This window comes from Archocentrus centrarchus, chromosome 9 (assembly GCF_007364275.1).
Source record: "Archocentrus centrarchus isolate MPI-CPG fArcCen1 chromosome 9, fArcCen1, whole genome shotgun sequence".
Lineage (NCBI taxonomy): Eukaryota > Metazoa > Chordata > Actinopteri > Cichliformes > Cichlidae > Archocentrus > Archocentrus centrarchus.
This window is the reverse complement of record NC_044354.1, coordinates 26,308,967-26,597,324: the sequence shown is the minus strand read 5'-3', so window position 1 is coordinate 26,597,324 and position 288,358 is coordinate 26,308,967. Positions and strand designations below refer to the sequence as shown.

Genomic DNA, 288,358 nt, shown 5'->3' with positions numbered 1-288,358 from the left:
TCTGAGACGCTAAGCGGATGCATATGATCACCAAGGTGATAGAGCACGTGGCAGCTGAACTTCTCCCAAATGAGTTGCACTCTGAGCTTCATCCCCTTTTCTCTCTGGGGGAGATGCCCTGATTACAGAGTGACTGTGTGCTGGAGTTGAGGGGCCTCTCCAGTTGTTGGGATTGTTTGTGCAGTGATGATAAGGGTGCAGGTAATCAGAGTTGGGTTGTGCAGACATTTCTTTAATCTCTCTATTATGAAGGTTGTTCAGCTATGTCTGTACATTTTATCCATTTGTGATAAATGTTACTCCTCGTGCTTCCTTTTCATTTAGCACTAAGTAATAGGAGGACTACCAGAACACAACATGAAGCCGAGTCATATCGGTGGGATTGGAGATTCATTGCTGTCTGTTATTTTTAAAGAGACACCCTCAAGTCAATTGCGGATCATGGCCAAAGTCAACAACGCTGCTCTTTCATAAATAAGCCTCAAGACTTAATATTGCAGGGCCGGCTCTCCTTCAAAGATAAAAATTATTATTGCATCCCAACCCCATCCCCTGCTGCCTTTTGGGCAGGGTGTGAGTCCAGCGTCCGTCTAGACGTGTGGCATCATTAACCTGCCATGACCTCTGCCTCTGATGAATTCACTCTCACATCCCCTGAAGCCTAGCGTTAGCAGCCCTTGTCTCGTCCACTGGGAACTGGGGCTTCTCTGGGCTGGCCATTAGAGCCACTAGCCTCTACTGGCAGGCATTAATAGGCCAAGTGGCCGGAGCCTTTCTCAGACTGCTGAATAATTCAGACCGTCTGGTCCCTGTCTGGTCCCGGGGTGCTGGGGGAGGTATAGTGGGGAGCAGGGTGCAAGGGGCTGCATGGAGGTGCAGGGGTTAATAACAGGTCTGCTTTTCTGTGTCAGCAGCTGCTCAACCCCCCTCAACAAAAGCACCTAACCCCACCCCACGTATGAAGGAAACCTATTCAGTTGATTAGATTTTTCAAAATGGATCAATTTTTAATCAGTGGAGCATCTGACTATGGTCAATAGCATTGTCGCTGGGAAGACAGTTGCTGGACAGCCATCTTTATTTACAGGAATGTTTTTTTTTTTTTTTTTTAACTGTATGCAGATGGGAAGGCAGGAAATGGCTTAGGCAGATCATTGCACCACTGCAGTCTGGGTCTGTCCAGGCAGAGGCCTGTAACAACAACAACAACATCATCAAGGCCACAGCAAATCCAGTGCTCTCTAGTCAGGCTCTTTGGAAGATCATATTGAATATTTATTCACATCAGAGCAGAAAGGTGGATTAGTCTAGTACCTTTTCCTGTGTGAAACATGGGTCTGTCCAAAGAGACCTCTCTTACACATTTACATCTGCCTAAGTAGTGAGTAGGAGTGAGGAGCCAACAAACTAGCTGTAATACTGCCATCAAAATTTCATTGGGCTGTGGGGAGACCCTAACATGTTAAATAATGAGGAGCCCATAAACTTAATGTTCAGAACCTCTCTGCAACTGCTGACGATGTCTAGTTATGACTCGATATGTAGGCAGAATTATAGAGTCCTTCTTCAGAGTGCACCTCATTTTTGGACATCTGGTCTTTAAACACACAACTCCCAATATTCTTTGTATGATCACTTCAAAGATCTGCATGTTGAGAATGAAAATTATGTTTGGTGTGGGCAGCATTACCAGTCTTTTACATTTGACAGTTTTATGAAATACAAATGCTGTCTTCTTGAAACTTTAACGTTTAACATTTCACATGTAAAGGCATTTATGAGAGGCTGATGATGCAAAGCCTTGCTCGGTATCTCATTGTAAACAACTGAGTGTATACTGGAAATAAGTTAACATGTTAAAATCAAAAGCCAGCATATGAAAAAAAGGTCTAAAATGTATGGAAAAAACATAAAATTGCTCACGCTGTGTCGTCTTCAAAGAGTAAAATGTTTCTGTAAGCAAAGTCAGGTTGTGCAGTATATTGTAAAATCAATAGTGTTCTCTGCCAATTGGGTGAAATCATTTAATCCAAGTTAAAGATGTATCTACTGTAATTTACCACATATTGCTTGGAAATTTTTTAATTTTACCCACAGCCCTAGAACCGTTCTAAAGAAAAAATTGAGGGGAAAGGAAAGGGAAACTACAGCTGTTTGAAATTATGAAAAATGCCAAACAAAGACATGCTGTGTCTGTGATCATTTCATTTTGTACAGGAAACCAAATCAAGATATTGTTTTTGATTAGTTAATCTTCAAAACTTCAGCTAGTTAAATTGCCATATTGTAAAAAGGCCATAAAGCAGGTCTAAATGCTGTGACAGTGTGAAAGGCACATGCCACAGACAAATGCACACATCCTGTATTCAGACACTGCTTGTAAATGCACCAATCGGACTTGAGGAAAATTTTGAAGTCAGTCATGCGTTCAGTATGGACTGAGTGTGGTTGACTGTTTTCATAGCCTTTTGGCCTTCAGTGCGAGTTAAACATCTAGCTTTGTATCAGCTCTTCACATCTGTTTGCTTTGCCTCCATAACGTGAGCATACAGAAGTATTTCAAAACAGGTGAACTCCTAAAATCCTATTGATTATATTGTTAACCATCTTCTTTACACTGCTTAAAATCCAGATTTTCTTTTAATAGCCACAACATTGTTTAACCTGTTATATGGAAATTAAAGATAATGCCTGTGCTGTGGTTTCAGCAGCGGGATCTCCTCTGTGTTTGTCAGCTGCCATAAAGGTAGAAAAATGAGCTGCCCAGTATGTTGAGCTGAAACCTCAAATGAACATTTTAGCCGGGGGGGACTGATCCTGCAGAAGCTGTGTATGAGATACTAGGTACATCCTTACTGCTTCCATAAGAATTAAGAGTGCAAGTAGCAGCCAGGTGCTACAGACGCCACACCAACAAGTGTGAGCACCTCTATAAAAGCAGACGTTTTGGCACATCTGCACGTGTAGAGCATTCAGGTGTGTTTTAACACATTACCAAAGAGGAAAGGCATCAGCAGCGATCTTAAAGAAGCAATTGTTGCTGCCCATCAGTCTGGGAAAAGTTATGAGGCCATCTCCAAAACAAGCTTTCTCACTGTAGAATGATGGACTTATTCACAAGTTGAAAATGTTCAAGACAGTTGCCAATCTTCCCAGGAGTGGATGTCCCATCAAATTCAGCCCAAGATCTGACTGTGCAATGCTCAGAGAAACTGCAAAAAACCAACAACTACTTTTCAGACTCTACAGGCCTCAGTTCACATGTTAAGGTCATGATATTATAATTAGAAAAAATATGGCTGGTTTGAAAGGGTTTCCAGGAGAAAGCTTCTGGTCTCTGAAAAGAACATGGCACAACTTATACAAAATTGCAAAGTTGCATTGGAACAAACCGGAAGGCTTCTGGAACAATAAGACAAAAGTGGAGATATCTGGTGAGAGGAAAAAAAAAATACTCCTCATAGCAACTGCCAAGCATGGCAGTGAAGGGGTGATGATTTGGGCTTGTTTCAAAGCCACGTGACCTGGGCACCTTGCAGTCATTGAGTCGACTATGAACTCCTCTGAGTACTAAAGTATTCTAGAGTCATATGTGAGGCCAGCTGTCCAATAGCTAAAGCTTGGCTGAAGCTGGATCATGCAAGAGGACAATGATTCCAAGCACAGCACCAAATCTACAACAGAGAGGCTGAAAAAGAAAAGAATGAAGGTGCTGCAATGAGCCAGTCAAACTTCAGACCTCAACCCAATTGAAGTGCTGTGGCAGGAGCTTAAGAGAGCTGGGCATAAATGAATACCCACAAACCTCAATGAACTGAAGCAACTTTGCAAAGAAGAGCGGGCCAAAATTCTTCCACAACAATGTGAGAGACAGATAAAGTCATACAGAAAGCAATTACTTCAAGTTATTGCTGCTAAAGGTGGTTCTAACAGCTGCTGAATCATGGAGTATACTTGGTTTTTACACACTGCTTCTGCATTTTAGTATTTAGTCAAATAAATAACAACATGGTGTAATATCTCGTGCTGTTGTTCATCTGAGGTTGTATTAATTTTGAGACCTGTTAAGCACATGATAATTTTGTTTTATGTTCTGATATGTTAAACCTTAGGCTTAACAGAGGGTACATTCTTTTTACCGTGACAATATATAGCTTATATGAACATTTTTTTTTTTTTTTTAAAAGAGGACATGTCCCTCGAAAAGCCCATGTTGTATGCTAAAATATAATTTAAATTATTAATACAAGCTGCTTTCATGAATTTTAACTGCGCATGCATGGTAAAAATGAAGATAGCAAAAATTTGTGAGATCCATGCAGCACAGGATAGGATGTAATGCTTATATAAGGGTTAAGGGTTGCCTTGTGACATCATGTGATTGCTTAAGCTGTTAATTTAAAGCAACTGTGATGGAGTTAGTTATTCACAAGCAGGGTGCTTACTTTTTACGTTTCACATAATATAGTATGAGATTTGTTTTGGGTAGAGCGGTCAAGTTTATGTTCTGTTATAGACGAGAGGAGGAGCACATCAGACAGTCAGTGAATTGATTGTCTGCACTTAAATCATAAAAAGAATTCAAACTATTTTCCTCACTAAAGAAGCAAATTTGTTACACCTAAATTTGGTGATATCACACAGACACATAGCAACATGTATGACTTTTGCTTCTGAAAATTTGGATATTTGTGACATGCAAAATGCAAATTCATAAATGTGTTGGTCATCTGGTATTGTTTTCACTGAAGTGTGGATAGACTGGATGCTGTTTGTAGTATTGTAAATGGGATCCAGAGGATCCAAAGAAGATGGAGCAGAAAGACCAGAGTCCCATACAATAATTATAAGCACAGTATAGTTTTTAATTTTAATTTATGTATGTACAGCAATACAAAAGTTCAAAATTTGAGAACTTAATAGTCATAGAAGCTAAAAGGCTGAGCAGGTGATGGAGGCTAGGACAGGAGAGGGTAGAAGGTAGTGATGGGAGAAAATTTAAAAAATAAATAAATAATCAAAGCAAAACAAAGCAGAACGTTCCGGCTACAAGGATAAGAAAACAATAGACTAACACCAGAAAGAACATATTCCCTTTACAATTCTAAACAGTGACTGTAGGTAGAATAAGCAGTGGAGTGGGTGGCAGGACAAAAGCACCAAGATTCCTAAGACATAGCTTGCTACGCTGTGACTAAATTCCATTTATAAAGGCTGGCATTGAGGTTTGTCAGGTTTGTTTGTCCCCCACCCCCCTATAGAAGAACTGCACTATGTATACATACATATAGGTACACTCACAGAAATGCTATTTTCAGTATTATTAACAGGACCCTATAAAATGAAAGCAAAATTTCAGAAAAGGTGAAATATTTCTGCTTTATATATTAATATAACATGGGCGTAATGCCACGTGTGTATTAGTTTCACAACATATTGGCATAATTGCATATCGAATTGGTAGTATTATGAGATACTGACATAACATGACATACACTGGCATGATATTATACCCTAATTTGTATCACAGTGTAATGACATGGGCATCATTGCAGTGACCCTTTGGCATAATGATATCACACTCACATAATGACTTACCACTGTACTGACATAATGACATTTTGGCTTATTTACATATTTGTATATTGAGCATATCATGACATAATGACATTTTGGCATATTGACCATATCCTGATGTAATGATGTTGCTGTCATTACAGTGACCTCCACAGGGATCTGAGTCACATAAGATCCCACTGCTTACTGGCATATTGGCTGTAATATATGATACAATGATAAATTGGTATATTGACTTATTAAAATATTGGCAAATGGCACTGGCATGACATTACTTTTACCCTGTGATATAATGACATGTCTTCCTTATTACTGTGATGACATTAGTGTAACATATTGACTTGTTGGCATCATGGCATACAGGTCAAATGGAATACTGACATACGGTTGCTTAAAACCAGTGTAATGATGCTTCCTTGTGTCTTATTTTTATGTTCACCACCATGCAGCCTTGATTTGCCTGGCTATTCCTGAATGTCAGTGGAGAAATGTTGCTGATGATTGTATGGAGAGCAGAGCAAAAAGTAATTTGCGATTCTTGCATTACTCTGCCACAGATATAATCAACTTAGGTTACAGTTACTTGTTATAGGTTTATTTTGGCTTCATATTTTTGATGCTCCAGTTCCCGACTGATGGATGAAACAACAGCATTAATCAGATGGTGTAACTGGTGAGAAAGGCTCTTGCAGAGCTTAGACTTGACATAAAACCCCCTGTCCTCCATCTAATCTTCCCTCTTAAACATCAAACTTATGCAAAAAGAAGCAATGCTCTCTGTAAGAAGTACTTATTTTTTTGCTCACTAATGAAAATGTTTTGAATCTCTTTGCTGCGGTGCCAATGGCGTTGTTTTCCTTCTTTGCTCTCTGATTATAGAACTGTATAAACTGGGCGAGATTTTGAATTCTTAGTTGATTGCATGCCTGTAGCCATGCACTTCCTCTGCTTTCCTCTCTAGACCTATTTCTACTGATAGCCTGTTTTTTTTTCTTCTTCTTCTTCTTCTCTGGTACAGAGAGATGTAGTGCACTTTATATGCAGTTATGCTGAATAGGTGCTGATGTATGTTGAAAACAGTTTTGCAGGTGCCTTGTCAAAAATGTGCAGTGGATAGGCAGTAACACAATTCTGTTTAATATGCTATCAATCATCCGGTACATTCCCATTTGTACATACGGTATTATGAGTCTGCCTCTCCCCAGACTGCCATGACACTGCTGGCGTTTAGCTGCTCTCATGTCCTCTAACAGTGTGTCCCTATTGTCTGTTTGTCTGTTTAATATGCAAAGGTGGTCATTCAGGGAGTCATTTTGGAACAGTGTAAACGAAATCGGCAACAATGATTAGCTGGCGCTGCAGAGGAAGTGTCCATCTCTGTGTTAGTGCATTTTGAGACCATCAGGCCTCCCTCAGGTCATCTCAATGCTGCGCTCTCAGCCTTGTGGAAGACACTCAGTTTAAAAAAAAAAAAAAAAACACCCACCCAAACAGCACTAGAGTAAATACACTGTAAATGGAGTTACTTAATGGGAGATTTTGCATGCTTAATTGCAAGTATGGATTGAAGGTCCATTAAAAGACATCAGCGTCTCACAGTCCAGCATACAGTTTGAATATACTTGAGATGGATTGATCCATTGACTTCCTTTTCTATCTGAGGGAAGTAATTACAATTAAAGCATACTTAATACTTTTCAATAATTTTCTGAATTTGAAAAGCAAGAAATAAACCTTTGTTAGTGTCCAGACTGTTCAGTTTCTGATGCCGGAACTTTTTTTTTTGTTTGTTTGTTCAGTGTATGCAAGCATGCTTCAGGGTGGTACCACAGAAATCTTGAGGGAAATATCAGACTTATTTATTGGAGCCTTTTTAGCCCCAGCTCAATAGCAGCAGTCTGATGGCTGGGGTACAGAGGGACTATCTGGCAGAGGAAGAGGTGGGGGAGGAGCTGGGCTTGGCGTCAGCCCCACTGACAAGCTCTTATTTACCGTTCAGATCTATGACTCATTTTATGTACCTAATCGTAAAGCACTGAGATTTATCTGTGGTAACGGGACAGTGGGGGAATACCCCAGGAGACTGGCAGATTCAGCTCTGCCCCCCCCCCCCACTACCTGCTACCTGGCTGGACTTCAGGTTCATTCTACCTGGCTCAACATCTTCTGGGAAAAGGCGAGTGTTGCAGCCCAGATGAGGAAGTCCATAATTCTGCCAGATATGGACAGCTGATCGCACATCTAATAAAGAAGAGGGTCATAAAAATTGGATGGCTAATGGATGACTCTGTGAGGATTAATAACGGCTTATTGGTCAGGTGCAGTGACCTCTTGCAGAGCTAACAATGCATTGGCGAACTGGGCTATCCCTGCATGCATCACAGCAGTAGATGACCCAACTAATAACTAGTAAGGAAGATTAGGGAGAATTATATTACTCATACTATTTCTGATACCTGCTGTACTCTCTTATGTTTTTTGGCGGGGGGGGGTGAAGTGCATTTGAATTTTGTTGGTTTATAAATAATGCATTAACTTCAGCAAGAATAAAACCTAAAGGTTGACATCCTCACTTACCATCATTTTTTTCTCATGTCTGCCACTCCAGAAATGGCAAAGGGGGGGAGCAAAAACAAGAAGGTATTGTACTGCCTTTGTTCTGACAGGAGCGCTCTTAGAGCCTGTTTTATATTCCTGCTGAAAATTAAAATTAAACTTTCATTGTTGTGCATGCTGTTTAATCCAATAACGATCTGATGTAACAAACTGCCGTAATATCTCTCAGCATACTTAATCGGAGCGGACTTAGCCCTGTCGCTTTATATTAACCTCTGCTGCAACAAGAGAAGGGCTTCACTAATCTGCCATTGTTGGGTTTGGCAGTGTGTAGCTGGTGCAAAACAGATTTGGCAGTCACTGCAAAAAGTAAAGGCTTTATAATGACAGCAGGGCCTCTCTGCTATTTGGGCTAATAATGTCAAAATCTAATAATGCTGTGGCCCTTGGAATTAGATGGGAGGTGAAATGGGTGGGAATAGAGGTAATGTGGAAAAGGATTTTGGTGGGGATCGGGTTCAGCCTCCCCACCGCCTCTCATTATGTCATTCACTTTTAAAATGGCAAATTAGGAAGCAGTTTAATCCCTAATGACCTTTACATTCCCCCAGTGTGGGCATGTGCATGTGTTTGTCTTGTTTTCTATTAAAAATGTATGTTTGTGAGGAAGTTGGTTGACGTGGTGTACTGTCCTGACACATGACGGTGTAGTTGGATGCAATTGTGTTAACAGGATATTAGATTCGCCTGGAAGCATCCAAGCAAGGGACCTCGAGTCTCGGCTAACACGGTGATCTCACAGTGCTCAGCAAAGCAGCATCTGCAGCGTCATCGAAGCACTTGACTCCTGTGTTCCCCCTGAACGCAGCCTTGTAACCCAAAACAAAAAGCTGATTGGTTGCTCTCCCAGCCTCCCCTCATCCCCTCTGCTGTGGATGAGGTCTCAGCCCGGGAGATAAAATAGCAGTTATTTCTCATGTGCTATGCCATTTTGTCAGTTTGACTGTTCCACTTATTCAGTGTTTTTTGACTTGCTGAGCTTGAGGGGATGTGAGTGCCATTTCGCAGCTAGATCTGAGTTGTGTTGATTGAATTAGACAAAGTCGGAAGATAATTAAGAACCGCAAGGCACTGCAAAACTGTCTGCTTCCAAACTGGTGAAAATGAGACGCTGCCACATCAATGAGCTAGCTGGCTCTGCTTGATGTCAGTGGCGGGTTATATCAGTTGACACCCTTACCTCCTAGTGCTGGAGCCAGTTTCCCTCCTTTTCCCTTTAATGTTTCTCCAAATATGATTAATCACAAGCCGTTAAAACCGTTGCTTCTGACAGCGCACCACGTTTGCACAGCTTTGTTTGTTTCTTTCACGCTAGTAATATGATCCTCAGCTGCCAAGTGTGGTTTTATGGCATAAACACAACCCCAAAGAGGTGTGTCTGGGAGTCAAATGGTTCACAACATCTCTTATACTTAACTCACTTAGTCACTTTAAGTGTGTTTGCATTCATGTTTGAGTATTTTATAGAACTTTTAGACACTGACCTCCTGATAATTTTGAATATCTTGTAATAATTAGATTTTCCTGCCTATTCTTCACACTGTTAACATTTTCCTTGCAAAACTGCAGTTATGTACTGGCAGCTAGACTGCCAGCCTGCAGTTTACTTGGTACCCACTGTAATCTAAAAAAAAAAATAAAATGCTTTTACTGTTAAATGATGATACTGCCCTGTGTAGAATATAAAGTTTACAGTATGTTACTGTCAGATGCTTGGATGCCATATTAGTCATTTTAATGTTCCTACTGTAATCTATATTTACAGCTTGTTACTGTAAAATAGAACCCCACTGTTTTTGTCTTCCTTGAACTATAACTATAGCTTTTGTTTTGTTTCCACATAACACTCCTTCTGCTGCACAGTCACGGGAATGCTGCCGTATTCCACATTTTAACACTCATAAGATGAACGCTGCCCAGCTGTTACTAATCGCTACTCTACTCTACTCTGCTAGCTTAACCTTAACAGTATTTTTGGTCACGAAAAAAACAAAACAAAACACATCTGCAACAACGAGTCTAAGCAGAAAATGAATGCAGTGACCGTTACAGCACTTATAAATGCAAAAGGTACTACTTTGCAAAATGTTTTCTTTTTACAGTAGTTTGTTACAGTTCAGTGGTTTGTTTAAAGTCCATATGCACAGTGGACTACCACTTGACTGAAAAGCAAATAGTTTTTTTTTTTTTTTGATCGATATAACTTTTTCACCAAGACATTTAAGAAATGAGAGAGAGGGGTCAAACAGCTGGATCTGTCTGATAATATGCTGGCAGCTCATGTGCAGTCAGGCACCTCTCAGCCTTTCTCTTTCAGTTCCACCCGTTGTATCTTTCAGCCTGTGTTTTTATGGATGCTGGCCGAGTTGTGCTTCTCTTTCATTTCCATTGCCGGATAGGTAATGTGGCTGTGAGGTTAATGTTGAGAATCATATAGCTCAGGCACAATAAAACTGACACTGCAAGACCCTAAAGAACTATGTGTATAGTAGTGCATAGCTATGAGTCTGCTTTTGTTTGTGTGAGGCTGAATGTGGAAAAGGGTTGGGATTGTTTCGAGAGACACCCCCCCACCCCCAAAAGGGTCTGGACTGTAGGCTAGGAGGGTGGGAGCGCAGTGGAACACGGGGTGTCAAAGGCTAATTTTCAAAGCCCCTCACGGGCGCTCATCTCTCACTGTGAAGTGGCAAGCGTGGCAAGTGGCTTGCATGTTGTCATGGATACTAAAGCATGGGACCCCAGAGATGGGGAGTGGGGGACGAATGGCTGCCCTGTCTATAGGATTCCTGTCAACTCTGGCCTGATAGATGGCATTGACGGATCATTTTTCATACTGTAATTGTTCTTAGCAAACACAGAATACCCTCTAGTATAAACAGTAGTGTGCCAGCGGGCTAATAAAGTGGGAAAATGGAAAGGGATTCACTGATCCACGGCTTCTTTCACTTTAAGAGACAATGCCTCTGTTGTCCAGGCGAGGCTTTCTGATTAGAGCTGTGAAGGCTGAGGAAAAAGCCCGGCCAAGAGAATAAAACAAGGCAATCATAAAGCAAACGGCAGTCACTTCTCTGTATCGATGTGGCTAGGCGGGGGTGAAGTCTGTGAGAAGTGTTGACAGCTGAAGGAACAACAGGAGTAGGTCTAGGAGTGATTCGTTTTCTCCCCCCTCTCTATTTGGCCAGTGAAACGGTGAGGGAGAATGCTTGTCCAAGATAACAAATACAGCACAAGTGCAGATGCATAGCTGGGACTGGGAGCTCTATCTGCCAGGCTCTGAGATAGCCAAGTGCCTGAGCTGGGTGCAAATGACTCTGGGTACAAAGGTACTATTTGTTCACCCTTGTTTTTGTATGGGCCCCGTGTCTTTGCTATTACTATTGGGACTGACCCAGTGCCATCTTGGAATGCTCTGCCTGTTCATAGGGCTGCCGAGGTATGTAGGGGACATGACCTGGGACTTATGATGTCAACTGGAATCAGCTGAGCTCCAGTCCAGCTTTCATTAGTTGTGATTCTTTAAAAAAAAAAAAAAAAAAACCTAAAGAAAACATTTCAGAGTTACAGATTAATAGTAATGGCAGAGTGCCAGGGCACCAGCTGGACACAATAGTTTAGAATTCTCACCAGAACACAGGGAATAATGCTAACCATCATATCCTGGATGATTAGAATTTTAGCAAATTACATCAAAGTTGTCAGATGCCCACACTTTTCCTCACTTATTTGCTCTCTTCATACCTATTGAGGGAATGTTCTTCTCTCTTGCCGTTGCTCTGTAGCGCAGCTGTAAGCATTTTTTTTGAATGCAGGAGGAGGTCGGTAGGTGGATGATTCGTTGACTAATGTGTGTGTTGGAGGGAGACCTGCAGATGTTGTGTGGCGAAGTGAGCAGTCCTGGCACTCCTCGTGGAGCACCTCGCCCTTCTGACTGCACCGTGACACACTGTGACGCCCGAAACACTTTAGGCTGACCCGGCCGCTCACCTCCTGCCTGATGGACAGATTAAAGGACCATTAAACATAATTACTGTTTCAGTTGGAGAGGCCAACTCATCCTGTCAGAAATGGTTACAAATTGCTTTACCTCTGCCCCCCTGCATGGCTCTTAAATTCTGAATTTCATTACATTTGTCTACTTTCTTGCTATCAACAAGTTTGGGCTTTGAAAGCAGAAATGGGTTTAGCGAGGACAATTGAAAAGGCAAATTGTGATTAATGGAAGGGGTTGAGAAATGTATTTTTGGAGCTTGCTTTGTAAAGGTTTTTCAGCTTCTGTGGCTCTAAGCCAATCAAAGTGAGCGTGATGGCTGAGGAGAGGAGTGTGACAGGTAGTTGATGTGATCTGGAGTGGAGCGGTGTGAGTGTGTGGTCTGCTGCGCTGTCTGTCTGATTATGTAAAATGTGGTGAGATGGTGTAACATTGGCTGGCTATTGCAGTGGTTTTTGCCAGCTTCGCAGGGCCTGTTGCCAGTTTTACATGAGAATGTGTAGCAGTGCCTCGTAATGCTCTCTCTGCTCTCGATATCCATAAGAAAACCCACACTACCGCCCTAGGGAAATTGGTCGATACCATCATCCCAGCTGGAGGCCCAGGCGGCAGACAGAGTTTCCCCATTTTTACATCAACACTGATGTTTACTATGAGATCTTCCTTTACTGTAACCTGCCCCTCTTGCGCCCCTTCTCTTCCTCATTTAGCCGATTATTACACCCATGGTGAGAACAAACAGTTTCCTTACTTAATAATTCACATCACTTTCATCTGATACTCAGTTACCATGGGCAATTTAGTAGTTGAATAATTTTGTGAAAAATTCATTTATTATCGCTGTGTGTTATGAATCTGGAGAGACGGAGAGTGGAGTAGTGGAGGATTTTAAATTGCGTCTGTGGAGCGAGAGATCCGAGGGTAGGTAATGTGTTCTAATGTTCTCAGCCATATGCATTGTTTTCAGGGCTCATCGGTTTTACATCGATTCCCACTGAAGTGTTTAATTGCATCATGAATATGATCTAATTCTGTCCTTTTCACTGAAACTGGAGCACTCTCTGTAAATGATGTACGGCCTTGACAGCACCACATCAGGATGTATTTTATATGGAATGTAAATTATAGTGTTAAATTAGCCTGGAAAGATAACTAGCTGGCACGGGGGAATGGACTCAACAGTTTAATTTAGTGTCAAAAGGCCGTGAAGGGATAAATCACCTCTCTCCCCCCCTCTCTACTGTGCCATATTAGGCTTTAATCATTCTCTTTTCTTGTAATATCACTTGTTTCTCACTGCTGCCTAAGGAGTTCTCAAGAACTAGACTGCATTTCTTGGAGCATCAGTCGACTGCTTACAAATGCTTCAGTTTGACCATATGTAACGCAATGCTTACCTCTCATACTTGGGTTTCCCCCAAGATCCCAAATAGCTCTTAAAAACCTAAACAGTCTCCTTTTATATGTAGTGGCATCTTTTTGTCATGTGGGAAAGTACCAAGTTGTAACCTATATGGTCTGAAAAATTAGGATAACTCAGAACTGCTGGAAACTGCAGCACCTGGAGTGGCCACTTGAAGCTCGTTCCAAAATCAAGCCAGTCCCTGTAGACTCCCATGTTAAAATGCTGATGTTAACAGTATTTTTTTATAAAAAAAAAACAAAAAAAAAAAACATGTTTATAGCCTAGCACAAAAAATGGCTTTGGTCTCTATTGATAGTGCCCTGCTTCAGTTCTACTATGGGTGAATTTTTTTTCTAACTCATCCATATGGATCGGGGTAGTGAAAGGTTGCTGGTCTCCAGCCGGAGACACAAATCCCCCAAAACTTAGCACTCTACCCTCTTGTCCAAATATGGTCACTTCTAAATTTATTTAAAAAAAAAAAAAAAAAAAAGCAACACTGTGGCAGCCAAAACTCTAACTTTGCATAGTCCAGAAACCAGTGGGTGAAGTCAAGGTGGTTGAGTCTATCTTTTATATTCAGTCTATGGAAAGGACAAAAAAAAAGGTTAAGAGCGCAAGGCAAGTTTGGTAGGTGGGGTATTCATAAAACAGTTGACAGCCATTAGGAGATAGACTTGGGCTTTATAATAAGCATCTCTCCCTGTTTCCTGTCCTCAAGGCTGGAGTGTTTGTCTGAGTGGCCCTCGCTATTATCCAAAGTTACCCTCCATAGGCTGCTGTGCCTGGGCGCAGCCCTCTTGCAGCCTGGTCTATCTAGTTTGATTGCATCTTTGACAACAACTGCAAGAATCCACCTGGCCAAGATCTAGTTTTAATGTGAGAACTCATTTGGCTTTGTGTTCCCAGAGCCCTCGTTGTGAATTGACATTCACTTTAAATCACTTCTCACCCACTTGATGGGGATAGGTACACGGATGCAGGACGAAGGGCTCATGGAAGAGCTGAAGTGGTGCCTCAGGTGACTCAGATTCCTGTACGTTTTAAAAAATGTGTAAGTCACAGACATCTATAAACCAACTACTCACCATTGCTCAGCCAGGGTACCTCCTCACACTTTGAATTCCTCCCAATATACTGCTGAATTTGACAGCTCTCTAGAGAAAAGAGCCCTTAAATTATCAAGTGGGGCTCTAGTTGTTTTCCTTGTTTTCAACTCCTAGAAGGAGGGGGTAGGGGGGGCTTTGGGGATGAATTGGTATGTTAAATGAGCTATGGGAGGTCTGCTGAGGTTTTTTTTTTTTTTTTTTTTTTGAGTAGGGGGGAGTTCAGTCAGACGAGAATTGCTGCGTTGGGTGTTTGAGGCAGCTGTGTGAAGTCATTTTCCGGGAGTGCAAGCGGGAGAGAGGTGCGGATTAGGCAGCGCCTCTGAGCCGGAACAAGTCTGTCTGGGAAGGGATGAAGGCTACAAACCATAGATCTAATTCCCGCTCACGCTGCTAGACAGCAGAGACACTCACACATAGCCAGTGTGAATTAGGCCCATTTGCTCCCCTCAGTCTGAAGCGAGCGAACACGGGGAGCAGACAGGGAGAAGTTGACAGACTCCTCACATCCTGCCCTCACTCCCGACTCCCCACTCTGCTTCCAGCCCACCTCCAAAAGCTGTCTCCAGCTTACACTCGTTGTTTTATTGTTTCTTGTGCTGCAAGTCTTTATTATTGCTGACATTAACATGAACACAGTGCAAAAACAGGCTCCAGTGTAATCCTATGGGTGGGGTGGGGGGCAGCATTGCACTGGCAGTGCAGAAAATGTTTGCACCTGTGGCCTCCATTGATTGCGTGCTTGAAACTCCAATGCTCTGAAGTTCATGTCTTTTTAATGTGTGTAATGCCTCGCCTCAGGTCATGCGTTTGCCCTGAGGTTAAGGAAGGTCCACGAGGCCGTGTGCGGTGGTGGGTTAGCTGTCCTCCTGCCTCCCTGCCTACCTTGATAAAACATTGCACCCTCGCTTTGCCTCTGCATGCACAAAGCCAAACCTCATGCCCTCATGTCCGCACACGAAAACCTGACCCCAGAGCTGAGATCAATGCGACTGACCCAGATACACTGTCCCCCTGCCTCTATGTGATTGGACATACAGTAGTTTGCTTGTGGGTCAGAGGCAGCAGGGGAAGTTGCAGTTCAGACCTGAATTAACCTTTGAATGCTATCCATCGTATAAAAGAGGTACACAGTACACTGCAGGCTGTTTGAATTTCACTCAAAGTATGAGCAGTATTTCTGGTTTTCCTCTCAATTCCACCACCGCGGAAAAACCGTCAGATCGCTTTAGTTATTAAGGTTTGTTTTAGAGCTCTGTTAGTTGTGAAGAAAGATGGAGACATTGGTGTAAGAGCCCCCACCCCCCAGTTTTCTCCCTGTTGTGCTTGTCTCTCCCATCACAGCCCTCTCCACCCTGTGTGCCCGGTAATGAGTTGTATTACATGCTCTGTGGTGGGCATGTCTTGTGTTAGGGGCCTGTATTCAATCTTTGTACTGTGAATGCAGGGGAAGGCTCTTTGTGTGTCTTTGAGATGCGCTGAATTGAAACGGTGTGCACCGAGTGAAGCTGATGAGGAGAGAGCGAGTCCTGAGAGGAACATGTGGATGCCTGGCAGGCAGCGAAACACTGTTGTATGTTTGTGTGCATTTGTGCGTAGACGGCGTGTCTACGGCGTGTGCGTTCACTTGTGGAGAGGCGGATTTCAAGGAAGTGTGCTGCTGAGCTGGATGTGAGTTGAATTAGTCTTAGTAATTCGGTTTACTTATCCCACATTTTCAAATGGCATGCCAAGAGGTAGTGTATATTATATGAATGAAAATCTACTCCAGTCGCCTCATTCATCACTTGAGCCTCTCATTGTAACCCGCTCTGCGGACTGACGAAGGGCCTAGCTATGGGCTAAGTGATTTTATGAGGGAGCATCATGGGGCTCAGGTCTTATTCCTTTTTGTAGGAATGCATTTTCTACTTAGATGGCAACAAACTGCATTTGCACTTAAAACATATTCTGTAATCTTCTGTTATTTTACATACAAATTGCATCCTGGGCGATGCATTCATCATTGCTCATATCCAGCCCACTCTTAAATGAAAAATGTATCTGAGATGAATAATGGATCCTTCCATAGTATAATTTTATGTTTCTTGAATATACTCGAGAGTTCCTCCTGTGCTATATCCTCTAAAATTTTCTGCCTTGCCTGGATGAAGTTTTCGATATGAAGAAAAATTACTTATTTACCATGGTTATTGTTTACCTGGGAAATTTTAACAATATGAAGCCTCTTCAGTACAGATAATATGTGGAGTATGGTATCAAAAAAAAAAAAAAAGCACAGCGCCGTTGTGCAACTTCAGGATACTTCATATTTGGGTGTGTGTCAGTCATGATCGTGTAACTTATAATATTCTAAATGTTTAGTGTGTGGAGCTCTTGGTCAGGGGTTTGTAGACAGCTAGTGTACACAGGTGCGTGTGTGTAGTGGTGGTGTGGCAGGGTTTCCTCTTGGGGGGCTATGGGTGGGCAGCCATGTGTGAAGCTGGGAGGATTGAGGTTGAGTAGCCGAGCCCTCTGTCTTTATCTCTAATTACATGGTGAGACTTGGGGAGATTGGGCAGGACTGTAAAGCCCAACAGATAGCTTTGCCCAAACCCCCCCCCCCCAGCTGTTACATAGTAGGATCTAGGGGTGTGAAGCAGAACCAGGTCTGGTGGGACCCTAATGCCACCACAGATTTTCTCTCTGGGGAGCCCCTGGCGTTCTTTCCTCTCCATGGCAGCACCGCAGTCTGCCGCATTCCAACCTGCCGCTGGGGGAGAAGCACACCGAGGCTCCGGGAGCCCACTCTGTCGTGCTCTACTTGCTCCTGTCGGTTTTTTGTCGTCCCTGAAGTTTCGCAGCCCGTCCTGGGAGACATCTTGACACAGAGTTGCAGATGGGAGGCAGTGGACCGAGGCAGCTGGTGTCACAATGTGGATTGGAATTCACAGTTGGGATAAAATATGAAACAAATATGTCATTACACATATGTTTTCCACTGTTTGTTCACCCAGCTGTTTCCTAGCTCTGCTCCCCCACTCCCCCTTGCCTTGCTATATAAACCTGGGTAGGGCTGACTACTAATAATCCATGATTTGTCCCATTGTGCCATTTTTTTTTTTTTTTTTTTCCCCCCCAGTTACTTATGAGCATTATCCTGTGTAGCTGTCACTTCAGTCTGCTCAAAAGAGCTGTGCATGCTGGAATTTAATGTTTACACTTGTTTTTTGATGATACGAGGCAACGCTATCAAAAGACAGCACAGAACATACTTCACTACAAACGAAGGCAGAATAATTCCCAGTCAGTTAAGTGTCCTTTGATTCTTTTGCAAGTTTAATCTGCAGAAATCAATAAAAGGATGCATGTTGGGCTTGGGAGTCAACAGCAGCCGTGTTTGATGGGTAAACGGACAGCCAAATGGATGATGCAGGGGAGCATTCATCTTTCTTTAGGCAAATTGGGCCGCTAGGTCCCGACTAATTGATTGATCGCATGGACTTGCTGATACAATCAAAGCCTGGCCTGATTTATGGCGATAAATCGATTGATTAATAAGGTTTTCTGGGATGGGTTTGGGCCATGATGGCAGCAAGAAGCAGGGGGGGAAAGACACCTCCGAGTCACACATCCGTCTTGGAGCCGTCAGCCGTGTTGGTTTAGTGTGGTAATAAGAGAGGCCTGGATCTCCCATCTGACATTTACAAAGAGCCGCTTGGCTATGACCCGCTCCCTAGATTAACCTCCACTTGTTCTCATAAGTATCCCTGATATTAAAAGATGGGAAGCAGCATCGGGCGGGGAAGGGGGGGTGTAAAAAAATGAAGTGTGACTTTTTTCAGTTCACCGTTTGCATACATCATTAGGGAGAACAACAAAAATCAATTGCACATTCCAGAATAAATAAAAACAAATATCTTGAGCGGGGCCTCTTGTTGACTCATTCCAGATTACATTTAGTCGGCTGTTTAAACGCTGATTTACAGCAAGATGGAGTCCATTCCCCGCACTCGCCTGCCTGTCTGCCTGCCTGTTCAGAATATGAAATGGAAGTTAAACACTGTGAATCTCCAGCGTGAGGAGGAGGGCTCTGGACGTGTGGGCAGTGTAGCATCAAATAGATTGTGTTTCCTCCCGTGTAAACGCCTAATGTGTGCCGAGTGCTCTGACACAGATGAATGTAAAGAATTTGCTGTAAAGACTTTACGGCCCTTTTGAGAGACATGGCTGGAAACCGGCAGCGTGGAACCTCCTCCATGCCCCCCTGAGCACACGTCCGCACACGTACGCACACACGCACACGTTCACAAGTGCTTACACATGCACACATGTCAAGGCACACGGCCCTCCAAGGAGAGCAGCTACATCAAACTGGTGAGGTTGGTGCAGACATCGGGGATGCTTTTTATTTGCTTTGGGTCAGAAATGGTGGCCCTGATGATGTGATGAGAATCATCCTGCAGACCTACTCCACACTGTGCGCTGTATTACGGCAGAAAATAATCTCGGTGATTCTCTTGACCAGGCTTATCATTTAATACATGAGTGCTACCTTCTGTTGCACAACAGGGCAAATTATAAAATGACTGAAGTATAAACTGGCCTTTCAAGTGGCTGCTCCCATTCTGTGACAACAGAACTCATCTGCCAGTACCCTGAGCCTTTGTGACGGAGCTCAAAGCTCTCGGCTGCTTGTTGTCAGCACCAGTTTTATTCCCACTCTCACCGCTCTATTTAGATTCATTTATTTTTGGTTCAAATGCTGTAAAATGAAAGTGTGATGCTGAGAAGGAGGGTAAAGGAGTGTTCCCTTTCTCTCAGACAGGTGGCCCCGGTTTATGTCGCCGGGCCCTAGGGGCCCCACTAACTGAGTCTGAGCAAGAGGAGGGACCCATCTCTCAGCGCTACACAGGTGGTGTGAAACGCAGCCCTCTCTTCACACCTGAAATATTCAGATTCTTCCAGCGGCGTCGCTTTGATCTTGCTGCAATCGACAAGGGAAAACTGAGAGAGTGGGGGGGGGGGGGGGGGGGGGGAGAAAACAACAAAAACAAGAGGAAGAGCAGCACACCTGAGAGCGAACAGATTGACATTTCTTAAGAGAGAATAAACAATCGCAGGTTAGCTGTGTTGCATTGCTGCAGCTCAATGTTTCAGGTGAAAGTGGGCCATCGCAGTGATGGCTGCATCTATGGAGCCTTCCTCCTTTCACGCTAACTGACCTCAATGGTGAAGCTTCACAGAAACGAGTCCCCTGTAGTGCACTCCTCTGTTTCCACTTTGAAAGTTATTAGAAACTGGAAAGCAAACCTTGTCCCCAATTTTATTCGAGTTTGACACCGTTGCCGCTCGCCAAATTTTTTTTCATGCATCCCCCTGAAAAAAACGAGTTTGGAAGGTTATTGTGTTTGAAGCATTGGGCTCCTTTTTATGCTCGGCAACTATTGTAACACCTCCCTGTTGCTCTTTCATATTCACATCTCCATTTGAGCCGATCATTTGGCCGACCGAGGTTATCGTGTCTTCTCTCAGGTTTCAACCCACTAGTCTGCTAATGAATCATAGGACTGTGCAATTAGTCACCCTGCATGTACCACACAATGACAATAGACACCCTGATTGTAACCACAGAGTTTGAAAGGAGCAGAACAATGCTTGGCCTTAATGATGATATATAAGGTGTTGTAATTGGCCTTCGTTTGGAGCGCTCAGTCATGGATTGTAATTTGAAGTTTCTAATTGGAGGGCATTTAAAGTTATTCATTGGTTTCAGAGTGGATAGAGGATTGTTTGAAAGAGCTGTAATAAGATGTTTTCATGATACCTCTTGATACTATTTTTGAATAAGACTTGACAATAAATGGAATTAGAGCCTCCCTGATCATGCTAAGATGAATTACCGGTAAATTAGCATGAAAAAAAAAAAAAAACGTGTGTTTGTGTGTACATGTGTGTCCAAGCGTGCATGTTGGATTTAAAGAGAGAGAAGTGTTGACAAGTAGGCTGTGCTCTGGTGCATCAGGCGCCAAAAACTCTCTAAATGAAGCAGGGTATGACGAATAATGGCTGACAACACCAGTCACACCTTTTGCTGATGGTTGTAACGCTCACACGCTTCTCCTTCCTTTTGTAAGATTTAGCATGCTGTTTGAAGACAGCCTGACTGACTGGGGATTAATTATTTTGGATGATTTATCAGACTTTCCAGTCCAGAGTTGAGTGAGGTGTCAAAATGAAACGTGATTTTTTTTTTTTTTTTCTTTTCCTTTGCTGGTAAGTCCTCACACAAAATCTATACACTACCTACCTATTTATGCAAAACGGAGTCAGCATTGCTGCTATAGAGTGGACAGGAGTTGGTATTCCCAAGCTTGGTGTTAGCATCTCACAATGGGTCACAAAATGTGACCCAATGTGAGATGGGGGTGAAAGGACTGCCATTTTTAGTGTTTTTATAATTGTACTGGCTACTCAAAGGACATCTATCACATGCTTATACAGAACTGCAGTTCTTGTGTGATTGCTGCAGCATTTTTCAGCTGCTGCGGCTTGTACACTTTTATATGATGTGCAGAATGAGCATGGGCTCAAGTCTCCAATCCTGTGATTACTGTGCTCCCACAAATGTAATAAGGCAATGGCAAGAACAGGAAAGAAAGAAGTATTATTTTTTTCTTTTGCTGGTGTGCCAGCCAAGAACAACAGGCCTCACTCTCATGTCAGAGAGGTGAGACCTCCTCACACATCGGAGGTGTCTTTAAGCTGCGGAATTTCCCATCTCCTCCTCAGACATGTCAAGCCTGCTGCTGACCTACATCACTGCCTATTGTTTCAATCCCTCCACCACCCCAACATCCACCTGTAGGCTCTGGGGGATAATTACTTATGACTCCCCACTTTCTACATGTGTTATATTTGATGGTAGTAATGAGCTCAGAGCTAAACTCTCCCTACATTCTGCTGCTGTAATAAATCAGTAATTTCATGAGTTCTGACTGAACTAGGCGTGTACTGATTGTGATATTCTGGGCCGAAATCAAGATTAAAAAAATAATCATTTGGCTGATGGTTGATGTTGATGCTTTGTTCTCTTTCTTCTTTGTTTTTTGTTGTTATTCATTCTGCCGTTATTCCAGGAAAACAAAGAACTCGTCATTATTGAAGACAATTTAACAGTTTTATTGCCCACAGACATTAGCATATAAGATATAGGTGAGGTGAGTCTGTGTTACCTTACTTAACAGAAGTGTATGCATTTTATTGCTGTTTCTGGCCATTTGATGAACAAAAATCCAGGAAAAAACCCTGATTTGAACTTCACTGTGTTTGTGGCGTGAAATGGGGCAGCGTTAGCCAATCTGATGTAGAGCAAAACTAACGGAGCATCAGTTTGGGGGGTAAACAGATGGACAGGGATGCCAGGTGATAGCAGCCCCCCCAGTGCGTCGCTGTCAGAAGCTGCATGCTCAGCTCACATTCCAAGTGTGGGGTCACGGAGGTCAGAAGCTCCTCCCTCCCGGGTCTGTCTAGGCGGCCCATCGCCCACATAGACACAAACTGCCTGTTTGCTCTACCCTTAACTGATGCTCAGCTCAAGGAGGCCAGATAAGAGTTCATTTTGGATCTTTCATATGGACAGACGCCAATGTGCGCCTTTCCCTGAGCTCCTCTAACCCCCTCGCCCAAACCACTCCCTCCTCCTTTAGTGGCTGGGAGCATTTGCCAATCATAATGTTGAGGCCAGACTAGACTGCAGTGATTGGGGCCATTGATTGTAGTGATTTGATTTATTGATCAGTCTGCCCTCTCGAATGTGGCGTCTCAGATGCGGGGCTAATCTGAGGCTGCTGTGGACAATCTTGTGCCTCACAGAGAATGAGAGGCGATAAGGAAAGTATGAAAGGAAACTACACTTATCTTAATCACATACTGGTCCCCGCTCTGCCTTGCTTGCTGCAGCCCCCCGTGTGCAGATGTCAGCGCACATGTGTCTCTGCGCACACATGTGTGCCAAAGCACTCTTTTGTGCAAGACCTTGCGTGCAAGAGTGTGTGTTGTTTGTGTCCGTGTGCGTATGCGGTGGGGGTTGTGAGGCAGTACAGTCACCAGGCAGAACAGAGTGGATCTATAAATTGATGGAATTCAAAGCCTCCAGCATCGATTACCATTATAACAAACAGCAGCACACAGAATGTCTGATTATTTTTAGACAAAGATTCTGTGCTCTCAGCAGCAATTCTGCTGATGCTGTCACACTTTCAGACATCTGCCTATGATTGCAATTAGATGGGATACAAAAAGAAAAATAATACTCCCATCTGCATTTTCCCCTCTCTCCTCCTCCTTCCTATTTTTTTCCTCTTTAATTTGTGCTGTCCAAGCCCACTGCACACAATAGTGATTTTGACTCAGTCTACCTCAATGCAGTACCTTGCTATTTTTTTCTTTTTTTTTTCCACAGTTGTCAACATTTTCCACCATGGGTTGTCTTTGTGAAAGGCCAGAAAATAGCTTACCACTACAGATGTAATCAAGATGAGCTAGGTTTAATGAATCAGTGTCAAATCTTCTTGAACATAACACATTAGCGAGTCCCGGATTTTACCTAAAACATTCCTGCTTGCACAGATTGCTACAGCACATCATTTTGCCCCATTTTTTTTTTTTTGTCAAGAACACTTAATTAGAGTTTTTATCCCACTTTCCTTTACTTAGAATAGATATGTTGTTTCCCATCATTTAAAGAAACATAACATACTCTACAACCAGCTTGTGTCATAATCCACAGTGCTTTGTCTTTTTTTTTCTTACAAGATTTCTTGCTACTCTAACCTCCAATTTCTTGCCTACTTTCTCTCGCCCTGTGAAGTCTGAAAGGATCGGTGCCTGCAGTCTTTGTTGCAACACACTTGCAAAAACCTTTCCACAAGGTTTAGGAGTGTTTATGGGAAATTTGACCATTCTGCCAGAAGCACATTTTTGAGGTCAGACACTGATGTTGGCCCTGCTTACAGTCTCCGCTCTAATTCATCCCAAAGGTGTTCTGCTGGGTTGAGGTCAGGACTCTGGGCAGGCCAGTCAAGTTCTTCCACATCAAATTCACTCATCCATGTCTTTATGGACCTTGCTTTGTGCACTTGTGTGCAGTCATGTCGGAACAGGAAGGGGCCATCCCCAAACTGTTCCCAGAAAGTTGGGAGCATGAAATTGTCCAAAATGTCTTGGTATCCTGAAGCATTAAGAGTTCCTTTCACTGGAACTAAGGAGCCGAGCCCAACTCCTGAAAAACAACCCAACACCATAATCCCCCCCCTCCACCTAACTTTACACTTGGCACAATGCAGACAGACAAGTACTGTTCTCCTGGCAACCACCAAACCCAGACTTGTCCATCAGATTGCCAGATGGAGAAGCGTGATTCATCACTCCAGAGAACACGTCTCCACTGCTCTAGAGTCCAGTGCTTTACACCACTGCATCTGATGCTTTGTATTGCATTCTTGATCTAATCTGAAGCAAACATGATGTTTGGAGGTCTGTAGATTGAGTGTGCAGAAAGTTGGCAACCTCTGCACACTATGCACCTCAGTATTTGCTGACCCCGCTCTTCGATTTTACATGGTCTACCACTTCATGGCTGAGTTGCTGATGTTCCCATTTGCTTCCATTTTGTTATAATTCCACTAACGATTGACTGTAAATATGTAGTAGTGAGGAAATTTCACGACTGGACTGCACAGATGGCATCCTATCACAGTATCGTGCTGGAATTCACTGAGCTCCTGAGAGCGACCCGTTCTTTCACGAATGTTTGCAGAAGCAGTCTGCATGCCTGGGTGTTTTGGTTTTATCCACCTGTGGCCATTGAAGTGATTGGAACACTTGAATTCAATTATTTGGATGGGTGAGTGAATACTTTTGGCAACACTTTAGGTGTATGTGGGTCATGGTTTCACAGCTTTTTTTTTCCTCCTTGTGTTTAGGTGGTCATTGAGCTTCAAGTACGTTTACGGACTTCCAATAGGCTGCAGGTCTAGCCTGTTAAAACCAATAAGCTCCTTCTTTCTTGGTCGTTGTTTTTGAGTCAGAAGTCACCAAGATTGCTTTCCCCTCGCATATCGATGGAAACACACCAGGATTGGTTCCATTCTCAAAATCCCTCTTTCCTGCCCTATCCAGTGCCAATGACAGCTCCACCCCCCCAGGGGAAACTCATCAATTATGGCTGGATGTTTGACTGGCAGAGGCTTAATGACAGGAGCTCTGTATTGACCTGACTGCCACACACTGAAAATTTGGTCCCAATCGCCCTTTTTAAAACCTGTCAAATGATTACTGAGAAACTCCTCTTTGCACAGCTTATTGCAACTTGCTTTTCCTATGTTTTTCAAGATGAAGAAATCTACATGTTCATGCAATTGATTGCGTGAAGGATGAAGCCCAACATAATGAAGGGCGATAAGTGAATTTTATCTGGGATCTTGAAGGTCCACTGGTTGTAGGTTGAAACAGATCACATCTGATTAGAAAGCAGAGGAAAAGTCTTCTTTAGTATCTTTTGTCTCCTGAGATAGTATTGCTATTTCAGCAACACTATATTGTGAGTTTCTCCCATCATCAGTCTGAACAAGACAACCAAAGTAGCAAACCGTCTGTTCTGCCTCACTTCTCTCCAGAAAGACAGGCAGTAGGTTTCATTTGATGGGCTGTTGCCCAGGCTCCCCTCCCTCGTAATGGTCTAGAAACTGTGGGGATGCTTTCAAAATAACCATGCCATAATGACTGCACTGTTTGACTTGCATACTGCATGAGTATCCACCATTCTCATCAGCTGAGCTGCAATAAAAGTGAACCCAGCTTTACGGCGACACACGGGCAGACTCAGAATCACCACACTGTTATATCTTAAGTACTTATAAAATCCACTCAAAGTCACTTCTTGAGGAATTTTCTCTTGGCAAGATTAGCCAGTCTAGGGCCATTTGAATCTAGTGGAGGTTGGCCTGCTTCTGAAAGCCGACTCTCTAATCTCCAAGAAGGCTCATCCCAGATGGACTGTGAGGACTAACAGGAATTTATAAAGTCCTGTCGCCTTATCCTGTACAGCCATGGCCTTTTTAAAAACATTTTTTTTACAGTGACAGCATGATTTACAAGAAAAGACACAGACACATTTCCCGCTCACCAAACATATCATATATATTGGAATGGTTTCAGAATTGTAGACATTTTAAACAAGTTTCATTGGTCTTTGGTATAAATGGAAAATGTGACAAGACACAGTCTCTTAGGCATGATGATTGACTCCAGCTTGACCTGTCATCACTTAGAAATTACATGGTGCATGCTACATTTTATGGTACACACACACACACACACACACACGCACACGCGCACACACACACACACACACACACACACACACACACACACACACACACACACACACGCTCTCATCAAAAACAACTGCAGTGACATATTGTGAGAGCAACTGACCCAGAATAAAACAGGTGATAATGTTTAATTTTTTTCCTTATTGTCAGTAAACTCTATTAAAAGGCAAAACCTACACATGATTAATCTGACAGCTGCGTTGCCTGTGATTTCTATCATGTCTTATTTCTTTCACTGCGTGCCTTTTAATCTGTTGATTTGGCTACTGCTATATGTAGCATATATAGCACATGAGAATGGTCTCTTCTCATCTAAGATTTTGTAATAAGTGTTTATATAAAAAAAAAAAGAAGCATAATCCAAGATTTTGTATGATGCTGGGTGACATTGTCTCTCATCGCTGTGAACAAAAACACTGTACTGGTAGCAGTTATTTTGTTTTTGATTTGAGTAGGATTAGAAGTAGGGTTAGCATTGGGGTCATCACTGTAAAACACTTAGACCTCCAAGGGTTAACTCAGTGTCCCTGATGCTTGGACATGGCAAAGATCATTAATTTATTTTCATTTCTATCAGCAATATTTTCAATGGACATCCATGCCAACCTTTGACCCATTGCTTGTTCCTAAGATATCATTCAGTTAGTATTTTTTTCTCTATATTGTTTTACTCAGGGCATCACTGATTGCGAAATTCTGGGCTGATACCAGTGCCAGAGTTTAAAATAACTTGCCTATACCAATTGTTTATCAGCACACACCCATTCATATGAATGGGTAAGTGTATCCAGACTTCTGACTGGTACTGTGTGTCCACAGCACCAAAGAAATCTTCTTAGCCCATGCAGAAGCGATTGTGCAATAAATGGCACCATTTGCTGCAAATCCTCATCCAGCAGACTTCTCAGCTCTACGGGGAAAAACTGCTGCTTAACACAGCCATACATGCCTGGGGGTGCGACCTGGCCAGTCGGCCAGCAAAATTTGCACCCTTAGTGATGTTGGTGACGTTTCCGTTTTTAGCCTGTGGGGATAATGATGTGTGGATGTGATTGCTCAATGGTTTCTTGTGTTTTATTTTTTGTTTTTTGTTTTTTTTTTTTATGAATTTATGAACAAGCTACAACTGACTATTATCTATTTGCATTGTTACTGAATTTCAATAATTTTAATTCATTAGACCAGACACAGTTTGACATTCTCAAGTTTAAAAATGTATAGAAAGTAAACCAAAGATAAATGAATCAGTTTTTTTGCATGTTAATCTAGAAGTTTAGAAATTTTAGGACACACAGAAAAGTAAATTGAACACTTTGTGCTTTAGCCTGACTTTCGCATGTTTCCCCTGCATATATCAGCAGGACTGATACTGATATTAGGCTGATATATCTGTGCATCCCTAGTTGTACAGGTTTTACCTTTTTAATATAAAGTGTCTGGAAATGTTTTGATTGAATTGAATAAATTCAAAGATTCAGTAGGTTCCAGTGGGCTTGGTGCTGAAAGAGTTGAAAGAGTCAGAATAAATGCTGTTATAATTTTGTTACATACAATAATGCCAAACCGAATATTTAAATGGACTTAGAACATTTTTCTTAGAAGTGACTTAAAGGTGATGTTGAGACTGTTGGAGAAGCGAGGGTTAGTAGCAGAAGTTTGATATAACCTCTTGTAGTGGATCCTGGGGTGGATTGATGGGCATAAAAGCTGTAGCTTTGACATTGAATGCTGCTCGTTACATCTCAGGAACATGGACCTTTGCCAATACAGTGCGAAGGTTGTAAATGTCCTCAGGCTTGCATGCTGTCACAACAAATTTTATTGCCAGTGTGATAGCATGGTGTTTTTTTTTTTTTTTTGTTTTGTTTTTTTTGTCAGGTGCCTTTCTTGTACACTAATTGGTAAAGTTGTGGTGTTCACGGCTCAGTATGTAGCAGACAGTGCACTCATTCCTACTTTAGCCCCTTTTTGACTCGCCAGTCCAGGGACTTGAACCAGCAGCCCTTCAATTAACAGCCCACTTCTCCGACCGACAGGCTTGTCACCATCCCACGAGGCCACGGCTGTTGGAAGCTTCATCCTTCCATTATCTGCCTTTTTTTTCCTCCTCCTCGTGTTATGATTTATTAAATTGCCTTTAAGTAAGACTGCAGATTAATTAAACACAGTCATTTAATTTCCCGGCGTCATATATAAATTCGCAGTGGTAATTGAATCCCCTACCTTCCACTTTTTATATTGTAACCCAGCAGTTACAAGAGAAGAAGATCCTCGTCAATTACTGATAATCACAATCCCCAACTAAGAGGAATATACAGCTGTCTGTTTCACTGCCTCAGTATAGGAGAGCAGAAGTAGAATCTGTTTCCCTTTTTTTTTTTTTCTTTCTGTTTGCTGAAAGAGCCGGGAATTGGATGACTGATCGATAATATCGGATTTGCCGGATGGCATGTGGTGCAGCTGAGTCCACCGTGAGTGCAAGGTTCTGATGAAGGGCCTGCTGCACAGACAGCTTTGCATAGTGGATAAGACATGTTGGCAGGGCGGAGCTCTCATTTGCTATAACTACAGATATGTAAGCAACCAATGTGACATTAATGGAATAGCGATCTGGGCCGTTGTTGTAGCAAAAGGGTAATGTGGTTTAAAGCTATGGAGGCTGCGGCTGTATTGAAATCTGAGTGGGATCAATATAAAGATTGGTGAAGGCTATGGGAGAGAGATGGAAAAGAGGACTGAAATAGGATCTGACTGTGGTAATTACCACAGCATGTGAGGCGATGTGTGTGTTTTTTGAGAGGGTCTTGGCTGGGCTTAAAAAAAACAGCCACTCATTTCAGAAGAAGCGCATGGGTTTAGAAGGAGGTTTGATGGGGTTTATTGGGGATGGGACATGCGGCCCCCCCCCCCCCCAAAGCCAAACCAAACAAATAACAAAAAAAAAAAAGAAAAAAAAACCCCCCCCCCCCCCCCACCCCCCCCCCCCCCCCCCCCCACCCCCCCCCCCCCCCCCCCCCCCCCCCCCCCCCCCCCCCCCCCCCCAAAATTAAAAAGAAAATAAAAATGCTCTCTTTCTCTCTGTCTCTCACTTCTCTCTCTCTCTCTCTCCACATTCAACCCTCCTCCCTCTCACCCATTCGCTCATGGCGGATCTATAGCCGTTTGCAAGCGTATTGATTATTTCCAAATACTGATTATCTAAAAAAGGCCTTCTGCTACTGTAGGCATTGGATTTATTTTGGCTAATTATTTATGGGCTAGGGCTAGCTGTAAGTATTACTGCTGTGAGATCATGAAGATTACATTGTTAATATTCAGCAGTGTATTTTTATTTATGTACACTCTTAAGCTTTACTGGATGAGCGTTGGCAGACCTCCCCCAAAGTGCCGTCCCCCCCCCCTCCCTCACTGTCTCTCTTTTGTGTGTTTGTAGAGGGAGCTAAACTCTGTAGCGTCTGAACTGGCGGGTCGACAAGAGGAGAGTGAACATTCCCACAAGCACCTGGTAGAGCTGAGCTGAGAGTTCAAGAGAAATGTCCCTGAGGTGAGTCTGGCACCTCCCCCCCCCCAACACACACACACACACACACACACACACACCACACACACACACACACACACACACACACACCACTATCTCAACTGTATGTGTCATTTTGCTCATCTTCACCTCAGCAGGTACTGACTGCTCTGCATCACTGCAGCTGTTCAAGCCCCCGCATATACCTTTTGAACAGGGAATTATTTATTTCTCTTGTAAAGCCTGCATTTGCATACTGTATGTTAACAGTGCACAACACTTGCGAGAAGTCAGGGTTAGCCTCCTCCCTCCCCTTTTCCAGTAGATAAGTTAATATTTAAATGCTGAGGCCTTGCAGTATAGCCTCTGGCTCGGTGCGATGAGAGGCGAGGGGGGTTCATTTGCACAAAAAAAAAAAAAAAAAAAAGGTAAGCACGACTCTACTGCTTACTTTCAACTCCAAAGCTAAAGCACCACTTTATGAAAAAATTATCTTGGTGTCAGAATTGGCAGCTGATGTTGATATTTCTCCAGGTTTCTGTGATGGAACAGGAACAGGTGTCTCTCCAAACCCATTTAGGAAGAGGATTCTGACTAAACAATGTGATGAATGCTGATGAGGAAGAGTCCCCCTCTGCACCAGCCCTCCAACAAGCCTGTTAGGGTTGTGCCACTCCACTTTACTTTGTTGTATCTGGTTGTATGTTACCATAAAGTGTGATATACACTGAACTATCAAAGCAGCTCCTTTCCCCTCATTTAACAAGTCAACTCCATTATTCTGATGTACCATCACTTCATTCTTTACCTGAACAGCTTTCACTAGACTAGCAGTCTCTTAAAACAAAGCTCCACATGGCTAATTAGCATATTATTACGTATACACATTACCAAAGCCATTTCTCAACATATGTTTACACACATGCTGTGCACCAACATGAATTGTGCTCATACTTTAAAAAAAAAAAAAAGCCTAAACAGATGCTCAGATAAACTGTGTATTTCACTCCAAAGCTTGGCTAACACATCAGTAGCATCCCCACAGTAAGCCACAGTAATGAAGCAGTGATGACATTACGGCCAAGGGAAAAAACCCTTGGCCGTAATGTCATATAATCTCATATCTTTGTGTTTCTCTTCATCCACTATTTCTCTTCAGCTGCAGCGGTGTGGACCACTGACTCTGCATTGATATTTTCATATAGCCTCTTGCTACTTCCTTCCGCTGCTGCCTTGCCACCAGCACTACTTTTTGTCTTTATTTTATTTCTTCATTAAAAATTAATCTGTATATTCTTGGATTTTTAAGGGGTAGGCAAATTTTTTTTCTACAAACACCTTAAACCAATGTTTTACAAAGTCATATTTACATTGTAAAGTTCTGGGTTGCCATCGAAGAGATCTCTTACTTAAGTGTTTAAAGCAAATGACATTTAAAAATAAAATTTGTCTTCAGCTAAATGTTAGAAGACATTTTTGTGTAGAATGAGGACCGGTGATAAATATTGATAAGATCTTATGTTACCAATATCATCATTGGTTCTGTTTATTATCTTGTGGGAAACCAAAGCAGGAAAAAAAAAAGATTCATGTGACTCAGGTGTGCCCCACTGCCATGAGACTGATGCCAGTGTTTAGAAATATGCAGCTGTCAGAAGAAACATGCTGGCACTGATTAAAAAAAAAAAAAAAGAATTGATAAGCTTGGCATATGCTTCTGATGGACGTGGCAATCTGGACCCAGTTCTGAGTTTCTGTCCTTAATGAAAACTCACTTGTTTACAGTGGAATCACTTTAGATATGAGATCTCTTTGTGGTTAGCATGAACAGGAGAAACTATTAAAAATAAACAATACATCTTTCAGTGCAAGTACTGGAATGTGAACTTAAGCTATAATATTTCTCAGGATCTATTTACACTCACTCCTGTCAGCAATGCGCATTAAATGTAGCAAAAATGTTTTATTTAACGGGGACCTGTTATGATCATTTCTAGCTCCAAATTTGTGTTCTTGGACTTTGCATAATTCACAGTTAAAATTTCTTTATTGATCTTGTCTTTTCTGTCTGAAACCAGCTGTTTCCACTTACTTTCCTGTCCGTTTAAGCAAACTTTCTTCTGACTGGCTGCCCCTCATAAACATCCGCTAAGTGGGGCTTCAGTTCTTACAGTCAGAGCTGAGGTGACTACATTAGGGGTACCCCAGAGCTGAGGTGACTACATTAGGGTACCCCCCCCCCCCCCCCCCAAAAAAAACCAAAAAAAAACAAAAATTGACATCATGCAGAGCCAAGAGTAGAAAAAGCTGAGACCGAACATTTAGTTCAGACTGAAATGTGTAATTGCTGCAACTCTTTCAGGGTTAGTATTTGTCTTTTAGTCTTTGAAGTGTCATACATGTATATCAGCTGTTTTAAAAAAAAAAAAGAAGAAGAAAAGATAAAAAGTATACTAAAAGGGGCAGATGTTAACCTATCCTAACATAACAGTTAATACATCACAGGTGATCTAGTGGATGATAATTGCTTATTGTAGTAGTAATAATACCCTAACATTCATAGAATTCTATGCGTCATTATTTATTTTCTAGGCTATTTTACTACCTACTTAGAAGCTGTATAGACATCACTTATTTTCATGTTCTTCTGCTTTACATTTAAAATGTACCAAGACCTCAGTGCGCCTTGCTTTTGTAAAGCAAAATGGCAATTAAGGTAGATTGAACTGAGTACATGAAAAGCTAAACCCATGAGAGATAGATATGATTTAGTCCTTTTTCATCATCCTCCTTTGAAATGATCATCTATTGACATGTAGGCTGAATTCAAAGAGAATATTTTTCTATTTTATAAATTAACCTCCAGGCTATTTGCTATGCTGCCTGCCTATCTCAGCCTGTAGTGCACTGCTGTAATCTTGTCAGTATAATACAGGCGTTTAAGACAGGATCAGGCTGTCACCACTGGCAGCACAATCCCCTTACCTGAGGCTGTGAGAGCTCGCACACGTCTGGATCTCTAGCTAGTGGAAAGCCCCACTTTTTAAACATGCCCACTCAAACTCTTTAGGTTTAACCACTAATACTCGCACCCCATTACAACATAACTCACCGGCAGCACATATGCAATGTAAGAGAAGCTGTGGTGAGAAGCCATTAAACGGGCTCTTTCTTATGTTTGTGCCTCACTGGGGCCAGTCTGATTCCTGAACAGGTGGAGTGTCTGAAAAAAAAATGGAAAAGCGCTGAGACAGAGTTTACTTTTTTTTTTTTCTCTTTTCTCTTTCTCTCTGTACACAGGAAGTCCGGGAGATGGTGGCACCTGTTCTCAAGAGTTTCCAAGCCCAGGTGAGTCACACATCTTTTGCATTTTACAGATTCTGCAAAATGAAACCGAGAGGGTGGAAAGCTCCAAGTGGCTGTAGCATTTTATTGATGATTTCTGAGGCTTTGTCTGCTCGACATTATAATCTACTGAAAGGAGACACTCTTGCTTAGTGCTGCATGTACATTGACCAAAAGCAGATCGCTGTGCTCCTGGAATGAAACACTTGATTGATAGGGGATGGAATCCATGGCATACTTTTCATGTTACTGCTCATCTGGTGCTTATTGACTGATGCCTTTTCTGTCAAAGTGAAGTAGCATCTATCAGCCATTAGATGATCAGATATCTGGCTTCTCATATTTTCTTGGCTGAGACAAGCCCTCATTTCCTGTTGTGATGGTGCATTCAGCGTGCCCCCTCTGACGTCGCCATATTGAAAAAGTCATCTGATACCTACCAAGACTCTGCTCCAGCCATTAAACCAAGGTCATAAATCACATTTGTGAGCTGCATTATGGTCCGCGAAGCAGAGGCTTATGGAAATGATACCACAAATATGTTTCCAGTCTCATTCTCCCCTCTAAACTCCCGCTCAGCGCTAACCTGAAAGCCCTATCATCGGTAAACATTAGAACACTCGGCATGGATTGTTCAGATCTCTTGGAAGCGATTATTGGCAGCTTCTTTTTAATGCTTTATAATTGACTAGGCCCAAGTAAGCGTGTTCTCTGGCAGGAGCTATCACATTCAGCACCCTGTGGTTGATTTCTGTGCTAATTCAATTACTCCAACTGTAAAGTTCCACAAATATCAGAAGCACCCTTCCATATCTTTATTGTGCAAACAGGAACCCAGAGGATTAATTTAAGCACCATTGATGTCTGACAACTGGGAGTCTAGAGATGTTTCATAGTAGATAAAATAGATGGCTGATAATGAGCAATGATTTTTTTTTTTTTTTTTTCTTGTTAGCTGCAGGCCTCTCTGGGTACCTCTTGGTCTCTCTTGTGTAACTACCACAGGCTTGTGTTCTGCACATTTATAAAGTGAGCCAGCTTGCGGTGCAAAAAGCTATTTTTTGATCGCGGGGTGCAGCAGGCAACTCGGCACACCATAATAATATAATCCTCTGGTGTTTTTCTGATACACTTTGACCTTATTGGTAATGTCAAACAGCTTGCAGAGGCTTGTGAACTTTACCCAGCGGTAGTCTGCTCGACCTCAGTGTAAGCCGTGGGACCTCGACCTGCTGCTGCTGCAGGGGGAGAAAGTGGATGGGAAGGTTGGAGTTGGATGTGCTTGTTTGGCTGTGTGGTTTGGGATAGACTGAATCTCCCCTGCAGGTGCACTGTACAGGTGGTGAACCGGAGAAAAGTCCCAGCATGTTCTATGTGTGTGAGGATGCATGCATGTGAGAAAAAACTGGGTCCTCGCCCCCCTTTTCCTCCCCTCCCTCATTGCAGTTCGGAGGCCCAGAGGAGTGCCTCTTGGTATTTGGACCCTCATCATGCCACTTCTAAAGGAGAAGCTGGCTCCTTTGAAGTGTTTGCGACATGACAGGTTCCCTTTCTTTTCTTTTTTCATTTCAATGTTCCCCACCCACTTTCTCTCTCTTCTCTCGTCCAATCTCGCCTTCTAATTATCACTAACCAGGCGACTGATTAGAAACACGTTGCCGACCTAGTTTTTCCGCAGAGCTGGAGGAGGAGAAAGGGTTAATCCCAGAGCTGGTGGCTGTCATTGGTCGCTTCCCTCCTTCTTCTCCTCTTTTTTTTTTTTCGTTCTGCACTCCTCTTTTCTTTCCCTGGAAGTTTGCTAATGAGGTCCCGTCAGAGCTGAGGAGAGGTGTTAATTTGGCCTTGTGAAGTAGGAAGGAGATTAAGGACAGTGAGGAGCTGAGTTTACGGCTTAAAATACACCGCTGTCCTTATTAATCCACAGGGCCCTGGGAGACCGGCGTTTTTGGTTTTATAATGAACACTGTCTTATTAAGAAGGTAATTTAATAAAAATTTACGGGGAAGAAGAGGAGATGGTACATGTCTCCATGGTCTCAGGCACACCTTTGGGGCTGAGGGATATGACAGTTATTTCTCAAATAACCGATCGCTGGAGAGACGGGGCCCGTTGGACCGCACTGTTCACACAACTCTCTCTCAGAGCTCTCGCTGCCATCTGAACATGCAGAAAACAGACTTCACCAAGTCTCACCAAGAGTATGCAGGCTTCTCAATGCAATTTACACCTCCCTCACACTTTAGAGTATAAACTCCCCTCAGGATGAACCTTGGCAGAAGAAAAAAAACCACAGTGTCTGATTCGGCGTATGTTTGCAGGAGAGAGGCAGATTCCTCCTCACATCCGGACAATCTGAATATCAGGCCCAAATTAAGCACTCATTCTATTTTTCTCTCCTCTCCTCTTGATGTCGTTCGGCGCTCTCAGAAAAAGAAAACAGCAGTATGAGTCCCTAATTACTGAAACTTGCTTTACAATGATAATCCGTAGAGTAATTTAGCGTGCACAATGAGAGTTGTGGTGCTTGCGCAGATGGAGATTCTGATAAATAGTTTGTAACGTGTAATTAGCAGCTCTGCCGGTTACATACCATTAACCCCTCAAGCTCAGGAATCATTATTGGTCCTCATTATCAAGCGGTAAGGTACGATCGAGCTGACTAGACATCAAAAACATCAAACAGCTATTAAAGCACTGCGAGCTGGGGGCTGGTGGACACCTGTTTATGAGTCTAACTGTGCCATTTCTTCCCCTGAGGTGGGAAAGTGATGATGTGAGGGAAGACAATGTTTTCATGTATATTATTGCTGTTGTTGTTGTTGCTTGTTTTCTGCGTGAGCTTTGGAGGTATTTTGACTACACAGCAGCTCTGAATGAATTAAGACCTTTCAAAATGGCTGCTGCATCTTGTCTGTGTGACTGATTTCTCAGGGAAGGTAGAAAGTGACTTTGTTGTGCTACTGTGCTGATAATATGACCTTTCATGTTTTCAGATGTCAGCTAGCATGCTGGAGAATGACACCAGAAATGTGCAAAAGAAAGCCACAACAGTTTGGATTGTCATATCTGTTCAGTTCTTTTCTGTTAGAAGCATCTGCAACTGTATTTTTATCCTTGTTTAAGGCTTCTTGCAGATAATTTGTTGGGAGTATGAGAGCGGAATGTTGTTGGAGACCTTTGCCCATAATGCCTTGCCCTGAGCTGCCCTCCCATCTCCACGCAGCGAGGTAGACAACCACAGTCTTTGATCATCCATCGAGAGCCGACCAGTTTTTGCTCCTTTTTGATTAATTCCTGAAGGAAATGATAATTTCTCTTGAATGTATGAATATGTTATGAATAGTGGAATGAATCAAAGAGTAAAGGATGATAATTAATTACAGCGCTATGATAAAAGGCTGTGGGTGTTATGACGCAAGCTTCCTCTGTGTCATTATGAGAGGCTCCGTAATTACCTTTCTGCACGAGCCAGCGCTCCTGGCGGTGCTGGCAGTGAGAGTGCCGCTCGCTGAGTGAGTCTAACGGTCATAAAGCTTTTCCCTGCCTAATTGTCTGAGGGGCTCTATGGCACTTTCATAGATGAGGGACTGCGCCGTTAGGAAAAATGCTCGGCGACGCTACAGCTTTTCCAGCTCAATGAAGACAGATCTTCATCATGGGCTAAACCTTGCGGTTATTAGGTACAGATTGCTTGAGTGGATGGCTAACTTGGGAAGGTGGTGTCGGAATGAGTGAGCAGCAGAGTCATACAGTCTGATAAAAAGCTGCTAGTAGACTACATACAGTTTTAAAAGCAAGCTAGTGTGGATTTCTTTGTACGTTATAGGCTCATATTTCTGTGCCAGTAAACCAGATCTGTGCCTCCTAGGTACCTCTGAATATTCCCTTTGTGTTATTATTCATGCCCTACCTTATGTAAGGGGCATTTACGACACCCTCCTACTCACTCCCACTCTCCCATCCTCCCATGCTTCCCCCCCGGCTATGACCAGACTGCTCCATACTGGGCTGACGAGGTATCTCTAATGCCTGTCTCCTGCTCGGCTGTCTTAGGCTCATTGAGCAGCAGGCCAGGCCCAGGATCTCCAGGCCATTACCTATTCATAGCACGCACAGGCCTCCAGCCTATTGTGGGGAACATAATGGGCTCCAGGGCCATGTAAACCACCGGCTTTCTGCTCCTGGTTTATCGCTTGTGTCCTCTTCATGCTAAGGAGAGGGAACGAAGGTGAGAAGAAGGAAGTTAGGAGAGAGAAGAGAGAGCACAGAGGGGGAAGGACGTTTGGGGGGGGGGGTTGGAGTGTAATTGGACATTAGATAATACCTTCCTTGAGTCTTTTACGTCCTTTGCATCTCCTGAGGGTGAATGGCCTTGCATGTTCTCCAAATCAGTGCAGAAAAGCTGCTTTGAGCCAAACTTAATGCACCTCAGTTCACGTACTGTTTCAGTCTCTATTACTTTAAAGTTTGCTTTTATTGATCATGATTAATCAGAGATGAACCAGCTTATATGTGGATGTTGGATCAAATGTTGTCTAGCCTGCTGTACCACTGCAGCTTCATCTCATCTAATGTTAAATCCTGTAGTGAACAAATAGCTTCATCAAGGGCTTTTGTTAAAGATGGTTATATTTCTCAGAATTACTCTCTAGCTGCACATCTGCACATCATGCTACGTTAGAAATTCATTCGGCAGACTGTTTCCAGTTAGTTTCTTTTTTGCATTTAGTCATGTACTGAAAAGAAATGGCCTCAGGGTGGATTTGAACCTGGGCCTCTGCAATAGCCTCATGGTTCACCTGCTCGGCCTGGTGAAGTATACTGGCACCCTTGTTTCAAATAACTTTAAAGTGACCCCAAAAGTGCCGAGTACTGTGGGCAACTGACAAATACAGAACAATAAATGTGAAAAAAAATTCTAAGCATCAAGTGAATTTTAATATGGTATGATTGCAGATACATTTTATATGAAGAGTAAAGCACAGACTGCATATAAAAGATGGGTGTAGAACAGCGTGATGCCTCCCACTGGTTTGTGAATCCTTGTTTTAAAGCCTCAAAAAAAAAAAAAAACCTAGAATTTCCCTCACCTAAACTGAAATATGGAGTTCCTGGATAGGCTGGTGGTATTTAAAAAAAAAAAAAACATACAGAAGGTCTTATTATGCTCCAGTCCTCCAAAAGAAAAATCTACAAACACAATTGAGTTAGTGACTTGAATCAGCTGAAGAGAAGCCTAGCAGACAGCCAGTGGCTGTAGATGCTTGTTTGCATCCATCTTTCACTCAAAATGGGCATGCTGTTAAATTTGCACAATTTTAAGCCTTAAAACAATTAAAATAATTAAAAATGTACCCCCCGGTATGAAGTAAAATAACTATAAAGACCAAAACTATTTATTGTACCAGCCTCTGAACATGCTTTTTAATAGTGTAAAGTTGCACATTTTAGCATGGAAGTTTATGGGAGTGTGCTTCCTTTTAAGACAGCCTCAAGTGGCCACTAGAGGACCTGCAGTTTTGGCACTTCCACATCAGCTTCATTTTCCAGAACTGGAGGTTCACACTTGATATGGAAAAATTATTATTTATTTATTTTTTTTCTAGGTGCATCATATAGGTAGGGATTTGGGAAACAGTTAAACATGTATGTTGCTAGCTACCGGTAAATACTGAATTGCTGAACACTGCCAGTTTTGTACAAATAAATGTGTTATTACAACAAAACTGAGGGCTGTAACTGAAAAAAGTCTACACTGAGCTGAGTTAAGCATTTTATCTTTATGAGCCATTCATACTTGCGTGGATGACTATAATGGCCAAAAAAGAAACTTAGTAGCTTGCATATTTAAACAGAAAACACAGGTTGTGTTTTCTGTTTAAATATGCTTGCTATGTATGTTTTCTGTCTGCAGAAGTGAGCACATTTTTTTCCAGCCAAATTTATAGCTAAAGAATTTGCCATCCGTCTGTTTGGCAGGAGCTCAGACAGTACCTTTTTAAAATGAAATATCATTAATTCAGTAAATGACAACATAAACAAACCCAGTAGTTGGGTGGCAGTGTTTCACCACTGGTGCACCATATTTCAGCTCCATATTGGGCCTTTTGTAGAAGTTTAATATATCTGACTGCCCTTGTTTGTTTCCTGTGTGGTGACTGATTGTTGTGATTCTGCCGGGTGTTTTTATGCTGAGGCGTCTCAACCTTTCCATCAGCCTTCCCAGTGTCAGTCTTATCCCTCCTCTGCTGTGATCTGATGGTGTGTGTGTGTGTGTGTGTGTGTGTGTGTGTGTGTGTGTGTGTGTGTGTGTGTGTGTGTGTGTGTGTGTGTGTGTGTGTTGGCGTGTTTGTTTTCCTGTCCTGACTGATGCCCTGTCGGAGCGTCCCAGTTGGGTGTATTCATCATTATGGATGCGTGTTTAGAGTCAGGGATGCACACCAGGTAAAGAAGAGAAAGGGGGGGGGATGTTATAAATAGGCATTTGGCTCTCTAGCCATGTGGAATTGATGAGTTTCAGCACATTCTGCTCTGCAGTGCCAGGTTTAATTTCTACCGTCCTGACAGCACAAACCTCAGAGCCCAGAGACATCACGCCTGACTGCCGCTGCTGTGCAAATGTTAGCCATGTTTGAGGATGGACGCACGCATAGCGCCGGCTGCAATGCTCCTATTGGATGTCTGACTGCGTGTACATCCCCTCCTCTAAACCCCTGTCACCTTAACAGACAGGCAATCACATCCCTGACTGGACACTCACCAGCAGCACACAGTAACTAATCCAAGAGGCAGTTTCTAAGACAGAGCTCACCTCAGTCTAACATGGTCAGCTACCGGTTATGAGGCAGGTGAAAGCCTCACTCTCCTCAGCTGCTCCCTCCAGGCACCCTAAGTCAGAGAGCAGCAGCATGAACCGCGGCAGCAGCACTGTCTCTGAGATTCTCCGAGTCCTGGCTCACTCTCAGCTGCTGGCAAGAGCACAGTCAAATTAGCCAATAAAAATGTGTGAAATCGGTGGCTCAGTGCCGGCGAGGACGTGCCAGGAGAAATAAACATCAGTGCTCGCGCAACCAGGAAAAGCTCGTGTGAAGAGGAAAAAGGCGGAACGGGAGAGCTGCTCCGTCGATTCTACGGCACGACTCTGATTTCAGGCGCAGAATCGGAGCTGCTCAGACATAGAGTAAAGTTGTTTCTCCCCTCTACTGAACACAGAGACCCAGCACCAGATCAAGCCGGTGGCAGCACAAGTCAGAAGAACATGAGCTTCTGTCAGAGGATACACAGGCCTCATGTGCTGAAGTGATTTAATTCCCACTGTTCATCTGCAGTGTCCCCCCCACCACCCCCCCCCACCCACTGAAGCCTGGGAATATCAGTCTTCATTTCACATGATGCTCGGCTGTGAAGTTTAATTTCAGCAAAATCTAAACACGCTAATTAAATATCATAACTTTCTGAAGAAGGCTCTTGTAAAGGTACCTGAAATTTTAATTTAGACTTCAAAAGAGCGAAGACTTTAAAGCAAATCTATTGTTTTTCATTTAGACTTGCAATTTTCTTTTCTCTGCAGTGCTGCAGTACGTAGTTATGATTGATCTGGTAATTAAAATATGCAGAGAGGGAAAAATATTAACTGCTCCTTTTTTCACTTTCTTTTTGTTTTAGAAAACAGCCGACACATTTTCCCTGCTCTTTCCAGCACAGATAATTAAATTTTGCACATTGATGTTCTTTACACAGCATTCATCGGCCTCATTATTTTTCCATTTTCATCTTTCTGGTGAGAGATCGATAGATTGATAAAATGATGGAGCCTATCTTAAATAATGCAAGCGGTGAAAAGTTACACTTACTTTGCTGCTGGCTAAGTGTTTGAACTTTTTATTCTTCTTTCAAATTGTATTTAATATCCCATGAAGGTAGATCTCGCAGCATTACATGCTAGTATAAAACATTTATTTCCATTTTTGCTGTACCTCTGCAAAAAAGGGGGAAAAAAAAAAAAAAAGATGCAGCTCATCTTCAGTTTTAGTGGGCCTATGGTATACGAGATGATGCTTGTCAAGGCTAATATTCTAAATGATAAAGAAAGTGGCAATTCAAAGAAAGACAGCGTAAAGTAGGCCAATTAGTACCTAGGGAACATTTTGCTAGAAGAGATAGCAGCTCCAAATGTCACATGCACGAACATTAGGACCGATTGTTTATAATATGACCTGACAGTTTGGGTCTCTTTAATATGGGATTAGCTACAATGCTAATTAACATGTGGCTCTATTAAAACTAGCAGCTGCGAGTGAAGTAACTCTCTTCTGATGTACGCCCCACATTAAAGTGTTGCGTCCTGATCACAAATCAACTCAAACACTTTCAAGAGACCTCCTTGTTTTATTTCCTATTTTCTACAGGAAATGCGACATCCTAAATCAACCCCCTCCACCCCCAAATATCTAAGCCCACAGATCAGAGTGTGCTTTGCCTTTTGTCACAAACAGATATATATTTTAAAGTCCCACTGCAGGGCTCTCTGTTTCATCAGAGACGTAAGCCACGGTGGCCTGAGGAGAATGTTAAACACATTCTCAATTAAAGCAAAGTAACTTTGCATCTCTTCGTCATTTCTCCTGCAGTCCCTGTAATTGGGTCTCGGTGGATTTAGCAGGAGAGTTCCAGCTCTTCTTCTGGAGTGGGGCTGAGGGGACAGCCAAAGAGAAAAAGCTGCTGGTCGTCTGGCTCTGGACGCTAGCAGCTGGCAGGAAGGAACAAGAGTCAGATGCAGCCAAATGGGAGGACAGGTGGAATGAAGGAGCTCAACCATGCTTCAGTCCCAAACAGAGAGGCACTGTTAGTCAGTCAGGAGAAGATAAGGAGTTGGAAGAACTGCCTGCGTAGACTGGTTTTCCTGCAGTGGGTTAGTATAACCCACTGTAAACATTTACAGAAACATAATAGTTACAGCATTTTCTATCAGAAAAGTGAATATGTAATCAGTAGATTACATTATATCATAATACTGTAATGAGGCTAATCCAAAGAAATTAGTATGCATCCTCTGCCATAATTGTAAAACCACTGACTGGCAAAAGTGGGACCTATGAATGATGGGAGACTCTAGGATGTACTTTCACAATCGGAGCTGGGGCCTCTGTGGTTTACACTTGTTTTCCAGTCTATCCCAGATCTTGGGAATATGGAGGCCCACTCAAACACTTTGAACTCTTTATCATGTTCCTCAAAATATTCCTAAATAATGTTACAATATCCTGATGAAAGCAGCCACTGCCTTCAAGTATACCACTGCCACGATGAAAGGGTGTGCATGGTCTGTAACAATATTTTGGTAGGTGGTACACATCAGAATAACATCCATGTGACTGCCAGAGCCAAAGACTTCTTAGCAGAATAATTCCCGAAGCTTAACATAGCCTCCACTGGCTTTCCATAGTGTGTCCTAGTGTCATCTGTTCCCTCTAGAAACAGCACAAAGACACATGGAACAATGGAAGAAGACCCATGGCCCCAGTGTAGGTCCTTCCAGCTGTGGACAGGTTCAGCATGGGAACTCTGACTGGTCTATCGATATGAAGAGCCACAGACAGCAAGCTGCGAGGCACTGTGTGTTGTGGCAGCTCTCTGTCATAGCTAGCATTAAGGTTTTCAGCAGTTTGTGCTACGGTATTGGACTACTGGTCTTCCCTCCTCGCTCCCCCTCCCTGTCCTCCCTTAGTGAAACCTGGGTGACCATGTATGTGTCACTGGTTCAGTGTTTCTTTCACTGAACCACTTCTCTAGGTGTTAACCACTGCATAAGGGGAACACCCCACATGGCCTGCCAGGCTGTAAATGTTCTAACAAGGGTCAAACTGATGTCTGGATGACTAAGTCAAAGTCAGTCAGATCCTTAAGATTGCTCATTTTCAGTTCTTCCAACACATCAACTTAAAGAACTGCTTTTCACGTGCCACCTGATACATCTCAGACCTTAGCAGGAGCTAATCCCATAATTCACCAGCTTGCTTTAATGTCAGATAAAATTGCGCCAATATTTCTAAGATGTTGAAACTGTAAACACTGAATATATATACTTAATGTTATATTAACATTACTTATCCCTCTAAATATAGTTATAATGGTAATGAATAAAAAATAAAGGCAAACCAAAGTAACTGTAACCAATAATTGTTCTGCTGTTTTCATCAAACTCTCAAATCTTATAGGCATTCTTACAGATATATAGGGACACACAAACTCAAATGTGTATGTGTCAGCATGTGTATGTGTATATATTTGTGGATGTGTGTCTTCTTCTGGAGAGACATGTGAAGGACAGCCGAAGGTGCGGTGAGATCCAGTGATGGGCTTGTTTTATTACATCTCATATTGAGACCAATCTCTGTCCGCTCACCCGAAGGACAGCCAGATATTCCCTAACTAAATTAGCCAGCCGCTGTGGTGTGAGAGGGCCTCCACAGACACACACGTGCACACACACACATAAACACAATCACAGAGGCAGGTACAGGCAGTCATGCAATATTGTGTAGTTTTTTTTTTTTTTTTTCCATCCCCCTTATATACATAAGTGCACGTCCTGTTGCTTTGTTTCCCTCTCCCACACTTACACACACACACACACACACACACACGTTCACACACTCCCCTGGCGAAGGCAGTGAATGTGGGGTAATTGCAGTCATCATGGTAGATTGTGTGCGTGTGTGCACCCCTGTCATTGAGGTCCGCAGACCTTCTACTTGTGGGACCATGCAACACAGATGCAGTTAAACACACAGAGTTTAGCTTAGGCCACACGTTTGCTGGGAGAGTGAATGTTCTCTTTATGCTCTCTTGTTCCTAATGAAATGTCTTTTGTACAGTCATGTGTGTGTGTGTGTGTGTCTCTCTCTCTCTCTCTCTCTCTCTCTCTCTCTCTCTATCTATATATCTATATCTATATATATATCTATATATATCTATATCTATATATCTATATCTATATCTATATCTATATATATCTATATCTATATCTATATATATCTATATCTATATATATATATCTATATATCTATATATATATATAAAAATAAAATAAATACTACATTGTTTTTTCACTCAGTGGATGTTTTAATGAGGCAGAGCCTGCAATAGCAGTGGGGCTAGTACTGCAGAACTATGACATCCCATGTGAGAACTTGCCCAAATCACAGTGGCTGCAGCCGTGCGTCAGGTTTCTTTATTTATAGCCCGTACGGAATTGTCCTACACTCTGAGCATATGGAGGGTTATGTAACACTCAGCATCCAATAGATAACCACTAAAGTGAGGTCCTATATATAAAGCTCGCTGAAGACTTGTTTCTGAGGCTGCTTAAGATTGATTTGGCACTCCTGAACGTCTGCCTCACAATGATGTAACAAAAAGCATATTTTTCCTGGCACTTTCTTTAATGGGTCGGTTCACTCAGGTTAAAAAAAATGTATTTCGTCTCTTAACTGTAGTGATTTTATTTGCAGTTTTTGAAATATATATACAGTGCTTTTTAAAAGCTTTAGACACTTCAGATTTTTATATTCCGTTTGGCACGCCATCAGGGAGGCATCTAATCAAAACTCATTGTGCGACATGACCCCAGAAATATGGCCGGGATCATATGTCATTTTCACACATGCTCTGCAGCCCTGAAGTTTTAGAAACATTACCCTGCAGAGGTGCCAGCACAAATTTCCGACTCAGTCACATAGGACAATAGCCCGTGTTTAACCTGCCAGCTCAGTAGTTCAGTCTGTGTGTGTGTGGAGCTAATAGTCTGGTGCATTCACTGCTTTTGCGTGGGTGTCATGTGTGCTCCCTCCTGCACACTCTGTCCAGGCAGGAGCATTTTCTGTAGTGTGAATCCATCTGAAGTGGACTACTTACTCTTGTATGCTGTGTGTCATAAAGGAAAATTGTGGAATTTATCCCAACTTGATTCTTCTGAAATCGTCTGAAGTTCATGTGTGAAAACGTGTCCAAAGAACTGTTTTTGTGGACAAGAGGAATGTGGGGAGTCCTGTGACATGGTATGGCTCTTACAGAGCCCCAATCTCAACGCATAGAGGCAGTTTAGGAATACAAGAGGAGTCCATAGTTCCACAACAAGAACTGTGGAATATTATTCAAGATGCTTAAAAGAAACTACATGCCCTCTACCTGGGGAAAACATGGCAAGAGTACTGAGGAAGACCAGTACTGTTTTAAAGGCCGGTTCATATTTACTACACTTTATTATTTGATCAATAAAAACTATTCATGGAATCGTTTTTGAAAGTGTCTTCACTTTCCTCACAGTATCTAAATGCTTTGCACTGTTTTTGTGTTTGCGATTTGTCTCTAGCCTTCCATACAATAGATGAGGAAAAAATTGCGTTGGTGATCCTCAAAGCAGAGAAATATTAAAAAGAAGCCATGTCCTTATTATTCAGGATAATCCAAGGACCTCGCTCATTTTTTTTTTTTTCACATTCTTTATGTTGAGGGGGAAAAAAAAGTTAGTCTATGAAGTGTCTCTAATTTCCACTGGAAAAAAAACACCACTAAGAAAACTGTTGAAACTGTGGCTCAGTGGTTCCCGACCTCATGGTCAGGACTCCTGCAACGGGATCATGGATGATTCTGAGAGGTCAGGGTCAGCAGATGCTTACTGGAGTAAGACAAACTCCCTAAATCTTGAATTTTGGCTTCTTTTTTTTTTGAAGCGCTGTGTAGTTTTACCTTTAAAACTTAACATAAGTCTCGCTCTGATCGAACTGCCGAGCACTACTACGTATGGTCCATGTGATAAGAGATAATACTGCAAACTAATACTTTTAGAACGGAAACGTAATAGTTACCAATGCATATTAGCCATTATCAGCCCTGTTTGCTGATATCAGAATATCAACAAATAAGATGTCATTTACAAATACAGCATACTTATCTGTTGTGTCATATCAATTTTAGCAGTGGTTAAATATACAAAATAGTGTGACGAAGAGCTGAAAGACTTTGAAACTTTAAAAAAAAAAGATGCTTTATTCCATGGTACAAAGGAGGGAACAAACAAAATCAAAATAGTCAAGCCAAAATGATCAATGTCAGATTGTTACATGAGTGTTACAAAATTGGTGCATCCCTGAAAAATGACTTTTATTTTTTCTTCTTTTTTTTTTTTTTTTTTTTTTTTTTTTTTTTTTTTTTGGTAAACTGACCTTTAAGAAATATTTACAGATAAAATGTGACTGCTGTCACGTTATCGATTGTCGCCAAGATATGCATTTGAAAACATCAGCTGTGCTGCTATAGCCATCTCATCTCATTAGTCCTCATTCACTCGAATAGAAATGCCACCTCACGCCTGTCACATTGTATATGAGTGATCAGGCAGAAAGCTGGTCATTACAATCATGACATCAAGTGCCTGGCAGCAGAGGTCAATCAGTGTACATTAACCAAACAGAGCTCATTTGTTTTACAGCTTTTAGTGGCATGTTGGCACCAGCGTACATGAGCTTTAGGCTGGCATCCAGCGGGCATGAAGGGCCTCCCAGCAGAGCGGGAGTAAGATGGGTCTTGGCCAGCCCTCTAACGGAGAAGTATGAAGGAGACAGAGTGTGGGGTGTTAATGTGTCCCCTTCCCCCCCTAGCGTTCAGCCACTGTGCTGATTTATGTAGCTGAAATTAACTACTTTCACACTTGGCTTTCATAAATATCTAAAAGGTATACAATGATGGACAGGTAACTGCCAGGAAGAAGCTTTATTTTTTTATTTTTGGTAGAAAATATTTTTGGGATCCACCCCCCCCACCCCGTCTGCTTCCCTTTTTCCCCTCTCTCTCGCTTTCTTTTTGCCCTCCACGCTTTTTAGTCTTTCACATGTCATACCGATGCATTTGTGTGAGTTGGTCTGTAGACAAACACACGCGCACACACACACACACAGAACCCAACCCCCACCTGGTCCTAATTATAGCAGATGAAGCCACATTTCAGTGGCACTCCGGTGATCTGTCATCGACAGGCCCTCACCAGTCTGACTGGGAGTGATATCTCTCTGTAAAATATGTATGACATCAAAAAGCCTTAAAGGTTATTACAAATTAATAATGAGTAGTGGGCTGGGAGCAGTAAAAAATAGCCTTCCCTTGGTGTCGTGTTTAAATGTTTAATTTAACATGCTCCAGTATAAATGTGGACTGCCTCCCAGCAAGATGTGCAAAGGGCCCTGAGGCCTCGCCAGACTGCCGGAGGTCTGCGGCATACAAACCCAGACCACCAGACTCCCATGTATTAAGAGCGACATTCAGATTAGACTGATTCATGCAGATGTGAATGATCACCCGTCTGCAGCCGTCAAGTGTTTGAAAAGGCGCCTCTTCATCTGCGCGTCTCTAACAGCATACAGAATGATAAAAAAACACTAAAGGAAGTAGTTTTACTCGCATCAAGCGCAAATTCTCTGAAGACTCTGAGACACAGAAAAGCTCTTTCTGAGCATTTCTCTGAAGCAAGTCGAATCATTGGCCCTGAACCCCCCGCACAGTAATGTCTGAAGACACTGTACAAAATTGCCTTATTTATGCCTGTAATGTAAGCTGTCTGTTCTAGTGTCGCTCATTCTCTGTGGAACCAACGATGGTGGCAGCCGAGTCTGGAGTGAATTTGCCGGGCGACTACCTAGGAAACATCAACAGTCATTAATTATGTAAAAACTCTTCTCACAGTGGGAGCAGAAAAAAGCTGCATACAACTGCAGCGCCTGCTTCTATTAGACTCAATGTACTCTACAATGAGCCCTCACTGCCTGGGGGCGTGGAGGGATTATCAGCCTACCGCCACGACCCCCACAGACAGACACACACGCTGTACAGTACGCTCACACTGGCACACTAAATGTGACGTTCCATTAAGTTCTGCACAAATGTATGCTTGTGTTTAGCTGTGGCGGAGAGGAACACAAATCTCTGTGCTGTCTCTCCTCCCTAGTCACCCCATCATTCACGTCTCTCCTTCGCAGGTCCCGTTTCTTTTCCCCGGCAATTGTCTACTTTCCGGCTTTTTCACTACAATGAATGAAATCGGCAAATCTGACAGGACAAATGATATGCCGTGTTTGTCAGGGAGGCTGGGTAAAGGGGGCTGCTTGATTGTTGATAGTGCTGCCACCAACGTCGCGCTCGTCTTCCTCTACTTGGAGCCAAATTAACCGCAGAGCCGTCCTACGCGGGGCCTACCTGAGATCTTCCTCCGAGCACTGCGGTTGACAACAGCAGATTTATCAAGCAAATAATGGACCTAATTTCTGCACAATGTGTTTCCGATCCATCTTCTGTTTGCAACAGACGCAGAATTGTTTGGCAGACTTGAAGCCATCTCCACGCCGGTCACTCCTCTGTCAGCTGCGCTCCTCTAACCGCGGTTCAAGGCTCGTTCATCAGTGCTGTTCTTTTTAGCGGATGTGGATTTGGCATGATGTTTCTCCATGCTGAAACAAAGGCAGCGCTGACACCTGTAATTAATTAGGCTATTATGCATTCCGCAATGATAATTGCCTCACTGGAAAGTCACCAGCCTTCTAAGAGGGAGAGAGAGGAGAGGTGGATAGAGAGCGCTATCCATCATGGAGGAGCACTCTCTCTCTCCCTCTTTTGCTGCCTCTCTCTCCTCTCGTGTCATGCTGTCTCACCTTGACTAGTGTAGGCAGGGCTAGAGAAACACTGTCAACATGTGTCTGGGGGGGTGAGATATGCAGCTGTGCCTCCCCCTTGCCAGAGCTGCTCCACCAGCGGCCTGCCAGGGTCCATCCACTCCAGGGCTTTGGCTCACATTGGCACAGTTACCTGTGACACCCCATCTGTTGTAGCTCTGTTCACTAGGGCAGTACAGCAGCGGGATAATGGGGGCACTTTATTTTTATAATTAGCCCTTACCTACACTTCTCCTCTCCTCTCTTCTCTCCTCTTAACAGTTCTCCCAGCACTGAAATCTAGTCCAGGTGCACTCATTACTACTTTTCGCAGCCCTCCCTCTCAGCACATCAACCGGTGCCTTCATCTTACCCTCAGCACGCCCGCGCTCCCTCCCATCATGCCGTGATGGATACATTTTCAGGAGACATACTTTCCTCAAGGTTTAGGTCACTCACTGCTTGAAACATTTGAAAGAGCAACTCAAAGAAAATGACAACTCCAGCTTTTGAACTACAAAGACGTTCAAAAAAGATTTGTTTTCTTTCCTCCGTTTGTCTCTCGCCAGCTCTTGACTTTGACTTTGCTGCGACTTTGAGGTGTTAGTATGGAGGCTGTGCTTTTGAATTTTGTTGGGAGGGTGGGGAAACACAGTGGTTCTACCGCCTGTTGATGATGAGGGGGGACCCAGAAGGCACCTGCTGCCTAGTGGAGACAGCAGGCCCTTTGATCTCGGTTTAATGTCGTGCCATGTTTTGTGTCTCTCATGCAGCGACACGTGCCACGTCCGTCAGGATTACGTCAGCCCCACCTTGATCTGTGGAGGTTTGCTTCCTCTCTCTGTCTGGGTCATTATCAGCATAGTACACTGGGGCGTCGACCTGAGGTCTCTCTCTCATCTCACACCATATATCCAGATATGCAGTTTTAGCCATGTTAGCGACGGTAGGGGAAGTGATGTCAGTGTGTCCACCACGTGGCTCCAACTGAAGTATGCAAACATTCAGTCTTCAAAAGATAAAATGTGTCTTTATATATAGTGTCCATCATCCAGTTAAAATGGTAATTTGTCAAATACTAGTTAAGATTGTATATGCAAAAAAATAATGTAGCCACAGCAAAGACATCCATTGGTTTCATTTTGAGGCCTTGAGTGTAGCATTTTGGCTGCCGACATCTTCTTTTTTTTCTTTTTTAACCAGAGGTAAGCATATTTGGGTGGGAGGCTAGCAAGCCTTGTTAGCAAGATGCATTCAGAGACTGTATGAGAGAACATTATGCTGCTTGTAACATCGTTCAGCATGACCCGTTTGGTGGTGGGTCAGAGATGATCTGGGGAGGCATATTCATGGAGGGACGCACAGACCTCTACAGGCTAGGCAACAGCACCCTGGCTGCCATCAGGGATCAGGATGAAATCCTGGGACCCACTGTCAGACTCTACGCTGGCGCAATGGATCCTGGGTTCCTCCTTGTGGACAACAATGCCTGGCCTCATATAGCGAGAGTATACAGGCAGTTCCTGGAGGATGAAGGAATTGATACCATTGACTGGCCCCCATGCCTGACCTAAAACCAACAGAAAACCTCTGGGACATTATGTTTTGGTAAAAATGGCACAATGGACTAGCTTGCTGCATCATTTTTTATTTTTATTTTCAGGGTGTGTTTGAATTCAGTCCTCTGTAGGTTGATAATTTTAGAATAGAATAGAGTGCCTTTATTTGTCATTATACAGAATGTACAATGAGATTGGAGGGCCACTCCTGTTTAGTGCCATGTAGTAGGAAGTCATACTTTCTAAAAATATACAGAAAATAAAATAGAATGTATAAAAAATATGCATTATAAAAATAAAATAAGTAAGTGTATACATATGAAAATGAAGATGGGTGAGTATTGCACTTGGTGAATGAATATTGGATATTGCACATTATAGGGGTGATAGATATTGTTCAGTATGAATAATATAATATTTCAGAGATGTGGGTATTGCACAGTTAGAGTGGGTTTGTGTGTGTGTGTGTGTGTGTGTGTGTGTGTGTGTGTGTGTGTGTGTGTGTGTGTGTGAGTTCAGGGTGGTTATTGCTTTGACAAAGAAACTGTTCTTGAGTCTGTTTCTTCTGGCTTTGATGCACCTGTAGCGCCTGCCAGAGGCCAGCAGGTCACACAGTTCAAAGCCAGGGTGTAAGCTGTCCTTGATGATGTATTTGGCTCTGCTGAGGCAGCGGGAGGTGTAGATGTCCATTTCTATATTTCCATGTTTTTCATTTCCATCAAACGTTGTAGATCACAGATTGCCTGGACAGGCTGTTCAGTACAATTAACCGCACAGCAGACTATATTATTTGTCAGGTAATTCCATTAAAAAAATGCTCCAAAGGGCACCAAGAGAACAAACACTGTTGAGAGGTCCAGTGCAGTGACTTGAACTAGTGGATGTGAAGACAAGCTTTTAACTTTCAGCTATACCTGTGTCTGTACACCTGTCAAAGTGGCCACACTTCTAATAATGCATACTATTAAGCCTTAAAACAATTTAAACCGATTAGTAACAAAGCAACTGACTCCCTTTCGGTTGTCAAGAGGTATAAAGTAGCTCTAGATACCCAAACATTTTTCACTAGGATATAAACATGTTTTGGCTTCTGGTATAAAGTAGTTTCTTGTAACATTGGCTTATTTGAGGACTGACTCACTTTTAGAGCCAGCCTCAAGTGGCTATTCAAGGAACTGCAGTAGTTGGCACTTAGTGTTGGCTTCAGTTTCAGTCACTGAGGTTACTGCTTGTTAACAGCTAAAACCTCACAGTGTGTTAGGTGCTGTATGAAATATCTATGGCAGTGAATGTGGTCAGTAATAACATGTATGTTACCATTAACAGCACCGTGAGCAAGCTGACATTAGGATGTAGCTCAAAGCATGAGTACAGGCTGCCTGCAAAACTCTACATTTTGCTTCACTGACATGGACAGCAGTAGACCTGATGGCTAAGTAGTCATTCCTGCTATGCTTCTTTGACGTCTGCTTGAAGTCCGCCGAGTGGACATTTGCATAGACCCTCGCACGTGGACCCTCGCAGACTCACAGCCAATAGAAAGTATAATTGAAGCTTAATGCAGCAGCAGCTGTAAAATGCTAAATGAAAACCTTTCTATGTTCTTCTCTGTAGGTTAATAGGGTCTTGAAACCTATATTGGATTTTTTCTAGTGTATACTTCGCTTCCATTCATTGTACCATTCAGATATCATTCAGCCATTCCAGTACATTTGAGCCTCTCCCCTTGGGCTTACAGGCTACCATGGATGGTGTCAAATTTTCACTTTGAATTTGTCATTGCTTTGTTGCAGCATGTATTCACATGAGCAGCGGATAAGTGGTTCAGAAGAATATTGGTTTGGTCAGCTTTGGCCATTTATTTGGCTGAGACGGCAGCTCTGCAGTGGCTGAGTGGCGGTAGCGTCAGTCTTTTGTGAGCACGGCGCATTGACTGACAGACACTGCTGATTGGAATTGACGTGGCGACGAGATGTGTGTCAGTGCTCTGACTGCTCATCTCACCGGGCACCCAAAGATGGCCACGGCCACCGCCATGCTGCCACCACTGCTCTGAGATGGGTGTCACCATGATTAAATCTGCCCTCAAACACAGGCTGAGTGAGAGCAACTTGGTGTGTGCGTGCGTGCTTGCATGCTTCCAAGTTTGTGTGCGTATGTGGGAGTGCATGTGTGGGTGTACACGGGTCTCTCAATGTCCAGGCTGTATTGCAATAGTGTTTACCTCTGACTCTCTCCTCCACCCACTCATCAGTCACTCCTCACCAACTCATCTCTGTGCTCCCGCCTCTCCTGTGAACCTACTCTCAAAGCAAAACAACCGCCTGCAGTGACAGCTGCACAAGTGCTAGGCTGGCATGGCTAAGATCAGATCTGTTCCCTGCTTCTGAGGAGAAAATTATAGCTTTTGCATTTGTTTTGTTTTAACATACAGATCACATAAAAGAAACTGAAAGCAGGTAACTGAGGGATTGCAGGTTTCTCCCTGAAATTTGTTTATACAAATTTATTTTGTGCTTTGCAGCAGCATTCCTGTGGCCAGTCAGTCGCTGGAATGTATCTCTTCTCTCTCTGACTCTTCTTCAGTCATCCTGAAATTAGATTATTTTAACTCTTTTGACCTTTATTTAAGGGCTGCTTAATATTCAGATGGAAAGTACTGAGTGAGATACTGAATCGTTTTGCAGATGTTAAAGGCTTTACATTTAGAAATATTCTGAGTTTTTAAAAAAAGATTTTTAGATGAAGTAAAGGGATGTTCTAAAACTAAGGACCTACTGGCTATGAAATCCAGGCTGGCACCGATTATTTGAAATAGCAATTTGGCTGATAGATGATACCAATATTTTTTTTGTTTACCTCTTTTTGGTTATTTATTTATGCCAGGGAAACAAAGAAATGTTGATTTTGAAGCATCTATTAGATTATCAAAGTAATTTTACTCCGGACAAGACAGAATTAATGTTGTTTATCGGGATGCACCGCTGTGCATCTCTATAACCAGTATACATAGAACAGATAATCATCAGCCACAGCCATGGGTAAATGTCATCTTATTTCCAGATTGGTAGTCAGCAAGTGCACGCCTAAAATAGTATTACCTGCAAACTGGGAAAAGTCAGTTTCCTAAGACCAATGTTTAGCAACAAAAGTCCAACAAACAGTGGGGTTTGTATACTGAATATGCATGAACAAGTGAGAGCTGATGTTGGAAGTATTTTACTAATAGAAATGGATCTCAAGAAAGAACAATATTGATCATATTTTGCCTTATTTTCTCATGTATCAACTGCAAGGACCAAATATTTGTCAAATATCCAGCAGATTCTTCTGGAAAGTCTGGTGACAAGTGGTGCTGAGGTGGTAGTGGGCTTCCCACTGTTTTGTTCTAATAAGCATGGAGCGGGACCGGGGTTGTTGTGACATCCTGTCAGCCTGTGGGCTGGACTGGCGCTCAGTGAGCAGCACAGTAGGATGGACTCCCTATGATTGTGCGCTGACCTTTGCATCATGGGGAAGATGACAGGTAATTTAGAGGCCTCAGGGACTGTGGAACCATACATTTTCTGTCCCCAAACCACCCCCAGCACCGACTACATTCACCTTGAGATGGAGGCAGTGCATCCATGAATACACACGCACGCTAACACGGAGAGAATGAAATCACACAGTGCCTACACAGAGGCACAGATGCATATGCAGACATGCTCCAAGCGTTCACACATTTATTTGCACACTCTCAGCATTGACACCCGCCCAACACCCCCGTCATTGTCGCACACTCTAATCACCTGCATCATCACAACCCATCCTCAAACAACCAAATCACAGGGGGTGGCAAACTGGTAAGGCAGAGGGGGGAAACGATGATTTAGTGTGATAATTGCATAATCACCAGTTGTGATAATTGTAATTGATGACTGCATAATTGCTAATTGCGCTCTTTATGGGAACCTCTCTTTTCTGTTGTCTCTCTGTCTCTCTCTCTACATCGCTCAGTAGCCCTTCACTCTGCCTCCTCCACTTCATTCTTGACTTGTTCTCCTTTATTTATTTCTCTCTCTCCAGCACATGCTAGCTATTTCTCACATACACACATAGACACTCACTAGTGGGCACTGTAAGTATTCTCCGAGGCTTATCAGTAAGTATTTCCCAGCAGCCTTGTCCCAGTGGCTGTGCTCTGCCCACTCCGCTGCTGCGTGAAGAGTTATGGAGGAGCGTTAACAGGTTTCCTTTGTCTCTCTTTTGCTGCTCTGCCCCAGGCTTTATTCCTGTTTGGAAAATCAACCTGCGGCCAAGCCCATTCCCTTGGTAGCCATATCCTTAATCATGAAATGGGTGAAAACAAAGAAAGAAATGTGAGCCAAACCGAGGGCAAGAGCCACATCACACAGCCAAAAGAGGAGAAGTGATTTGGTAGTTGTAGTCCTACCTTGAGTTGCACCTCTTCGTACAATGCACTTCCTGATTTTGGCAAGTGGTTGTTGTCCTGAGACCAACGATATGCCTGGAACAACTGCCTTAGATAAAAAAAAAAAAAAAAAAAAAAAGGAAGATGAAGAAGAAAAAAACAGGCCATGCAGTATTTAAGACCAATGTGAAGGTTTTCAGATGTACTTTTTTTTTTTTTTTTTACATCTTCACTCTGCTGCTACAGCTTTGCTAATATTACGATATTATAAAAGCAGCATTCAGGTGTGTGTGTCAACACAATGCCAAGGAGGAAAGACGTCAGCTTAAATAAGCAGCTGTGAGTGTCTATCAGTCTGGGAAGGGCTATAAGGCTATTTCCAAACAATTTGAAGTCCTGAGCACAGTGAGAAAGATTATTCACAAGTGGAAAACAGTCAAGACCGAAGGCAATCTTCCACAGAGTAGACATCCCAGCAGATTCACTCCAAGATTAGACCGTACAATGCTCAGAGAAACTGCAAGAGCTACATAAGAGCTACATCTCACACCCTACAGGCCTCAGTTAGCATGTTAAAGTTGATGACAGGAAAATTTGAATAAGGCCGAACAATTGGAGCTTGGTAGCCATAGCAGCTATTTTCAGCAACTCTCTTAAGCCACCACAGAGGGAAGCTCCATACATATTTGCTAAATTTCTATGCCGTATACCCTTCCTGACCCAGCCCCCAAAGGATTTGTCTTGTCCCAGCATCGAACCAGGGATTTTTTACTTTTCACTTGCAAATATATAAATCACTACACTATGGAGTCACTTGCCAAGAAAAAGCCTCTTCTTTCTAAGAAGAACATGGCAGCAGGTTTGCAAAGCTGGATCTGAATAAACCATAAGACTTCTGGGAAAATACCCTTAGGACAGACCAGGCCAAAGTGGAGATGTTTGGCCATGATGCACAGTGAAAACCAAACACAGCATATCAGCACAAACACCAGATTTGGACTTGTTTTGCAGCCAGGACCTGGACACCTTGCAGTCACTGAGTTGACCATGAACTCCTCTGTGTATGTATTCTAGAGCCAGATGTGAGGCCCTCAGTCTGACCGCTCAAGCTTGGTTGAAATTGGGTCATTTAACAGGACAATGATCCCAAACACAACAGCAAAAGGAAAAAGAAAAGAATCAAGGCGTTGCAATGGCCCAGTCAACATCCAGACTTAAACCTGGCTTAAATTCACCACAGCATTTCAGTACTGACAAAATCAACCAGAAAAATTTTTTTTTCAAATTATTGCTGCTAAAGGTGCTTCTACAAGCTATTGAATAATAGGGTGTACTTAGTTTTTCACCTGCTTCTGCATTTTGATTTATGTTTTGTTCAATAAATAGTGACATGTTATGTTGTGTTGTTGTTCATGTGAGATTGTATTTAAATAGTTGTAAGATCTGATAAGGACTAAATCATTTTTTATTATGTCATGATATTTACAATCTTAGAACTGACAGAGGGTTTATTTCTTTTTATGACAGTATATTTAAGTTGAAAATCATTTGGGTATTTAAAGGGTACTAGCAGAATTTAGCTCTAATATTGATGTTGGTGATACAGCTAATATTTTAGAGTCTAAAATCTCCTATTGTACTCTTAAACATAGCAAATTGTCCATAATACTGCTTTGTCTGTCACTGTTCTGGAGTTAGGGATGCTCTTCAGCAGGTTTTTTTTTTTTTTTTTTTGGTAATAGTTCACTGGCTCACCTGTGCAAGCTAATGTTTCCATGGTGGAACAATGCAAATCCAAGAAGCAATAAACAGAGCAAAAACAATAGGGCCTTCGCACAGTTTGTGCTCAGGCCCTAATTAGATGTTTTAGTGTCATCATAGAGTAGTCAACATAATAACACTGTAGTGGCAGACCAAAGCTTGAATGGACTCTCTGTGATGTCATCATTGATTGGCTGAGGTACTTGTTGTCCCAGGGGTATCATAAATGCTGGTCTCTGTACATCGGCCCCATCTGCTCACATCTGCTCATATCGGCTAGACTTGTGGGTTGAAAATCCCACGTGCTTGGCTGGAGGTGGATTACCATGATACTGAGGATGACTCTTTGATCAGCTCATATTATGCACGACACCTCAAAGTGCTTTGATAGGAAAGGCTGATTTTTTTTTGGGGGGGGGGGGTCACACAGAGCGGGCACTAACGTGAGACTGCATCAGACAGGCATGTGATTGATGTCTTTGCTAGCGTCTGTAGGCAGGTTAATGGTGTGATTGTGAAGGTAATCTCTGTGTTCTCATTAAAGGATAATGGAGGACCAGCAGACCCTGGAAGATGGAGCCCTGGCTGGTGCTTTCACAAGGAGCTCAGGCTTTTTACATATGCAGTTGGGAGCCTCATTTGATGTATATGCTTTGAGGAAGGCAGGCCAGCCAGCAGACTGTCAGTGAAAAGTTGATGACTAGCTGTGGAATCAGCCACCCTGCTGTAGTGGCCATGTAGATGAGGTGTAAGTTCAGGTTGGTGATAGTTTGTCTTGGTGTCACAAAGTGGTGGTTTTGGTTTGCTCATTGTCACACTCAAGAATGGAGAGGACTCCTTGTAGCTGCTGGCTCAAAAACAAGCTCTGGGTCACCAAACTGCTCCGCCTCACCAAGCAAACATGAAAACAGTTCCTCGTCATTGGGAATAAAACCTGCCTCAGCTGAAGCAGCTCAGTTGCTGATGTACTCATAACCAAAAGATAAAGCTGGAGCAATATTTATGGTGCCATTGTGCTTCACACATTTTCACTGTTTGTGCACCAACACGCCAACATTAATGTCATGTTCTAAAGGGACAGAAGTGCTGGGATGGTGTGGTGGGGCAAATGGAGAGTGGTGGGGAGGGTTAAATATGGGTAGAGCTGAGTGAAACACAACAGCATAGTGTAGCAGGCAGCTGACTGAGAGCGGCAGACTATTGCATCTGTATTGATTGGGCTCCAGCCTTTTCCATTTTCCATGAACTCCTCTGAGCTGCTCCAAGTGGGAGTGATGGGGGGATTTGCCTGATCTTTATGATATTTCTTTAAACATGATGCTGTCGTTATGCCTCCCTGGGGAAGACACCAGCCATTTCCAGTAAATCAAAGGCTCTCCGTCCCTCGCTGTTTTCCACACACCTTATTTATAACCCCACTAAACCGCCCCCAACACATTGCCACCATTCTCATAAGTGTTTTCTGCCTTTGCAAAATGAATGTTTTTTCAAGTGCAGCTGTACCGATGAGGAGGGGCCCCGGCTCTGCTATACTACACACTTGACCCACTGTTGTGCAGTCCATTGAGCTGATCCGACAGAGTCTGTAATCAACAGTGACAGAAATGACAGACAATAGATGACAATAATTTGAATTCTGTCTGCTCTTTGAGTGAGAGGCCATTTGAAGAAGCCTGATCTGATCTACTGTTGCAGAGGACATCGAGAGGCAGATTCTGACTTACAAAAACAGGCCTGAGGTCTTAGCGGGAGCTGGGAGCAGGGTAACCCACATACCCACTAGTGCAGGTGCCCTCTCCATGGGGCCAGGTGGTGGCTAATTCGCTTTCTTTGTCCCTCCTAATGAATCGTTAATTGGTTTGCATCACCCGCAGTGCCAAGGATAGCAGGTGCTGAGTGCTGCTGGTGATGGAGGCCACTGGCAAGTCTCCTCGCAAACACCGGCACCTACATTTAACAGGCCAAATGTCACCTCGCAACATGTAATGTCTTGGCAGTTAAACGAGAAAGATATGGTTATAGTTTCTGCCTTGTTTCTCTAGTTGTCACCGCCTATGTACAGTAGAAGCCACACAGCATTTTTCTGGTGTGCACAAATAAAAGACAAGCAGAAATGTTTGATTTATTGGCTGGATGCTGTGAGGCTGACCTTTGCTCTTGTTACCGTTCATTTATTGTGAGCAATAGGAGATTTTTGCATGCTTTCTGCTCTGTGTAAAAGCATCAATTTAACGCCTGCAGCGCAAATATTCTGTGCATTGTGAGTTAGACGTGTGCCAGGATTGTATCAGTCCATGTTTTCCTTAATGGCATCTTCTCCCCTGCAGGTGGTTGCTCTGAACAAGCGCAGTAAGGAGGCAGAGTCTGCGTTCCTGGGAATCTACAAACAGCTTATCGAGGCCCCAGGTGAGTCTCCCACTAAGACCTGAGATGTGCATCTTCACAAACAACAGCAGCAGCAGCAACATAAACACCGGTGTTACTCCTAGAATTATCTCTCTCCCTTCGAAGATCACTCCCCAGAGATCAATTCCCTATCACTGGACCAGCCTTCTAAGTGTTCACAGAGAGACATATCATGTATATGTGAAGCAAAAAGTAATTTTCTTGCCATAGATAGATATGGTGGAACAGTATATGATATAAGATGCATAAAACCCTATAGCCTGTGGCTCTTATCTGTTTTTCAAAGTCTGCGCTCTCAGAGTGGTTTCCAAAACTCTGCGTGAGGCCACTTCAAAACCCAGCACTGGTCCTTGAGTGTAGCCTGGCTGAGGAGCGAACACATCCTTGAGGAGCTCTGCTGTTGATTGTGGAGGGCCAATTAAAATCCCAACTGAAGTCTGGCTCTGTGCGGAACGCAGGCCTGATGAGGCCAATGGGGGAAAAGGGGGGAAAGACGGTAACTTAGAGCAGAGGAAAGACATATTGCGTGTTTATTTAGTTGTTATTTCAATGCCACACAGGGCACATGTACTGTATTGCTCTTTGTTGCAGGAGACGGCAGCAAAACGCAGCCCAATCTCAGTCTAGATCAGAGAAACACTTGTGGCAGGAGTAGAGAATGCTGTTTACAGATTCAATGAATACAAGATAAAAGTCTGCGTCAGAGAAATAGCGACGGCGGCAACTGACTTTTAAAGGTCTCCATTTTTCCTTGAAGTCCCCTGCTTGATATTGCACCACCACACACATACACACCCCCACACACATACACCCCCACACACACATACACATACACTCTCACACACTTTGAATGGAGTTATTTCCTTGATAAAAAGATAGCTTTCTTTGAAGATGTATTCAGTTTGATTTTCTGACCTATACCTTTTATATCAAGGCCTTAATTCAAACCCAGGAGGGTCGTGTGAGATATATTGTCACAAAACTCTCTCAAGTAGTAAATAGAGTCAACTAAGAGTTATGTTATGTTCAAGAATAAAGACTGTAAAATAAAAAAAACAAAAAAAAAAACAAAGGCCACTGTCACCCAACATCAGCTGTTAAGAAAAAGCATTTGTTTGCAGGGTAACGTCTCTTTTATATGCAGTGTATTTATTCACACTGGTGTGGTCATTATATCGAATATACAGGAGTAGACATTCCTGCATCAGGTTACATCAGGTGACGTAGCGCAGCCAGCCTCCTACCTCCATTTGACCTTACATTTACAAAGGGAGTCTGTTTCACTGTAGCACTGCGACTCATACAGAGCGAAGCGAGTTGTTTTCACTCTCAGCACTCGGCAAAGGTCAGGGAGTTGGCTGAAGTACCATGAGGCAGTCATTGCTTATAACTCCAAGGGAGCATGATTTAACAGTGTAATAACTACTCAATAAAAACTGTAATAACACTTTAATGATAACTCTGAGATACTTACATTAGTTCAATATTGCTTTTTATTACGCAGTCTAGCAAAGGTGGTTTCATACAACGACAAAATTGCAGTACAATGCAAACCCAAAAAAGCAGACAGAAAAATTACTACACTACATGACTACATAATCCTGTCTGCGCTACTGCGGTGATAGTCAATGACCCTGCTACCCACTGCACTCATGGTGTCACAGCTTTGTCCTTCTAATATGCATCTAAGCAACTATAGTGTGAGATTAGTGGAACAAATGTAAAGTGAGTCAGTGTAGCAGAGCGTCTTTAATAGCTTCTGTCCAAACCTTGCTGCTGCAACCTCAGTATTAATGGACAAGTGCAGATGTACTAAATAGTTCAGGTTAATCAAAAATAATCACTTTTAACTCAAACAAGCAAGAATATGCTACAGAAATTCAAAATACTGTAAGCGCATTTTTTGAATAATAAGTTTAGATTATTAAATCTGTTTCTTTACTTTAAGCAGTGTTTTCAGTGTAACCACATTAAATATTGAGTATCTAATGCATTTATAGAAAGCAGAATATTGTTTAAATGGACATTAATGGATTTCCAGGCTTCTTACCCCTACGTTTAACAGTCATGCATAAGTGACAAGGCCAAATTATAACTTTCAGTTTAAAATTAAGCTCTAAAAGTTATTTGGATGAGGTTGCAACTCATAGTCTATCCATTCTGGGGATAGAACAGGCACAATCACATAGCTGTCCTCAGTAACATGTGACACAATTAGGGGACATCTGTAAATTGTTGCTATAACCAAAGCTGCACTTTCTCTGAATACACAAGCTTTTTAAAGGAGAATTAAACGACTTACTTTGAACCTCTCTCAGATAATTTTTGCACAACTTGTCACTCAAAAAATATTACATTATCGTGTTCTGATATGGCCGGGGTCTCCATGTCGTTGTGCTGGAATGTCTCACTCTGTGGTTGCCTACTCGCATAGTGTAGTTTGATATCAGCAGCCAAACCACAGGCAGAGCACTGCGTGCTTATGTTTTGGGCCCTTCCAGTGCCATCTGCGAGAAGGGCCTACAGTATCCTGTGCATGTTTGTCACTGTACATCTTGCTGCTGGTGTCCAAGGTCACCCCCCCACCCCCCCCACCCACCCACCCCTCGCTAGAATGGATGACTCCAGGTACACCGGAGGACAGTCATTTGGCTGTGGCCCCACTTCATTTCTCTCTGCCCCTCAACACAACAGTGAGCTTTCCCACCATTCCCCCAACAAATGCTACAGCTCATGTATTTTTAATCTTTTGACAGATGCAATTATTCTTTACACGCTGTGCTCGTTAATCTTAATGCAGTTATTACTATTCATTGCAGGACGTTTTTTCACCTCCTATTATTTTATTTGAAAGTGCCTCTCCCTCAGTGTGTGTCTGTGTGCACGCTCGGTGTGCGCCGACACTAAGGCTGTGGTCCAATCGGAGCAGGCCGACGGCAGAGTTAATGAATGCAAGCAGCGAACAAGGAAAGGAGGGGGAGGGGCCCCACGTGGCAGAGGCTCAATAAGTGACCTGTTGTATATGGATATCATTAACATCTAGTCACATATCAGTTATTCACTTTGCCGTGCCCACTATTGGATCCAGAAAGCATATCCATTACAGTTGTGAGATTTCAGCGCGATAATGCTGCTGTTTGTTAATGCTCCCGTTCACATTGCAACAGTAAACTCAGTGCAGAAATAACTTCTTGATGCAAGTGATTGAAGTGATTTTTTTCGTCTCCTTTCATGAGGCCCCTAAGCCGAGATGTCAATCCACTGGAGTGTTTCATTAGTGTTCTATATTTTGATTTGCCTGTGACATCTCCCCATGCTGTGCAGTGTAACTCCTACCCAGTCTGGGGCTTGAAAGAGGTCTGTTAACAGTGTTTCCCTAACAATGTTTATATCACCTCCACATGGTTTTGATCAGCGCACATAAACACCTCCTGATCACTGAATGCTGAAAAACAGTGGCAGCTTCTGCCCGAATTCATCGGTTTCCCAGAGATGCTCCCGACTCCGTCTCTGTCTTTTTCTTCCTCTTTCTCTCCTGGAGTGTGCGAGTGTATGTGCGCGTGCGTGTGTGTTCGAGTGGCGTTTGAACGTCTGCGTTTGTTGCCACCTCTGTGAGAGCAAGGAGGCCCTGTCGCCAGGGGCGTAGCCCTGAGACTGACGCTCCAGGTGTTTGCTCTTCCTCTCCTCCTCGCAGTTCACACACTCATCCCTCAGGATCCACCCCGCTCCCCCACTCCTTTAGAACACATCTCCTTTTATCTGAGCAGGGAGCTCACTGAGACTTTCTGAAGATTCTGATCTGAATACACCCCTCTAAGTGTGTGTGTGTGTGTGTGTGTGTGTGTGTTGGGCCTACAGCGTGTCTGATGTGTGTCTATTTATCTGGAAATGTTATGACAACAGTGCTTGCTAGTGGTGACCACGAGTACTGCAGAAGAGAGCACAAGTACAAGCAGCTTTTTGCCACATTAAGGCACATGTCATCTTGTGTTAGGAGACGCTTGTAAATGCCTCGCATATTCACATCAGATGTTTCCCTCGGCTATGAGATTATCTGAGCACGGCGCACTGACCTTAGTAATTCTGAGTTATTCAGATGCATAAAGAATAGTTGTCCTTCTTCAACCTCCCGTATACAAATGCAAGCACGAGCAAGAGAGGCCTGCAAGGCACAGTGAGCTGGCTTTATTATAATTGTGCAGCTGAGTACCTGCAGTCAGGAGGAGAGCAAAGGAGAAGTGCCTTGTGCATTTGTGGCAGTCGTGTTGGAAAATAAGGGCATATAAAAGCTGATGGAAAATGAAAGCTCTCTGGGCGGGACGAGATTATGCACAAGTGATTAATAAGAGCAGTAATAAACAAAGGCCCAGGAGATGTTTGAGGTGCTTAATAATGCATTATGTTCATAAAAGAGCTGGGGCCTCTCCAACTGATCCCTGTGGAGTAGGAGACCCCAGAGGGACCAGGAGAGTGTGCTCTTAAAAGACGGCAGCTGTGTGTCTGTGTGTGTAGGAATGTGTGTGTGTGTACCTGAGAGATGTAAGCAAATGTTTCAAAAAAATTTAAAGGCAATAGGCGAGTATATTTGATGAGGTTAAGTCATTGTGATTTGTCTTACAAGTCTAATAAAAAAGACTGGAAGGTAGGTGGTTTTATCATTGTCACATTTCCAGTGAAGTTTGGTTTGGATGTTATTGGCACTTCTTTTTTTTTTTTTTTTTTTTCTTTTTTTTCCATTGCAGCATCTCGTGTTAATTTTAAATGCTGTCTAGCTCTACTCTTTGTTCCAAAGCCCCGGTCTTTGTTCTGAGCTTTAAAATGTCTCGGTATTGATGTCATTCCTTCTTCGTCCTTCAGTCTGTCAAACAAAGACGTAGAATGGCAATGAAAAAGAACAGGTTAAAAAGTTTCTCTTTCAGCTTTGTTTTGTTCGTGCACACAAAGCCGCCGCTTCCCACAATCATATTTTTTCATTCCACCTTCTATCTTTTTTATTTTAGCATTTTCTCACTCCTGCCACATCAAGGGTAAAGTGAGACTTGGGTTTGCTATCTGAATATCAAATGCTCGTTGGTTTAAAATACGCCACAAAAGCAAGAAGCTATGCTTCTGAATTTTGTTGCAAGTGGTTTGTGTTTCTTCTAATCAAAACTAATCCTTGACTGGTAGCAGAAGAGAGGCACCATTTTTATTTGATACATCTCATGTCACTTTACATTGTCTGTGAAGGTGAAAGTGAAGCTTTAGTGTTCTGTCAACCTAGTTTTAATCCTTGACAACAATATTACAGCAGTCTTACTGTTTGTTGCAGCAGCACCAGAGCATGTTTATGGACCTTGAAGTCCACTCAGAGGAAAAAAAACAAGACTGTTTTGAATGAAAAGAAAAAACCTTGGAGCACAGCCTTGTAAATTAATTTGTTCGTGTTGTATGATGGGAACACAGCTGGCCTCATTAACATGCGCACAACAAATAATTATAGCGTTTTTTTTTTTCCCCTTCTCTCTTCAGCCAGCCAATGCTTGGCTAATGGGCTTGCTGGGTTAATTATGTCAGAGCGTAATTACACAGGGCCCAGGGAGACATAATGGTGCACCCTACTGCGCCCACACCGCCTAATGATGGTGTATCGCTGACAGGGCCAAGACGGACCGCCCCGACACACCTGCTTGTCTTGGCGCACGCCGCACTCGTCCACCCCCACTCACCTAGACACACAGCCTGAACCTGTGCGCCCTCCTCCCCCGGTGCCACGCGACATCCGCTGAGCCAGGCTTTGGCTCCTGCTCACCCTGGACTGCAGGCTCACCCAGATAGAGTAACTGCTTTGAGATGTGTAATAGCACAGAAACAGCAGTGCAGTGACCACAAGCAAGCAGCTACAGGGTGGTAACCTCATTATCACTCAGCTAAAGTGATGAAACTCAATATCAACACAGCAAGCGAGGTGGTATGAAAACTTTCAAAAGTCACGCTAACCTTTGTTGAACATCAGTTAGGGTTACATTAATCAAATGGGTATTGTTTATGTAGTTTGGCCTTCTTTTATGTTGGTATTAATTACATTGTAATTTCTAATTAAGGATGCACACACATCCAGAATGAAAACCTCCAGCACCCGCATGCATCTTGTCTACTCCCAGTTTCCTCATATACAGTTAATGATTAGTGCCGACTTACTCATGGATACAGAAAGTTAAGACAAACAATATTTGGCATCATCAATAATGTGGCAACATCAGTATAGTACAGTGTTTTATGTTAAGCCATTATGCTTTTTTTTTCTTTTTTTTTTTAAATTTGTATAGCTAAGCTCTGCAGTAGACTGGTGACCTGTTCAGGGGGTTCCTGGCCTCCCACCCTATGACAGCTGAGATAGGCACCAGCTTCCCCTCCTCCTGTGACCCTGAATAAGTGATTAAGAAGATGGGTGGATGGATGGATGGGTATTTATAGTTAATAATGCCTAATTTTAAAGTATGGTCTTAACCACAGACTGAATAAAAAAGATGGTTGTACCCACTGTAAAATCTGCCTTGGGTTTGTGAACCAAAGGGGGATATAGGAGGATTTTTTTTTTTTTTAGCCAGAAATGACTACATGTGGACGAGGTGGTGGAGTTCAGTGTTATCAGCTAACACTGGCTCTGCAAAATGCATTCATAGTCTTTATGGGTGGATACCTATACATGGATATATACCTAGTCATTTTTGTTGAGTAACACAAAACTGCCTAATAATGCAGTTAACGCCATAGCAAGCCAGTGTTAGTTGCATAAAATGTTGAATGCATCTAAAAATGCTCCAAAAGGCATTAATAGCACAAACATAGTTGAAAGTGAAATTCAGTGACATCAGGTGATGCCAGGCAGATGACTAGCAGCTGCCACCTTTCACTCGGATTGGCCTTTTAACCTTAATATTTATAGAAGTGAGTTAAAAAAAAAAAACCCAAACAAACTTGGCTCTAAACACCAAAACAATTTTATGTAGCAGCCAGTCCCCGTGTATAATTTACCTGCAAAGTTGGGCATTTTAACATGTGATTTAACTATGTGGATTGACTCACTTTTGGAACTGACCTCAAGTGGTCATTTGAGGAACTGCAGTTTTTGATACCTGGAAGTCACTGCTCAAGCTTAACACATTCTCCCTGTTTTCATGTATATAATGACATTTATAATACTCTTTTTTTTTTCCTTCATTTCTGAGATCTCATTAATATACTTTGTATTGCTAATAAGAAGTTGATTCAAACAAGAAACACAAGAAGTCAGACAGGCAGACATATCGTAAGCACTCCTTCATTCAGAAGAGAAAAAATATCACCCCGTTCAGTGGCTGTGATTTCAGTGGTTGCAGATCTGGACCTATATTAACCAGAGAAAATGATGCATTAAATGTCTTGTGATTTATTAGCTGAAACGACCCGCTGTTGCCCAATCACTTACCATGACCTGAGAGCACACATCCAATCATCCATAATTAAGATAAGGGATGAATTAAAAATGGAACCATTTATTTGGGCAGACTCTGGTGTGACTCACACAACGTACATAATGCCTCATCAGCTGCATTATATTTCTTGATTGGCAAGAATGTGAACTTTAAGGTTAATGTTGAATTCCTTTCCAATTCCAGTTTTTTTTTTTTTTATGGTGGATTTAACACCAGAGCTGCTCTAAGAAGAACCTCCAGCGCTTCTTAGTAGTTACATCAATTAGTAGCTCTGTTTTCCAAAGTTAACTGCAGTCTTTCTGGACTCTCCTTGAGTAACTGTAGATCCTGGCCCCTCGGAGAATATCCTCTCTGCTCTACTTTGATGGGGGTTAATTTTGTATACAGACTTAAGTTATATCCCTTCACTTTAAATTTGACTTTACTTTACTCCCCTGCCACTGATTGATAATCCTGGCTTGTCCATGCGTGAAAGATCCCTTACTATAATCTCTGTCCTTTGATCATTAAAAGTTGAAAGGATATATGGGAAAGAGGCTGATAAAGTGATTTCTGTGACAGTGGGTCGATGGAATAGCAGTGCTTTAAGTCATCCTGTTTGTCTTAGAAGAGCTGTGCTCTTAATAGTGATGTCCCTCGTGACTGATGCAATATCTCTACAGTTGGTGTAACAATGAATGCAGACAATGTTTGACTGTAAACGGTCCTGGGAAAAATAGCTCAATCAATTAAATGGCCCAAAATGTTTGTCTGATGAAAATGCAGATATGGCGAGTTGCAATGTACGAGCAGGATTTCAACAAATTGCACGTTGCAAAAGTTTTTGGCTCTTTGATGAGCATTTATTATTTCGTGGCCTGCTGGTTTAGAGTTTGCATTCTCTCGGTGGCATCTGGCAAAGTTTAAACGTCTGTGGCTCCAACTTCTTATGAAAAGTCACTTCAGTCAGTGCCCATACTGAAGAAGGGATCCAATTGGGTTCCACACAGAAGTCTAAGATGAGTGGATGAAAGCTGTGGGAGAAAAGTTTGTGCAGCAAAGCAGCGATTTTCCTCCTCTTTTAGAGTTTTGAAGGGCTGCGGTGTGTGTGTGTGGGTGAGTGTGAATGTGTGCGCGTGGCTCTTGCCTCCCCCCCCTCCTTGTCAAGGAGCTCCCCTGAGCTTCCTTCTCTGTGCTTTGGCACTAGAAGTCACCTCCTTTGGTGTTCAGCAGGCAGGTACACAACAGGAGCAGCTCTCTCTCTCTGAGCTGTTGAACTTTTCGGGAGGGGAAAAAAGGGAAGGGGAAGATTAAAAACAGCCCTGTGATGTGGAGTGCCGAGCTGCCTCCTGAGAATTCCTGGCATAATAATTTAAATGATCAAATGATACAGAGGAGACTTGTTAGCTGAGAAACAGCCTCCTAGTTGGCCCCATGGGCCTGGTGCTGCCGCGCATGCATTGCAAAACAGCTCCTCTGTTGTGCTAAAGAATCCCGCTTTTTTTTTTAACCTCCTTTTCAGGAGCAGAGTTTTTCTACACTTTGCCTAGGTGTATATTTGGGACTTAAGTCTCCGTCACATATTCATTGTAATCTTTTTTTGTCTTCTTTGCCATTCATCAGCATGTGAGAGGACTCATTAGATTAGATTTTTGAACATGTGAAGGGTCGGAACAGCACTTGTGTCATTAGGTCCAGGCTGTGAAATTTTCAAAGGCGGCTGAGTGGGGAAAGTCTAAGAGTCACTCTTTGGAAACAAGTCTCAGCGGAATAGCCTGCTTCTGTTGAAACTGCGATGCAGAAAACTCTGTAATGTGCTTCACAGACAGTGCACACAGTTAAACAGCTATTTTGCTTTTTTTGAAAAGTAGAAGTGTATGGATATCATGTGAATCTCAGTTGTTCTTTTGGCACAGATTTGTTTGCGCGTGTTTCCATAGATCCAGCTCCTGTGCTGGAGGCCTCACATTCCCTGGAGGAAAGGCTGCAGCAGCTTCAGAGTTCAACCCCAGACAGCGAGGCCCTGGTACGGGAGATCAGTGGGCACTGGAAGAAACACCTGGAGTGCCTTGAAAAGACAGGTTGGGCTCAAGTCCTCTACATTAGGCAGCACACAGGTGGCTGCTACAGTACATGTCTGTGGGTATGCAAAGCTTCATTAAAATGCACCCGGTCTTAAAATATAATAGAAGATCTGAGGAAGTGTGTAAAAGCAACAATGTTAAACAAAAATGAACTGTTGTATTTAATATCAGAGCCTTCACTTTATAAACTCATGGCACCTCTCTTCATTTACACAGAGCCTGCAGAGGACGATCAGGGAATCTCAGACACAGCAGTGAATAAAGAGGCCCCAGGATCCAGCTCTCCAGCCTCCCTGATGACCCCAAATAGCACTCCGGCTCCTGGAGCCCCGGATTCCCCACAGCAGAACCACCGGGATCGAGCTGATGATGGAGGGTGAGAGCTAGTTTTTATTTTAGAAAAGTAACAAACGTTTGTTACAGCCTGTGCCACACAAATGTTTGTAATGCTGAATTAAATGTGATGTTTAAGATTATAAAAATGTTATGTTTCCAACACATCCTTAGTTGACCACTCACAAGAGGTTTGTCATTTTATTTTAGGAATTAACTGGAATAGATTTACAGACGTTAATACTCCAAAAAGATATGTTTCCATACTTTACTCAGCTGCACCTTTTTTCTGAAGCATTCTAAAAGCTACTTTCAGTTGTTCCCTTATTAACAAGAGGTCACCACTGCAGGTAGTTCATGCATTTGATTTGTCAGATTTTTTTTTTTAAACACCAGATCCCCTTCCTCAACCCCAAAGAGATTTGTGTCTCTTTCTGGAAATGAACCGTGGATTTTTTTGCTTGCTAGGCGAGTGGAGCTACTCCCGTAACTTTAGGACTCCCCTCTTAAAATTTCCAGTCTTCTCTGATTGGTCAGTATGGCAAAAATGAGGCGACATTGGTTACCTTCTAGCCGGTGTTTAAGTCTGACGTCATTTCCGGGTCCAAATGCTCCTAAATAAACATATGACAACTGTTCACTATTAAAGATGACTGTAACATACCTTATTAACTGCAGCATTTACGCTTCTCTTTCTCATCGGTAAAATGACAGCTGAGTGTGTTTTGTTTTTTTTTTTCGTGTGGGTTAAAACAACCAGGGACACGGCATTGCGGCATATTGATCACGTGACATTTTGGACCCGGAAATGGAAATCTACGTCATCACTTAACAACCGGATAGCTGCCGACTGCTTAAAAAAAACAAAAACATTTTAGCTTCTGTCGCTTCTAACATTTTCTCTGGGTAATAACTTTACACACAAATATATACAATATCATAACAACCATTTCTGTAACTTATTGTAGCTTAAAATGTATGGCTATGATGTAGGAAGGAACTGACAAGAGTTTCTTTTCTCAGGGAGGAGGAGGAGAGCGCTGACGTTAGTTTGGCTGACAGACTATCAGAGGCCGAGGAGAAGATCAAAGTTCTGCATGCATGTAAGTGGTTTAAACACTGGCATGTGCTGTAGCTGTTAGATTTAATATCAGCCTATTAAAGACCCATTGCTTGTCTGATTGCAGTATGGTGCCCCCTGCTGCAACACTGCTGCCCCATTGGTGCGCCGTTTACATAAATAAAAGTCGAAATTGACATTTTTGCCAATGGAAACTCATAACAAGCTGTGTTTTGAATCTAGAAAGGATATTGATCTATCCAGAAATTGGATCTGTACAATGTAGCTTTAAGGTAAAAGTTCCCCTGTCTTTTTTTGTTTTTTCTTTGCTTTTTTTGTCAGTTAATTTCTGACTTCCGCCCCCTCCTGTGTGTTTCTCATTAGCTTTGAACACTGCACAGACAGAGCTGCTGGAGCTACGGTGTAAATACAACCAGGAGATGATGAACAAGTAAGAGTCTGCCTCATGTTTCATGTTTTCTGTTTACTTTAACACATATTTCCATCAAACTTTCAGACATTTTCCCGCTCCCTCCTGCAATCGTGATGGTTACACGCCGGCATCACAGGTAGCATTTCAAGTGCTCAAGCTGCTCTTATTTTACCTACAGAAACTCGCGTCCAGTGTAGAGCTGAGGAATGCCATTGTAAAAGCAGAGAGTGAGAGTGACTCAGCCACTAATGCAGGTCGATGAGAGAGGTCTGTGTTTGCTTTCACTGGCAGCTGGGCCTTGACAGCCCTCAAGAAGAATTGCTTCATTTAAAGATTGCTTCAGAAAACACTCTACCTTGTCCTGGTCTTTGAGCGCAATGTATCCACCACACGGCTGAAATGAATCTGAGCTTGTATGAAGGATGTCGATAGACATTCAAAGTAAACACTCCTTTGTTTGGGTTGTGCTCTAGAGCACAGTCAGCCGCTGCTAATGGATTTTCTCCCAGGCTTAATCCTTGGCACAATTGAACTGATGTCTCTAGACCCGCCGCCATCCATTTTGTCGGATTGGACACATTTTCAGTTCGGCCTTACCTTTTGCAAAGAGCTGCAATGTGAAAGAGCATCTCTGTCATGTAGTTTGTCATACTGTGTGTGCGTGTTGCCCTGCTCACATTCCTCAAGGCTGGCAGTAGCAGCAGTGACCCCACAGCTCCAGCTGTAGTTATCCCTCCCTGACCCCAAGCCTCTGAACACTGGGCCAGCCTCTATTACTCTCACTGACTGTTTCCTCAGTGTTGATAAGAAAAACTATTTGTCTGCCTCGGCTTGAGTAGCTGAACAGGTAATCAATACAAAACATTTTCCGTACTGCACAAGTTCATTAAACGTAGAACTGACACCTGTTAGTGTTTACTGTCAGCAGGGTGCCATCTATCCGGGCCTTATTGAGCATGCCCAGGACCCTCTAAAACCAGGAGTGCGCCACACAACTCTGAGTACTAACCCCAAGCATCTGACTGATGCTGTAGCCGTTTTCACACATGCATCACATCCCTGAACTTTTCTAATACTTTCCTGACAAAGCTGCACGTGAGAATGTCTAATCAGACATTTGCGTTCTCACGTGCACCCGCTGGCTCTCTTGCAATGTCTCATTGTGTTGAGTGAATCGCACAGTTTATCTTCTGGTGCATTTATTAGTAGTGCGTGGATGCCATGTGTCCTGCCTCCTGCACGCATCTAGCTCCCCTAAACATTGCAGCAGTTTGCATCACATATGAGAGAGAGCAACTGATTCTCACCAAATTGTCCCAAGTTCATTTGTCTTAATGTCTTACGCACAAGTATTGAAATATTGTGTTTGTGCTTTCTTGTGATCCCGTTAGATTAATAATATTTCAAGTAATCACACCTTTAGATGTGAGACAATGGGGCAGATGGGCGCAAACAGGAAAGATAATGAGGGTTTGGCTGAATATAGTTAGTTTAATAAGGATTTTAAAAGTCTGATGCGTTCTTTGAACAGTTTTATTTCCTTTGGTTAAAAAGGACTGCTGTGTCCCGAAACTTGAGAAACCTATGTGCATATTTAAATCAATCACAGCGTTCTCGTTAATTCATCCTTATCTACCTTTTGAAAATCAGATCCCATGTGTGCAAAATGAAACTGTTGAACTTCAAACACACCTCATGAATAATCCTGCTGAGCTTCTGTTTAAATTAGACTTCTCTGATTGTTAGATGTATGGAGGTTGGAAGTTGGAGTTCAGCCTCAAGAATTCTGAGGGGGAAAACGAATCATGTGTGCATCCATTTGCTGCTTGGCCACAGAGATTGTGTCATCAGAATTGTTTTTGGGTATCTAGGATTTTTAATGACCTGCAGCTCATACACACCCATTAAACTTGGTGGATTTTTCCCAAAAAATTATGATATTCAGAACTTTCCTGTGACTTTGAGGAAATAAACAGTTTGGGAGTTAATTTTTCTTTACCAGAGTGTTGCTGTTTTTTTTACTCAATGTATGCATAATGATAGTGATTGATGCACAGTAAGTATTAGAAAGACCTCTCAGTATAAATTATATGTGTACATTTATCTGCCTGCATACACAACTTGTACTTTTTTCCCATTTTTGGTCAGTTATTATAAGACCATAGTGTCCTGAAATATGAATTTAGTAAAATGCGACAGTCATGTTCTAGGTTATTTTTTTAAAGTACCTTATTCAGTGTCTCTGTGGGTTCTCAGTCATCCAGGTCATGGTAGTCTTAAGAGCTTGAAAAAAAGGAGACTGGACTTTGAGTTTTTTGAAGACATTTCACCTCTCATCCAAGAGAGTCCCAGGTATTTAAACCCTAGTGGTATTGTCCCCTTTGGAGGTGCTCATTGACTCACTATTGATCATGTGCATCATCACGTGAGCCAAGGTGTGGAAAAAAAGCCGTGAGTCATTACCACCAGGGGTTTCAGGCAAACCCGCTGTGAGACTTTGCCCCACCCCTGTTGAGTTCACCTGAAGTAAGGTGTGAGTGGGGGTTGAGGTGCTTGGGAAGTGATCATAAGACTGCATTACATGTGGCTGTGATGGTCATGCACAGCGGACATAGATGGCTTCTTTTACTCCTCAACCAACTGTCTTCCAAACCAAACAGTGACTCCAGAAGAGTGTAAAGAGGCCATCTTTGACTGTGAAGGACCATCATTGAACAGAGGTGGTGGCTTATGACACCAACTGTCCCCTATCTACAATGCAGTCCTGAGATCCCTTCCCAAGCACCTCAACCCCTACTCACACCTTTCTTCAGGTGACCTCAACAGCTCACATGATAGGATGGGGTAACGTCTCACAGTGGTTTCACAGGAAACCCCTGATGGTAATGACCCACGCCTTTCTTCCCACCTTGGCTCATGCACATGATCAATAGTGGATCAATGACTTCCTCCAAAAGGGACAACCCCCACTGGGGCCTAAATACCTGGGACCCTCCACCTTGTGGTTTTAGAACTAAAGAAGCCTCTTGGAACAGAGGTGGGTGGATTTAAAAAAAAAAAAAAAACTTAAAAGAAGTCCAGTCACCTTTTTTCAAGCTCTTATGATTATCCCATACAGTAACATAATAGTTTTTTTGATTTGTTTTGGGTTTTTTTTTTTGTTTATTTGAAAGTGAAAATATCTCCTCAGTAAACCTTTTCTTTCTCCGTCTGGGTGTGCATGTGCTCCAGGGCGGAGGAGGTCGACGGCATCATGGCGAATCTTGAGAAAGCAAACCAGGTGAGTACAGTCTTCCTGTGCACTCCCCTGATTGAGATGCTCCTTCATTAAGGTAATCACTCCTGTAATCAAGCCTTGGCTTTAATTAGGCACCCTCCGCCCTGTGCCCCCCCCCCCCCTCTTCCTCCCCCTTCTATCCCTCCCCTCTTCCTCCCCCTTCTACCTCCCGTGCCCTGAGAGTGTGATTAGTGAATGTAAACCCGAAGCCCTGTCGGTGGGCGTGCTATGGCAGCACGGTTCCACTCAGCAGAGAACAGGAGACTGCCGAGCGCGATTGATGCCGGCGTGCCAAACACCGGGGTTCTTAGTTATCTCATTGCCTTGATTGCTTCCTATCCTGGTGATACTTCTTTTCGTCTGCTTCTCATTTCTCTGCTCTGATTTTTCTCTCTCACACTCTTTCTCTCTCTCTCTCTCTCTGCTGCTGCTCACTGCCAACCGCTCCCAGATAAATGTTCTGAAAATGAATCATTAATTAGCAGGCCGGGTGTGACAGAGCAGGTAAACAGTTTGGGGAATAAAGTGGGCTGACTAAACACCCCTTGCAGCAGAATAAACCAGTGGCTGCCCTCGCCTACTCGGGGCCCCTGCTCGGGTTTTCATAAAATTTTCTGAGCGAGGGTGCCTTTTTTGATTTATGTGTGCGCTCTCGCTGTGATCAACTCATTAGCCAATTGACGTGGCCAGTGTATGACTAACGCTGCGATGCCGTGTTTGTTCACAGAGAGCAGAAATGGCTCAGAGGGAGGTGGAAAGGCTAAAGGAGCAGCTATCCAGTGGCCAGAGCGTTACTGCCGGAAGCTGCCATCCAGCAGAGGGCACTAGCAGGGTAAGAACTGTGACATGCTTTTTTTTATGGCTACAGTGTGACTAATTTATTACTCAACTGCAAGTATCATTTTGAGATATTAGTACTTTTTATGTGTACTTACATTACATGTTTCTGTCTAGTTCTTCACTATATTTTTCTTTTTCACTGTGTGTATTGACAGAATGCAGATTTAACAGAATAATATTGAAAGATAGCTCAATGTCAGCATTTTACTTCCTGCTTTTGGATTTATGTTTCAAAAAAAAAAATCATAGAAGCAGAACAACACGTGTAGGTATCATCAACTTTTATTCCCCGCAGAGCTAATTTCTGTAATAAATTTAAAGCTTATGGAAAAATACCATCAACTGTATCCACAGCAATGTGAATTTCCAGGTTGGCCTACCAAAAAGTCCCCCCCCCCCCCCCCCCCCCCCCCCCCCCCCCCCCCCCCAGCACACTGTTTCATTTCAAGTGAGCCAGACTAGTAAAATACTGCATTATACAGTACTGTGCAGAAGTCTTGAACCACCCCTCATTTTTTTACATTTTGCTTCCAAGGAGCCAGACTTTGTGATTTCCATCAAACACACTGCAACTTAAGAAAACACCAGAAAATAGAAAAACACTGCAAAAGCGCACACACACACACAAACAAAAAAGACCTCATGAAACACAATGGAAGTGTTTTTGGGGAGGTGATAACGTGAACAGCTGTGGAAGTGGCAAGCTAACAGTAAACGGCTAATAGCTAACCTGTATCTACAGTATTATAAGAATCATGTGATTAAAACACACCTGCACCTTTTTCCGCCTGTCAACACCGATGACTCCTCTGCTTCTTTTAAATGTGTCTCAGTGCGATCCTTTGCATATTTTGGTTTCTGTCACTTACGCAGTTGTTCCATCACATTATTGTCTCCCCAGAAACACTTCCGCTGTGGTTTGTGAGATTTAGTTTTTGTCTACTTCTATTGTGTTTAATTCAACTTCCATTGTGTTTTTTTCCCCTATTTCCATTGTGTTTCATGTGGTTTTGTAGCATTTTTCTATTTGCTGGTGTCTTCTTAATTTGCAGTGTGCTTGACCTCTCAAGGCCACCGTACCAGTCCTTGTACCTGACCATTTTCAGCGGAATTTTTCTTTCAGTTTGTTTGTTAAGCCACTTAACACTGACCTGTGAATAGTTCAAGCATAAAAATGTATCTAACTCAAGGGATCATCTTGACAGAGCTCAGAACAAAAGGCAGCTAAGATCCAAAGAAGAGCTTTGAATGTCCTTCAGGAAGCCTGGAAAATTATTCCTGAAACTATTTCAAGAAATTAGAAGAAAGCTGCCTGAGAGAGTTCAGGCTGTGTTGAAGAATAAAGGTGGTCACACCAAATATTGACTTTCAAGCTCATTAGAATTGCACAAACTGAGTTTGTTTTTGGGTTTTTTTTGGTTGTGTTTTCACATTTCAATAAATTGCTGCACCTATTTCCCCTTTTCCCAGCAAAATATAAGAAGACTGCACCGTAACTTCAAAAAGACGAACAGGCATAAATGTCTAAAGAAAAATAAGGAATTTCATCAGTTTCAACATTATGCCAGTTTTTCACATGGAGTCAGTTTACGAATCAAAGAAACACACTGTCATAGCTTCTATATCACCTTACTTCACCGTGACATGGGGTTGGCTGTGGATAACTCTGGCTTGGTTTAAAGAAATGTGAGCTTACCTATTGGGTTCCATTCTTGACTATAGGAAACATTTCTGGTGTAAATTACAGTGAAAAATTCTAAAAGTAATTTCTACTGTCTCTGCAAACGTTACAGGATTTTAATTGACTTTTTTCTGCCAATTGTAGTAATTCTACTTTTACCTTTTATAACTTGCTTCGTTTTTACTTAAATTTAGGCAAAAATTATTTTCCCATCTTCATCGTCAGTGTTCTGCTATCTTTGTCTTTTCTTGCCATTGAAAATACTGATTTATTAGTATTAGTATTCATTATTAGTGCTTTAAGCATCCCTCAGATTTTGGTCCAGTTACTACATGTTTGTCGGCTGCACATCCATGATGAGAATCTCTCATTCCACCACATCCCAAAGGTTCTCTGTTGGATTGAGATCTGGTGACTGTGGAGGCCGTTTGAGTACAGTGAACTCATTGTCATGTTCAGGAAACCAGTTTGAGATGTTCTGAACTTTGCAACAATGGTGTGTTATCCTGCTGGAAGCATTCACCACAAGATTGATACACAAGAAACACAAGAAAACATCGCCTACACCATTACACCACCAGCAGCAGCAGGATGGATCTATGCTCATGTTTATGTCACAGCTAAAATTGAGACCAGACCAAGTTTTTTTTTTGTCTTTTTTTTTTTTTTTTTTTGTCTCCGTCCAATTCTGGTGAGCCTGTGTGAACTGGAGCCTCAATTTTCTGTTCTCCTGCTCTTTCCTGCTCTTTCCTGCTCTGACGGGAGCGGCATCTGATGTATTCCTTCAAGGTTTGATGTGTTGTGCATTCAGAGATGCTCTTCTGCGTACCTTGGTGGTAACGAGTGGTTATTTGAGTTACTGTTGCCTCCCTATCAGCTTGAAGCAGTCTGATATAAACAAGGCACTTTCACCCAGAGAACTGCTGCTCACTGGATATTTTCCCTTTTTTAGCCCATTCTCTGTAAACCCAACTGATGGTTGTGTAGGAAAATCCCAGCAGATCAGCAGTTTCTGAAATACTCAGACCAACCTGTCTGACACCATCAATCGTACTACATTCAAAGTCACTTAAGTCACTTTTCTTCCATTCTGATGCTCAGTTTGATCTTCAGCAGGTCATCTTGGCCACATCTACATACTTAAATGCATTAAGTTGCTGCTTTGCTGCTACCTGATTGTCTGATTAGACGCTTGCTTTAACAAGCAGTTAAACAAGTGTACCTTACAAAGTGGCCAGTAACCATATAATACAGCAGCTTGAATGAAATGAAGAAATCAGCCTTCTATCAGTCTCTGAAATTAATTAGAATATGCTATTAACTGTTACCTTATCATCTTTGCAGAAGTCATATTCTCTCACCTTTCAGCCATCACCACTACAGAAGTTGTGATTCACGGGCTGCCCTCACTCCCTTTATCGCTTTTTTTCTCTCTCCCTCACTCTCACACCTTTTGTCATGTCTTCCTGTCACCCTGTCAGGAGAAGAACGAGAAGGGCGAGGTGTTGCCCTCCCAGCTAGAGGCTGCCTTGCTGGCTAAAGACCGCGAAATCCTCCGCCTTCTCGAAAACATTCAGAGGCTGCAGTTCACACTACAGGAAGTTCAAGAAACCTCAGCCAATCAGATCCTAGAGCTGGAACGCCAGCTAGCCTACAAGACAGAAGCTATTGAGGTGAGCGGCTGGGACACATGATAAAACATGAAGGAAAGCATCCTCTGTCCTTAAAATCTAGTATTAATCTGAAGTAAAATATTCTTCTTTTGTGTTTTCATTTCAGAGATTAGAAGCTAAACTGCAATCCCAGATGGACTATGAAGAGATTAAAACTGAACTCAGGTGATAATTGGCCTAGAACAGGGGTGGCCAACTCCAGGCCTCGAGAGCCGGTGTCCTGCAGGTTTTAGATGTGTTCCTGATCCAACACACCTGAATCACATATAGAAGTCATTAGCAGGACTCTGGAGAACTTGACTGCATACTGAGGAGGTAATTCAGCCATTTGATTCAGGTGTGTTGGATCAGGGACACATCTAAAACCTGCAGGACACCGGCTCTCAAGGCCTGGAGTTGGCCACCCCTGGCGTAGAACGTGTCAGTAATTCATAGTAATTTTAATGTAAATCCAAATATATGACTTTGCTTGTTTGTTTCTGTCCGTAGTATCTTAAAGGTAATGAAACTGGCTTCAGCAAATGGCAGCTCATCCCAGGTACGTATGTTCCTGCACCTTCTGTTTGCACAGCACCTGTAAGCAAACTTGCCTTCCTTTTACCAAGCAGACCTTTGGTTTCTCCTTAATGTTCTCTTGGTACCAGTGAAGAAAAACTACAGCAGTGCAATTGAATGCATCACTGATCCGTCATCCATTATGTCCAATATAAGGATATCGGCAGGCACAGCAATTGATTAATAGAGAATTAACAGCTTTTGTGTGTGTGTGTGTGTAGGATTCTGCCAAGGCTGCAGAGGCTCTTTTGCTGGATAAAGAGGCCTTTCTTCCATCTCACAAGTACCTGGTGGATAAGACCCGAATACTGCACAGCAATGGTAAAATAAATGTCTCTTTTATTTAAAAAAAAAAAAAAAAAACTGGTACACCAGGTTGTGCAGTTTTTGGTGGTGGTGAGTTTTGTAATCTAGCAAAAACTGCCCATTGTTCAGATTGTTTGGCACTTACTGGGCAGTTAATTCTGTAGTTGATTACTTCCACACTTCAATCTCTGTGCTTAAACTGAGTTTGCAGGATGTAGTCTGTAGTCTGGACTTGCAGGGTTAGAAAGTAAATGATTTAATTCAGGAAATATCTCTTATCAGCTGAAGTTGCATTTATTGCTAAAGCCACGCAGCTGTATGCATCCCGTGTAGCCTGAGTGAGATGAGTTTTCTGTCACCAGATGATGACCGTTCTGAGGATGCAGGCAGGGAGATAGGCAGGCCACCTGGATCCCACTCATCCTCCTCTCAGGTGGACAGTCGTGCCTCCCCCAGCCCTGGTCCCCCCACCCTGGACCGCTCCTCCTCCAGCCACGATCTCCCCCGTCCTTTCTCAGTGTCGCCGTGCTCTGGGGACCGACTGTCAGGAGACCACATCCTTCACAAACAGCTCTTATCTCCACACTTTAAAAAGGACGGCCTCATGGCTTTCCCTACTGCCCTCTATGCAGCCAAAGTCGCGCTTATGTCAGCCTCTCAAGGGCCTGTGGGGTCGGGCAGCGTTGATGCCGGCTTGCCCAGCGACCAGTCAGAAAGTGGCAGCTCGACCGCAGGAGATGAGGACCAGCTGGACACGGCGGAGATCGCCTTCCAGGTGAAGGAGCAGCTGCTAAAGCATAACATCGGCCAGCGAGTGTTTGGCCACTATGTGCTGGGTCTCTCTCAGGGTTCGGTCAGCGAGATCCTGGCAAGACCCAAACCCTGGAGGAAGCTGACTGTGAAAGGCAAAGAACCTTTTATTAAGATGAAGCAGTTTCTCTCTGATGAACAGAACATTCTGGCACTTCGGACCATCCAGGTCCGACAGAGAGGTGAGTGTAAAATACTGCGACAGGACACAGACTAAATGAAAACCATGCAGCAACAGAACAATAGCTTGGTGTAGCATAAAAAGTTTTGCTCATAAAGTTTCTGTTTTTAACTGTAATTTAAAGACCGCTGGCTTAGAAAATGTCTGTGAATCGAACATTAGAAATTCCAATCATTTTCATCCACTGCATTCATATATGATGATAGTTGAAGCATAAGGAAGGCAATATTTTACAGTAACAATGAAAGTACCAATCTGGACACCATTAGGCTAGTCTGCTGACTGCCAGCAGCAGTGGGCTAAGTCTTCTGTTCTGTGCTCTGTTCATTGTTTATGATGAATGGAGGAAAAAAGCTAATAAAAACTGAAATCATCTTTAGATAACTGTGGTTATCAAAGGCATTTTGGCAAAGCCATTCTTCTTTTGCTGTCCACACAGACCGTTTACTTACATGCAGCCAAAGCCTGCTCAACTGTAACAGGTTCAATTGAGCACGGACTACAAATGGAATCCAGGATTCTTCTTAATAAACTTAATAAAAGTTTTTCAGAATGCCTAGAGGGGACCTACTGCACTAACTTGCAAATCCCTATTTTTAATCTTAGACTCAACTAGAGTGGCTTTGTGTGATTCACAGTTCAAAATAATCCTTATTTATCTTCCCCTTCCCTGTAATCCAACTGTCTTTTGATTGGTTGCTGTTTGCAATCAAAACCTTTGAAAGACATGTCGCCAGGACTTAGTGGTCACAGCTTGAGCTGTGTACCTGAGACGACCATATTAGGCAAATCCTCTCTCATTGACATCAGTAAGAGGCACAAGAAGAAAAAACTGCCTGTAACTGAGTATTTAGAGCAGTCTGAAGCCTGAGTGTTTGGCTTTGCATAATGTTTGCATATTCTGACCTCATTCTTTGAAAATTGGGTGTGTGTGTGTGTGTCTATATATATATATATATATATATATATATATATATATATATATATATATATATATATATATATATATATATACCGTATTTTTCGGACTATACGTCGCTCCGGAGTATAGGTTGCACCAGCCAAAAAATGCATAATAAAGAAGAAAAAAACATATATAGGTTGCACTGGACTATAAGTCGTACTTTTTTTTGGGGGGGGGGGGGGGGGGGTTGATAGAATCCGAGACCCAGAGCAGAAATTCCATCTTGAACAGCAATTTAAAATAATAATGGATTAAAAAACAGGACGAACACGGTTACGCCTACGTTATGCTAACGTAGCACATTCAGCTACATGACGCACAACGAACACGTGTTCGGTATGTTAACGTAACATTAAGTTATTCAGATAACCATAGCATAAAGAACATACTAACAAGTTAACCAAACCATCAATCCATTGAATTCTTCATCCTCGGTGTCACTTCTAAACAATTCCGTACACTCCGTAGACGAAGCGCCGCTTCCTCTTCTGTGTCGCGTTAGTCAGACTCGTCGTCAGCTGCAGTTCCAATTATTCCAGCCTTTCTGAATCCCAACAGGATGGTTTGTCCCTGAAGCCCATGTTTTCTTGATCCATCCAATGACTTCCAGGAAAGTTGGGTGGCGCATTCTCCCAGTTGCCGTTAAGCTGTGCTCTCCATCCATCATCCACTGCGCCCACAGGTTACGCAAGACTGCCTTAAAGCTGCAGTTCACGGAGATGTCAAGTGGCTGGAGTATTTTGGTTCATGTGTTATAAATGTCACATATACGTCGCTCCGGAGTATAGGTCGCACCCCCAGCCAAACTATGAAAAAAAGTGCGACTTATACTCCGGAAAATACGGTATATATATATATATATATATATATATATATATATATATATAACTTAATATAAGGAAAAAGCATCATAGGTTCTATGCTACAATGTACCAAGAGGTTTTCAGAGCAGATGTATTGGCTTAGCTCCTGGACCTGTGCACATTTAAACCTTCTAATCTACTTGGCCCTCATCCTTGACTTCATCACAGTTTCCTCTGCCATGTTTATAGTGTTACTTTTAAACTTTGTTTTCTCCCTAGATTCACAGCTTTTGAAAGTTGAGCTTCCCGTATACTGCAACCTCAGACAGCACGCGCTCAAAGGCAGCCATTGATCTACCAGTCAAAAGCAAAGCCTTGGAACTGCTCTCTGATCAACCATCCCACTCACCCCCCTCCTCTCTCCTCCTTCTCTCTCTGTCTCCATCTCTTTCTGTTACCCTCTGTGGCAGGGAGCATCACTCCGCGCATCCGAACTCCTGAAACTGGGTCAGACGACGCCATTAGGAATATCCTGGAGCAGGCTAAGAAGGAGATCCAGTCCCAGAGGGGTGAGGATGAAGCTGCGAGTCATAAGTCATAGTTAAAAGCCATATTGATTGTTTTTTTTCTATGCAAAATGAGTTCTATTATCTATTTTGATCAGTACTTGAGTGCATCTAAATTGGAAAGGAAAAGTGATTTAGGGTGCATCAGTGTCAGCATATGTGTCTTTCTTGTTTAGGTGATGGCAAGTCATCTCTAAACAGCTCATCAGGCAGAAGCAGTAACGGGGCTGGCAGCAGCTCTGACGAAACCATAAAGAACATTCTCGAACAGGCCAGGAGGGAGATGGAAGCCCAGCAGCAGGCCCTGATGGAGATGGAAGTATGTGGGAGGGCTTCGACTGTTAGTTCAGGAGTTCAGGTGGAACGTCTGGGGCCCCCTGAGCGCTCCAGGGGCCTGCCTTTACCTATCTCCATCAAGCAGGAGGAAGGGGGCTCCATCACCGTGTGCACGGCCAATCCCATCAGCAGCCCCCAGACGCCCCTCAGCGTCCTCTCCCCTGCTGCTTTTGTCCAGAACATCATCCGCAAAGTCAAATCAGAAATCGGCGAAGCGGGCACCTACTTCGATCAGCATTGGTCTCAGGAGCGGGGATCTGTGGTGCTCGGCGGCGGTGGAGGCAGCTCTCGGCCCTTCAGCTCGGTCTCCCCTTCCTTGTCTTCCTCCTCCTCTGGGCCCTCCACCTTGCCTCGGTCCTGGCTGCGTCTGGAGAACGGTGAGGGTCTCCCCAACAGTGAGGAGGCCTCTGCTGCCGAAGATGAGCTGAGCCTGGGTCGGCCAGTGGAGGTGAAGGTGGAGTCAGATACCTCGGTAAGCGGCGAGTCCCCAGGACCCGGCCCGGGACGCCTTTCCTACTACCCAGCATATATCCCCCGTGCACTGAAGCCCACTGTGCCCCCTCTGACACCAGAGCAGTATGAGATGTACATGTACCGGGAGGTGGACACCATCGAGCTGACCCGGCAGGTGAAGGAGAAGCTGGCGAAGAACGGCATCTGTCAGAGGATCTTTGGTGAAAAGGTCAGACGATGGACTTTCATATTAATGCACATTGCAAATGAAACAGCCTAGTTATGATACACATGGTAGCTTAAAATGAATATATTGTCATGGCAGACTTAAACCTGTAACATTCATCTTATCTGTATAGACAGCGAATGTAAGCAGCAGCAGATGCATAACGAGAATTTGTATTTTCAGATCGCATGAAATATTCGACTACGGTATCCTCAGTCAACAATAAACACATTTTAATAATTTTTGAAAAAATGAAGCCAAAGCTCATCCATGTGGAAAAGTAACGGCCTCCTTTTAAACCTAATAACAGGTCCCAGCACTTTAGTTGCAATATCTGCAGCTCAGAGCTTTGCATAATATGATTTGAGTATTTGACATCACTGTGAAAGAATTTTAGCCTGCTTTTTAGAATTTCTTAAAACAGGCTTGACTTATGTGAAGTCTTGACATTATATGCCCTGCAAAAAAAAAAAACTGTTAAAAGTTTGCTGTTTTATTACCCTCTGCATACAACATTGTCCTAAAAGCCTTCAGGTGCTTTTCTGCATATGTCAGACAGCAATAGACTCTGCTTTGCTGCTCTGCCTTTGAATCCTCGTTTCTCACATCTCTTTCTTAACCATCAACATTTTTAGCTGAGAATCCTGCGTTTGGTTGAGCTGTCATTTGTGCCCTTGAAAAACCTTTTAGAGGCTGGACACAAGTTTGACCAGACCACGCTATTCTCCCTAGCTGTCACAGTGGTTTGGGAGGTCTTTCCAGAATGAAGGCTCTGAACAGCTCATCTCTTTCCGAGATTCATTTGTGGTACAGTGCGCTTGTGGGAATTTTGTGGCGTGAAGCTAAGTGAAATATGGCTAATTAAGTTTTATTATCAGGTGGTCTTTAAACGAATAACATCATAATTTCAGTGTCTTATCAAATCCCACTGAACATCAGATGTCCAGTGACGTTTTCTGGGCTAAATCTGCTCAGCAAGTCATGGACATCTGTTAGGTGTAAATTTGGTTGAAAAGAAAAGTAGGAATTTATGGTTATTCACCGGGACATTTTTTGTTAATTAGAAGTCTAAAATATGTCTAAATAGAATATAACCCTGTGGGCTAAAATCAGGATAAATTTATGTCAAAGTTTCATAGATCACACCTAAAAGCCACACACATTTCTAGTAAATTATACATTTGCCTGGTATCTTATTTGGTGGTGAAATAGTTGTTTATTTTATATATATATATATATATATATATATATATATATATATATATATATAATTCACAGAGGGCACAGTACACTCAAAGTTATTGTTCACACATGCTGGACTGTACAGTGGTGCAGTGGTTAGCACTTCTGCCGTGCTGCTAGAAGGCTCTGAGTTTGAATCTGCTGGTTGTCTGTCTGATTTTTGGACAGCAGTTGAGGAGGAAGCCCGTTTCAGCTAAGGTCATCATTTCAGCAGGTTTTTTTGGAGCATGTTAGTTATTCTTCAGCCGGGTGTCACATTTTCTGTGACAAATACCCAGCTGATGAAATCATTTAAAAAAAAAAAATAAATGTTCATAACACTTTTATTTGCATTTTCCCTGAAATGAGCTACTTTAGGTTCTATATCAGTTTTGTTAGTTCAAGCCCCAGAAAGTGTGCCTTTATTGTCATAAAATCCCTCTGGGTGTCTTCCTAGGCAGCCTTTGTGATAAACCTCTTTATTCTGTCTGGAGTGGATAAAATATAAGAGATGTCACAAAGATTTTTCATGGTGATGTGAAAGGTGCTGTCTTGATTCTCTGCTGTGATATGACTGTTGTAAAATATGTTTAACATGAGTCCCACTAAAGCAGCAGTTTTTCTCTAATGCAAACTAATGTGAAAAAGAAGGAAGAAAACTGTTTATTACTGAAATTCACACATTTTTGCATTTGTGAAATATAAACTATATGTGTCAGTTCAAAATAATCAAATGTGAAATGTGCTGCAAGTCTAACTTAAACCATTATCCAACATGAAGATTTATAGTACATTGTCTCCCTCCAGTGGTTCTATGGTGAACGTGCATCACAAAGGCCATAAGTTGAAAACAGATTTACATCTTTCCCAATAAAAATTTGGACCATCGGTCATTGCTGTGCAACATATACATTTGGTGTGAATAATGTTATAGATGGTGTCTAATTAAAAAGTATCAACCTGCGTTTGCATGTTATAGGTGCTGGGGCTTTCTCAGGGCAGCGTGAGCGACATGCTGTCTCGGCCCAAACCCTGGAGCAAGCTGACCCAAAAAGGCAGGGAGCCTTTCATACGTATGCAGCTGTGGTTACTGGATCAGCTAGGCCAAAGCCTTAACCAGCCCCCAAACCAGGGCCACACTCAGGGTGAGGTTGCGTTCTACAACACACACTCAAGAATAGCAAAACTGCTCGAGAAACCGTGCAACTAAAAAAAAAAGAAAAATCCCCACAACACACAAAGTCGACTCAGGACAGAGGGTGATTATTATCTTCTATTTACAGATAAAAGCCCAGTGACGGCCCAGTCCTCACCCTCCCCACCTCCCAGCCCAGCGGACAGCCATCCGAGTCCGCTGGTAGAGCCTGTGAGTCTCTCCCTGGAGAGCAGTAAAGAGAACCAGCAGCCTGAGGGCCTGAGCTTGGGATTGTCCACCCATCCAGAGGGAGTTAAATCTACTCCCAGCCTCATGACAATGCATCAGCCCACAAACCCACTGGGCATCCAGGAGCTGGTGGCCATGTCTCCGGAGCTAGATACCTATGCCATCACCAAGAAGGTCAAAGAGGTGCTAACGGATAATAACTTAGGTGGGTCTGAGTTCACACTTTGGCATAAAAAAAAAAAAAAGACACTCCAAGACAACATGGTCACTACATACCTGTGTATGTTTGTTTTCCACAGGCCAGCGTCTTTTTGGGGAGACCATCCTGGGTCTGACCCAGGGCTCGGTGTCTGACCTGCTCTCCAGGCCCAAACCGTGGCACAAGCTCAGTCTGAAAGGCAGAGAGCCATTTGTCCGTATGCAGCTATGGCTCAATGATCCTCACAATGTAGACAAGCTGAGGGCCATGAAGAAAATGGAGAAGAAAGGTGGGGACCCAGAGTGCACGCTGTAATGTGAAATTGATGTGCGCGTCAGTGGCAGTGACAGGGAAGATGATTCTAACGCGTTTGTAATCCGCTTACACTGCATGTCTCTGTCTGCTCTCTAGCCTATTTGAAGAGGCGGTACGGCCTGCTGAGCACCGGCTCGGACAGTGACTCACCCAGCACTCGTTCTGAGTGTGTGAGTCCGGCTTTGGCCTCACTGGACTTGTGCCCCTACAGTCAGGTGAAGAAGCCTCGGGTGGTGCTGGGAGCTGAAGAGAAAGATGCCCTGAGGAAGGCATACCTTCTGGAGCCCTACCCGTCTCAGAACACCATCGAGATGCTGGCGTCGCAGCTCAACCTCAAAACCAACACTGTCATCAACTGGTTCCACAACTACAGGCCAGTCTGTTGTAAACTTTACAAATGGCTGCCTTTGTTGTTTTTATTGCTACTATATGTTTACTTTAGTTGGACAGCTCACATTAAAATCTAATTTACATATTTTTTTCCTCTGGCCTGTAGAGCTGTTTATCCATAAAGAAAAGCCCAGTGTATAGAGATGTTTCTTGAATATTATGGTGCTAAATGGCACAAGACTTTAGTGCTTCAAGTACTAAAAAAACTGCATTAGAAAAAATCAGCAACAGGGTCTCTTTCCACAAATCATGACCTGATTAATTTTTAAAAATCCACACATCTTTTTTTGTAAGCAGTTTTATGCATTTTTCTTTCTGTCTACATCCACCAACTAAAAGAGGGGGGGGGGCAGCTAGCTACCATCACAGCTCAGCTGATGGAGGATACCGTTAATGTCCTGCAGCACTGCCACAAACATGAACATCTTACCTATGGTATATTTTCTAATGTGGTTTGTCAAGGTTGGTGATTGTAGTTTGGTAAAAGAGGAATGAGTTCCTACATGAAACTTTTCACAACAGGTTGGATTTTTATTTTTTTTTTTTTTTGAGTAATCAGGTCCTGATTTCTGAAACAGACAAAGGAAAATGTGTAAATTTAATTTTTGGAGGAACTTGTTCTCCTTACTCTTCAACTGAATATCTCAAATGTGATTTAGAGAGTAGACTTAATATCCAAAATCTCCTTTAGCCAATGTCTAACAGTGGTATTTTTGTTCAGGTCCAGGATGCGACGGGAGGTGCTGATGGAGGGTCTGCCAGACAATGATACAGATGCTGAGCACCACAGCTACTCCCCCTCAGTGACACGGAGCCCTCACTCTGATGGAGAAGAGAGGAGGCTGCAGCAGCCCTCAGGACACATCCACTCCAGCCTTCCTCTTAGTGCCAACACCTCACTGCCTCATGTCAAACAGGAGGCGTTAGACAGGGAAGACGAAGGGGAGGAGGGAAGGGAAGGCTCTGTTAAAAAGTCGCGGGTTCAGTGTTTTCCCACAGCAGTGCCATTCCCGCAGTTGAAAAGTGAGCATGAGGACTCCATCTCTGGTTGTCGTGAGCCCCATTTGGCAGGCCAGAGCTTGAGGCAGGAAGAAGGTCAGGGACTCTACCCTGGAGGGCTCTCTGTAGACAGCTCCCAGAGAACCAATCAGACCAGGCACGAGGGGGAGGAATCTGGAAAGTCACCCATTGACCCGGTCAGCTTCAAGGCTTCGTCAGAGCCCTGCCGCAGCAGCCTGGAGGTGTCTCTCAACTCACCCTCTGCTGCATCCTCACCGGGCCTTATGATGTCAGTCTCCCCTGTTCCTTCCTCCTCTGCTCCCATATCGCCCTCGCTGCCCAACCCTCCATCAACGAGCACTAGTCACAGCCTCGACCCTAACCCGCCCCCTCCCTTCCAAAGTCCCAAACTCAACAGAAGCACTCAGAGACGCACGGAGAAAATGGCCAACCTCAATAACATCATTCACAGGTTAGAGAGAGCAGCCAATCGAGAAGAGACTCTGGAATGGGAGTTTTAAGACCACCTTACATGTATCCAGTCTGGATGACCTTCGAGACACACAGGAGAGTCTCAGACAGAAGCTTCCTGAAGACTTTAGATGGAGCCTGGCTCCCGAAGGCCTGTCCTCTGAGAATGATAACTCACAGGAAATGGGAACACAGAGCTGGTCATTCAGCTGAATTCCCTACAAGAACTTAAGAGTTAAAAAATACATTTATAAATGTGTATTTGTTTTTTGTTTTTGTTTTTTTTCCTTTTGATAATGCATACTACTTTGAAATATATGTGACAGCACTAGCTGTTGTTTTACCTATTGGACTTGACATGAAGACTTTTGCAGCTATGGTGTCATAAAATGTACACTGAAGTTCTGTAGATTGCCACTGGGTGAGATTAAAAGAAGACCCCTGTCTTAAGCCATTAAAAGCACTATAACTATTTGAAAAGAGACACTGACCAAATTTGCTACTTTTTGAATAGCAATTTTTCAGATTTTGTCTGTAAGACTGGACAGTTTAAGTCAAGTAACGTGAAATCCTATTACTGACTGAGGGATAGTCCTTTAAGACTCTAAATATTCAACATCTTGTATGTACTTAGTTTCCTGGTGATATGTTTTGAAATATTTGTAACTCACTCGTATAAAAATGTGGTTGTACATGTTGTAGAATTGTCTGCAATAGCCTTCTCTAAACCTGATGTAGCATGGTACTCACCTGACCCTGTTATCCTCTGTAGTTAGTCACCTGTGATTATACTTGAACGAAAACAAGAGAAAAAGAAAAAAGCTGAAAACCCTGCAAAAAATGAGAAAAAAGGAAATGTTAAACCTAATGAGTAGAGTACTTTTTAAGTGTTTTTGGTTTTCTTTAGGTTTCTTTGAATAATCCTTGAGGTTTACAGTTTAGGGCCCTTGTGCTTTTGGTAGTAAGTGCAGCAGTCACTTCGCAGGAGCACGGTTTACATGATTTCTTTCAGACTTACCTCTCTGACCCTCTAAGGCACTGGTTCTCAGACTGTAACGGGCCAAGACACAGGACACCCAGTTTACCTCAGATTATGTTGATGCACATCATGCAACGACCATGCGTTCCATTCTTTTACATAAACATGACCGGCACTTATTTGAATTGATGGAGGGAAGGCACTCGTGTATCATGCCTCGGGTGTGAGTTCATGCCTCAGAGGTCAAACATGGAGCAACCGGGTGGGGGGGGGGTTTAATAAGATAAATCTGTCTTTTACCAACGACATGCTGCTGTTTGTCCCTTTGTATGTGTTATGAAGTAACACCTGATTGATTGCACATTGTCAAAATGTGTATTTTACTGTAAATTGTACTTAACAAAACACCTCAAGCACTGAGATGCTGTTTAGCTGGGCCACTCCAGTGCAGCTCTGTATTGATCTACTTTGAGGCTGAAACTCCGAGTGTTTAAAAGCATGATGCATACAGTGTGACCTCTCATCAGTCTGTAAGTACACTATATTCAAGAACACAAAAGGTTACAGGTATCCCCTCATATTATCTTTGACCACGTGTGTATTGTGTCTGTAGACGTTTATTTGTCATGCTTGCAAGATGTTCTTTATGTATTTTGCCTCTATTTTATACTCAGAACAGTTAACTAGATATTCAATACCTCGTGTATGAAGTACTTACAGCACTTAGATTTTTTTGATAATTGTGAGGACTCAAGAAAAATTTCAAATATCAACATTATCCTAACTTAGTGTCCACAAGTCTTTGCCTTTACTGTATCGTTGAAGTTGGTAGTGAACACTTGCACATGTCTACATAGTTCAGAGGACTTGGATTGTATTATGTAGAGATATATATTACACAATTACTAAAAAAAAAAAAAAAAAAAAAAAAAATACTATCTTACATTCTTGGAACAAAAATGTGCTGATTATATTGAAATAGAGTGTACAGATTTAATAAACCAAACCCATTCAAGCCAGTTCTGGTCTGGCAAGCTTGCCCACATTTTAGACCTTCTCTCAGGGTAGTCTTGCTTTTTAAAGCTTTATTGAAACAGTTGCTCTCATCGGTGGTGTTGAATATGATAAACGTGGTGTAGAGAATGATTCTGTTATATATCCAATGAACATGTGGACGTTGTATGATAAGATTTGACACTCGTGGGAAAAGGGGGGGGAGAAAAAAAGGAGAATTCTTGGAGAGTCACGGCTGTTTTGTAATTCATTACACGGATGTGTCAAAGTACAGTGTCGAGCGAAACCACCAGGATGAGGCTAAATGGGTTGCATTTTTTAGATCAGTAGACTTTGCTCTTGGAAATACTGGTTTTTTTTTTTTGTTTGTTTGTTTTTCTCTTGGAGCCTCAGAAGATTTTTCTCTGGTTTTCTTACCATCATATTTTGTGCATAATATACTGTATGATTAGAAGTGGCATTTCTTATGTGAAAGCTTCATTGTCTCTCAAGGTAACGTGGACATATGACTGAAAAAGAAATGTATTTACCCAGACCATTATCTCTTCATGTAAAGCTCATCTCATCGTTTTGCATGCAAATCCATTCTGCTCACATGACAAGGGATAGACTGTTTTTGTGTTATTGTTCTTGCACAGGGACATTGAATCAGCACTTGAAGTCTTTTTGCATTAGGGAAGTCCACGCATGGTGCAGCTGAAAAATTTGGTTCTCACAAAGTCATCAAGATTCTGGTCGAATCAGAACCTGAGAATGGCCCTGCAAACATTATATTACCAGATTATTTTGTGCCATATCACATGCCTCATGCATTATCCTTATGGAGAAATGCCTTGTGGTAAAGTCTGATCTAAGAGGGGTGTAGGGCTTTTTGTAACCCGGTTCAGAAAAAGCAAAGCTTTTTTTTTTTTTTTTTTTTTTTTTTTTAGTATTACAATAGCCCTACACAGATATTTTAATTTTATAATTGACTTCAGTCACTAAATAATGGAAAAACTGATTGGCAAAACTTGAACGAATGCATTAAGAATTGCTTATATAAAAACAACATATACAACTCCGGCACTGAGGGTTTGTCACCAAGAAAATTTGTCATTTATAAGTCAGCTGTGGGCCAATCAATAGAAGCATCCTTCAGGCTTAAACAACTGTCTGATGCCTCACATGTCAGGCTATTAAATGTTAAAGAATGGACAATGGTATGCCAAGCATCTTGGAAATTAAATTGCATAGGCTGTGTAAGCCATCAGTCAATACATAATTGTTTAAGATCCTGCTGTCTTGTGTTTTTATTTCTTCATGCTGAGGAATGAGCACTCCAGAAGTGGAGCACCGAACACATTAACTTACAGAAGTTACTGCAAATTCATGTGCACATATAAATCTTTACACTGTAGCGTACATCCCTAATTATTTTTAAGTTTAATAATTTTCACTTTCTACTCTTCATTGGCAGTCTTTCAGTAATGGAAACACTTAAGCTTTCCCATTGAATTCAGGATCATTCATGTCCACTAGATTCAGCATACAGTGAAACTTGGACAATTGTGGATCCTATAAATATGACATTAAACACCACTGGATTTTCAAAGAAAATTAAACTATTTATTGAGCAAAATTACCCACTGTTACATTTCTGTTATGGGAACCTGTAGGATGAATAATAATGTTTTCAGTTTAACAGTGGTTTTGGAGTTCTTTGACTTGCACACAGTGTGTGTAACCATTTCCACCCTGATAACTAGCAACAACTTTTTTTTAGATGTCCTTAGATTCTCTTTTGTTGCCGACCTTAATATATTTGCATAAACATGTACTGTGGGGATTAGACTTGGGCACCTTTAACACTTAAATGTCATTAACGACTAAATGTTAGAGTTCAACCATCTGACTTCTACGGATCTGCATCTTCTACAGACCTTCATCTTCATAAAGTTTGCCACCAGCAGGAAGCATGAAGTGCTCTAAAACTTCCTGGTAGATGGCTGTGTTGACCTTGGACCTCAGAAAACACAGTGGACCAACACCAGCAGATGACATGGCACCCCAAACATCACTGAGTGTGGAAAATTCTGTGCCTCTCCTCTCTTCCTCCAGACTCTGGGACCTTGATTTCCAAAGGAAAAGCAAAATTGACTTTGATCAGAGAACATAACTTCGGAGCACTCAGCAGCAGTCCAGTCCTTTTTGTCTTTAGTCCAGGTGAGACACTTCTGACGCCGTCTCTTGTTCAAGAGTGGCTTGACACAAGGACTGCGACAGCTGAAACCCATGTCTTGCATACGTCTGTGCCTGGTGGTTCTTGAAGCACTGACTCCAGATGCAGTCCACTCTTTGTGAATCTTTTAAATGGGTTTGTTTCACAGTCCTTTCCAGGGTACAGTTATCCTTATTGCTTGTACACTTTTTTTCTACCACATCGTTTCCTTCCCTTCGCCTCTCTGTTAATGTGCTTGGACACAGAGCTCTGTGAACAGCCAGTCTCTTTAGCAATGACCTTTTGTGTCTTGCCCTCCTTGTGTGAGGTGTCAAAGGTTGTCTTTTGGACAACTGTCAAGTCAGCAGTCTTCACTATGATTGTGTAGCCTACAGAACTTGACTGAGACACCATTTAAAGGCCTTTGCAGGTGTTTTGAGCTGATTGGAGTGTGGCACCAGGTGTCTTCAATATTGAACCTTTTCACAATATTCTAATTTTCTGAGATACTGACTTTGGGGTTTAGTTGTCAGTTATAATCATCAAAATTAAAAGAAACAAACGTTTGAAATATATCAGTCTGTGTGTAATGAGTGACTATAATATACAAGTTTCACTTTTTGAATGGAATTACTGAAATAAATAAACTTTTTCATGATATTCTAATTTTATGACCAGCACCTGTAATTTCGCTTACCAATCACAGATATGTAACCTTAATGTATAAATGAGCATATATAATATTTTTTCTCATTTTTTTTACTCTGGCGTTCTCTATCTGCTTATAAGACGTGATCCGATTAATCTTGAGATCACATTGAGGCAGAAATAAAACACAACCCTTTTTAAACTGTCTGGTATAGATTATCTGGCAGCCCACTCGCCAGTGTTTACATGTCCGCGCCGTGTGGCGTGTCTGAGCCCCTCCCCCCTTCCAGAGAACCGCTCTGACGCGATGACGTCACTCAGACGTAGGGCTCTTTAGACGGGAGAATTCGCGGCGATGGCGACGACAGCTCGGTGCTGGGAAGGGACGCAGTGAAGCTGGCCTCGGCTCTGGTATGACTCACGTTCATTTTAGCGAGGTTGATTTGCTGTTTAGTAATTGCACGGGGTTCGGATGACTCTTTGCCGTCTCACGCCTCAGCACTGCTTTCAGCGGTGAGTCCGCCGGTTGTAGTCGTTCCTCGGTGTGTTTTGACAGAGGCCTCCGCCCTCCATCTCATAACAACAAAAACAGTTGCAGAAAGCAGCTCCAGCCTAACCAGCTAATGCTAACTAGCAAGTTTACTTGCTGCTCTGTGTCATAACGCCAAACGTCGACTGTTAGGAGACCGCTGCATAACAGCAACAGCACACTACTTGCTAGTAAATGTTAATGTCCAGTGTTTGTATCCAAATAGCTCTTCGGTTGAGCGTTAGCTCACTAGCGTTATTTTACGCTGTCGAGTGGCTGTTGTTGAACACTGGCTAGCCAACAGTTTACCTTTACGTTACATAGCTGCAGAAAAACTAGCTAACCCGCTATCAAAGAAAGAGAAGCGCACTTACTTGTTTTACCAACCTGTTAGTACAAGTACAAGACTTTCTGCCTGGTAAACGATTTTTCCTCAGCTAGGAAGGTGTTAGTGTAACGTTGCAGGGCACTTGCGAGAACCATTTGTTTTTGGGTGGCTGTAGGGTGTTTTTTTTTTTTTTTTTTTTTTTTTTTTTTAAACCAGGCAGAACTACCGGTATCGCTTCAGCTAATGCTAACTAGTTTAAATAAAACTGAATGGCCTTTGATTAACTTTTTAGTCTCCATTGTAAAGTAGGAAAGGCATCAACTGAGCCTTAAAGTTAAGCTAGGCAAATCCCCCCCAAAATACGAAGTTAGCTGAGACGTTTGCGTATATGTATTTTGTAGTGTCGCTGCTGGTCTGCGAGCTCTGCTGTCAGCCGTGCTGGTTCATTGTCTCAGTCTCTCCTTTTTAAACTTGCTAAAGTAATTTGGAAGCCAGAGTCTCGGTGATGTTTCCGCTTGTGAAAATCACCGGCCTGTCACGGGATAGGAGTAAGGTTAAGGCTCTAAGGGGCTTAGCCTTTTCTGTGTGACTACTGAACTCGGAGCCAGACTGAGCCGTAGCCACGGGTCATGAGCGGCCTGCGGTAAACAGAGCCGTGTGTTGGGCAGATATGCTTTATCAGGTAGCAGCAGCAGTAAAAGTTGGCTCCCACACTGAAGTAATGACCTCGTTTGCCTCCTTCACACCCCATCTCAGTGACCGGCTTTGCTTTGGCCGTACAGCGGGATTCTTGTCTTCTTTCGGTCTCCAGGCATCTTAAATGTTCGTGATTAGGTGTGCTGAGCTCCTGAATTGCCCCTCCACTAACCCTCTTGGATCAAATTTCAGTCTCTGCAAGCGTAGCTGACCTTTACAACTACTTGTGGGCCTGTTTGCTGAGAGATCCTAACAGGTTGCCGTTTGAATAGTGATGTTTGAGGATATCAGTTATGGACTTAACGAACAAGCTCTGTATAGTTTAAATGACCTGACCAACAAAGCTGCTGTCTTCTACTGTTCTTGAAAAGTTGCATTTATTTAGCTCTTTCAAGGGCACCCTGGGCAGGGACTTAATACCAGGCAGCACTACACAAGTCCCGTGAGGTGTTGTCCTGGGTCTGCTTGGCCAACCATTTGGGCAGTTTTAATCACAAAGTGCAATTTATTGAACACTCACATTTCTGATGAATTTCACTAACCTATATTGACCTCAAATTGTGGCTGTATGTTCTTAAATATGTATTGTGCACATAATTGATGTTTCTTTTTGAAAGTGAACATTAGCTGATCAGTTCACGTGACTGAACTATGTCGTTATGCTAGCTAGACTGTAGGCTCAGAAACAGCTGGCTTATTTTCCAGTCTGCAGCTGAGTTTTAAGTGGTATCTCTGAGCTCACATGCAAGCCACTGTGACCACCAGAGCATCTATATTTGCCAGTGAATCAAAAGAGCTTCTGTAGCTTGTGTGTCTCAGTGAAGAAGTCTGCTGTTTGTAAGGAGAAACATTTTCTCATTTTTCATTTTGATTTCCACAGATTTCCATGTCTTGTGAGAATTTCCAAAAAGGACAATCAGGTCTGCTTATCATCCATTAGTGATTGTTTGTGGTAAGTCTAAAATTATATCACACTGGTTTGACATTTTTATCCATTTTCTTTAACATATATTTTCTCATTCCTTATTACTGCATGATGATGTAACTGACTAAATGCATGTGAGGCATAAATCCAGCTTTTGAAGACCCAGACTCCCCTTGTACTGACATTTTCTAACATTTTAGTTGATCATCTGTTACAGTCATCTCATTGCCTGGACCATTCTCTGAGAAAGCATTTGGACATCCGGGTGCTCATGTACAGCATCATAAACACATTATGAGCTTGACCTGCCTTCAATATTCAGCCACTCCCTGGATTGTTTTGTGTGTTAACTTGAAAATCTGCTCACATGCTCTCTAATGCCAACCGACACCATGCAAATATATGTAGAAAATAGTGTTTGCTTGTTCGTGTCAGTAACTTCATCCAGAATCTTTTTTTTTTTTTTTTTTTTTTCTTCACAGCAGAGAAATGAGAGGAAGTGAGGTTAGTGAGAGACGAGGACTGACATGCAGCAGAGGTCTGGGATGGAGTCAGACTGGGGATATTGTAGTTTGTGGTTGGTGTCTTAACCCCTCAGCCACCCTGGCATCCGCACAAACATGTATTTACATAGCAGGACTCTAGCCAGCTTTGAGAACAAGGTTTGAAACCTTAAATTACATTTGTTTGTTTCCAGCAAGCTGACTCTCCAGAATCTAGGTTTTAGAAAGAAAAATAAGACTCTGATTTTTAAACAATTAAGTAAATGTTGAACTGAATTCCAAAAGTAGTTGTGGATGCTTTCTTAGTGTCCCTTAGTGTCCCTAACTGATAATGAAATCAGTCCTGTCAATCCTGTCAAAGCAATTTGCTAATTCTTTTCCATAAATAATGGTCCATGTTTTACAATAGTGAGCTGAGGTCAGGATTCATGGTGGATAAAGTGCACTGAGAAAGTTAGCCAGTTGCTGGTTCATTTGGTCCTGTGCCGGTATTTCTGCTAATCAGTGACGAGTCTGTTCATCTGTGGTGCTGACAGGCTGAAGTAATTCCTAGAGACTCTGGTGTTGAAAAAGATGTCTGTTTTCTCGTTACTCTGCTAGTCCCCAAATATGTTAATTTGATATGGAACTACGAGTCAGTCGGTTAACTATGCTGAGTTTAATGTTGCCTGGAAATTGGCTTATAATCATGCATTGTGAAGACAGCTATGCAGCATTTTGTCCATAGAGGTAAGGGCTGGGGGTACAGAACCAGTAGGCTAAAGAGTAGAGGGGATTCTATATCCATATTCTATTAAATTGACCTACACAATATTTGCCCAAATGTCAGGTGTGTATCTGCAGAAGCCAGGCAATACTTTTTTTGATATTCATGTATCTTCTGTCATTTGTTTTGCTCACCTCTCCCCTACTGTGGCAGATGAGGTCCATGCAGGTGAGCGAGCGTAATGTGGTAAAGAGAGGGAAAGATGGTGGCAGCTTCCTCTGAGCCTGCATTTGTGTCAAAAGGACTACCCCTGGGTGGGGGTAGTGGTAGTATGTACTGCTCAGTTTGCAGGTGACTGTACATGCCATGTGATATAGAGTCCTCAATAAGTGCCCTCTGCTGGTCAAATAGTCCAGTAATCTTTATAGCCAGCTACTTTATCTTTTTTTTTTTTTTTTTTTTTTTTTTCTTGTAATAAAATTGGTTTGATTTAACAAGTTGTCTTCACAAATGCTAGCCTTGTCTTTCGTAACAGTGTGATGAAAGAAATGTGCCTGCTGGTGTATTTGCACTCAGCTGAGTTTTTTTTTTTTTTTTTTTTTTTTTTTTTTCCCCCTTTTTCTGAATAGAAAGCAGATGGTTACCCTGAGTCTGACAAATGGTTTAAAAAAAAAAAAAAAAAAAAGACTTTAATGTTGTATTAGAATTGGGTGATTCATTAAATACTTGTAGCTTAATCTGTGTTAATGTGGCATATTTACTAATTCTGCAAATATAATTAATAAATAAAGCTTTAAAGTAAATGTAGTTTACTATACCCAGTTTCCCCCTTTAGACACACCTGTGCATGCTGCAGGTGTCTCAGCAGCAGAGAGAATAGCTGCTGTCAGCCTGCAGCAGTTTGAGAAATCTACCAAAATTAAAGTTTACATTTTAAGCTTCTTGAACTAGTGGTTTGATGGAGTTGCTGCCATCCTCATGTTGAGGCCTGCATAAATTAATTTGCAGTTTTTCTTTACATTCTCAAAGATATTTGTTTGTGAGGTGAACAGGGAAGTTATATTTAAAAACATTCCTTTGTTTTAACCATTGGGATGGAGACTTTACAGAAAGTGCTGCGTCTGCTGCACAGTAATTTGGCTTAAGCTGGGACTGGAATTTTTCCTGAATTTAAAACTTTACCAACTGTAAGAAGAGTGGCACAATTCATTAATTTATTTTTTTGTTTGTTTTTATTAATTAGAATGACTTACTCATTATTTTTTTCTACAGACAGATCCAGGCCAGAGTTCCATCTTGGGTGACCGGCACTCCTTGACAGGGGCAATGGTAACGTATCATCATTTTAGGCATGCTTTGGATAATGACTGCTGTGTGGCCTGGGTGCTGTCTGTGTAATCGGAACTCACCATTGATTTTTACTATTAATCAGCACTGTTTACCAGGAGGCAGACAGTTACGTCAGTGTCAGCAGTATCAAAGGTCCTCCAAGTTTACATGCAGGGCCACTTTCAGTTTCCACTGCAGAAACTGGTTTTGTTACATTGCATCATGACATGATCTCTGGATCTGATGCATTGCCTTTTTTTGAACTTTTTTTTTTTTTTTTTTTTTCCTCTTTCCCCCATCCTGCCCCATTCTTGGCATGCTGCTATGTGGTGGCTGCCCCTGTCTAGCTTCAGCATGGTGCTCTTCTAGCTGTGTGCAACTGTTCATATCAGTTCTGCTTATGCTCAGACAAGATCCCACAGGAACTTCTTCTACTGTATCTGTCATCTCTTTCAGATCAACTTAATCTTTGTTTGCTCAGTTTTCTGTCTAAAATCTGCCCCTAGCCAAACACAAATGATCTTGAGGAAAAACTTAACTTTGATTTTGTCTGCTGACCTCAGTCATTTTGCTGTAACAAAAGCTCTGCGGACTTCTGCTGAAACAACACACAACACAAATTCACAATTTAATTCTACCAAGTAAATGATGTATACTCACTACTTTCCAGGATCTTGTGTAAATGATTTCTATTTTTAGAGCTCGGTATGTTGCTTTAATCTTAGATATCATGCCTCGTTGTGGTGCTGGGTGATATATACCGCATTTCCATTAGTACCTGCTCAGTGTGGCTCGTCTTGGCATGGTTTGTAGGAATTTCCATTAGGTCCTGGTACCATGTAATTTTTTATTTTATTTTTTTCTTTAACTACCCACTCAGCCGGGGTTCCAAGCAATCTGAGGCGATCTGAAAATGTGATGAAGAACCGCATGCCACTGATTAGCCAGGGAGTGTCATCACTATCTGAGTCATGAGAGCAACTCCTTCACCAGAATCACCCTCGCCATTTTTAAACCCCGACAGCAAAAAAATGGAGGCACACAAACCACTGGGAGGCTCGGTTGAATGCCCAGACCAACGGTTTGCAGCGGTAGTTTTGCAACAAGAGCAATCTGAAATGCGCGCACACAGCATGCATATTTTAATACTTAACAATGATAAACTTCATCCATTAAAACATTGTACAAGCGACTTATGCATGGTGATGATAGTAAACTGGCATTAGCTTACCTCTATCTCATCCATTGTTGTTGTGTTTTGAGTCACATTCAAATTACATCGAGACTACGGCCCACGTTGCTGTATCGACTCCACCCTCATTGATGTGGTGCTCAGTTGTAATGAAACAAAACAGTACTGTGTTGTTGACCCACACTGAGTATGTACTAGTGGAAATGTGGCATTAGTAAATTAGCTTTGGTTGCAGGTTACAGTCCGGGTGGGAAGGAGAAGATATCCACACAAAGCAGCATAAATGCAGGACTGTCGAGTTGGTTTTAAATCAGTTTTGTCACAAGCATCATGCAACTTAGCAAATATTATATTTTTTGTTTGTGAAAACCAGTAAGCCAATGTATAGAAAATATGCCACTAAAACAGGGTTTTCCATTTTTCAGCAGAAACTCATCTTTTCCAATTGTTCTAGTTGTCTACCACTGCAAATTCTCTGCCAACTGATCCCTAAAGTGATAGCTTGTAAAGATAGGCCTGCCTATGCAGTCGTTCCTACATCTTGTCCACTTTGCATATATACAAGCTGCACTGTACACATACAAAACGGCACTAAAGCCCACCGCGTGGGAACTATGTTCATGCCATTCTTGGCTTGTGTGAATATTCAAGCATAAAATGCAATTGGTTGTGACCACAGCCACTACATTACAAAAGAACATGCCGTGTGTCTTCCAAGCAGATTAGAATGTAGTAAAACTGAAGGGGTGTGCATGGTTAAAGCTAATACTAGTTCAGTAGAAAAAAATAACAGGCTGTTTCCCTGCAGGAGGAGGAGGGGCAGCAGAGCTTGGAGTGTATCCAGGCCAATCAGATCTTCCCCAAGAAGTCCCCCGTCCTGGAGGAGGAAAACATGCAGGTAAGCAGACCACTGCGACTTGCTGCTTGTTCTGTGCGCTAAGAAGTGAATGGAGAGGGGTGAGGACTCAAGGTGACAGCGGTGTGTAAATTTATAGAAGTCTTTCCTAATCGGTTACATAATCATGACACATGGGCCTTCTGTTTACTTTCAGTTTAGCCATTCTGAAAAATAAACTTGAGGTTAAATGTTTTTGAAGAAACACTTCAGTAAACTTACTTCCTTTCTAAGAAACTTCAAGGTGCACCTCAATGTTGCTTAGTTGGACTCCTTGTGGTTCTTTGTCTTTTTTGCTGCTTTTAACACAAGATATTTAAAAAAAAAAAACATTGAACTTCACTGTGAAATGTAACTTTTTTTTATTTTTTTTTTATTAATTAATTCATTTTATTTAATTTTTTTTAAATGGGCCAAATGTTGACAACTTTCAAAATTATCATGGTGAACATATCTAGTCTAGTGTATGCCTCATGGCTTATCCCTCTGTGCATGTCTCAATATAAATGGTGATCTGTGTAGCTCTGCAGTTCATTTGAAGTGTTTGATTTCCTGTTGTCAGGTGCCCTTTCCTGAGCTGCACGGGGAGTTCACCGAATATGTGGGGAGAGCAGAGGATGCCATCATCGCAGTGTCCAACTACCGCCTACACATAAAGTTCAAAGAGTCAGTTGTCAATGTAAGTATCTCTGAAGTGACCAGTGAGCTTCAAGGTTGTAGCTTGAATCAAAGTAAGTCTTTCACATGGCACAGAGTAACTACAGAATGAACCACATTGTTTCCATTGGAGGCTCTGTCAGAATGTGTGTATTGTGTTTTTTGTGAATGGACAGAGTCAGGGCCAGCACTGTGGTGACCAGGCCATTCAAAGCTGGTCTCCAGTGGCAGCTGTGCCACGTGACTCTTCATCACCTCTTTTTCACTCGCCTGCCCGCTTCGCTTTCTCTCTGGAACTTGCCGTTGCCATGGTTGCAGTTGGCCCACAGGGTTCTGCATAACAGCCAGGGCCCATCTTTCAGTCTCTTTTCACTATGTTGGAGACTAGCTTTGTTGAAGGATGGTCCTCATTTACATCACACAATCACACTGCACTTATGTGAACGTCTTCCTTTTTTCTTATTCTTGTTAGGGTGGCTACGTAATTCAGAAAGATGATGTATTACAACTTTAAGTTGTAAATCATACTTTCCACTGCCCGTGGTTATCCGGCCTGTCATCGCTACTACTGTGAATTTCATTGCCATTCCATGGTTTCTGGTCATCGCATTGCGGCTCGCTTCTCGCTTGCTTTAAGGACCTAAATTCACCAGGGGCTTGATGTTTGCTGGCCACCTTTACCTGATATTACCAGCCTGTCAAAGCCCAGTGGTCCTGGATTTTTCTGTTATGCAGTATTTGAGTATCTCAGTTGGTGGTGGTTTTTGTTTTTTTTTTTTTTTGTTTTTTGTTTTTTTTGTTTTTTTTTTTTGTTTTGTTTTGTTTAGTTTTTTTTTGTGTGTGTTTTTGGCTTTGCTCTCAGTTGAGTATCTGCCATCTTTTGATAAGTCTTAAGAGCATTTGCAGCGTTCAGATCACAAGGCTAATCTGCTACTGACGTCCAAGCACAAAGTTTTGCAATGAGAACTCATGTGCTACAGAGGGGTTTTGGTTGTTTCATTTCCTCAAGAAAAAAAAAAGCTTGATCATCTGTAGATGAGTCATTTGCTCATTAAGTGTTGAAATGGTTTTATTTTATTCTTGTCATTGCCAAATCTCACAAAGAGACCAGGCCAACAAAGATAAATATTTTTCTGAAAAGCTATTAAAGGTCAGCTTCTAAAGATTTTTGTCTTCAACAACTGGCAAAATCTGTGGCTCGCGACTCTTGACTCGCTTTTACCCTGTTATTTTAGTCTAGCTCTTATTTGAGGTATCTGTTCTAGCTCAGACATTTAGCTCAGTCACAGCTTTAGTCCCTACCTAATGAAGGCTTTAGGCTTTTAGTCTCAACCAACTTATCCATAGGAACTTAAACATGTGTATCATTTATCTTTTTCATATGTACAATATTTATTCAACTGTGTGTGTGCATCAGTGTTGCCTGTTGCCCAGGTTAATTTGACCTCAGGAACTTTCTGGTTCCTGGCTCACACTGCCTCCCTGTGCCCATGTCACACAGCCAACATTTTCCTCACACAAATTTGGATGTGTTGCATCACATGGCAGATCTGTTAGAGCTCACAAATCAGGGGTGGGAGGTGCTGCAATAGAGCGAGAGGTTGTTAACAAGCAGCCCAGGAATTTTCATGGTGGCCATATTAGGGTTGCAGATTGGAAGGTGGGAATTAAGTTGTGACAGCAAGATGCACAAACATCTGGAATGTGCTGTGAGGTCAGCCTCTCATAAATCGACATGCATCGCTTACATTAGTATTCTCTGTTTTGCATAGAGGAGTTGTTGTGAGATGTCAGTAAGTACCCGTAAAAGCGGCACGGTGTGGTTTAACTGTCCAGTTTTTGTGTGCCTGCCTGTTAACAAGATGGTGTCTAAGACTAGAAAACTGCTTGTTTTGCACAAGGTGCTGAATTAAAGTAGACATGATTTTAAAAATATATTTATGGAGGAAATCTGTCCTGATACAGCGTTTAGGCTGCCAACCTCTAAATACTTGACTAAAATTGCCATATGCCTTTTACTCTGCCACTATGCATATGTTTGGGGAGCTTTGATGTGCTGATCATGCATGACTCCAAACTATTAACATCAACTTGAGCCCACAGCACTGCTGAAAATGTTATCTAAATAACAGTGTAGTCAAAGGCAGCATAGGTATTTCCCTGCAGTATTTAAAGTATGCTGTTAAGTTAGAATCACATGCCAGTTCTGTACTTTGGAAGGTATTGTCTAGAAAAAAGACTGTGTAGTTCTGGGCCAAAGGGAACTACAGATACAGGTTCTTCAAGATCTAGTATTGAGGACTTTTATGTTCCCATATGCAGAGTTAAGAAGATCATGTGCATGTCTATTTGGAAAGTGTTCAGACTTGAGTTTAAAACAAAATGTGGAAAACTCATCTTAAGATGCATCACTTTTTCCCTCAATCTACACAACATAGTGGCTTTTTGGGAGGGGGGGTAAATGGGGGGTTTCCAAGTCAAATTTTTAATGTACAAAGTTCTTCAGACTCTTCAGTACCCTTTGGCAGAAAGTGACAGCCTCTGTTCTAAGGAATGACCTTCAAGGTACACTTTTAAGACCTTTTTAACATGCTTATATGGGAATCTGGGGATTGACTAGCTCTTGAGGTGTTGCAGTTTAGCTACTTTTAACCCCTACTTGGCTACTTTTGTGTAGATTCATGAGGAAAATAAAGGATTATTATAACTGAAACGATTTGTAAGGGTCTGAATTGTCTGAATGCAGTTTGTTTGGAGAGCAGAAAGGGATGTGATTTGAAAAATTAAAATGCACTTGATAACCTGTAACGTTTAAATGTTAGCACTGTGACAGGTTATGAGATACTTTAAACTGTTCTTGCATATCTGCACATATGGCTGATTGTTGGAATGAAGCCATTATTCTGACCACCATTAATTTGCATAAAGGATTACCTGTTGGTCCACTACCTCTACTAACTGCACGTGACTGTCCTCTGCAACACTAGTGGTTGAGCATGTTACTTTAAGTCTGTGTGAGAACTGCTGAGACACTAACTCAATTATGGCTGATATTTAGTGGCTGAAGGTATGACTGTTCCTTTTCTCCCAAATCTACAGGTTCCTCTTCAGCTCATTGAGAGTGTGGAGTGTCGGGATATGTTCCAGCTTCATGTCACCTGTAAGGACTGCAAAGTAATCAGGTATGACTAGTGAAATTCCACCCTGTTATGTGAGACTTGACTTCAAATTGTGTTACTTCCATATCACACTTATTTAAAAAAAAAAAAAAAAAAAAAAAAAAAAAAAAAAAAAAAAAAAGATGGTGAAGAAAAAGGCCAGTTCTTCCTTCCGTCTATCTGCAACACCATATATTGTACCTCTGTGTACTGTACCTGCTGCAGGGACAAAGGGACAACACGGATAAGTTGTCGACTCAGATGTCTGTCAGCACAAATGTAAATCACTGTTTAGGAAATGGCCTGTCACTCAACTTCACAACCACAGCTGTTTGAAGTCGATGGTACATGCTCAGTTATCTTTCAATCAAATTGTGTTGAAACTGGCACTGCAGCTTTTTTGCATTTTTGGCCACAGCGGCTCCTTTTTTTTTTTTTTTTTTTTTTATGGGCAGTGGAGAGAGGCAGGAAATGGGACAAAGATACAGGGCAGACACGCGGGCAAATTGGCGACAGGCCGGGACGCGAACCCGCGCCGCCCACACCGCAACACGGCATATGTATGTGGTCGCCGGCTTCACCACTAAGCCACCCAGGCGCCCCTGGAACAACTTTTTAGAGGGAAAATATTCCCACGTTTACTCCTAGTAGCTTTGCAGCCAATTTACAGAAGCTGACTAGGTTGCCATCTGTTACATTAACAGAGGAGACTCATGACTATTCATCGTGCATCAAAAAAGACACCAGTTGACTGTAGCTTTACAGTGAACCTCCTTTGTAAGACAAAATGGCAGTAAACAGGGTTGAAACTTTGCTTTCAAAACAAAGGACAGCACTTAAGATGATAGATAATACCAATGTTTACCAACAAAGCATTTTTGAGTACAAGACTTCTGCCCTCAGTACTTGAAAATGTTTTCCTTTGTGTTTTATTCCCAGATGTCAGTTCTCCACCTTTGAGCAGTGCCAGGAATGGTTGAAACGTCTGAACGTAATAGTGCGGCCTCCGTCTCGCTTGGAAGACCTCTTTGCCTTTGCCTTCCATGCCTGGTGCATGGAGGTATATGCTGGAGAGAAAGAGCAGCATGGCGAGCTGTGCAGACCAGGTACCCTGTTGTCTTCTACTTTGTGTAACCCTGTCGGAACCTTGTCTCAGTTTTGCTTTTATCGGACATCTCTTCTGTCTCTGTAGGTGAACACGTGACCTCATGGTTCAAGAATGAGGTGGAGAGGTTGGCATTTGACACTCAAAATGCCTGGAGGATATCTGACATCAACAGCAAGTTCAGGTAGAAGCAGATTTCTTTCAGCATGCTGCTGCTGTGTTTTCTCTCACTCCCAGCTAGAAGATGGATCCCATCCTTTGCTTTCATTGGCAAACAGCACAAGTCAGTATGTGTTAGACAGTGGGTGGTTGTGTTATTGTACTCCACCAGTGCTGCACCCTGGGCAGATAAGGGGCCAGCCCAGGATTAGGTGTCTGTAGACAGACTTTTGTTGAGCCATCACAGTCCTTTGGTGTTCCCTCTCCTTGTTTAACTTTGCTCTTTGTGCCCTTCTGCGCTGCTAGGCTTTGCCCCAGCTATCCTCAGCAACTCCTAGTGCCAGCCTGGATTACTGACAAAGAGCTAGAAAATGTGGCAGCCTTCCGCTCCTGGAAGAGGTTTCCTGCTGTCGTTTATAGGTTTGTGTGTTTGGGTTTTTTTTTCTTTCTTTCTTTCTTTCTTCAGCTATTCAAAGCAGAAAGCTAACCTGTTTATCATTAGATATGAAAAGCTTCCTTATGTAGAGGAAATCAAACAATTGCTGGATAAAACATTGAGTTCTAGATCAGTGCCACAAACCCTGCAAACTTTAGTTGTGAAAAAATATCTTTACAGCGTGCCACACCACCAAAAACATTGACAGTGTTTGAGTTTGTTCAGGCATTTGTGGCTCTTCTGTTTAATACTTGACTGTTTTTGTTTTGGTTCTGGAAAAACTTGTCCAATCAGAAATGAAAACTTTGTATGCTTTGTGCTTCACAGAACCTGAAATAAATATTCTACTGAGTTTTCAGTAATTTATTGTATTAAATTAAACTCTGTATTTGCCAAGCTTTGTGGTTAACAAAAATCAAGCTGTGGTTATTCTGGTTATGAAGTTCTGTTTTCAGTCTTATGCTTTATATGGATTTGATTGCTTAAAGTAATTAAAGTTTTTGATATATCTGAGAATTTAATTGACATTAAATTACTTCCATTAAACGAACGCGCCACTGTCCATCTTTTTCATAAGAAGGTGAGACAGGATTACCGGTCTACTAACTTCTCCTCATTTGCCCTTCACATAGGCATACAACTACTGGGGCTGTGATTGCCCGCTGTGGCCAGCCAGAGGTCAGCTGGTGGGGCTGGAGAAATGCTGATGACGAGCACCTCGTTCAGTCTATCGCCAAGGCCTGTGCCGTGGACAGCAGCTCCCGCAAACACGTTCCCAACGGTAGCTACACCAACAGCTCAGACCTGCCTGACACAGATTTTGGTAAGAGCTCTAACTCAGATAATTTTATACAGCTCACTCAAGGTAGGATTTAATATTCTGCTTTATTTGGCAGCAGAGGTAGTCTCCCCCCAACATGTTACATCATGTTAGCCTAGCATGCATTCTTTGATTACTCTCTCCTGCAGCATTTTGCTGGCTTTTAGTTCAATGGAAGCAAGCAAAGCCATCATAAGGAGAAGTTGTAGTAATACAGAGAGATCAGTGTCCGCTTCACTGACATGCTGTATATGCTCACAAGCAAATGCATGCTTCCAGCTGAACACACACCTACCACTGCATGTGTTTTGAAGTCTTATCTGCATGAATTTGCAGCAGACACTGTTGTGTAATCTGACCTGTTGGTGCTTGTCTGAAGCTGTAGTGTTACAGACTATAGTAAATTCCTCTGAAGTGCATTACACTTTCTGTGCCTGAAAGAATCTTGCATCTCACTGATTTATTGGTCTTTTTTTTTTTTTTTTTTAAACTTATAATAATCTCACTCACTCATGCTCCCAGCACTTGATTTATTATACCTGAACTATAACTTTCTTTTTGTTTGCTTGTCAGAATCATCCATGACCAACAGCTCAGAGGTGGAGACACTGGCCATCCAGCCTCACAAGTTACTGATCCTAGATGCCAGATCCTATGCTGCTGCTGTAGCTAACAGGGCCAAGGGGGGAGGCTGTGAATGCCCAGGTACGTTTGGTCTCTTCAGTCCCTGGTTACACCCAGAATTGGGTCAATGTGTGCTTTGGATTCAGCAGCTGAGTTTGGCTCAAATGAATTTGTCCTGTGCTAAAATGAAAATTTTGGCTTGTTCTAAGAGTTGCTTTCATCCTATTCCAGAGTACTATCCCAACTGCGAGGTGGTGTTCATGGGAATGGCTAACATCCACTCCATTCGCAAGAGTTTCCAGTCTCTGCGATTCCTCTGCACTCAGATGCCTGACCCAGCCAAGTATGTGTGTGTGCATGTATAAATGTGCCTCTAGCAGTGCCCCCAGATTTCCCTAGTCAGGTCTTTACAACACTACAGGGGCTAAACTAAAACTCAATGTCCTCATCCTTTATAGTAGTAGCTGGATGTAACTAGTAATCAAAGCTGTGTTTTGGCTTTGGCCTTACATCTGTGCCTGTGTTTTTTGAGAGCTTGGCCCAGACCCAAGTGGAGGATCTTTCCATCTGCACTCCCATATTGAACACTGCAGTGATGTGTAACTGAATTGTTCCAGCTTTGTGTGTTTGTGTGGCTTTACTTTTTTTCTAAATGCTTAGATCAAATTACAAGATAAAGTTGACTTAAGGCTATACAGTGTGTGTTGGTACTGATGCTTTATATTATTGTAGACTTTCATGCTGAAGCAAAAGATGGTACATTACAACCATTTCTGATAACACTGGCTTGTGACCTGAGGTGGGATTCATCAAATCGGGCAAAAAAAACCCCAGTCACTTAGGTTCAGGACACAGTGGTTAGATTTTGGTGTTTAAAGGTCACATTCATTGTGACCTCCATAAAACTAAGCAATGCGTAAGCTAATAAACACAGAACTTCACTCAGTTGTCTGAAAGTGGGAAAAGTAGTGACTTTAGCATCCCAAAGGTAACTTCTGCAGACATTCTGCTTAACTGCAGCTGAACACATTGGCAGAGGCATGTAAACCAGGAGGTGGTAATTCTAGTCATTTCTGACTTTGTATTGCTCTAAAAAAGCAAAGTTGCTGTCAGATTTATAAACTGAGAAATGCAAAAGAACCTGTCACACACTTTTATAAAAAATGTTGCGGTGCTTGCAGGAACCATGATGATGAATCGAGTTAAACATTTACTCATAATTTAAGTGGATCAGGGTGTAAGCATGACCTACTGGTTGCATAATGTGTTCCGGTGTTCACATTATTCAGTATTGATTAAGATTAGCTGAATTTCAAAGCTTCATTAAGTTTAATAAATTAGTCACTATGGACTGTTTGTTTACAGCTGGCTTTCTGCACTTGAGAGCACAAAATGGTTGCAGCATCTGTCCCTGCTACTAAAGGCGGCTTTGCTGGTGGTCAACGCTGTGAACCGAGATCACAGGCCAGTCCTGGTGCATTGCTCTGACGGCTGGGACCGCACACCTCAGATTGTTGCTTTGTCCAAGCTGCTGCTGGACCCTTACTACCGCACTATTGAGGTACAGATGGAGAGTGACAGTTTTGTGTTTTTTGTTTTGTTTTTTTTGCCTAATTAAAATTCATATAAATCCAACAGGATGTCCAGAGCAGCTATGATAAAAGCATTTTATTGAATAGTCTTTATAATTTCTCATGCAGGGCTTCCAAGTTTTGGTGGAGACAGAATGGCTGGACTTTGGCCACAAGTTTGCTGACCGATGTGGCCATGGAGAAAATTCAGAGGACCTGAATGAGCGCTGTCCTGTTTTTCTGCAGTGGCTGGACTGTGTTCACCAGCTGCAAAGGCAGTTTCCATGCTCCTTTGAGTTTAATGAAGCCTTCCTGGTATGTACATTCAAAATAAAGATCAAATTTTATATTTATTATGATCTACAGATGTTAAAATGGTGTGCCTCTGATTCAAGTGTATTCACCTTCAGGTTTCAGTTGAGACACTAATATGCATTTACCTTCAGTGTACTCAAATGCCATACCAGGAAGTTCTCATCTCTGCTGTCATCATATCTGGTCACTTGTATACAATCCTTTTTGCATGTCATTTGTGTGTGTGTGTGTGCGCAGGTGAAACTGGTGCAGCACACCTACTCCTGTCTGTTTGGCACTTTCCTGTGTAACAGCGGCAAGGACAGGGAGGATCGCCATGTTCAAGAGAGGACCTGCTCAGTCTGGTCACTCCTCAGGCCAGCCAACCGCTCTCTGAGGAACATGCTCTACTCTTCACACTCCGAAACTGTACGTCCTTTTAATCATTTAGTCCTTCAGGGGGAAAAAAGCAAACATCATCATTTTGTGCACCAGTCAAAGTATAGAATAACTGCTTAACACTTCTGTTTAACAAAACAGTAGCTTGTAACAGTAGCTTCAGGCACCTTCATCATAATGTCACATTAATAAAACTGAAATATTTTCTATGGCAGATGTTGCATCTTGGTCAAACTTTTCAACCAGCTGCTTAAAGCCCTGCTTTTCCGCCATGTGCCTACATCAGTAATTTCCATTCACTCTTGTTATATGGAGTACAGCTAGCAAGTGCTCCAGCAATCCTCGGAGTGTTTTTGGATTGCACATCACCAGCTGCTACTATCACTATTCTCCTTCATAGCTTGGTTGAACTTGATGGTGGGTTTATATGTGGGGTTTTTTAAACATTCAGCAAACCCAGTTTAGAGGTGAACGGTATTCAGCATAAAAGGAAGCCTATTAAAAATATCGCCCAGTTTGAGACACTCCAATTGAGCCCTCTAACATGTGGGCTCCTTACCATTCCAGATGGCATGTTTTCACATACTTTGTGAGGAAGAGCCCCAGTGTGATGCAAATCAAGTTTAATTCCATAACAATTAACAATAAATCTAAACCACTGTTAAATACCAGTGTTTTGACACCCTTCTGAGAATTGCATTTTTGTGGTTACAGCTTTTGCATTTGTTTTATCTGCCTGTCTCCACCCACACAACCATTCTTCACTTGGTATGAAAGGAAAATACATTCTTGGAACGAGATTACTTTCAGATGTTCTTGACAAATCTTGCTAAAACCTCCTAAGAAAAAAAAAATGGGACACTTTATTTATCCCAGATTTGGGAATGTGTTTTTAAATCATAGGATTCATTCATTCTAAAGATTTTTCTCCAGATTATGTTATGTCTGATTTATATCGAGTTAAGTTTGTGTCTCTTGTTGCAGGTTCTCCACCCAGTGTGTCACGTACGGAACTTGATGCTGTGGACGGCCGTCTATCTGCCTAGCTCCTCCCCTACCACTCCTTCAGATGATTCCTGCGCTCCTTATCCAGTACCCGGTGCCAACCCGGAAGATGCGCCCCTGGGCAGGTGAGCCTGGCGCACTGGCACCCGACCCCTTCCCACTCTTCTCCCTCATGTAAGATAAAAGACAAGTCACAGACTACCCACAGCCAGAGGGGCCCGGCTTTTCCACTCCACTGGTTACATACTATGCTCTGCTTAGATACTGTCTATGCTGTGTTCATCTTGTCTTGTGACAGTCATAACATGGAAGAGCAACAGGAAGTAGTCTTAAGGCTGTCATAAAGTGCTTCAAATGCTCAATAAGACTAGAAAAGTGCTATAAATGCCAGGTCATTTACATAGTTGACCAACAGGTCAGAATTGTAGACAATCTGAATGCTTTGCTAACATTATGTCTGCTTCACTTGTTTTGATGAGGCCGACATCTGAGTGATTTGTTAAGTAAACATTTTATAATTGTGCTTAGTTTTTGATTAAATTATAGGCTGTCAAACATACTGAGCTATTGTGTAATGAAATGCTGTTTGCCTGTAATTGTTGTTCTCATTTCCTGTTAAGGCGAACGAAGACTCGCTCTTTTGACAACTTGCCCAGTGCATGTGAGCTGGGAAGCTCACTGGCTCCCAACCGTCGCTCCAGTGACCCTAGCCTCAATGAGAAGTGGCAGGACCACCGGCGATCTCTGGAGCTTAACATGGCAGTGGGGGCTGAAGGAGAGGAGAACCAGGATGAGGAGGTGCAACCTTATCCAGACAGACTGGACTCTGAGCAGAATGACAGCCCCCAGTCCCAGGGCTCAAAGGCTGAGCGCAAGCAGGAATCCTCTGTGAACCCAGCAGACGAAGGAAAAGAGGTGGAGCTCTCTGTGGCAGTGGGTGTGGCCGAGGGACAAATGGTGAACATTCTTCAGGAAGCCACAAAGGAGGAGGCTGGAGGTGACATGACAAGAGGGGACAGTGGTGAGGTGGCTCATGTCTTTAGTGTTGTAGACAAGGAGGTGGATGGAAATGTAGAGCAGCATCAGATGGTGGATATCAGTGAGATGGACTTGAAGAAGGAAGTATATGCTCATGATCAGCTTCCAGAAAATAGTGTCCTGGAGGTTAAGGAGGATAGTGACTCTTCTGTGCCCTCACAGAAGGAAGAGGAACAGGATAAACAGGCAGCCAAGGTGTCTCAGACGACTGAGGACTTGGCTAAGGAGACTGTAGAGAAATCTTGTGTACAAGAAGAGTTTGCACGTGTACTGGCAGAATCTAGCACAAATGAGCCAGAACAGCCTGCAGCAGATAGAACTGTAAATAGTGACTTACTGCATAGGTCCCCTGAAAAACTAGGTGTGGATGAGGAGACCTGCCCTGACTCTGAATCTGACCACGGTGTCCCTGAGCCAGTGGAGCAGGTGGATAAGAGGGCCTCCTTGATGGAAAGCTCCACAGAGACTTTAACCGAAGAGGCCTGTGGCAGAGTGGAGCTCCCTGCACAGCCACCTGTTTGTTTAAACCATCACCTCATAAGTGATGGCAGGAGCCCAGTTACCTGCTTCAAGAAAGAGAAGGGGCCAGAGACGGGTGAGCATGGCTTGATCAGAACTTTAAGTGAGGGCAGCAAGCAACCCTCTGTCAGTGCCTTTCAGTCAGCTCGTGCTGACCTTAGCAGGGATGGACTTTGTAATGGGGACAACTCTGAAGGGGAGCCTTGTGGAGCACCTCACTGGGCCAAAGGGAATGTGGAAAGGGCCCCTTTGAGCCGCCAGGTATCTGTAGCAAGCTGCAACTCCCTGATCCTCCACCCGCGAGGTAGCTCTTCTCAGCACCGCTGGTTTCACACCCTGCTAGGCCGAGTCACCATGAGCCCTGAGCAGCCAACTCGCAGCCACCTGGATGATGATGGGCTGACCCTGCACACAGATGCTATCCAGCAAAGACTGAGGCAGATTGAAGCAGGACACCAGATGGAGGTAGAGACTCTGAAAAAGCAGGTCCAGGAGCTGTGGAGCCGCCTGGAGAGTCAGCAGCACACTAGCCCTCACCGGATCAATGGCGACATAGGGGATGAAGTGGTAAGGCACTGAAAGTTTCCACTACAAAAATAACTGACCCTCTGATCTGTTTACAACCATTTACAGTTTCTTACAAATTAGTGGCTGTAACTTCAGGTTGATGCCGTCCTTTCCATTGCCAGTTACAGTGACCCTTACTGTGATCATCTGTCTCCATGCAATTAGACCTCAATGACGGACTCTGAGTACAACCTGGACCCAAACTGTTTGTCGCGCTGCAGCACAGAGCTCTTCTCTGAGGCCAGCTGGGAACAGGTGGACAAGCAGGACACTGAGGTGAGCAGCTGCAACTATATAGACATTCTGGCTGCAGCATACACAATTGTGTATCTTCTACCTAAAAAGATTATGTAGGCAGCTCCTGTTAAGCTATACAGAATACGCTGGATGTTTTTAGGTGAGCTGCTCAGAATATGGATACTAAATTGATACTTGCCCCAAACGTTGCAGGTCACTCGCTGGTACCCTGATCATTTGGCAGCCCAATGTTACGGCTGTGAAAGCAGGTTCTGGCTCGCTACCAGGAAGCATCACTGCAGGTGAGAACAGATTTATCATTCAGAAGAATCTCTGGCCTTCAGTTTCAGTGTTCACCAATCACTCCTGTCTGTCCTATTGAGGCCTTTTCTGTTTAAGCTCACTCCACTTTGGGTCAGAATGAGTTTCTTGTATCTAGATTTAACTGAGGCTGTTCACTCTTGGTACCTAAAGATGACCTTGAATCATTAAGCCATTTGTGATGGGTTACTTTCTCTTTGCAGACCAGAGCTTAAAAGCAGTTTACCTATTTTGGTTCTCAACAGGCAGTTCCTGATTCAGTGTATCTTTCTTGTAGTATATGCAGGGGCACCTCTCCAGTGCATAGTGAATATGATGTAATCTCAAGCTATCCTTTGGAATATGCTTGAAAGTTCACACCAGTACTGGGAACTGCTAATGCTGGCTGTTAGTCAAGTATGTCTACTTAAAAGTGGCTCAAACTGATGTAGCAGAAATCTGTTATACCCTCCCTCCCTGCCTGTTTTTTGTTTGTTTGGATCCTGCTTAATTGCCCTCAGTGTAGCCATTTTTATTCCCAGGCTCCACATGAAAATGCAGCAGGACCACTTCCATGGATGCCTAAGACAACCCAAAATGGTGCCCACACACCTTAACCTAAATCACATAAAAATAACAAATTACATATTACTTAAGATTACTGTAGTACAGGTCTTTTAAAGGAGAAGGCTAATATTTACCCCTGGTAGGATGATACAAAACTGTTCCAGATGCAGGAACACTTGAATGACCCAGAGTTACTGTTCTGATGGCATATGCCCCCCCCCCCCCCCCCCCCCCTTTTTTTTGTTTGAACGCTTTAATGTATCGAGTCTTTAGGCTCGCCCTTTATGGAAATGTAATCTGTTACTGTACTGTGTGGAAGTGGCCTCTCAAACTTTAGCTAGGCCAGCGTATCATACATGCTCTCTATACAGCCCTGGACAAAGAGTTGAGGGATAGCTATCATGGTCTGTTCTGCACAGTTTGGAGCTGTTGTGGTCACACTTCACTGATACAGTGAAGTTTCAGTAAGTAGTAGTAGTAGGTGTCAGTTCATGGATTTGTCCCAATATCTTAACCTTCAGAGGGTGAAGAAAAGTAAATCTACCCCCTCTTCCTTTTTTGCTGATTGAAAGATGATTCTTCACTCCCACTGGCTTTCTGTAGTTTGTAAGGCCTGATTTAGATTTCTGCGTTGAATCTTTTGTGGGGCCTACACATGTAACCAGAAATCCCCTCTGAACCCCCGTGCAGTAACCTACAATGTAACCTAATGGGCCCCCTCTTGAGAAATGCAACTACACGTCAGGTTGATGCAACCCACAAGGATTGTGATTACCTCGTAGGGTTCAGAGATTTCCAGGTACATACGTAGACGCAACAAAGACCTGACGCAGAAATCTAAATGAGGCCTTCATCTGTAAGAGAGCTGGCAAGTCAAGTGAACTGTTAGCGCCTTGAATTGGCTGATTGGTTATTTACTTTACTGTAGAGGCCTGCTGTCTTGCACTGGTGTGCCCACACATAACTAGGTCAGGATGTTAATTATGTGGCAAATTTTAGCTCACTCCATCAGCTGAAAGCATTTCCTCCTGGTGTTATCACTCCCTTTTCTGCTGCTGTCTGCTCTGTACTTCCTTTTGTCAGTGGATCAAGTAAATCACTCTTTGTAAATATAATCTGTGAATCCAAAACTGAAATTATTTAAATGCGCATCATCATCAGGTTTTTTGTTTTTGTTTTTTTTTAATTTAGTGTTTATTTTTCTCTGCTGTTCAGCAGTACTTATCCATTTTCTGCCCCTCTCCTCCTCTACAGTGGCAGGGAGCCTGTTCAGGAGGTCTGGTGAGATCCGGCTCCCCTGTCCCACCCTCCAACCTTTTTAACCTAGCATCCTTCACCTTCCTAGTCCTAACCCCATCCCACCTAACCCCATCCCTTACTCACCTGCTGCATCTGAGTTCCCTCCATTCTGTTTTAGCAATCAGCAAGGGAAATCTATTCATATCTGAGATGGATTGACTTGTGTGCGTCCTGCGGCAGCAGTGTGTTTCCATTCAGCGGTTTTTAATTGTCTGTGACAGTGAGCATGGTGCTGTCAGTTGGTCAAAGGCTGACTTTTGTTTAATTTGAAAACATAATCTTCACTAAATTGACTTCCTCAGTCTCAACCCTGCTAGTATAGCGTCACATCAGCACCCTGCCCCCACTCACCCACAACATTAGGGGTGTAACGATTCTCCAAATCCACCGGGGCACATCTGGAGACACGAATGTTTTTGTATTGCAGATTCTGTCTCTGAACCGTTACACTCCTACGCAGCACACACCCTGGCGGCATGCTGCCCCAAACCAACTCACCTGCATCCCACTTCCCAGCAGTACAGCATGGTGTAAGGGGCCTCTCAGGCCACTTGGTGGTGCAAAAGGGTGACGACTCAGTGAATTAGATGCTGTTTTTATTTTATTCTGCTCTGTGTGGTAACAGGCAAGTGAAAGGGAGCATTGTATGTGTAAGTGTGAGCATGGCCTTACATCAGAATCAGAGCATGGGTGTTTGAAATTTTCAGTGTGACCTGCCTTTCTGTCAAGTGATCACAGCAGTTTTTTTTATTTTTAATAAGCTGAATAATCAGATTGTGCTGTGTGGCGCACCTCTGCTAAGCCAGCATGTAGTGGAACATCACAGCAGAGCTGCACTGTGAAAGCGATGGGTGGGGTCTGCTCAGAACTCTTAAACCTCTTCTTTCTTTTTTTCTTTTTTTAAACCTGATTTATCATGCGTCCCACGTGGTTGAATTGTAGTGAGACAGATCCCAGACCAACACTCTTCATCGAACCTCAGTGGTAATTGACTTTCACCCTTCTCTAATGTAGAAGGTTCAGTTTTTATAAATGATCAGATTTACAATCCAAAACAATGTGGCCTAGACTGACACTAATGTTTTTGATTTATTTTTTTTTTTTTCTCCCCCCCACTCTGTGTTTTTGAATGTTAAATTAAACCAAAGCTAAAAATAAAGACCATTTTGACTGTTATTTAAAAAAAAAAAAAAAAAGAAAAATTTGTACCAGTAGCATCAAATTCCTCTTTTGAAATTGTAAATATGCAAACATTCCTCTGTCCTGGACTTTTAGGTAAGTGAATGTATAAATTGTCTATATTGAAGAAAAAAAATCATAATCCAGATAAGAGCCCACATTTTTGGCATGATTTTTACCTGAAAGCAGTTTTTGGTCAACTTGAGTCAAGCTCTTTATGTGAGCTCTTCGTTACATTTAAAACCCAACTTGTGATGTGATGGAGTGTTTTCTAAGAATCTGCCACAGAGACGCATGGTAACTCTAGGTGTAGAGACTTTACCTGTGAGTCCCCTAGTGATGTCTGTGTCACCCTGCAGGAACTGTGGTAACGTGTTCTGCGCCAGCTGTTGTGACCAGAGGATCCCAGTGCCAAGTCAGCAGCTGTTTGAACCCAGTCGCGTCTGTAAGACTTGCTACAGCAGTCTCCAGCACGGCTCAGCTTCCCTGGACCTGGAGCTGGAGAAACCTATTACAGCCAGCTCCAACTGAGGTTCAGAGGACCCAGACAGACAGGAGTTGGGCTGAGCCACAGGCCACTGATGTGGAAGCACTGCTGTAGAGCACAGGAGCTACAGAATGTCCCATGTACTTTGTATGTGAGTGATGCAGATGTGGAATTTGGTGTGTGTGTGTTTGTGCGTATTCTCCACCAGTCATTCAGTGGAATTGGTGGAGTGGCTGAGTGATGTGTTGGTGAGATGGGACTGCACAGAAAGAAGTGAAAATGGACATCCTGGTGCCTTGGACCAGGCAGGCAGAGGAGGTTGTCTCACTGTTTGCTGAAGTTTCCTGGAGGACTTCTGTCCATGAAAGATTCTCCTGAAAATCCTGAAAGATCCTCACCAAGGTTTCTCATCTCCTAGCCTGGAGCGTGGACTCATCTCTCTGGGGTGTTAAGATGTCCTGGCAATCATGACTGTCCCTCAGCATTAGAAATGTTCAGATACCAAACCAATGTTTCAGTACAAGATTAAAGGAACAATTCAGCCACATTACCAGGGGAGAAGGTGATCCCATTTCCTCACCCCTCATGGTACCAGCAATACAGCATTAGTATTTTATTTAGCTTTGATCTTATCAGAGGTTTCTTCTGTGGTCATGTTATCAGTTAAGCATACTTCTGTGTAAATTGTCAATGCTGTGAGGTTGGGCTGTTTTGTCACAAAACTGTCTACACATTCAGACAGTCCAAAATGAAACTTAAGGTTTTTGTTATATGGATTTGGATACAAAAGTACAACGGCACATTGATATAAGGATCTAAATTAGAGAAGCCAGCCCACTGAGACTGTTACACCTTCAGTATGACCAAAGCTCCAAAGAATGCAGAAAACACTGAGCAGTGGGTTTAAAATGGTAACTACCTGATAACATGACCAATGACATAAATTTATTTTTCCATAGGGGACTTCATACAGTTTCATAGACTCCATACAGTTTGGTTGCACTGTAAATGGCCCTTTTCAGACATGGATGACCAGCTGACGTGGTCACGTTGCTGTTAATGGTCCTAACAGCTTCATTATCCTGCAGCGACAGCAAGAGCCACAGTATGTGGGTGATATTTACCATACATGCAAAGATTTATATTGTCACTACACTTGGAAACAAAACCAAAAAATACTCAAGAGCTCAACACATTTGAAAGCTGTACTGCACCCCACCCACTCCTCTCTCCTTGACTGGGAATGCTGAAATGCACATTGCTTGTTTAGGCTACAAACATTCAGACTTGAGTGGTAATACAAGTGTTGCCATTTTGACATGGAGTGCTGTGATTTTTTTTTTTTTTTTTTTTTTTTTTTAACAGAAGTGACCAACATGCTTTCTTTCATATTAAAGCAGAGCATGTCTGAAAAGGGGCTTGTGTGTATTAACTGGGGTATCTCAAAGAAACTGGCCCCAGCATCTGTTTGCAGTGTCAGTACTCTGGAAAATTGGGTGAATTGAACCTTTAACTTTCTGTGGGCTGAATCTCAACACTGCTTGATTTTGTGTGGGTGAACCTTTAAGCAATTTCTCAGAAAAGAGACACAAATGTTTGCAAACAAGTGATCTCCAAAGCAAACTCTTGTTTTACATCACATGACGTTTTAGTTGAGATTCAGTCTGTACAGATAGAGGCTGGACTCCTGGAAGTTGTGAATTTGCTAAAATCTGTGCTGTTCAGATATTACCCCCCCCCCCCCCCCCCCCCCTTTGCATTTTTCTTTTTCCTCAATAGTTTGACATTTTTATCTTGAGCACAGTGAGAATTTCTTGCATTTTAATCCCCAGTGTAAACAGAAGTCTTACAGCAAGCTAGTGAGGCAAAAGGCTTGTGGCTATTTGATCCTTTAACAGCTCATGCTGCACTGCTCCTCCAGACTGTTTATTACTCATGTGCAGGGAGGCACTGACTGTGAAACTCTGGGCCTGTATTGACTTTGAATTTGTTTTCAAAAGATTGACGTCACCATACCAAAGTTTGGTTGATAGCGCTGCATCACTAATGATGTGTTTTCGGTATTAGTTTGTCAGATGGTAGCAGTTTGTCTGCGCCGGACTCACTGATGCATGTGGTAATATGGTCAACCACTCCAACCAGTTTTTACCCAGCAGGCACTGGGAGCTGAACAACTGTTTTCAGTCCTCTAGTGGTAATCAAACAGGTGTGAAAGTCACACAATTTTCAAATTCTGAAGGATACCCTGTTTTTGTTGTCTGGAGGTGGCTGACTGTCACCTCCAAACGATTTCCGCTTTGAGTCGGTCACAGAGGAGCACAGCGGCAGTAGAAAGGGCTTTCTGCGTTTTCCTGAGTTTGAAACGCCACATGAAATCTGTCAAAATGTCAGACACCTGCTCTGCCTCACACCCATTAGTAAACTACTTGTGCACACACAGACACAATTTTTGTACAGAAAATGAGATAATATATTCAGATACCTGCATAGCATTTAAGAAAAAAATGTATAGATCCTTAAATAGTGGCACTTAGTCACCAAATTTCTTTTTTTTTCTTTTTTTTTTTTGGGTTAAATAAATGGAGAAGCAGGGTGTCCTGTTTTGATGCTGCAGTGTTTTTTTTTTTTTTTTTTTTTTTTCCCCTTCCCTTTTTAAGTGCGATCATTACTTGGATTTTATTTATTGACGTTTGTATTGTTGAATTGCTGTTAAAAAAACTCCAGATAACTTAATTTGCCACAGGATAATCAGATTCAGACGTGGGGAGTGAGCTGGTTCTGAACTTCGGCTACAGCATCATGTTGGGATATTTTGTCTTGGCCAATGTATGTATGTAAAGATTTCAGGACTGAGAGGGGTGAGCAGTCAAAGGTAGCTAGTGAGACGTCTATGCATTGAGTGAACAGTGGTCCAAAACAAGCAGCCTGAACCCCCCCCCCCAAAATACACTCACATTACACCATTCACTCATCTACAAACACTACCTCTACTTTTAACCACACTTTTTCATATAAACACACACATTCACACACTGAGCTTCTAGTTGCTGAGTGACTCTTGCTTTTCAGATTTCCGGTGAGAATGGCCTGTGTCAACCCCCCCCCCCCCCCAAATGTCAGCTGGAACATTTAAAGGTCAGCTGCTGTAGGTCAACATGCAGTAAATTTGGACTATCAGAGGAAATGCAGACATTTAACTGTGACAACATACTGGAGCTGTTTGACTGAGCCCATGTTCCCGGCACTTCCTGTTGGATTTGTGTGGTGGTTGACTCGGATGATTGACGTGTGGTGGAGCTGCTGCTTAGGTGGTCAGAGCAACATAGGCCTCCAAGGGTGTGTTTTTAAATATCAGCCTCCTGTGGAAGTTCTGAACTTCATTAATTCAATAGCTCAACCTTTTAGTCTTTCAGAGAAATGAAATGTATTGTTTTTGCCCTCTTGCATAAGATGAGTCATTTCCACTTGCCATGGCAACAAAACTGAGTAATTCTGTCCAAGTGGAGGATATACTCCACAGTCCCTGTGAGGCCTAAGCTCTTTGACTTTCCCCAGCCAGCAGCATAAATTGTCATTCTCTAGTTTCACCACCTTCACGTCCTGTTCAGCAATCCATGAATGTGAATTGTCTCAGAGAGAAAAGGCTGTTTATTTGCACATGACATTAAGTAGACACTGCCACAGGGTAGAAAAAGTGAGACTTAAAGTGTGCTTTTTCAGTATTGTAACAGGCACGATGGGAGCTGTGGACAGATCTGCGTGTGGGAGGGTCTGGAAATGTGGGCTTCAGTTAACACATGTTGCTGTGTCCCAACCCCCCAGTATGCATATGTTTTTCTTCACCCACGCTAACTTGCTTTCAAAAGCATCACTGCAATGGCCCAGTAATCATGTGAGGGGTGGGTGGGTGGGGTGTGTATGAATGAATGCATCAAGCTTTAGTGTGACTCTGTCTCTTTGGGTGGAGCCTGGTGCCAAGCAGTTTTTGTTTGTTTTTAATCGGGTCTCTCTCAAAGGGATCCCTCATGCTTTTTTTTTTTTTTTTTTTTTTTTTCCCCCTCTGCCCCCACCCCCTCCTCCTCCCTTCTGTTAAGCACTTTGAACCTTCTCATGTCTGTCGAGTGTATGTCTGTACATAGCAAATTCCTGTAACAAGAAGTGCTCCTTGTTCAGTCTGAATATTTTGTTCTGTTGGATTTCCTTTTAAAGAGCATTACATTGTTGTAGAATTAAAGGTATGAATAAACTAGGAGATAAAACCTGTGTGTGTGTGTGTGTGTGTGTGTGTGTGTGTGTGTGTGTTTGCTAGTTGCACCTGATCCCTGCTTCACTGCCACAAGCTGATGTAATGGAAAATCAGCAGCTGAGAACATACAAAGAAGAAAACAGACACTGGAATCATGTTTAATGCGTGTACTGGTATACAGCTCTAAAAATCAAGAAAACCTTTAAGTTACACTAACATCAATTTCTACTTATAGAATGCAAATCCAAGTGAGTACATGACAAAAGAACAACCAAGAGAATCGATTAAAAAGCGACAGTGCTGCTCTAAGTTAGTCATGCTCACTGATGTGATGAGTGGAGGTGGTCTTACTGCCTCTAAAGAAACAATACTAGCGAGTGGCGACCCCTGACGGTTACTAGACTTCATATCACTGCACAGACACAGGACATCTGTACCATAATCAGCAGCAGCGGACTAAGAGCAAGCTGAGGCGCTTCGAGCCAGCCTGACTGCACGGCGTCCGGCATCAGAGGCAGAGCTGCGTGTTTCTTTATCTTAGGTTTGCTAAAAACAACACAAGGAACACTTGGAGCGAAACACTGCTTAATTGTTTTACAAAGTGGCCAGACAACGACGGTCAAAGCACTCATATGCAATTATATATCAAAGGCTATTCAGTCAAGAAGACCATACATTTGATCTGGTCATGTAACAAAAATGAGCTCTTAACCTCCTGTTCAAATCCCGTCTCATGTGCAAAGTGTTGCTTCCTCAGACTTTCATTTCATGAGCTATGTGAGTAATTAAATAGTTTGATTCTCTTAACGGAGAAAAAAAAACCTTGTGATATTTCTTATGTAAGGTTGATATATTTCCTAACCAACGACATCATTAATCTCCCTGCAACATCTTTTAGAAACTCATTTTTAAAAAAAATAGACATGGCTTTACCAGCCGACTCTTCCCTTTATCTATAAAAACTCCGACAGCAATATTTACAACTTTGAGGAGATAGAAAGTAGCTTCTGTTGAGCTGTAGATCAGAGGAGGTTCCCTGCCACCAAATCTACTGTGGGATAACTCCCATGAAAGCACGTGTCAAAAGAGGATTGTCACAGGAGACGTCTCCCTTTGCAGGTTTATGTGAGTTTGAACAAGGAACTGACGCTGCACTATGTACAGGCAATGGGGCTGACAGTCAGCCTGAGAGCTGGGAAAGTGTGTGTTTGTGTGTGCTTGCACTCAGGGTGGAATAAGGGCTTTTCCAGTTGGTTCTCTTCAGCTTCTGTACAGGAGCTGTGTACAAGTGGATTCACACTGACGACTGATCCCACACCTGCAAATCAATAAGGGCACAAAAAAAAAAAAAAAAAAAAGGGCAAAGGTCAATAAGTGTTATTTGGGCTTACACATCACGAACACTGAATTTAAATCTGATGGCATTTATTAAATTAGTGCAGCATCAATTTTGGGACTGAAAGGTGACCTCACTGCACACAGAACATGTGAGTCCCTTCAACAGAGGGACTTCCATATGTTTCATGTGCTTTAAAAGTAAGAGTGCATTGTAGAGGGGACTAAAACTGTGTAAGGTTATGACATCACACTGCTGGCTTTATCTTTAGACTTATTGTTTTTGCATAAATGTGTCTTTGCTGAAACAGAGCAGAGGTTTGTGGCTCATCCTCAGAGAACGCCTAAGAGACAGAAGCAACACTTCAGTATGAAGAAAAACCTTACTGTGTTTCAGCCTGTAGCTTCATCAGTATGACCCAAAATGTGTTGGTCAAGCAATTATGTTCTTTATACTTCAAGTGTTGCTGGCAATTCAGCCTCTTCAGAGACACAAACTGCTTCTCTGCACACTGACAGAAATAAGCAGGGAGAAGACATCTGGAGCCCCGAATATGTTGTCAGAATGATGTATCTACATTCAGCAGAATAGCGTTGTGTTAATGGATGAAGAATAGGACTGTAATATTTTATGGATTTATTTTATATCATTGTGATCATTCTTCTTTTATGTTTTTCATTATGTCATTTCTTTTTTTTTCTTACTGGTTTTGCTTTTATTTCCACAAACAAAGATAAGGGGTATGAAATGAAGCACAAAAGGAAGAAAACAATTATTGCATCCTCAGGCCGACTGGACAGTTCTACTTACCTTGTTAACAGGTGCGAGCTGGGTTCGGACAGAGCCAGCATGGAGTCGAGAGCTGTCTCCAAATCTCCCAGGAGACCTCTCCCTGCGGCTGTCCAGCACCCTGCCAGGTGACTTCTCCCTGTCCAGAGGGCGGGCAGGAGACTTGTCTCTTCTGAATTCTGTGCGGCCTTCGCGGTAGCGGTGTGGGGTGCTCGGCTCCCGATGCAAGCCGTCATGGCTGCCGGGGCCTGAGGTCAGACGCTTGGAGATGTGCTCTGTGTAAGTGGGCGGGCATCGCTTACTGGGACTACTGCAGCGAAACACAGAAGAACAGCAGTTCACACCACTGTCTGAAGGCTGTGTCAGGAAAGAGGAGGATGGTGTGATATTTTATAGCAGAACATAACCAACCTTCCAGTGAATTTTAGCAGACACCTCAAATGTTCAAGTGTTTCGGATGATTTGTTTTGAGAGTGTTTAAATGTTTGAATCACTCTAAGAGTGCCACTGTCAGTGAACTGACCCTCGACTGGAACCGGTCCTCTGGAGCTCCCCGGACTCTCTGATTAGACTTCCCTTACAGCAGATGACCCGCAGTTTGTTCTGGTAGGAGGAGGCGAGGTAAATTGCCCCAGAGGAAATAGCTGGGCCCAGGTAACGTGGATTTGGGATATCTAGGTGGGCCAGCACTGTAGGCCTGGAAGCACAGACAATAATGTGGGAAATGCAGCTGACAAGCAAAATGAAAGCGTATAAAATGTGACACAAGAGGCTGGTGTGTCTCACCCCAGAGCAGTGTGTCCCTGCACCTCAATGACATCCAGGGAGTTGAAGTAGGTGACAAACAGGTAGGGCTCTCTGTAGGCTGCATCAGAGGACAGAGACACAATTATTCAGTCTTATAAAAGGAGCATTTACAAAGTGTTTCACATGATAACAAAAAGGATTTATTACAATTTAACAAGCAGAGGAAAAACATGGGAGTTACCAAAAGACAAAGGCAAACGGCTCCACTTGATTTCCTCAGTGCGGCTTCTTCGTCCATACGAGTCCACAAACACTCCAAACTCTGCCACAGAAACATTTACAACACACTGTTCATCATACACTTACACACAAGACTGTGCAGACAGTAATATTTTATGTACTTTGACATTTATATTTAGTAACTTCTTTCACTCATAACCATTTTATTCAGCATTTTATCAGCTCCTGCTACAAACGGAGAAGAGAAGCAGCATGCGGAGCAGAGAGGTGTGTTATGACGCAAGCCAGGCTTTCTTTGCTTTAGCTGCTAAAACCTAAAAGCTAATCAACATGATGATGGTAGTTATTAACTCTTCTCCCACACATAAATGAACTAACTGAGTGCCCCCAATGTCAGTCAGGAGGAACAGGCCAGGGAGAGATGTGAGGAATATAAAAATGATTTGGGTGCTGCACCTGAGGCGAGAGCTTTATTTTATGACCGTGCGCTTTCAGTGCTGCTGTTTGTTTCTAATGCTACAGCTGCACATTAAAGCTGTTACATTTTAAACAGAATGTCTTTAAACGCAAGAAGGCGTTCGTTTAAATCTGACTGTTTCCTGTAATAAACGAAATGTGGAAATCATTCTAGTTTTTGGCCAAAACAAGGTGAACCGGATAAGTGGAACAAGACGGATGGAGTATTTTCTCTGATATAATAAGTGTAATCCAACTGACTGATCAGTTGTAATCTAGGTGCTATTACCTGCCATGCCAGCAGTATAAAACAGACTTTGGGACTAAGCATAAAAACACATCTCTGCATTTTCTGTATCACATTACACGCAAAATGAATGCATTAAAAATCCTGTGACGCAGTTTGTGCTCCTTACATGGATGCACATGTAAAACGTACTTGCCCAGCTGAAAATATATAACACTTAGAGCATGGGAATAATGCACCACTTATTCATTTGGACTCACCGTGAAAACACAGAAGATACTCCTCCTTCTGCATACTGCTGGCCAGCTGCATGATGGCGATGGGGAAACTGTGAGACGAGGCTGCAAACACAGCTGGGGCCAACGAAACATCGTTCTTGTCCAAGAATTCTGCAGCGGAGAAAGCTGAGGTTAAACATCTCACAGAGATGCAGCTAACTGAAACATAGGGCTACATAAATGAATATGACACAGTGATCTGATCCTGGGAGCATTAACGGCAAAAAGAAGTTCTTTACCCTCAAGTACAAACTGCTTCATTTCAATCTCATAGAACTTGTTTGTGCCGATGATGATGCTGTAACTGGTCAGATGGATGCAGCTGCAGGGCTCCAGAGTTTCAATTTCCTGTGAGAGAAAGAATTAGGAGGTGAGTAAAAGTCAGTACTTGATCATAGAGCATACCCGCTACTAGAAAACTGTCTGAGGAGATGTCCACTTTTAAAGTCAGTTATTGCCTTTATTTGGGGAAAAGATGTATTACTGCCCATTTTAAGCCTGGAAGCAAACACAGTCACACGGCTGTTCTTTTATGTTTGGTTAAATTTCACAGTTAAATAAGTTTTTTTCTTTTTATTATGTAGTGTAATTACTCTATTCTACCTTCAAAAGTATAAAAGACTGTACCATGAACCCCAGGTCATACTCACCTTACGAATACAGTATTTGTTAAGATTTTCATTGTAGCGCAGGATGGTTATTTTGTTTGGCATTGCGGCACATATACAAGGCGTATTGTCTATCTGTGAAGAGAATGCACACGCTCGTGTGTACAATCACATTTCCAGCATGAAAACAACATTGATGCAAAGCCTGATTTATCCTAAAAGTTACAGAGGAGAGGAAGACCTACTCTTCCAGCAGCAAACAGATGGCAACCTTTCACAGTCTCAAAGATGTAGGGAGCCAGTTCAGACTGGCTCGGCAGGTGGGACTGGGCCAGAGACTGCTTCACTCTTTTAATCTCCACCAGACACAACGCTCGCTCATCCCCTGCAGCACACAGACATTACATATAGCTGACGTTCAAGGATAAAGACATTAGTCACTTTTAAGCCACCATGCCGTCTTGTGTAACAAGATATTTACAAGTTTCTCCAAAGTTATAAGTATGGCAGAGCGACCTTTCAGTTTAAATGACCCATAATAATTGCAGTTTATCAGTTATGCCAGTCATTTGTAATGGCAGCTTGTTATGGCAAAAGATATGAACACTGTGAATCTCTGAGTGAAGAAAAATCCAGAGTCGAATCCTGCAGTAGACTTGTGTTTTCTACTGAAAATACCAAAGCTAGGCCTCTTACCAACAATCATCAGCAGTTTTTCCTGCTCTTTGATGATGTGGATCTGAAAGACTGACCCTAGGCCAGGAATGTGAGTCAGGGAGTTCTTGATAACATTCAGTGCATACAGTCCCTCCTCAGAGCCCACCAGAACAATCTGTAGCAGAGCAACAAAAACACAAAAAAAGCTTAAATATTCAGGTGAACATGGTGACATTTCAAACTGGAGCAACATGTGGCAAACCCTGGCAGAGAGCCCCAAGCATCTGCTCTGTGCTCCAATAAATTCTGATTATTCTACTTTTGAATAGAACTGATACTGTAGATCAAGTCATTTTCTAATGCTCGAAAGTTAAAAAAAAAAAAAGTGTTTATATGTATGGCCAACAGTGTTGGAGTTTTCTAATAAATTTATATAGCTGTATATGAATACTGAACATTTAAAACATGTTCTACAGTGGTACCTGATCTGTGAGAGGAAGGGTGCAGTTAATATCCAGCCTGTCGTCTCCCTCCAGCTTCAGGAGAGAGTTTCCCAGCAGCTTCTGAAAGAACAGAGAGAAGTGAGGGATCAGCTGGATCATGACCTCCACACGATCTCAGGTGGGAGGGAACGGAGGAGCAGGACGGAAGGGACTGGATGGCTACAGGACTGGGTGCAGATTCACAGACGTGGGACCAAGTCACAAGTCGGTCTTCAGCTTCAGGTCACAGAGAGAAAGTTATTCTTGTTTCCCCTTTAATAACACACTGTTTTATTCAGTCTCTACTGCACCAAAGAGATGAGGTTTTAATTTATAGTGAAAAGAATTTGTTAGCATTAAAGGAAATAGAGGATATTTTAAATAAATGTGCAACACTTGTGAAACTGTGATAAGATTTAAATGAATAAATGAAGTAAACATTTGACTGTGTACAGATTGCAAAATTTTTAATGTTCACACAAATTGTCAAAAATCAAAGTCCACAGAATCTACTGTGTTTAATAAAGTTATTATTAATGCTGTTATCAGTATCACCCTGGGGGTCCTCTACTGAGTCAGTTTCCTCTGAAAACTACACAATATCACAGTTCATACTGTTCTAATATCTCCCAGCAGAATTACATCACATCCATACAGCTGCAAGCTGAGATGAGCGGGTCAGGCGGATTAGGACAGTCACCACAGTAACTTGAACTACTCATGTTAAAATGTGGCTATGAGGTTTGATAGGAAAAACACCTTTCTGTGTTAACATTAGTGATAAAATTAACCTTTTTTGACAACCTGAGGAAAGGTCACTAGTTCATAACACAAACAAGGCTCAATTCTGCTGAAGGATCTCTTAATTAAGGGATGGGGTGGAAATACAGTAGCAAGCTTTAGGCCTCCCTCACCTTTCTGTGAAGTTAACAGGAACGCCCAAACAGCATCTGCGCTGATTTATGTGTGGCTGTATTAAAGATCATTTCCACCACTTAAAAAAATGCACCTAAACTACACATATATGGCAAAAGTTAAATATATAAATCCACCTGCAACCTTGACCTTCACAGGTTTTGTTACCTTATTGTTATGGAAAAGAATCACAGGGGCACTACAGTCAAAGTGCCTAAACAATTTCAGTGATTGGCCCATAAATAGAGTAAATGACCAAAATGAGCATCAGCAGTTACAGAGCCAGGCATAAAGTGACATTACTACACTAAACCAAAGTGAACCAGATGCACTCTGTGACTGAAGCATGAGGTTACCTCATTCTTGACATTCTAACCTGAATTCATTTGAGCTTTTTAAACATTTATCTGCATTCGTAAACAATGACCAGTGAACAGAACACAAAGTCTTAAACTGAGCACTCACAGTATAAACAGACTAGAAGCAGGCCACAGATTCCAGTACCAAAAAACTTGCCCTTTGCTTCAGATTCTACATATTCTCGTGCTGTTTTTTTTTCCTCCCCTTCAAGATCATGCTCTCACTGATCTTGTTTCTCTCAGCTAAGTCAAAGTCAAGTGACTTGAGTCCCAGTCTCAGAAGAGTGTGCAGAGGGGGCAGAGAGATAAAAACACAGACAAGTACACAAACAGATAAAAACCCGCAGTGTGATCCTTGCTCCTCCGGACAGGACAGCTGCAGAGGATCAACCCAAAGATGATCAGACATCTTGGTGAGAATTTGCATACTGTGGTTATAAAACAGGACATCGGAGACAGGGGAGAATATTTCAGAGTTTGTTCAGGATATAGCAAAGGATAGTGAAAGTGAGAAGTGGTCACAGCAGGTGAGGTGACAGCGGGGTGGGGGGTGCCGGGGAGGTGACCAACCAACAAAATGACAGACTCATGCACTACTGCGTGCCTCATGTAGGATGTGCAGTGCTCGTGTGTGTCAGTATGTCTCATGTCTATGTGTTTATAACTGTTTACCTGAACCAGTGGAGACAGAACCATTTGTCTTTTGGACACTGCAGCCTATGTGTGCAGTGACACATGGGTAGGAATAGAGCAAATCAACAAAACATGCCCATATGCCGGACATACAATATGGCATGATGAAAAAGCAACAAACATGGGTGAGAAAGACAAAGAGAGAGGAGAGAAAGAGAAAAGAGGGGAGAAGAAGGGGACAATTAATGACACATATAAGTGAAACTAGGGATTACCCTTTAAACTTTAAACTCAAAACTTAAGTCTTTAAATGACTACAGAGGGTAAATCTGCTCCTGGTGAATAGCACCAACACAGTCAAACATCAGGTTTACGACCACAGACACGACAGCTGTGACCACGGCCGTTTATGAATTGAGTCAGGAGACATTAAGGACACAGAGCAAGTTGCCCTGGGTTGCACTCGCCTGCTTCAGAGATACTCACTGCGTCAGCCTCTGCCTTCTCCCGGGAGGCTCGACCCGCAGCCACCACAGACTCCATCACAGCCACCCAACGCTGTTTGTCCGGGAAACTAGGAGCCATGAAGTAAATAGCCTGACCAGGCCAGCAAGGAGTGTGACAGCGTGACTCCAACTTTAGGACGTAGGGAACATCTGATACACAGGGAGGATAAAATAATTGATGACTTAAGATTATTAATCTTTGACAAACCTTTGACCAATCAACTATGTGTCTACCTGACTTGGCGGTGTTGGGTAGCTCAGATGCTCCTACTGCTCCATGAACCACCACCTCCCCATCTGACAGGCACAGGTCAAACTCCTCCAGCGGTTTCACTGAGTCTGAGCAACACATAAAGAGATTCATAAGTACTGGTAGAAATTCTAGTAGACAATAACTTTCTATCTATCGTACTAACGAGACAGGGAAACATGTCACCTTCTCTGGGCTCTATCTCATAGATGGATATTTTAGTCCCATCCAGGACCACATATTTTCTCTCCCAGCCCTGGCCTCGTTTGCCATTCCTGCAAGAATAGAAGACAACAGATGACAAAACGAATCCTCCAGTTTCTTAAGTTTAAACAGATTCAAATATCAAATGGGTGGATTTTGCCAGACAGAGCATTACAGTGAGGGCCTATGAGGGGTTGTTCTCACTAAAATGAGTGTGCCTGATGAGTGAGAGGACATAAGATACATAAATCTCTCTCACTGCAGAATGATGGACTTCAGATTGTTTGGAAATGGCCTTGTAAGCCTTCCTAGATTGATGGGCAGCCACAGTTGCTTCTTTATGATCACGACTGATGTCTTTCCTCCATGGCAACAAACACCTGAACGCTCTAGACCAGCAAACTGCCAAAACGTCTGCTTTTATTGAGGTGCTCACACTTGCTGATGATCATTTAATCAGGTTCATTTGATTAGCCACACTTGGCTGCTACCTAAGTGAGTTTTTCACACAGTTTCTGTATTTTGGCTTCATTTTTTTTTTGCTTGTTTTGCTTGATTTGTTAGTTTTTGTTAAAAAAAAAATGACAAGGTGTAATATGTGGGTGAAGTTAAAGAAGAAATGGATGAAGACGCTCAAATAAAATCACTATTTGTAGCACAAGTTATTAGACAGGGCAATGAAAAGAATGGCAAAGAAGAAGCCAAATATGCACGTTTTTTGAGAATGCACATTGTTGTTTTGGCAGGTGATGTGTAGGATTGTCTTGATATATAATAATGCATGTGAGAAAACACAGCTGTGTCCATAGCTAACCTGGGCTGTTTCATCCAGCCCTCCAGGTGCATGTGTCCGCCAGCCTCTTTCAGCTGCTGGCCCGGAGCGCTGCCTTTATCTCGACACGGGCCCTCAGACAGGTGCAAGGAGCAGTCACTGGACATGCCACATGTGGCTGGAAGGCAGGGGGAGCATTTGGGGTGGCACAAAGCGTGACATTCTGAGGAGAAAGAACATTGTTAAAGAGAGCAATGCGACATGAGGCTTCAGGGAATCACTCGACCTTTTTTGTGACAACACCACTCTCAAAGGAGGGAGTGTTGACATTATCAGTTTAATGAAAATGTACAGTAGGTATACCTGTCCAGAAAAAAATGCCTTTTTTCTCATGGACTGACCAAAAGAAGCCACAAACAAGCTTGTGTTTAGTCTGCCACTTGTTAACATCTCAAAACCATTGAAAACTGAAAATTTTGTAAATGTATTTATGTAAGTCATAAAGATTTAAGAAGAAATAACAGATAAATCAACAAATTTGTTATAAACATGCTCCTGTTATTTGTATAAGGCATAAAAAAATCATTAGTAGCAGCCATTAGCAGGGTCTTCATCTTTATGAAACCCAAATTTGTAACTACCCTGCACCAGAGGAGGGAACCGAGTATTGTTTCTGGTATGTTTCTCTCTGATTGTTTGTTTGTTTGTTAACAATATTACAGCAAAACTACCGGTCAGATTCATACCAAATTTGCAAGAAAGGCAGCCAGTGACCCCCTAAATCCCCTGATTACATTTTTGCCATAACTGGGTCAAGGTCAGAGGTCAAGTTTTTCTGAAAATCTGGTGAATATGATAACTTGAGAACAATGTGAGGTAGGAAGTTCACATTCACACCATAGATGCATCTGCTAAAAAGCTCAGATGAGTTCGAATCTTGATGATCTTGACCTCAAGGTAAAGGTCAAAGGAAAATTATGGGCATGGTCAGTAGAACTTGTGTGTTATCTCAGTGATTCACTGTTTGCAGAGTGGCACGTTTGTGACACGGACAACGTTCAAATCAGGTAAAACGTCTGCCGGGGGCGGGGTTTGCTGCGCCCGGCACCACTTGTTTTCATTGTAAAACCAAAAACTTAAAAACACACGACAGAAATGCTAATGACAATTTTGTTTTCATTAATATGGCAAGAAGTTAAAACGTATCCTATTATTATCAGTTTACACGAAGGTTTAAATCACTGGTTTGGGGTCTGTCCTTGTGAACGCACTCATAACTTACCGAGACAGGTGGCTGCTTGGCGCCCAAAGTGCACAGTATCCAGGCACACGGTACACTTGGCAGCTCTCATGTTCAGTCCCACTGTGAAGCGGTGAGGGGTGTTGTGGTGCATCACCCTCTCTCTCTCCCTCTCTCTGTCTCTCTGACTGTCCTTCAAACGACGGCTATACTCTGAATACAGTCAGGGAACACAGTGAGGGCAGGCAGCTCCAGCATGTCTTACCCTGTCAGGTACATCCATCACTTCAAAACCTCAGTGCATCATGCTATACCATCTATGAAATCAGTTAAACAAAAAACAAAAGGTTTCCAAAAAGGAGTGGAACATGTTTTGGCAAAATGCATTAATGTAAGTAAACTCTGAATACAAAAAATGCCATCAATCCCTTTGCTTGTGCCCACACACTGCTGCATTTTAAAGGCATTATCCAGCCAGCTTCAAGGGTCTCTATTAGAGATGATTGAAGAGGTTATGTCATGATTATCGCAAACAAAATAGTAACAGTTATAAATATAATAATTTCAATTAGTATAAAAATTAAAACTCTTATGTCATGTGTGTGTGTTAAATATAACCAACATGGAAAGAAAGAAAAACATGAGCAGTAAATGTTTATGTTGTATCTTTATTGAATATCTCAATTGTCAAATTACTGAATATGGCCCCTTCTGCATTTTTCTCATACAAAACTACCTTTACATGATTGATACTTCATTCTTATGATGATATTGCATGAGAAAAATATGAAAGGGGACTGATTTAGTGAGTAAATTATAGTATGAGACACAAATAGAACAGAGTAATCAATAACGACCATATCTCCTTACTGATAGACACGTATAAGCTGCAAAAATCACAGCATCACATAGTCTTGGACTACTTTTCACTTTCATGGACCCCTTGTTTAGACTTTTACTCTAATAGCAGGGGAATGGAGGCAAATTACAATCTAATTGGACTTCAGTAAAATATAAAATCTTGGTCTTTTTTTCCTGTTTCCTTTCTGCCACTAGCAGTGAGAGGGGGAGTCAGCGCCATCCATGAGCAAATAGGCAGCAACACAGACAGCAGGTAGAGCTAGTCAAAGAGGTAGAGATCATCATTCGTACTCTGCAGCCAAATTCTGCATCGGTCTGCAGAGTTTCTTCCTGTTAACTGGGCTACCACATATCAGGCATATCACAAAAATTTAAACCAAAAAAAAAAAAATCTGCTTTAGATATGATCTTTGCATGATTCTGACTGAAACAACCCCACATATAAACCAATTTATCTGTTTAGCTCATGCAGATCAAGCCTCATCAGAAGCTCATTCTCATCTTCTCTGCTCAAAACTCAGCTGCCAGACTTTTAACAAAGCCAAAGGGAGAATACACCTCACCTTTTGCTACACTATACTGGCTACCTGTTAGATACAGAATTGATTTGAAACTTGTGCCTCGCGTCTACCTGTGTTATACATACACAGTTGGACCTTATGAACCAAACTGCTGGATGCGTTCTCTGATCAGACCCCCTAACTGCTCCCACATTACAAAAGGGCATTTTCTGTTACTGCCCCCAGCTGTGAAACTCTTTAACACAGGAACTGAGGTTAGCAAACTCACTCCTCACCTTCATTTACAGAAAAGGTTTTTAATGGTAAAAATGTTTTATCCTCCTATTTGATTGACTTATTTGTTTATTTATTTAACCATAATACTATTCACACTGTTCAGGTTTTATGCTTTTTTTTTTATTGTGATCTACATGAATGTTTTCTTTTAAGCACTTTGTAATTCTGTTTTAAAAAGTGCTATACAAAAGTTTAACATTACTTATCATTACAGCTAACAACGCTATAATAAATAATAATTTACAGATCTTCTTTAGTTCTCTTTCTAAAAAAACAGATATTATTTTACAAACTGTTGTGCAGCTGGCATTCATACGGATGTTATGGCTCCAAGGTAAGCACTGTTGCAAACCGAGCACACTTCCCCATGGCAATGGCACCCACTGACAGGAGTGACCTCCCCTCAAATGGCAAAAAATGTTTAGGAACAGCTTGAAGAACACAACAATGAGCCAAAGGTGCTGGATGCTATCAATCAAGCATCAGCTGAACAAGTCAAATCCACAGTTATCTCACCCTGCATCCCAGAGAACCCAAAGGATCTGACACAGGACACCCCCGGGGGTCCTGTGCCCATTCCTCAGGGGCTCAAAGCTGTTTTTGGCAGTATGATCAGGACTTGCACCATCAGTTTTTATACTGTGACTGATAGGTGTACATTTTTCTTTTCTTTCTTTCCTTTCTTCCTTCTTTCTGTTGCTGTAACGATCAGCAGATTTTCTCACAACAATAGCTGCCAGGTCACAATGACATAAGGTGAAGATATGAGTGTTGGCTTTGTTGTTACAACCTTAACTCTTTTTTAAGAACAACAAAATAGCTAGATAATACCTTTAGATCAGAGTGTGGGTTTAAAAGTACACACAGTGGTTTTTGCATTGCAGAATTTATAATATGGTATATCTGTGTAGATGATGTGAATTTGAGGTGGGAATATAGTGAGTTAAAGAAAATAGCAGGGTTCTGCAAATCAGAAGCTTCAGCAACCAAGATAAAATGCTTCAGATTTCTAAAGCTCTGCACTGAAGAGTCTTCAGCCTCATCTGACAAACCTGTTTGGATCTTTTTATACTGTAAAAGTGCAGAGCTTTTAAAATCTGGCCCGTCAAGGATGTGGATGCAGCAAAGTAGAAGAGAGATAAGAGACCAAGCTGCAGAAACCATGAATTTGGATGACTTACTTTCAAAAGTGACCCTCCTTCCCTCTGAAAGGTGTGTGAAAGAAGAGGATATTAAGAGCTTCAAAAATTAACCTTTGAATGTGAGGTGTGTGGTGTGGGCAATAGGGGAGAGTGAGCTAAGAAATTAGCCATTTGTACTTAAGTCAACTCACACAACACAACTTCAATATTGTAGCCATCCAAAAAGACCAGTCTTTGGGATCAACTGTGTAAAAGTGATCCAGCTGAGAAAGAGCTGTCTGAAAAAAAACCCTGCCAACTTTTATTCATCATATTTTAAAGTATGGTGGTAATTATCACTGATTAAATCTCCAATCCTGCTGATCTTATTGGTGATCATGGTGAACTTGTCTGCAGTTCTGAGAGATGAAGACTCTCAGAAGAAACAGACACTTAAGTCTAAAACTAAATAAAACTCATGTTCTTTTAAGCACCATAAAAATCCAAAGATTCTTTGTTTTTAACCTTTAGTGTACACTCGACACTATATTAATAATGTATAACAGCAAACCTTCTGGAAAAGCTTGCTGTTGCTGATGCTACAAAGTATCTCATTTTTCTAACTGCACGTATGGATGGAAAGTGTTACTGTTATGTGCTTGCACTTAATGGACTACAAGTCACATTTATACAGTGCTTTGTTCCATACACGTCTACCTCACATCCAATTAGAATCACCAGTTACCCTAACAGGCATGTCTTTGGACTGTGGGGGGACAGCAGAGTGCCCAGAAGAACCTCACACAGAGAACGTGCAGACTCAAGCACAAAGACACAAAGGCTCTGGCCCATGTTGCGCCATGGCCGTTGTTTTGGAAAAGGTGTTTAACCTAGCATACTAGAGCGAACTAGAGCTGCACTTTTGCTAATTCACACGTTTTTACACACTGCCACCTCATCAACTTATCTGATAGAACTTTATAATCTGAGATAAACAGCTTTTCATATAAACCTGAGAAGCCAAACAAGCTTTGATTACACTTACACTACAAGGTGAAAAAGATAAAGGTCACGACAAAAAGTATGAATGGTTGCCAAATGAGTTAACTAACCTGCTGGCTCATCTTACCCCACTCTCCTCTATGCATCTGGTATGAGCCTGCATGTTTGTGCCAGTAGATTAAAAGCACACTGCTGTAAAAATCATCCTTTACTTACCCTCAGGTGTTGGAGTGTCCTTCCTCCGTCCAGAGTTGGAGGGTGCGAGGCTGGTGGGGCCCTGCTGGTGCTCGGGAGACTTCACCATAGCAGACATAATTATCTGCTGCCGTGCTGTGGCCGGGTTTGTAGAACTGCCATGGTCCTTATACTGGAGCGCTGGGTTTGAAAGACTAACTTTGATTATTTTGTTTTGAGTAACATATTTTCTTTAATTCAAAGCCAAATCTTTCTACCGAGCATTATGAATAAACAACAGAGTGTATACTAGAGTCCACAAATTCCTGCAGGGCAGTCTCACCTTCTTCTCTAAGTGCTCTCAGTTCTGCTCTCATTTTCTGCAGAGCATCTTCTAATTCTGAGCAACGAGCACGTTCTTTGTCCAGAGCTGCCTTCATGTCGCTGTACTGCAGAGGGACCGGCTGGATGGCAGGCACAGGGGAAACCTGGCCTTGAGTCTGATTCTGACCCTGAGTCTGGGCCTGAGCCGCCATGGCAGCCAACAGGTCCTCCCGACGACGGCCAAAGAGACCCTGAGAGATACACAAGCAAACACAAAAAATTAGCCCAGAAATAAATGAAAAGAATGAAAATGATGAGAAATTATAACACATGGATATATAATCCCATCTGACCTTTTTCTTCTTGGAGCCACCGTGCGCCTGGGCCTGGAGGAAGTCTATGAGCTTGGTCTGCTGGGTAATGGTCCCCTCCATTTTCACCTTCTCATGAGAGTATACAGCCTGCAGGTGGAGCTAAGTGAACATCACTACTGCCATGAATTTCTCCTCAAGTACTTCACTTCATACAGAGAGGTTGACAGAGACAGAAAGGAAGGGAGGGAGTTGTGTGCTGTGGGGTAAAACAAATAGTGTGTGTGCAGGGAGTTCATGTATGCAGTTATTTGGCAGAACAGTGGGGGAGAAACAAGACTGAAAATGACAGTCCAGCAACGTACATGTACCTGCAGTGACTTATAACTCAACCACCACATAATTCCTTATGGCTTTTTTTTGGTTTTCTTTAGTAGGTGTGTGTATGTATGTGTGTGTAGCAGCACCTGGATGTTCTCCAGCTGGTATTCCAGGTCAGTCCTCTCAGTTTTCAGCAAGTCAGTCTGGTCCAAAGCATCCTGCAGTCCCTGGGTCAGACGAAATATGTGGGTCTTCTGGGCATCCATCTGCTGTTGCAGCTTCTCTTGCTGTGGAGGTAAAGCAGCTTTTACATCACCACCTGACTGTCTTTACTAAGCCACATACACTTCTTACAACTGATTTCTTTCACTGATCACTCATCAGCATGGTTTCATATTTATTACTACTATGACTTTACAAAAAGTAAAACTAATTTATTTTCAAATGCTGAAATTATGTTTGCAATAAAGGTGTAAACATCAGAAATTTGTACCCAAATTCATGAACGAAAACATGGCTCTAGAAAAATAATGGAAATGCTGCACCTCTTCCAGCAGCCTCTGCTTCAGTTCCCTCTCACTCTCCAGCTTTTGCTGCAAACTGCGGGCATTCATCTCCAGCATGGCATGCTTCTTCTCCAGATCATTCAGCTGAGGAATGAAGAGGAAGAGTTTGCTGTGACATCTGCTAACCAAACAAAACTTAACAGATGTTATTCAGTAGTGTGAAAATGCTTACAGTGTCTGCAAGGCTCTCAGCTTTGAGTTTCTGGTCTTTGAGGGCCTGCTGTAGGGCCAGGATCTCAGCTTTGTGCTCTTTAACTGCTTGTTCCACAGCCTGACGAGACTCAGTGCTGCGCTGCTCTGCACGGAGCCTGGAGTGAAGAGAAGACCTCTATTTACACCAGTTATCAAAGGCATAAGTTCATCTGTTATGTGTCTACAGGCTCGTTGTAAGTGACACACAGTTATTATTTCAGATTGAATAAAGTTCTTTTCACAAACCAGTGTGCATGTTCCTCTTTTTGTAGTAGTCTTGCACCCATACTGTGTGTGTGGTTAAAGAAAACCACACCATTAAAAATGTAATTTGGGTTTTATGATGCTTTTAGTATACCTAATTTTCATTACCTTCCGCTGTCTTAGTCAACTCAGAAAAATCATTTCATATTTTGCCTAGAATGCCTTTTGAAAAACCCTAGACAACAACACGGCAAAACCTGTTGAATTCGGTGTGTGTAGGCGAAGGGAGCCTTATCCAACACTGACAGCAAAAGAAACGTTTAGAGCAAAAATAGTTTTTCTCTGCTGATGAAAAAATAAACTCATAAGCCTTCCTTAAAGGTCTTGTGGCAAGATTATATAACCGAACCATAGCAATGTGCAGAAATGAAGATGCTAACATTTCTTTGAAAGCAATCAGTTAATTACAGGTGTATTTTATATACGTTAATGTGCTGTTATTGCTTGCATGTTTTCATAGTAATAAGAAAACTACCAGCACAATGGACCCAGAACAGTAAGGAAAACTTTTTGGCTGTTAAGGGTGCGATTCAGTGTAACAGCCACAGAGTCATAGCGATGCAATTTGTGGGTCACCTATTCTGTTTTTCAGTGTCTAGGAGTCTCTGGATCTCTCTGGTCCTCCTCTCAGCCTGGTTCTTCTCGTCCTCCAGTGTGGCCCTCCAGGCGTCCCATTGTCTCTCCTTCTCCAGCAGTTCATCATTCAGAGTCTCCAGCTCCATAACCTGCTCCTCCAGCATGGTGCACGTGGTCTTCAATGTCTCAAGATTCTGGTGCAAAACAGATGAGAATTCAAATGTTTGATCCTTTTCCTTCATTTTTTCTTTTCTTTTTTGCACGTACTGTTACAGTGGTGTATTCTCATATTAAACATGGTAAACATTTAAACAATGAAGTCAGCGTGAGTACAAATTGTCGCTACAAGGCACAGCTGAGGCTTCAGACTGATGTAAATGCTCAGTTTCAGATTGTTTTTTCCATCTGTATGAGGTCATAGACAGGGGATATCTCTAAAATGTTCATCTCAGGCACTCAGTTCTTGTTTTTGAGTGCAGAAGCCCTGCCCAGCTGCTGTTCAAACTTTCTGTTTACGCGAGGCTGCCAATCAAAAGAACGCTTGTTCCAGGATTAACCGAGGGGCTGCACCAAGGCCCAGTTTAAGATAAATGAAGATTATTTGAACTGTGGGACATGCAAAGCAATAATACCAAACTCAAAGTGAGCAAAATAAGTGGCCTTCAAATTCACAAACTATGATCATATTGTATTATATTGTATTAGTACCTGTTTAAAATAAATCACAATTCTAAAGTCAGTGGCTCACAAGGAGCCCTTGATGTCTGGAGTCTGAAAACTAACGAACCATGTAAATGACTATGACTATGTGAACCTTCAGTTTAAATAATAACCCCTAAACTGCAAGTATTTGTGTGGAGTTATTTTTATGGCTCAGAATGTTTTTCTGTGTTTTTCACAAGGCCTACACAAAGTGCCATGTTTAACGTCTTACAATAGACTTCTTTAGACAAAGCATGGGGAGACAAATATAGCCTCTGCCGGTGCCGCAGCAACACCACGGCCCTCTGAAGTCCACTGCTTCCACAGCTGACACGACCTGGGAGTGATGGGGATGACACATCCCTCCCTCCCACACACCACCCCATCCCTCATCTATGACTTCCATCGCTGGTTACACAACCAGCAGGACTGAGAGCGCTACTGGACACCCACACACAAATCCTCCCACAGGGGCAGCGCACCATCACACAGCCTCCTCTCTCTCTCTTGCGCTCTCCCTCTCTCTTTCTCACTGCATTGAGACTACAACATATAACAATAATAAAATTATTCCAGCTTTTCGGCTGCCTGAGTTACACTTGGCACTCTCAGAGGTGGAAGAGATGTCTAGGTCACCTGTCACAGGTGCTGTGGAGATATCAAATAATGCGAGTGTAAGTGAAACGCTCCTGTCTGACTGTGAGTGGGAAGTGGGCAGGGTGAAGAAACTTGAATAAGAGGAATGAATACAACAGAAAATGATGTTTTCTCTCAGATTTCAACTTTCATGCAGGAACTTGACAACTGCTGCACAATAGTGGTGACATGCTGGCTGAGTGGTAAATGCTGGTTTCAGATGTCAGCTCTTTGTGTGTTTATATGCTGACTGACTGACTGACCACCCATACAAGATGTTAGAGAATGAAAAAAATGAATGCAGACTGCACTGTTTATCTGTTACGGTTTGAGAATTCAAACTGTTATTTAAACCATGTGCCACCCCTGCCTACGTTTTTCTTTCTCACTTATCTGATTCTTATTCTTGAGTTGCAGTAAAATCTATTTTCATTTTGGATCTGGATGTCATTTTATTGTTGTGTAGTGTTCCACTGTGCTTACTACAGTGTTCTTGTGTGTATATGTATTTTTGCCTGCCTGCTCTTCAGCTGTTGCTCATACCTTCTTTGACTGCCTGCCTATTGCTGAACTTGCCTGATCTAAGTAAAGGGCTGTTTGATTTTTTTACCTGCCTGAATTTTGCTTTTGAGCTGAAAATTCAGTGTCAGAAGAATTTCACTAGTTTTGAAAAGGCTCTCAAATATAAATAAATCTGTTGGTAAAAACACTGCTCAAAAAATGAAAGGAACACTTTTTAATCAGAGTACAGCATGAACTCACTGTCACTAATGGTAGCATGAGGTCATAAATGGACCTTACAGAGGTTGCACAGGTAGTCCAACTCCTCCAGGATGGCACATCAATACATACCATTGCCAGAAGGTTTGCTGTGTCGCCCAGCACAGTCTCAAGAGCATGGAAGAGATTCCAGGAGACAGGCAGTTACTCTGGGACAGCTGGACAGGGCTGTAGAAGGTCTTTAGCCCATCAGTAGAACTGGTATCTGCTCCTTTGTGCAAGGAAGAACAGGACGAGCACTGCCAGAACCCTACAAAATGACCTCCAGCAGGTCACTGGTGTGAATGTCTCTGACCAAACAATCAGAAACAGACTTCATGAGTGGGCTGAGGGCCCGATGTCCTCTAGTGGGCCCTATCCTCACTGCTCAGCACCGTGGAGCCTGATTGGCATTGGCCATAGAATACCAGAATTGGCAGGTCCACCAATGGACCCCTGTGTTTTTCACAGATGAGAGCAGGATCACCCTGAGCGCATGAAAGGGTCTGGAGAAGCCATGGAGAACATTATGCTGCCTTTTAACGTCGTTCAGCATGACCGATTTGGTGGTGGGTCAGTGATGGTCTGGGGAGGCATATCCATGGAGGGACGCACAGACCTTTAAAGGCTAGGCAACCGCACCCTGACTACCATTAGGAATCAGGATGAAATCCTTGGACCCACTGTCAGTCCTGGGTTTCTCCTGGTGCGTGACAATGCCTGGCCTCATGTGGCAAGAGTATGCAGGCAGTTCCTGGAGGACAAAGATACTGACACAGTACCACTGACTGGCCCCCATGTTTACCTGACCTAAATCCAATAGAACACCTCTGGAACATTATTTTTATCCGATGCTGCAAGGTTGCACCTCAGAGTGCCCAGGAGCTCAGTGATACTGGTCCAGGACACCATCCATTGTCTCATTAGGAACATGCCTCAACATGGTCAGGCATGCAAACAAGCATGTGGGGGCCATACAAACTACTGAGTAGCATTTTGAGTTGCTGCAGTGAAATTTTGGCAAAATGGACCGGCCTGCTGCATCATTTAAGTCTTTTTTAATGTTGTAATAAAATCATTTTCTTTAGTCAGCTTTCTTAGCAGGAATTTTACAAACCAAATTCCAAAAATGTTGGGACGCTGAGTTAAAGGTAAATGAAAACAGAATGCAGTGATTTGCAAATCTCATAAACCCATAGTTTCTTCACAACAGAAAATAGATAACATCAAAGGTTTAAACTGAGACATTTTACTGTTTCATGAAAAATATGAACTAGTTTTGAATTTGATGTCAGTGACTCATCTCAAAAAAGCTGGGACTGGGGAAACAAAAGGTTGGAAAAGTAAATGATAGCAAAAGGAAACATCTAAATGAATATTTTGTAACTAATTAGGTTAATTAGTGGCAATGGGTCATTAACATGACTGCGTACATAAAGAGCATCTTAGAGTTTCTCAGAAGTAAAGATTGGGAGAGGTTCACCAATCTGCAAAAAACTGCATCTACAGGTTTTTTGTGTAACAATTGCTTATAAATATCTCATCATCTACAGTATATCACATAATCAAAAGCTTCAGAGAATCTGGAGAAATCTCTGTGGGCAAGGGACAAGTCCAAAAATCAACAGGCCCTCTCTCAGCACTGCATTAAAAACAGGCATGATTCTGTCGTGGAAATCTCATAAAGGCTAAGCCCGTTTAAAATGAACTGAGGCAAAGTAGCAAACTGTTCTGTGGTCAGATGAATCCAAATTTGAAGTTCTTTTTGGAAAACATGGATACCTCATCCTCTGGACTAAAGAGAGGGACTATCCGACTTGCTATCACCCCCTCAGTTGATGGGATGGGGGTGCATCCCGTGCCTAGGCCTTTGCAAATCTAGAAAGGCACAATCATAGCTGAAAGCTGCATACTGGTTTGAGGGCAACATATGCTTCCATCCAGATGACGTCTTGTCAGGGAAGCCCTTGCATATTTCAGCAACACGATAAACCACATAGTTTAGCTAATACAGCAGCACGGCTTCGTAGTAGAAGAGTCTGGGTGCCGAACTTGCCTGCCTGCAGTCCAGACCTTTCACCAACTGAAAATATTTTGTATATCATGAAAGAAAATCTACAACAAAGAAGACACAGGACTGTTGAGTAGCTAGAATCCTCTATCAGACAAGAATGGGACACCATCCTCTCCCAAAAGTCCCGCAGCTGCTCTCCTCAGTTCCCAAATGTTTACAGACTGTTTCTAAATGCAGAGGGGATGCTACACACGATCACACGAATGGCCTGTGTAGTGACCCTCTGAAGGTCAATTCCAAGCTAGTAAAACCCTAATTAATCAGAACAATGCCTGTTGACTGATTAAAATAGCCCATTCAACTAATTTTAAATGTGGCCCTTTCTTATAATTAAGTTTCTGCTTTTGTTCACTTTTCACAAAACGCATGTGTGTGTTTGTGTGTGAACACAACCAAGTTCCAAACCTTTAGCCTTACTTAAACCTAATTCTAATTTAAGCTATGAAAATAAGTCAAGTTCTATCCTCATTGTGATGTTTCTTTTTCAATTCATCCAGAAACAAATAAAAAAGACTTACATCTATATAAGGTATATACTCATAACCAGAACACGATCAGCAGAAGTCAGTACCTGTTTCTGGTTGTTAAGGTGCATTTCACGGTCAGCCACCTCCCGACGCAACCTGTCCACATCCTGGCTGAGCTGCAGCCGATCTTCTCTCTCATCGGAGGCCTCGTCCAGCTGCTTGGACAAGTAGAAGTTCTGACGGTTAAGCTCTGCATTCTCCTGAGTCAGCGTTGTCAACTGTTCCTCCAGGTCTGTGATCACCTACAGAATAAACAGAACATTCAGACTTCAGATTAAAAGGGCTGAATATATATACAGTATCCATCTGCAACCAAAAGTACCAACCAAAAAAAGATTTTCTGTGATCAAAGCATTTTATTGCTCATTCCTCCTTAAAAATGCCTGAACTCCAAACGTTCTGCACACTTCTACAGGCAGAACACAGCTGTCCACTGACCAGCCTGTCTGTAGTGGGAAAAGTTCTGGATATGGATAATTGTTACTGTTAGTATTGTTTTCCCAACTGTATTTATTCCCACTGTGCTGCCTTCTGTAAAAGCAGAATTCCTGTTCTATCAAAACGGATGTTCAGGAAAAACAACAAAAATGTAAATTTTACAATTTAGACTGAAGAAAAAGTTTTGTTGCTCGTTGCTCCTCCACACAAAAAGCTGACCCAACACCCCACACAATCTAAACTCTACTGCTGCATGATTACATGATGCAGATATCTGGGTTAGTGATGTAATGCAGTAATCATTTTTCTATGCTGCTTGTTTAACCCGAGTAGCATTCAGAACGAGAATAATCATTTCATCAGCATCAGTCTGTTCCCTTAATCAGCCATGACTACAGTACACACTGTACGGAAACCAGGGTTAGAAACTGATGAGGCTGTCTGTTAAAAGCCCCTTATTCTCAACTCTTCTGGGAACAGGGGTACCACACAGAACTTCAAGGTGGCAGGGGGGAAGAGGCAAAGCTTTTAAGTACATAAATTAGCTGCCTGTTCCGTACTGACTCAGTGCTCCTGCTCCCTTTAGGCAGGGGACTGACAGCAGCAACTAAATTCTTAAGGCGGGGCAAGAAGTCAACAGTGGAATGAGTGCAGTGGTGATCTGGCAAGCCTCTATATTTATTCCACTCATCTGTCAACCCAATCCATAGAGTAACTTGAAGACCTAAGCTAAATCACATCTAGAGCTCTGCATCCTCAACGCTGCTGAATACAAATTGCTCAGTGCTGATTGTGACATCTGTGGCTGTCGCACACCATCACTGATTAAAATTATCATAACATTTACTGTGTACCTGTGGTACAAAACACAGGAAGATCTTTCTTTCATAAGCAACACAAATGCTACAGAGTGAAAATGTGATGCTGATATATATATATGCAATATATAAACAGATCCAATGAATTTGCCGGTAACAAACTGTGTAAAACACTCATCAATTTAAAACATCACCTACAGTACTATGTAACCCACGTTAGCTTCATCTATAATGCAATAATATAGATTTTCTACACTTTTTTTTTTTACATATTGCTAAGTACAATCTTAAAAAAAGAGAAGTTATACAGGAATGCTGTAAACCTCAGAGCACCTCTTTCAAGGGCCATCATATTTAGAGTAAATATAAATTTTTAAAACAGAAAGTAAGACAGTAAAAAGCATTATGAAGTCCCACATCCGGTACTTAGTAGCTACAATGCTCTCATAACACAAAACGCACACCATAAGACTTAATAACTTCCGGGAGACCTTGCTAAATTAAATGGCACTTTGGCTCACAGTTTTCCAGATATCCTGTTCTCCTCCCAAATGATCTACAGATTAATGGCTAAACCAACACTGCAAGTCAGCAGCGCAAAAAATAGTTTGGCATTTCAAGCTCTGCTTGTTGCTGAATTTGGCTGTCCTTGCCTGAATACGGGCCAGCTGAATCTATGGCCGTCGCTTTCTGAACAGTTTGCGAGTGGGAGGATCTCAAAAGTAGGGCAATGGGATAAAGGAAGACTATGATGGGTTTGGTATTTGTTCAAGATATGCAAACTTAAAGGTACCTAAATCCATAAACATGACAACATCATTTCTCAAGGTTTAGTGGGACACCAGGGCTCCATCAATCCAGCCATAAGTAAGCCAAAGTGTTACTGGGTAATGTTTGTTCATAATAAGAAAAAGGTTAATAAAAAGAAAAAAATTGCATCGTTTGAAGCTGTTAAATGAGACTGATCACTGAACAGAAGCCAGCATTTTCTGCTCCAGCAGGGCTAACTTTGGTTAATGAAGGCTCAATTAGTTCCTGTGTTAATGTGCACAGTGGTATCATGAAAATGAGAGTTACTCTAATGTTACTGCAAAAACTGTATCCTCACTTTGATCAGAGACACAATATTTTGAAAACAAGGTGGAGCCCTGCTCATACTTAAATATGCAGTCAGTTTTAGATTTCCATAAAGAGCACCAACAAGGAAGACAAGTGTGATGAAGTGGGGAAGGTGTTAAAAGTGACACAGAGTCAAATGATTTTAAATTTAAATTTATCCAAGAGTGACAGAAACATATGGACTGAAATGAGGCTACTTCTAGTGCGATGATTCAGCTGGTGTTCAATGCCAGAAGAGCTGTTATTCCTGTAAAGAGTGAAAGACAAAAATAAGGGTGTGAGCAGCTCACCGCACAGCTGTCTCTCAAGGCGTCATATTTGCGTTGTATCTCATCTCTGTGTGCCTAGGAGGAATGACAGGAGAGACACAGGGACAGATTTTACTGCCTGCGTTACACAACATCAATGAGACAACATCCTCAGTACTCCTCGACTTCCAATTTCTCTTACTCTGAGCACAGTTATCTCCTCCTCAGCCTCTGCAGTGGTCTCCTCCAGCTCAGTCTTGGCCTGCTGTAGTTGGTTTTCCAGCGCGTGGCGAGCTGCCTGCAGGTTGCTGATCTGAGATTCACGCTCTTGCAGTGAAAGGGTCAGCTCTGTCACCTGACGCTTAATCTCCAGCTTTTGTTCCTCATGCTCCAGCCCAATCTACAAAGGCAGGCAAAAAGAGGACCGAGTTCAAGAGGAGGAAGCGATTCATCTCCAGAGCAGTCAGAGACATGCTGACCTCACACAGGCATGAGAGCAGTACACCTGACACGTGTCTGACTGCCTCAATTCATCCAGCACCACTTTTTATGTAACATCTGAATTTAAAATCCAGTGAAATTCAAACTACAAACTACATGGAGAAACATGGAGCAGTACAGAAAAATTCATGTATCCTGAATGATGCGACTGGATCCCAGTGTTATTTCATACATTTGTCATAATCTGCATTGCACATCAAATGCTCTTTACCTTTTTAATATCCATCTTAGCAACTAGAGTCCATATATTATCATCAAACAACTATTTTACATGCACCACCCGCTTCCACAAGGGGTCACGATATATATATATACTACACTATAATTATTTCCTCAACATACACTCAGGGACACAGTGTGTTTGTACTATATGGCACCAGATCAGCACAGATGGAAGAGGTTTACTGCTCAGCTTTATCTATTTAATATTTAAAGATGCCTCTTATGCTTAGAAAAATATCTGTGCAAATACTTTATAATTTAGTTAATATATATTAGTATATACAAAATAAGTCAGAGAAATAAAAGATTGGTATGAAACAGACGATAAAGTTACAAATAGACTGACAACATGGCAAATACAAATAAAGTCGCTTGTCACACTGCTGGAATATCCGCCAATCTATCAACAGAGGAATCCCGCACCATTATAATGCCTCCTCACCTCTCGAAGCCTGGTTTCCAGCTCCAGCACACGGCTCTTATTGCTTTGCTCTTGCTGACTCATTTTCTCTAGATGCTCTTCCAGTTTGGCATTCTGAGCTTCCAGCTTCCCAGCTTGAGACTCCAAGTAGAACTTCTGCTGGCGAAGCTCTGAGATCATCTCCTCTTGGGCTTTCCTGGCAAGACAAAACATCACAATGTGCAAGGAAGTTAAATAGAGGGCAGCACCCACAAGGTCAGAATTAGGTACCTTCCAGGTATTATTTTGCACAAGCTGCAAAATAATACACACACACACACACACACACACACAAAAAAGGGAAAATCTTACACTTGGATAGACAAAGTCTTTGATTTGTATTTCATTGTTCCTTTGGCGCACAATAACAATGATTACTGTTGTGGTACTTACATGTTTTTCTGGGTATAGATACTGCTGTTAGCTGCCAGTTTATTGGCCTCAGACAGCTCAGCAATTCTCTGCTCCAGACTGTTCATTTTTGAGTCCATAGCGTTTATTGTCTGAAAAGAAATTGTGGAAGCTGTAACTTATATTTAATTAAACAATTAATTACAGTAATTTGAGTTTAGTTTGATCTTCTCATCATAGCTTTAAATGGGATCAAATTAAGGGTGATTTTTATACTTTGTAATTATTCCAAGCATGGAATCTATGTCAGTGTGATAAATATTAAAATACGCCTGAAACAGAGTTGTTCCCAAGCTGGTCAGTTCTTACCGCCTTCTGTTCACTGATGATGCTGCACTTCTCCCGCACCTCCTCCTCATATTTGCTCTGACTGGACTCCAGCATCTCCTTATCAGCCATGTCCGCCTTCATCTGGGCCTCTAGCACCTGCTCAATGCCAGGCAACCACAGAACCATAACCAGGATATTGTTTAACAGGGCAGAACATGAATGTGAATATGACATATTGTTGCTCTTCCAGGCACCCCAGCTGAGGCATGGCCACCAGACACTGCACAGAGCACTTCCAGTAAGTTTATTAGGGAATTTCTGCCTGGTGTTTTACATTGCACCAATAAGTGTCTGCATATGTGAGCGTGTACATGTATTTAGGAGCCAAACCTTGATCTTGTCTTCATAGAGCTTCTCTTTCTGTTTCAGATGAGTATCCAGGCGCTGGGCCGTGGCTTGGGTCTCTCGCAGATTCTCCTCCAGCTCCTACACAAAGATACAAATAGGTTACTTTCATCAGTCATCATGGTCACATAGGCTGAAGTAGCCATAAGTACTTCCTACCTATATATTTTGGTGTAAAGTTAACGCATAAAGGATTTCATCACAAACATACATCATACTCCAAAATCATTAACACCTAATCACAATCAGTGATGGTTCCTGCTGGTGATGTGCCTCATCGGGTTTTGAGATATAATTATAACAAATGTTTATTTAGCTCTGCTCCGTTTGATTGGGGTCTCTGGCATCATCTTACAGTACCAACAACACAGATGTTTTTTTGATCCCCATAGGTGAAAGACCAGTGTTAAAATGCAGTGTGTTACAGTGCACTAATTTCTTCTATTTGTCTCATCTATTGTTTCTTGGTCTTTATTATTTATAGGTTTGGCCTACAAGCCAGTGGACCTCACACACAAGGCTGCAGAAGGTCAGTTCCTATGAGCTCTTTTGATTCAAAGAAAAATGAGAAGCTTTTTGGCTCTTTGTTTAATGTAAACAGCCACATGAAAAAGAAAGTTAAAGTTAAAGGAAATTAGAAAGTTATGCTTAGAGTCCAGGGAAAAAGTCTGGGACACATAATTTAATAACTCATAGCTCTACCTTCATCAGCAATAACTTGAAGGAATCTATATCAGTCTCTCGCATCACTGTGGCTGAGTGTTGGCCCAGTCTCTTGTAGATTTGCTGATGTGTATGGTATCATTGTCCTGGTACATGACCCAATTATGGCCAGGCTTTAACGGTTGGACAGACGGCTTCACATAGTCTCTAGGATACTTTGGTATACAGAGGAGTTCATGGTTGACTCAGTGACTGCACGGTGCCCAGGTCCTGCGGCTGTGAAACAAGCCCAGATCATCACCCCTCCACCACCATGCTGGACAACTGTTATGATGCATTTGTGCTGCCACACTGCGTTTAGTTTTTACCAAATGTGATGCTGTACATTATAGCCAAACATCATCTTTGGTCTTATCTTATGTGTGATTTGTTCAGATGCAATTTTGCAAACGTAAACCCTGATATTTTTAGGTTAAAAAACCATTTCTACTGACAGCTCTTCTAAACAGGCAATACGTGTCTTTTTTTAACTTTGCTGTCATGAAGTTCAACATTTAACATACTGTTTTTTTGAGCACTGCAAGGTCTGACTTTGGGGTGAATTTGCAGGGACATCCACTCCTGGGAATATTATGGCACCGTGTTACCAAACCCATGAAAACATCTCCTTTTATAGAGGTGCTCACACTTGTTGATTATCAGTTAATCAAATACGTATCAGCTCCTGCCTGCTACTTACCCTCTTAATTTCAATGCACATATTAAACAAATATGTAGGACCGCTTTTTTGCATTTGCGCAATATTTCTAAAATTAGAAACATCCTTTCTCGGAGTGATGCTGAAAAGCTAATTCATGCATTTATTACTTCTAGGCTGGATTATTGTAATTCATTATTATCCGGCTGTCCTAAAAGCTCCCTAAAAAGCCTTCAGCTGTTTCAAAATGCTGCAGCTAGAGTACTGACAGGGACTAGAAAGAGAGAGCAGATTTCTCCCATATTGGCTTCTCTTCATTGGCTCCCTGTTAAATCTAGAATAGAATTTAAAATCCTTCTCCTGACCTACAGTACAAGGTCTTGAATAATCAGGCGCCATCTTATCTCAAAGACCTCATAGTACCATATCACCCCAATAGAGCACTTCGCTCTCAGACTGCTGGCTTACTTGTGGTTCCTTGGATACTTAAGAGTAGAATGGGAGGCAGAGCCTTCAGCTTTCAGGCGCCTCTTCTGTGGAACCAGCTTCCAGCTTGGATTCGGGAGACAGACACCCTCTCTATTTTTAAGATTAGGCTTAAAACTTTCCTTTATGATCAAGCTTATAGTTAGGGCTGGATCAGGTGACCCTGAACCATCTCTTTGTTATGCTGCTATAGGCCTAGGCTGCTGGGGGGGTTCCCATAATGCAATGTTTCTTTTCATTCACATTATTTACTTTGTTTATACTGCACTCTGCATTTAATCATTAATTGTTATTAATCTCTGGCTCTCTTCCACAGCATGTCTTTCTCTCCCCTCAGCCCAACCGGTTGCGGCAGATGACTGCCCCTCCCTGAGCCTGGTTCTGCTGGAGGTTTCTTCCTGTTAAAAGGGAGTTTTTCCTTCCCACTGTCGCCAAGTGCTTGCTCATAGGGGGTCGTTTTTGACTGTTGGGTTTTCTCTGTATTATTGTAGGGTCTTTACCCACAATACAAAGCGCCTTGAGGCGACTGTTGTGATTTGGCGCTATATAAATAAAATTGAATTGAATTGAATTAATTTCTTTGGAAACAGTTAGCTAGTTAATTTTTCACACGACTCCATAGAGTTATGTAGAAATATTTTTTCACATGACTGTATATATTTTGTTACACTGGTGGATGCTCAAATTAAACTTGCCAAATGTTTAAACCTCTGTAATCCCCGTGAATCAAAAGCTCATGCTTCAGACTCCTCTAAACTTTCTGTTTGAGATGTTTTCCTACTCTTTGCTCTGTATGTGAGAGTGGCTATGTTTGGTCTATGGTCATCATGGGCACACAGCTCAGATACTGCAGTAATAAAGGAATAATTTGTTCCAGCCTAACAGGTGCAACAAAACTATCAGGAAAGTGAGAGAGATCTGATCAGTCACAGTCTGTTAAGTTAAAGTCATTTTAAGTGCTTGTGTGGTTGTATCACAGCTCTCAGGGGGTTGAGAGAAATGAGAAAAGTGGTATGTGTGTGCACTGTGTATGTAAAAATAATAGAATAATTTATCATGTAAATGTGTACTTCTTCTGCAATGATTGTATTTATCTCTCACACATGCAGATGAAAGGTGGGTTACCAGGATCTTATCTGCCATCTGCTGAATCTGCTGGCCCTTGCTCTGGATTTCATCCTTCAGTTTAGCCTCCCGGCGCTCAACAATCTCAAGCCTTTTCACCTGGTTCTCAAGAGTCTTCCTACCATCCTGCATAACACATAACAAGCAAAGGTTATGCACAAAACTTAGTGATTTTTTTTCTTAAAAATGCATCCTCAGTTTAAAACAATCCATGGTCCAAAAGAGTGCTTTTTTGTTGTTGTTGTTGTTATTTGGACACAATACACAATCATAGAATTGGCGACATACTATAGCAATCACACCCAGTTGGCTTGTTAGTGATGCATCTCGACGGTGTTTATATCTCATTATTTCAAGTTCCTTCCAACTGAAGTTCCATAGAGCTCATTTGCCTTCATGTTGGGTGGTGTGAGAGATCTTCGAAGCTGTATAATATTGACCCTGTTGCTTATTTTCTTTCCTCTGTCTATAACCTGTTATTTACAGAACAGCATGGCTTAGTGCTTGAAGTGATGCCTCTGAAGAGTCCCTAAAAAAGACCCTAAAAATCAAGCATCTATATGAAACTCTAGACACTGCAAAAATACATAATGCATACATAATGTTCTTCTTATGTCAGAATTTATCATAACAGTTCTGTGACCTAGTACTGCATTTGACTTAGATTAGTGCTCTCAGAAAGACACTTACTAGATGATGCTGAAACTGATGAAAGGTTTGCTGCTGGTACCTGCTTGTCTACACAATGTAGTGAGCAGAGAAAGGTTCAGACAGTCCTTATTTGCTTTTAAAATCTAAATTGGCGTGTAAATTACATTAAAGGACTTTGCCAAAACAATCCAGATTTAGATGCTTGAAATGTTGAAGCAGGATTTCTAAAAGGCTCTTAAAACACTATTGATTTCTGGGGTTTTTTTTGTTTTTTTTAAAGAATAGACATTAAGGCAGTCACCTGAATGTGGCCTGGAAGAAAACTGTGCAAAGAAAGTTTGTCTGGCAGGAGTAACGAAGCCAGTGGATAATCAATTAGTAAAACGTAATAGGCAGCTTAACAACATACATATTGGATACAACAGAAATTTAGGCAATATCTATAGAAAAATATAATCATTCAGGGAAGACCCTAAACTAAACTATGTAAATTGGTTGATCAGCTCAGGCATTTTTGTGTAGTTTTTTTCTTTTGTGTCACTCACAAAAATTGGACAGTGGGGTAGATCCAACAACCGGGAAATAATAAAATCACATGAAAACCAAGGAGGAGCTATGATTCAATCCACAACAGGTTTGTGCAAAAATGTTTATAAGGGAACATACTGACTCTTTGTGCTCTGCAGAATTCATTTTTGTGCTTCTATCACATTTTATTCTTTATTCAAGTCTTTTAACACAAAAGTTTATCTACAAATGATTTAGTACACAAAACAGCGAGAAAAAAAGGACAGGACAGAATGCAGGTATGCAAATCTGTGTGCAAGTGTATAGTGTCTGTGAAGGCAGCGTATGTATGTACCTCAGTCTCACGGAGACGTCTGCGTAGGCTGTCACTGGAGTCTTCCTTATTCTGTAGCCTCTCTAGATCCCGCTCTGTTCGCTCTTTGGCCAATTTCATAGTCTGAAGGTGGTCAGTTGCCTCAGCATTTGCTTTTAATGCCTGGTAATTACATGGAAACATATAAGCACGTCAGTCACATGTACTTTTGGAAAAGGGAAAGAACGTATTAATGAGGTAAAACTGTCTGATTGTTGATAATTATGTACTAACTCCAGCTGTAAAACACAGCTTAATTGTTCTCTGGCAATAGCCTAAATCTGACTGCAGACCAAAGTTTAATCATGAGACAGAGAGAGAAAGAAAGAGGTTGGGAAAGGTAATGAAAAATTTATACACTTATTGCAAAGCCTAAAATACTGTTGCATCTCTTGCATTTGGGGTTCATATAAATTATTAATTGGTCTTACAAGCAAAAATATTCTACCTTGGAATGCTTTTCCTGAAGATCCTGGATCTTTATCTGCTGTTCAGCATTGGTCTAAAAAGGAAAAACAGTCATTTTAACATTAAAGTCTTTAAATAAAAATGTCACCATCACTAGCAACGCAATCCTATTACAGATAAATAAACTTCATGAACTACCTTTTCCAACTTGGTGATCATCTCCTCTGCTTCTGCTTTACCTTGATCTTTGGCCTGTGAAGATAAGGGTAACTTACTAAGAAATTATCACTGTGAATGCTACTTTATTACTAAAGTGAAAACTTAATAATGCAAGTTACATATCATGATAGTATCATGTTGTTGCTCTTTAACTGTGAGGACTGTAATAACCAATAGTGGATACAGGGGAGGTCAGAAGTTTACATTGCATGCAGCTTTAATGACTCTAAAAAACAAGAATTGAGTGCACAAGTTTGAATTAGTTTTGGATCCACACAGGGTCAAATTTAGGCTGAAATATACACCTACACCCCCACTAATATTTTGTTAAATGTCAAACTTTGACTAGACACTTAGTAGCCATTAACAAGCTTCTGGCATAATTCTGGCTGAATATTTGACCAATCTTCTTGGCAGAATTGGTTGAGTTCATTTAAACTGTTTGGTTTGTTGCCAAGTTTGTTGTGGACCACAAATTTGTGCGCCCAATTCTTGTTTTTAATGGCATTAAAGATGTATGCTGTACAATCATTCTACCCTAGAAAAGCAACAGGTCAAAAAAATCATTAAAAGCCCAAATTTATGATGAGTGTATGTAAACTTCTGTCCACAACTTTTGACAGTTTGTGTCGAAAATCCCACAATGTCCTCTTACAACTTTTGAATCACTAACAGCTTTAGGTTCAGACCTTTTGAATCCTGTGCTGATAGTCTGTGGCCTTCCTCTTCAGTTCCTCGTTGGCCTGTCGAGAATCTTTCAGTTCAGCCTCATAGAGGTCGCTGCGGCGACGGGCAGCAGACAGGTCCTCTTCCAGTTGTCTAATGGAAACTCGCATCTCCTCCAGCTGTGCATGATATTCCTGCACACGGATAACAGAAATATTAGATGATTAGATAAGTGCGACTGTGAGGCTAAACTCAAACAGAAGTATATCGGGATTTTCACTAGAATTAAAACAGGGTCCGCGTAGCCCCACAAAATGCTTTGGACCCAGCACCACAGCTACCAAATTATGCACTCTCACATAATTCAAACTTGAATGTACATCAACCCAAAGGAAGCATGATGGTGTTTTTCAGAAACACCAAACTACAGTCAGGAAGCCAAGATTATTGTCCAATAGGGCTTTTACAGGTGGTTTGATACATGGTAACAAATATGGTTTCCCAAGTGCACAGTGACAGGATGCAACTGGTCCTTATCATCCTGTTCCTGAATTATATGAATTAGGAAGGCTACTAAAACATGTGGATCGTACTGTAAGTCAGAGTTAAGTGACTTAACAAACAAAAACAAGACAAACATTCCTCTGAAACCTGGAAAACTATTGCTCAAGACCACTTTAAGAAATTACAAGGTCTGGCTCCTTGGAAGCAAAATTTAAAGACATGAGACTTGACTCAAGACTTTTGCATAATATTGTAAGTCTCCAAAAACAAGAAGAACAAGAATTTATATTTTTAATCATAAGAATTTTATATTTATATATATTTTAGTAGCCATTAAGGATGCCCTCCTTCCAGTGTAGCAAATTTTGTTAGAGCAATTACTGCATGCCTAAAGGGGAAAACAGCTTTCAAGCCACCTTAATGCTGTTTGACTGGAACCTGGAGAAAATATTCTTGTTAGAGACCACTGCATCATTTATAGCAATCCTAGGCACACATTCAAAACTCATCAGAATAAAACTTCACACTCAGTAGCAGAAAATAAAAGGTAAATGTATAAAAAAAGACCATGAAAGGAGAAAAGAATGTAGAAACATTGATCAGTATTTTGCTCATGTCTGTTAAACAGTAATTAGTCACAGCATACCAAATCTAATTTTAACCACCTCATCTGCTTACGGGGAACATCAGCCTGTCAGTCTAATAAAAAGTAGCATCCTTCTGCATCCAGGGAGACCGATGCTCAGCCGACACAGATTAAAATTGGTCTATGTTGAAGCAGACAGCATCAGACATGGTGATCTGTGTGTGAAGAGTCTGCCTCTCTAACCTAACCCACGTTGTCAGAATGTACTGCTGCAGGTCAGAAAGGAAAAAAAACATCACTGAGCTGGCTTGGCACCATGTTGAAGTAAACATGTGCCTCCACCATGACCACTTTGGCTCCATTAAAGCAAGACAGTTAACATTATAGTCACAATTCACTGGATCTCATTGGTGCATCTCTCATCTGGTAGTGACAATACTAGTCAATACAGGCTAGAATGTCTTCTCCAATTCCAGCAGTTTTTTTTTTTTTTTAGCAAAATGATGACATAGTATAAAGAAATTAAACAGAAAATAATTGAGCTTTCAGTGTGCTAAAACAAACGGCTTTTGAGTCGCCCAGTCACAGTGGCAGTCTTTTATTGACATTAATGATGGAACATAATTGTGGATCAAACACCTGCACTGACAAAACCTCTGAGACAAAAAAATGACATTCAAAACTTTGATAAGCTGGTGCAAAGAGGACAGTCACTGTTAACACTCTCAAACTCAGAAGGCCTGAGATCTTCAAATCAGTCAAGTGTTCATTTAACTTTCTGCACCCTTACAATAAATAAATCTGTTGCTGATTAATTTTTATGTTCATAGACCAAGACATTCAGTTTGCGCTAACCAGCTCTCTTAACCTTGGACACTCAGCTATCTATTATGCCTGCATACAGACACAATACATGAATTCATTAATCCCTTCTTAAATTTCATGGCTTCTGACCTTTTAGGCTAACACAGCAGAAACAGGAACTGTACGGTTTTCTGTGGTTCTTCTCGTGTCTTTGGTAAAAATGTCTCTTTCTATATGTTTAAAGGTCTTCCTGGCTTTGGCATAGAGTTCTTCTCTTTGTAAATGAATATATCCCCCAATCTCTCTTTGTTGATCCAACACTGCATGATTTTTTTGCACAAAAGTGATAAACACTGCAGTCATGTGACAGAGCGTGGGAGACAGATGCTATTCAAGATGAAATGCAGGATTTAGCTGGTGTAAATACCCTGCTGGGAGGCACCAGTGGGAACACAGAGCCATATAATACACACGAGCAGCAGACTACCCTCATAAATTTGACGATACAGTCTGAACTCTTTTTATTTTTGTCATAATTTATCCATAAAGGGTTTCCATATGAGAAGAAATCTGAAAAGAACACTGAATAATGTTTCATATTTTGGTATCTGACCAATGTGAAACTCAGTGAGACTGCAAACATAATGCACTCTAGGCAGACTGTGCTCTGTACAATAACATGTTTAAATGAATATTAGCACTGAAACGCTGAAAAAAAAAAAGGATCAGACAAATACAACTTCCACAGACTCCTGCTGAGGGATCCCCGGGGGCCACAGCATGCTTCACGTGAAAGACAAGCTGAAAACTGATTCTGTTCTGCGTCCAACAAATTTCTGTAACTTTCCAAAAAGACAATGTGATAACTATGCTCACTTCACAAAGTGACTGGACAGTTTTGTGGCAGGATATCACCATCATTTCAAGCTTTTTTTTTTGTTGCAATTTTCACTGTTTTTTCCTGTAGGGTTTATTAACATAAGGCGTATTTTGCAATCTCTCATAACACACACATCACTATTTGTTTAGGTGGAATTTGCAGTGATGGTCAAAAATTCTGTTTTCCAAACAGTATGAGCTCAGGCCCCAACACCTCATCACGACAGCCTGCCCACTGCATCAGCGCTCTCCTCACTCGTAGGTATATGGCTCTCATCGCCATGGCAACCAGTTATATTCCCTGTATTCAGTGCTTGGTAACCAGCGCTAGTGTAGGCTGAGGAAAACAGGTTGATTTTTAAGAAGGAAAAAAAATGGTGCATTATGCCAGGAAGATGATTTTTCATGCTCCTTAACTGTTTTCCTAAATTGTCAATCTTGTATCGGCTTTATTCTCACAGCTGGCAACATTTTTTCATGCTGTGCCGTCACCCCTGCAGAACTATACATGCTCACACAAACACATGCCACACTCTCATCACATTTGATTTCATTAATTAAGAGCTGTGTGCACACCACTCCTGCCTCATTTTTTTATCAAAAGCGTTCTTGATTCCAGCGAGTTAAACTTTCAATAAACCTTTGATGAGCCCCCCCCCCCTTGCAGAGTCTTACAAACCTATTTCCACATGTGCATGAACTCATGAACTGCATCCATATATTGTGTATACTATATGTATATAAATTGACTTTCAAAGGATTAAAAAAGGATTGTCAGACACATGTTACTATAAAATGAGGCATTTCTGCACATGATGTAGGTGTTTAATGTTATACTGCACCCCTACAGAGAGTCGTGGGGTTCCAGCATCATGTGCCTGTCTAATTAACACTCACAACCCACACACTCAGCCTTGGTGGCTTGACCTGCTCCATCTGACTGCCATCATGAAATCCTCTTACAATGCTCTTCTTTTAAAAAAAAAAACAAAAAACATTATTCATTATTTATTTATTACAGTACTTCCCTTCACTGCAAGCTACTGCATGAACACTGATTTGAAAATGAGGGGAAATAAGAGCCACAAAAGAAAAGTCTTTCAAAACTCGAATAAAATCTAAAATGACTGCAACAGTAGCGAGCCGACTGATTTGCTCATTAATTATGCAATTCTGCACCCACATCAGGAGTACTCTCAACCAGCTGACCTAATGTGATACCCAAAATGTCGTCCTACCTGTTCTTTGATCTCTTGAAGTTTGTTGCTTTGCTCCCGGATGTCATGAAGGAGCTGCAGGGCTTTATCATCCTCCTGCGTCACTTCCATACGAGCTTGTTCCAAACTGCGCTTTAGACTCTGAAATCACAACATATGTTTAGCCAGCTGACGCTTTGTTGGGAATCAGCTCAAAATAATGCAACCTGCTATCAAAATCCTGGAATAAATGGTGAAAATGTGAAGTTTTTGTATTAAATAGGCGTCAGTTTCACCTTTTGGACATTGCTGAATTGTACTGTCTTCAGGTAAGTAGTGTTTCCAATATCTTGTCCACCTTCCCTTGCAATCCAGTGAATTGATAGCAGATATCATAGTATATCTAGCATGCACGCACATGTATATTGGGAAGCAGTCCATATGTTGGCCGCTGTAGTACTTCAAAGTTCAACTGAAAGCAAGTCTCTCCACTTGGCAGCCATCATGAAACACCTCTGGGGCAGTTATTTTTAAGCATTTCTAAATTATGATTCATTTCAGCAGTCACAGGTCATAAAATGTTATATATAAAATCACTAGTCAAATCTAATATAAAAATGCTTTAAAGGTTTGCTGATTTTGCCCCAGAATATGATTTTATAGAATTTTTATAAAAGTTCCCATTTCTTTCAGTGCTGTGTCTCTGTGTTACACACTCTGGAGATACTCACACTGCATTCTGTAATATAAGTGGCCAGGTCCTGTTCCAGGATTGTCCTCTGAGTCTCTGAGGCCTTCAACTCTATGTCCTTTTGCTGGAGCACTGACTCAAGGTCAGACATCTTCCTCTGAATGAGCGAGATCTCTTGTTCAACCTGAAAAAAAGAACATAACATAGACCGGACTTCTCCTTTAAGGCGTACAGAATCCTGGGATGTCCTCTTACTATATTTGGGTAATTGTCACAACACACTTGTAATATGCTTGTCTGTGTGTGTGTGTGTGTGTGTGTGTGTGTGTGTGTGTGTGTGTGTGTGTGTGTGTGTGTGTGTGTGTGTGTGTGTGTGTGTGTGTGTGTGTGTGTGTGTGTCTGTCTGTCTGTCTGTCTGTCTGTGTTTGTGTGCAAGTGTACAAGACTACACTTGTTTGGTGGCACATGTCACTGGTAGTGATTGATGTTACAATTAGATTTGCCATTATAACATTACAGACCCAGAGGAGGCTTGGAAACCAGAGAAACAGCAGGGCTGGCAGCACAGTCACAGATACTGTGACAGCACTTAGTGTATGGCAGCACTTACACACAGTCACAATGCAGACACATGCTCACAAAAACACAGCACCACAGCATGGGTGATAAAGCCAGTAAAACCAAAGGGTCAGTGTGGTACAGGAATCCAAAATGATGGGTCGCTCACAACTCTTTCAACAGGCAGCTCAAAAGAAACACAATGGCATGAATAAAGGTGGATTCGTGTAAGTCTGTTCACTTTTTTATGGGATTCAGGGCACTGCAGTTGACTGGTCATTATATCTCCATCATTCTTGTTGGGGCATGTGGAGGCGTTACAAGAGGTTAGTTTGGAGTCATACAGATTACATTAGTCAGATCTTATAACAATAAGTCAGCAAAGTTTCTTTCTATAGGTTTAAATATATGCTTAACAAGGGGATGGAGGTGTTGAAGTAGCTCAGCTATTATCTTAAAGTCCATTTCCCTGAGTGCTGCAAGCTGCTTGGTATGATATACTGAACCACTGCTAAACCAAACCAATAGTCAGTACAAAATTAAATCTCACCACCAATCAGTAGAGCACGTTCAGCTTAATATTATGTGTGTTATTGAGAATTAACTTGTGTAAGATATGAAATAAAATGGTCAAATTTGTTCATAGCGGTTGTGTAGCAAAATAAACATTAAACTCATTTATAATATTATAATGGACTTTGAATGATTATAGGTAGGTATGAAAAAAACACAATGCAAAAACATAATCAATATTAATTAGGATATTTTTCATAGCAGTTGCTGAACTTTAGAGATTTGTATTTTTATCCTATTCTTTAAAAACAAAACACACAGTGTTTAGTCAGAAAATACACAGACACACAAACACACATTGACTCAGCTACAGCGAAAAGGCAAACTGACAAACAGATGGCTGACTCTAGGAACAAACTCTTACCATGTGAAAAGTTATACCTGTGACATGTGTCTGGCAATCCCGGCTTTTGTTTTGGTGTTTTTAAAGTAATGAAGCTGTGCCAAAGGAGATGGTCTTATCAGGAGAGCTGATAGATACAGTCATTAACCTGTAGGAGACAGTGAACAGAGAGCAGTAAGAGACACATTACAACAAACAGTTTTTCTGCTAATCCTCTCTTGAAATCTGAAGGGCTGACTCAGTGCTCTTATGTAAAACACTTGCCTTTCATAATCACACTGTATAGATGACCTATTCTGTAATTCAACAGGCATATTTTACCTTCTGTGACCATACATAACAGAATTCATATATCTAAATGTCTGTATATTTTAAAAAAAGTAAATAAGAAATAAACTATCAAATGATGCATTCCTGTTCACTGCAGTTAGCGACTCAAGCAAATGTACCACGATTTGAAACTGAACTCTAATGCTCACTTTAATTCCAAGAATAGCATTTATCAAGCAGGAGCTCAAGACTTGTGAAATTCACATAGCACATAGTCATTCCAGAGCACTGACGCTTTATACATTAACACTTACTCCATTAACATGATAACACAGATGACTAGAAGATAAAGGATGCTGTTCACAGCTTAGATATTTAGTAAGCAAACCACTGTGCTGATCAAATACGTGATCATATATTTTCTCCTGACAGAGTCTATAAATAGCTCACTTGTGTTCACAACAACAGCCTCTTTTACCACCACTGGATATATTTGGCAGCTTTTGTGATCAAGTAGCGTGTACAAGAATGAGTGGCAGAGGCAGGATGTCTATTAAAAGCACAGGCTCACCTCCCACTCCTCCCTACAGTAACAAGCTCAACTCAAGCTCAACTACTGTATGTATTTTACTGCTGCTGCACTGTGTTCATAAGCGATGTAATTTATGTTCTAATTGCTTTATTGTCTCTTTTAAAGGGACCTATTATGTTTTTCCTGATATAAGTGGTGTTACAGTGGTGGATGGTCAATTAAAAAAAGCTCAGGCTTTAGACTGTTGTAAATGCTTGGTTTCTGACAGTCTGGAAATTATGACGGCAGGTCTACTTTAATGTTAGTGAAAGTGTACTGTTTTGTCCATAACCAAGATGCTTGCTACAAGATCACATGCATTTCTAAATAAAAACTAAACTATGCACATATTGCAGATGAACAACAGACACTATGAACTTTTAGAGATGGCCCTGGAGCTTACTAATACTTGCCCTGAAATCTCACAGACATCGTCATGCTTCGGGGGTTATTTTGGGAGGGGTTCTGTCCGGTAACACAACAGGCCACACAGCATGTGCCCAAGCTGCATCAGCCTAGAGTTCAAGTTTCCCTGGCATAACATGATGCAGGAGCAGGTGGCTTGTAATGGGTGATGATGCATGAGGTTAGCTTTCTCATGCACCTGATGATTTTCAGCCTGTAAGCACATCACGTCAGTGACGCATATTTCCGCTGTATGGTTCGGATGAGATGTCAAAGAGTCCTATTTGTATTCGTTGGTGGCGGCATAGCTAGAAAAACAATTTTGCAAGTGTGATCCCCAAAAGATTTTCACTCCTGTGAAATTGTTTTGGCTGAGAGGACACAGAAGATTTATGTGGCCTTGGTTCATTTCTGCCGGTGGCTTTAAGAGGCTCAAAGCCACTAATGAATCTATATGTGCTGAGACACTTCTTAACAATGTGGAAAACTTCCTCAGCAGCACTGGTAAAGTTGGTGGTTACGGGTGCCATTCTAGCATGAGGCACCAGATGGGATTCAGATCTGGCTGTCTTCCTCTAAGATTCAAGCGCTAGCTGACTGCCCATAATGAGCTGAGCTAACAGACTGTGCAGCTGGGCTCCTCCTCTGCAATAATTAGCTCCCAGAAAGCAAATACTAATAACTATACTTTTAAACCCACGTTGCAACAACAGGAAAGACAGTTTGACCTCTGAGCCAGCCAATCTGTATTTACTGAACATTTCCACATTTGTGTTATTCAAACTTCATAGTGTTCAAATCCTGAAAACAGTTTTGCTTGGTGGTGCGATCAAAACAGTTCCAGAAAAACCTCAAATAAGACAATTAAGAGCTCAGCAATGCTCACAGAAGAACATCGGCTTCAGTCGAGAAGCTCTTTTTCGTGGGTTGAATAATGTGTGCTGGGCTGTGAGTCAGAGTTGTTGAAGAGGAGGAGAGTGGAGAGAGGTTGCATCCCAGTCATGGTGTTGCTCTACATTCAGTCTGGGTGACCAGGGGCCACTGCCACTGTATGGGCTGTAGGCAGCAGTGAATCACAGACCTGTTGCAACTTTGTAGTGGCACAGATTCCTCCCTGAGAACAAGCTCAATGTCCGTCTTTCATCCACTTCCCTCTATGTTGATCTTTCAGGCCATTCTTTCCACATATACTGAGACATTTTATGCTGATTGTCATGACAACAACAACTTAACAATACCACAGTGCAAAGCTCTCCAGCTCCGCAGATCCCTGCTAACATGTACAGCTTTGAAGCCTAATATAAATGTAACCTTATCATATTCAATTTGTCAAATTCTTTTGAAGGTCCATTATAGGCCTAGAGTGCGTGAATATCTGAGTCAATTTGAATATTTTTAATAGACTTAAAATAATACTTTAAGTCTAGTAAATATTTTAAGATATAATAATTGGTATAACTACAGGTTTTAAAGCAATACAAGTGACACTGAAGGTTCTTATACTTTCTGGTATGATGAACCAGCACATTCAAGTAACACATAAACACTGGGTTTGTTATATAAGCTTTTACAGGAAAATTCCATCCTGAAATGAAATGGTAGTGGTAGCTGCACTTCTAAGCTTCCAGTTTCCAAGTAGCCATTTGTAGACAGATCTGTTGCCATGATAAAAAATTGTAAACCTTACACTAAAGCCACCGTTAGCCTTTAATCACTAACTGACTGGTTAGCCTTCCTAAAACCTGATTGTAATTGTCCTACATTCACAAGGTGGCACTAAAAACACTTTTACTTTTAACTAGTTTCATCAAGGCACCCGAATGCTCTGGCACTTGAGAGTTAGCCATTTTTGGTGATCGAATTGAATAAATGTCACAATTTATGCTGAGCACTTGGAAAACCACTTCACAAATCTAGCTCATCATTATACCTCAAATCCAAATGACAGAGAGGATCAGTGTGGGCTTCTAAAGGAGCCTTTTGGGGAAATGGCACTTGAGAATATGGAGCAGCCGAACTCTCTCCCATCACTGCTCACATTAACAATGACATATTTTTTTCTGCCGAGTTTATTTTTTGACTAGGCACAAGCATTTGTTATTTCCCCTTTGCCATCAGATTGGCCTGCCTCTGCAAACGGGAAACTGCAGATGAAACACCAACAAATGTGGCTGCATAGTCCTGCTGGTGAACCATTTTCCATCAAATATAGTCAGTATATAATAGAGGTTTAGAAAGCATCCTCCTCATCAGTCATGAATCACAATATCTGGTGTGAGTTGTGTTTATTATTATATCACATAATTTGTTATGTTCAATTTCCTGTTTCTTACACAATTTCCTCACTGATATGGTGTTTTGGTGATCCTTGTAAGTCCTGTAAGTACTGTGATTTGCAATCCAGCTGAATATGTGCCAGAAAGAAGCAGCAAGCTTCCTACACCTCTCCCCTACCCTTGGCATAACCTGCCGTTACCATAGAGATACTTTCCACCAACCACAGCCCTCATCTTTCTATACTTTTTCTGACTTTATCAGACTTTGTTATTTCAGCCCTTTTGCCACACTTAACTATTACAAGTAGGTGCTTAAAGTGAGCTGAGATCATTGAAAAATCCTTGCCTGATTAATAGCCAGACTAACTTTGTTTCAAAACTTCCTCACTCTTAGTATAGATAGCCAGGTGCTTGAAAAAGCTCGGTGTGGTCTCAATATGACCATTTACAAACAATTTGAACACAAGCCTAGGGAGTGATAGCCATCTGTATGAGTGTATGCTACAGTAAGCACAGCAATGAAGAGAGATGGGCAAACAAAGACACAGCGTTTTAGTGTCGTGACCAAGAACAGTGCTCAGCCCTGACAGGCGAGATACAGCTGCTGCATAAGCTCAGCGCTGCCTTAGTTATCTCATAAGTCTATAAATCCTCAGCTGTAGTGTCAGCCAATCAGTCAACTAATGCTTCCAGCATGCTTAAAGGGGAAATAATGCACTGTCACACCTGAAAAGCAAAATAATCCTGTTTCATTCTTTTCCAATCTACTCGTCACCCTCACCCATTCTCAATCTTTGACAGAACCCCTAAGTAAAATAGTATAACACTCACTCATGGACTGCTACAGCTGACAGGTTTTCTATGAAGCTCCTTAGATGCGGCACCTCCTCGTCCAGTAAGCCCATTCATGTGGGGTCTCCCTCAGAAGCCACCAGCCGGAATGAGAGCTTCGCTGGTTCATCAAATTCGGGGATGTCATCCTCACTGGGGAGAAAGTAGAGCCGAAAGGAGAGAGAAAGAGAAAGAGAGAGAGGGAGAGAGAGAGCGAGCGAGTGAGAGATGCGCTGTGGCAGGGCAGAAAGCTGCGAGGCAGTGAGAGCGACCGGAGATTACTGCTTACAGAGAGCAGAGAGAGGGAGGGAGTGGAGGACTACATTGAAAATGCATTGTAGAGTAATGCAGCAGACCAGATCACATACCATAGAGTGAGAGAGGAAGCTCTCACCCTCTCTCTTCCTTGTCATCCCTTAACCCTCACCATTCCCCAAATTCTGTCTTCCTCTCTCTATACTGTAGCAGCCATAACTAATCACACTAATGTAGGCAGCCTGACCCATGTACCGTACATTCATTTAGTTTACTCAAGACTTCTTAAACTGGGCACCTCATAAGTTTCTAAACACAATGACACCAACTAAATAGCTTCTAACTGAGGAGCAGGCTAATAACTGACAGGACAAGGATGCCATTACAGGAAATGTCTTCAGACAAAATATGGTTTATAACCCACGATAACAATCCTTTAAAATGTATAAAGTAATGAATCATTCCATGTACATCTATTATAAAAGCAGTTTATCATGTAAAAGCAGGAGATGTGACGGTCTGAGTCAGCCACAAGTTGCATTTTCACATATATTTTCCTTCTGAATTCCTTTAACGTTTAGCCTTTAAGCTCACTAAGGTCCAGTAGAAGCTGCATAGCAGTAAATGATAATGGTGTGATTACTGTGTCTAATAGCTCTGTAACTGAAAATGCTGAAATAAAATATTACTGTACATGGGCAAACATAATAATGGTACAAGTCATGTCACAACCTAACAAGGTCCCCGATGTCTGGCACACTAACCGTGACTTACTTCTATTTTTTTTTTTTTGTCTTTATCCAAATGTAAGCCAAGTGACACGTCACTGTGACACTGACTTGCAAACTACACACACACAGTGACAGATTACACACACAGTAACAGATGGCACAACCTAACCTGGCAAACAGTACTACATCAGCGCAGCAGAAGGGACAAAATTCTTTCAAAGTGAAAATCAGTACTGTACATTCACTGAGTGGTACAGTAATCAGCAACAGACAGACAACATGGGCAGTACTCACTTATACTGCTTTATGGTTGCTAATTAGACCTCCGTGTCTGTCATACTTACAAAAGGTTATAAAATCATTTGCTCAGTTGTATAACAAAAGCCTGTGTTTTTTTTTTTTTTTTTTCTTTTTTAACCTAAGGCCTGCATACCCCCATATGTTGGCCTGGAATCAGCTCACACCTCCACTTTCTCATCTCCAACTCTGCACATCCTCCCTGCTGTAGGTAATGGATTAAATTTGCCTCTTTGCTCCTTGAATTCAGTGTGTTATCAGCACTTTTGAGATCAGTTGTTTCAAACTTCTGCCACTCAGAGCAGCAGATATGTTACTGTCAAGAACAATCTGTGTCTGGAAAAAAACACATCGGGGGAAGAGCCCATAATTACAGAGTTCCCCATATAGAGCTGGGATGAGGTCAACACCTGCCTCAGAAACAGTGTATATACCTGTAATGGAAAACTAATAACTCTGTGGAGGAGAGGATTATGGAAATCAGAGTGTTTTTGTTGATCCTTAAATATCCGTAGGAAAAAAAAAAGTGTGATGATTTATAAATAGAGCTACATTTAGCTCATGCCACTGCACAGTGCAGTATGTTATTAAAGGTATGTAGCAAGCTCTCTGCCAAAATTTCCACTCTATAATTTTTCCAGCCTTTACAGCTAATGTATAAGCAGCATTACTGTGCATCTACAGCAAACAGAGTGGTAAAAATAGGTCTGCCATTACAAGTCAGGCTGACTAAAATAAAGTACAATTCACATTAAAGTCAAGATGAAGTAACAAAACTGTTCGTGGAATAGCTGAGTTATAATTTACAGGCATCAGTATGAAACAGGGCTGCATTTTCAAAGTGATCTTGAGTACTGGGCTGAGCGCAGGCATCATACTGATGTTACCTAGCAACAAGGTATTGTATGTGTCTAAGACCACAGCTTAATTCTGAAGTAAAGATGGAAAATAACAGCCCCTTTCAAAGGGTATTTCCACTTGGATTTCACTGTAATGTAAGGCACTGTAAAGATTTACTTCAAACTCACCTCAGACTCTTATTTTGTTGGCAGGTGATTGGTGTCAAATCTTTTTGCGGTGAGGAAGCACAGCATTGTTGAATTTAATTCGTTTGTTTCTGTGAAACAATAGGAAATAATAATGAATATGAGAATCAACAGGGGAAAACTTGAATTGTCAGAAGGGGAAATACCTCTTCCGCAGTTGTTTACAAGCTTTCCGAGTCACTGACCAGAAGTAGGAATGCAAAAACACTGCCACCCACTGGCAAAATGTTTTATATAGCATCGTTCCTGCATTCCGTATGTTCCGTCATGTTGGTATAAGGAGAGGGCTATCAGAGAGAAATACAGTAATCTAGAGGTTTGAAGAGCCTGGCTCTGTTACATAACAGGAAGCCAAACCTTGCATCAGTTGAAAAAAAAGGCAAAGGCAGGCCTGTATGACTAAGGGTTGGTGTTACATAAGCACAGAACACAAAGTACTAAAAGATGCTGCTCATATTCACTCTAAACTGTCGCTATTAAGGGAGCTAATTTCACTCTTTGGAGGAATTTGAAATGATTACTCAATCAGCTAATTAGACAACTGACGTGGAAAACGGAAGGAGAAATGTCACTCACAATGGAACACAGTCAGAAGGCTCTTCATCTGCTTTTGTTGGTCGTTTTGACTGCTCATAAATACTGAAGCTTTGCAGAATATATCAGTAGTTTGGATATTTTGTTTATGAATCTCTATAATAACCTTCACTTCATCAAACACATCTTGAACACGAAGGAATCACTGAGAAAGAGCGGAGATGCAGTTTTATAGCATAAATATTTATAACGCAACACAACCCTAAAACACTTTTCAGATCTGCGCAAGAAGTGAGCTGCAAGTAATGAAAGTAGGATAATCGTTTCTTATTCATCATGCGGGGAAGGTGAATGTAATATCATCTTCTTTTCCACAGAGGGAGCCACAGCCTATAATAAAGAACCGCTGGGGTTTCTCTATTTGATCATCACACTCAACAATAAACTTCCAGCACTTGCTGCATATCCCTCTTCAATTAAAAGATTTATTTTACAGGGTATTTCTTGCAAATGAAAAATGCGGTGTCCTATTAAGAAATTTTGGCCTTCTACGGAAAATTGGAAAGAGTTTCATAAAAATATTTTTGACAAACAGGGTTTAATTTACTTAAACTTACAAAGAAATGTTGATCAAACGGCCAAAAATAATAAGAAAAAAAATGTGCATAGTGACCAATCAAGGGGGCATTTGGACAAAAAACACTATTTTATGTATGAAGAAGGCAACACTGCCTATCCCTATCGCTTACTGCTTTGTAATCTTAGTCATAAAAGGATTTATGAGCTCTTGGTAGGTGACAAGACAATAAATATGATTGGTCAATGTAAAGAAGGAGTCTGTGTTACCTTACATAACATTTTCTTATTATTTCTGACCATTTGATCAAAAAATAATGAGCATTCGGCTTGAGTAAATGGAAACCAATAATAAAACTAGGTCAAGAAAACAAATTTTATTACAGAGCTTTTTCTTTGGCTCTAAAGTTTTTGTGTATAATTTCCATGAAATGATCTAAAGACAAATCCTGCTTGTTGTAGAAATGATGATGATAGCTGCAAAACCAACACACTGCACTGACTGGTGAGCCTTTAATTCACTGTGTAATTGTTTCTATAGCACAAATGTTATAATTTTCCTCATATTTATAAACAACTCGTAGGCATTACACTAATACAGGTAAATTCATTCAGTTTTAGCAGTTTATGAAAGCAGAGAGATTTTGATGAGCTCTGAGGAAATGATTCATTATCCACTGAGCGTGTCGTGGCTCGCCACCCATAAAGTTAGGCCATGGTGGAGAATCAGGCTGTGACCCACTTTGTTTGTGCTCGCAGACGAGACTTTGTTTGTAATATCTTGACCCCATCTTTAGCCCCACTCCCCTCACTATTACACACATTACAGTATCTGCGAGGGACTTAGTGCGTTCATTAAATCCTTAACCTTTAACCTACACACACATGAACCTAAACCTAATCCTTGTGTGGTTAATCCTTTATTTATGCCCTCACCCTGAATTAGTCTCTTAAAGTAGTTAACAAGCAGTTCTCTGTGATGTTTTCCTCCATTTTCTCCTTTGTGATTTTATTTTTACCTCCTCCAAGGAGGTTACGTTTTTGGTAATGATTGTGTGTGTGCCTGTGTGTCTTTCTGTCTGTAAACACAACAGTTTGAACGGTTTCGAATGAATTCTGATAAAATATGGTAGGGGTGTAAATTGGGGTCATGCTAACAATCCATTAAAATATGGCTTACATCCACCAAGGGCTTCAAGGTCTACTTGATGATTAATTTGTCAGAAATTCTTATGAAGCCTTAGAATTTAGAAACTATGATTCTTACAAGTGTGGTGTGTATTGTCAACATATAGAAAGTATGTCACACTGAGGATGTCACATTTGACCTCTGACCTCCCTTTCAAGGTCAATAAACTAATCTGAAGATCAAAGTGATAATCATGCTTTACAGAGCTATTTAACACTGTATTTCTTGCTGCCATTGTTTGTATTGACAACATACAGGCATATAGGAAATGATATAATGATAATTGTCTTTTATCTTTGAAATTGTGATTGAAATCCTGCTGCCTTTGTTTGTATTGGCATCATTTAGGACATGATACTAGTATATGGGGATTCTAACTATCACATTATAGTTTGCATCCAAATATATCACATTTGACTTCTGATTTTTACTGCACTGCACTGTTCTTAAAAAAGAACAAAGAAAACAAAATGAATATATACAAATACAATACTATTCATTTAAAGGTAAATACTGTGCAGAGAGTGGGCTGCCTTGGTGGAGGTATGAGCTCTCTGAGTGCTTCTTTATGTTTACTGGGAGCTCTCACTGGAAGATATCAAACTAAGAGTGGTCGCAGCACCAAATTTTGTCAGTTGCTGCCGAAAATACAAGACAGAGGGAGAACTGAAATTACGTTTCCCACGACCCACGATGTGCAAAGAGCGCGTTCAATATAAAATATGAAATATACAATATATACTCAAAATGTACACAGCAGACACAGTAGATTAAAATGTTCAATATATACACAGTAACATACTATATTCATACTAACGATATACACTATCAGATTCTTACTGATGCCTGCTGATCATCAGTAAGAATCATGGATTTTTAGACGCAAATTTATTCCTTGTGTTTTTTTTTTCTCTTTCTCTTGGCAGCAAACAATTTTATAACAATGTTATTGTTTCGAAAACATTCATATATCATCCTAAAACAGGACACCTACACTGTACTCGCAGGCCTCATATCAAATTTGTACATAGACGGAGCCTGTGTTTGGATTCTGTGTTTATGTTTGATTCTTACTCTGAAACCCTTAAACAGTCACATTAATTTCACTTTGATCTCTGATTTTGTCTCCTTTATCAGGGTGTGGGAGAGTAAGCTTTACTGTGCAGATCACCTTTGAAATAAACAGCAGCACTGAGAGTGCACTCAGCAGTTAAAAAAAAAAATTAAGATTAAGAATAAAATAGAGAATTAATTTTTTTTTATTTTACCGCTCTATGCGCTAAATCACCAGATTAATGATTTTCTGCAGCATTCATCTGTTGCGTTTTACTGGTATATTTTAATGTTCTTTGTAGATTTTTAATCACATTTGATAACTCTCTGGAGTAGGTGGCACTCACAGGGATCATTTTTGGGGGGCTCAAACGACCCGTGAAACGGCGCTTTTAGATTGGTCAGCTCCACCCCTTTCACGTGAACACGCAGGGGAAACTCTTGTTAGGGTAAGTGGATGCAGATTACGGAAAGATACCATGGGTATGTTGAACTCGCTTAGTGCAGGGTTCAGGACTCATTTTCCTGAGTCCTGGGCCTTGAATATACTCTGAAACTGTAATCCACCTATACCTGAAATTCAAATATACCCACAAACTGTGGCAAGATAAGTGTATCTAGGATAATATTGCATGGAGCCCAGAGTTTCTACTGAAAAATATCCTTTTTGTTTTTGGGTTCTCAATGATCAATGCAATAACCGAACAACACTTTTTTCTAATAAACGTTGTAGCACTACAAATGTATATTTGCTAAAGTAAAACCTTCTTACTATCAATAAAAAGAGCTACATATTAAGACTATAGCCAATGATTTGTTTATTTAAATTGCTTTCCATTTAATTCTGTTGACATGATTTTGTTTTTGCGTTTTAACTTTTTCTTTTTCGTCTTTTGGTTTTTCCGTAAATGAATATTTACCACCGTATTTATTTGAGCCAAATAGGTCATGTTAAACGATTCATTTTAAAGTATGTAAAAGCTTTAGTTTATGGAAAATTAAACAGACAAGCCAAGCGTAAAAACATGTGTAGGCTTTAAGCTGGTGCACTCTGTTTTTATTCTATGCCTTCACGTGTTCATTTACTGGATGTCACAGATGTGTGTGTGAGGCACCAAAATATGGCGCTATCATTTTCAGCCAATGGGCTGCTCGTTTGTAACAGGTTTCAGATGGCGTCACAGCCGTGGCGGAAACGCGCAGGAAAGAGGCTGAGAGACATCGTGATCGCGCTTATCATGTTTGGCTGGTAAGTTCCTCCGGTGTAACAGGCCGATCATTATGGGGGATCCAGGACCCCGAGACGGGATGGACCCTGACCGACCGATGGCTGCGAAGAATTCATTGAGGCGGTTCATACCTGGATAAAAATATTTTGTTTGACCAGTCATAAACAACCAGTCAGTGAGCTGCAGAGGAGGAGGTGTTTGCTGGGATTCAATCAGAGCCACAGTTGCGGCTGTTAGGTGAACGAGGAGAGGGGGACTTGAGGAAACCGGGGAGGCAGCAGTTTATAAACGCCACAGGATCCAGGATCCAGGATCCGGAGAGCGACAGTAATGGATGAATTGTTGATTAGAAGCCGGCCCGGTCAGCACAACACAGTCGGAGCAGGGTGGGTTCATCCGGTGTGAAATCAGTCGGCTCTAATCTGTTGGCCTCTCCTCCGCCGGGCGGCGATGTCCGCTTTCTGCCTAGACCTGCAGGCGTCTGCCGTGGTTTCAGCACCACTGGAACTGGACAGCGACTGCATGGAGTCCCGGGCAAGCCCCACCGTTCAGGAGCCCGGCGGCTTTCAGGGTCATCCGCTGCGGCACGCCGGCTCCGGAGGCCTCGGCATGGCCCTGGAGGAGGAACTGTCCGTGCTTAGCGGGGAGCGGGGAGATGAGGAGCAGCTGTCAGACCTAGAGACGCCCGCGGTGGGGCATAACACAGACTTGCTGTCGCTCTTTCGCCAAAAGGAAAAAGACTTGGTTTTAGCTGCTAAACTCGGCAAAGCGTTGCTGGAGAGAAACCAAGACTTGACCAAGCAATATGAGAAAATGCACAAAGATCTCAACGAGAAATTAGAGGTAACCGAAAAAGTAGGCCTGACAAGTTTTAATACAAGTATCACTTTGGTTTGTCCTACAATATAAAATCATTGTCAAGTTTAGGCCTCAGAATTGGAAACAAACTCAGGAACAAATGCTGCCTGTAGACCTGCAAGTTCTATAATTGAGCCTGGTTATAGCATAAAGTGAAGATAGACTTGCTTCTCAGTCTAATTTATGCTAGAATGACCAGCACAGCATTCATTATAAATTCAAAGGTTTACAATGGAGGCTTCACAGATGAGCTTTTGTTCTTGTTGTTTTCCAAATACCTCACACAAACCAGCACATGGACTGAGAAAAAAACACAAGGACTAATCCTCTGGCTGTCCAGGACCTACTGTATCTACTGTACATCTGTTCATCCCTTTGATCCATATTTATCCTCAGAGAAGCTAAGCCTTAACATCTCCTTATCATTGATGTTGTTTCTTTGTTTGGGCCCTTTATCCTAGTAGTGCTTGATGTTGTTTTGTGGTTTTGTTTTGCATCTCTCTGATCCCTGTTTTTTTGTTTTGTTTTGTTTTTTGACCATGCAGATGCCAGCTGCTTTAGCCTACCATAACACAGCTGGCAGCTGCTGGTGGTGCAGTGCATCTTATTATCTAAACTGTCACTCCAATAGCTAGGGTTATACCTTTTCAGTGGATTCAACTGGTGTTTTCAGTCTGAACTGTTTTACCACCAGCACATTAACACATTTCTCCAAGATAGAGTTAAAACTTTCTCAGTCTGTGGAAGTGCCAGCATTTGTCATTGTCACACCCTCAGAAATTTCCCTAGTACTTATGTTTAAAGCTAAGGGTTTTAAACATGTTGGCCTCTTTTTTGTGTTCACTTATATAGCACTTGGAGCAAGAGAAGCACGAGCTGCGACGGCGTCTGGAAAGCCGAGAGGGGGAATGGGAGGGTCGAGTGGCCGAGCTGGAGACAGATGTCCAGCAGCTGCAGGGCGAGCTGGAGCGGCAGCAGGTCCAGCTGAGAGAAGTCGACAGGGACAAAACCAAGGCCATCAGTGAGCTCTCGGAACAGAACCACAGACTGCTGGAACAACTCAGTAGGGTGAGGAAGAGTGTCCATGTGTGCTTGTGTGCATGTCTGTGCTTCAGATGTATTGCTTCAGGCTCCTTGGGCCAACCTCAAGGAAGATTTAATTAGGCTGAGCTTTGAGTCATTATACCACGTGGTCTTAATGCTGCTTTAAATGCCCTTCCACCCTACTCAGAACCATGTCTTACAGAAATGCCAGTGTATGCATTGTGTATAGAATAAGTGTTTCTCCGTGGCCTGGCCTCGGGACCAATCAGTCCACAACTCAGTTTGCCTGGTTGGCATGACACAAGGTGCTCAGCCAAGTAAGGATTCATCACCCCTCAGGGTGGATCTATCTCTATTCAGCCTGTCTCTCTCTTTGACTTCACCTGAATTATGCTAACTCATCAATATAAAAGTGTAGCTTCCGGGTCTTATGCTGAATTATTTAGAACGATTGGACTGCACGCTTATGCAATAGCACTCTGCATATTGACAGGTAATTTGAGTGCAGTTATTATAACTGGCAGAGTAGAAAAGGTCTCATGGGAGATTTCCAGGCAGACACATACAGTAGATGAACACACAGGCTGATAGTATAGCAGTGCTCGGGGTTGACATGAAAAATTTAGCCTCCATCCTTGCTGGATGTACTGGAACCACATTAGCTTGAACTGAGTCTGACAGCAGGTGGAGACGGAGAGAACTGAGAATGCTAATGTTTGCATCTACAGCTGATTAATCCTTTCTAAGGAGCTCAGCACAACACCTCAATCTGTTCAATCAACACCAAAACAAGCACCTTTATCAGTGCACACTTTGGAGCAGTGAAGTAACGGCTTTGTTTAAAGTTGGACTTAATTGCTGTGTTACCATGTCTTTTCATTCACACTTTGTTGGTTGTATTTTCACGTAAATCACATAAACTGATTGTTTATGTTATTCTTGCTGGTTAAAGGTCATCATATTGTGATCTCTAAGTGATCTCACAGGGATGCTATGCTTTTGCTTTTGCTTGTGGTGGCCCTGAGCTCATGCACATGAAATTTGATTGCCCCCACCTCCACTACCCCCTCCCAGAATTGAGTTGGAAAAATTGGGGGGGGGGGGGGGTTGCCAAAATCCCCTCTTTTTTGTGTTGTCCTCCTTAATGCATCATTTTACATCTAATGTTTAACACACAATATGCACTGAAATCCTTTTATGATAATTATAGCAGATTAACAACAATAGATTTCTATATTTTTAGAAATGTACTCCCCCTCATATGCCTTACAGTGGTTTGGTCCACTATTTATCATTCCCCAACTCCTTAAATAATACTAAAGGTGACACGTCAAACATTGCTCTTTTCATATATCACTCCGCAGAATAAAAAATATGTAGAGTTGTAACTGTGCCGCATTTTGCAAGATGCATTACTTTGCTGTTGAATCAGTATAGCTACTTCTTACAGGCCAGCCATGTGTTACAATTTATGTTTATGGAGGCTAAAACTCTGTCCATAATTAAAATTATTATAACACTCCACTTTCCAAGTAGTATGGTTTTGTATTTATTTCAGACAGAATTTTATGATTTTTTGTGGGTCCTGAGGTTTGTTCTTGTTCCCTCTTGTGCCACCTCTTTAAAAGCAATCCTGGAAACGCCCCTTATCCTTCTTTCTTGAAACATACAGCGTAGGCACCTATAAGGCTAGTGTCACAACTTGAGGGCTGTAAACAGAGGCATCATTGCACTGACTGCTGTCATGTAGCTTGGCAGCGGGTGCTGGAGCTAAAATTCAGGATGCCCCAAAGCCTGTGTACAGAACGGTTGACAAAGCTGTAAAGGTGCTTTGATAACCCCATCACTGCGGCCTCTGATGACGCTCAGGCTTGTGTGTGTTTCCCCTCCTGGGAGAGGATATGATTTGCTGCCAGACACATGCTGCTCAGTGAGGGAAAGCTCGGTTGATTTTTAACCCACAGTTTTCCTCGTCATCTTTATCAGGTTAAATCAGCCTCCTGAACTGTCTTGCCCCAATGCCATCACAATCACATTGCAATCAAAGGGCAGTGCTGAACTGGTCAGTTGCTGTGGATTGCAGCAAAAGCAGGTACTTAGAATAATTAAACTGCATTTAATTTAAGTGAAAGCTGGGCATGGGAATCTATAAAGATATTCCCTGAAAGGGTCTGTATTATGTTTTGTGGAGGACAGCAGATCTTGTGGTCTTTGAAACTCAGGGAAATTCATGAGAACCAATTGACTGCATCGATCCAGATCTCATGATTCAGTGCACTGGGCAGACAGAAGAAGACCTGCTGGGTAGTAAAATAATGAGGTCAGCTACAGTGCCCCCCCCCATCTCATTTTATTCTTTCGTCTTTGGGTCTTTCTTATCTCCCTCTCTGTCTGGGCTCATTACTAAGCAATGGCCTGTGACTAAGTAATATTAACTGTTTACATGTCTGGATGAATGGAGGGAATGTAAGACTACCCTGAGGAAACTGTGTAGTATTAAGGCCACTGACGGCCTTTTATTTTGACCTGCTATCCCTATTTCTTGTAATGGTTAACTTTTTTAAGTGAAGCAGACGTATAATGAAAGTAGATCTATATGGCCTCCTGTGTAGGGTTACTGTTAAATGGCTTGCCTAAGTGATAACTAGATTATCATTGTAGTCCTAGGCCATGCTTCCTAAATATCATATTTAAGCACATCTATTGAGAACCAGGCTGCTGATTGTTTTGTTTACAAACTCATTTCCAAAAAAGTACTGGGCAAAATTTAAATAAAAGCAGAATGCAATAATTTTGCCTTCATTCGTTAATTTTTAATTGAAGACATGCCAGGAGTCGAAACTGGGAAATTAGATTGTATTTCAAAAAGTCTTTGATCATTCTAACATTGATGCCAGCATCACATTTCAAAAACATTGAGACAGTGGCGTGTTGCACTGTGTTGCATCACTTCTTTTAACATGACTCTGTAAGCATTTTGGAAACAAATGCTGATAATGTTTACTCAATCCTGCTCAATGCAGGATTTAAACTGCTCAGCAGTTCGTGCCTGCTTTCTCTGTTGTACTGTTTCATAATGCACCAGATGTTTTCAGACAGGTCTAGAATGCAAGTAGGCCAGTTCAGCACCCAAAACTATTCAGCTGTTTATTTATTTTATTATGGAGCCATGTTGTTGGAATATGTGCATAATATGCTTTGGTAACATCTTGCTGAAACAAGCAAGATGTCATTCGGATGGCCCTAAACATCAGATATAATGTTCAGCAGTTATGGTGCCTTCACAAATATGCAAGGTACCGTGATATGTAATGCTCTAACTAATGCACTCTCATACTGTGATTGATGGTGGGATTTGATCTGTGTGCTGGTGAAAAGCCAGAAGGTTCCTGTTCTTTATAGAATAGAGGAGGGAGCTGTACAGCAGGTCATGTACTAACCGGAAGGTTGGTGGTTTGATTGAAGTATCCTTGGGCAAGATACTCAACCCCAAGTTGCTCTCTGATGCATTCACTGGAGTGTGGATGTGTGTGAATGTCAGATAGAAAGCACTTAGGCGTAGAAAAAAGTGCTTGCATGAATGTGTGTGAATGGGTGAATGACGCATGTTGTATAAAACACTTTGAGTGCTCAAGTTGAGCAGAAAAGCGACATATAAGAACCAGTTCATTTACCATTTACATGATTCCCAAAAAATTATTTCAGATTTTGCTTAATCAGACCGCAGGAGAATTTTCCACTTTTCCTCAATATTAAATGATGTCATGCCCAGAGAAGGCAGGTGGCACTACTGGGTCTGAAAACCTTCTTTTTTTTATTGTAGAGATTTAAGTTGCATTTTGAATGCAGTGTCAAACTGTGTTCACTGGCCCCCCAGAAGTCTTCCTGTTGTCCCACACAGATTTTTCTACTGCAGAATTGTGTTTACTTTAGCACAGTACTGTCTGAGTATTTGAACTTCACGGCCATCCTGTTTTGATTAATTTAAATTATTTGCAATTTAAGTTGAAATAATTTATATACTTTCCTTATTGAACTATTAGTTATAGAAATTATGATGAGGCCAACTTTTCCCTCATGCAGAAATAACTGTTCAAAAGACCCAGATGAGCGGAATATCAGAGAGAATGGGTGAACACATGTTACAGCAGGTCATCCAGTTCTGATGGTAATAACACGCAGAGTTTTCAGATACCCACTCCGCATAAGGAAGCACAGTACGTCTCTTTACTATCAATAAGCTGCTGTCTGTCCTTGTGGCTTATCATTGAGCCAAAACATTCAGTGTCATCAGTAGACAGTCATCATAGTCCTAAAGCCTCCACTGAGTCTAACTTTTTTTCATGCTTCCCCACATAGTGAGACCTCACCAAATAAAGGTAATAACGCCCCCTAAAAATCAATAATACAGTATTTTCACACACACACACCAAGCGTGTTGGTGGCAACAAAATTTCCCAGTTCCATCGTTTGATAAGCTATCCCATATATGAGCTGTCCTAATTAGATATAGAATCTAAATAATTTCCCAAAAAAATTACATGCCATTCTTATTTACATTTTACATAGACTTGTACCTTTTTAGGCAACAGTGTTGTACACTGATGCAAAAACATGAGACGCTTATAAACTTTAGCCAGTTTTTGGCTGCAATTGCTACCCCACAGAAAATTGAATTTTGTCTATAGATTCATTACAGAGATCAAAATTTGACCCATTAGCCAATAAAACATAAATAGTTGGATTAATTAAACACAGAAGCAAATATTTCTTAAAAAGTAATGCAGAAACAATAAGTTCAAAAATGCCTTTTAATTATATTTGTAGGTTGATTTTAAGATTTATTTCTTTGATAAACTATGTTATCTCAGCTGTTTTAGATAGTTATTTTATCAAATGCTACATATTTATGATTTATGCTTTTATTTAATAGACTAAAAAGTCAGATTTTCTTACGTACACAGAACTGCCATTTTTTTCAGAGGAAGATTTTCAAATGAAAACTTGCAGGCAGATATTTGGCCTACAGAAAACAGTGTTTTGCTGTTTTAACAACTCATGGATCAGCTCTTAACAGACTCTTTTCAATCGGCTACAGTGAGATGACCTTGAGAAGGCAGGGCACATCAAAGGAAGTGATGTAAGTCAACGGGTAAGATACGGCGCTGAAGGGATTAGCTATAATCCAAGCTAATAGTCTTGGTATGTGCATTAAGTCAGGAACCAAAACAACTTCAATCTATACTCTACTTAATTAATAACAGTGGGTAACAATGGCATTTGGGCCAAGAAGATAATAAAAAAAATGCCTTCACCTCAGTTGTCACAAATTATGCCGGGTGGGTACAAATACCCCCCATTGTTTTTCATCTGTCTGTGCACTATGTTTGTGTGTCTGTTTGAGTGAGTCCAGGACTGACTGTTAATACTATACATTATCTTCAGTGCACCCAGAAAATAGGTTCTCACTGATTCAGGAGGTACTTGCTGGTCTCTGTTGGTCTTGAGTGTCAGGACAGCCAGTCTCATTGGACTTAATCTGATCAGAGTGAACAAGCAGGAAAAGGACCTTTCTGTAATTACATTACCACACAGGCTCTGTGACAGCTGAGGGGTGCACTGACGCTGGCAAAAAAATTGTCTGCATCCTTTATGGCTGTGGTCAGTTCTCCTTCCCTTTAAAGCCAAACACGGCATCAGTCAGTCATGAATGTTGTATATCTGAGGCTAAAGAGGAGAAGTAATTGCAATTTTTTTCTCTTGTCATTTGCTACAATTTAACAGCCAAAGTGAAAACTTTTGAATGACTGAAACAGAAATCTGACATCCTGTGTTGTGTATGTGTGTGGCCTCATTATTTTCACACTAGTCTCACACAATATCCAGTTTAACTCCTGCATTTAGACTCTGTCCATCCATCAACTGACACTATATGGAGCAGTTGCTTGAGCACTTAACACCTGCGTCAGCCCAAGGAAGCTGCTGCCCTCGTGTACTGTCACGTAGGATTTGTTATGCAACTGTTTAAGATGTAGGGTTCCTCCTTTCATGCAAGGAACAGTGCTCTGTGAAAGAGAATGAGGAAAATACCAGACGTATCGAGACCCCAAGTCGCAGCTCCTCCAATCCCAGTTCTCCGTGGTTGCTATGACAACCAGAGTGACATGCAAATTGAAACCCTGTGTGTTGTTACTATGGGAATGTGCTCTACAGAATGGCACAAGGATACTGATAGTTTGATGCCAGCTTGTGCCACCCAAGACCCTTGATGCACCTGAATCAGATCCCACACAGAGAGCCTGAAATGGAATCAGCAGCAGTGACTCCCTCCTCCTCCTCCTGTCACTTTTGGAAAAGTGAATGTAGAGTATTTGCTGGAAGTGATGTCCAGAGTAAAGAGGCTTTACAGTACCATGCCTCTCTGCTCAGCCCTACTTTGCTGCCCTGGATTCGGTCGCAGCAGTCTGATTTTTATGATTTTTTTTTTTCCTCCCATTTGTCCCGTCATGCTGATAATACTCGATCTGGAATCTGAGGAATTTAAGCACAGATTAAGTTTGGAACTTCTCGGTCAACTCTGTGGTTTTCCGGCATGATTTCAATCTGTCAGCTTGTTGGGCCAGTGGGTCAGATGTCATTGACCTGCTTGCACTGGCTTCCACTGACAACATCTGTTTCCCACTCAAAGACACCATGTAGTGTTCATACAGAAATGCACATCATGGGCTCTTTAACTGAAAACAAAATGCCTTGGAGACATTAGCTCATAGTAATATAAAACACTGACCTAAAGTCAGAGACAAACTGCAGATAATTCTCTGCTGGGTTTTCACACTCCTCTAGAGGTTCAGCCATACAGCCATTTCTTATAGCTTAGTGTCTTCCTTTTTATCTCGGCAGGTTATGGAGCATTTTTTTGGAATGACATATCCCATAGTCTGTTTTCTACATGCTTTTACCTTGTTTGAAAAAGGTGGACTTTTATGTAATTCCAGTAAACATGACCATAGTTTGCTGCCAGCTTTCTGAAGAGCTAAAGAGTCTCCAAGTGTGTAAAGAAGGTTTTCGTTACAAAATCTCTGCACCAAAGCAGTTCACACTGTCTCAGTTACTGACGAAATAAGACACACAAATAATTACACCTCAAAAAACTAATGTTATTGTGTAATCATCTCTTAGGTTAATTCCCTCTTCTAAGGAGGTCATGTGATTAGTTCAGTTCGTCTACTTGTTGGTAGGATTGCTCAGAAAGTTAAGAGGTGGTGCTTGTCCAACTTAAAAGTGATGAAACTTTTGGAGTCAGTTGGGATCTGAATTCTGGAATTTCTGGAAGGATTCTTCAGCAGAGCAAAATACAGTATTTTCACAAATACACATCAAATCGAAATGAGAACAATTGGGAGAGTCAGTGTTCATGTTCTCAGAAATATGACAAACCTATCTGGATCCAGAAATTATTCTGAATCCTGGACATGCAGCTTTAGCAACAGTTGCTGCAAAGCAGTAAGGAAAGCTTAAGTTACACTTTTTGACTTTTTACCTTCTGTTGTAAACAGTGTGGGTTTGTTGTTCAAAGAATAACAAATAGTAGTTTCTGCTGTCATTATTTAATCTAGGTCTAATGGATGCAGGGAAAGAAACTTTAATTATCCACAGTGCTGTAAGTTATATAACCATATGATAAATGAGTTATCTTAACAAAAATTAGGATTTCTTCAGTGCTGTGTACTTTTGGAATTCATGAGATGCTGAAGCGAGTCCTTTTTGGAATAACATTGCAGCAGCAGGTGGATGACAAACATATAGTGCATCCACTGTGCTGTGTTGTAAGTTACTGTTCAGAGTGGGCCCCCAGAATGACAGAGCAGGAATGGTCAGAATGGGAGCTTGTCCTCAGAAGCTCCCCAGAGAACAAACAGTGTTGCTTCAGAAACAGTAGTGAAAGTGGCCTGATGTATGTACGCCCCAGCTGCTGAGCCCTTTCATCTCTCTGTGAGCTTCTTAGAAAGCTGTAGCAGTGTGTAGTGCCACCTAGAGGCTTTTATTCATACTGATGCAATAAGTCATCTTCACTTTGATTCAGTGCCCACTGTTTAAAAGCGGAAAACAAAACAAACATGATCATTTAAACACATTTCCTGCTTCTAGTTTTTTGTTGGTGTCTTTACTCCATGTTCAGCCTCTCCTGAGAGCCATAAGGCATGCTTTTTAGGATTTTGCTGTTGCCATGGCAGTGATGATAATGCAAACTGTAGCTTCCTGAGTGCAGCTTTATGCTAATGATGCTCAGCCTGGCTCTGTGTGGTCTGATCCCACCTGTCCAATAAGCCCTGGTGATGCGCTAAGGCTGCTGCTTCACTGGATTGCACAAATAGCAAGTAGATCATTTTTTGTTTAAGGCTTTTAGCAAGGGCCATGACTTGTGGGTGAATTTGTGCTTTTAGAGAACCAGCTATTAAATGCACCATTTACCAGAACGGACTGGGGAGGGCTGATTTACACCATGTCAGTGTCACTAACACAGTGCGAGTGCAAACTGAACAGCAATGTGTTTGAGTGTCTGCATGTGTTAGACTACAATGAGTCACCGTGGGGGAGAACAGACAAAAGAGTTGCTGTGGCATTATTCTAATTTAAGTTATCAAATTCTGTAGCACTTTAACATTGAATTTTTATGTCAATATTACCATGAACAACAGCTACATGAACAACATTTTTGCACTGCTGAATTGGTGAGTTGTTCTTTCAAAGTAAAAGCAGACACCTGTTAAGCTCATTTTCTGTCCCATCTTTTCCACCTGGCTTTTCCACCTTTCCAGGCTGCAGAGGTGGAGAGGCAGCTGTCCACTCAGGTCCATTCATTACGGGATGACTTCAGGGAGAAGAGTATGTCTACACGCCAGCACATGACACGACTAGAGACTCTACAGGCTGAGGTCAGTCTCAGTGTGTGCCCCGTCTTCTGTATACATTACTTCATAAACAGCACAGTTGAGTGAATTTTCACAGCTCGAGAAGAGTCCCACTAAAGCTGAACATAACTTCTAGCAGGAGCATACATCTAGGTACTTGAGAGTTTCAAAAATGATGCTCCCCATTAGAAGCAATTGCTATTTAGCAAGAAATCTAGGGTGGCGTCAGATCTCAAGGGAAGTTAAAGCAAGACTGGACAATTTTTTTTAAAATAAAGTAATATTCCTACATCCATGCTAATTCAGTACACTGAACATTTTGCTGACAGAGACTTTCTGTGTCTCAGTTCAGCCTAGGCTGCTGGAGGCTTCCCATGATGCACTGAGTGTTTCTTCTTCACTCACCTCTTTTCACTTTCTATGTTTATACATCACTTTACATTAATCTCTGGCTCTCCACAGCATGTCTTTTGTCCTGTCTCTCTCCCCTCGCCCCCTCTTGGCAGATGGCTGCCCCTCCATGAGACTGGTCCTGCTGGAGGTTTCTTCCTGTTAAAAGGGAGCTTTTCCTCCTTTCTGTCGCCAAGTTCTTGCTTATAGGGGGTCATCTGATTGTTGGGTTTTCTCTCTATTATTGTAGCGTCTTTACCTTACAATATAAAGCACCTCAAGGCAACTGTTGTTGTGAATTGGTGCTATATAAGTAAAACAGAATTGAAAATAGAATTGAATTGAATAATGTTAGGCTATTATTCCTTATGTTTGGCTGTATTGACATGTTGTAGTAGCCTAGTCCATGACAAACATAGACAAGGCTGGGGCAAACTCTTGTTACCTGTCTGTCACCAGTAAAAGCAGGTCAGAGAGTGATGCTGCTCCTGAGGATGCTCCAATGACATGGCTGAGCTGGCTGTGAAGACAAGGAAAGTGGAAGAAAGGGCTGGGGGCATGTGGTCTAGTAGAGTAATAAAAATACAATTGCTGGGCATTACATGCTTTTAATTGATAATTGGTGTCAGTGGATCAATTTAAAAGTAAAATATAAAACTATAAAATAGAAATTAGAGGGAAAAAAGAGCTGTCTTGCAAAAAGGGCACTTATTAAGCAAGAGGCAGCGAGTGACATCACGGTTCATCTTTTATATCCGGTCTATGGTGTGAACACACTTATGCATTCAAAACAGTGAGTAGAAGTGTTGGAGTGCAAGACTTGAGATACATCATTAGTTTTGTGCAATCAAGCTTGAGGTAGATGGGTATAAATGATGCTGTTTATCTGACATTCAGTCCACTCACTTTGTTTGCCTAATGATGATGACTTTAAAGAGCCAGTGTGCCATTAACTTGTAATCACCACCTGTAGCCACACGGTCAGCTTGTTCAATAAAAGTCACAGCCTTGCTTTAAAGTTTCCACTAATGATAAAATCCTCCCTTGACAAATAATTTTTTTCCTCAGAGGATGATCTTCACTTTGAACTCGCCGCACTTGCGGGATTTCTTTCAAACGTTACTTTCTTTATCTTTTGTGTCTTTCCTCACCATTTCCTCCTTCCCTCACCCTCCTTCCTTCTTGGTTGGAGCAGCAAGGGCTAGAAGTGAGTGGTTCCCCTGCACTGTCTCTCAGCCAGATTGCATGCTGCATGGAACACCTTGTATAGCAATAGGAACAGGGATGGCACCATTATTTGTTTTGATTTTTGCAATTGCTTCTCATGTGTCTTGATGATGGGGCAAAGTACCATCATTTAGAAGATTGTTGAATTTTATGCTGACTCTTTTCACCTTACATAACCTTAATAGGTCATCATTTTACATGTGGTGTGTGCCACGTATTTGCCAATCCCTGTTTCCCGAGGAAGAGCATGAAAAACATACTTTTTTAATCAGAGCATGAGCTGTGTTGTGATGTCATGTCAGTAGTGTCATGTATGAATTGCTGGATATGTCTCTAATGTCAGTACTGTAAGCGCTCAGATTTTCCTGTAGCTTCTCTTCAAAGCCAGGGAGAAAACACCCAGACTGCAGAGCCTGCGCTATAATTGGGAGAAAAGGCTCCTGCTCTATATTTAGCAGAGATACTGCAATGTCTGGGTGCTCCCACTTTTCCAGTGCTTTGCTTTTAAACAACATGTGCCTGATGACTGATGGCTTTTTGGCCTATTTGTGTGAAAACAGAGACTATCGCAGAACCCAAAATATCCAGAACCTGACCATGTAGAAGCTGATATTCATATTCTCGTAAAAACAACTGATCTGCATGAAAGCCCCTGTGCTGTGAAGTAGGTTACCAGATATAGGTCAGAAGCAGGAGGGATAAAAATGAACAGAGCTGCTGTTTGTTTAATTGTAAAGCTGCTCTGGCAGCTGCAAGGAAAGAAAATTCATGAAGTATATTTTGTGTTACTGCTGTAATAAAAGGCCATTGCACAGGATGGGTAAGGAGTAAACTGACATGAAGCTTTGTGTAGATGCTGAAGTATCGTCCAAACATTCCTGAAGACGAGGGTGGCAACCAATCCCGACACCCTTGCTAGGCAACAAACATTCTTTAGGCCAGTGGGAGTGTTTTTAATCTTGTGTAAGAGCTCAGCTTTCCTCAAACACAGTGAAAAAACAATATGTAACCTTTAATCAGGTCCATTGCTGCCCATCTGTTTGCTATTGACCAGGAAATCTGAGCATCTGGGATACTAAACTTAACGACTGTTTCCCAGAGCACAGAATCTAACTGGCACTGTTTGAAATGTTAGATTAAGATGCTGTCAGACAGGAAGATGGAACTGGAGCACCGGGTGCACACCATGCTCGAGGAGAACGAGCTGCTGCAGAATACTGTGGACGAGCTCCGAGAGAGGACACTGGTGCTGGAGAAGCAGTGTCACGAGAAGGACCTCCAGGTACAGACCTATAAATGAAGCTTTTGGGATAGTAGCACCTTGGTAGATAGTACTTATTATTATTATTATTATTGTTATAAATTAGCCAATCAGAAAAATGTTGGTTTAAAGGGGGGGTAAAGCAGCTTGTTTCAGACAGTGAAGGAACTGGTCTGTACAAAGCCCAGTATAGGATAAATAAAAATTCTTTTGAACTATCAATCATGCAGAGCTACTCCAGTAGAGTCCAGTTATAAAAATATAGAGCTAGAAGTTAGATTACCAGATCTCTTTTAAATCAGTTCTTCTACTGAGTGCTGTTAAGTCCAAGGTTAACACCTCTCTTGTGTCCAGTTGCGACAGAGCCAGCTGGAGCTCCAGGAGGTCCAGGTATCCCACCGACAGCTGGCCGCTAAGTTGGAGGAGCTGACGGAAGAGCACAGTCTCCAAAATCTTACCCCCCACCCTTCCAGCCTGCTGTGTGAGATAGAGCAGAGTATGGAGCAGGAGGAGCAGGAGCAGGAGAGGGAGCAGGTTGTGATGTATATGACAGTCTGATTGTGTCCACACAGTTTTTTTTTAAACCCGCTGTGAGCATCAGGGGTGCGGGGTACTAAACACTTTCTGCTCTCATTTGGCTGTTTAGCTGCGTCTTCAGCTATGGGAGGCCTACTGTGAAGTTCGCTCGCTTTGCTCTCATCTGCGGGGAAACGACGTCACGGATTCAGCGCTGTCCACTGACTCTTCCATGGACGAGTCCTCGGAGACTTCCTCAGCCAAGGATGTGCCTACTGGGAGCCTCCACACCAGCCTGCTAGAGCTGCGGAGGCTAACTCAGAATCTGCTAGATGGCAATGAGTCTACGGTAATGAGCAGCACGCTGGTGATCAGCTTTGTTGCTGTTAGACCAACATTAGGTGTTACCTCAGAAACGTGAGCTGATTACCAGTAATTTAATGATTTCAAAGGAAAAACTATTTATGTGGTGTTGTTAGAGTCAAAGAAACCAGGAAATCACACATCAGCACAGTTATGTGTTATGTTCTGTGTTAGTACTGTACAAAAGTCTTGAGCCACCCCTCGTCTTCATCATTAGTTCTATTGGTTCCATTTTCAGAGGAATGCTTCTTTGTTTGTTAAGCCACTGAACACTGACCTATGAGTCATTCAAGCATAAAAAAGGCACCTCACTTAAGGGATGAACCAGTGTTGTCTACACACAACAGACAACTTAGTAAAGAACCAATTTTAAACCCTTTCTTTAGACACTTTGTTATTAGAACTGTCACAAAAACACATCACTTGCTCCAATTTCTTTAGTTGAATCTATGAAAAATGCCAAGTATAGCACAGTTTGACAGGCGTAAAATATTATCAATACTACTTAATCAAAGATACCTAACAAAGTTCAGACTGTCTTGAAGAATAAAATGGTCATAAAATATTTGCTTTCAGGCTCGTCATAATTGTACAAACTCTGTTTTTGCCTTATATGCTGTATTTACAAGTATATTTGCACGAGTTTCAATAAATCACTGCACCTATTTCCCTTTTTTCTGGCAAAATATAAAGAAATGAATGCTAATATCAGAAGAACTCTTAAGTCTATTAATACCTTACACATACCGTATGCATATTTTAGTTGTACTTTAGGAGTAGTCACTGAGGCAAAGTAAATTTTTATTTTCCTATTAAAGAAAAAGACTTGTCTCGTTCTTTCAGACCAAAGTTTTTATAGTTTTGAAGTTTTCATTTTCATCTTTTTTTATTCTTGGTTTTCTTTTCATTTCAGTTTCAGTTTGTTTCCTGAGTGGGCTTTCTAATTTCATTTTAGCATTTATTATTAAAAATGTATTGTTTTCATTATTTTTAGCATTCGGTTTAGTGTGTTCATAATGTTTCCATTTCCAAAATCTATGATAATGATTTAATGACTGTTAGGTCATGTGGCCTCTCCAGCACGTTGTCTGTCCATCCTTGGACCGGTGTGCTGCTGCTGTAATCTGACCATTTTTTCTTAACTACACTCTCCCTAAGACGATGAGTAGGTTCGGTTCCATTGCTTGTTTTTCGGGTTGTCTCATTACTCTGCTTTTATTTTATACAGGCCATGTTCACCTCAGTTTACACATCAGTTCCGATCCTGTTGACACAAGTCGTGACGTAATGTGTGTTTTGTGTGGAAAGGGCTCTCGGCGTAGTGATGAGGAGGCTCTGGAGGAGCAGGTAAGGAAACTGGGAGAAGAGCTGCGGGAAGTTAGAGAGCTGTATGAAGCAGAGCAGGACAAATCACGCAGCAATGAAGAGGAGCTGCTACAGCTGCACAATCAGGTGAAACATCCCTCTGTGTGTATCATGTATGTGAACACCAATCAAATTATACACCAATTTATATAACAGATTTAGGAGAGGTCATTAATTCAAGATCATTTCCAGTCTTTCTAGGTGGAATAATATTGCACTGAGGAGGCTCTCAAGAACACTCAGACGATCTAGTGCACCAGATTTAGTCCTCACTTTTTGTATGTCAGTGTGAATATGATGCATGCTTTTTCCAATGTAGGACACTGCTTCAACCTTGTCTCCTTTCTGCCAGGACAGCTCACACCCTCCTGTGGGTTTGAAATGCCATCTTGCATGATTTACACAAAACAAGCGGCACACGCACTCCATCTTCTGTCGAACTAGGTCAACTAAATATCCCACCCATGAGCACCGCGCTGTCTAACTTTGCCATTTGAGCCTGCGTGCACTCTTAAACCTATGAGGCCTGAATCTCACAGACATTTTTCATTCTCATTCTTTCTGTGTGACCTGAAGGTGGCGCTGCTCTCTGTAGAAATGTGCTCTCTCCGAGAAGAGAACGAGCGAATGAGGACGATGGCTGAAGTTCGAGAGCCCAGCGAGCAGCTCCAGAGTGCTATCAGAGACAGAGACGATGCCATAGCCAAGTAAGATGGTGTGATTCTGCATCTAGCTTTAGTTCTTCAACATGGGTTTGCATTCATTTAACTAGTTCGTTTAGATTTTTGATTCGTTTTAATTTTCAACACAGAGGTGATGAAGTAAGAATCGATACAGCTTATATTCATTATAACTGAAGAAAAGTCAACTTATTCCTTCAATGAGTAATTGCTATTATGTAGCTGAGTTTGTATGTGGCCTTCATTCAGGTGTGTGTGTGTGTGTGTGTGTGTGCGGTGTGTGTCTTGTAGGAAGAAAGCAGTGGAAATGGAGCTCGCCAAATGTAAAATAGACATCATGTCTCTGAATAGCCAGCTGTTGGACGCCATCCAGCAGAAGCTCAACTTGTCACAGCAGCTGGAGGCTTGGCAGGTGGGTCAAAGACTATATTCAATATTTATAATACTTTTGGAATAGCTCATTTAAAAAACATAAGTTGCATAAATGCCAAATGAATTGTGAATATATTATCTTCAGACAACTAAAGATACAGTTATACAAGAATGAAATGTCTCTACCTGCAAGGACAGTTTGTCCATATCCCCTCTCTTCACTGTACCTTAAAGCCACTTACAGCATCTGTGTATATACACTAACTACTCAATTAACTGCAGAGGGGGAGTGTCCGTTTCTCGTCTGTGATGGATGAAAGTAACGGAACATACAGTACTGTGCAAAAGTCTTGAGTCATCATTTCTTTATATTTTGCTTCCAAAGCAGCCAGACTTTCTTGTATTTTTTTCAAGTGGTCTTGAGCAATAGTTCTCCAGGATTTTTGAAGTGTAAAAAAGGCGCCTAACTCAGTCTGTCTCAAAAACACATCATTTGTTCCCATTTCGTTAGTTGAATCTGCAAAAAATGTCTCTTTTTTTTTGCTCCAATAAGTTGATTTCCAAAGAGCTATGAGCTGAAAACTTGGTATATCTTGTCTGTCTCTCTGTGTTGGCCCTGCAACAGGCTGGCAACCTGTACAGGGTGTACCCTGCCTCTTGCCCTATGTCAGCTGGGATAGGCCCCAGCCCCCCTGCGACCCTGAACAGGATAAGCGGAAGTGGATGGATGGATATTAGCTGAAAACTTGGTATATCTTGGCATGTTCTGCATCATGTCCTTAAAAAACTTGAGGAAACTAGAAAAGTGGAAGAAAAAGAAGTGGCAGGCCTAAAAAGCTATCTGAAAGTTTCTGAAAGACATGTCCTTAAGATAACAGAAAAATCCAGCAAAGACCTGACACAGAACCTGAGAGATGCATCTGCACCTTCAGCTGTTCCATCTACTGTTCACTGAAACCTCATCAGTAATGGTCTCAGTAGGAGGGTGGCTGTCAAGAAACCGTTCTTAAAGAAGGGAAACAGGGAGAAAAGGCTGAGGTATGCCAAATGACACAAGAGCTGGACTGAAAATCAGTGGCAACAGGTCTGAAGGAGTGATGAATCCAAACTTGAAGTTTTCGGTTCAGATCTTCATCAGTATGTACGGAGGTTGTCAGGATAGAGGTACAACAGTGAGTGTCTACAGCCATCTGTAAAACACAGTGTCGTGGTTTAGGGGCTACATTTCACCCAGTGCTGTTGGAGATCTTCCCAAAATTGATGGAATTATGAATTGATTGGCCTCCCCAGAGCCCTGATCTCAACATTATTGAAGCAGTGCAGGATCATTTTGACAGAATGGAACAAAAGACAGCCAATTTCCAGAGAAGAGCTTTGAATGTCCTTCAAGAAGCCTGGAGAACTATTCCTGAAGACTACTTAAAGAAATGACAAGAAAGCTGCCTCAGAGAGTTCAGGCTGTGTTGAAGAATAAAGGTGGTCACACCAAATATTGACTTTAAAGCTTGTTAGTACAAACTGTGTTTAAGTCTTATACATGTTTCAATAAAGTGCTTCACCTGTTTCCCATTTTCCTAGCAAGATATAAAAAATGAGGGTTGATTCAAGACTTTTACATAGTACTGTATTAATTCTTGTGTGTGTGTGTGTGTGTGTGTGTGTGTGTGTGTGTGTGTGTGTGTATCCCCCCCCCTCCCCTTTATCTGTAACAAACTGCTCTTTCCTCTCTTCTCCCTATGTACAGTTTGCCTCCTCAGGGCTCTTTACTGTTTGGCTCTTGTGGTTTCTGATCTAGTGGCCTTTCTCAGCTTCCGTACCACCCTTTCTTCCCTGTGGTACCCACCCCCCCTCCTGCCTTAGAGGTGAGCCCAAGCAGTGCCATCTCACCGGTACACCCTGCACCGACTAAACTAGTCACCGCTGAGCCATTCCATGCCAGGAGAAATGCCCATTTCAGCTCTTTTTCCATCTGAAACCATTAACCAGCACAGAGAACCATCTAAACCCGCCACCCCCTCTTTCCACATGTTCGTCTCCTCTCTAGTTACACTTGCATGTGTTTTTTTTCAAGAAGGCTGGGCCTCTGGTCAGCTTATGTGTGTAGAGAACAGCCCTTTCAGAAATACAGATCACAGTATGTATATGGTTATATTTGTGGTACTGTATGTTGGTGACATTGAGGGATAAATGAATTGTGTTTTTCGATAGGAAGTGTAGTTGTCAGTCTGAAACCACAATTGTTTCCAACTTGTCAGCGCCCTCTGGTGGCTTTACACCATAACAACAACAAAGAATAAATGTCAAAAGTCTTTGGTGCCCTTCAGATCAGTGGATTCATACAGAACATTTTAAAAGTCTGTTTTTCATCCTGGCTTGGCCCTTTTTACGTTGTCTTGTGAATTACTGAATAATTTTCTGTATGCAGGCCTCTCAAAAAGCATTTAAATAATATATTCTGAAGGGAAAACTACTCTTTGGTTAATACTTTACAGTGTAATAAGGTTCAAGTGATCTACCACAGGTGAAAGGTGATTTTGGTGTGTCCCAACAGGTAACTTGTTCAGTGGAACTGCTTGTAACACCTCAGCGCACGCTCTCTCTGTGGGACCTTTCTTTCCTGTCACTCACTCACTCACCTCTCTGCCTTTAGGATGATATGCACAGAGTGATTGACCAGCAGCTGATGGACAAGCACCAGGATGAGTGGCGCTCAGCTGCTACCTCCCTGTCGGGTTCGTCCATAACCCACGGGGGTCAGTCTTCAAGACGAGCTCATCGCATTTCCGACCGGGACAAGAGACTTTTCTCTTTCTTCAAAAAGAACTGAACCTTATTGTGCTGGCCCAGAGCCCGGCAGACAGGCAGAGACGGATGAGGTGCAGGAGAAGGAGGGTAGTGACATCACAATACAGGGGGTAAAAACACAGCCAAAGACAGGCAGTGGCACACGCACACTGAGGCTTTTTTTTTAAGGGGGGAGGGGGGGGGGGGGGGGGTCATTTTGCACTTTATCTGTCCCATTATTCTTCTCCTTACTGATTAATTGGTGACTGCTGACAGTGAGTGAAGTGTGAGATCAGAACTTCCCCAGAGGCTTTGGCTTCAGCCCCTCACATAGAAAGTTATTGGTGTTACAGAGCATGAACAGGGTCACAAAATGGAAGGGGAGGTTTCCTTGTAGTGCCTAAAACCATGTCAAGTACCCCACTGCCAACTCTGTAGAGAAGGAACACTATCTACTAACTCTTACTGTATGCATCCCATTTATCAGGCCAAGGAGTCTGGGGAAAGACAGTCCGATACATGGGACCAAGCAGGACCACAAAAAAAATATATGGATAGTAGGAGAGAGCTAGAAGTCTAAATACTCTAAGACATGACAGAATATGAAAGCTATCCTCCAGGTACAGAGCAATGATGCACCACGCAGCCCATGTGATCTCTCAGGTTTATTCATTTGTTCAGGGGAACATGAGGCTTGATGTATCAGGAATACAGAGTGTTGTTTACCTGGTTATCGTTATAGCTGAACATCCAAACGCTCAGAGTGACAAAAGATACCTTTTAAAGGGGTATTACAAAACAACATACAGTATTAAAGCTGCACTAAGCAATATTTTTATAGAAATATATAGCTTAATGTTAATTTTTTAAAAATAGTTAAACCCACAAAGAGCATCCAGCTAAAGGCTGCAGCTGCCTGTGTCAGCACGTCTGCTGGTCAGAGCGACCACGTCCCTGACTTTTAGCCTACAAAACAAATTCACCCACCTTAGAGCTGCTGTGAAGAGGGGAACTGTCCATAGAGGTCAAAATATTCTTTGTACCAGGCTGCAGACATGCATTTTAACATACATTAACATGAGATTCTGTGGGAGTCGCTCAGGTTTGGAGCCAACCTCAAGCGACTGCTGCAGAAATTGTAGATTCTGGGACTGCTTTTTCAGCCTCTGGGATGCGATCAAGTTGCCAAACAGCTTTAAAATGTGACATTATGTGCTTTGATGTATTTGCAGCTAGTTGGTGCAGCTTTAAAACACTTATTTTTCGATTCAAAGCAGCAGAAGAAGAAACCCGAATCCTACGTTTCCCATAATTCAGCCAGTATTTTTCATCTCACCTCACCAGGAGCTTTTTGTAATTTACAGATCCCAGTTTGCAACACTGTTTTTGTTAGTGTGAGTTTGTAGTTTCCAAACCCGCGATGACAAGGATCATAAATATATATGTATAAAGAGCTGGCGCTTTTTAGTCGACTCTGTTTGCTTTGACCTCAGTCAGGCCTCCGTGTTCATTTCTGACATCTGAATAAACCTTTGGGGAGCTCAAGTAACTTACAAAGTCTGTCCAGCTGTTATTTTTCTACATTTAATGTTATATTTAAGATTTAAAATGTATAATTTTTTGGATGAAAACCTACTGTTGAACGTTGTCCCCATGATGTCAGCCATCTTCCTAGTTGACCAAATTCTCAACATGTTTACATCAGCTTGAGAAGAAAGCAGAACTACTGTGTGCAGAAAGCTCATCAACTCTCGACGATAATGTGTTGAATTCATGTTGTTAGAGGCATGTCGGTGTACAGTAACTACACAAAGCTTCCGCTGCAGTGGTCAGCATCTGCTGCTGTGCTCGGCGTTCACCACTAATAGAAAAGTTCTACCTCCATTCTCATTGCTTCAGTACTTCACGGGCACTTTGATTTCTCAGCCGCGGGCTTCCTTTTTTGTTTTAGGTGGCATCTGTCGTCAAACAGCATGTGTTGACCTGAAATGCATGGATGACTCTCACCGTGGCGCAGTGACGTCTCTCATGTCCGTCCGTGTTTGAGCTCACGTCTAATGCAGCTGTGCAAACCTATGCAGATGTGTTTGTGTCATCTCAGCTGGTTGTTGGGGAGGATCAACCCAAAGAATGATTTGTTTTTGTTTTTTTTTAATAAAAAGAAGTCAAAGAGACTTGGATGAAACTGATATATTTATAAGAAAAAAAAAGTGTAACTTTTGAATGAAAATCTTTTTGTAGAGAGAGATATACCTGTATGTTGTTGTTTATTTACTGTGCTTTTTTTTGTTTGTTTTGTTCTGATGTGGCGTGCAGTAGAGGTTGTGAGAAATGTAGATCCAGTCAAATTAATTCCAGGAGATCAGAGGTCAAACAACCTAAACTTTGCATCGTATGCACACTTATCAGAGCTCCTTAAATTCATCACCCAGATCAGTTTGTGACAGTTCACAGTACCACTTTTTGATAAGGCATCCCATATAAATTGTTTAACTGTCAGTAACTTGCCTGTTAATGCTTTATGGATTTGTTATGAGCACTGATTGAGTTGTAAAAACAAAATTATTACTATAGGAATAGATTGTCATTTTGCTAAAGATGTGAACTTGCTGCTGGTACTTGTGTGTTTAGATCTTCAGATAACTCAGTTAAAAACAAAAAATCGAGTATAATGAGCCAAAAATCTTCATTACTAGCATCAGCAGCCTGAAGAGAGGGCAGCCAATTTCTGGCACATTTTCTGTGTATTAATAGTTTGTTGACCTTTAATGCTGCCTTTAAAAAGCTCTGCACTAAGGGGTGTCTTATCAGAAAGTTCTCTCCCTGCTCTGTTTGATCGCATGTGACCAGAAACTCCACAGTACGGGAACATGTTCCCCCTCCTGGCAGTAATAAGTAGAACGTGTGATGGTGGATCGATTCGAAAATGAGCCTTCAAATTTGTGTTGTATTTTTTTTGGATTTTTTTTGCTGAATGACTCCTGCCATCACCAGACTGTAGTTTGTTTTTGTGTGTTTTAATTGAGAGAATACTGCATACTGTGTACCATATTCTGTTCTGTCAACATCATGTTCTTTTTCTTGGTTGACTGTACTCAATCCTGTCAGAAACTGTACTCATTCATTTCCAGTTGAAAGCATTTTTAAAACACCGTGTGCTGTGTCTCTGTGGTAAACATCCTGCTGCTGCCACTGTGGATCGAGTGTGTGTGCAGAGGCAGACACAGAAATGCCATTGAGTGTTTTTTTTTCCCTTTGCTCGTGTCTCTTAGGGCAGATGTTGTTTGGGAATTTAGTACTTTTGTTGGGCCCATTGTGCTCCATGTGAGTGCTTCCATTCACCCATGACTAACGGCACTGTTTCAGTTACAAAAATGCTTCAAACTATTCAAAATATTAATCATGCAATTTTCTTAATACTTTTTTTTTTTTTTTTTTGTACGAATAAATACTTTACAATCAACATGACTCCACTGACTTGGACAAGAAATCCAGACACTTTCTTCCTGTGGTTCTCAGAGCTGGATGTGTTAATGCTTAAATGTGAGGACACTAAGAATAAAACCGCAGGAAAAAGGGAGTTTTCTGAAAGCTTTTACAAACGAATTGTTTTTTAATACAAAAAAGGTCAAAGTTCAATAGAATAAATGAATTCCTACTGGCCCAGATATCCATGAAGTGACACCTCCCTGTAATGTTTGGTTCTCAAAAGCCTATGGAGGCAGGCATAACCCTGGCAGTGAAAAATAGATCAATGGGTATGTGTCAATTTTTGGGTTCCCCTCAAAAATATGAACGCCATGATTAAAATAACATTAAGTGGGGATTCAGTTACTCAAGCATAAAATTACCATATGGCCAGATGCAGCAAGAAACATGAAATAGACTTGTCCAAAAAAAAAAAAGAACACTCACTGGCTGACTGACCAATCAGCTCACAGCATGTCAGACATACAGAGCACAACAAACTACAGTCTTAGCTTACAAAACAGAAAATAAACATTTAATTAAGAAAATGATCAAATCGGTCTCATTACACAGTGACAAGCAAAGCGAGCTGTACTGGAAAAGCAAACAGGAATGAGGTTAGTAATGATGTTAAAGATGAGGGCATCTGCTCCCTTTTGACTGTCTTTGACACTTGTTGCTCCTTAACTGGCCCTAAACATCCTCTAAATGAATACCAATAAGCCAACATAAGAGCACACAGTAGTAACAGATTTTCCACACCATAACACACACACACACACACACACACACTCTCTCCCCCATTAAAATTTTATTCAGAGAAAGGCAAAAATAAAGACACAGGTTTAAACTCAAGTCAGGCCTTGAGCCTCAAACTGCTGATAAATGAGATCAGTCATTACGTGTCAAATATTTATTCTTTTAAAACGTTTATTACTGATTAAATTCATGTAGGGAAAAATGAATAGTACATCTTTTTCTCCAGTGTACAGCAAACCACAGCTGACAAGTGTCTTTCAACCACAGCACACGGCACATGTTTAACACATGTGCAGTTGGTGTGCCAATCATGTGTGTATGTTCTATATTGAATATAAACACACAAATATATTTATATATACATACACATAATGAAGAGAAATCATAAAGTGTGAGATTTGATATCATTTCGAGGCCCTTGAGGTTGCGATGACCTTTCGACACGTATCGGGATCCCAAACCAGCTGCCAGAGTCTGCCCAGAGGATGAAAACTAAACGTTTCCAAAGAAGCTTAAGCAACATCTAGCTCTCTCCACTTGAAACTCTCCCAATTCAAGAAAAAAAAAAAATTATGTCAGTAAGACATTGTACAATGCTTCGGCCTCTGTGACAATTCCTGGCGGAGAGGGAGCGGATCCAGTGCTGCAGTTCATCCCCATTTGTTCTTACACCAACAGTCCCACTGTGTGCCACACTCTCGACATGGAGGGTTGCCAAAAACACTGTCCTGTAATACTTCAGTTTGAGCAGGTAGTAGAGGTCGTGACCATGAAGAGCAAAGAGATAAACGTAAAACTTGAAGCTTTAGTCGACTGTTAAGAATATTCTGCATGATGAGAAAACGCAGTAAATCCACAACAGTTTGAATACTAAATGCATGTCATCACCTTTATACACACCCCAGTCAAACAAAGTGTTACATGCTCAAAAAACAAGGTCAAAAACCACAGTCCGCAATGGATTGGGGAGGGGGTCTTGGCAAAGAGCTTCCATGCACTGCTGTTGGACTAAATGCAGGAAGCGAGTCCACCGCTGTGAGAGGTGCTGATATGTGGGTGTTGGGGGAGAGAAGGCTAGTCGCTGCAGGAAAACAGAAGTAAAGAGGGAGAGGGATGGAGGGAGTGCTTCCTGAGGACTCAAAAAGGTCTCATCAGGCCATGATCCACCCAGCCTCTTGGTTAACCAAGGGCCACTATGGCAACAATCCAATGAGAGGCGCTGCTGAGCTCCTAATATATATTTTTTAATAATATTGGCAGTAACATTGTTAAAAAAAAAAAAAAATAGGGGAAAAGGTTTTAAAGCAAACTCTGAAAGCATAGTAAGACTGCAGTGAAAGGTACAGCCAGAGCATAGCATCCTGGAGCTCCGAGAGTGGTTCAACTGCTCTGCTGCACTCAAAGGAAAAAAAATCTATTACGGATGGCTCAGCTCTACTGGAAGTTAGAAAGGATACAGGGGGAAACTTGGCAAAATACAGAAAGAAAAAAAAAAAAAAAAAAAAAAAAGACATCACCACTTCTGTCCATCAGATTAGTTGCTAAAGGTTGCCTACCAATAATCCTTCTCCTCCTCCATGTGATTTTTCCCCCATTAAGTCAAATAAAACAAAATCTAACAGTTCGTGATCTCTTGGCGTGAACCATGGTAACACAAAAATGTTCAGGTGAGAAACTTCCACTCTTGCTTAGACACCTGTTCCTCTCAACCACACCATCCCTCCCCCCACCCACCCCAAAATAACCATAAAACTAGAAAGAAAATAAATCCAGGAAAGGTGAGCCCTCCTTCTCCTCAGGCACAGAGCCAGACTCGACTCTGAATGTCCCGTGTGCAGTGGAATGAGGAGGAGAGATGAAATATTGATGCAAGAAAACGGGGTTTAAGTGGGTATAAATCGGAGCGTTGTGGCGGTCAGTTGTCAGCTTGCAGATCCTTGAACAAAAAGGAGGACCTCAGGTCAACAGTGCCCACCTGCTGAATTCCAAATAAAACTTGATCTGACGTCTAATAAAATCTGTACAATTTTTTTTTTTAAGTCTTCATGATTAGTTTGTCCAAAGGGGACATTTTTGCCATCATTTTTTTTTTTTTAAATCTTTCACCATATATTTATTAAATCTTTATCTGCTCTTTAATTTAGATGCTCTGAGTCCCATTGTGTGTATGTGTGCGTGTGTGTGTGTATGCGCTTGTGAAGGCGCCGCCCGCCTTTCTGTGGATGGCTTTGAGTTTGTTAGCAGCACTTTTTCTTCCGTTTACTGTTCCGGGTGAGTTTGACCACGTCGTTCTGTTGCTGCTGCTGCTGCTTGGCTAGTACCTCCTTCTTGGCTTTTAGCACTAGCTCCGTGATGCAGTTGAACATCTGTGAGAGAGAGAGAGAGAGAGGCACAAACCAAATCAGCTTGAACTGATTAGACCAGTCGGATCTTTTCAGTCATTATGACGCAGAATAGTATTAAAGGAATAGTTCAAAGACTCATTTGAGTCTTAGCTCTAAACACGAAGCTGCAGCCAAGATAACTGAGCTCAGGATTCAGAGTGGAAACCTGCGAGAACAGGTAACCCAGATCTGTCCAAAGGTGACAAAAATCCATCCACCACTGGTTGCCTGGCACAATGATGGAAAACCTGCAAAGATGACTCCCCATATACACATTATTTTGTGTTGATTATGAGCACTGGGATGGATTTCTTTACCTTTGTACACAGCCAGGCTAGCTCTCGTGAGCTCAGCTAACTTGTAGGCATTTAGCTTCAAATTTATAGGACAGCAATGAGAGCGGTGTCAGACGTCTAATCTAACACTCAACAAGAAAGCACATTAACAGTGCATGCATAGTCTTCCAATAATTTATTAATGTAATAAGCAATAAAACCCACTCTTAGCTTTTCAAAAATAAAGACTGGCCACTCTTCTTTGTGCTGCGTGACTGTGAAGTGTTTTAAATAACAGCACTCGGTTGAATTAACTGAGTAAATAATTAGCAGATTTTTGGTATTGAAAGCAAATTGCAGAGCAAAAATGTCTCCGTTCAGGGACGGTTTGTGCAATAAGCATTAGCACATTCAGCACATTGGGATGGCAAACCGATCAGTAGTTATCGCAGAGCTTCTCTGCATGCCTGGCATACTGCTCCAGACAAGCACCTCAGTCTGAGGCTACAGATGACACAAACAATGAGTTACCTCTTCAACATTTATGTTCTCTTTTGCACTCGTCTCAAAAAGGCTGATTCCCATCTGCTCTGCAAACTTCTGCGCGTCAGTCGTCTCGACCACCTTGGAGTTGGGGTCGTCGTTCTTGTTTCCCACTAAAAATAGAAAATGGTGTAGTGTAAAAATAATAGAGCAAATACAAAAGGTGTGCACTGGAGTGAAGGGTAGAGTCTATTTTTATGCTAAAGAAGGCAAGGTGAGAGCAATGACTAGATTTTCTTTAGAGCACGCTCACCTAATATCCGGCACACGTCGTCACAGTTCTGGTTGATTTCATGTAACCATCGTTTTACATTGACAAAGGACTCGGCACTCGTGACGTCGTACACCACTATGACCCCATGCGTTCCCCTGTAATATCTAAAGACAGAGGGAAAGAGAGTCAGCCTTTCACATTAGTAACTCAATGAGAAAGAATTTACAATTTATCATATCCACATATTGCATAAATATTATTAAAGGGGTGAAAATGTTGAATGCAAAAGATAAAATAAAATATAAAATTTTATATAAAATTAGATAAAATAACTTTTCTGCCAATTAAAAATATGACTATTTCTATACTATAGACAGTACAAAACATGGATGTAGTTTCTGGGTCAGGAATAAAAAAATAAAAAATAAAGCCAATGCAGACGTGCCTTATACCTGCTTTCTCTCTGAAGGTCATGAGACAAAGATGGCAAGAAACCGATAAATATAAAATGACTAAAAGTGATGCCTCATTAGAAACTGCTGGATAAAATTAATGAACAAACAGCTGAGATAGTTTGGTAAAAGTAATAACAAATAACAGATAAACACTTTACCAAATAAATTATTCAAGTTAACAGATAAAAATAAAATACACAGTAGAAACAGCTAAACTTATCAAATATATCAAAATAGATTTTGGTGAAGTTGGAAAGACCAACAGAATTGATATATGAAGGATTTTTGATACCACTACACTGTATAATAATTATTCAAGATTACAGTATGAAAAGCCTGACCTCTGGTATAATTTTAAAGCCAAGCCATCCCTAATGTTCTGAGCAATCCCACCAACAGTCAAACAAACAGAATCTTTCACGTGAGGTGTGGTTGATCGCTGAGGTAGGTGATGCTATCCAGCAGAGACAGCTACAGGAAGGGACGCAGCTTAATCAATGCATCAGGACAGAGTGTGTGACTGTGTGAAGGAAAGAGCAACAGAACTGAGACCAGCGTTTGTTCCACACAGACAAATAAACCAGCTTCAAAAACAGAGGCCAGACCCGAGACAGGGAGCATCCCCGGTGTCGCTGCACCACGCCAAACAAACACAAAGAAACGTTTGTCAGGTTGTGTGCGTTTGTGTGTGTGTCAGTGTTTCTGCTTGCTGGGACAGTGTGGGGATACAGTTTGGTAAGCTGGGGTGGTATCAATATATTTTCAATACTATTAAAAATATAGACCCTACTCTTCCTAGTGAAACTGATACAGAGGTGAGCTGGTGAGGAGAGGTTTTATAGAGCAAAAACAGATAAGTGTCACAGGAGTACGTAAACAAAAAAAGAAAAAGCCACACTTTGAGAGAGTTTTGGGTTTGTGTAAAGGACCACAGACCAAGCTGGGCCCTCCTTATATATGGAAGAAGAGTGCTTATTATCATACTTACATGCTACAATTAGGGATGCTCATAGCATCTAATTTGCTGGCTAAACAAATTAGACTAATCAAGTGGTAAGGGAGGCAAAAAGTGTAACTAACGCAATGCCAGCACTAGCCGCCTTCTTCTCTTGCACACCTTCTTATACTGAAAGTTGTTTCACATTGCTCCAGCTAACAGACTAGCATTAATGGTGCTGACTAGTAAGGGTGGCAACAGCTAATTGTTTAATTAAAGCTACAGTGATTTTAAATAACAGAAAACAACACAATACGCACAAAAATACTGTATGCTTGGTAAAACAATACCACCCAAGCCTATTGTCTGGGTTTGTCCCCAGCGTCGAGCAGTAATGGGCCATCAGACAGCAGGGGTGGGTGGCTGTGCATTTGTGTCTGCTCAGTGCACATGAATGGAGAACCTTAAACTAACACACACATACACACACACACACACACAAACCTGATGTCCCCTTTTGTGTAGAATGTTAGTATACTGAACCTCTCACTGACAGAATCATCATTCAAGAGGCTTTCTGATGGTGCTTGATGATGGGATTCAAACGCCCTTGGTAGGAGTCCAAACTGGGGAGCTCTGTACTTTTTACTATTGTTAATCTCATTAAGTGCTCTTTTATTTAAAGTGTAAAACAGCAAATAATTTTGAGAGCTGCCTAAAAAAAACTGAAGTATTTAAGTCTTTAAAAGAAGAAGAAGAAAAAAAAAAGGTAAAGTGATATTATGGTGCGACTGAAGCCTGAGGCTGATAACAGGGACACAGCTGCGCGCTCTGACGTATGGCTACCACCTCAGGTTAGTCTGCCTGAGTGGACCCAGCAGGTCACTGCCCATGATCCATCTCCACAGAGACATTCATTTAGGATCTAATGAGGCACCACGCCACTCTAGTTCAGCACAGGGAACAATCAGCCTAAATAGGCAGCCTGCTCGCTGGAGGGATTCCTGCAGAACAAGTGGGCAACAATCCTTCCAAACTAGGACGGTTATACTCCACGGGGGCTAAAGCATCAAGGATTTTACGCTTTCTGGATGATTTTCGCGTTCTGATTGGCCTCCCTGCAGCAGTGCTAGTACATAACAGTCAAACATGCCCTCCTGGTCCTGTTCACGACAGCACTCAGGAGGCGTGTGACGTTTCAATATCTCCTAAGCGCATCCTGTGTTTGCTTCAGTCAAAGTCATAAAGGGGGTGAGTATGTGAGATGACTGCAGTTTAAGCTGTAGGTCACATCAATATTGTTTCTATCAGTGCTGCTCAGACACCTGCACAGAGTCAGCGACTGCATGTTTATGCACAACTCTTTAACATGTCATACTAGTTGTCAGTGCGGCAGTGTTGGGTCAAACCCATCCATGTAAAATGCACAGTTTTATATATAAATTGAAAATTGCAAATAAATGAATAATCATCTCCATAATTAATATTTTCACATTAAAATGGGTTCAAAGACAGGATGACTGACCCAAAGAGAACAATTACCCAACTCTCCAGCTCTATTAAACATTTATGAACCACCTGACATGAACACAGTGGAACATTCAGCTGTTAAAGAAAGCAGATCTTTAGCTCAGATTGAGATGAAAAACTGTAAAAAGATTTAAAATCAGGTGAACATAAAACTCGGATCTTTTAGAAACTGATATCTAGCCATGCAGCTTGCTTTACATGTCTCATTGTACAATGGTAAAGATTATTGAAACTGTTACTTTGAACAATCTAATAACATTTTATCCACAATAAAAGCAAATATTATAAGTAATATGGCTATTAGAAGCAGTATTAGTGGTGGGAGTAGTAGTAATGAGCAGTTAATGCTAAAAACATCTAAAACTTTTTTTTTTTGGGGTGGGGTGATTATGACCCTAAACATCTGTCACCAGGAACCCAAACACTGCTGCATCATCCAATTTTGAAACAAATGCAACACACTTCAGAACTGTACTCATTGTGCTGCGAGCTGCACGAATTAAGCGAATGTCTTCTGAAAGCTCGCACTGAAAGTGTTTCTCAACAAAGGTAGAGAGCATCTTCCAGTTTGGCTTTGACCAAACCACATGAGACCAAACCGAAGTGATACTAAAACAAACAAACAAGCAAACAAACAAAAAAACATATTACTTTGTGCACAGATTCTCATCAAGGGGCATGTGTTTAACACATGTGGGAATCTCTGTTGCTGTGTTGTGACATAAAACATCAATAATGTGATATGATTGAGTCTGAATGGCAGTGTGAGGAAACCCATCTCTTTTTACTCCAGCATTTAAGAGATAAAACTAGTGCCATTTTATTTCTTTACAATTGTCTTCATTCACAGTTTACCTGCACAGCCAAAAACCAATGATAAAATTATCCCTCATAATTAATATATCTTGACAGACTGTGTATTTGTCATCAAAGTGCACTGTCATCCAAACACCATCAAAAACAGAAAACATTCAAACTTGTATTGCCTCTTTATGTGTTTTTAATACTTTCTGAACAACAGGGAAATTGTGTGACTGGCAGTAGTCGCTGTTTTTGGTCTGTTCAGGTAAACTGTGGAGAAAAGGAAAAATTAAGGCCAATGTTTCCTCTTAAGGCGTGGGAGCGCCGATCAGTGTGAACCCCCATGGCACATGGACAGCAGTGTGAAACACACTGCAAGCGAAAGAGGGTAAAGACGTACAGCCGCCACCGTCATGGAGCACTGCTGCATGCAACAAGGAGCCTCCCTCTCACATCTGTAATTAGGATGTGTGGGGAATTCCACCCAGTTTCATAGAACAGCAATGACTTATTCTACTGCTTCCTCAAATAAAACCTAACATCAGGACCGCAAACAGCCTTTCATGGTTTCAGATTTAATTGTTGAAACAAAAACAGAGAGTTTCACCTGAAAACTCCAAGTGAAAGAGCGGATGTGTGGGTGCGTGTGAATGGATCCACTTACGTGGAGGTGATGGTGCGAAAGCGCTCCTGCCCTGCTGTGTCCCAGATCTGTAGCTTCACCTTCTCGCCGTTGATCTCCACTGTCCGGATCTTAAAGTCCACGCCGATCGTGGTGATATAGCTACCTGTAAGTGGGCGTGCAAACACAAAATCAGATTTATTATCAAACAGGCAACTAAAATGAAGAGAAGTGCTGATTATATGCCTCAGCTTTGGTAGAGCTGCGCACCTGAAAATGTGTTGTCTGCAAATCGCAGGAGGAGACTGCTCTTCCCCACTCCTGAGGAGGAAACACAAGCACAGGATGAGGTTTAGAGTACAACAGCACAAAAAAAAAAAGAAAGAAAAAAAAATACACTACAACAACTGTGCATTCTTGATACCACCTAGTCTGAAAACTTTTTTTTGCACCACAACAGAGCAAGAGTTTTGGTTTCACATATTATTTGCTAGTCAACCAAGAGCAACACTGTGTGACGATAGCACACCAAAAAAAAAAAAAAAAAAAAGGGGGGGGGGGGGCGTCAACCTGAACTGTTGTTCAAATCCTTGTGTAAATAAAGATTTAGTTCTTCAAGAGATATAAAACACAATTAAGCCAGCTACGCAATGTATGAGGTAGAGGACTTCAGGTAAGCATGACTACACCCTACATACTTGTTTTGATGACGTAGGTCGCTCCAGAATCTTAATCAATTTAACAGCAGTGAAGAAGACAAGAAATATATCTGCCTGGGTGCCTTCTTAAAATAATCAGGTATAAAGAGTGGAGATTAGAAAGAAATAAGAGTAACAACAGATGACAGGTGAGGACAAAAAAGGGTGAAGGGAATGGGCCTGAAAATGAGGTTAGTTTATAAGTGTGAGTGAAAGTGATTGTTAGGAAGTGACTCTGCTGGACTGAGGTACGCCTGAACCTGCAGTCCTGTTACACAGCCTGCCTATTGTGCTATTGTCATTTCATGTTTGATTGGTCCTTACATAAAAAGCTATCAGGTTCCTGTGATCTCAGTGCTACAGAGTTTTGTTCAAACAAACAATAACCAAAGCTTCAAAGCAGAAGAGGGTTCATCAGCTTTAACAGCTGTGTGTGCCATTAGTCTGGTCAAAAAGTAGTATACAGTACCAGTCAAAAGTCATTTTTGAGTGGTACTGTATGTCTGAAAACCCTCAATGTTTCAATCACAAAAATAACATCAGCCTGGAAGGACATATCTACACTGATACTGCACAAATTCAACACAGACACTGTGGGAGTAATAGTAAACAGCCGATGCAAGAAATGTTGATAAAATTTCATGTTCCACAATGGAGCCCGTGTGTTACTGCTACAAGTTAGAGGCTATACAAGTTCAGCTAAGTGATTCAATGAGTGGAAAACCTGATTCTCGCGCAGCAGAGTTGCCAACATGCAGCCGAAGAGGGGCAGAAGGTCAGAGTATCTTTCCCCCAAAAAGTCTCTGTGCAGCACTGCAGACAGTAGTGCTTCCATGCTGCAGCTGAGGGGACACTGGCCCCTGTGTGTGACATGCAGTGAAGGGCTTGCTGTACTCCCTGGTCTATCCACTGTGAGAAGCCAGCTGATGGGGCAGTGCCAGGCCCGGGGATGTCAATGACTCCAAAGACCACTGCTCACAAAAGAAGTTCAGCAGGATGAGGCTCTAGCTCCTGAGGGTGGAGTAGCTTTTTTTTTTTTAATGCATGTCTTCCACAAGATGAGCAGATCTGTGTCATTAGTCTACCTGTGGCTGTTTATCTTGAATTTTAACATGACAAACATGCTGAACATAAAGAAGCAGTCATCATTTCTGTTCCAGCTTACACACTTGGCTGAGGGACACTTTTGTGTCAGTCTCACTTCACTGCAGTTTGTCTAACTAGAATCAAACATGCATTTGCAGTGCAGCTAGGACCTCCCAGCTAACCAGCTAACTGAATAACTAAACCCACTGCAACACTTGGGCCAAACTCAGCCGATTTTACACATATACTGTGTACGTCTTTGCATCTGAGCCTCTCAGTGCAGCAGATAAGTTACAGCTGACAGGATAACCAAGTGATGTTAGCCTAGCTCACAGCTAGCCTACATAACCTAGCTAAGTGTAGATACAAACAAAAGGCCACAACTACAACCTACAACCCCAGGGACGGTGTAGGTCACGGTATGTGTTGTGTTATGGGGTAAAGCGCATGTCTGGACCGAAATAAGAACGAGATAAGACATTTTCAAACGACAAACCCTGAGTGTCTGGAGGCGGTATCCGGCCTCATTGGCTGACATGCACAGCCCGGACACTCAACCTCCGCCCTGTCGTTGACACGAAAATATGGCGGATGTATATGCTTAACAAGAAATTTGAATGCCTAAAAGACAAAATAACGTGTTGCAAACGTGCCAGGGCTGTGCGTGTCTGGGTTAAGAGAGCGCTTCTGCTTCCCCCCTTGTAAAAAAACACGACAAGGCCCATTTCCCGTCCTGCATCCCCGGCGTCGGCTTACCGCTGTCACCGATGATGAGCAGCTTGAAGAGGTAATCGTAGTCCCTGGCCATGCCGGTAGCTGGTGGCTCACCCCCGCTTTGTACCGCTTCTTTGCTCGCTTAGCTGTCGGACTCCTTCGGTGCGTAAAGAAAGTCACCAGCCCCCAGATCCCCCCGGTATAAAACAACACCACCACTAAGGGTATCGCAAACTGCTAGCCCCCCGAGCCGGCGGCGTTTTTTCTCGGGGTTTCACGGCGTCAGCAATCCTCACCCTCCGCTGCAAACAGCCGGAAACTCCGCTTCCTCCTCTGGTGGAGCTGCACCCAACTGCGATCCAGCCTCACTGCGCAGACTCCATCTACAGCGCAGCGGTCCCGTCCCATTGATGAACGCCGGAGAGCCGCGCCGTCCCGCGTATTCACGCGTCTTTTCAAAACACTCCAAACTACCCAAATCACACACTGCTGGGAAGTATGGCAGCACAAGTTGTTAAAGTCGTAGTTTAACTACACTTTGCCGTAGTTTACAGGAAGTTCAACTAAATTCATATTTGCATAGTGAAGAAATTCATTTTGTCAGTTTTTGTATAATTACCTACTGAAAATATAATTCATCTGGAGCCATAAAAGAAGGGAGGTTTTTCATTTTATTTCAGTGTTTCCTTATGGTTTTCCCCTTTGTATTACTGTAGCTGAACTACTATTGTGTTGTGTAGACACCACCAAGCTTCAGATATTTCCTGGACGTTAAAAAAAAAAATTAAATGGGGTACCTATGTTTTCCATTTAAATATGACCAATGAAAAACTAGACATTTTCTGATGAGTTTTTGTATTATAATTTTTTACAGTTGCCAGTATCATCCTTTTCCCCACAGTAGTTCAAACTACTTATTTAAACAGTCTTGGTTAAAGGGCCCTTATTCTAATCAGTCCCAGCTCCAGATTCCATTCTTCACTCTACTTGAGCAGCTTTGCATGATTCACACTTCAAAATATTCCTTATGTCTTTTATACTGGGCCTTGGTGTATCCCCTCAGTTCATCCTGTCTGAAATGAGCTGGTCAAGCTCCTGTTCTCCTCCCAACTTGTGCCAACTTTCTACTGATTAGCTGCCTCTTGTAAACAGCTAGATGACCATAAAAGATCTGCTCTGAGATCATACTAAGCCAAGAGCAGAAAAAAACTACATGAAACAGACCGACCTCAGTACTTGAAACTTTACCCCATGATTAATAAGAGTGTAACCTGTTTTAAGAGCACTTATGGCAGAGAAAAATTAAAGGCATAACAGGTCCCCTTTAATTAAAATACAGAGTGGCTTTGCAGTAGTTCCACTTCTTCCAGTGTATAATAACTGGAAAATTAGTACTGACACCTTTTCCTTCAGACACTTTCAGTGATGCCAACTTAAAACAACACATTTTTGACATGACAATGATAATCTTCCAGAATACTCTATTTCACATAGTCTGAGATGTGAATATCCTCCTGCATCTCCTCTGGGCTCTAAATTCCAGCTTTAGAAAAATCTAGCCTGTGAAGGTTAGACCTTTTCAGACCAAATCACCAGAGTAGCAAAGAAAGAAAATTCCACATAGTAAGTAAGAGAGTGCTGCAATGATCCTTTCACCTGAGAGTGGGGTTTGAATTAGGAAGCCAAAGGTGTTTCTGTCTGCTGTAGCTTTAAGACTGAAAGCCAGAAGTCAGTGGGTAAGAGAATTGTGTGGAGCTGATGAAGTCTCAGTGACGCCAACCGGAGGAAAACTAGTGTTCAATATTTCACACAATACATTATGAAATCCAGAACCTTTTATTATGTATTGCCTTTTTACAACTGCATCACTGACATAAGAATGATTTGTGTTTTTATAAGAAGTTGCTTTCCCCAACCGTCACACTCAAAGTCCAAATAAAAGTTAAAGAAAGGGCCATCATTTCATTACAGTGGCAATACCTGAAATAATTTTGGTAAAATAAGTAGCAAAACACTGAAATATCAAAACAGATTTGGCGTTGTGTCTTCCTATTGTTGTTCAGTACAGCAGAACAACCTGTGCGTCACACTAAAATAAAAGTGGGCTTAAATGTCGCTAAAACAATGATTTAAAGTGGGGGAGGGGGTTAACAAAAAAAAAAAAAAAAAAAAAAGACACTTGTTGGGGAATACAGTCAAAACACTACTCAGCCTCAGAGTGTGCCTGTGGTTCTCATACATGGATTTGTTTAATATGTCAGTCTTCAGATCAGACCATCCATCATCTAAGTCCATCATGTTAGGATTGTATCATCGATCTCTTCATTGGAGTCTGGCTGGGTGGCGATTTTTTTCAAAGACCTGCGGTGACACTCTGACAGAAGCTCATTGCTTGCAGAGTCCAGAATGGCAGTAATATTCTGAAATGCAGAAAGAGGAACATGTAAAAATATTTTATTCTACAGATGTCTACATGTAAATTACAACAAGGAGTTGATAGTCCTACCTGCATGGTTTCCTCTCCCAGGCGGAGTCGTAGCAGGTTGACGATTGTGTGTTCGCTCTGAGCTCGGACGCTGGTGTTCTTGTCCTTGGTGTTGTCCAGCAGAGTCTTCAACAGAGGCTTGATGAGATTTATGTCCATGGAGGGCACTGATGGGTCTCTGAATATCCACCACAGCACCCGCTCTGACACCAGTCTGACATCACTCGATTGGTTCTGAAGACACTGCACAATCACACAGACAACAGATGTAACAACACAATACACACTGTTCAAAAAGTACTCCAAGTACTTCTTCTTATAAACACAAAGGCATGTCTTTATTATCAAATACCTGAGCTGTATCAGTCTGATAGCAGCTTTGTGATTTTCATGTAGAAATGTAAACTTAGTAGAATGAAAACATTTACAGAGACGGATACGAAAATAAATCTATTCCAAACTCCTCGTTTTCAGCTGCTTAATACCCCACTGCATACGCTCGTTAGTTTCTTTCTGCTCCTCTGTGCTCTGCGGGTACTTTACTCCGAGCTCCTAAAAGCCACCTAAAAGTTTAGAAAATTTGTGAGCCTAAATAAAACTGAAGTTGTGAGCTGAAAAACTAAAAGAACTGATACCAGACCGTACAACATTCCACAGTCAGATAGTAACGCAGAGTTACTGACTACAACTATTTTCACATTACACAATTTTACTTTGAGAAATAGATTTATGCAGCTATAATTGCAACTTCAAACCAGCAGAATCTGTGCATGTTAGAACAGGCTCCAGATCACCAATATTATACAATTATATACTGGTATAAGAGATTACACAACTCTCTCCATAAATACTCCTCACATACATAAAACTCAAAATCATTTTCCAACATTGTATACAATGGGCATAGGTCCATTTATTGTAACTTATCGGCTCCCACACCTCACCTAAAGAAATATAGAAAAGGGAAGTGAACAGAAATTGATTCTCTGCTTTACCTTAACAAACTGTGTAATGATGTGTTGGGAAACACCACCGCCTCCCGCTGTTCTCAAATGATGCTTCATCAGGTATCCCAGAGCTCTGATCCCACTGGTAGCAATGGGAATCTGGAAGAGGAACAAAATCCCATGCATGAGGACAACAAGAATGTGAGAAAACACTAGAGGACAGCAATCAAGACTTTAATTGTATAGCACCCTTCATGCTTCAAGGATGTCTGACAAGCTGATAATATATATATGAAATATAATAGGACAAAACAAATACAATAAGTAGTAACTTAAATTTAAAATATATCAGAACACTTGGAGCATGTCAAGGAGATTAAGAACACTTAAAAATAAAATATCAGACATGGATTAAAAGGACAAAACATTAAAAATTACAATGTAAAATACAGTCTCATAACTCTGAATGTTAGATTAGGGATAGTACAAAATATTGATACAGCAACAGATTGTATTGCTCTGTGTTCTTCTTGTGCTATGCCTTGATGCTCAATAATCTGGGCAATGAAATTCCAGAAATTAGACTGGTTCACATGGACATGTTTTCAGTGGGAGAAACTTTTCATCATTCCTCAGAGTGCATCTTTCACCACCTCACAATGCTGTGCCTTTCCCCAGTTCTCTGTTAACAGTACATATGGCCAATGTGATTAATGGCCATTTGCATATCAGTCATCATGAAACTGATTGCGTGGCTCACTGTTATGCGATTGTGCACTGATTGTTACAGTTTATAAGGTCGGGGAACCTGCAGTCAGCTGAAAATGAAGAAGTCACTTGGATGTGATGAAACGTTTCTCCTACTGAACATGCTGAACACAGAAGAAGTGAATTCACTTCCTGGTACTTCTTGTGTTTTGCTATTTGCTATTCTGAGGACAAATATTGATTCTGTTTTTAATTAAAACAAGCAGGCGCTCTCTACAGATTTCTCCACCAATCAGAGTAACCACAGAGACCATTTCATTAAAGGAAGTCAAACTTATGAGGAGGAAGAAGAAACTCACAGGTTTAAAATCACGTGATGCACAGAAGAATAAATCAGTGAGCTAATTAATTAAAGTAGCACATTATTAAAATGTAATAATAAATCATAATACCCATAATACCCAGCAAACAATTACCCAATTCCTGTAATTCAGATATCCTGATGTAATGAGCGTCACAGAATCGCTGTATCATGATGCTGTGATTATGCTAGCCAGCATACTGTGATAGCATCAATTTACAAGTTCCTCTGTGGTTCCCACATGCTACATGTATATATAGTTTTTTATATTATATTATATATATATATATATATATATATATATATATATATATATATATATATATATATATATATATATATATATATATATATATATATATATATATATATATATATATATGAAGAAAATGTGTTAATACAGATTACTTTTGCAGATCACTGACTAGTGTAATAATCAATCTAAAGCACTTCTTTTAGGAAGTACGGTACATACCAAGTCAAGTGACAGTTAGCTTAGCATAGAGACTTAAAACAGGGGGGAAACTGCTATCCCATCATTGTCCAAAGAAAAAGATGTGCCAACCAGCATCTCTAAAGCTCCATAATAATGTTCTATTTACTTCAGTGATAAGTTATGATGTGACTGCTGGCATGGTTTAACTCCACTTGAAATCAGTATACAGTTGTTGGGACTGATCATCTTTATCTTATTATAAAGCAATTCTATTCTGAATAGGTACATGACAGTGCCTATATGGGATTACAGTGACAATGACATGAATCATCTCATTTCTTTAATCAAACCAAATAAACACCTGTGGATGATTCTTGTGGCTCAACCGTCATCAAAACATGAAATAGTTCGGAACAACGGGGCTCCACTGAAGCAGTACTGGCGACACCTTACTGAGAGACATTATGGTGGTTTTTCCTTTAAATTAACACCTGTCACATCTTGATTGTTTAATCCTTGTAGCAAAAGAATATGTTGATTTCTTTTAATAGTGGTTTGGACTATTTCTTGGCCTGGAGTTTTCCAGAAGTCACATTGTTACCCTAAAGTTTCCATGTAGCCATCTGACACTTCAGGAAGTCATTGCTCTCAGCCAAGAAGGTATCACAGCACACAACTCCCCATTAAAAATCACAACACATTTCCCAAAATGTTTAACTATTTCTAGTTTCTCACACTGCAGTTATGTGGGTACTTATGAGTTAACTTTCTGCTCACCCTGTCAGCAGTGGCATTGGCCAAAATGGTCTCTGTCACAGAATCACAGTATTCGTTCCCACACAGCTTCTCGGGAGCAGACTTGACAGCGATGGCCAGGGCCAAGCTGCGACCGTGACGCACCATCCAGTCCACACCAGACACGTCCGCTACAGAGAGGTACAAAGTTCATGAGCTCCTGGTCTCACTGTTCCTCTAATGGACAAACAAAGCAGCACACAGTAGCAGACAATGGCAGAAATATATCCAAGGCCATGCCAAGCCTTTTTTGATAGTTATGTTGGACAAACTTATTAAGAAATATTACTAGAAAATGTTTATTTTAAAACAAGGCCATGAAAAATATTGTTTCTGAGTATTCTATGATTATTTCATTGTATATCAACTCACAATAAGCAGAAATGAGGATGTCTGATGACAAAGCTATACTACGCACACTTATAATGAAGTCTGAGAGAGGTGTGCATAACTTTTCACAAATACAAACCTAAAACATGCTGAAGTAACACACTCTTCAGCTCCTCCTCTGACAGGAAGGCGCACAGCTCACCAACACAGCCGGCTGAGGCCATACGAGTTGCATCCTGCGTGCACCCACACACACACGCACACACGCGCGCGCACACACACACACACACACACACACACACACACACACACACACACACACACACACACACACACACCCAGACAGTCAGAGACAGGTTGTGTGTCATTTATTCTCAAACTGACACGAATACTCAAACCACCTTTTTAGAAAACCACATCCTCTTTGTCTGACTTCCGTTTTTCTACTGAGATCACAGAGGAAACTATACTTGTGAACAACTCTCTGTGAAATCTGCTTATACATGTATTTCACTGGTATTTACTTCATGTATCCAGTAGTTATTGCAGGTCCTGAGTTGGAAAAAAGTGTTGCATCATATTTAAAAGACTTCTTTCAGGGCTGCTCGTCATACCTCGTCATGTCCCAACATGCCTAGCAATGTGGTGGTGATGTTTTTGCGGATAGCTGGGTCCACCTTCGATCCGGCCCCCTGGATGACGAACCTTAAGGCTTGGAGCATAGTCTCCCTGTGAACACAAACAGGAGAATGAGACTCAAACACTTTTTGTGTGTTAAAAATCAAGACCATAATTTTAGTTTTCTTTACTCAACACTTCAATATTTAATGTAAAAACATGTAAGCAGATACGGTATTTTGTATACAAAGACAGAGCTCAAACTTACGTTTTTGGTACTTATACTTTAAAACAGAATCTCACAGAAATGTGATAGAACTAAATGGGACAATCTGTCAGTGCTCTCTGGTGGACAAATGATGTAATGAGCCACTATTTTTAGATAAATCTAAAAACATTTGCATTTCTGTACTCTGGCTTTCTTTCCATCATACACATTTATAGCTATGATTAAGCCAAAATCATATGTCCATTTTGTAAATTATGGTCCCCACTTATGTGTCACTATGAGCATGCAATACATTTCTCTGGTTTTACAGTCAGTTGGCCCTGCTGTAGCCTACAGTTTCAAAAGTTAAGAAGACTTCGCAACAAGCCTTCACTAACAGTCAGGCGCCATCCTGGTGGGTACAACCACTAATGCTGAAATGCCCAAGATCAGCTATGATCTAACATGTTTACAACCAATCAATCAATTTATAACAGCTGTACCTGGGGGTATTTTGTTTTTTCATCCAATTTGATTGCACTGAGGCTTAATGTTAGGGGTGTGGCCCCTCTGATTGCCAGCAATTGCAGTAGACAGCTAGACTTAACCTGACCCAATTGGTGATCTCTCAATAATGTCTGTGCTCTTGGTCCTTTGGGAGCCTTTATGACAGAATTATGTGGCAAATAGTACAACTTGCTGTGTGATTCAGCACATTCAGGAAGTTTGTGGTCCAGTTTTATTGAGTGGAATTCTTGTATTTCATTATTCTGGTCCTTAGCAGATGGGTGTCTGTGCGTCCTACAGTTTATAGATGCCACTTGCTGTTTAAGCTTTCTTGTGTTATAATGTTCTCTTGTCTAAATAATTATTTAAAAATGTCCAGAACCCAGTGGGTGACATCATGGTGACTACCTCTATCTTTTATATACAATCTGTGCTTCATACACACATTTTCAGACCAACAGCTCTAAGCCTATTGTGCTTGTGACATTAAAATGAAGCAACATCTGAAGTTGGAATGAACTGTAATCAGATTATCTATTTCAACTTCTCTATTTCTGAAGATAAAATGATTACAATACTAATACCACTATCCCTGTTGGGGATGCTTGTTGTTGCTGCTTTTGTGTTGAACACTACTAGACTGTGCACACACCTGACTCCAGAGTCCTCAGCATTGCGGATCGCAGACAGTTGCTCTGTGAAGAGTGGATCGACCTTGGTGTGGATGGAAACCAGCTGACCCAGAGCCTCTGCCGCCCTCAGCCTTACAGCACGGCTCGAATCTTGCAGGGCTTTCAGGAAGGTGGTCTGCAGCTGAGGCAGGAAGGGCTTCAAGGCGATGCCCACCTGCAGGAGGAATAAAGTTCAGAGGTTAGAGCCGTCTGACCGATACTTTGGTCATCTTTGGAGAGAAATGGTTTCTATTTTGTTTTTCACCAGACCTTTGCCAACAGCAGAGTGAGAGTCTCTAATAGAGCTGTCTTCACAGTCCAGGCAAAGCGGTCTCCCAGGATACGAATAAGAGGTCCAGTGATGTTGACAACAGAAGGCCGCAGAGCCTCAGGAGAGGTCAGTTTGATGACCCCTCCCAAGGCTTTAGCTGCTTCTTCTTTCTGTTCAGGGGTGCCAGTGAGGACACCTTCTCTCAGGACTGGCAGGATACAGGTCACACCCTATGCAAACAGAGGGAAAGATAAAATATTAAATGATGAACACAGCTGAAACAAACCAGTATTTCAATCAATGACTAATTTGTTAATGTTTTATGATTGACCTGGTCACAGAGCTCATGATGGTGTATTTAAATTGCTTTTTTCTGAACAGTCAAAAGCTGACAGATATTACATATAGAAAGATGTAAACCAGCAGCAGCACATGCACACATTTCTAAAGCTGGATCCAGTGGATATGTGGCATTTTTGCTTTATAAAGAATTAAACAATGATTAGATTATCAAAAATCGTTACTGAAGAGTGTAAACCAGATTAAAACACACTCAGTCCCTTGACACTTGGACCACTACAGTGCCTGTCATTATTGATCAAATTAATAGAAAGACTTCCATGTGAATGATCACTAGTAATGAGTTTCTAAATGTGTGGACAGCTACAGCATGCGAGATAAAGGAGAGTTCATGTCACAGACGTGCCTGAACTTAGCTCTGGTCATTTGGCTCAGGAGGAGAGATGAGCTGCTGTGAGAATGAAATCATCGCTGTAATAACGTCACAGTGTTTATTGTGTCAGGAGCTGCCCTCTTACCTTCTTGGGCAGACAGAAACCAGGCAGGTGCTGACCCTTCACGTCTGCAGCTACTGATCTAATGTCTCGATGCAGATCATCGATTAGAGCCAGCTGGCTGCTCGCATCCAGTTTCTACAGAACACATCAGATCAACTATTTTATTTGCACCACATTTTGTACTAGACTCTGGTATCTCATGCAAATGCAAACTTTCATGTGAACACACCTTGGTGATGGAGTTGATGGTGTCCCAGCTCTGAGACAAAACCTCTGGGTTGGAATCATTAAGAAGGCGGATGAGGCCTGACAGCAGCATGCGTGTGTGGGCACTGTAGTCCAGGCGGGTGCGAGCAAAATAGGCGTTGAGGATGGTGACAGCAGCCTGTCGCAGGCCAGGATCAGCTCCCCGCGTGGCCTCCAGCAGGTCTTCTATAATGATCCGCTGACCCACTTCATCCTCCACGGAAAGGATCACTGTCTGACAGCTGCACAATTCCTGGTGCAAAGGTAACATAATGCCCATCCAAATCATTCAAAGAGGCAACTTAAAATACACAGTAAAATTATGTAAAATTATAACTAAAAGAAGATCAAGGGAATCAATACAAGCAAGTAAAACAAAGAACACTTAGATGTTTTGATGGGTTTTAAAAGACAGGGAGTCAGTCTTACAGTGAACTGCAAACCTGAGGTGGAATATGGGATGGACAGTAAAAGCTAAAACCTGGTGATGGTCAAAGCAGTGCTTTAAAAGTGGAAAAATTTAAACATCAGTCCTGTACAGGGGAGGCGTGGTGTCCTTGGTATATCTGCTGCTGCATTTTGAGTGAAGATGAGAAGAAATAAAAATACAACCTACGGTCTGTCTTAGCAGACAGGAAGGATTTTAATTCTCCAACTGATCTAAAATACAGTCAGATTCAAATTTGGAAGCATACTCAAAGATTCAAACTGAAATTTCAATGGGGTGACAGCAGGCAGAGACAGTTTACTGTAGTGTTGAAGTATTTTTCAGGAATACTCTTTAAAAAAGTTTCACATTTTCTTTAAAAAGACCCAAAGTAAACATTTACAAGAAAAATTAAATAAACCCTAATATAATGGTCTTGCAGTACTTCATGGGAGCAGAGAATAGTGAATCATGTGTGCTATAGTTTAAGGACACATGTGGGAAAGATGAATTGTAACTCTTGAGTGCTGTGGTACATCCTAAACTATCAGACTGAAGTTTCTCTAAGACAAAACAAAAACCTCAAACACAACAGAAGCAGTAGCCATTAAAATTTGGTGAATGCTGGCTGTACCTGCGCTTCATCCTCTGTTCCTAGTTTTCCTTTAAGGGAGGAGAGCAGAGCGGGGAGGATGACCCCTAGATGACGTGTCAGAGCATCTCCTGCTACAGCAGACAGGAAGGCCAATACTCGGGTGTTTACAGGAGGAGCAGTCAGCTGGCAGAAGCACAGAGAACACTGGATTGTAGTCATACAACATGACAAAGGTCTGGGGTAAAAAAAAAAAAAAGTGTGATGTTTTACCTTTGGTACCAAGTACGGCAGCACAGAGCGACTCTTCACCGCCATGACCTGCTTCAGGCCATCCAAAGCAAACTCAGCCATTTCCTCATCATCCTGGGAAAACATGTTCAGTATGAGATACAGAGTGGATTGCAAAGCTTTTAAATCTTTTATGGCTTATATACTACATTTGTGTCCTCACTCCCTCACCAGCTGTTTGAGCAGGGTAGGCAGGATATCATCCAGCGCCTGGTGACCGATGGTTGCATGGAGCTGCTCAAAGGTTTTGGCTGCGGCCTCCCGGACCTCCTCCAGAGGGTCACACAGAGCCTTTCTTACTGTGGGGACCAGTGACTCAGAGAAAACAAGCACCTGTAACACAAACATTATCAGATTAATAATGGTTTCAAGTCTACTAGATTTCTCAGCCTAAGGCAAGACCACAAAATGGAGAACAGCTTTGAGTCATGTGAGAAGCAGTGGGGTCTGTTTGTAATAAATAAAATCATTCTAAAGGTTTCCTCTGGTTGTTCCCCTCTTGTGGGAACTGATCTAATTCAGCCGCGGTAGCTGTAATCACTAATCATAACCTTGCAGAGAAATGTGTGTTACAACAGCTGTGACTCACTGCGTCCTTGCTGGTGGACTTCATGATCTCACTGAGGCCGATACAGACGCCCTGCCTCTCATCACTCTTGTCAGAGCGCAGCCCGTCCTCCAGGATGGGAATAATCTCAGGGAGAATCTTCTCTCCCAGTTTCCTCACCAGATCACCCAGTGTCCGAGCAGCGATCTAAAACCACGCCAACAAATTATGTCAACAAAAAGCTCTACATAAGTACTTTCACACAAAACGCAAAAAGTAAACACTGCTCATGATTACAAACTAGGCATCATAACAAGTTACAGAGAAAATTGAGCTTTACTGTTCTTTTGTCTGGACAGGTAGAAGCCAGGAAGCCCAGCAGGAGAGTGAAGAGAGTTGGGAGGATTTCTCTCAAAGTTCTGGGGGTGTTGGACACCACGATCTTCCACACGTGGAGAGAAGCTTGTCGAACCACTAGCTGGGTGTCTGAACGGCCCATGTAGAGGCCTGAGAGGACCCGGTTACGACGCTCAACACCCAGAGCACTAATGATAGCCTAGGAGGGGGGGAGGTCAAAGTCCAGCAAACATTTTTCAGAAACAGACCAATGCCACGCTTTCAATAAAATGAACTGTACAGAGTCTGCTGAGAAAAATACAGAGACTCATACTTTATTAGATGCAGCAGTTCCAAAGTTGTCATCTTCTGAGGCGGTTTCTGTGGTCATCTTTCCTGTTACTCCAGAAATATGGAACAGCAGGTCGCCAAGCAGTTGCACAGAGCTAAACCTACAAACCAACAAGAGCATGAGTCCGCAGTGGGTAGCTCTAACAGTGACATTTCTTAAACCACCAACATGTCCTGTGCATTTATCTGACCTGATTCTCCACAGGTCATCAAACAGTCCTTGTTCCAACTCAGGAAGCAGCAGCGCGATGGCGGTCTCAGCGTACATGCTGATGATTCTCTGGCCAGCTCGCAGTGCCGTGTCTCGGACGTACTCGTTCTCATCAGCCAGGGCCTGGTGGATGAGAGGGAGGATAAAGCTGCAGTGAAACATGACCTACTATATAATACACTGTGAGTAACATAACTGTCTGGTGAAGTGACGTCTTTCCAAAAACTGTCTTTTCTAATGATCAGTATTAAAAAAAAAAAAAAAAGGCATTTTTATTATTATTCACTTTTGTAAAAACAAAGCTAATCACCCAGAAAAAAAGCAATATCACTCTCACTCTTAGTAGTCAGTACCTTGAGAATGCAAGGGATGATGGGACCAACATAGGGAGTAAATTTATCTCCAAAAGTGAGCGGCAGGTAGATGAACATCATGATGTACCCATCTCTGACATGGGAAGCAATGTCCACCTTGCTGGCAGTCTGCACTACGTCGGGCATTAACTTGTCCAGCTTCTCTACTCCCAGTCCAGCCATGACCTCGGCCAGACCTGAAAAAGACCGTCACACAAATCACTGAGCTATATAATGGCATTAAGCACAAATCAGAAACACAAGGCCAGCGTGGAGAAGAACGAACCTTGTGCAGCTCCTGAGCGGTCTACAGAGCTCTGCTCAGAGGCCAGCGTCTCCATGAGCCATGGCAGCAGGTCGTCAAAGCAGGACTCACCCATCCCCTTCACCATGGCACCCAGGGCTTTGGCTGATACTGTACGGACCTGAAGGGGGGTAGAGAAGGGAAAATGATGAAAAGTAAGGAAAGAAGAGATGGACGAGAATGACATTAAAGCTAAAGGAAAGAAAAAAATGAGAGCAAGAAAACAAAGAGAAGACATGAAGGGAATAAAAAGAGAATAAAGAAGCACAAATAAAGATGATAAGAAAAGATCAAAGAATAAACAGAAGAGAATACAAAAATAGAAAAGAAGAGAAAGGAGAGGAGAGGAGAGGAAGAAAAGAAGGAAATAGAAGCGAAGCAGAGTTTAGAAAAAGAAAGAAGAGAAAGAAAGTGCTAGAAGAAAAATAAGAACAAGAGAAAGAAAGAAAAGATAAAGAGAACAAAGATGAGATGAAAAAGACACGGAAAGAAGAGAAAGAAGCAAAGAGAATGAGAAAATGAAATCAAAGAAAGGAGGGAGATGAGACAAGTGGCAAAGAGAAGAGCTGCAGCTACATCTTCAGCTCCACACACACCTATCATTCCTGCAGCATTATTTAACATTACTAAACACACCTCAGGCACTGGGTCCAACAAGGAGGCCTTCAGTCCAGGAATAACACTGGGCAGGTATGGTGACAGGTCCTAATAAGCAAAAACAAACACCATGGAGAAAATGCTAATCTGTGGTTTGAATGAGTGGATCGCTGTGATGTTTAGCTTAGCCGTGACTACCTTCTGGTCAGTGAGGGAGTACATGTTTCCAATAATCTGAGCAGCCATCTTGCGAGTGTCAGTGGAGCGGTCCTGGAAGGCTCTCTGGACGATGGGCATGATGAGGGCCAGAGAGGGGGCATCAATGAAGTGCACAAACTTGGTGTCCAGCAACGTCTGCAGGCACGTCTGGGTCTTCCTGGAGGGGTCAGTGAGAGCATCCAATAGGATGGGGGTGATGGCTGGAAGAGAAACAAAAACTTAGTACTGCTATACTACTACTACTGTACCTTCCACTAGTATATTACTAGTATGGCAAAACCCCACCACATTTAACTTGCAAGAAAGTTGAAATAATTCTGATCATTACACCAAATCCTGTGTTGTTCTATTATGAGCTTCATTACATCGTAAGGTGACTTACTTACTAGAATTACTTTTGTATTACCTTCATTTGTCTTTAACTCCAACTAACTGGAGTTTGTAGTTGTCGGCTAAATATTTTAACACTTAAAGAGGGTCAATTATGGTTACTTCTAACTCTGTTTTTTTGTACTAGTGTAATTTTACATGATTCACAGTTCAAAATAGTCTATTTATCTCAGCGCAGCCACTGAGTTCTTCTGATTATCTGCTACTTGCACACTGAAGAGTTTAACAATGGATTTCCCTAATCTCAGAGCTTCAGGGCTCTGAGATCAGGGATCTCTGTTCTCATTAACATCACACGAAGAGTACAAAAGAACTGTCTGAAGCTGAGCTTTTAGTGCTTTCAGATGAACTTTTAACTCACAGGGATTAGTCATACACACACTGACCTAATTATTTGAAACCATGTTTAATATTAGTATTCACCACTGTAACAGCGTACATATGATAGAAAGCTTAGTAGCAGGGAAGCAGGTAAAGCTTAATAGTTCCACTCTGAAAGAGTACTCAAATTGAGGACTCCATTCATATAACTGTGTTAAAAAAGGGTTAAAATAATTGCAGCAGAGGAAAGCTATCGTCTTTTTTACCCTGTTCACTCACAGTCCCTCAAACAACAGCTTCTGAATGAAGACAATAGAAATAATTCAGATTTTCTATTTTTTAAGCCTCTTTAGGTCCATATTTTATGACAATCTATGAGCAACAGGCCTTCTGCGTGGGCAGCTCTGCCTCATGACACTGAGTCACTTACCCAAGATTTCTGGGTTGCGGATGACTGAGCCAATCTGTCGCAGGGCCTGCTGGCCGGCCTTCTGCACCTTCACGTGGGAGTCAGTCAGCACCTCCGTCAGCTTAGGCACAATGCTGGGCAGGCAGGAGGACAACTGCTTGGGTGCACAGTAAGCCATGGCACCCAATAACTCCACTGAGCCTGGACGAGAGGGGTGAGGTCACAGGATTGGAAAGTCATTTGACTGAGATGGACTGCTGTCAGAGTAGCTGTAAACCAAACTCCTGGTAATTGTTCTGTAATTTTTCTTAACATTTTAAACAATAACCTGGTATGCTAAAAAGATCGAGATCATTTTTAATGCATCACTACATTCTAGACCTGCCATGAAACCCTGTGATTGAAGATGTTCTTTACCTGCTTTAGTCCTCCAAGACTCCTCCTCCAGCGCCACCAGCAGGGATGGCAGGACTAGCTTCACCCCATGGGCACTCAGGTTTCTCATCACAGCCTTGGCACAGTCATCTGCAGCCTGGGATGACAAGTAAGCAGGTAGGTAATATGTTCAAAAAAAAAATTCTACTAAACCAAAGGCCGATCACATGTTACACAAACCCAGCATCATTTCAAGGCACTTGAGGATATTTGAAAAATCTCTAACAATTGACAGGAAGATGTCGAGACATCAGTATGACCTGCTCACCTCTCTAACATACTGGTTTCCATCACCAAAACAAAGCAGGAGGTGTGGCAGCACATGGACCACGTAGGGCTCAAACAGTTTTCCCAACATGTTACACAGCATCTCAAAGGCAAACAGCGCCCCTGCAAGAGACCCAAAAAATGCTCTGAGATGTGCCAGTGAGGTGGCATTTGGTAGGTATAATGAGGATGAATCAAAGCCAGATAGTTCAATGACTGAACACTCTTTACTGACCTTCCCTCCGTCTGAAGTTTTTCTTGTCCTGGATTGCATCAGTTAGTGTGGTCATGATGTCCTGCTGTTTAAGTGCCAGGATCCCGAGTCCTTTGACCAATCCAGCCAGCCCGTACGCTGCACCTTTCCTCTCTGCGTATTTGTCGCTCTCGAGCAGCAGCTGGAGCAGGTTTTTAACAATCCCTGCAGCATCCTCCTTGATGGCAGGGACCAAAGGAGGCAAACAGCTGGCAACAGACTCCTGGACCTATGAGGAATGACAAACCAAACAAGATAATGTGGTGAAACTGAGTAGTATAGGCTGAGTGGGTAGAAAGGGAGACAAATGAGCTCTTTACCTGCTGCGAAGGTGTTGAGAGAGCAGTAATAAGCTTGGCTACAATGGGTTTGACCTTGGGGTCATTTTTGTCCAGATGTTTGGCCAAGGAACCCATGAGAATAACTACGCTCTGACGGACAGAGTCGTAGCTGGCATCTTGTGGGGCGTTCTTCAGGAACTCCTCAAACACTGGCAGCAGGGAGCTCACGTTATCCTGACACATAAAGCAGGCACATAAGATGCTGTGAAGGACATAAAGGATAGTTGCCTGAGAAAAAAAAAAAGAAGAAGAACTGAGCGTTACCTTTCCGTGTGTGTTGAGAGCTGAGAGGGCAGCGTCCAGCATGCAGCGCCGCACATCAGTGTGGCGATCGTTTAGAGCATCAGGAACGAAGAAAAGGAAGAGAGGGGTGACCTGAGATTCATCCAGGTACTGAGACAGCTTGTTCAGAGCCAGAGCAATGCCACACCTGAAACAATTAGTGCACAAGAAGAAACAGTGGATTCAGCCACAGAAATACTCGCTGTAAAAATAGGAAGAGAATCCCACCCATTCTCGACAGACACAGTCCTGATGTTTCTGCATCTTGTTTTAATTCTACCAGACTGACTTAATTACCTGGCCTCCCACTGGTCAGGTGGAGCTTCAGAGATGACTCTGCCCAGAGCATCCAGCACAGGAGGTGGTCTCTTTAAGAGGAAAAAAAAAAATGTTTTGGTTGCCGAGGCTAAAATTCCTGCAGTAATTAGAATCTATGTAAATCTGTGGGTGGGACATGTTCTTACATAGAGTTTCTGATGGTAAAGCTCAGTGAGCTGGCCAAGCACTGTGGCAGACTGGTCTCTATACTGGGACACGGCACTCGACAGAGCCTCAGCTGCAGCGGAGCGGATGGCTTCCTCGTGGTGAGTGACGTCTCCGATCAGCAGTGAGCACAGCTCGGGGACCAACTCCAAACCCAGAGACTCCCAGAGCCTGAGGATGAAAAACAACCCAAGAAACTGGTTCAACTGGTGAATTTACAACACTGTTTCTCCTTCACAGTGGAAAAAAAATAAATGCCATTTTCATGATGTGCTGAATGGCACATAAATACCAGAATGGTTAAAATGTAAATTATTCAAACAATGTTACAGCAGAATGGTGTCACAGTGAGAATGAAAGAGAGTGGGAACATTAAGGAATAAACAGGTTGATGACCTGGAAAAGATTTAATAAAAGTCTAGAAACATTCAATTTCAGTCAAAAATGATCTGACCAGTGTCAGGAGGTGGTGAGCACAAAATGTTTGTATTACATACTTTTCAGCCAGGGCCCGTCCTTCCTCTTCAACATCAAACCTGGCAACCCAAAGCCTGCGTAGCAAACTCATCCCGCTGGCCTCTGTGCAGTCTGTAGGCAGGGCAAACTCCATCTCTAACAGCCCCTGAAAACAAAGAACTACACATTAATATCTACACACTGGAGGAAAACTGAAATCTTAGTGTGCTGCTGGAAATGTAACACATCTTTATGAAACATGGCTGGCTTAAAATTCAAAATTAGCATGCATGTTAAACAACATGTATGCTATGTTTCCTGGGTGCTATCATTAAAAAGCAGAGAATATAAATGTCTTTTAAATCATTGTATTCTATTAACACTTTACACGGCAGTGGGGCTGGATATGGAAATGGGGTTGTGCACATTGGCTGTACAAGTTAGAAAACACAAATTTGGTAGTTAAGTGGTGAAATAACAGAACAACACCACCAAAAAGAGTGGCTTTCCCTGTTTGGAGTTCAGCTGTTGACTGGTTCTGTGGGACAGGCCAACCTTCAGCAAATATCAAAATGACGTGATCCCAGGCTCACCCTGAGGGCAGCGTCCCGGACAGAGAAGCAGGGTGAAAGCAGGGCATTGAGTAGGACGTCTATCTCTGGCTGCTCTGCTACAGTGCAGCCCTCTCCTCCTCCAGCACTGGCACACAGAGCTGTCAGGCACTGAGAAGCCAACACCTGAAACACAAAGTGTGCAAAGTCTCACATCGTGGAGCTAAACAATAATTCTGGAGCAGAGATTAAAAAAAAAAAAAAAGTGCAACATTGAGAACGACTTGACTGAAGCACTAAAGCATTAGGAAGCATCTAAAAATCATATTTATTCTGGTCAAAGATAAATGCTTTGATACACAAACTCTGACATTTACCTGGAGTCTCGGTGTTGCAGTGGAAATAATTCTGGTCAGCAGCAGCAGCATGTTGACACGTGGAAGCAGCTCTGGGCCGTTCTATGACAACAAAACAACAATTAGAAACTATGAAGTAAATGGAAACATTCTCCATATTGTGCAAAAGTCTTGAGCCGCCCCTCATTTCTTTATATCCCAAAGAGACAGATTTTCTCTTTTTTTGTTTTGTTTGTTGAACCAATGAATCGTTCAAGCATAAACAAAGTACCTAACTCAGAGGGAAAAACAGTGTTGCGTCCTTACATAACAGTCAAGAATCTATTTTAAATTATATCTTTAGGCATTTTGCTATATATAAAGAAATGAGGAGTGGCTCAAGGTGTTTACACAGTACCTTACGTTAAGACAGTTTACAGAAGCATAAATTATACAACTCTAGTTCCCAAAAAGTTGGGATTCTGTGTAAAGTGTAAATAAAAACAGAATTAAATAATTTGCAAATCTCAATCTCAAATTATAGTCACAATTAACAGAAAAATGTATCAAAATTTTTAAATAAGACATTTCATTTTACTATTTCGTGAAACAATATCAGCTTATTTTGAATTTGATGGCAGCAACATGGAAGAGGTACTAAAAAGAGACAGCTGGAGGAACATTTCACAGCTAATGAGGTTAACTGGCAACAGGTCAGTAACATGACTGGGGATAAAAAGCAAGGCAGTTTCTCAGAAGTAAATGTGGGCAGGGGTTCACCAATCTGCAAAAATGGCATCTAAAATTGTGGAACACTTTCAAAATAATGTTCCTCAACATAAAAGACTTTCAATATCTCATCATCTGCAGTAAATACTGGAGTTGTATACTCATCTGTGCAGATCACAGACAACACGCACAAAATACAATAAAGCCATTTGTCTGTACCTCATCTATGATCATGTCATCACAGTTTGTGTCAGCCCGAAGCTGAGAGTGTTCGTTAATGACTTGCAGCGCTCTGGTCATTATGTTCTCCTTCTCCTCAGTGCTGCCTGAAGACTCCCTGAGTGTAGCGTTGAGGAGAGGGAAGCAGAAGGAAAAGGCAGGAGCAGACAGTGGAGCCACATCTGAGGAAAAAAAAAATATAAAAAAATATAAAAACACATAAGAGGTCAGTGTGCCAACACAGAAAAACAACCCCATAACATTCTCCCTCCTAAATCAAACTTTATAGAAAGTAAGAAAGAAATGGAATAAGAGAGAAAACTAAGTAGCTTGTTTTGTTTCCTGTTTCTGGACTTTTTCTGATATCACATCAAAAAAGAAATTCAGCGGGTGCCTGGGTGGCTCAGTGGTGGAGCGGGTGACCACATGTATATGCCACGTTGCTGGCCTGTCACCAGTTTGCCCGCGTGTCTTCCCCTGTATCTTTCCTCCATTTCCTGTCTGCCTCCACTTCCAATAAAAGCCACTGTGGCCAAAAAAAGTTATATTTATAATAAAAAAAAATTTTAATTCAGCTTGAAATGTTCTTATTTTTTCTGCTGTTATTTTTGAAGAAAAATAATATATTTTATTTAATGTGTTAAGGAAAAAGTTGCTGTATTATGGCCATTCAAATTCATACTACTGATTAAAATCTGTTCAGTTTTTGAGAGTTCAATAAAGATTAATTCCCTTTGGCCCGTGACTTACGACCGTGTTTTCAATTTTGGCCCGTTCTGGGATTGAGTTTGACACCCCTGCTTTACAGCTGGAACAGCTGGAACTCTTCTGGGAAAACTTTCCACATATTCATGGAGGGGCGCACAGACTCTACAGGTGCACGACAAAGCCCGACCTCGTCTCGCGAGAGGATGCAGGCAGTTCTTGGAGGATGAAGGAAATTGATATATTATATAGTCTAATATTCATCATATTAAGCAGTTACATTGTCCTTATCTTCATTGTGACATGTTTTGCTTCATTTTCCAGTTTTTATTTGTGTTCTTTGGATTTTATTCTAATCTTTTAAGATATGATAATTGTTATTGTTGGTGTGGTATTATTTCAAGCATGACAGATTTATTGACTCATTGTTATAAACAGTAGGTTTCAAATAAATTGTGTTGTTTCACTTGGTGAATAGGATGGCTGATGACGTTTCCTATTACGTACTCACCGGCAGTCTTGCCCTCTCTCTGTGGGACGGTGTGATTGTGCAGCTGCAGCACGGTACGGTGAGCAGCTGTATCCAGGTCCTCTTGTTCCCAGGCCTTATCCAGGTCACACTCAGGCTTCAGCAACCGTAAAGTCACATGACCTACAAGTACAGCTGCAGGGGAGAGATAAAAAAAAAAAAAACAATGATTTTAAACTGAGATGAAATTGTGTGTATTAAAACTACACTAAGACAGACTTTGTACCCAGATGGTGAAGATTCTTGGGCATGAGGCACACTCCAATATCCAAGAAGACCTGCTGGATGCATGGAGCAGCCAGTGGGGATTGCAGCAGGGGCATTAGGACCTGGAGGACAGCAGGGAGCTCCCTGGTGATCTGAGCAGGACTCTCTATCAGGATGGCTTCCAGTAGCCCCACTACACTCTGCAGCTCCACATCCAGCTGGAAACAGCAAAACAAGAATTTTAAAATGTCACACTTAGAGCGTTCTGTTTTAATAATCTGATTTAGTGGACTTACACTTTAGAGCTCCTTACCTCTTGAAGCCTTCTGCGAGTAGCAGACTCTTTTTCCAGCTGGACTTGCATCATTTCCTTCTGTTTGCTGGTTAGTTGGATCTCCTCTTTGATGCCTTTCTTCTTCTTTAGCTCCTGTCACATCAAAAAATTAGTTTAAATTTAGTTTCCGACAGTAAAATCCCTAAAGCACCCCCCCCCCCCCCCCCCCAAATGAAAAAAAACCCTGATAATTCCAATCTACCTCCTGTAACTCCAGTTCAATGATCTGTTCCTTGTACGAGTATGCCTTGTTCTCTCTCTTCATGTTTACTTTCTTAGTGTTTTCCTTCTGGGCACTGCAGCAGGTTAACAGAGTGGAAACAGGAGTGAATGAATGTCCCGCAGATAAAGCTCTGAGTTCAGCAGCAGGTAGATGAAGCTGTGCATTTACCTCTGGATAATGCTCTTGTCATACAGTTCTCCCTCAGGTGTTAACATAATGGCATACTCCTCCCTGGTGACCTGAAGCAGTGGGGATTTGGAAAGCCCTTCAGTAATGTATGTCATCACCCTTGGCAACAGCTTATTGGGTGAGAGGCTGGAGAGGGAGCCCACTGCATTTCTGACGGCCTGAGGAGAGAGAAAAAATAAAATAAAAATGACTAAATATTCCAAAGACCTTATTCAACACTTAAGATGTAACGAGGGAGTCTAAAAGTGTAAGCACGTCAAAGACATCACAAGACCATTTTAAGATAACTTTCAGTGATGTTGATGGCCAGACTTACGTGAACATTTAAAATGAAATAACGTAATTTATCTTAGTTGCTTTTTGTAGCCTTTAAGCTCATTTTATTGCATTTAATCTGACTACTGCCATTTTAAAAAGGGCTAAGAAAGACTCCTTTTTAGATGCAGACCAATATGTAAATTTGTAAACTCAATTATATAAAGAGGTGCATATTCATAAGACACTTCGTTATCATGTAAAACATCTCCTTTCTTGTATCTATAAGGTACATCAGGCTATTTCACTCTCGTTTGTTGCCATTTTTTCAGTTCTTCCCACAAACGTGGCTACATATATCTGTTTGAACACATCTAGAAATATAAAACATGGAGGTGTATGACTTTCAAACCTGGTTGTCAGCATTGACTTCCAGCAGCTGTGGCAAAATAGCCTCCAGGTTCTTTTCTATAAACTCTTCAGCTTTTAATTTCATGGAGGAGAGGAGAACGGGCCAGAGGCCACGGCGAGCTTCCACTGAAAAAGATATACATGGAGTGAAATACATCTCAAACACCAAAGCACTGCAGCAGCAAACCCCAGGGTTATCAAACAATCAAAACCTTGACAACAGCTGTTTTCTTGTACCTATAGATGGATGATGAGAAACTATGAGGGTCTCCATTGCCAAGTTCTCTGCTTCAGCAGGATCCCCCCACTGGCTGGCAGAGGAGCAAACAACACACAGAGCATCCAACAGGACACGAGGGGGCACGTAGCTGCGGCCCAGCTCAGTCAGCTCTCCAGACTCTGACACCAGGACATCCTGAGGTAAAACCTGTAAGTTTACAGTGTATGATCACTAAGAGGCAATTAAGTGATTGTTCAAAAAGAATGACAGAAAGAGAGTCAGCAGCTGGCCCTGGAGGCTAGAAAACCGTAAAGCGTAACTTAACAATGTCTATCACTACATGTACAGTGGCTGGAAATGATAAATCAGTCTGTACTTTGTGTTTGTTGACGATCACCCGGAGTTCTCCAAGAAGGCCATGAGCAAGACTGGATCCACCCAAAGAGGAGAGAAGCTTCCTGATTGTCTGCTGTGCTCTCTTCCTCACACGCCAGCTCCGAGACAACAGAGTTGCAACTGTGGCCTGATGATACATCCTACAGAGCACGGGCACACAAGGGGACGGACGTCATTAAAGTAATATGGGATTAAAGGAAGGCAAACAAACCTGTAAAAATCATGCAACCTGCATGTTTTCCACATAAAATCAACATTAGATGGCTTTTAAGTTGAAATGTCCCAGCCTCCATCCCACTGCAAACAGAGGGCACACTGCACAAAGTCCTGTTTGCTGTTCATGATTTTTCTATGCGCCTATTTCCGCCCTCCCCTCATCCCCAACCAGTTACTGCAAATGCCCCACTGGTTCTGCTGGAGGTCTCCTCCTCCCTACTGTAGCCGAGGGCTGCTCATAGCGGATGACCTGATTGTTGGTATTTTCTCTCTCTCTAATTCTCTAAAGGCTTTACCTTACTATAAGAAGTACCTTATTATTATTGTGACCTTGTACTATATAAAAACAATTGAATTCAAACATTAAATTTTCTGAATTCTCCATTTTATTATTTCTCGAGACAAACAAGGTAATTCTGAATTTGATGGCATCAATGCGTCTCAAAAAAAAAAAAAAAGAAGCCATGTTTACCACTGTGTATATCTTTAGTCCACAGTGGTGTCTAAAGATGTGGCGTCCATGTTCTCCAAAAAGAATTTCACATTTTGATTTATCTGACCACAGAACAGTTTTTCCTCTTTGCCTCAGTCCATTTTAAATGACCTTTGGCCCGGAGAAGATGGCAGCGTTTCTGGATCATGTTCACACACGGCTTCTTCTTTGCATGAAGGAGCATTAACCTGCATTTGTAGGTGGCACAGCAAACAGCAAGATGATACTTTGTTTGGCACAGTATAAAACATCATCTTTTGATGATATTATGTACTGTAGATGATGAGATATTCAAAGTCTTCACACTTTTACATTGAGGAATATTATTCTGAAATTGTTCCACAATTTGTAGATGTCGTGTTTTTGAAGATTGGTGAACCTCTGCCCATGTTTACTACTGAGAAACTGACTCTCAGACGTCTGTTTATACCCATGATGTTTCTGACCTGTTGCCAGGAAACTGCATCACTGTAAAATGTTCCTCCGGTTATTTTTTAGTACCACTTATTTTTCCAGCCTTTTGTTGCCCTATCCCAAATTATTTGAGACTTGCAAAATTAGCAAATATTTTTTATAAGATAATAAAATGTCTCACTTTAAACATTTAACACTTTAAACACTTTAAACATTTAGACCGGTGTTTATCTGTTGTTTTGATCACCTTTGTATTGTTTAAATATTCAAAGATATCATCATGAAAAGCTTTAAAATTGTTGTTTTTTTCTTAAGATTTGTTTGTTTCAGTGGGCTCAAGGGAATAAATAACAGCAAACAAAACAATCTACAGGTATCATGTACTGCATTTAAGGACTTTTTCCATCAGCACAATCATTTAGGCTTGTTCATACAGGGAAAAGACTGCCCCCGTATGATATTTACACCACAGGAATACGTACAATATTTCATTTCCCATCAGATAAAGCAGTATCCAAAGTTAATATAGTTATATTTCGAGCACAAACACCATATACCCATATCTTGCTAATAATTGCTATTGTCAAAAGCCTTTATTTAAAGCTTTCATTCGATCTTTTTTCCCCCATCTGTATCAGCCCTAAAGAAAAGATACTCAACTCTAATTTTAACTTAAGCCCCATTAATCAGTGATACAGAGTAAATTTATTTATTTTTTTATATATATATATATATATATATATATATATATATATATATATATATATATATATATATATATATATATATATATATATAAATATAATTGAGAACATGTTGAAAACAAAAACAATCAAAGAGACTCACTGTGTTTTGCTGGTGTTCAGCCTGTGGGCATGATCCAAAAACAGCCGTTCACAGAGCAGCAGCACTGTGAGCAGAGCTAGAGACAGAAACGAGACATTTTTTAACCACTCATAAGCAATTTAAAACTGTATAACACAGCACATTAAAATGCTCTTACTTTCTTCACTGCCCTGGGAGAGGAACTTCTCTGTCGTGAATAATGGCTTCTTCTCATCCAAGATCAGGTTCCAAAAGCTGGTGAATTTAGTCTCTGCAGGGACAAAAACACCTTCTGTGACCTCCTATTCTCGAGTTCTCTTGAAGGCTCCATAAGTGACAAAAAGCAGCTGTTGGAACAAAAACCTCACCTGTGTGTGTCTCCAAGAGAGCCAATCGACTCAAAAGAACAGACGCTGCCACACCTTCTGCAAGCAGAGCATGCTGGGAGTTCTGTGCCGCAGCCTTCTCAACTGTCTGGAGCAGCAAGGGTATGAGCTCTGAGGCTTGGGCCAGAGTGTCACCTGGACAGCAGGACAAATAAAGGTTTGACTTCATTTAAGCCACACACTTGAGATGTCTGAGAGCTTCCTGTGTCTGACTGACCTTTGAAGGCCCCCAGCATGGCTTGAAGGTAGGCATGTCGAACCAGAGAGGTGGAGGTCTTCAGGGTAAACGCCTTCTTGAACCAATCCAGCAGAGCGACGGGAACTTCCACCGTGAGGCGGCTGCTCCACTGGGAGAGTACAGACACCGCATGCACCAAGGTGCCCTCATGGACTAAACAAAAGGAAGAAAAGTCAAAACTAGAATAAAACAAGTTACTGAGTGGCTTTGTATTTTGAGCTCACAAAGATCCAGGACTATAAGAGGAACATGAGGAAGAAGTGCGCTACCTTCTTGTTGTAAATAGGGGATGAACATCACAGTGACTGCAGAGCTCAGAGTCTGGTTGGAGGCTCCTGACACGGCATGATGGGCACAGCTGGCAATTCCTACAACATTTATAATGAATGTCTGCCTTTCTTTTCTCATGTATAACAGTCGGGTTCATAAATATAAAGTGTTTGAAAGGCTGCTTACCTGACAACACGCTCATCTTTTGGGCAACAACTGTGAGCTTTCCTTCAGAACCTGCAACCACCACAGTTCTGCTTCAGCTCAACAAAGTCAAATACAAAAATCAAGTCAGTGTTCCAGATTAACTGGAAGACAGTTCACCTCCGAGTATCTTGAAGAGATGTGTGACAATATCCTGCACAGCTGTGGGGTCGCTGCACTGCTGAGCCAAGTTCTGCATAGCCTGGACTGCTCCCTCCATCAGCTGGGCATTATTAGCTTTCAGCTGGCCTGCAACACAAAGCACAACAATTGCTAAAGCGTAGCATCACGAAGGCTGAGCGAATGCTTTAAAATCATGTTACAGAAGAAATAAAGAGCACCAGATGAGGCCTTACTTGCAAGCGCTTTTCCAATATCCATGGCATACTGACTGAGGTCGATCGTTACAGCAGACAGCAGGCAGGAAACAGCTGCAAAGACACCAAAGATTATTTTACTTTGCTGCATGAGCCCCAAACAGGTGAGCATTAAGCACCATGACCAAAAGCTCACTCTGCATGGCGTTCTCTGGGCTGCGGAGCATTGTCTTCTGCAGAGAGGGAAGCAGCATCTCCTTGAACTCAGAGTGAGACACGTGACGCAGTAAGGAGGCGCTTTTGTCCAAAATGTGCTGTTGTGGTTTCGTCTTGCTCATGAGGACTGATTTTACGTACAGGTCCAGCAGGGCACTCTGAAAAGGGCAGAAAAACACCATCAGGGTAGAAAAAAGACATAGGAACGAACCATCAAAAAGTGAAAAGAAATAAAAAACACCTACCCTGTGTTTCCCTATGGTAGAGTTGTCCTTTTGAGCAGAGCAGAAGTCGAGACACACCCCCAGCAAAGCCAGAGTCGTAGGGCTCTGCTCCAGAGTCAACAGGGTGCTGATGTACTGATCGACCATCCCGGGATTCTGGAAAAGAGACATGATGGTCAGAAATTTCTGTGTGTATTACAGCTGTGCTCAGCTTACAGATGAGTGGTGTCATGTGGACACCTTCCTTCCCTTTCTTGAAATAAAAGTATGAACAACATGTGCTGAAAAGTTAATGTAGCTGGTTCTGTAACAGGCAATGACATGTTGCTGGCTGATATATCAGAATACTGATATCAATGTTATAATCTGTGGTGACTAAGTATTTTTTAAAAAGTGCAACCAAAAGCTTAAATGAAAAAAAATCAGGTCAGTTCTTTTTTATTAAGAAGACTTCTTTGTTTCCGTGGAACAACAGAGCAAACAACAAAAACTAAATAAAACTGAAAGAAAAACTCAGTATCAGCTTCACTATCAAATTGTTATTCTAAACACCTGTAGCAGCCCAGATTTTCACAGCTGGTATTTCTCTGTTATTGAATTAGAGTTACTGAAATTTACTATTTAATGCAAACAGTAAGATAGTCTAAATATCATTCTGAATATGGGGTAAGAAATGGCCAGCTTTCTGCAACAGTGTTAAAGACATGTAGCTACCATCATGTAAAAGACTTGAGCAGTACACAGGTAGAACCAGACAATCATCTGGAATAATAATGCACTGCACCTTTAAATGAAGTGATTGAAAGTGGATGTGGAAGAAAAGCAAGTCAGATCCTTTCGGTAAGATGCAAGTGTGTGCTGTACTACAAGTGTGTTCCAACTCACCTCCTCCCACAGGTGACTCAGATTCTTGAGGCTTGACTTCTTAGCTGTGGCCTTGGCTCCACCCAACACCTCAGCCACAAGAAGGCTCTGAACCTCCACCTGACAGACAGGGCAAAATAACCAGAGGTGACACCAACATTCAAATAAAACCTTCGCCCGATTCCAGGAAGCAGGTTTAGCTAACAACTCTGAGGCTGTTATCTCTGAGCTGAGGGAAACTCCAGGTTTTTTGTTCCAGAGAGCGTTAACATCAACTCTGAATCAGTTACCATGGTAACAGACTGTGAACTAAACCTGCTCGCTGGCAGGTTTTCATCGATAAACTCGGAGTTTCTCTCTGACCCCTCCCCTCCTGCTGCACCCGATCCACCTGTCTGGCACTCCAATTCATTTCCTGTCAGAGGAACGAATAAATTGGCAGTTTATGTTGGGTATGTATGTAGATATTTGTAAATATATGTGTGTGTTTGTGTGTGTATGGGTATGCGTATGTGTAGATGTGTGTACAGCTCTTAAACTGTAAACTTTTGATACATGTCAGTTCTTAGTGTTTATATATTGTATTTATATTTTTGTCGGTATATTTATCCTATTTAAGTTTTTTCTGATGCACCATGTGAGAGAGTATTGCCTTAATTTCATTATGCTTGCATAATGAGAATTATGTGTCTATCACAGTCCATGCCGATGTGTTTTTTTGTTTGTTTTTTTTAAACCCATTGCCATGCTGAAACTTGGTATTGGAGCTGCACTGATGATGTCTTTCTTTCCTAAACTCAAGGTGAACAGACTCAGAGTTGATTGAACTTGAATCAGCTATTCTGGAACAGGAAACTCAAAGTTTCTGATTTTAAACTCAAAGTTTGTTGAACATGAGCTCTGGAACAGGATCCTGGTCTGATGTGGGCAAATCCTGCTCACAAAAATGTCCTAATTCCATTAGCCATTTCAGCTGACAACAAACCCAATGAGCCTATGAGTGACAAACATTCTTTCTCTGAATGATGCCATTCGTCATAAAGAGACAAAAGCAAAACCTCTTTCACTGACCATTTTCTTCCAGGTTGGCCCTTCTCTTTTCTCTGGGGCAGAAAAAACACTGGGCACTAAAAGGCAGGTCCAAGACAGGCCAATGAAGGCGGCAGATCCTGTGCCTTTACTGCAAATACAATAAAGTAAACAACAAGGATGATATGGAAACAGAAGAAGGATAAAAGACACAGAAGGTACTCTTATTAAAATAAAATGAACTAGAGTGCACTCAGAAAAATTTAAGATCCCTTCAAGTTTTCCAGATATCAATGAAGATGGGGGAACCTTGGAGAAAAACAACAGCATGGTAAAGTCCATACATTTGTTTTTTTTTTTAATCACATAACCAATTCAGGGTCAGGGGTCTATCCCAGCTGCTCAGGGTAAGAGTTGGCACAGACAGAACACTACTCACACCTGCAGCCAATTTAGAATCACCACTTAACCAAACATGTGTCTTTGGTCTGCGGTCGAAGCCAGAAGAGAACCCATGCAGGCAAACTCCACACAGAAAGCGCACAGCCAGTAAGCACACTGGAACCCACAACCTTCTTGCTGAGAGGTGACAGAAGTTCCCAACGGCAGTATGGAAAGAAATCACACAGCCTGAGAGTAACGGCATTGATATCAATACCTACAGTCAAACATGGCCTTGGCAGCAGAATGCTGTAGGGCTGTTGTTTTGTGACAGTGAGACCAGTCAACATAAAGGGAATGATGGATGCAGGAAAATACAGCACGATCCTGAAGGAAACTTTTTTTCTTTCTTTTCTCACATTTCAACAAGATAAGGACTCAAGCATATGAAAAGAAAGCTGTGTCTTCATAAAACCTCTGGACTTGGAAAGCTGTCCACTGATTAAAGACATTTATGACTGTTCTGCATCTGTTCTGTTAAGTCTGTAAAGGCAAAAATCTATTAAGGGGGAGCATCTGTAAACTTTAAAGCTAAAAAGCTGCACCCTGAAGTTCAGGCCATTACCTGGGCTCTCCAGATTTGCTGATGACTCCACTGTTGAGCAGGCAATGGAGGAGGCTGGTTACCAGTATGTCAGGCTGACTCTCAGCCAGCTGGGCGATAACGGAGAGCAGCTCTCTGCGTGATGCAGCATCCCTGAGGGGCGCACACAGGATACAAAGGGTTTAAAATACTGATAACAACTTTGTGCAAAGGTATACCTTCATTGCTACAGATAATTTCATAAACCCACCGATATCTGTGTGGAGTGAGGCAGAAGAGCTTGCATAGTCCTCTAATGGCAGGCTCTGGTAACTCTAAATCAAAGAATATGACAAGCTGTTATTGTTCATGGAAGAACTGACTGCAATCTAACAGTGGAAAGGTTGAAATAAGACATAAGCCCTCACCTTTGCCCTGTATACACTGTTTCAGGTCTCCGAATATCTCCTTGCGCTCTTTCACACTGGCTGTTGTCACCTTCACTGCAAACTTCTTCAGTGTGTCTGAAACCTGAAGTAACACACACATTTAGAAGGAAAAATGGCAGCAGTCTTGCCTAAGAACAAAATAGATACGGTTTATGATCACATCTGAGAACAGGCTTCATAAGAGTATTTGGTATTTCCCTGACAGTAATCTCTAAGGAATCAAAGATCACCATCCACTACCCACATATCTAAACTGCTCCCGCCCAAATATTTCATTATTCAGAAAAAGTTTCATTATTTGAATGAAAAATCCATCAGTGGTCCCAGTCAGACAAAAAACACAGCAAATCATCATCTTCAGCCTGTTTTCCAGTATCTCTGAATACATACTGTAACATGTAGGGGACAGATGATTGTCAAGCATCCCCGACAATACCCAACGCCAGTCTGGGTTAGATTATCTGAGTGGTTGCAGTGTTCGCATGAAGTCAGAAACAGACAATCAGCATGCTCGTTGCATACGTTGACAGACGCCGATGTTTCTTTAGTTTCCCGAGTTTTTTAAACCAAAAAGTTACAATTTTCAGATTTTTTTGGGCAGGAGCCAGTCTGCATTTACTATGGCAAATACTTTGAGGGGTTGATCCCAATGATGAAACATAACCCCAGTGCAGGGACTCCCTGCACCTTTCAGTGTACATGAAGGAGAAAATGTTGGAGAAAAGTCTTGAGTTAATTTGAGCAGTTCTGACTAGGGTTGCAGCTATCAATTATTTTAGAAATTGAGCTTTCTATCAATTATTTAATCGATTATTTGATTAATAGGATAAGAAATACTTTTGTCTTATTATTGAGCAATAGTAAATATTAAAAAGAGAAAAAAACAAGTCTTTTAAAATGAACTGCTCATTGGTTTCCATTTTAGAACCTGTAATGTTTTAATAGTTTAACTGCAACAACATCTGCCAAAAGAACTAAACCCTTTCATTGTGTTTATGTGCTGTATGAAAATTAAAGTTTTTTGAACAGGTATACATACAACCTAAAATAAGGTGTAAAATAAAATAGTCTTTACTCTGTCTTCCTGGAAGGCTTTCTTACATTAGTAGGAGACACAGAAAAAAAGTACTGACAGTGTTGCGCTCCTGGATGAAGTAGATTTGGTGTGTCTTCTTGTGTGTGCATGTGTGTTTGTCTGCATGTTTAAGTGAATGAGTATGTGTGGTTGTATGCCTTTAAAGGAGAGCGTGAGCTGAGGTTTGTCCTGTGCTTTGATGCAATGTTTCCTGCTGCAGAAAACAGACGTTCTGATGGTGTGCATGTTAATAATAATTCAGTGTCCAACCTAATAGCCCCAGGTCTGTTTTTGGACACTAGAAAAACATTTTCTTTCACCCCACCTGAACTCAGCATCTCGGTAATGGCTCTGCTTCTTTGCTCCGTGTGTGCAGACAGACTCCACGTTAAACTATGACAGCATCATTGCTGCTCTTGTGTTATCAGTCTTGTTGAGAAAACTTTATTTACAGGCGTGCTCCCAGATACGTTTCTATGACAGGTCTGTTTTTAATCAATGTGGGTGAAACACTCGCGCTTCCATGGTGAGCTCTACAGAGTCATGAATTAAATGAATCACTGAAGCAAAACATTCGCATCGAGGAATTTTTATAATTGAGTAATTCGATGAATCACTGCAGTCCTGGTTCTGACCTAGCCACACAACCAGGTTTCACAGCATTTACACCATGACAGCCAGGTCTCTCCACCCTGAAGATCAAAGGGAGTGAGGAGGGGGAGTCAAAGAGTGGACTGGACAGAGTTGTGTTGTGATAACGAACACTACGGGCAGTGTTTGTGTTTAGTCCCTCAAGATGTTAAAATCCTGTGGATTCAGTGGTTGAGTGCGGGCCTGTTTCCAAACATGTTGTCCATCTGATGTTTGACTGAAGGTGAGCAGCACTTCTGACAGAAATAGTTTCTACCATGTCTAAGAAATAAAGGTCTATCTAGCAAGTAGGAATACCCATAGATACTAGATAATACCTTAAGGCCATTTTCCTCTTGCTTTCACATCCTTCTACCATTTTACTGGCCTTCAATCGCCTGTTTTTGAACAATGAACCAAAGCCTCGTGTCTTTTCAGAGTTTCTTGGACGGTAGCCTTATACTTTCATCCCCACGGCGTCATGATTGCTGAGCACAAGCGGCACCGCGACTCTGTTTGAACCTTTGTCCGTCACAGAGACTGCGAGCCGGTCTGCAGGCAGTGAGAACAGAGGTTGAGCCGGCCCCCCCCGCTCCTCCGCCTGGCCTCGTCTAATACAGCTGCAGCGACGCAGCCCTGAGCTAACAGTCTGCTAGTCAGCTGCTGTCGACTTCCCGAGTTTCCTGACGGACACCCAAACACGCTGTTTTAAAAGCGACCTAAAGACAGCGCCGTCTTCGTTTCTACCTCACGCAGCAGCTGTTCTAAGAAGACATAATAAAAGCCTGCCACACAAACCTGCGTGTCCGCCGCCATCTTGCCGGTCTTGATGCAGGAAGAACTTGTTGGTGTCACTTCCGGGTCAAAGCTGCTACGTAGGTTTTTGCTGCATTCCAGACATTGGGAAATTGGATATCCAACCAGGTTCGCTTTTCAAAGCATTCTGCCAACCAGGCTGTCAGACGTCATTCAAATACGTAATTTTTTAGTGGCCTGAATCTCAACAAACTGTGACCTTAAGTGAAAATATTATATATATATGTAAATAAAACACGTACATGTTATGCTACTGACACAGATCCAAAGTAGATGTAAAACATTTTCATCCCTTTTATTACAAAATGAACAAATACAAACTGTCATGTACGAGGTCCTGTGAATGCGCCACACTCCGTCCTCCTTGCTTTACAATAGAAAACGTCCATTCCTGCATTTCATGTTAGATCAGCTTCTCTACCTGACGCTGATCTCCGCCTTTACCCCGATGCCCTCAGGTTATTATCGTGCAACTACGCACCCACTCCTTAGTCTGAAAAGAAGGTCAGTAGGGGTCGCCACAGCGAGTTTCCCTAAAGATTCTTGTCGCCCTGTGGAATTGAACCATCAACTTTTTGCTTGCCAAGTGAATAAGTACAATCCTAAATAATGTTGTACTTTTTCTTTTTAATTGGATTTTTAAATTATCTCAGACAGCTTTGAACTCCTAAAACCATTTAAGAACTCATTACTGCAGTATTTTCAAAAACACTTAAAACTTCATATGACTAAGTTTCTGCCAGCTGAGAGGTTGAGTTAAATTCACATCTTTGCCCCACATAAGACTAACAACTGAAGTTCTCAGAGACCTACACAAGGGAGAGCCATTTGAAAATGTACCCATTTTTATTTCCATAAAACGTTTTCTGCTGCATTTTAATTTGTCGCTGCCCCTTCTCACCTGTTTTTTTTCTTTAATTAATTAATATATATTTTTTAATGGCAAGACTGGAAAGACTGGAAATTCTTTAACATTTGTATTTGGTAAATTTCATGAACATAATGTAAAATCATAAAGGCTGTTTTTAAGTTTTTTGGTAGAATCATTTTATGCATATGACAAACAACAAAGTGACAAATGCTCACATGATTTGATGTGGCCTCCAATTAAGTTATACAGATTTTTATTGCTATTATTCCTCATTATGTTTACATATTTCATGTTATTGGACTTTTTCTTTATATGTCATTTGACTGTTATTTAATTTTTTTTTGTGAAAACATCTTGTGTGGTACCTGTGCCTAAAACTCAGCATCCGAAGGACCAAAACAGCAGACCAGTGTCACTGACTTCACCTCTGATGAAGACGCTGGAGAGGTTAGGAGAAGCCGGGGAGCGCTGTAAGAATCCCCTATTTTTATTTCTCCAGTGTTTTCAATACCATTCTGCCGAGTCTTCTGAGGAACAAGCTGGAATAAGTTGGAGTCGGTTGTCACTTGTCAAAGATCCTGGACTGCCTTACCAACGGACCACAGTATGTGAGGGCTTGGGATTGTGTGTCCAATACGGTGGTCAGCAGCACAGGAGCCCCTCAAGGAACAGTCCTGGCTCCATTCCTTTTCACCCTGTACACTGCTGACTTCAGGTACAGCTCACAGTCATGTCATCTCCAGAAGTTCTCAGATGACTCTGCGATTGTCGGCCTTATCACAAACGATGAGGATAGCGAGTACAGAGGACTGATCTCAGACTTTGTGGATTGGTGTTTGAGCAATCACCTCCAGATTAATGCGGGGAAGACAAGAACTGATGGTGGACTTCTGCAGGAGCAGACATCCCCCTCTATCAGTGAACATTGAGTGAACACATATTGAGCGAGTGGGCTCTTACAAATACATGGGTGTTCACATAATAACAAATTGGGACTGGACTGACAATACTGTGGCACTGTACAAAAAAGGCCAGAGTAGATTTAGTAGCATCCATACTGGGGAATAACTCCCACCTCATGCATGGGACTGTGGCAGCACTGGGCAGGTCCTTCAGTGAGCGACAGCTTCATCCCGAAGTGTGCAAGAGAGCGCCATCATAGGTCCTTCCTTCCTGCTGCTGTCAGACTCTACAACCAGCACTGACCCACAGCAGACAGTTTACTCTTTTACTTATTTCACATAACTAAACTGCAATAATAATCATTAATTTTACTAAATGTATATAAATGTTTAAAGATTTTTGTTGTAGAGTATTTTAGTATTTTTCCCTCTCAGATTTGATGTATTATTTATTCTTGCTTTTGTACTGAGTGTTCTACTGACCCTTTGCTCTTTGCAACACCGTAAATTTCCCACAGTGTGGGACAAATAAAGGATTATCTTATCTTATCTTTTCTTTTACAGAATGGAGTCTCAAACTAGGCAAAAATTGAAGTCCACCAACTGAAAGTCTGTTCATGATGTTCCATATAAAGTGACGAAAGAAATATTTATACTATCAAGATCTAGTGTAAGGAAACATGTATATGTGCATATATGTCATCATTTATAAAAGAGGGTATGTTGATACTGAAATCTGTTTGGGTTTTATAATAAAAGACAAGCAAAAATGAGGATCCAGAAGAAACATTTATTATAAAGATGAGGACAGACGTTTTAGCCCCTCTATGATTTCTGTTTGCACACAATAACAGAATTATTTCAGAAATAAAAATACCAGAGTCAATATTGCTGACCTCCTGAAAAACTGACCTTTTTACTGAGCCATAGCACAAACCACGGCTGTGCAATGATGCATGTTAACTTTGTAATGCTCAAAGATGTAAAATCAAGTTCAAACTGAGGGTTGTCTTCCAGTTTACACACAGTATTAAAAACTCCAGCAAGAGTTTGAGCTGTCAGTTGAGAAAACATCGTGCCAAAAACAAAAGAAATCAGTTTAGACTTGAGGAAAATAATTGCTGATGTTGACAAAGCATGAAATGGATACACAAAGTTATCACAGCATTTCCAAGTGTCAAGAACTGGAGTAAGAAGGATCATCAAGAAATTCAAAGAGAGTCACACAGTACAGAACAGGCCTGGCAGAGGTAGGAAGAGAAAGATTTCAAAGACTCTGGAACAGAAACTAGTAAGAAACCTGGCTAAAGACCCCAGAACAACTGCCAAGGCACCAGTGAATGAATTATCCAAGCCACGAACTATAGTCTCAAAGAAGACAGTCACTAGAACCCTGCACAGGAACGTACTGCGAGGCTGCAGACCAAGAAAAACTCCACTTCTGCAGAAGAGACAGCTTCAAGCAAACTGCAGTATGCTAAGGACATCCTAGAAAGACTGTGCATACTGGAAGTGCATCCTTTGGTGAGATGAGATGAAACTAGAGCTCTTTGGACACAGATACGCTGCTTATGTTTGGCTAGATGGCCAAAGTGAATGTTAATGACTGGCCTGCACAAAGCCCTGACTTGAATCCCAATGAAAATCTGTGGGGTGAACTGAAAACCACGATCCATTCCAGAGGACCATCAAATCTGGAGGAGCCAAAGAAGAAGCATCCAAAATAATACTTTTTCAAAATGATTTGGAAAAACTGTGTAAAAATTCCTTGTTCTGTTTAACAGTGCTTGGGAAATCATAGGAAAAATCATAGGAGGGCAAATAATTCTGTCCTCATCTGTTATTTACGTGTGTCCAAAATTAAATTGAAAAAAGTTAGTCTAAGGTAAAGAGAATCTATTCTGCTCATTCAAACTCCATATTTTTACTGTGGGACAACAGTAGAATACATTTGCATGATCCACAGTTCAGAAATGATCCTTGTATTTATCTCACTAGTACATGGCCGTGCTTTAGTATTGTTTGGTCTGTGATTTTAGTCTGTTGTTATGTGGTTACTAGGCAACATGGTAATTATCATACATAAATGAAATGTTATGATATAAATTAAATGTTATTGCTGTGAAATTAAAATGCTAAATGCTTTTATAGGGGTTGTAGATGCAAAAAATAAAGCTCCAGATGTTGTAGGTGGTTGCTTGGCAACGTGATGAAGTTGTAATACCTGATATAGATTAGAACCTTCAAGGGCCCCAAGATGTACCTCTGTGCCAAGTTTGACCTGCTCAGATCCTAATCATGTAGGAGGAGTTCACCGGCAAACAGACGACCCAGGAAGCTATAAAACACACTGCTTTAATGACACCTTTTATTCTGCTGTAAGTTCTACAGACTAGATTTATTTATACAACAGAAGTGGCACAGTGTGGCGTGGAGTTTGCATGGTCTCCCGTGTCTGTGTGGGTTTTCTCCGGGTACTCCGGGTTTTTCTGCCACAGTCCAAAGACATTGCAGTTAGTCTCCTCTGTGTTAGCCCTGCAGCAAGCTGCCAACTTGTACACGACGTACCCCTCCAGATGGATAGGCTCCAGCTCCGCCATGATCCTGATTTGGACAAGTGGAAGAAAATGGATGGATGGAAATGACAGGAGTACTGGTTGTGGCAGCAGAAATTTCAAACACATCTTCAGCCGCTGTGGGGACAAATCCAAACCTATCTGCATGCATAGACACAAACACAAAACAGAAGTGAGAAATATTATTGTATTTGTGCTTTGGATGGACTCAATATTTATTCTAGCTGAATATGACCCATGTCATGTAGACTATTACACATTCATTAAATCTAATAAGACACATAGTCTAATAGCAATAAACAGAAGCACATATTGTCTCTGTAGGTCCGCCAATTAATCATGTTAAAATGTTAAACCCCTAAAACAAGGACCTTTAACCTGGCAACACGCTGTCTGGCCTTGCTGCACAGTATGCATGTCCTTGTAATTTTCCACTAGAGTCAAGGTGACACATGGACCACGCATCAGTGAAATAAGTGTGATCTGCAGGGATAATCCACTCTTTTATTAAATGTCCATATGTACATATGGTCTGCATGGGGTTCCCATTATTTGGTTATAGACTGATTATTATAATAATAGTAAACATCGGTCACTGCTTATTCTAACTGCAGATAAACAGAAACTGGGCTCCAGGGCCAGGCTTTCAAATCATCAGCACTAAGAGCCCACACTGATGAAGACTACACAATGATAGAAATGGAGGACTTCGAGGTCACCCTGTTGTTGAAATTATGTTTTCCACATTCTGTTTTGTAAATGATGTAATCAAGACTGATATGCTCTGACTATATGACAACTGTAACTTGAATTAGAAAGCGCCAGTACTTCATGCCATCTCACAAGAGTATGGTATGCAGTTCTGACCCGGATTAATCCGTAAAAACTGTTTGGAAATGGCTTTATGAAATTTAATAAATTGGACTCTTATTCTGTTGTTTTGTCATCCTGTTCGATTGAAACGAACACGCCGAAACCTAAAGGCTTAAACAGCAAAACAGCACACACACTCTTGGTATTATTATAAATCCTTCAACTCAAACATGAGACGATCAAGAAGTACACTTGCTCTCCAGCGCATGTATGTACTAATGCGATACGTGGGAGATTTTAAATTGGAGGGCCTTACACTCAGTTTTTATGTATGATATGAAAAAATATTTGGGGATTGCATCTGAGCGAAAAAAAGGAAGAGCAAAATGACAATGAAATAATAAATCACTCAAAAAACAAACAACAACAATACAAAACAAATTTAATGATTGCGAGGACAGGTCAGGTTCACAGCTAAGCTTTCATGTCACATATAGACATCCATTTCTCTTTTCCCATTTGGAGCTATTTGAGGCTCCCACATATTTACAAAGTCTGGTATCTGTCTGTTTTCTTTTTTTCATCCCTTGTAACATCACTTCTGAGTGATGAATGGGAACCACTCATCACTCAAACTAACATTATAATGACTGAAGCCTAATGATATTTGATTAAGAATATGTGTGTGCATAGTTTTCCATAACAAGACATGGCAAAACACTTATTTAGATGCAATTTGAACAAATCTTCATGACACTGAGATTTCACGGGGAGGCCAGTACTGGTTTCATTCTGTGGATATCCATTCAATGAACTTTTAAGGTTTTAGATCCACGTTGTAATGTCTCAGTGGTGGGCTGTCCAGAGGCATGACCTTTTAAAAAGGGGAGTCATTTAAAAATAGAGCGATAAGAAGCAGCTGAGCAATCCATGGTACCATATCAGTGAAGACTTGAACTATAGCGAGAAGAACAGGAATGATCCTCCATAAATATGTCACACAAGAATAGTTCAGCTAAGATGCTGGAGTCCCACAGTTATAGTTACTCTCCTCTTCCTAGATGTTTTACCCTCACAGTCCCTTATTTTTCTTTCGACAGGCAGCGGGGGGGCTCTTATCTAAAACTCAAAAAGATTATAAGTCCCACAACGAGGAGTGCTGCTACCACTCCAACCGACGATGAACACCACTTTCATCTTCTTGTTCTCCCATCTTTTCTTTGTCTTCACCTGGGGGCAGTCTTTTCAAATTTTTTACTCTAGGAAAAAAACAAAATTAGAAGGTGTTAGATTTTGTTCTTGTCTAAACTGAATTCCTTTTGAATATCTAACAGTTGTAATCAAGATAAGACACAGAAACTGGCACGCTCACGCCACCTCCATGCAAGATCTAACGCGTCTCAGACTGAAGGTCAGGTTGAAAGCCCACAGGGCAAACAAAGTGAGATTTTGATTCAAGAGCAGTGCTCAAAGTAGTTCTTTGGAGTCACTGATCATTGTGTTAAATTAAAGCTGCACTAGTCAGTGTCCTCTTACCCCCAAACTGGTAAATCTGTGGATGCATTTACTTTTCAAACCATGGTTTAAAGTCAAATACAGGCGTCACATTTTTGTAGATTCTTATTCCAGTGTCATGGCCTGACAGAAGGCTGAAAGACACCAAAAGCGCCAAAGAATGATGATTCTTTGTAGGCTCATCAAAACCACAATTCCCTTTTATACTGCATCAGTGTGATCTGCTGTAAGAACGTACAACTCTGAATGCTTTCTTTGTTCCCAGTCGATGACATTCAAATGCAGCTCCGTGTGCTTTTGAACTTCAATTTCCCTGTTTGCTTTTTAGTTCTCTGGATGCTCAACTGTGTCATGTAACGCAGCCAAGTGGGCAATGTGGGAACGATGCGACCTCCCTGTTGACCCCTGGACGGACATTCATACCCAGGGAGACCAGCTTGCTTCATTCATCTTAAGAAACAATAGGAAATACCATTCTAAATATAGCACCCTAAAACACAATCAGGATGTAAATTGCACATTTGTTTTCCTCTCCAACTCCACCTAAGGCATATTTATAGACATCAGTATAGCATGTCTCGTATTAATCCCAAGGTGCCTGTGGAGAGGGGATCTGCATGCCATTTCCTCCATTTATTCCCTTTCAAAATAAAACCCAAAGACTTTTTATAGGGAACATGCAGTGAAAACAGAGTGATGCTCGGTGATGATGTGCTTTTCCAGATGGACAGTTCACCTTTTCCAGCAGCTGATCAGCTCTATCCTCAAGCTCATTCAGTTTGCCAGATCTTTCTTCAGCTTTGTGCAGGTTGTCCAGCATGATGACCTTCACTCCTCCATTCATCCTGGGTCTGCTGCAGGCGGCTCTTCCCGTTCTCCTGTCCAATCAAAACACACAGTTTGATTTAAACGGAGACATATTAACTCAGTCTTTTGGGACCTTCACGGGAATTGTTTAAAACCTTCCCAAGGTGAGATAACGACAAATGTCAGCTGACACACAAGTTGTGATGCTCTTTATGTTTTGGGATACACACAGGATCTCAGCGAGCACAGCCACTGTGACCGTGAAAGTCCACAAAACACACAGCAGTGCACACAGTGGACATGTTTAAACTCAAACTAAGATCAAATTAGAAAAACAACAAAAGTCACAGGTTTACACTGGTTCTTGGTTCTTGTTGTGTGTCACTTTTAAAAAAATGCTATTAAATTTAAGGGGATCTATGGTGCTCATTGCCAATAGATCCTGCTGTTAGATGACCATATAAGGGATATCCACTTTCACTGACATCATAGAAGGCCAAAAAGTAGAAAAAAGAGTGATGGTTTGGAGTAATCTGAAGCCTGGCTCAGCTTTCGTTAACCTTAAGCTTAAACCTTAAGCTGCCAACTGAAAAACTGGCAGCCAACAACAACAACAACAACAACAACAACTCGGCTGCCTGATGCAGATCACAATGGCATCTTGTTTTATCAACCCAGTCAGATTCTTTTCCTCACCTGCTTTTCAAGCCTATTAAAGAAGGGCTACATTAATCTGTGACTTCTGACATAATATTTGTAACCAGGTCACAGAACAGAATGATTTACACAGCAGTAAGCGAGTAACAAGAAGAACAAGTTCTGAGACGTGAAGTTGATAAAAAAGAAAAGGTACTCGCAGTCAGACTGACTGTGGCAGCACCTTACAGGACGGCAAATGAGCAGCACCAACACGGAAACAGGATCTTTCACAAACAGTTTGACCACAGAGTCATTTGTATCCTGACAGCTCTCTCCTTCACATTTGGCCTCTGGGGCGTGGGAGGAAACCAACATCTCAGAAACTGACAGGAACAGGAAATCAACAGACAGAGCAAAACAAGAGCACCTCAGCAGCTTGATTCAGTTCACACTCGGCTGCTTTCATCTGTAAAGGTTTTCATAGCCTAACATGACACAGTGTGTTTACAACTGCGACGTCTGCTCGCTGGGTCTGGATAAGAGTAAACCTGCACCTCACCCAGCAATGGTGACTGATTTATGCCTGGGTTATCTCATCCTGGGCATAGCAAACAGCAGCTGAACAATGGTCTGCATTTAAAATTCAACACAGGAAATGCTGCCCATTCCAGTTCCCCTCCTTGCTTCCTTCCTTCCTTCCCTCACTCCCTCCCTCCTGCATTCATGTACCTGTGATTATGCTGGGAACCCACATGCACATCATGCCATAGCATGCTTAGTCTGCTGTCTTCTGGCACGTAATCCTGTTTGAAACCATACATAACAGCCTAACGCGAAATGAGAGTTTATTCTTTCTTCGGGGTGTGTTTTATTAACGAGCTGGTTTAATATTTAAAAGACAAGAAATATAATTAATTAATTCCATTCATTTAGTTCGCACCTATCTCACTTCACAGGTTAACCTGGTGCTTTCTTCACTGGAAACTGGTTAGCCTCACTTCCTTCATATTTTTACTATATTCATTAACCTTATGTTATCTCGCTGTAATGAGTCTCTGGATAAATAGATTATGTTGGGCTGTAAACTGGCAGAAGCTGCTCATTACTGCCCCGGGAGACTTTACCCACAGGATATAAAGGGTCGCAGCGCACTTTAAGCGATCTTTTAAAAAAAAAAAATATATATATAGTAAGCTTATTCAGCCCAAACAAACTTTTTGTCTCATTTATCTCGTCTTTTTGTCCAAGCTGTTAGCTCAAAGGAGGCCGATATTCACTTACCATGTCTCTTGTCGTCAGTTCTGCGATTGCGTCGAAACTGTCACTGAGTCCGGCGCATTTAAAGGACGACTGGAGTTAACTTTAAAGTCCGAGGAACACGCACGGCTTCTGCGGCGTTTACCTGGCAGGTGTCACGACTTCGGACAGAGCGAGATTCAGCGCTTTTCTCACCTCCGTGTCCTCCTCCTCTCACTTTCACTTCTCTTCTCGCTTCAAGACTTGTTTGCGCTTTGCCCGTGAGGCGTTCAGGGTATTCCCGGAATCTTTACAATTAGAAAACGTGCGTTCCGTTAAAGGCCAAAGTGATGCAGAACCGGAAAAGTCCCGGATTTCCCCCGTGCTCTGCCACTGTCTATGGAACTGTGTGAAATTTTACTTTTATATTCATTGACAGCTATGAATAGATTGCAAATTACGATTTCTATTCAGACCATTAGCACTCCGTGAAATTCATCTTACATGTTTACCTATCAGTAAACAAACAGGATTTTAATCACACATTTTAATCAAAGAGCTTATATAATGTTCTTGATATTTAAAAATATTTAAAAAATATCTGCTTAGCTTTGCATCCTTTTTTGTGTGTGTTTCTAATTTGAAGCAGTTGTCACCTTCACACTCCTGATGTGGATTTACTCCTGGTGACCAAAATGTGGCGGCATGGTGGTACAGTGGTTAGGGCTGTTTCCCTCATAGCAGGAAGTGTTCTGGTTCCAAACGCTGGCCAGCTTGGCACCACAAATGAGATGTCAAACAAGGTTCAGAAAAAAATGTATTTTAATTTTCAAACTTTAACTGCTTTCTACTCTATATGTTTTGTAAGCCAGCTATGGCATTTGCTGTACAGACCTGAAGTGCTGGAGCAGGTTCTGTTTATCTATATGATTTTGTAGTATTTTAGAAGCCCATGTGAGCTGAGAACTATATGTATGGCATGTTTGGCACAACAGAACAATAATTTCTAAAAGTGGAGCCACTGTATTTTATTTTTGGGCTCTACTAGAGTCCAAAAATAAAGATTAGATTATTCATAGTTAGAAAAAAAAAAAAATCTTTCTTCACCTTATTTGAGCCTTGGTGCAGCCCCTCTCTCTAAAATGGGCATAAACAGTATGAAAGACATTCTGCATTGTGTGGTGGTTGCAAAAACATCTAACCCTACACATGTCTATCGTGAAAAACCCCTGACTCTGACTTCTGTAAAACATATTTGTGATGCATTTATGAACTCAGTCGCTAATTCAAGGCTCAGGGCTTCACCACTTTACAACTAGTGGGTGACATCATCTTTTTTATTCTATGGAAATACTCTTTAGCGCTCTTTCCCTCCCATCTTTCAACTGATTAGCTGACACTTGTAAACAGAAAACTTGCACAGTAGGCGGGCTTTCTGTGATCAGCACTGAAGCTGTTCTTCTGCCATATATCTCGCCTATATGATAGTGCACTGCCTATGAAGAATTTGAGCTCATATCAGAATCACCAGGGGCACCTGAATGCAGCAGCACTCTTTCTTCTGCAGTGACCAACTGCATCATAAACAAACTAATATTCGGGCCTCTCTATCTGCTGCGCTCAGGGAGAGTGTGGCTGCTTGTGGCTCTTCCTATCTGAACTTGTCAAACATGTTATGACGTGCATGTCGTGATGCACAGGCCTTTGTTGCGGAGCACTCTGTGACATTCAGTCACTTAGGGGTGTTGCCTATTTGTCTACTTGTGGGCTGTGAAAGAGTTTAAAAGGGACCACAAGTTTTCCCCGTGTGAAATTTGTGTAATATTCATGTAATATCTCCACAGGGACTTGCCTGTGCTGCATTAACAATTCTTAACAGATTCTTTGTGGTCCTTTTGGTGCTTCCTCCTGTGGAACTGCCTCTTGTCATTTTTTCTTTTCCTGTGAGAACTAAACAATGGCACTTGTGTATAATAAGTGTATAATATTTACGCACTAAGTCTTTGCTATGACACATCTTGGCTCGCACAGAGACAAAAACACCTCTTTTCCTCTGAAGAAGTCAGTCACTAAATGGGTTCATGAGTGCTTCCGCGTACGTCTGTGTGTCGTGCTCATGATAGAGAGCTGACAAGCAGACAACACTACTGTATTGTTGCTCAGCTGTGTCACTCACTGGGCAATCAAAATTCTTTCCAATGGTCTTTCTTCATCCAGCGTGAGACCCTTTTACTGGATGTGATTATGGAAAAGGTCATGACACAGTTGAGAGATCAAGTTATATTTAAATCCTAACAGCAGCTGAAGTGCATATAAAAGAAGCAAAAAGAGGTTGTGAAAAACACGAGAAAGCAAAGAAATATCAGAAAGGGGAAGTTGGGCAATCCATGCGTGCAGAATATGAAAGGGGTAAATCACCTTCATCATGTAAGTCTGGTAAAAGAGTAATTTTGTTTGCACCATGAAATTGTCACACGTATATGTGATCAAATGGTTGAATAGTGAAAAAGGAACCAATAAATTAATAAAGTTGTTACCTTTGAAAGATTTTGAAAATACTTTATATTTCCATCATTTATAAATGATATAAGTGGTGTTTTATTATTTTTATTATTAAAAAAAGCAAATGATGAAATAATGTTGAGTGATGGTTACTAAATGACCAATAAACACTTTCTAGAAGACTTTGGTAAAGTTGCAAATGATGTTTACAAAACATTGTAAGCGGCTCATAAATACTGTGTGCTAAAACATTTTTGGACTGCATTATGAAACTGATACTTGATCATAATGTTCATAAACAGGGTATGAGCAGGTTATTGGGTTGATCGGGGCCTGTCTGTGAACCTGAAGACTGTCCTGCGCGTTCTTCTGTTTCATTTGCTGCTCACTTGTTGTTTGTGTTTGGTTTTGCTAGCTGGTAGATTTAGGTGTAGGCTCCAAAAGTACTCAGTTATGTTGAAGAAAAGATGTGGTTTTGGTCAAAATAAGACAATTTGGTTGTGAGACCGGTATTGCTGCTCCGCTGCTGCTGTGACATGTGCGTCACAGGGCCGGTTCCTTGTGTGTTTCTCTGAATGTCAGATGCTGGGCTTAAACTGCAGTATCTGATGGTCTGTAATGAAACGGTTATGACAAAAATACAACAATTGGTAATCATTAACAACTGGAATGGACATGAAAGGAGCGTATCAGCCGAGCGTGCAGGTTGATCACCTGGGCCCCCATCTTCTGTTAACCAAGGCTTAATGATTAACAAGTGTAAATATAATTAATCTGAAAAAATAAAGCAAAGAGTTCGTCCTGCAGCCGCTCCTGTTTACACTGTGAGTGACGTTAAAGCTGTGATAAAAGAATCTCATGTTAAAATCAGTGGTTTAGAGTGGTTACATTTACAGCTATGTTACTTCATTAGCATCTACTACTTTTACCATCACTAGTCATACTGATATTACAGTGCCATTTATGTTATTGAACAGTTAGTATACTAATGCAATATGTTATAGTAGGCACAGAGAGTAGTTTGTGTACCATCATATACTTGCTGACATTTACTGGCACCACAACCGAGAAGTCAAACAAGGTGGGTCTTTAGTCAAGAGTAGAGTGCAAAGGGTGGCTTTTATTTAAAAATAAAAATACAATAAAAAAACAACTACAGGGAATTCAAATAATAAAAAACTAAACTAAAATAACTACCCAACTACTCTCTCAGGTTTGCCTGTATGGACAGTTTTAGATTTAGAATAAGATCATGTTTAATTTTTCACGTGTGATTGTTCCATGTTGTTTCTTTTATGTGAGTGTATTACAGCATAATACTGTGTTTTTTAAAAAAGTTCACAATAGTGTATTGTACAGTTTCATAGTACAGCATAGATTAGTATGTATAGTATAGTAGTATGCTGTTGTTGTGTAGTGTACAGTAGTATAGTAATAGTGTCATCTACTTTAGTACTATACTATACTATACTATACTATACTATACTATGTTCTATATTCTGTTGTAATTTTAGTAGTATCATATGTTTCAGTGGTAGCGTACATACAGAACATTTCTAGTTCGTATTATAAAATTATTAAATGATATTAAATCTGCTGACCCTGATGAGGCTGCATTGATCGCAAATTCATTTGACTGGCACGTCATCAGAGTGACTGTATAACTATCACTCTATATCTGATCAGCACAGTCAGAATATCAGTAATGTAAAAATAATGCTCAAAATGCTGAACATTATTCTGGGACGTCAAAGTTTTTGGTGACAACAGATCAGGCCAACAAAAGGCTTGTGATGGGAAACAGTCCACAAACACAAAGGCTGCATTCAGAATGCTGCCCACCCTCCCTTCACATCACTGCCTGAAGTTCAATGTAGATGGAGACTCACATCCGCATGACAGTCCAGGCAGATTCCTATTAGTAACAAATGAGCTTTGTGTTTGTCCCAGAGCTCTTGTCTCCAAAGTTAATTAGGTCTTTTGTCATGGGGAAAAACTATATTAGTTTACTCACCACATGCAGGCAAAACAGCACTTTCACAGTGAATGGAAACAGAGGCTCTGTTGAGAAACTGTTGCGTCGACATTGAAGTCAAGCCTGTTGAAAACTGCTGTCTTTACTGTTTTGAATACACTCTGGAATGTTTGAGGATAATCAAAAAATGCATTAAGGGACAGTTCACTTTTATTTTGGTGATTAGTGTGTTTCCGTTGTGTTTTTTTCATTTTATTTGACATTTATTCGAAGCAAAGCACAAACAGGCTGCACTTTAAGGCTGTAAACCACATATCTGCTGTGTGGTTTTTACAGAAACTAAAATTTATCACAGCTTCCGTGGAATACAACCGTGTGACAGTGAAGGCATTCTGGCGACCAGCCTTACCAGCTGGGCCTAGTTGGAGCATACACCCTTTTTTTTTTTTTTTCTCACTCAAACTCGGTAACCCATTGTTGCCATCACAGTTTAGATTGAAAGTTCGAAAAAGTTCATTTTATTCTTCTGTGAGTGTGACTAACAAAGTTTGAAGTAGAATGCAAAGTATGCAAAGACTGCAGCGAGATGGATCGAAACCAAAAAGCGTGTGAAAAAATGGGAACAAAATCTTACAGTTTCAGCAAAGAGCTGGCCGGAACTGAATGCACCAGAGAGCTTTTGGTGTGTGTGTGTGTGTGTGTGTGTGTGTGTGTGTGTGTGTTGGGGGGGGGGGGGTGTGGGGGGGGGGGGGGGGGGGGGGGGGGGGGGGGGGGGGGGGGGGGGGGGGGGGGGGGGGGGGGGGGGGGGGGGGGGGGGGGGGGGGGGGGGGGGGGGGGGGGGGGGGGGGGGGGGGGGGGGGGTGGGGGGGGGGGGGGGGGGGGTGGGGGGGGGGGGGGGGGGGCTCCATGTGCTGGCAAGTCAGCAACAGCAAAGCCATTAACACTAACTCAAAGCCATTATGAGGCGTCCAATAAGACTTTTGAGAATGGTGCAGTTAAAACGTTAAAGACAGCAGGAAAAGCCTTTTGCATAACAACCTGCTGCAGTCAGAGTCGCTATGAACAGAAATGATCTTGGAGTCACACAAAAAAAGGAGGAGCTTATTTGTTTATACAGATGTGACTTTCAGCTATCGCTGGTCCATAATAATTAATAAATCATTAAATAATGGTTATAAAGAGGAGAGAAAACGTTTAAAGGCTTTTACAAATATAACGTTATATACATATAGTTGAGAAATTTTGAAATAAATAAATAGGACATTTTTTCACCTTTCCAGCTAAAGTGTGCAGTTACAGCAGAGAGTTTTTTCCCACCAGACTTCGGTTTATTGTTGCAGTTTTGCTCTAAGCTGCAACTGTGAGGGCCTATTGGTTGACATGGGCCCAGCAGGGAGAGCATGTAGGGGTTGTAAATGATCCTTCCCCCAGCTGGATGGCTGGAAGAGCCTGGTAATACTAGGAGTGTAAAACAGACAAGAGCCTTAAAAGCTGCATGTCTGACTCTCCAAAGCTGTTGGTTTGCAGTTTATAGATTTAAAGCCTTCAGTTTCCATCTGATTCAGTCCCACAAGTGAACAAAACAAGCAAGAAACACCAGTCACAGCATTTCAGTGACTGTAAACAGGTTCCTGCCAGAGTTTAATGTGATTTTTCAGCGCCCAGTACTTCTAGTGAACAGTCAATACCCTTACATTACAGCCAGGAAGACAGTGTACAAAAGCACAGTCTTAATGTTGGCATTTAGGAAAGCAAAGTTGTGGATTTTTAGCTAAATTTAGTTTAGGTCTCTGTCAATGTTGTGCTGGAGTGGAGGTGTGTATGAGGCAGCTGGCTCTCCTTTTAACCATGCTGCAATAATCCCTCAGTTGTCACCTGCTAAGCACTTCAGCCACTGCTGCTTTATGGTTTCATTCAATGCTCTTAAATGCAACTGACAGATGTCCGTCATAAAACAAGAAAACACATCATCTCTGAGTAGTGTTACTTTTTTTTGTCCTGTCATGTTGACCCATTTGGGTGCAAACTGATATTAGTGAACATAACAAGGTGCAACACAACACAGGTACATCGTTGAGACATCATAGCTATACGTTTTTCAAATTCTGCTGATTAGCTTAGTTAATTTTTAGTGCCAGTGGTGTTAGGCTTGTGCTTGTTTACTGAATCAAAGAACCGAAGTCTTATGTTAAAGTGTAGGAAACTGTGGAGACTTCCAAAGCTGTAAATGTTTTCTTTCAGAGCCACTGAGTGCATGGTGGGAGCCAACAGCTAACTCGTGAGTGCCCCCTACTGCTTAAACAAAGGTCAAAAATACAGTGAGGCCCATGGGTTTTTGGATAAGGACATTTTTTGTAGTTTTGCCTCTGTACACCACCACAGTGGTGACTGAAGTGCAGACTCTCAGCTGCATTAACTGAAACAAAAAAAAATTGGACAAATGACTGACATGTAGTTTCATAGCCAGATGAGGCCTGTTCCCTCATTATTCCATAACAAATTAAGCCAGTAAAATATCATTGATGCGTTTGATAACTATTCACTGGAACTCTCAATAGGAGGTCCAAAGTGAAAGCCAAGGAGGAGGAGGAGGCCATCATTAGGCTAAACCTACCAGAGAGACAGCAAAAACTTTAAGACTGACCAAATCAACACTCTGGAACGCTAAAGGGCCTAAAAGGCCACAGAATGACTAAAGCAAATGATCAAAAAAATCTTTCCATGGTAAAACCCCAAGTCAGCATCCAAGTCAAGAACAAGAGGCAGGCGTTTCAAGTCAAGGTCTACGATCAAGAGATGCTTTCATGAATGGAAATATAGAATGTTTGTAACAAGGCGCAAAACCACTGGTTACAAGAACATGAAGGCCAGATTAGACTTTGTCAGAAAACATCTAAAAGAGCAGGCTCAAAAAAAATCTTTGGTCACATGAAACCATGATTAAGTTAAGAAGATCAAGCATACCACACTCCTTTCAAACATGGTGAAGGTAATGTTATGGTATGGGCGTGTATGGCTGCCAGTGGAGCCTCTTCACTAGTGTTTATTGATGATGTGAAGAAGAAGAAGAAGAAGAAGAAGAAGAAACAGCCTTTATTGTCCCACAGAGGGAAATTTGGGTGTAACAGCAGCCGCAGTTATTATAAATATAAGTAAAAATATAATAATTCACACTATTAAGAAAAGAATATAAATATATATAAAATCAACAAACAAGATTAACCTTAATACTACTAATATAATAACACTATATACAATGTACATGATGTGCCTGTGTGTTGAACCTTAACAGGCCGGACTATTTACAGTATATTATATTATCCCACATTGTGTAGGTTATTGTGGTTTTTGTTGGGAGCAGTGATGATTATAAAGTCTTACAGCTGCTGGGAGGAAGGATCTACGGTAACGCTCCTTTGTGCATTTAGGATGCAGCAGTCTGTCACTGAAGGAGCTCTCCAGCTCAGCAACAGTTTCATGCATGGGATGGGAGACCTTGTCCATCAGTGATGTTATTTGGTCAGAGTCCTTCTGTCTCCCACCACCTGCACTGAGTCGAGAGGACATCCTAGGACAGAGCTGGCTTTCCTGATGAGCTTGTCTATCTTCTTCCTCTCAGCTGTAGATAAGCTGCTGCTCCAACATACTGCTGCATAGAAGATGGCTGATGCCACCACAGAGTCATAGAAGGTCTTCAGGAGTGTCCCCTGCACTCCAAAAGACCTCAGCCTTCTCAGCAGGTAGAGTCTGCTCTGACCCTTCCTGTAGAGCGCATCAGGTTATGAGTCCAGTCCAGTTTATTGTTTAGGTGAACACCCAGGTACTTATAAGAGTCCACTATCTCAATGTCCACTCCCTGGATGTTCACCGGTGTCCGTGTGGTGGGTCTGCGCCTGCGGAAATCCACCACCAGCTCCTTGGTTTTAGCGGCGTTGATCAGGAGGTGGTTCCGCTAGCACCAGTCCACAAAGTCCTGAGTCCACTGTCTGTACTCTGAGTCATCCTCACCTGTGATGAGGCCAACTATGGCAGAGTCGTCAGAGAACTTCTGCAGATGCAGCGTGGGGAGTTGATGGAGAAGTCTGCAGTGTAGAGGGTGAAGAGGAACGGTGCCAGCACAGTTCCCTGTGGGGCCCCCGTACTGCAGACCAGCCTGTCAGAGACACAGCCCTGTGTCCTCACGAGTGACTGCTGATAGAAGCAGCAGTTTGAATTGTACAGGGCCATACTCTCAGCTCAGATTCAGATAAATTCTGCAAATGGATAATAATCCAAAGCATACTGCAAAAAGCGAAGAGTTTCTCAAGGTAAAGACATGGGATCTTCTTCATTGGCCACTCAGTCACCTTCTCAACTCAGCAGAGCATCAAACATCTGATGATGTCTGTGGTACTGCACTTTTCAGGTTCACTGACAGCAAAAGGTGTTCATCCAAGCATTAAAAATAATACTTTTTTCTTTTTTATTTATTGAAGTTTTTCCATTACAAAATGACAACAATGAAGAAAAAAGGAAAGGAAGAAAAAGCAACAAAAAGAGAAAGAACAATGAAACGATAAACTCAACATATTGTAACTAGTCATCATGGTATTCAAAAGTAGACATATGCAGGTAAACTGAAAAACCAAACAAATAAGGCACTAGTTACTCCCCCCACCCCATATTGTGAAAAGGATTAGTGAACATTAATGAGACATATGGAGCATATAAAAAAATTTGTAAACTGGAAAGAAACAATGCAGGAACATATATACACATATATACCTCCTACATTCCCACACACACACACGTAAGACTCCATACAATGCACCCGCAGGCCTACACACACCTACGTATATATCCCTATGCACATACCACAAGTTTAGGGAGAAAGAGGAAGGAAAAAAAAACATTAAAAACAAAAAACCAACCAAACAAACAAAAATATATATATATGAAAAATAAAATAAAATAATTAAATACATAAATAAGTGAATAAGTAGAAAAGCTAAATAGAAAGAAAAAAGAAAAAAAAACCCAGGTGAGATAAATAGGTCGCAAATAAATAAGCAATAGAAGTGATCTTGCCCATTCACCTCCACCCACTAGTAAAAACAATACTTACACAGTGCACGAAGCGTTACAGCTCCCGGCACCAATGACTGATAGCATTAGCAATTGCTCCATTTCAATCATTCCACCTGTTCATGCAGGTTTCACTAACATTTGACTCATTTGAAGGGCAAAAAGGTCAAACAATACATTCATGAATGTGCTTCTCTCTGCTATGATGAAAGTCTTTACTGTAAATGACAAATTTGCCGGAACAAGGAAGCTCCAATGAAAGGTGCAGAAACTGAGGAATGAGGAATACAGCCTTTGCTTTTGAGGCACAGAAGTTTTTGAGCAGGAGAGAGGACAGAGAAGGCTTGCTAGAAGACGTATACTTGAGCACGCACAGGCGTATCCTTTGCATTAGTGTTTTTACCCTCAGTGTATTAAAAAGGCAAGACACACAGCTGGAATATAGAAACCATGGTGGGAGAAGGACTCTACATATAAGCACTCCCTTCTATTCAGAAGATGTTTCAGTTGTTGAAGATGATCGACTGCGTGACCAAACTTTTAGTCCTTCATTGTTTGTGTTGTCATAAAAAGAGGTTTGATAATTGCACCATGTTTGAATTGAATTAGAAGTGGCTCTGAATATAAAGCCTGCCATAAACACGTTATGCACAGCTGCATGCAGCAGTAGTTTGGCTATAACAAACCCAGTTATAAGATAAGGTTTATTTGTCAAATGCACAGATATACACAGTACAATGCACAGTGAAATGTATTTGATGCAGCTGTGCCAAACGTCTTATTTATCTGACATCACTTTAAAACATGGCTCCAAGCGGCCGTGTCTCGTTTGATTAAATGGCTGTTGCCTCGACTCCTCTCTCCGTCTGTCTCTTTCTCACCTCCTTTGCTCACTTTTCTGGTGGGAAGGAAGTAAGATGTGAGGACAATTATACATATATCTGTCTTATTGTAAACTGGCATTAATGACTGCCTGCATGTTTGCAATGGACTGGCAGCCTGTCAGAGTGTACTCCGCCTGCTGCCCAGTGACAGCTGGAAATGAAGAGAAGTTATTTTAACTCAGCTTTGTTGGTCTTTTATTTTGGAAACATATTCAGTTCCTGTGCTGCTTCAGTGTAGGGAGCTTGAAGTGCGCTTTGCAGGTATTTATTTTTATACTGAGCAGGTCATTACTCTGCACTCGCCTATCTGTGCTAATGCAATAAATATAATTTAACAAGCACAGAACATCAAAAACACCTTCCCATCAACCCTCACCACACTCACTAACACAATGTCACCAGTGTTGGAATTGTTGTATGTAACTTTATTCTTGTTGTTATGAATTATCATAGCTTCTGTTTCTATAAGTTGATCATTTGTTTTCTGTGTTATATTGTTGCCCCTTTTATCTTGATGAGGACACACACACACACACACACACACACACACATGATTACATCATGTGAAGTGAGTGATGTTGTTACCTGAGCTTTGCGTAAACATACGTGATGCTAAAAATAAAAGCGCCAGCAGGAAGAAGGAAGTCAGACTCTCATTCAGACACACACACGAGTGGTGGCTGACGGAGAGTCTCCCTGCAGGTGAAAAGATCAACTACGGGTTTCTGTGTCTTCTTTTATTTAACGGTGGTCTGAACCTAACAACCAGACACTGAAGTAATCTGCAAATGTGCAAACTAATGAATACAAAATGTGTTTTATTCACTCAAAATAGAAGAACATGTCACAGAAACTCAAAATATTTTATGTTAGTGGCACAACTTAAATAATGTAATGTAGTGAATATATCTGTTGAATAAATTGGAAGTCATACATTTGGTTATAAAATGATTGGAACCACAGACCTGATATATTTAACTACTTAATTTGTCATTCACAGGGAAATCATTCACCTTTGATCAGCTGTATCTGTGTTTTTAAGTCTGTGTGCAAATAAATCAGTAATTAAATAAAATGAACTATGTCACAATGTGGGACCATGAAAGTGCTGCAGTGGTTTGTGTGATCACTCTGCTGATGAAAATTGGACAGACTCAACCATTTCCTGCTACACTGCTGCATTTTTGCAGTTGCCAGAAGCACACAGACAGCAGGAACCTTTGTGTGCATTTGAGCTGTGGCTCCTCCCTACACTTATCTAACCACTATTACATTTGTCCTATTTAACCTCACAGTCAAATGTTTAGTCTGCACCGTAGCAGATAAAGTCAACTGAGTCTCCAGTCTCATCTCCATCTTAATGTGAGTGGTCTTATTCTGCTGCGCTCCCATTGCTCGAAACTGCAGTTTTCTTCTCTGCTTAAGAAGCCTTGTAAGAGGTTCTCTTCCCAACTCAAGTTTTCCACCTTAGGTGCTCCTTTAAGGGCTTAGAGGCTTTGTGAACAACTTGTGACTTTCATAGAAAATATCATAATTCTAAGAACTTTCTTAGAATTATGAGTGCAAAGCACCACGAGTAGCCACATTAGGGCAAATGTGTTTGCATTCCAGGAATTTAGCTTATAAAAATTTGTTAAATATTCACTTACCATGTCTGCCACATTCTTGCTGTGTTTGTGCTCAGATTGTCACAGATTTGTTGCTTTGGAAGATCTCATGATAAGGGTGCTTGATCACCTTGAAAAACAGGGTGATGATGCAGTGGTGACATCATCCTGCACCAAAAAAGCCCCCAAACCCCCTCAAAAATTCAACCAGAGCTGGTTTACATTTCAGTTCCACTTCTGATTAATCCCACTGTATTGAAACTGACTGCAAATCAGGAACAACAGCAGGGGGCGCTCATTCGATAGTGCTCAGTGAACAAGAGCTAAAGGGGTAAAATGATTAACATCTGCTTCTAGGCAGGACAGGCAGGACACACTCCACTCCTTTGATGATACTTGTTTCCACATCATTACTAAATGCACTGTTATGCCACAACAGAAACTTCCACGAGTGTGTAAGAAGCAGCTGGTTGAAGGTGACCTCTCGTAAATACTGAAACAGTGTTTTTACTTCAGCTATGCTAGTTTTGAAACCAGAGGCCTTGAGTCAGGAGCAGAACTGAGAAACTGAAGGATGCTGCATGCAATGTCAGTGACTTCTTTACTTTTATATTATTTTAAATTTGGTAAGTTTGTTAGGTCTAGGAAAGAAAATGTGGTTTAATGCTTGTCTAGTAGAATAAAACAGGCTCTTACACCAGCCAAACTCTGTCTCCATCTTGTGGCAAAACCATGAACAAAGGAGGGCACGCCACAAGACAGCAGAAGAAAAATATAATTTATTTTCTGTCAAAGCCGTTAATTACCAAGTCATCAGAATAAGACTGCAAGAGCTTTAAATTACAAGAGTTACATACAGTGGAAAAGATGTTTAACACAGTAACAGAGACATAATTTTGGTTTAGCACAGCACTGATCAGGCCAGCATGTGATATAGGCAATAAGAGACAGAAGACTACTGCATCACAGATGCATTAAAAAAAAACAAAAAAAAAAACATGCACACAGATTTGTTCCAACAGCCTTTTTATAATTTCATCATGAAACTTTACAATTTTAGACTGAATCCATCAAGATAACTATTTATACAGAAGTTACATTCAGATTTGATTAATTCATTTCTGATTAAATAAGAAGAAAGTTAATAGCCTCTACAGAACAGACACTTATTGAGACACTCGCTAAAGAGAACAGCAAATATACAAATCAGGGAGAATATGTTGACTCTATACAGCTCAATATCAGAAGCCTATTGATCTCTTTGAAACTAAACTGGTACTGTAACAGCCAAAAAAAGGTGGAGGCAAGACACAGAGGATCTTTTCTCTATATTTGGCTTTTGCAAAAGGACTGGGACTGTGAGAGTTTACCACTGGCTCACATGGGTCACAGAGGGAGCCTTGTACTGTGCAGCGTCATCCACCTCTACATTTCCCTTCTAAGGGCCGTGAGTTTCTGCATTTAATGACTGCAGGTGCAGTCAACTGGAGGTCCTGTTTTCAGTTAAACTTCACGGCCCAAATAAGAGCTCAATGCAAATTTAAAACTGCACCCCCGGTTTCAGTGGTGTAATAACTCCCTGCACTCATTCTGAATCTCAACACACTTGCTGGCTTTACTGTAACAGTTTCATAATTTACTTCATAAACACCACTTAGCTAAAGAACTAAAACAGTTCTAAGAGTATAAATTTAATAAATTGTTCTTATGTAGGTTGTCTGATTGTAACTACACTGCAGGCACTTTGAATGAAATAAGCCAACAATAGTAACATACGCTGATCAGCCACAACAAACTACTGACAGGTAAAGTGGATGACATTGATCATTTTTGCTGCTGCTAATGAAAGTCTCCAGAACATAAGCAAGAGCCACTGGTGTTGACCTGGCCCACACGCTCCCCGGATTCAAATCCGATCTGACTTTAACGGGATGAGCCAAAGAAGCCTGATTCACAAAGACTCTCTACCATGTATCCAGGAGGACCCAAAAAATCCACAGCTAATGCTCCAGCGTCATTCACAGTAGAGGTCCTGTTCCCTGATGGGTCAGACTGCTTTTGGTAGCCTATGCAATAATCTGCAGAGGGTTTTAATGTCATGGCTGACAGATGAACAACTCCACAATTCATCCCATTAAAAATCAGTGGCAGTGTTTTGCTGCCATCAGGTGAAGATCTCTGACATGCCAGAGAATTTTGTTTAAACTGTAAAAAAGCAGGAAGTGTATGTGAAAGGGTTTCAAAAGCTTTTTTTGTCAATAAAGTCCCTTAAACCAAAGAATGAAGTATCTGAATTCCTAAAAGTTCCAGTAGAAACTAAATAGTATTAACTGTCTCACCATACAGCAGTGATTTACTCGAGTTTATAGATGATTTTATTCTAACTGTACATTGCTTCTGTCTCTTTAGGGCTTCTTGGTGGGACCAACTATAGGAGGCAAGGGAGCACTAGTAGGGATGACACCTGTGGTCAGCAAGATGATGATGAGGACGATGATTAGGACTATCACGATTATGACCACAATCAGCTTGACGTTCTTCCACCAGTAGGAGCGAGCCACCTTCTGAGACGTCTGCTTGAAGTGCTGAGCCTAAGAAAGGAGGGAGACAGGAAAATTAATACATTTATGTAATAAACTGTATTGCTACAAGACTGTGCAAAAGTCTTTTTTTTTTAATGTGCAAACACAAATGGAGTTTGTGTCTGAATTTTCCCAAAGTCAATATTTGGTGTGACCACCTTTATTCTTTAACACAGCCTGAGCTCTGAGGGCAGCTTTCTTCTTTTTCTTTAAGTAGTGTTCAATCGTTCTCCAGACTTCTCGAAGGACATTCAAAGCTTTCTTTATCAAGTCACCACAACTTGTGACCAATGAAATGGCAGCTTGTTGCAGATAGAAGCTTTCCTCATAATGTGTGGTAATATTGTGAAAAGGAGTATTCTAACATAAACTGTGGTGTTTTTCCAAAATCTAACCACATATTCTATCTTTAGTACACAACCTAGTGAGACCAAAGGAAAAGTTGTAAAATAGCAGAGCCAGACAGGAAACTCAAACTCCTATTTCTGGTTGATGTTTGCAGGAATACTTTTTACTTTATACTACGTCCCACTGAGATCAAATCACTTTTATAAGAGAGACCTGGTCTCTGTCACAAGGCGCTCGCCTTACAGACGAGGGTTGCTGGATCAAGCCCCTGTCCCTGTGCTGGTGTTGTGTCCTTGGGCAAGACACTTAAAACCACATTGCCTATTTAAATGGTAGCGCCGGTCTCTGGCTGCATGACCGCAGATGCTCGTCTCTGGATGAGTGATCTGGTACACTCATTTCGTTGTGTGCCTTGTGTGCACAATGACAATGAGTTTGAATCTAACATCTAAATCAAAAATGTGCAGAGCTTGGGGATCATTTTTCTGGAAAATGAAGCTTGAGGTGTACCACACATTTGGAAAAATGACACCAAGAGGGCAGCCTTTGAATTAAGATAAGACACAAAGTCTTCCACACTTGCAGTCAGAAAGTCATTATAAAGCTGGAATTACAGGCAGTAAAAAGGATGGAGGATTTTCTGCCAGAAAAATGAAGCCAATGCCAAATGTTTAAACCAGCATTCTGTCTGAAGGCCACCAGGTGGTGCACAAAGACTTCAGGTCCTTGTTGAGTTTATGGTCTCAAGTCACTCATTTTGGTCATACTAAATAAAAAATTTATTATTTTTTGTAAATCATGTCATGTTTCAAAGAGGATTATCTCTGGTATTTTCCACTCAGTCACTGCCTGATGAGAAAGTGTTTTACGGTCACGCCTGCCTCTCCTCATCACATCTGTTTCTTGTTGTTTTTTTCAGCACCAGCATAAATGTTTATCTCAAGGTAATGGTTAAGCATGATAAGGAGATGTATATTATTACTTTATGTGCTGAAATTTGTAAAGCTGATTTTATTAAATTTATGCATTATACTGGGTCAAATGCATGGAGCATATTATATGTTCCTGGGCAAACTTTTAAAAATCTTGGACACGTGTTGAAGATCAAGTTTTTCCGAGAACAGCTAACCAACTTTTGTTTGTGTGGTCAAATAAAACTGCTAAAGCAGTGGGAAGTCTTTTCCAATTGGAACCATAAGCTCAAACAGATAAGACAGAACTAGCTTTACTGCTCGGGGACACTGTGGTAACAAAAAAGACAAATTGTTACAGCAGCCATAAAGAGAGCTGGTTATGCTATGGTGTAGCATCAAATTCAAAATGAGTGTACATTAAAAAAACTCTCAGTTTCAACATTGATCTGCTCTATCATTGTATTATGGTTTAAATCATTTATAAATTTATATTTTGTTATTTATATTTTACACAGCATCCCAGGATTTTGCAAAAGCACTTAAACATTGAATAAGGCCATGAAAAAGGCCACATTTACTCGATCTGTTCTGTAATGTGGAGAATATGATACAGCCCAAACTGACCTGTCATACTGGTTTGCCTGAATACCGTCAATCAGATCACATCTCACCAAGCTTTATTTACAAATATGCACATATGGGAGTCTTGTCCACATCTCAGCTTTTACACACAGCCAGGTGAAAGTGAACACTCGTGATAACACTGACCCCTGCTTGCAGGTCCTCTGTCTGTCCATTAAGTCGTCCAGCCTCTCTCCTCGTGCCAGGATCCGGTCCACATTCTGCGTCATGATACTTTTCACGCCATCTACCTGATCCCTTAAAGCCTGCACCTTGTCCTTAGGCTCTGGCGTTTCTTACTACTCCTCCACGCTCCTGGTGTAGAGAGAGGTCATTTAAGAAGAATTAGCTGCAATCTATGTGCAGTTAGCATTGTAAACAAAGTAAAACAAAACAGGGGGGTCACTGGAAACAGAAAACCACCAAAGCATCAAACTAACTCTTCAATTCACTATAATAACCTTTAAGCATATTGCAACTGAAGTGGCCTGAGAGGAAACCAGACTTCTGCACTCTCACTTGGCTCCATTTCTCTTTTTCTTTTGAATATCTACTCTGCAATCGGAGGCTTGGTAAAATCATCATTTTCAGAGAGAGGCACATTCCTGCTGCATGTCCCTTTACATGATGTGAATCCCCCGCAGGGAGAGTTGCTTTTCCAGCAATGCCAAGAACTGCTCAAAAAGCAAAGCAATTAAAAAAAAAAAAGTATCAGCTGCTTTAACAGTGATCAGCTCTGCTCAAGCCCATTAATCAACCACATGTGTCCCTTTAAGTCTTTAACTCTGCCTGGCCTCTTGGACACGAGTAACTCCACGTGAATGTGTCTGCAAGTGACAAAGCATTATGTAATGTAAATATGTCTTTTTCACCTATTTTAACCACAGAAATTATTTATAAACCCCTGGGCTGCTGCTTGTGACAACACTACCTGCTGGCCGTCAAATGATCACTTTTACATGTGTGTGAAAGGCTGCTGACAGCCTCTGTGCAGTCAAGAGAAATTTCAGCTGTCATCTCTCATAGCTGAAGGTGCGATTTCAGAGCAGAAATGCTGTGTGCAGTTGGGTGTGTGTGTCAGCATACATGCAGCAACCACACCGTCCCATGAGCCAGCAACACACTGTAACAAAAGTGTCTCCAGGAAACAGGGCAGGTTTCCCAGCGTCATCCGCTGTCTGCCTTCTCTCCCATTACGCTGCCCTTCCTTCTTTCCCCATTTCTTTTTTCCCCCCTTTTCTTTTCGTCCTTTTTCAGAGGAAGTTTGAGAAAATTAAATTCTGAGGTTATCTTTAGGTTTCTTTCTTTGTTATTTATCTGCCATTACCTATGTTTATTCTCTCTCATGCCTCTGTAACAGTGCTAGCACTTCAGTCAGGCCCACTGAATGGCTGATATCTGTAAAGTATCAGTGTACAGAAAGCAGTGTGCCCAGGGCAGCCACACACTGACTGCTGCATTAAACATTTAATTCAAATATTTGAACTGCTGTAAGCTGAGTGACTTCAAGTAGTAAAACTTAACAGATAGGTCTTGTAACTATGTGGCTGCTACATAAGGAAAAATGATAAGGAAGGAAATACTCCTTAAAATGTTCAAAAACATTAAAATATTTCCCGTTAAAAATGTCTGACTGAGGCTGAAAATGCAGAAGATGCATTCATGATCTCGGCAGGCCGCATGAGCAGGCCTTACTGCTCACACGGCCCTAATCTGTGAGGACACACGCTGCGATTTGAATACTACATGCAGTCAGATTTTCCTACAGGGAAACACTGGTTTTGATTTAGGTGCAAAGTTGAGTCAGTACAGCTATTTAAAGAGTCGCTTGGAAGTTTTTAACAAAAGCAGCAGCATTTGCTGGCAACAGATAATAATTGGACCATTGTTTGGTAAGCTTTAAGTTACCGATGCCTTTTTTGGTTTATTTAATTAAAAAAACATCTGCTTCTTTTAGCAAGTTTGTTAATACAACTTTTTCACATCAGCCGTTTTTTCATTAAATAATAGGCAGACAGGTGTCAGAGGGCTCTTGACCGTAACCTTCATTGAGGTGGTTATTGAACACTTGTTGATCCATTTTGAATGGCTGCTGCGATAAAAACACTGTGCCGCACCTGTGCTAACACTAATGTGAAAACATGAGAGCAGTAAACTGGTGCTAACATGTAGCCTGATTTAGCATGCAGTGAGCGCCACTTCAGCGGCTATACCTGTAAAAGCTGATTTTTATTTTACTAAAAATATAGCGCTGATGTCAGCTACAAAAAGAAATAAGACACTTACTCGTCTTTCATTTAATTTCTAGGGTAAGTTAGCATTAAACTGCTACATGCTTTAGTAGAGCTACAGGCGTCCGGCTCAACTGCCGACCTGTGAAGCTCAGGTATATTTTTAAAATATTTAACAAACATTTTATTAGTTAGTAACATGTATAATAAATGTTAAATAGATAGTAGTACATGAAAACTTTAAGTGTCCGGCTTGATTATTAATGGAAAAAAAAGCATCTCAACTTCACAAGAATAATTTCCAACACACACTGTATGAGTTCAGCAGTGCGTAATTAGGCCATTTTGTTAAGCTACTTCAGAACTTAGGCTACTCCCGCAACAAAGAAAAGTTAATGCGCTGACTTATGTAACTTATTTTCAGTCGAGGTACAATAGGTTCAATTAAATTCCTGTGGAAGTGCATCTGTTTGAGACTGTGGCTGAACAAACAGATGACAGACGAGAGGCTTTCTGAACTGCTTAAACACAGGTCATTATCACCTACCGGATCAGTGTCCATCTCGCTGGAAACAATACCCTCTGACCGCAAACCGGGGGCTCTGCTTTCTTTAAAAGTGGACGATGTGATTATAAACTCTTTAAAACCTGTTTAAAGACTTGAAGTTAATACGTTTCCTCCTCTGTTTTACTTCCTGGTTGTTTTTTCTTTGAAACTTAATTACCTTGCTCCAACTGTCAAGTGAGCCGCCGCTAAGCCTCAGTTTCCGGCCGTACTTTGCAATATAAAGCGACCCAGCACCGTGGTAAGGTAAACTGAGTGGGTAACTATAGACATTATAGGAAAAAGCTTACATTAACAACTTTGCCTCCTTGTTTTAATTGTTGAGCAGTCTGAAACTAATACATTCATCTGGTTTTATGATTTTTTTAATATACTGTATGTATATTTTAAAATCACTGTATAATGAGTCTGATACGTGTCGTCTTTCATCATGCTTTTATTTTATTTTGAAGGCGTGCAGTTTTACTTCCCTTATCTTCTCAAACTACACCTGTAAGTGGCAGTCCCTCTTCTATTGTTAAGAAAGGCGTCATGCCAAGGTGTTCCCGTCATATGCCGGCGGTGAGACTGCTTACTGATAACCAAAGCAAGTCTTTCAGAACACTTTGTATTACAGGTGGCTGACCTCGAAGCTGTGATGTGATGTCATCTCTTGTGTTTGTTATAAAGGAGAAAAGGCTATGAAAGCCAGATACCAGCCCACAGTGAGCCTGAAGCAAAGGAACACAAACTGCCAAATGCACACAATTCCTTTGAATTAAGAAACTACAACTGCAAGACACAAATAATTCATATTTTGATAGGAAATGGGGATATGCTGTTTAATAAAGCTGGCATCAGATGATTTTTCTGAGTTATTTTATATTCCAAGTCACATTTTTTTGCCATGCTTATATTTCAGAGGGTGAAACCAGAGCGCAGCTTTATTCAGCTCAGTGTCTCCTCCCTCTCATGGTATCAGACCACATCCCACCATGCCAGCAGCCTGAGTCCTGACAAACCAGTTTCACCTTTGTCTGGAAACCTGACGAGGATTAAATACTGCTCATTGCATGCTATTTTGTCACATGTTTGCTGTAGTCTGCTCTGAATCACAAGCAGCTAAAAATAATCAAAGCCATTCCATCTATTTGCCAAAACTTCTTGAAAAGCATTCTGTAAGTGTGCTTAAATGCTACCCATTCATTCTTAGAGAACATGGATATGTGGGGTAAAAGTATTAAAATTTGGAATGAAGAGACTGATCTGGTGCTTCAGAACCGCTTTAATACCACAAACTAGGATTTATTTATGAATGGTGCCCCAAGAGAGGATGGTTCTGTGCATTTAGAGTATGCATCAGTGGTTATCAGTTACATCATCACATCCATTGATTATATTGTTCCCACCAAATGCTGCAAAATATATCCAAACCAGAAACCATGGATGAACTGTGAAGTGCGTTCCATGCTGCATGCACGCCCAACTGCATTTGCCTCCAGTAACACAGAGGGCTACAAAAAGGCCAGATATCACATACAGTGGTTTGCAAAAGTATTCATACCCCTTGAACTTTTTCCCATTTTGTCACCTTACAACCACAAACTTAAATGTATTTTATTGAGATTTTAAGTGATACGTAGATCCGTCAGGGAAGCCAAAAGGCAGTACAGATTGAAGCTGGAGGGATATTACAACAACTCTGATTCCCAATGCATGTGGCAGACCGTGCAACACATCACTGACTTTCAGCAGAGGAACAGCAGGGTCACAGCCAGCCACAATGCACTACCAGATGAGTTGAACTGGCGCTCTTTGATATCCTCAACACCAACCAACGTAAAGAGATTCTACTACTAGAGGCAGCACATCACTCTTCACTCACTATGTCGTTGCCTGAGCTGTGCAAGGTCCTATAGAGGACCCCCAAAAAGCAGCTGGCCCTGACAACATCCCCATACATGCTCTGAGGTTCTGCTCTTCAGAAGTGGCTGAGGTTTTTACAGACATTTTAATTTGTCCCTCTTCCAGTCCTCTGTGCCTACATGCTTCAAGTCCACCACCAAAGTGCCGCTCCATAAGAAAAACAACACAGCCTGTTTGAATGACTATCATCCCATCACACTCACTTCATTTGTAATGAAGCGCTTTGAGAGAATGGCCATGTCTCAATATTAAAGAAACCACCCTGGACACATTAGACTCCCTGAAATTTGCATATTGTCAGAACCGTTCAACTGACACTGTTAATGAAGTCATCTATGCAGCCCTCTCACACCTCGAAAATAAGGACACTTCAAATGCTGTTTATAGACTACAGTTCAGCATTCAACACCGTCATCATGAGCAGACTGGTTGAAAAGCTCTTCACCATTGTTCTAATACCCTCCCTCTGCTGCTGGGTCTTAGAGTTCCTTACAGACTCAGGCAGAGTTGGTGCAAGAACATCAGGAACAGGAACAGTGACCCCATAAGACTGTGTGCTCAGTTCACTCCTGTACACCCTTTTCACATACGACTGTGTTCCCTCCCAGAACACCTCCATCATTAAGTTGACTGACACACTGCAGATTGTGTATAGAACTCAGTAGAGACTCCTCTTCCTGATGAAACTGAGGAAATCTGGATTACCTTCCAAGCTCCTGAGCAACTTTTATAGATGCATAGTGGAGAGTACCCTGATAAACTCCATCACCATGTGGTATGAAAACTATTCAAGACAGAAAGGCTCTCCAGCATGTCAAAGCAGCACAATTCATCTGTGGAACTGCCTTCCCATCACTACAGGTCACTTATAATACCTGGATGAAAGAGGGCACACAACATCATCAAGGACCGCACCCACTCACAGAACATACTGTTCACACTCCCACCGTCTGGTAGATGTTACAGGAGCATAAAAACAAAAACAACCAGAATAAAAAACTGTTTCTGTCGACAGGAAATCAGCCTATCAAACCACTGAATAACAAACTGTGATTACCCGCTTTAACTCTCAAAAGGACCTATCCACTTGCAGTTTTGCACACAATATACAATCATATATAATACCAGTTATATTCCAAATGTCTTACCATTCTAATAGTATGCATAATTGCACTTTATATTCTGACCACACTTTACCCTTCATCTGTATTTATTATTCCTTCATTTGAACTTAGTTATAACATTTTAATTGTGTGTAGATTACTTGCAAAGTAAGAATTTCATTGCTCAGCATAACCACTATGTTTTTGTGGTATATATGACAATAAACTTATTAATTCTTGAAATATCTTAATGTTTTGCAATCAACTTCATCACATTTTAGTAAAAAAAAAGCTTTTATTTCTTTTCACAATGTACATTTTTGTGTGTTGTTGAGCAGTTAAATTAGCTACACACAGGATATGCACCAACAGTACAGACTAAAAGGAAAAATATATGTTATAATATTACAAAGAATAAAAGCAGGTACAGACATAAGATAGAAACAGGACAGAAACAGTTACACAAAGGAGCTGAGAAAGCAGAGAATGGAATAAAGGAGTAGCAGTGATTCTTCATCATTCATATCCACTCAGTGGTCCTGTCTGATGATGATATCTGACATGTCATCAACCTTCACCAGCTCCAAATTCTGAAAAAACAAACATTATAATTCACTATTTGTAAAACTTGTATAACTGTGCAAATACAAACATGTAGTGTCCACAGAGTGACACACCAGCATTGCAACTTCCCCCCATTTACAGTGCTGTCCTGAGCTCCCTCCCCAGGTGCCTCAACCCCCATTCACACCTTCGTTCAGGTGACCTCAATAGGTCACTTGATAGAATGGGGCGAAGTCCCAAATTGGTTTCACCTGAAACCACTGACTGTAATGACCCACGCCTCCTTTCACACCTTGGCGCATGTGATTATGCACATGAACAATAGTGGCTTACAACCACCTCCAGGGGACTACACCCACTGGGGTTTAATACCTGGGTCTTTCCACCCTTTGGTTTGAGAACTGAAAAAGCCTTTTGGATGAGACGTGAAGTAAATAAACTGGTACAAACTATTTGTGCGTTGGTACTCATGAGTGAAATTCTAGGTTTTTATTAATCTGTTACTTAGTACTATTTAGCTGATCTCAGTGTGTTGTACTGGTACAATTCATGTACGTAGCTTACACACTAACCTTGCCAACATAGCTAATGAAAAGCATTCAGGCCTTTCACCCATATAAGATAACTTCTGGCTTGAGAAAAACCAACATTGGTGCAGAGTCCAAAACCAGTGGGTGACATCACAGTGGCAAAATCCATCTATGGAATTAAGCTGCTTTTAAAGCCCGCATCATGTGGCTACTCCAGGAACTGCAGTTTGGCACTGGTTTAATTTTTCAGCCCCTGATGCTGCGGCTTGTTTTAGACCAGCATGGGAGATCGTGCTCCCACCACCTCAATTATCATCATTAAAAACACCAAATGAGAGAATGTGTTTAGAAGGAACAATGTTCATCTCTCCAGTAGTTTCAGAGACTGGGAGTATAAATACCAAGCACTACTTAAGCTGTTGTGTTAGCATGTGGTGGTGCAACACCTTAATAAACACTGTTTTTCCTTTAATCTATTATCCACCTGTACATATTTCCCCTTTAACTGAAAAAACACAGCTAGCTACAGTAAACAACTCTCACCTTTTCATTGGCGAGATGAAGCAAAGCAACAAATGCGAGCGCCACTGACAGGTTGTGAGCCATGGTGTTTGGCAACCTAGATGACCAGAGAGACAGAGACAGACAGGGAGAGCCACGGAGGAAATATGTTCAAAATGAATTTCACTTTCATTACACATGGAAGTAATCCTCATGTATAGCTTCACACTGGCTTGGCAGATAACTTTTTCTTCACAATAATATAGACATTTTGGAGAACACACTTCTTTATCTCAGACCAGACGCATAATTTTGCATCCAATCCTGTTTTGGTGGTCATTGGCATCGTGCCATGGCAGATATGACGGGTCTGTCTGCTTGTACCTTTGAAGCAAAGTCTTTGTAGTCTGACTGAACACTTTGTCCCCGCATACTTCGGGTTTCTCCACAGTCTCCACCACCTATAGGGAACATGAAGGAACAAGTGATAAAAGACAGAATCAAAGACTGGCTGTCTGTCAACTCTGCCCACCATAAGTGAGCCATGATTGATCAGATTAATTTATCACTGTATGTACCTACAGACAAAAATATAAAAAAAACAAAATAAAATAGAAAGCTAATAAACGGCTATTTGTTAAGTGTAATTTACCTCTGCGGGTTTTTCTGGGCTCTCAGTCAGAAGAGTCCACATGCTGTTCTTGAGTCTCTTCATGTCCATTTTCTTTGCTGTCTTGGCATAGTTGATTTCAATCTTGTTGACCTACACAAACAAGCAAAACTCAAAGTATGTAAGTTTACACACAAAAATGCTGCTTATAATCTATCCACTGTTCGATATTACTTGTCACAAATCATTCAGATGTTTCAGTTACATCTTCTATTGTGCAGTGGTGCCCGATGAAAATATTGCAGAAGCTTTTGAGGACACAGATGGTACTTTCAAAAGGAAGATCCACATAAAGCATGACTTAATTGGCTGCATTACTCACCCTGTGTGGCTCAGGTACCAAATCCTCCTCCCCATAGGTGGACACGCCCTCGAGATCTTGTGAGGGCAGAGGTATACTGTCACTTGAAGGCTGTGTGTCATCTGACCCAGCAAACCCTTCAACGTCATCATCACTGTCACCTCCCTGAAATGGAAGATGAAGGAAGAGAAGATTTGACATGTGGTTTCTGATGTTCTGCGACAGGGATCTGTTCATTTTCTCCTTCCTCAGCAGTTCAGGCGTTGCTTTAAGCTTCCTCGACAAGAGTTGATGCAGAGGTGGTGTAGTGTTCATGCAATGTTAAGCATTCACATTACTGTTACCCTTCTTAGCGATTTTCAGTCTTTAGCGCTTTCTGCACTCTGATATCAAAACATTCAGCTTTTTCTGGAAAATTATGCTATTACTTTTCTTTTTTGTAACTTTTATACTTTTCAAAATATTTAACTTTCCATTAATTTTATTTTTGCTATTTGAAATGAATGGAGAAAGATTGAAATCCCTTTTCAAACCCACCCTATTTTGAAAGTTAACTAGTCCAGCATACTTTGAGCTAGAGAAAAAGTTCTAACTTTAAACGGGTTCCAAGACCTTGAACTATTCAGGTATTATTTGGTTTGTTGATATTTTTTTTTTTTTACAGTTTTTAAACAGTGACAGTTTAAGTTTGAAGACATTTTCTGAAATTTCAGTGGTTTTCTATGGAGGGCCTTTACAGTGGTGACATCATCATCATCTGTTTTACGTTTCAAATTTTTTTTCCTCTTTCAGCGTGTTTCTACTATGGTTTGTGTATAAAAACCTTTTGCTCTGGCTGGCATTTTTCCAGTGTGTGCAGGCTGTAAGATTAGTGTTTACCTCATGAAGTGTCCACATCTATTTACTCTGGAGAAGGCTGTAAAACTTATGAAGCAATGACAAACTATCAAAACGCCTCACTGCACATAAAACTGTATTATGGGAAAATTGTACATAAAGTAACAAAAGTAAAAATAATTATTCTACAGAAAAATGTTCCATATCAGTGCTAAATAGATATGCATATGTTTAAGGTTGAGCTTATTTTAAATACTTTATTACTTTACTGTTTATTGTCCAGCATCATATTCTGTAGATCATGTTTGTAGTGGCTGTTCTGTGAAGTCCACATAGCCAAAGAAATGTTATTGAGCTCAGAAACACAGGCACACATCTTATTTTGTAAGTATATTAAAATATATTAATAACAAAAAAATAATAATCAGCTCAGTTGAAAGGCTTGAGTGTGACATGGTTAACTCAATATCTATTAAAAATGTTTATAAAGAATGAAGGAGTGTTGGCAAAACAGCTGATTAAATGTGTTACATTCAGTCAACCAAATGATTACTCATAGATGCTAATATGAAAGTGCTGGCTGAGCCTGCACCTGGTCAGACAACCCAGTGTCATGGCAAAGCGTGTAATAGAGTCGCCTATCCACTCCAGGAAATTGTGTGGATGTCTGGTTTTGCCTGTCCTTATTTAACAGAAAAAAAGAATACTGTACTCACAAACATACATTAATTAGTGTGTAAGTACATCTTCCAATAAAGTGATGTATTCTCATAAACTTAGAATGAATCCATTAAAAAGGAGCAGGTATCATGTTTGTGGAAGCTGCCACGTCGTCCTGCCATCTTGAATACAGTAGCCAAGATGGACATTGCTGTTCCACCCAATCGAGTTTTAGGTATGTATGGCTAGAGACCAGCCATGTATGTAGTATGCCAAAGGTGGAAGAGAAGAGAACTCATAGCTGTTTATGTGTCACGGAAACAAATTTTACTTTGTGTCTGCAACTTCAAGATATGAAAGCGAATGCCGTGAAAACATGAAGGAAAGAGACAACGTGACTGACGTCATCAGGCTAAAACGAGAGTAAAAATTGGCACAGTAAGCTATCGCCGAAAGCAATGATAAAACAATATCCTATGAATCTGAGTAAACAGGACAAAGATCTAAGCTGACCACACAACCGACAACTTCCAAAATCAACTGCTAGGCTGAATTAGTATAAGAAGGAGAAGAGCTATAATTTTTACTTCTTTAAGGTTATTTTTCTAAATACTACTAATTCTAATAATAGACATTGGTGATTGCTGTGGTTGTTTCAACATGAAAATATAACCCTAATATTAACATTTGCATTTTAGAACTGAAACCACTTCTGCACAACTTAAAAAAGGTAAAATTCTGTAATATCAAGTGGTAGCAAAAGGCTGCTGGTTCCAGCTGGAGGCACAAATCCCCTTTGGGTTGTGTCAGGAAGGGCGTCTGGTATAAAACTGTCAAATTAAACATGCGGAGCTAAGTGCTGTAGTGACGACTTCTGACAAGCTGAATGTATCTTTTAATCACATCAAAAGTGACATTAGAAGGTGGTTTTCATACCTGTAGACCTGGACAGAAGTTGGCTGTGTCGTTGGCGTTGTTGTAGTCATAATCTCCGATGCCTTCTCCAAGCTCTCCAGACAGTCTCCTCTGGCCTTCTTTACTTAACTAGAATAAATCAGATCAAATATATCAATCTTAGTACATCTCAAATGACCTAAATTCAATTGGGGATATGTTGAATAAATTACATAGTGAATATAACACTTCACGAGTAGAAACACAGTTGATACGAGATGTGAGAATATTTTTGCAAAAGTGTTTTTGCTGTGTGTATAGTAAAGATTAATGTGTAAATCAGCTGGTAGGGAAGATCAGTAGTAAACAGGAAGTCCATGTGATATTACAAGACATCTTAAAAAAAAAAAAAAAAATAAAGAGCTGCAAACATTACTTTAATCTCTGCAGAGTTAGCAGTATTTATTAATGTGAAATGTTACATTATGTTAACATTTTGTAATTTAATTAAATATGACAAAAGACAGTCTTACTGTGCTGGACGGTTTGAGGCTAAGCTGGGAGAGCGTCTCTGGGGGAAACTGGAAATCTGCTGGTAGAGTTGTTTTTTTATTGCTGGCACTGAGGGCAGACTTGCTGTTTGTGGTGGCAGCCTGTGAACAGAAAGCAGCCAAGTTCAGATTCAGGTCAGATAAAAACTGGTGAGCCTCCCACAAATAATCTGGACAAAATGATTATTTCATGACCAAAAATTTCAGTTCCTGTTTCCACTTTTTAACTGTAGGTGGCTATATTTAATTCACACACTGGTCGACCAACATCTAAAACCACATGTCCTGAGCAAAGACATGAAACACTTCCACACATGGTAACTGTGATGGAGGCTGAATCAGAAATAAAGCTCAAAGTGTTCAATGCTGTGTTGCCATGGGCACTATTCCAAAAAGTGCTGTTATAGCCACAGTGCCTCTGTTTTTCAAATAGATGGAGCACGCTGAGAAAGATCACCTCTGACTCTGTCAATGCATTGGACTCAGCTATAGAACATAAAGCCTGACTATATAAGCAGTGCTAAAGCTTCAAGTTAAAATAATCTGTCACTATTAACAATATTTATTTCATGAGATGGATGCGACAGAGCCAGCCTGCTGAGATATTAACCCTATCTCAGCCAAAAAAAAAAAAAAAGCATATTTTTGTTACCCTTGTGGTGCGGAAGTAGGTATCAAAGTTGACATCATCACTGAAGTCTATTTCAAAGGTCTTTTTGGGCTTCCTTTTACGCGACTCCTTGTCAGGCAAATGATCCACTACAGGACATAAAAGTACATTAAAAATAGTCAGAGATTACAGATGACAGAATACTTTTACTCTGCACATATTCAGTGAAAGAGGACAACCATTAGAAAACTATCATGGCTGTTAAGAGAAAAGGACGGTGAAAGCCTAATTTATCCCCACATCACTCAAAGCACAAAATAATCCTAATTTGTAAACATTACACTTTCAGTATGACAGCGTAACGCATTCAAATATATGACAGATTGACACCCTGTAAAGAAAGAAAGCTCTGGGAAGTTTAACAGCTGCAGCAAAGCATAATATTTGGACTTTACTGTATTTTGCATCAGAAGGCATCATGTTAAAAATCACTAACCATGTATCAAGTCAAGAGCAGTGTGAACTGTCTGATCCTAGGCAGTTAATATAGTCAGTTTACAGCCTTCTTACTGACACAGATGTTACTCAGGGCCTGCCATACCCCAGGGTGGTTAAGCTGAAGAGAGGCACTGAGATGTTTCTTTATGTTATGATAATAGAAGTTCTGTGTAATCACATTTTTAACATCTCAGCCTGTTCATTCTTGTAAATTTGATGCTTTCTGTAGCCCCTTAACTGGCAAGGGCCCGGTGACGGGCCGTTTGTAGTCCCTTTTATATGGCAGGCTAGACCCTCCCATTTTTATTGACACGTCATTCGGCCAATCATGTAACTGGCTGCACCAAATCACCTGACAAAGCTACGTGACGCCCTCTGAGTATTATTGGCTCTGGGAAACCCATTTCTTAACATGATTGGCCGAATGAGGTGTCAGTCAAAATGGGCGGGTCTAGCCTGCCATATAAATGCACTTCATTCGGCCCGCGGACCAGACGCAGCCGATTAATAGGCTATGAAATGGGTTGTTCAGAGCCAATAATAACCAGAGGGTGTTATGTAGTTGTTTCAGGTGATTTTATTTGCTGCCAGTTAAGGGGTTAAAATGAAAGTTTGCAGAAATTTTTGTCATAAGGTGCAATGGTTTTACTGGAACTAAAATGAGTTTGACACCCCTGTGTTAAAACATTAATTTCACTCACGCTTGTGCTTTGGTTTGAACTGCCAGTAGCCAGGTCCAGCCCACGTGGCCATGGTCCTGGGGCTAAAGTATGAATACTCCCTGGGCTGAGAGGACAGCTGCAAACACATAGTGGCGATGTCTCCCTCTCCAATGGGAATCACGTCCCTGTATAACATCATAAGAACCATTCAAACCAAATCAAATTTACCGCCTATTTTTAGAAGAGGTGTAGAAGATAGATTTTGAACCAATCACTAAGTTCTAATCAATTAAATGCCTTCTGTGTTGAAAACAGACAGCACAGTTACTTTACCTCCAGTACATATGCATACATTTTAAACTTGCAAGCTCAAGCAGACAGAGACAAAAGGCTGTTTCTTTATAAACCTAAACATCCTTTCATCCTAGTGAGACTGACTCTGAGGCTAAACAGAAAACTCTCTATATGGAAGTCTGAGGAAAAAAAATGCTGAGTTCTCTCAACCTCTCAGTAGATGAGGGGAAGAAAAAAACATGCTTAAGTTTTGTACAATCCTTGATCTTACTTTCTTTTGCCGGAGCCAGAGGGCTCACAGCCCTCCTTGTGTTCCTTTGATCCATCCTCACAGTCTCCTACTCCCTCCTCATAGTCAGCATCAAAGTCAGGGCAGTCATCCTCCTCTGGCTCAGGGTCGGGCTCAGGCTCATTGTTCACGTCAAACGCGTGTTCGCCCTGCTTCATCTTGTCTAAGAGCTGATTCATGGTCTGAAAGAACATGCATACAATATTCAATTCAAACCTGCAGGGCTTTTTAGATTTCTAAGGACTTTTACTTTTCAAGCAAAAATTGTTATATACAGTAGAGCTGTAGAGTGAAATGAGATTTCCAGTAAAGGGAGTACTAAATTAAAAAAAAAAAATTATATATTATATATAGTCAGACCTGCAGGCTGGAGATTCCACCAACAAATCACATTAGAACTAGTAGCATTTGTTTGTTTTCCCTCCCCCAATCAGAAGTAACTGATAAACACTAGCACTTGATTTCATTAATATGAAAGCACTCCATCAGAACAACATAAAATAATGGGCTGGGGGGTATCTGTTTTCTCTGACCTGCTCAGGGTTCCAGCTGGTAAAGGAGAAGTCCTGCAATGAGGGGCAGATGGAACTTTTCTCCTGGGAACGCTGCAGTCCGGCTGACAGTAACATGACACAAAAAGATGGGTTTTCATTTCAACTGTGGGAGAGTTCAAAGGATGACACAGTGATGCAGCATTAATTTACTGGGCTTAGTGAAAAGATTTTACCCATGAATGGGGATGCTGAGACTCCCTGTGGAGGTGGGGGAGAGTCAGCAGGTTTCGACTGCAGGAGGGTCATGTACGATGGAAAGAGCAGCTCGCAGCGACTGTTCTCACTGAACAGAACTGACAGGAAGACACCTGCTGTGCTGCTTTCATCGAAGGACGATGCCATCCGCTGAAACATGGGGTCCACCTTTGTGGGAAAGACAAAGTTGACCAAGACCAGAACTTAGCTTAAGAACCTTGATGTGAACTAGAAGCGGCTGAGCAAAATACCCTTCATTTAAGTTTATTGCTATGGCAAAGGCATGCTGTAATAAAGGGGGTGGGTGAGGAAGGAGAAATCTCTCAAGGTGTCTCCTAAAATAATATCAGTCTAATTACTGATCTAAATCAAACATAAACTTATCATTCATCAGTGGATACAAGAATAAGAATAACTTTATTGATCCCAGAAGGAAATTCATATGTCTGACAGCTCATCTGCTATCTGTATGAGAATTGAAGCTGTATAAAGCTGTAATCTATGATAAATGATATATTCTAACAGCAGTGATGCTGAAGTGACTTAACATTCAGTAAATTTACCTCTGTACTGTACATAAGTGCATACAAAACTTTGGCACTGAGGACACCTGAGTGGCTTAGTGGTGAAGCCGGCGACCACATACACATGCCGCGTTGCTGTGCGGGCGGCGCGGGTTCGCGTCCTGGCCCGTCGCCAATTGGCCCGCATGTCTTCCCCTGTGTCTTTCCCCCATTTCCTGTCTCCCTCCACTGTCGATAAAAGCCGCTGTGGCCAAAAATGCAAAAAAAAACAAAACAACTTTGGCACTGAGAGTGATAGAAACCTCTCTTTATGAGTACTAAATAGGAATCAGTGAAGAATACTATTAATCTGAGTGACAAATATATAACAGAAGATAGTATTTTTCAGTTTATCGCATTGGAAAAGTGAGTTTATGTAAAGAAAAAGAAATGGAAGTCTTTTTCTTTTTATTTATTCTTCTCTTCACTAACTCTCATTTAATATCATCACTGCTGAATCATGCTTTCCTTTTTTTTGCATCTTTTGTCTGGCTACTAAATGCGCTTATACAACAAATTAAAATCAATGAGGATGAGAATTAATTTACTTAATTTATAAACCTGATATCATAAATAGCTCAAAGCTAATGAACATAATTTCACCAAGATTTCAGCTTATGTTCAAAACCCATCACACACACTGTTAGTGCAGCTACATTACCTTAGCCCTGTAATGCCAAGTATATATTTGATGAGAGTCTTTGAGACCTCTATATCATCAGTGTGAAACCTAATGTATACAATCAGAAACATGTAGCAAAAAGTCTGCAAATTAAAACTCATATGCAAATTGATATTTGGTTTGTTTTTATTTTTTTTAATCTGTCAGAAGGTTCAGTAAACACTCCAGTTAAAAAAAAAAAAAGAATTTTCTGGCAATTATTTGGTTTGGGCTTTATGGGGTTAAGATTAGTGAGCAAACTAGCAAACAACTTAAACTTACTTAAAACCAAATACTGGACCTGTGCCAGAAGTGCACTCCTGCTTACAGAGAACACAGTACTGTGTGTGTGGCAAGGATAATTACATTGAGCACAAAAATAGAGGGTCATTGTCGCTTCTATATTATATATCAGTTTAAAGTACTCCTCTTATTTTAATGTTGTGGGTGTGTATACTGCATGTTGAGGGAGCTATATCCCTCCACCTTCTGCTCTAGTGGTATAAAATGACAACAGCATAGCTTATTCTGTAGACTGCAAAGCAGAAAGATATGAAAACAGTAATAGGAAAATAAAACGAACAGCCTCTGAATCTTTTCAGTGTTTTACATTTATGTGCAATATTGAGCTGATATCTTGCCAAACTGTGTAAACAAAGGATGTTTCAAGTAATTTTTATTAACCCAAAATACTGCATTCCTGACTGTATACATACATCTACAGTTGTATTCTATTCTTGCTTATTGCTACATGACATAAGCAAAAATATTTCCCATGATTAGCTATTGCCTTAACCCGCAATGAACCCATGTTGGAAGTTTGGCACATTAAGCCCTCTATAACACTTCTGATTTAAAAAAAAAAAAAAAAAAAAAAAAAAAAAAAAAAAAAAATATTATTTTAGAACTGACATGCATGCCATTTAAACTACTCTGCTAAGATCTCAACATACCTCACATCTCCTCTCAGACTCGGCACTGTTGATGTTGCTCAGGTTCTGCTCTACTGTCTTCTTGGGAGGCCTCTTCTTCTTTGGCTGCTTGGCAGTGACTTCACCCCCAAGTCCTGCGTCATCTTCGTCTTCTTCTTTTGCACCATGGTCTGTTAATGCACATAGAATTTAAACAAAAAGTAGAAAATTTCAATAGTGCAGCAATGTGGGTTGAAAAACTTTCAAATTCTTTAGGAAAAAGTCAGAAAGCTAGCACAATAACACTAATGTGGTTAATAAACACACAGAGCTGAGACTCACCCTCTCCAGGTTTGGTTTCAGCACCCAGACCACCCAGCACCCTGTAGGCATCGGCATGAACGGCATCCACCCTCACAGCATAGATCTTTGTACTGGCATCCAGAGTGCCGGCTGCCACCTTTAGGATGAGAAAACATATTATTAAACATACTCCTTGCAAAAATAAATACCAATACACATTTCATAGCGTACAACAGTCACCTTCTAACTATTTTGAAATAATTACACCACAATACTACTCTAGGTTAATGCAGAATACTCCAGACTGTGCCTGTATGACTGGACAGATTATTTGTGAGGTAAAACATCACATTAAACAGAAACCGGCTTAAATTGAATGATATGAGAAACCGGAATGATCCGTTGTTTATAAACAAACACATACCTTGAAGTTAGTGAGCTCTGAATCCTTTTGTTTGAGAATATCAGCCATATAATCAATCAGATGCAGTCCAAATGCATTTTTGGTGGTGATTTTCTGCCAATAGCAAAAACGACATGATTCACATATTTGTCTTTTAGCTCTATACTCCAGAAGAAAAAGCATTCAAAAAAAAAAAAAAAAGGAAAACAACATTTACTGTAAAAGGAAAGAAGGAAAATGTATGCACAAAATACAAATACTTACATTCTCAGTGGAGAGTTTTATGCAGGTGGAGTAATGCTCTGTGATCTGTGCATTTGACAGCTTGGGCACAGCAGCAGGAGTCCCCACAGTGCTGCACAGGACAAAAAAATTGCTTTTGAGCTCTCAAGAGACATAGCAGCCATGCAGACAGATTGTTTTTGAAAGCCATGGCTTGAAATTCTTTTTTTTTTTTTTTTTTTAATACAAATGCCTTTTAGTCATGTAAAACTTATACAGTGGAATACCAGATATACTCAAACAAAATTTTGAAAAAACAGAACAAAACAAGGTTTGCTAAGCCTTCACCTACAGCTTACCTGTGAGATGCAGAGTCATTGAAGGAGGAATCATTGGCAGCTTGAAGGTCAATGACTCTTGACCTCCTGCGCTGACGTCGCTCCTGCTCATCATCATTTCCAGGGAAAGCTGACAGCAGAGGAGTGCTGCTGGCTGCAGGGGACAGACCCTTATTCTTCAAAGAGGATGACATCCATCCTGGTCGTACCCGAGAGACGGGTGTGGAGGCTGCACTCATCTAAGTGAGAGACGGGAAAAGAAGTTTGGACCAAACATTGGGTTGGAAAGAAACACTTAAGTACTTAAAGAGCATAATTCAGTTCTCTGAGTGTACAGTACACATATCACTTTGAAGTGGGAGAGTGAAAACAAAGGTTATTATAGTTAACTAAGCCAAAAGTTGAAAAGTTCCTATTGGGAATAAGGAGACAGAAAGAATGTGGTCCTATGATGAAAAAGGGAGGAAAATACTGATAAAAATCTCACAGGCAACTTCTTATTTTGGCTCTGGCTATATCAGCACGATAAATTGGCATTAAGGTCGTATCAGTTTCGCCTGTTTGCAACCGAAATAACATTGCTGACTTTAAAGGTTCACTGTTTATCAGATGTATGACACTGCACAGTATTTTACTCTTCGCTGACATTACACAGCTCTAGTCATATCTATTTACAGATGCGTCCTTTGTGGATTCATGTCCACCGGCTTTATTTTGGATTTACATCAGCTTAACCCAGCTTGAACGCCATTCGCATATGAACAAAAGGACTCTATAATATAGTATTAAACTAGCGAAAAAGCAAAATATATTGAATGAAAGCCAGTTTTTAGAATACAAACGTCAGCTCTGCAAAACATATCCGGCAAGTATTTTAGTTAAATAATCACAAAAGAACCGCATGAACTGTCCAAGCGCTCACGGTGCCCAGCTAGCTTTAAACGCAAATTAGCATAACAAGGCTAACTTCAGCATAACCGTGCTCTTACTATCACTGTTAGCTGGTTTACTAACACATAAAAGCTTTATCACAAGACTTGCTTCAGCCCCTCAAGGTACCTCGAATTTTCCAAAATCCGACGGAGTCTTAATTAGATGCCTTAGAAGTTATAATACAGCAGAGTGAGTGAGCCGTGGTCTGCTTCCTGTCCGGTGTTTGAATTTTTGCGCCGAACGGTTTACGTAGACGCAGCATGCGTCATTACGCATGCTGCGTCTACGTAGAATGCGTAATGAGAAATTACTGAATTACTAGAGAAAAAAGTTAAGTTGAGATTGAGTTGCTCTTTAATAGTGTGAACTGCGTATTTTAAGATTTTGTTTATCATAAGAAGGTATGTGCTTAGCAATTTCTATGACAGACAAAGTTTTTTTTTTGGAAGCATTGTCTCGTGTTACTCTTTTAAATAGTTGCTAAAGATTTGCAATGTCACAATGGCATACCAGCACCCGTCCCCCACCCTCGCTTCTTTATGGTATAGTTCGACTGTCATAATCACTGATGAGTGAGTCAGTGAGCCCTTTAATGTTCAACTGGTCTGCTCTTTAATCAGACCAGTTACTGGTACTGACTAGAAGCACTGAGCATCTAGACATACTGAAACATTGTTTGCTGTAATCCTCACAGTTAAAGCATGGAAATGGTGGTCTGGGGCTGGAGGGCAAGCAGCCGTGACTCAGAAAACATATATTGATATTCACATCACACTGGAGCAAAACACTATTTCCCCATCTTTCGTCAAAATTCCCACCCAGCTAAGGCAGCACACATGCTGTCAGTGCAATTTTCAGAATGTAAGAATGGAGCATGTTGCCTTTGACATCGAATAATTTTCTAATTACTTCTATCACTTCAAGCTTAAAGTAAAATGACATTTATCTGACAGCCATCTAACAACCTGACCTGGATCTGCTAAAATAGAAAGTAAAAAGCAGCATGTCTGTGCAGGACATATTATTAATAAATATTATGCAAAGATGAGTGGGAAAGATACTTTAATAACTAATGTGCTTATAATTAATGACAGAAATAAAAAGTAAAGCTCAATTTGTCTTTCTAATACTAAAGCTGTGGATCAGGAGGTAGAGCAGGTCATCTACTAATCAGAAGGTTGGTGTTCAATCCCTGCTCCAGTTTGCATGACAGCGTATTCTTGGGCAAGTTACTGACCCTGAGTTGCTCCTCATGCGTTGAATGTGAATGAGTATGAATGTTAAATAGAAATCACTTAGACATAGAAAAAAGTGCATGTATGAGTGGGTGAGTGAGGCATGTGGAGAGGACTGGCTGAGAACCATAGCATCACAATGACTGCTCACTAGATGGCAGTAACAATTAAATCTATTTCTGGCAAGCTGTCTTGTAAATGGATTCAGAATTTAGATAAAGTCAAAATTTCATTTCAATTTCCCAAGAGTAATTTTGAGACGCTCAGAAAAAACGTGGTTCAGTGTTGATCGCGTCAGTATGAGCTTAACTCCTCTGACACTCTGCTCACACAGTTCAGTTCTTTCATTGCACCAGCGATGATGAACCTCTGTAAGGTGAAAGGAGCTTGAGTCACAGAAGTATTTATGCTTAAGTGTGTGCTAAAACAGCACATATTAATGTTTACGCACAAATTGGAGGCTCTGACCAAATAAACAGCAGCCTCAGACGTAAATAAACAATAACACAAATAATAGGTTGACTTTCCTGGACAATGCAAACAGATATTTAAAGTACATGCTTGCCATATTAAAATTGCATTAAATAGAAGTTCATCACAGATAATATTATAACTAATCTAACTCATGCATTAGCCAAATGAATTTAAAAATTTGAATTTGATGCTCTTTTGTTGTTGCTACATTTCTCCACTTGCTAGATTTCTTGTCAAAATCTATCACAGTTATGGCTGTCCAATAACTGCAGTAAGATGGACAGAGCAGCCAGGTGGTTCCTCACCTTCTTCACCTGCTTCTCTTTGTTTGCTTCTGGTCTGCTGCTCTTTGTTTTTGTTTCGTTTTGTTTCAGCTTTAATGTCAAATCATTTCTTTTTTCCTTTGCTGCTGTGCATGTGTCCTGTAGCAGATGGAGCATTCCTCAATCAAAATGGTCACTCATCATGTAGTTATTTATGCATTCATAGTTATGTCTTCTTGTTAGTAACATATCATAACAGTTGTGGAATTCACCCTTTAACTGAGGAATGGACACTTGTGTTCTGCAGAGATCTGTACTTGTAAGACCTGGGCCGATTTTAAAGGCCTTGAAACCTAACCTTTGTGAACACTTGTGCAGATAATATAGTAGGATACGAGTCTTGTAGAGAGTCACTGTATGGAACACAGTTTGTACTGTATGGTACAAGCTTTTATTCTCCAAGACATAGAGGACCAGTTCTGCTGTTTTCTGTTCCATGTAAGTATTGACTCTACTGGAGAGTCATATGCTGTGCCTTTGTACAGCCCCCTAAAGTGCATTCCCTGTCTGAAACAAGCTCTTTAAGCTTCTTCCTTGAAAATTTACCAAAATGAAGCTAAATAAAGGCCACAAATAGCCAAACAGATTTAGCCCAGGAAGTGAGTCTAACACTGGAACTTTAACTGTCTAGATGCAGCAGGTGCATGTCACAGACTGTATATAAAGATACACTCATGGTGCATTATTGCTAAAACATGCTGTTTACTTCAATATCCTTGCAGAACGCCCAAACATTTAATATGAGGAGTAACAAATACATATTCCAGGAACCCTTGCAGTGAGAAAATAAATGTCCACAGACGAACAGATATACAGACACTCGTCAAATTCTACACTGTGTTTATGGCAGATCCTGCTGCCACACAAAGTGTCTTTAGGAGCTTTTGATCACACAGACGCTGTGTCTGTGTGATTACTTGCCGTGATCATGCAGACACTGAGTTATAGTGTATTTATAGTGTATAGTTACAGTGTCTCTGTTAACACCCTTTAATGATGACATTATCAACAACCTTGTTACCACCATAGTTCCACCTGCTCTTTTCTCACAGCTGGATTGTAACAGCTGAATGGAAAGAAGACTACTGGCAAATGCTTTACTCCAAAGGGAATGCTGCCCTTGTTTGTTGCACTGCAGCCTACATGTCTTGCACATGCCCATCTGACTATCTACAAGGCCCAGTGCAACACCACAGTGCAGTGGGATTCATCCAAGCCCTGTGGTAGATTCTACACTTCTGAAGCTCTTAAAGAAACAGAAACATTAATCCAGTGTCACGTGTCCTTTATTTCTGAACAGAAATAAAACAAAACTTTTCTAGTATTCAGAATAAATACAGACAGTATTAATCTCCCAGTGGATGACTGCTGCAGCCTTTATTCCTCGTTGTAGTTTTAACCACAGCTAAGGTAAAGCCCCAGCATGCTGTAAAAGCTTTACTCCAGCCGAAGGAGAGCATTTTCTCATGATTTATGTTTATGGCATTAAAACTGAAAAAAATCCATGTTTATTATGTGCATGGACTATACTTGAACCTCATGTACATAAACATAAAAGCACTCCCTCTAATATTCATGTGAACATGCAGCAGTGCCTCACAAATGAAAAGCATTCATCTCTTCAGCTTGTTTCATTCAGTAAAGACTACTGGACTCATTTCCCTATCTGCTTATTCGACAGAGATGATAAAAATGATTAAATGAAGCTGCTTCTCAGTAGTTTTCATTTCATAGCCATCAACGCTCAACATTTCTAGCTGGGAGTCTTGTTCAAATAAGATGAACCTGTTTTAATACAAACACACTGTCACTATGGACTTGGACCCACTGGTTATTTCAGGGTTAATAGGGCACTTACCTTTTATCATACAAAAAGCAACACAATGATGGTCCGTGCATGACTGTATTGTTAACTTTGCCTCAAGGAGGCAAGGACGGGCAGGGAGCCAAGTCAATGAAGGAGATATATGTACTGTGCTGGTCCACTGCTTTCAATGAAATTACAAAGCAGAGGAGTGTCTTGAATGGACAGAAAGGTTGTTAAAACCACACTGAAGCAATATTGGCTCAAAGAATAAAAGTGTTGGCTATTTGTTTTAACATGCTGGCAACAGCACATGCGCCAGGGTCGGGAAGAGGGCATGTCTATAGCTATATTAGCTGTGCTTAGCTTTGCAGCAGTAACAGCCTGGAGCACTTGTACAACAGCTTTAGCCTGATGTCTGAACAAAAGCGATTAAGATGTGTATTCACTGGGCTAGTTCATCCAGCAGGCATTAAATACATGGCCCTTGGTTTGTCTGTGTTAATATGACTATGTTTCCTTACATGAACACATCTGCTTTTCACCCTAAACCTATATAACAGATGAAATAATACAGGGTGGCTAATTATTGTCTTTGACTATATAGTTCCTATGTAAGATCAAGAACGTGAACAAAAAGTTAACCTGTGGAATTTTGGATTCTGAACAGTGCTAATATGTATGTACTATGTTTTGATAAGTAGGCCTGTATTGGTTTTATGTGTCATGTTCCTGCTGCCAGTTGCTATTCCACTGACAGTTGTTGGTGGTTATGTATCATGAGAATGGCAAGCAAAGGCCAAGGAAAGGAAATATAAACAAGGTATTTAGAAAAAAATCAGTTTGAAATTTCTGGAGAAGTAAATGGTCTAAAGTTACAAACCAAAATGTAGATATAGGATACAGCAGCAGAAGACCACACTGTGTGCCACTCCTGTCAGTTAAGAGCAAGAAACTGAGTCTGCAATTTGCACTGGTTCTCCAAAACTGGGCAATAGAAGATTGCTAAAGTGGTGCCTGGTCTGATGACGGCAGACCTTGAGGAGCAGGCACGCATCCAGATGTGTTATCCAAGTTCCACTGAAAAAGGAGCAGAAATAGGAACAGGAAGGGTATCAGATGAAAGAAACATCAACCTGGCTTTCATTTGAAATCTTACTGTCCAGCAGCATCATCAGCACTCAGAAGTGTGACACTGTACATCATTATAGTCCAATCCAAATACACTCAGAAATGATCTTGATCAAAGACTTGCAGCTGCAAAGCAATTCCTCTCATGTGAAAACTAAACCTGGAGCTGCAGGTGCAGGAAGAAATATTCCCTAAGGTGCAAAGTGCAATAATCAAAAGGAAAACACAATATTTTAGAAAAAACAACAACAAAGCAGTAAAGGCAGGGACAAAGTTTTATTAGCTTTTTTAATGTTCTTTTTTAATGTACTCTCTCTGTAGTGACCCCGAGTTATGTTAAAGCTGAATTTGAAGGGGCTGAAGAAGTGAATGATAAAATATTTAGTTATTACTACATTATTACATTCAAGTTAGGACATCAAAAACTATTGATAGTAGAAAAACAATTGTTGAACTTGACAAAGAGTATTGTCTTGTTGTTTATAAGCTGTGCCTACAAATGTTTCTATATTAAACTATGCAGCAAGCACGCAGAGCTCTTTCAGATGTGGTTTCAGAGATTTTAACGTCACAATATTGATATCAAGAAAAATCACAAACTTGTCCTTTGTCAAAAACTCTGTTTAAATACAAGGATTCTGCTGAGAATTTGCTGTGCCTACATTTTTCATGGAGATGTTGGGCTTCATGTTGTATTGTTGTGATTTTGTTTTGTTGCATCATATCTCTAATATATATTTGGCTTAGACCAGAAGGTAGTTTGCTGACTGAAGGGCAGCAGTGAGGCGTGATGGAAGTTCCTTGTCTGTTTGCAGTTGCTTATCTGCAACTGCAGCAGTCACCTCAGTGCTGGCAAGTGCAGGCTGATTCTTATCCCTAGTGTCAGGGGGACATCTGGTCTTTGGCATAACAGACACCTGAAACATAACTTTATGAGTTTGAGCCACAAAAATGGCAAGGACTCGTGTAACAGATGGTGTGCCAGTAAAGAGCGATTTAAAGGGATGAGAAATGGAGCCAACGTAGAAGTGCAAAAATTTGCACTTTTTAGCCTCCCTCAAAATGTAAGTCAACCCCACACGCCCAACTGTACAGGAAAAATAATCAGCTTTATAGCTTGAGTGAAAAAACAAACAAACATTTTTTGTCTCTTAGCTTTCATGACAGCTACACTGGGATGACTCGGCATGACTCACCTGTTCCAACTGTACCATTATCAGCAGCGTGATTACTTTGAATGACAGGTAGGTGTTTACTGAGCTGCAAGCTGCCTGTTAGGCTTCACTTGAGTTCCTGAAGAATAGCTCTCCTTTGTGTTTGTTAATGTGATTATCTTCCAAATAACAAGGTCTTTTGCAAGTTATTTAGCACAAAGTAGCAGGTATGCAGGTGTGCCATGGATCCATATAAATTTAGTTTATGGATGCAGCTTGGTAACCAACCTTGCTAGAGTCAGCTGCTAACCTCTAGTTCCAATGAAATAACAAAAACAAAACAGTGCATAAAAAAAGTGCATAATCTAAAGCCACGTTATGCCCCCTTCTGGTACCAGGTCCATGTTGACATCAGCACAGTGTGGAGGCCACACAGGCTGGGTATATTTAAATAAGATGTTGCTGCTATGACATCGTCATAGTGCCCTCTGTCAACTTGTTTTACTGGTGCTGTGCCCATCTCTACATCAGGTCCTAGACACTGAGCTGCACTTGCTGCAGGATAAATCTGGCTAAAAAAAATGCCTTCCTGATGGCAACACTTGATGGAAACCTTTGAAACCACAGGTATACCCTGGGACATACTAGTTGAGTGTTTCATGCTGTTCAGCTGATGGTGGTGAGTCACCAAGAACAAACTTCTTTCAAACAAATATGGATGTAAACAATACAGGTTGGAAAAAAGATGAAAAATTTTGACTTTGTGTTTTATGTCTTGAACGAGAAATGCCAGCATATTTGTTTTCAGGA

The 288,358-nt window shown here is 41.5% G+C and overlaps 8 protein-coding genes and 1 long non-coding RNA gene across 11 annotated transcripts in view; 3 read left to right on the top strand and 6 right to left on the bottom strand.

Moving 5' to 3' along the window:
• cux2b (cut-like homeobox 2b) overlaps window positions 1–87,819 on the top strand; it is a 98,088-nt gene extending 10,269 nt beyond the window's left edge. Inside the window, exons 2-22 of the mRNA XM_030738439.1 lie at window positions 29,501–29,611; window positions 32,888–32,935; window positions 58,695–58,773; window positions 68,150–68,290; window positions 68,510–68,669; window positions 69,650–69,729; window positions 70,071–70,137; window positions 73,351–73,399; window positions 74,124–74,228; window positions 77,399–77,590; window positions 77,697–77,755; window positions 78,080–78,128; window positions 78,367–78,466; window positions 78,814–79,443; window positions 81,680–81,778; window positions 81,952–82,793; window positions 84,991–85,156; window positions 85,295–85,600; window positions 85,695–85,883; window positions 86,006–86,282; window positions 87,021–87,819. Coding sequence (XP_030594299.1) covers window positions 32,900–32,935; window positions 58,695–58,773; window positions 68,150–68,290; window positions 68,510–68,669; window positions 69,650–69,729; window positions 70,071–70,137; window positions 73,351–73,399; window positions 74,124–74,228; window positions 77,399–77,590; window positions 77,697–77,755; window positions 78,080–78,128; window positions 78,367–78,466; window positions 78,814–79,443; window positions 81,680–81,778; window positions 81,952–82,793; window positions 84,991–85,156; window positions 85,295–85,600; window positions 85,695–85,883; window positions 86,006–86,282; window positions 87,021–87,819 — 4,425 coding nt within the window. The 5' untranslated portion in view covers window positions 29,501–29,611; window positions 32,888–32,899. The remainder of the gene's footprint in view (window positions 1–29,500; window positions 29,612–32,887; window positions 32,936–58,694; window positions 58,774–68,149; window positions 68,291–68,509; window positions 68,670–69,649; window positions 69,730–70,070; window positions 70,138–73,350; window positions 73,400–74,123; window positions 74,229–77,398; window positions 77,591–77,696; window positions 77,756–78,079; window positions 78,129–78,366; window positions 78,467–78,813; window positions 79,444–81,679; window positions 81,779–81,951; window positions 82,794–84,990; window positions 85,157–85,294; window positions 85,601–85,694; window positions 85,884–86,005; window positions 86,283–87,020) is intronic.
• Window positions 87,820–92,910: 5,091 nt separating this feature from the next.
• mtmr3 (myotubularin related protein 3) lies at window positions 92,911–120,027 on the top strand. 2 transcript variants are annotated; one of them, XM_030737185.1, is made up of 22 exons: window positions 92,911–93,018; window positions 95,041–95,112; window positions 95,568–95,747; window positions 97,567–97,623; window positions 99,624–99,713; window positions 100,273–100,389; window positions 103,467–103,549; window positions 104,465–104,631; window positions 104,718–104,814; window positions 105,096–105,209; window positions 105,858–106,048; window positions 106,619–106,750; window positions 106,901–107,012; window positions 108,035–108,230; window positions 108,370–108,555; window positions 108,793–108,963; window positions 109,918–110,063; window positions 110,559–112,062; window positions 112,228–112,338; window positions 112,513–112,601; window positions 114,421–114,447; window positions 116,004–120,027. In XM_030737185.1, exons 3-22 carry the CDS (start codon window positions 95,706–95,708, stop codon window positions 116,173–116,175), a joined length of 3,804 nt encoding a protein of 1,267 aa, XP_030593045.1. In that variant the 5' UTR covers window positions 92,911–93,018; window positions 95,041–95,112; window positions 95,568–95,705; the 3' UTR covers window positions 116,176–120,027. The 2 variants fall into 2 exon arrangements, with proteins under 2 accessions (XP_030593045.1, XP_030593046.1); XM_030737186.1 differs by lacking the exon at window positions 114,421–114,447.
• Window positions 120,028–120,561: 534 nt separating this feature from the next.
• On the bottom strand, window positions 120,562–165,840 carry citb (citron rho-interacting serine/threonine kinase b). The gene is made up of 41 exons (XM_030737479.1): window positions 165,789–165,840; window positions 163,478–163,630; window positions 159,163–159,272; window positions 157,691–157,834; window positions 157,002–157,121; window positions 153,014–153,184; window positions 152,304–152,357; window positions 152,146–152,199; window positions 151,680–151,820; window positions 150,167–150,292; window positions 147,181–147,276; window positions 146,830–146,946; window positions 146,503–146,612; window positions 146,092–146,266; window positions 145,129–145,326; window positions 144,969–145,022; window positions 142,348–142,545; window positions 137,606–137,799; window positions 136,746–136,881; window positions 136,553–136,657; window positions 136,154–136,294; window positions 135,729–135,848; window positions 135,395–135,626; window positions 135,094–135,252; window positions 133,936–133,959; window positions 131,139–131,309; window positions 129,899–130,079; window positions 129,067–129,155; window positions 128,865–128,969; window positions 128,611–128,780; window positions 126,218–126,298; window positions 125,775–125,910; window positions 125,324–125,463; window positions 125,121–125,213; window positions 124,710–124,818; window positions 124,453–124,581; window positions 123,491–123,571; window positions 123,289–123,367; window positions 123,026–123,199; window positions 122,524–122,812; window positions 120,562–121,695 (listed from the first exon to the last, which is right to left on the bottom strand). The coding sequence occupies exons 3-41, from the start codon at window positions 159,169–159,171 to the stop codon at window positions 121,672–121,674; spliced, it is 4,929 nt and encodes a 1,642-aa protein (XP_030593339.1). The 5' UTR covers window positions 159,172–159,272; window positions 163,478–163,630; window positions 165,789–165,840; the 3' UTR covers window positions 120,562–121,671.
• Window positions 165,841–170,375: 4,535 nt separating this feature from the next.
• bicdl1 (BICD family like cargo adaptor 1) lies at window positions 170,376–190,330 on the top strand. Its single transcript, XM_030737540.1, has 10 exons — window positions 170,376–171,230; window positions 172,098–172,313; window positions 181,109–181,225; window positions 183,954–184,100; window positions 184,434–184,613; window positions 184,726–184,944; window positions 186,267–186,410; window positions 186,900–187,030; window positions 187,295–187,415; window positions 190,026–190,330. Exons 1-10 carry the CDS (start codon window positions 170,838–170,840, stop codon window positions 190,200–190,202), a joined length of 1,845 nt encoding a protein of 614 aa, XP_030593400.1. The 5' UTR covers window positions 170,376–170,837; the 3' UTR covers window positions 190,203–190,330.
• Window positions 190,331–194,103: 3,773 nt separating this feature from the next.
• On the bottom strand, window positions 194,104–204,931 carry rab35b (RAB35, member RAS oncogene family b). Of its 2 annotated transcripts, XM_030738417.1 has the most exons (6): window positions 204,688–204,931; window positions 202,418–202,468; window positions 202,190–202,313; window positions 197,842–197,966; window positions 197,577–197,701; window positions 194,106–196,752 (listed from the first exon to the last, which is right to left on the bottom strand). In XM_030738417.1, exons 1-6 carry the CDS (start codon window positions 204,737–204,739, stop codon window positions 196,624–196,626), a joined length of 606 nt encoding a protein of 201 aa, XP_030594277.1. In that variant the 5' UTR covers window positions 204,740–204,931; the 3' UTR covers window positions 194,106–196,623. The 2 variants fall into 2 exon arrangements, with proteins under 2 accessions (XP_030594278.1, XP_030594277.1); XM_030738418.1 differs by lacking the exon at window positions 197,577–197,701 and having other exon boundaries at window positions 194,104–196,752.
• Window positions 204,932–206,465: 1,534 nt separating this feature from the next.
• gcn1 (GCN1 activator of EIF2AK4) lies at window positions 206,466–236,859 on the bottom strand. Its single transcript, XM_030738416.1, has 57 exons — window positions 236,806–236,859; window positions 234,282–234,384; window positions 234,125–234,188; window positions 233,896–234,027; window positions 232,932–233,040; window positions 231,882–231,980; window positions 231,018–231,152; window positions 230,753–230,930; window positions 230,596–230,670; window positions 230,360–230,488; window positions 230,222–230,272; window positions 230,035–230,133; window positions 229,745–229,918; window positions 229,510–229,662; window positions 229,320–229,412; window positions 229,163–229,238; window positions 227,174–227,333; window positions 226,815–227,004; window positions 226,579–226,703; window positions 225,891–226,069; window positions 225,702–225,795; window positions 225,479–225,592; window positions 225,185–225,383; window positions 224,941–225,093; window positions 223,725–223,906; window positions 222,819–222,899; window positions 222,484–222,627; window positions 221,932–222,056; window positions 221,416–221,605; window positions 221,249–221,319; window positions 220,934–221,099; window positions 220,649–220,843; window positions 220,311–220,557; window positions 220,077–220,198; window positions 219,791–219,905; window positions 219,395–219,574; window positions 218,233–218,453; window positions 218,074–218,142; window positions 217,420–217,558; window positions 217,134–217,330; window positions 216,761–216,903; window positions 216,553–216,670; window positions 216,223–216,438; window positions 215,925–216,089; window positions 215,507–215,668; window positions 215,318–215,410; window positions 215,087–215,230; window positions 214,009–214,278; window positions 213,801–213,914; window positions 212,982–213,212; window positions 212,693–212,886; window positions 211,322–211,436; window positions 210,847–210,943; window positions 210,360–210,508; window positions 208,126–208,236; window positions 207,152–207,373; window positions 206,466–207,065 (listed from the first exon to the last, which is right to left on the bottom strand). Exons 1-57 carry the CDS (start codon window positions 236,821–236,823, stop codon window positions 206,940–206,942), a joined length of 8,016 nt encoding a protein of 2,671 aa, XP_030594276.1. The 5' UTR covers window positions 236,824–236,859; the 3' UTR covers window positions 206,466–206,939.
• A 5,700-nt stretch (window positions 236,860–242,559) lies between these two features.
• Window positions 242,560–244,373, bottom strand: LOC115785769 (uncharacterized). Its single transcript, XR_004020383.1, has 2 exons — window positions 244,237–244,373; window positions 242,560–243,244 (listed from the first exon to the last, which is right to left on the bottom strand). It is a non-coding gene; the product is annotated as an uncharacterized LOC115785769 (long non-coding RNA).
• Window positions 244,374–258,975: 14,602 nt separating this feature from the next.
• On the bottom strand, window positions 258,976–265,672 carry vamp8 (vesicle-associated membrane protein 8 (endobrevin)). The gene is given in 5 exon segments (XM_030736893.1): window positions 258,976–260,805; window positions 262,827–262,849; window positions 262,852–262,975; window positions 262,977–262,994; window positions 265,458–265,672. Coding segments are annotated over 5 exon segments (366 nt in total). The 5' UTR covers window positions 265,473–265,672; the 3' UTR covers window positions 258,976–260,619.
• A 3,092-nt stretch (window positions 265,673–268,764) lies between these two features.
• On the bottom strand, window positions 268,765–281,669 carry ncaph (non-SMC condensin I complex, subunit H). Its single transcript, XM_030737985.1, has 18 exons — window positions 281,554–281,669; window positions 280,516–280,733; window positions 280,199–280,289; window positions 279,956–280,048; window positions 279,571–279,688; window positions 279,271–279,419; window positions 277,072–277,261; window positions 276,878–276,960; window positions 276,327–276,526; window positions 275,801–275,946; window positions 274,644–274,750; window positions 273,974–274,093; window positions 273,483–273,590; window positions 271,071–271,214; window positions 270,731–270,841; window positions 270,463–270,539; window positions 270,121–270,196; window positions 268,765–269,073 (listed from the first exon to the last, which is right to left on the bottom strand). The coding sequence occupies exons 2-18, from the start codon at window positions 280,731–280,733 to the stop codon at window positions 269,014–269,016; spliced, it is 2,091 nt and encodes a 696-aa protein (XP_030593845.1). The 5' UTR covers window positions 281,554–281,669; the 3' UTR covers window positions 268,765–269,013.
• Window positions 281,670–288,358: the final 6,689 nt, after the last annotated feature.

What these genes read in the sequence shown, in the direction of transcription:
- gcn1 (XM_030738416.1), bottom strand. An exon ending in CTCGCAGAAGGCTTCAAGAG is followed by an intron (nt 225,384 to 225,478) that starts GTAAGGAGCTCT and finishes TGCTGTTTCCAG; the next exon opens with CTGGATGTGGAGCTGCAGAG. An exon ending in ACTCCCTCACTGACCAGAAG is followed by an intron (nt 218,143 to 218,232) that starts GTAGTCACGGCT and finishes TTTGCTTATTAG; the next exon opens with GACCTGTCACCATACCTGCC.
- bicdl1 (XM_030737540.1), top strand. Translation starts at nt 170,838, where the DNA reads ATGTCCGCTTTCTGCCTAGACCTGCAGGCGTCTGCCGTGGTTTCAGCA. An exon ending in TAGAGACTCTACAGGCTGAG is followed by an intron (nt 181,226 to 183,953) that starts GTCAGTCTCAGT and finishes TTGAAATGTTAG; the next exon opens with ATTAAGATGCTGTCAGACAG. An exon ending in GTCACGAGAAGGACCTCCAG is followed by an intron (nt 184,101 to 184,433) that starts GTACAGACCTAT and finishes TCTTGTGTCCAG; the next exon opens with TTGCGACAGAGCCAGCTGGA.
- citb (XM_030737479.1), bottom strand. An exon ending in AGGAGATAACTGTGCTCAGA is followed by an intron (nt 145,023 to 145,128) that starts GTAAGAGAAATT and finishes CATTCCTCCTAG; the next exon opens with GCACACAGAGATGAGATACA. An exon ending in ACCTTAACAACCAGAAACAG is followed by an intron (nt 137,800 to 142,347) that starts GTACTGACTTCT and finishes GTTTTGCACCAG; the next exon opens with AATCTTGAGACATTGAAGAC.
- mtmr3 (XM_030737185.1), top strand. Translation starts at nt 95,706, where the DNA reads ATGTATTTACATAGCAGGACTCTAGCCAGCTTTGAGAACAAG. An exon ending in GGGAGGCTGTGAATGCCCAG is followed by an intron (nt 106,751 to 106,900) that starts GTACGTTTGGTC and finishes ATCCTATTCCAG; the next exon opens with AGTACTATCCCAACTGCGAG. An exon ending in GAGCCTGTTCAGGAGGTCTG is followed by an intron (nt 114,448 to 116,003) that starts GTGAGATCCGGC and finishes GTCACCCTGCAG; the next exon opens with GAACTGTGGTAACGTGTTCT.
- ncaph (XM_030737985.1), bottom strand. Translation starts at nt 280,733, where the DNA reads ATGAGTGCAGCCTCCACACCCGTCTCTCGGGTACGACCAGGATGGATG. An exon ending in CCTACTTCCGCACCACAAGG is followed by an intron (nt 274,094 to 274,643) that starts GTAACAAAAATA and finishes TTCTGTTCACAG; the next exon opens with GCTGCCACCACAAACAGCAA. An exon ending in GCCCAGAAAAACCCGCAGAG is followed by an intron (nt 270,540 to 270,730) that starts GTAAATTACACT and finishes TGTTCCCTATAG; the next exon opens with GTGGTGGAGACTGTGGAGAA.
- rab35b (XM_030738417.1), bottom strand. Translation starts at nt 204,739, where the DNA reads ATGGCCAGGGACTACGATTACCTCTTCAAGCTGCTCATCATCGGTGAC. An exon ending in TGCAGACAACACATTTTCAG is followed by an intron (nt 202,314 to 202,417) that starts GTGCGCAGCTCT and finishes GCCCACTTACAG; the next exon opens with GTAGCTATATCACCACGATC. An exon ending in CGACGTGTGCCGGATATTAG is followed by an intron (nt 197,702 to 197,841) that starts GTGAGCGTGCTC and finishes TTCTATTTTTAG; the next exon opens with TGGGAAACAAGAACGACGAC.